Source organism: Macaca fascicularis, chromosome 1 (assembly GCF_037993035.2).
Source record: "Macaca fascicularis isolate 582-1 chromosome 1, T2T-MFA8v1.1".
Lineage (NCBI taxonomy): Eukaryota > Metazoa > Chordata > Mammalia > Primates > Cercopithecidae > Macaca > Macaca fascicularis.
The window spans coordinates 62,209,450-62,435,703 of NC_088375.1; the positions used below are offsets into that span (position 1 = coordinate 62,209,450).

General features: G+C 45.9%; 3 protein-coding genes, 2 long non-coding RNA genes, 2 other non-coding genes and 3 pseudogenes across 28 annotated transcripts; 5 read left to right on the forward strand and 5 right to left on the reverse strand.

Annotated features, from left to right (window-relative positions):
* Positions 1 to 7,251: 7,251 nt before the first annotated feature.
* Positions 7,252 to 8,740, forward strand: LOC123574440 (small nuclear ribonucleoprotein F pseudogene; annotated as a pseudogene).
* Positions 8,246 to 8,740, forward strand: LOC102129106 (small ribosomal subunit protein eS12-like; annotated as a pseudogene).
* Positions 8,741 to 18,669: 9,929 nt separating this feature from the next.
* Positions 18,670 to 27,147, reverse strand: PPP1R15B (protein phosphatase 1 regulatory subunit 15B). Of its 2 annotated transcripts, XR_010585072.2 has the most exons (3): positions 25,389 to 27,147; positions 24,802 to 24,897; positions 18,670 to 21,669 (listed from the first exon to the last, which is right to left on the reverse strand). XR_010585072.2 is itself a non-coding variant. In XM_005540556.5 (2 exons), the coding sequence occupies exons 1-2, from the start codon at positions 26,710 to 26,712 to the stop codon at positions 21,448 to 21,450; spliced, it is 2,133 nt and encodes a 710-aa protein (XP_005540613.2). In that variant the 5' UTR covers positions 26,713 to 27,147; the 3' UTR covers positions 18,670 to 21,447. The 2 variants fall into 2 exon arrangements, 1 of the variants encoding a protein (XP_005540613.2); XM_005540556.5 differs by having other exon boundaries at positions 24,802 to 27,147.
* Positions 26,677 to 57,744, forward strand: LOC107129425 (uncharacterized). 2 transcript variants are annotated; one of them, XR_010585084.2, is made up of 4 exons: positions 26,677 to 27,082; positions 50,947 to 51,071; positions 55,924 to 56,656; positions 57,409 to 57,744. It is a non-coding gene; the product is annotated as an uncharacterized lncRNA (long non-coding RNA). The 2 variants fall into 2 exon arrangements; XR_012431947.1 differs by lacking the exon at positions 57,409 to 57,744 and having other exon boundaries at positions 55,924 to 57,270.
* Positions 38,191 to 110,024, reverse strand: PIK3C2B (phosphatidylinositol-4-phosphate 3-kinase catalytic subunit type 2 beta). 7 transcript variants are annotated; one of them, XR_012431873.1, is made up of 33 exons: positions 109,575 to 110,024; positions 85,091 to 86,110; positions 81,403 to 81,503; positions 80,633 to 80,787; positions 80,193 to 80,313; positions 76,735 to 76,846; positions 76,509 to 76,588; positions 76,065 to 76,128; positions 73,910 to 74,056; positions 73,211 to 73,244; positions 72,050 to 72,245; positions 70,863 to 70,985; positions 66,389 to 66,556; positions 65,723 to 65,834; positions 63,992 to 64,134; positions 62,540 to 62,728; positions 60,598 to 60,691; positions 60,342 to 60,436; positions 59,690 to 59,870; positions 58,796 to 58,903; positions 57,742 to 57,834; positions 56,471 to 56,600; positions 55,183 to 55,319; positions 50,053 to 50,222; positions 49,407 to 49,563; positions 48,933 to 49,042; positions 47,812 to 47,946; positions 47,272 to 47,396; positions 45,515 to 45,632; positions 43,730 to 43,811; positions 43,239 to 43,345; positions 41,178 to 41,306; positions 38,191 to 40,605 (listed from the first exon to the last, which is right to left on the reverse strand). XR_012431873.1 is itself a non-coding variant. In XM_005540554.5 (33 exons), the coding sequence occupies exons 2-33, from the start codon at positions 86,021 to 86,023 to the stop codon at positions 40,417 to 40,419; spliced, it is 4,905 nt and encodes a 1,634-aa protein (XP_005540611.3). In that variant the 5' UTR covers positions 86,024 to 86,110; positions 109,575 to 110,024; the 3' UTR covers positions 38,191 to 40,416. The 7 variants fall into 7 exon arrangements, 5 of the variants coding, with proteins under 5 accessions (XP_005540611.3, XP_065396416.1, XP_073889983.1 ...); XM_005540554.5 differs by having other exon boundaries at positions 47,812 to 48,013; XM_065540344.2 differs by lacking the exon at positions 109,575 to 110,024 and adding an exon at positions 109,156 to 109,185 and having other exon boundaries at positions 47,812 to 48,013.
* A 7,269-nt stretch (positions 110,025 to 117,293) lies between these two features.
* Positions 117,294 to 133,153, reverse strand: LOC135969698 (uncharacterized). The gene is made up of 2 exons (XR_010585088.2): positions 132,918 to 133,153; positions 117,294 to 118,056 (listed from the first exon to the last, which is right to left on the reverse strand). It is a non-coding gene; the product is annotated as an uncharacterized lncRNA (long non-coding RNA).
* On the forward strand, positions 121,651 to 121,723 carry TRNAK-UUU (transfer RNA lysine (anticodon UUU)). The gene has a single exon. It is a non-coding gene; the product is annotated as a tRNA-Lys (tRNA).
* Positions 122,146 to 122,218, reverse strand: TRNAK-UUU (transfer RNA lysine (anticodon UUU)). Its single transcript has one exon. It is a non-coding gene; the product is annotated as a tRNA-Lys (tRNA).
* MDM4 (MDM4 regulator of p53) lies at positions 122,289 to 175,744 on the forward strand. 14 transcript variants are annotated; one of them, XR_010585076.2, is made up of 12 exons: positions 132,960 to 133,069; positions 145,487 to 145,599; positions 146,357 to 146,431; positions 151,308 to 151,441; positions 152,835 to 152,890; positions 158,053 to 158,120; positions 158,833 to 158,932; positions 163,427 to 163,587; positions 165,174 to 165,323; positions 167,440 to 167,520; positions 170,086 to 170,878; positions 173,111 to 174,967. XR_010585076.2 is itself a non-coding variant. In XM_045395650.3 (11 exons), exons 2-11 carry the CDS (start codon positions 145,522 to 145,524, stop codon positions 170,653 to 170,655), a joined length of 1,473 nt encoding a protein of 490 aa, XP_045251585.2. In that variant the 5' UTR covers positions 122,289 to 122,422; positions 145,487 to 145,521; the 3' UTR covers positions 170,656 to 170,695. The 14 variants fall into 14 exon arrangements, 7 of the variants coding, with proteins under 7 accessions (XP_045251585.2, XP_045251577.2, XP_073890021.1 ...); XR_012431923.1 differs by having other exon boundaries at positions 158,082 to 158,120; XM_045395650.3 differs by lacking the exons at positions 132,960 to 133,069; positions 173,111 to 174,967 and adding an exon at positions 122,289 to 122,422 and having other exon boundaries at positions 170,086 to 170,695.
* Positions 149,471 to 150,319, reverse strand: LOC102129487 (peflin pseudogene; annotated as a pseudogene).
* Positions 175,745 to 226,254: the final 50,510 nt, after the last annotated feature.

The window sequence follows — 226,254 nt, forward strand, 5'->3', positions numbered from 1 at the left end:
AAAACCTAAAAGTAATGTGACCAACTATCCTGGTTTGTCTGGGACTTGTCCTGGTTTTAGCCCTGAAAATTCCATGTCCCGGGAAAGCCCTCAGTCTCAGGCAATCCGGCTTGGCTTGTCATTCTACTTAGGAGCCACTGTAGATTTCTTTCCTCACGTTCCACATCCAGTCAATTTGACCTCCTTCCAGATATACCCCAAATCTTCCCCCTTTCCACTTCCACTGGTCCAAGCCTCCATCATGTCCTACGTAGACCATCCAAACAGCCTCTTCATCTGGCCTCCCTTCCTCCTTACTTGGCCTGCTATTTTTTTTATTTTTTTACACAATAGCCAGAGGATCAATAGCAAAGAGAAAATATGATTGTAGCACCCCACACTCTCACCATCTAAAGCCCTCCAGTTACACAGAGAATAAATCCAAATTTTTTCCTGAAGTCTCCCCATGATCTGGCCCATTGGCCCAGCCACCATTGTCTCATAGTTCTCTCCCTCGTATTTATTACTGCTTACTGAAGCCATCTTTCATCCCAGCCTCCCCTGTGATTACCTCGTGACCCACTCCTCCCTACCACTCAGGCCTGAGGTCAAGGTTACCTCCTCAGTGATACCTTCCCCAACTATTATATCCAAAGATACCCTGCAAGTTTCTCCCTATCACATCACTCTCTTCTGTTGTCTTTACAGCACATATCACTATCTGAAGTCTTCTTGTGATCTTATTTTTGTTTTCTGACTCCACCACTTGAGGTGTAAGCTCCTTGAGAGCAGAGACCTTGCCAGTCTTATTCAAATCTGTGTTCCCAGCACTTGGCCCAGACCCTGGCACACAGTAAGTGCTCAATAAATATTTGGTGAGTAAATGGATATTCAGCACATAGCACAGGACCTCTCACAGTACTCATAAATGATGCTGAATGAACAAATTCGTGAGAAAACCAAGCTGCATGCTAGGCACTGGGCCTACCTTTATAACCTAAGATACGGTTCTTTTGGACTTTATGGTCTATTGGGAAACAAATGCATAAATCAACCTTTCAAACAAAATATGCATAACAGTTTGAATATGATGAGGAATAAGAAGTGGCATATTCATTTATTTTCTTAAATAAAATGTTGCTGGCTATGGAGGCTCACACCTGTAATCCCAGCATTTTGGGAGGCCAAGGGGCTAGATCACTAGAAGCCAGGAGTTTGAGACCAGCCTGGGCAAAAAAGTAGAACCTTATTTTTACAAAAGAATTTTTAAAATTAGCTGGGCACGGTGGTGCACAACTGTAGTCCCAGCTACTTGGAAGGTTGAGGCTGGAAGATCACTTGAGCCCAGGATTTGGAGGCTACAGTGAGCTATGATCATGCCACTGCACTCCAACTGGGGTGAGAGAGTAAGACCTTGTCTCTAAAAAAAAATTTAATTAAATTACAACTAAAGAAAATGTGATCTGCTCTGGGTCCTCATTCCACTGGGGTGGCAGCAAATTCAATCTCAGTCATTATTGGGCCTCTCCCCACAACCTCTACAGTCATAAGGAGGTCCCAGGAGTCCAAAAGATCCAGGAAGGGCTCTTTAGTCTTCAGCTCCATATGCACCTGGCTCTAGCCTCCATCATTCCTTGAAGGATTGATTGCTGCTGCTTCTTTTGTTTTTTGTTTTTTTTTTTTGTGAGACAGAGTCTGACTGTTGCCCAGGCTGGAGTGCAGTAGCGCAATCTCGGCTCACTGCAACCACTGTCTCCCGGGTTCAAGCAATTCTCTTACCTCGGCCTCCTGAGTAGCTGGGATTACAGGCACACACCACCACACCCAGCTAATTTGTGTGTTTTTAGTAGAGACGGGGTTTCACCATCTTGGTCAGGCTGGTCTTGAACTCCTGACCTCGTGATTCGCATGCCTCGGCCTCCCAAAGTGCTGGGATTACAGGCATGAGTCACCGCACCCGGCCAGGATTGGCTGCTTTTTGGCCAAGCTAGGACTTGGGGAAAAATGATAGATAACAACGGTTGAGGGGTTTTGTGGGAGCAAACTTTTGATCCAATCTACTCATAGGACTTCCCAAAAACTTTCACCTCTGAAATTGCTTTGAACCTGCCTCTGGTCTGTGAATCTCACCTCTCTTTACCTAAGCCCTTCTCTTCTTTCCCTCCTCCCTTAGGACTGTCCTACAAAATTTCCCTTAGGTGATCTACCTCACTGCTTCCCACAAATGAGAAAGGGGAATAAGGTGTTACAAATGGCCAGTTATTCATGTGAAACAGAACTCTTACATCTCCCTCCACCAACCTGCTCCCCTTTCAGAATTTCCTATCTCAATGAAAACATCACCTTCCTCCTTGTCACCAAGCCTAGTAAAGCTGACTCCTTTGTGATTTCTTCTTCTCCTTGGTCTAATAAGCCCCTGAATCCTACCAACTATTACACCTCCACAGCTCCCCCTTTCTACTCTAACCATCCCTTTGGTTGAGCTCATTACCTCAGGGGCTATATTTGAACAAGAGCATTCTACTTGATCTCCCTATTATACTTGCTCCTCAGTTCAATCCATCCACCAAATGATCCAAGAGCTATTCCAAAAGAACCCATCTGACCATGTCACTCCCACAATAGTTTGTCACTTTATGTAGAATAAAACAGACCAACTTTGTTAGCATGGCATTCAAAGTACTCTATCATTTAGACCCTACACAACAAACTTTATCCCCCACTATCCTTCTCTATCCCCCAGGACCTCCACCCAACTTTACCAGCCTATTAGCCACTTCCCCAGCATGTTTCCCATATCCATATCCTTACATTTCTACCTTTTCTCCAAAGCTATTTTTCCTACTTGAAATATCCTTTGCCTTGCTAGCCTTTAACTGCCCCATTCCCCCAACACCCACCCAGTCAAGAGTACTCATTTGTTAAAGTCCAACTCTATCTAATCCAAAAAGAAGGAATTAACATTTACCTAGAAAAAGAGTGAAGCATTGTAGTTAGAGGCATGGGATCTGGAGCCAGACTAGGCTTCACTCCTAGTTCTCTGCCATTCCCTAGTTATGTAACTTGGGCAGGTTACTATGCTTCAGGTCCCTCATCTGTAAATCGGGATTTATATCATAATATATACTATGTGAGTATTTGTTTTTTTTTTTTTTTTTTTTTTTTTTTGAGACGGAGTCTCGCTCTGTCGCCCAGGCTGGAGTGCAGTGGCCGGATCTCAGCTCACTGCAAGCTCCGCCTCCCAGGTTCGGGCCATTCTCCTGTCTCAGCCTCCTGTAGCTGGGACTACAGGCGCCCGCCACCTCGCCCGGCTAGTTTTTTGTATTTTTTAGTAGAGACGGGGTTTCACCGTGTTAGCCAGGATGGTCTCGATCTCCTGACCTAGTGATCCGCCCGTCTCGGCCTCCCAAAGTGCTGGGATTACAGGCTTGAGCCACCGCACCCGGCCGAGTATTTGATATTATGAGACAAATATGGTGTAAGAATTTGTCATATATTACCTACTTTAATCCTCCCAACTACTCTAAGAGATATTATTATTATTCAGATTTTACAGATGGCCTCTTAAGACTCAAATAATTTACTTATGGGCACACAACTGGTGGAAATGGAAAGTTGGAATTCAACCTCAAATCTCTCTGGACGAATGCCCAGGTTCTCTTTACAGCACTGGAAAGAGCACTAGGAAAGAAGCAGAGAGGTCTAATCTCTCCAACTTACTCTTAGAAGGAGTCAGTAAAAGAGAATGTGTGTGCTGGTAAGGAGCATAGAGAAACACAGGAGCATGAGGAAGTAATATTAGGCTCAGAGTCAAAGGCTCTTGATAGGCCAATGTGTAACCCCACAAGGGAAGAAAAAAAAATGACAGGAAACATGGGCATAAGCCCAAGAGCAATATCAGACTTTGTTACTGAGAAAAGGTAACAAAACAGTTAACTTGAGAAGACAGGTGTTTCATCTAACATTTTAACTTTAAGGAGCCTAGCACAAAATCAGGGACTTGAAGAGTTTAAAGAAGTTACTTGGCCAGGTGCACTGGCTCACACCTGTAATCCTAGCACTTTGGGAGGGACGCTAAGGCAGGAGGACTGCTTGAGCCCAGGAGCTCAAGGTTGTAGTAAGCCATGATGGTGCTAATGCACTCCAGCCTGGGTGACAGAGGGAGACCCTGTCTCAAAAAAAAGTCACGCCATTATCTCATCCAGTTCTTAAAATACTGAAAGAAAAACCATCAACCTAGAATTCTAAAGCTAATAAAAATATTTTTCGAAAGTGAAGGAAGAAGTAAAGACTTTTTCAGACAAAATCTGAGAGAAATCATCAGCAGCAAGGTTACATGACAAGAAATGTTCAAGAAGCTCTTCAGGCAGAAGGAAAATAATACCTAATAGAAAATTTGATCTACACAAAGCAGCAGAAATCGTAAACAAGTGGTAAATAAAGATGTTTTCTAATTCTCAATCTCTTTAAAAGATGATGAACTCTTTAAAGCAAAAATAATAGCAACATATTATAGGCTTATAACTTTTGTGTAAGAAAAAAGGCACCACAACAGTAGCATAAGGGACAGGAGGGAGGAAATGGAAGCATACTGTTGTTAGGTGCTCACACACACACACACAGACACACACAAGTGAGGTAATATACATGAAGTGGTATAATATTATTTAAAGGTATACTGTGACTATGATGAGTTAAAGTCATATATTTAAACAACAGTTGCTAAAATCAAATAAACAGGTGTAGCTAATAAGCCAATATGAAGATAAAACAGAGTCACAAAAAAAGGGTAAGAAAAGAAAAATACAGAAAACAAAAACAAGATAGATTTAATCTTAACTCTATCAATAATTACATTAAATGTAAATGGTCTAAATATTCCCAATTAGAAGGCAGACATTGTCAGATTGCTTTTTTTTTTTTTTTTTTTTTTTTTTTGAGACGGAGTTTTGCTCTGTTGCCCAGGCTAGAGTGCAGTGGCATGATCTCGGCTCACTGCAAGCTCCACCTCCTGGGTTCATGCCATTCTCTTGCCTCAGCCTCCCGAGTAGCTGGGACTATGGTTGCCCGCCGGCTAATTTTTTGTATTTTTTTAGTAGAGACCAGGTTTCACCATGTTAGCCAGGATGATCTCGATCTCCTGACCTCATGATCTGCCTGCCTCAGCCTCCCAAAGTGCTAGGATTACAGGCGTGAGCCACCATGCCCGGCCTCAGATTGCATTTTTTAAAAAAAGATCCAACTGAATGCTATCTACAAAAAAACTTACTTTAAATATAAAGACACCAACAGGTTAAATGTTAAATGATGGACAGACTTCCATTTCGTGGTGTTATGAAGAGATCTGCAAATTCTCCTCTTCAAAAGCAAATATAAAACCGGAAAAAACTGATAAAAATAAACATTTCAGGCATCTGAAAATGAACCAAAGGCATACCAAAAACTGAGAAGCATTTATTATTTAAAAATTGCTACAGCTTTAGGTATTAAGTATTAAAAGAAACTTGGTTTCTCGACCTCAGTCTCTACATTGTAAGCTGATTAAGTCTTTGTTTCAGAGCCTGTCCAGGCATTGCAGAATGTTAAGCAGTATCTCTGGCTTCTAGCTACTAGGTGCCAGCAGCATTTCCCCAGTTACAACAACCAAAAATGTCTCCAGACTTTTCAAAATGTCCCCATGGGGGCAAAATCAGGAAGATAAACAATAATAAATCTAAATGCACCTAGCAAAGAGCCCTAAAACACAGAAAGTAAAAACTGACAGTAGAGAATGCAAAATAAACAATTCAGTTGAACAATTATAGTTGGTGTTTTGATACTCCTCTCTTGGAATATCAATTTATAAAACAATTAGAAAATCAGTAAGTATATAGAGGCCTTGAACAACATTATCAATCAACTTGACCTAAACAACATATAGAGAACATATCAGTAGCAAAGGCAGAATACACATTTTTTTGGTCAAACATATATGGAACCCTCTACAAGACAGACATAAAACAAATCTCAATACATTTAAAAGGATTTGAATAAAAGAAAGTAATTTTATCTAGGCACCATAAAATCAGGTTAGAAGTCAACAAGATATTTGGGATATTTCAAATGTTTAAATTTTAAAATTAAGTGACACACTTTTAATTTTTCTTTTTTTGGAGACAGGGTCTCACTCTGTCACCTAGGCTGGAGTACAGTGGCACAATCACAGCTCCCTACACCCTCAACCTCCCAGGCTCAAGAAATCCTTCTACCTCAGTCTCCTGAATAGCCAGGACCACAAATGTGTGCCCCCATGTCCAGGTTTTTGTTGTTGTTGTTGTTGTTTTGTTTGTTTGTTTTTCTGTAGAGACATGGTCTCCCTGTTTTGCCCAGGCTGGTCTCAAGCTCCTGGGCTCAATAATGCTCCTGCCTCGACCTCCCAAAGTGCTGTGATTACAGGTGTGAGCAACTGTGCCTGGCCTAAATGACACACTTCCAATAGCCACAGATCGAAGAAATCACACAGGAAATTAGAAAATAGCTTGAACTGAATGAAAACAAAAAAACAACATGTAAACACACGTGAGAAGCAGCTAATGGTGCCTATAGGGAACTTTTTAGCATTAGATATTTATATTAGAAGAAAAGAAAGGTCTTGAATCAGTGGTCTTAGTGCCACGTTAAGAATTAGAAAAAGAACAAATTGAACCCCAAAAAAGTAGAAGAAAGAAAATGCACTAAAGATCAGAAATCAATGAATAAAACAAAGCAAAATAAAAAACAATTGGAAAACAATCAATGAAATCAAAAGCTGGTTCTTTGAAAAGATAAAATTAATAAACCTCTAGCCAGACTGATAAGCAAAAAAAGAGAGAGAGAGACAGAGAAGACGACATAAACTGCCAAGATCAGGAATGAAAAAGAAGATATCACTGATCCTAAACACAAGGTAAGGATGCTTCCTCTGACCACTTCTATTTCACTTTGTACTTGGTATACTAGCCGGTACAATAAAGCAAGATAAACATAAATAAAAGGCATACAGATGAGAAAGAAGGAAGCAAAACTATTTTTATTCTAAGACGTGATCATCTGTGTAAAATATTCTAAGGTCACAAGATAGTTAATATAGAAAAATAAATTGTATTTCTATATTACTAGCAAAGAAGTGGAAATTGAAATGAGAAAAGTACAATTTACAATAGTATCTCAAAAAGGAAATATTTAGGGATAATGTAACAAAATATGTACAAGATCAATATATTGAATACTACAGAACACTTGAGAGAAATTTTAAAAGACTCAAATAAATGGAGAGATATAGTGTGTTTATGGGTCAAAGGACTCAATATTGTTAAGATGTCAACTCTTCCTAAATCAATCCATAGAGTCAGTGTAATCCCATTCAATGCCCCACCAGCACCCCCCACCTGCCCCCCGTTTTTTTGGTAAGAATTAATAAGCTAGTCCTGAAATTCAAATAGAAATGCAAAGGGTGACACTCCTATTTGGCAGCCATTTCTCTTGAAGCTCAATGGTTCGGGACCTGCAATACCTGCTGAGTTAGGAGGGACAGGAGAGTAGCAGCTAGGTCGGTGGCAAAGAGGCCACAACATTCCCTTTAGTTACGATGAGTTTACCCCGCAATCTCAAATCTTTCCTCAGTGGATTAACAGGAGAGCCAGTGATGGTGAAGCTTAAGTGGGAATGGAGTATAAGGGCTACCTGGTATCTGCAGATGGCTATATGAACAGGCAGCTTGCAGATACAGAATTCATAAATGATGCATTGCCTGGACTTCTAGGTGAAGTTTTAATAAGGTGTAATAATGGCCTTTATATCAGAGGTGTGGAAGAAGAGGAAATGGGGAAATGAGTGAATAGCATCTTTTGAAGGGGATTTTTTAAATATGTATTTCTAGACAATAAAGATTTGTTTTTTTAAAAAAAAAATGCAAAGGGTCTGGAGTAAAAAAAAACATTTTGAAAAAGAACAAAGTAATTTCAAGACTCACTATAAAGTTACAGTAATCAAGGCAGTGTGGTATTTATGTAAGCACAGAGATACAGATCAATGAAACAATACAGGGTCCAGAAATAGATCCATCTACACAGTCAATTGAAATTGGATAAATATGCCAAAATTACTCAATGGAGAAAGGATAGTCTTTTCAACAATTGAATATCCATGTGCAAAAATATGAAGCTTAACCTTTGCCCTCATAACACATACAAAGGTTAACTCAGAGTGAATGACAGACTTAAATGTCAGAGCTAAAACTACAAAACTTGCTCTTTCCCTGCCGCCGCGGAGTCGCGCGGAGGCGGAGGCTTGGGTGCGTTCGACATTCCGCTTCACCCGTAACCCACCGCCATGGCCGAGGAAGGCATTGCTGCTAGAGGTGTAATGGACGTTAATACTGCTTTACAAGAAGTGCTGAAGACCGCCCTCATCCACGATGGCCTAGCACATGGAATTCGCGAAGCTGCCAAAGCCTTAGACAAGCGCCAAGCCCATCTTTGTGTGCTTGCATCCAACTGTGATGAGCCTATGTATGTCAAGTTGGTGGAGGCCCTTTGTGCTGAACACAGATCAACCTAATTAAGGTTGATGACAACAGAAACTAGAAGAATGGGTAGGCCTCTGTAAAAATTGACAGAGAGGGGAAACCCCGTAAAGTGGTTGGTTGCAGTTGTGTAGTAGTTAAGGAATATGGAAAGGAGTCTCAGGCCAAGGATGTTGTCAAAGAGTACTTCAAATGCAAGAAATGAATAAATAAATCTTTGGCTCACAAAAAAAAAAAAAAAAAAAAAAAAAAACTACAAAACTTCTAGAAGTAAACATAAACAAAAATATTCATGACCTTGTTAGGGAAAAACTTCTAAAACCTTTGGAAAAGCATAAACCATAGAAGAAAAAATTGATAAACTGAACTTCTGCAAAATTAAAAAATTCCGCTCTCCAAATTACATAATTAAAAAAATGAAAAGGCAAGCCACAGACTGGGAGGAAATATTTGCAAAACATATATAAAGGACTTACATCTAGAATATGTTTTTATTTATTTTTTTTTGAGACGAAGTCTCGCTCTGTTGCTCTGTTGGCGCAATCTCGCTCACTGCAACCTCCGCCTCCCGGGTTCATGCCATTCTCCTGCCTCAGCCTCCCAAAGAGCTGGGACTACAGGCGCCTGCCATCATGCCTAGCTAATTTTTTTGTATTTTTAATAGAGACGGGGTTTCACCCTTTTAGCCAGGATGGTCTCAATCTCCTGACCTCGTGATCCACCCGCCTTGGCCTCCCAAAGTGCTGGGATTACAGGCGTAAGCCACCGTGCCTGGCCTAGAATATGTTTTTAAAGACACACACACATACACAAATCCATACAAATACTAACAATTTGGCTCAAAAAAAAAGGACAAAAGATTTGAAGAGACACTTGACTGAAGAAGGTATTTATCAATGCAAATAAACATATGGAAAGATGCTCCATATCATTAAACATCAAGGAAATGCAAATTTACACCAAAATAAGATGCCACTAGAATAGCTAAACTTAAAAAGACTTACAATATCAAGTGTTGGCAAGGATGTGGAGCAACTGGAGTTCATACGCTGCTGCCAAGTAGTATAGCCACTTTGGAAAACTGTTTGGGAGTTTCTTATATAATTAGATATATACTTACCATATGATCCAGCAATCTCACTCCTGGATTTATCAAAAAGCAATAAAAACATATGTCCACTGAAACACTTGTACTCAATGGTTCATAGAAGCTTTATTCATAATAGGTACAAATTTATATGTGTTTATATATGAATATGTTTATTATCTAGTAAATGAACAAATAGTGGTATAATTATACAACAAAATACTTCTCAGCCATGAAAAGGAATGGACTACTGATATACTCAACAGAAGGAATGGACTACTGAGACACTCAACAGCACAGATGAATCTCAAAAGCATTACACTAAAGAAGCCCAACCCAGAAGGGTCCATGCTGTATATATGATATCATTTTTGTGAAATTCTAGAAGAGCTAAAATAGTGTTGAAAACAGATCAAAGGCCAGATGTGGTGGCTCACACCTATAATCCCAGCACACTGGGAGGCCAAAACAGGCAGATCTCTTGAGCCTAGAAGTTCAAGACTAGCCTGGGCAACATGCCAAAACCTTGTCGCTACTAAAAATACAACAACAACAAAAAAAGCAAAAACAAAACAAAAAACAAAAAACCAGGTGGGTGTGGTCGCACATATCTGTAGTCCCAGCTACTCAGGAGGCTGAGTTGGGAGGATCACCTGAGCCCAGGGAGATAAGGCTGCAGTGAGCCGTGATGACACCACTGCACTCCCGCCTGGGTGACAGTGAGACCCTGTCTCTCAAACAAAAAAAGAAAGAAAGAAAAGAAAAGCAGATCAATGGCTGCCAAAAGCTGGCGGTTGGGAAGGGGACTGAATACAAAAGAACATGAGGGAACTTTCTGGGTGATGGAAATGATCCATATTTTGATTCTGGTGGTGTTTGTATGACTCCACGTGTTTATTAAAACTCATTGAATTCATACTTAAAATGAGTGAAACTTATTGTATGTAAATTGTACTTCAATAAGTTAATAAAAAACAAGAAGTGGGTTGGGGAGACCTTGCTCAAAGGATACAAAATTTCAGTTAGGAGGAATAAGTTCAAGAGATCCACTGTACAACATGGTGACCATAGTCAATAACAATGTATTATATTCTTGCAAATTTGCCAGGTGAGGTGGCTCACACCTCTAATCCCAACACTTTGGGAGGCTGAGGCAGGAGGAACACTTGAGCCTAGGACTTCAAGACCAGCCTGGGCAATATAGGGAGATCTCACCTCTACAGATAACTTAAAAATTAGCCTGTTGTGGTGTTGCGAGCCTGTAGTCCCAGCTACTCTGGAAACTGAGGCAAGAGGATTGCCTGAGCCCAGGAGGTTAAGGCTGAAAAGCCATGATCATGCCACTGCACTCCAGCCTGGCAACCGAGCAAGATTCTGTCTCAAAAAAAAAAAAAAAAAAAAAAAGCCCGGGTGTGATGGCTCACGCCTGCAATGCCAGCACTTTGGGAGGCTGAGATGGGCAGATCACCTGAGCTCAGGAGTACGAGACCACCCTGGGCAACCTGATGTAACCCATCTCTACTAAAATACAAAAAATTAGCCAGGTGCGGTGGCACACGCCTGTAGTCCCAGCTACTTGGGAGGCAGAGACACGAGAATCGCTTGAGCCCAGGAGGCAGCGATTACAGTAAGCTGAGATTGCGCTACTGCGCTCCAGCTTGTCTCGAATAAATAAATAAATAGAAAAAGAAAATTGCTAAGAGTAGATTTTAAGGGTTCTCACCACAAAAAAATGCTAAGTATGTAAGGTAATACATATGTTAATTAGCTTGACTTACCATTCCACAATGTACACATATTTCAAAACATCATGTTGTAGACAGTAAATATATACAATTTTTGTCAATTTAAAAAACAGAAAAGTTTAAAAAACAATGTCCTCAGCCATCTTACAAAACTGGATATGAATGATATCCTGCATAATGAAGTGCCTTTCATAGCAATGACAATGTTTCAGTGAACCTCAGGCTACCACTGGAAAGATTAGTCAAGGAGACCTTACATTAACTGATTTAAAACCTTAGGTTTCAAGTCATCACTAATAATGATAGCTTTTCAAAAAAAAAAAAAAACTCAAATACTACAAATAAAAAATAATGTAAACATTGAAGATAGACTTTTTCACACATAAAATTGTTCTTTGAAATGAATTCATAAATTACTTGTTATGTCGGGAGGGAGCCTGTGTGTTGGAAAAGAGAGGCTATAGAAATTGTCACTTGAGTTAAAGAAAAGTATATTGTGTGTCTAAAATACTGTGGTCACTGCGCAGACCCTTCCACCACAGAGGAAGAAAGAAAAGGGCAAATCACAATTAAAAGTCAATGTGACATGAACAGTGATAAAAAAGCATACAGGGGCCAAGTGAGGTGGCTCATGCCTGTAATTGCGACACTTTGAAAGGCCCAGGCAGTAGGATCTCTTGAAGCCAGGAGTTTGAGACCAGCCTGGGCAATATAATGAGACCCTATCTCTACACACAAAAATAATAAAATGAGCCAGGCATTGTGGTGTATGCCCATGGTCCTAGCTACTTGGGAGGCTGAGGTGGGAGGACTGTTTAAGCCCAAGAGTTTGAGGCTGCAGTGAGCTATGACCGTGCCACTGCCTGTACTCCAGCCTAGGCAAAACAGCAAGACCCTGTCTCTAAGAAAAAATAGTTTCTGAAAAAGCTGTAGAGGGTATTGTAATACTGAAAACAAGATGAAGAGTTCTGCAGATAATAGAGATGGAGTCATCATCAGGGAAGCCTTTAGAGGGGAGATGAAACCTGATCAAGGGAGGCAAATATTCCCGAAGAACCCAGAGGGGTCTGTGCTGAGTGGGAGGGATAAGAAGGGACATTGGCTTAGCATAACTTGTCATTCCGTTTGAAATAACCTGGGAAATTAATTTCAAGAACATACACCTGCTTCCATCTTTGGACTTCTCAGCAAGACCCTTCTTCTGTAATTCAATATTCCTCTAAAAAAGTACCTTCCCAGATGGGTGCGGTGGCTCACGCCTGTAATCCCAGCACTTTGGGAGGCCAAAGCAGGTGGGTCACTTGACATCAGGAGTTTGAGACCAACCTGGCCAACATGGTGAAATCCCGCCTCTACTAAAAAATACAAAAATTAGCCAGGCATGGTGGTGGGCACCTGTAATCCCAGCTACTTGGAAGGCTGAGGCTGGAGGATCACTTGAACCCAGGAGGCGGAGGTTGCAGTGAGCCGAGACCACACCACTGCACTCCAGCCTGAGCAACAACAGCAAAATTCCATCTAAAAATTAATAATAAGAAGTAACTTCCCTCAGGCAGTACTGGGTTACACCCCAGGCCAATTGAGCTATGACTTTCAGCAGCAAATTGTCCTGGGGAAGGGAATGCATTCAGAGGTGGATGTCTAGAAAATGTGGCAAAACATTTTAGACGTTTCTAGACATGTGGTAAAAATAAAAACAAAAAACCTCCCATGTAAATTCTTAGAGATGCAAAAAAGAAACCCCTGCCCTCCCTACTCAGTCAAATCAAGCAAAAACAAGAAAAGAAAAAGCACCACAACCATAAGGTTGAAAGTTGCCTCAGTCACTGCAGGCATGGGGAAGTTATATACAGACACTATATGCCTTCCATTCTGTACACTTGGAAGTAGCTTAAGGACAGCCCCTCACCTAGGTTTGTTGATTTCAGCTCATATGGAGCTAATATCAACCTCAACTCAAACTCTTGGGCTTAAACAGTCCTCCCACCTCAGCCTCCCAAGTAGCTAATATCAACCTACCAAACAGGAGTGTGTTATCTACCTGGCCTTGGCTATTAGCTCAAAGAAGGAAACCGGCAACACTAGCATTAACCCCCAACCCAAAAGTTATTGGCTTTTTTGCCTTCTTTCAGGACAGTCACATGTACCACTCTGTCATCAAACACAGTGATCCGCCATTCCAGAAGCAATATGGTATCCTCCTCCCATTGAGAATGCCTGCCCTGATGCACAGGAATGCAACAGAAAACTGAATGCTGAGCAACTAAAGAGAGGGACAAAGTGGAAAAACTCTAACACACAAAACGCAGCAAATACCAGACACCAGCCTCTTCGATCTCACCTCCAATCTCCTAAATCACCACACTCTTTTTTTTTTCTTTTCTTTTTCTTTTCTTTTGAGACGGAGTCTCGCTCTGTAGCCCAGTCTGGAGTGCAGTGGCGCATTTCGGCTCACTGCAAACTCTGCCTCCTGGGTCCCTGTTCAAGCAATTTTCCTGCCTCAGCCTTCCAAGTAGCTGGGATTACAGGCATGCGCCACCATGCCCAACTAATTTTTGTATTTTTAATAGACACGGGGTTTCACCATATTGGCCAGACTGGTCCTGAATTCCTGACCTCGTGATCTGCCCGCCTCAGCCTCCCAAAATGCTGGGATTATAGGCATGAGCAACCGCGCCCGGCACAATGCTCATTTTACTCTCCCTTTGCGCAGATTAAAAAAAAAAAAAAAAAAAAAAAAAAAAAAAAAAAATCAGTTCCTGGCCAGGCGCGGTGGCTCACGTCTGTAATCCCAGCACTTTAGGAGGCCGAGGTGGGTGGATCATGAGGTCAGGAGATCGAGACCATCCTGGCTAACAAAGTGAAACCCCGTCTCTATTAAAAATACAAAAATTAGCCGGGCGTGGTGGCGGGCGCCTGTAGTCCCAGCTACTCGGGAGGCTGAGGCAGGAGAATGGCGTCAACCCGGGAGGCGGAGCTTGCAGTGAGCCGAGATCGCGCCACTGCACTCCAGCCTGGGCAGCAGAGCGAGACTCCGTCTCAAAAAAAAAAAAAAAAATCAGTTCCTTTGTTTGTGTTCAAATACAAACCTTGGTTCTCCCATAAGAAACAACCCCTACTTCTGGGTAATTACCACAAAAAGGTGGAGTCACACTGGGCCAGGTAGGCCTGGAATGGGCAGCGCAGGGCAGTTTTCCAGCTTGTTTACACACTGAGGGACCGACCTCCAGGGGAGCAATAGCAACCAGATCCCTAGTAACAGGCGTCCATCAGGCACTATCAGACGGAAGATAACGCCATCTGGTGGACACAACAGAGCATCACTAGAAACCCAAAGCCAATCTTCTGTTAAAGAGCTAAAACCCCTGGTGTGGTGGCAAGAATACTCTGGTAGTCCAATGCAGCCTATTAATTCTGGGAAAGAAGGGTCTCAGCTGATTTGCTCGCATATTAAATTCATAAATTAACAATGTATCTTATATTAATAATGACACTAGAATTAATGGATGTGGTATCCCTAGCCAAATTGAAATTTGTAATTACTTTCTACAAATTTAGTTAAAAGCTTACTGTAGCTTTTCTCTGAGGACATTTAAATTCCGTGATTCTACATCATCTGATGATTGTGGCACACTTGTTTCTGGTCAGACAAGGCTGTGTGGATGAAACTTCAATAAAGCTGATAAGAGAGGTGACTTTGGGAAAGCTATTAACTTGGCCAGGCCCAGTGGCTCACACATGTAATCCCAGCACTTTGGGAGGCCAAGGCAGGAGGACTGCTTGAGGCCAGGAGTTGCTATATGGGCAACATAGCCAGACCCCATCTCTATTTATATATATTAAAAAAAAAAAAAAAAAAAAAAAAAGAGGCCAAGCTTTGTGGCTCATGCCTGTAATCCCAGCATTTTGGGAGGCCAAGGCAGGCAGCTCATGAGCCCAGGAGTTCGAGACCAGCCTGGGCAACACAGTGAGAGACCCTGTCTCTACAAAAAATAGGTGAGCCAAGTGGTGCACACCTATGGTCTCAGCTACTCAAGAGGTTAAGGTGGGAGGATTGCCTGAGCCTGGGAAGTTGAGACTGCAGAGAGCTGTGATCATGCCACTGTACTTCAGAGCCTAGGTGACAGTGAGACACTGTCTCAAAAAAAAAAAAAGAAAAGAAAAAGAAAGAAAAGAAGGCTTAACCCAAAGTAGCATTATTCAGCTTTACTATCACCTCTTTCTTTGACCCTGAACATCCTTGGAATGTTTCTGAAAGTTAATCCTTTTTTTCCCCCCCAACATTTTTGAGACAGGGTCTCACTTTGTCACCCAGGCTGCAGTGCAGTGATTCAATCGATTCAATCACAGCTCCCAACTCAGCCTCCTGCATAGCTGGGACTACAGGCATGCACCACTATGCCCAGCTAATTTCTTTTTTTTTGTAGAGACGGTTTTGCCATGTTGCCCACACTGGTCTTGAACTCCTGGGCTCAAGAGATCCTCCTACCTTGGCCTCCCAAAGTGCTGGGATTACAGGTGTGAGCCACCACCCCTGGCCAATCCAATCTTAAGTGTAAATATTTACCCAACATTTTAGTGGGAAAATGTGCAATGAGCTTTGTAGAAAAGTCAAGAACTGCGTGAGGTCCTTTCTTCTTGCATCTCTGGCAATTGTGCTCTTCTTTTGCTATTAAGTTCTTCATCCTTCTTCTTGGTAAGGATCTATAAGAACAGCAGTGAAAATTAAATATTCAGCAAATAAAGGCAGGAGGAAACGGAAAGGATATTACTGAGATAAAGGGGGAAGTGTAAAACATTAAAAGAACAAAACCTGAAAAATTGTTCCAAAGCTGCTTCCCTTGTAGTACAGCTTTCCAGGCCTTGTGGCTCTCAGACTCATTCAATCTCTAGGGTATCCTCCCTGTGGATCAAGCAACCTACTTTCCACAAACCTAGTTTTCCCTGTCTCTCCCTGATGAGATGAAGGAGTCTGCCAGTGGTGGAACACTGATGTAACTCAAATTGCTTACATGGTAATACATAACCCCTACTCTCAACCGCCTTCTCCATTCCATGTGTAGAATGAGTTAGTTCTCTTTAAATTCCCTGATGTCAAATCTGCCACTGAAACATATTGGTTAAAAGCATCATAGGTCCTACTTGATGAATCCTCAAAGTCAGCAGGGTTAGAAGAGATTTGTGTATCCTCTTTATGATACCGATTATTATAGATCTCAGTATCACGCTGCCTTTGTATTTTAAAGTTATAACTGACCAACACAGACTTGTCTCGCTGGAGCACACCCAGGAAGAAGACTGGTGTTTTGTGTTGATCACAAAACATTCAACTAAGTTCATAAGGAAAGATTCCAAATAGCTAACATGTGTATCATTAAATAACTCTCAAAACCTCTTTTTACAGATAAAAGGAAATTAAGTCTCTCAGCTCAGAAAGGTACCCTGGGAAGCATTATCTTTTAATGTACCAAAAATGTCTTTGTATATCTCTGTATTAGATGCTTTTATAAACAACATGCATTATTATGAGAAAAAAATGAAAATTTCCCATTTTTATTTTAAAAAGGTACAGAGAAGAGTCCAAATGAAGTCTCCAAATGAGAATATGCCAGAGAACATCAAATTCCCAAATCTGAGTAACTATCTAAATTTCTGAGATCGTAGCCGGGCCAACATGGCAAAACCCCATCTGTACAAAAAACAGAAAAATTAGCTGAGTGTGGTGGTGTGAACCTGGAGACCCAGCTACTCAGAAGGCTGAGGTGGGAGAATCGCTTGAGCCGGGAGGTTGAGGCTGTTGAGGCTGTAGTGAGCCAAGATCGCACCAATGCACTGCAGCCTGGAGGACAGAGCAAGACCCTGTCTCAAAAAAACAAGAAATTCTGAGGTCAGCAATTAAATATTTGCTTTTAACTTTCTACTAAAGTACGAAAGAAAAATAACACCATTTCTACAAAATATCAGGATAAGCATAGCAATAAATCTGGCTTAACGTAAATGTAGCCATTTATTACTGGGGAGTGGCAGACATGCTTCAATTAACCCCAAGATAGAAATAAAATTATATCCCGGGGATGTCAACTCAGTTTGTACTAAATATTGTTTAACTGCAACTAAATGTTAGTTTCCTTCCAGTTCAGAAATGTATCTTAATAACTTTTCTTCATTATCCTTTCATCTTGAAAGTACCTGAATTAAGAGTGCTATTATTCTTTAATCCATTAATAGGGTTGCCATAAACCAAATAGGGCTTAATCCATTAATAGGGTTGCCATAACCCAAATGCTTTCTTTTCAGAGTAAAATTTTTTTCTGATGTTATTTTTTTCTCTTTTGAGGCAGTCTCAATGATCCATGTATCCAGTATTAAAGCATGATTCCATCTGACTTTATTTTTTGAGATGAGTCTGTCACCCAGGCTGGAGTACAATGGTGTAATCACAGCTCACTGCAGGCCTTAACTTCTGTGCTCAAGCAACCCTCCTGCCCCAGCCTCCCAAGTAACTAGGTCTATAGGCTGGGACCACAGGTGTGCTGACACCATGGGCCAGTTTGTTTTTGTTTTGTAGAGCGTCTCACTGTATTGCTCAGGCTGGTCTTGAACTCCAGGCCTCAAGCAATCCTCCCACCTCAGTCTCCCAAAGTGCTGGAATTACAGGCATGAGCCACCATACCTGGCCCACTTTTGTAAATGAGAGAGCATCATGATTTTACAATACCATGATTATCATGATTAATAACACACAAAACAGCCGGGCACGGTGGCTCACACCTGTAATCCTAGCACTTTGGTAGGCCGAGGCGGGCAGGTCACGAGGTCAGGAGATCGAGACTAACCTGGCCAACATGGTGATATCCCATCTCTACTAAAAATACAAAATTTAGCCAGGCATGGTGGCAGGTGCCTGTAATCCCAGCTACTCGGGAGGCTGAGGCAGGAGAATGGCTTGAAACCACAAGGCGGAGGTTGCAGTGATCTGAGATCGTGCCACTTCAATGGAGCCTAGGTAACAGAGCAAGGCTCTCTCAAAAAAAATAAATAAATAATGCACAAAACGGAGATCTCCCTGCCACATAAGCACTAGGATAAGCCAAGTATCTGAATGTTATTGCTTCTGTGAATATCCAGTTTAATTTTCTTTGCAGCAGAACTGAAAAGCTAGGGCCAATTTCAGAATCAAATCTTCAGTTTCTTAGAAGGGCCTCTCATAATACTTCAAGAACCAAATTCTTCTACTACTATAATGTTGTTTGCAATTATACTAATCCTGCTTAGTAATTCCAAAACCACTGTAAAATACTATGATACATATAATATAAAGTTGAACCAAAATATAATTTAACGTTTAATAATTGCAAATATATTTATTACAATTTACAGATTAGTTATGTTATATACACAAATATAATTTTAACTATAAAATCCCAACACACTAGTTACATTTAAATCATTGATCTGTAGAAGCCGATTTAGAGTCTTCTAGTCCCCTAACTTTACCTTCCTTAAATTATACAAAAATAAAATCTGATAGTTTTCAAGTCAAACATGAAGAGGTGTTACATTTTATTACTCAGAAATGGAACTTTTACCTGTCTGTACAAAGCCTTTTACATGCTACATTGACACTTAAAGCACCATTAATAAGACTTCAAATGTGTAAAATGTTTAATTAAAACCTCTAAAGATTTTCTCTTTAAGATTATGGGGGTTTAGGGCCGGGCGCGGTGGCTCAAGCCTGTAATCCCAGCACTTTGGGAGGCCGAGACGGGCGGATCACGAGGTCAGGAGATCGAGACCATCCTGGCTAACACGGTGAAACCCCATCTCTACTAAAAAAGATACAAAAATATAGCCGGGCGAGGTGGCGGGCGCCTGTAGTCCCAGCTACTCGGGAGGCTGAGGCAGGAGAATGGCGTGAACCCGGGAGGCAGAGCTTGCAGTGAGCTGAGATCCGGCCACTGCACTCCAGCCTGGGCGACAGAGCAAGACTCCATCTCAAAAAAAAAAGAAAAAAGAAAAAAAAAAAAAGATTATGGGGGTTTAACTTTGTTCTAACTAGAATTGGGATGAAACAAGAAGTTTGCTTTTTTCTCCTTCAGTCCAACTTTAAAATAGTCCTTTCTGTCCTTCTTATCAACTTCTGATCACTTCTTCCAAGGAGGTTAGTATATGGAAGAACTCTTAATCAAGCTTTCACATATTTGGTAGTGAGGTTAGAATCCCATGGGGAACAATTTTCCAAAATCCAATGAAAGATGTCTCATTATTTTCAAATACACAGAGGTGCTAGGTTTCAGAAACAGAAAACACACCGTTAAGTCTCGGAAATAAAATGTTTTAGCCTGGTTTTAAAAGAATGCCTATTATGTTGTCAAAAGGCTTTTTTCAAGGTAAACGATGCCTGCTTTCCAACCGACATCGCTATTGCTTGAAACTACCGTTTTCATGTTATTAGACCATCCTGTAAATGTGCTCCCTATGATTACCTAAAGTGGAGATGCACAAAACACACAGAATAAGGGCTCTGCAAAAACTTGACCAGTTTTTATAGTGTTGCATTCTCAATGTGTTTAATTATGAATATATAAACAGTGGAGGCAGTTCGCAGAACCAGACAGAAATAAAATAATGACCAGGTAGATTGTAAACTGAGGTAGTAACCCTGTAAGCACTTCTGATGAAAAATTCATCCCCACACTTAAATAAGTTCAAAACTAAGAGGTCACCTATTCTACTTATGTCTTCCATTACCTGTGACAGGAAGCACACGGAATGAAAGCAGACCACTGAAGAGTTAACTACCCCTCAGCCTAACTTATGTGTACCTTGTAAAGCTAAACAAATAAACCAAACACAAGCAGTCAATGCGAAGACTTAATTCAAAGCAAGCTTTGGGCTAAAGATATTAAGACTTTGTAGTCATTAATCTATACCTCTATCCTTTCCTGAAAGTAAAGGCCTTGCCATTACTTCTCTCCTTATTAAACAGTAGGACACAATAAACCTGGATACTGACTGAAGTTTATATTTTACATTTCAAACGTGAAAATTCAGAACTGCCCATTTGCAATTTTACAGTGGGATCCTGACAGGTTTTAAAAGTGACAGTGCTGAGGCATGATATTCGTTAACACTGGCTTTCTATTGAGAACATATACACCAAAACCAAATTGCTCTGAGATGTCTCCCATTTTCTTTCTAGGAAATTGCTAGGCTTTTAAGTTTAAAAAATAAATGATTATGATGTAATTATTACTTTCCAGAGTGTTCTGCAACAACTTCAACCTGTTAAAGAGATACAAAGAACTATATTAAACTGGGAACTACAATAACATATACAGAACCCTCTCCAAACAACAGTTTCCAAAGAAATTAAATACATTAGACATTAAAATTTGGTAGAAAGATGCAGCTTTCCCAAAGTAGTAAAGTACTGCACATGTGGATTTTGTGGCAATCCTTGGAAATATCCTAGGTATAACAATGTAGAAACAAAAGGTTAACACACATTTTCAACCCAAGTCATTTTTACAAGAAAAAAAAAGTGACACAAAATAATGTACTTTAAGTCGGTAGCATACACAAGGTTATTTTTCAGCCTAAGGTAGATAGGCCAAATCATGAAATAAAAAAACAGAAAAACATAAAAGCCCATTAACTTCTGAATTTTGGGAAAGAAGCAAGAGTCCAAAGTTTTCAGATAGGCACACATAATTTAGATTAGAAATGAAAATGGGCTTTAAGCCCTATAAATATTGTTTTCCAAGAAAGTAAGTTTTGAAAGTGCAAAATGACAACTCAAAAAGGTCCCCTTTTCACCTCATGCATGCAAAGGTCATTTAAAAGCACATCCAACTAAATCAAAAAAGGGAAGATTCGAAATTACACTAGTTCATCCTTCATCATCAGGGCTGGCTTCAAACCTGAATGTTTCTGAGTGGGATATGTTGGGAAAAAAAAAAAAATTAAACTAGATCCAAGTTACATTTCCTCTTAAAAAAAAAAGTCAAAGGACAGCTGCCAAGATTTGTTTTTAAAAGACACCTCTCAGGTAAGAGGTAGTGTATGCTATGACTACAGGCTGCCAACTCATCTTAACATTGCTTGAAAACATTAAGTCCTTTGAAGCATGTTCCCTGGAGTCTATTAAACATTCTTTCTCTGTGCTCAAATGTCAAGCAATATCCAATAGCATCTTCTGTTTCTTGAATTCGTTTCTGGAACCTGCATCCATCCCTTGCAAATTCTTCCCATGGTCCTTTGCGATCCTCATCACCACTTATATAATACTCAGTAACTTCTTCAAGGAAGGTTACCTACAAAAACAAAGACTAATTTTAATAACTCTCTAGGATCTTACAATTAGCGTTGAGGTCAATAACCCTTTATGCTACCAATTTTTTCATAATATAGAATATCTTACTATTCCCAACTAAAAATAACATCTTGTTCTTAGGAATATTTGGTTCCAGCTATATCTGAAGTTAAAGAAAAAAAAAAAAGTTCTGTCACACCTGTAATCCCAGCACTTTGGGAGGCGGAGGCAGGCAGATTACCTGAGGTCAGGAGTTCAAGACCAGCCTGGCCAACATGGCGAAACCCTGTCTCTACTAAAAATACAAAAAAATTAGCCAGGCGTGGTGGCGCACGCCTGTAATCCCAGTTACTCAGGAGGCTGAGGCAGGAGAACAGCTTGAACCTGGGAAGTGGAGGTTGCAGTGAGCCGAGATCGCACCACTGTACTTCAGCCTGGGCAACAAGAGCGAAACTCTGTCTCAAAAAAAAAAAAGGTCTGATTAGATGGCATTTGGATAAAATAGTAACAAATGTCACCTAAATATTTCATGTAGAGACATATATCTTTCATTTATATATATATATCCTTCATTTATCTATATCTGCATAATACACACATACAGTCGTCTGCCCCCACGCATCCCCCACCAGCCCTTGGCTTTTGGTGTTAATAAAAAGAATCCAGATGAGGAATTGAATTTTTCATGCTGTTATTAACCCCTGCTATTTTTTAATCCTTAGGGAAATACAGTTCTGTGATATTCTTCCCTCAAAATGATAAGCAAAATATTTCTGAAAATAACCGCCATATCCCCGGAAGTCACTGTTTTTATCATTGCATAAAGGCTTTAACAATATTTTTGCTTACTTCTATTCTTTTTCCTTTTAGAAAATGTTTTCACTTTCCAACTTTTAAATCAACATGTAGTACTATTTTTGTATCATTACTTTGGCAATAACAATACAGAAGAGAAAAAGTTACTTAGTAAACAAAGTACAGCAAAATTAGTATTTTTAACGCTGTGTTACTCTAAGAAACTTTGTAGTTAAGATTTCAAAAACCTTTGTATTCAATATGCTATCCTATATATGAAATTGTGATTCTAATATACATAATGACATGTAATGAGTGACAATCCCTACTCATTACTACTTAATCACTACTTAATTTCTATGAAGCTTCTTTCTAAGCTATCAAACTCCAAAAGCAAATACTCGCTTTAAAGTATGTTTAATAGTTACATCAGCTAACCCTACTGTGGCCTACTACTTTCGTTCCCTTTACATCAGGCCAAGGGATGCCCCTGAGGACAATTAGCAGGTATGTAACACCTTACCAGTTATTGCATTCTAGTCTTGAATACTACTCATTCATTGTGTCATTAAGATAAATGATAAAAACATACAGTGTTTATCATATACCAGCTCTTTTCAAAGAGCTTCACATTTTTATCTCATTTAATCCTCACATTAACCCTATGAGGTACGGATCATTATACAGATAAGAAAACAGAGGTAGAAGGGTTTTTTAGACTCACTACCCATCATCCTATATACTCCATATATTTCATACATCATACTCCATATATACCAACGACAGAGAGTCAAAGGCTGTCAAATAATTCTATCATATTCAGACATAATCATTTACAAATTCTGCTTCTAGTTCACAGTATCATCTACTCCACTCATTTCATTTTACTCAATGAGCAAGCTAAAATTAGACATGAGACTGGCCTGAGGTCTCTCAATAAGAGCTAGCATTTAAAGGCAAGGCAATAAATTCTGAATTTTATTTACTTGTCTCATTTAAATCTTGCAATAACTTGTACAATAGATATTATTATTTTTCCCATCAAGTAAGAGTGAATTGAGGCCATGAGAGTCAAGTAACTTGCCAGGTCTGGCTGCCTTCCAAATCTCTCCGCCTTAACCACTGAGGAGTAGAGAACACGGGGCTCCAGCTGCCAAGTGCTCATTCCATTGCCCCACTTTGTTTCTTACCTATTCATTCTAAATAGGTCATTTTGTCAGGGGCCCCTTAAAAGGACAGAGAGATGGCATTTACACAGTGTGAACTAAAATTTAATTTTTAACATGACTTATTCTGCCCTAAAGGTAAGACGTAAGATTATCACCATTTGGAGATACTTTCTACCCAGGAATAATTTCAAAGTATTAAGCTGGCCATTTGGAGCCAAGAGATTATGGCACTGTCCATCTGAAACTCCCCAGTGCGGCAGAAGCTGAGGTCAGTAATAACTCACCCAATATCTTCTCTTTCCAAGTAACGGCATAGAAAACTAAAAAAACTTTCCCTCTACAATAGACACCTTTCGGTTTGCGGAGAGTTCAATTAATAACTTTAGTTAAAGCAACTATAAAGAAAAACAAACCAACTCAAAACGCTCCCAAAATAAGGTTAACCTGAAATTAGCCTGGGAATAGGAAGCAACTAGTCAAGATAAACCAAGTAAGTGGCCATCACTGTTTTTATTAATATTAACTGTAGCTGACCACTGATAACTAGCACTGCATTCCTAAGAAAAGGCAATACCATTTCCTGTATTGGCTTTGACTTTCAATTAAAATCATGTAACGTCAAAACCACTGAAATTACTATTTTCTTTCATGGCAAATTGGACCAAATAAATCTTACTTACTACTTGATATCATCATCCCTTTGGGTTGTAATGGACAGGAATGAAGACACTCTTGTTATGTGCAAACAAAATATTAAGTATTTGCAAACAACATACATTTAAAATCAGTTTAAAACTCTATGGCTGTAACAGGACCTTTTCAATCTCTAGAAAAATTAAATCGTGTATACACAAAGTTTAATAGTCCGTTAAAAAGTGTGAAAAGTTGAAGCTTGTAAAGAAACAGTCCAGAACTACCAACCCAAAGAAAAATGGCACTTTCCTGCTAACATCTACACGCTGGTATGTTCGTTGTGGACAGCAAAAATGTGCATGGGGGTGGGGAGTCAGGGAGAGGAGAAGGGTCATTTACATATTTCTCAATGCAAGTATACGAATTTAGAGGTCTTCCTCAAAAACACATGCACTCCTAAGCCTCCAAAGTCATGCTGCTATATTTAACCATATCAAAACAGTCAGAACATATCAGGCATGTTAAAAGAAACAAACCTTTCTTCTTTTGACATGTGTCTGTCTTCCTCCAGATAGAACGTCACGCAGTACCGAGTCTGGACATTCACTTTCTTGGCTCCCCAACAGCTGCACCTTACAAGAAAGTAAGGTGTGACACTCAGAAATGGCCACAATGGACTCAGATGGGGTCTTTGAGTCACGACAGCCTTTCCCATTTTCCCCTGATGTTTGAAAAGGAGCCTTAAAATTTAAAGGGTTGTAAGGGTCATCAGAATTACAGAAAGAGTTCCACAGTTTGAGACTCTCTGCTTCATCTGCACTAGATTCCCAGTCATCTTCCTCCCCAGAACTATGCTCAGGGGTCTCAGGAAGGCTTCCAGACTGGGAGGAATTCTCTAGATCAGACTCGCCAGACAAATCCTTCTCTGAATCAGAAGGCTCTTCAGGAACAATTCTGGCAGCAGTCTGAATTGTGGCTGTAAAGTTCTGGGGATTATAAGGATCTACACTGTAGAAAGAGTTCCAAAGGTGAAGCCCTTCAGGGTCTTGCTCAAGGTCTGAGTCTGACAGTGAGCTATCACTATCAAAACCATCATCCTCAGCTTCCTCATCCCAATCCTCACCTTCTGGATCAGAACTTGTTTCCAGGTCACTGGATGCACCTCCCAAAATATAATCTATCAGTTTGTTACTACAAGCTGGTCTGGCAGAAATGGGAAGGTCATCTTTTAGGTATGAGTAATCTACTACACTTATTCGGCCCTCTCCAGGCTCCTTTTCCATAGGTATCTCACAAGATGGACAGCTCTCAGAAGGGCTCTGTTCTTCCAAAGCAAGTGGAACTTCTGCAGTTAATAATTCTATTTTTTCTTCAGTGGATTCCTGGGTGGTTCCAGGAATGTCTTCAGCAGCAGGAACAAACTGTGTTGGGTTATCTCTGCAGTGTTTCGGATCCATCCGGAGAAGGTTGTGTTCCTCCTCCAGGCTGTGGTAGCCATTATCCTGGTCAGGGGTGGGTAACTCTTGCCCCTTGCTAGCCTGCTGAAGGAATTCCAGTCGTTTCATGCGAAGATGGTGAATTTCTGGTAGGCCTTCTGTAGAAAGAGGTGGACATCCCTGCCACGAGGCCGGGGTGAGTTCTGCACTCAGCGGCTGGGGATGACAAGGGTCCTCTCTCAGGCCTCCGCTCTCTGCGGTTAGTGTCTGCAAGCCGACTAGCTCGCCATTTCCATCACTGTTCTGATAGCTGACTTCTAGCCTAGGAAAGCAGTCCAGGTAGGAGGGGCTCAGCAAATAGGATACCACATTAAAAGTGTCTATGCGTTGAATGTTTAGAGGCCCAGAGAGCGAAGAGCCAAGTTCCCGGTCAGAGTACAGACGGGATTGAAGGCTACAGGGCAACAGCTCCACTCCCCCTAGCTGCTGCTCTAAGAGAAAAGCGTGTGCTGCAGGGTCCAAAGCACTTCCCTTGGCCTTAAGCTCCAATTCTAAGTCTGGGGGCGAACACTGCCAGTGGATTCCCTCCTCTAGCCAATTAAGGGGACTGGTGGCCGAGGAGTCTGAGGAGTCGAGCTTCAGCGAACTCAAAGATTTCTGCGCTGTGGAGGCGGCTGGTTTCTCCCGTCCCTTCAGGGATCTGTAGACTCCAGCAAAATTTAGCCATCTGGTCGGAAACATTCCACCGAAAAGTTGGCTCCAAATTAGCACCTTCTGAAGCAATCCGGGGAGCGGCGCAAGGAGCTGGGAGAGCAGCTTCGTCCAGTAGCTGACCCGAGTCTCGGGCTGGGCGGAGGAAAGCAGTGTGGGGTCCCCGAAGTTTTCCGGCGCAAGAGGCGTCGGGAACTTAGAAGAGCCTGCTTGCGATCGCCGAGGGAAAAAGGGTGGCCAGAACCGGAAGCCCGCCCGAGGGCCAGGCCGTTTCCGCGATCCGCCTGTCTCAGGCTCCATCTCCTTTTCCTTGGCAGTTTCTCGGGTAGGGCCGCGGCGCTCAGCGGCTGGAGGTCGGACGGGATTCGGAGGAAACCTACAGAGTCTCGGCCTTGCCCAGCGGTGGCGTCGGTGCTCCAAGCCGATCTCCGAGCCAGCAGAAAAGCCACAGAGGGCAGCGGATGCGGCAGCGGGCGGCAGAACACAGGGAGAAACACCCCGCGCAATACGCGGCAGCTGATGCGACTTCCATCCTGGAGGGAAAGGACGTTCCCTAGTCGGCTCGACGCTTCAATACCATCGATAGGAGCCTGCCCACGGCCTCGGCGGTGGTTTTCTGAGTGACAGAAGGTTGAAGAACCCCTGAGCAACGCGACACCGGAAGGGCTAGGTAGGTTGACTGGTGCGGTGGAAGCGAAGCCCAAAATGGCCGCAGGGCCCGCGCGCCGGCAGGACACCCCCCCCCAGCCGCCGGAAGAGACGCAGGACTGCTGGGCGTCTACGCCACTAGCGCCGCGCCGCCCAACGTCTCTCGCAAAGCCCCGGGGGGGTGGGGCTTTCCGCCCACTTCCGTGTGGCCGCCGATTGGTCGCGCCTGATTTCCCTGTCGGCTTCCTTACTCGAGGTAGAGCCGCACGGTAGCGGGAGGTTGCATCAGCCGGCGGGATGCACGCATGCGCAGTTGTTTCTGTGTGGTCTCTTAGGCGACCGCCCCAACAGCCCTCTAGGCTAAAGGGCTTGGGTAGGAAAGGGGTTTTCAAGATAACCCGAGAATTTCCCGGAGGCGTTTTGATGGCCTAATACACACTAACGTGTGTACAGTCATCGCCTCGTATTAAATGGGGATTAGTTCCAGGACGCCGTAGACACCAGAATCCGCAGATTCTGGTCAAGTCCCTTATGTAAAATGGTGTAGTGTTTGCATATAACCTACGTACACCTTCCCAGATACTTTAAATCATCCCCTAGATTAAGTAAATTACCTAATACAATGAAAGTGCTATGGAACTAGTTGTTATGTTGTATTTATTTGTATTATGTTTTATTGTCTTTATTTTTCCCGAATATTTTCAATCCATGGAAGGTTGAATGCCCCGTGGGCCAATTATAGGGTTATCGTAGTCTTAAATTTTTATTATTTATTTGTTTGAGACAGGGTCTGGCTGTGTCGCCCAGGCTGGAATGCAGTGGTGCGATCTCGGCTCACTGCAGCCTCAACCTCCTGTGCTCCAGTGAGCCTCCCACCTCAGCCTCCTGAGGAGCTGGGATTACAAGCTCGCACCACCACGCCCAATTTTTTTTTTTTTTTTTTTTTTTTTTTTTTTTTTTGAGACGGAGTCCCACTCTGTCGCCAGGCTGGAGTGCAGTGGCGCTATCTCCCCGGGTTCAAGCAATTCTCCTGCCTCAGCCTCCCGAGTAGCTTGTACTACAGGTGCGTGCCACCACGCCCAGTAATTTTTTTGTATTTTTGGCAGAGACAGGGTTTCACGATGTTGGCTAGGATGGTCTCGATCTCCTGACCTTATGATCTGCCCACCTCAGCCCCCCAAAGTGCTGAGATTACAGGCGTGAGCCACTGCGCTCAGCCAATTTTTGCATATTTTTGTGGAGACAGGGTTTCGTTGTGTTGCCCACGTTGGTTTCAAACTCGGCTCAAGTTATCTGTCCGCCTGGGCCTCCTAAAATGCTGGGGTTACAGGCGTGAGCCACCGCGCCCAGCCTGACAGGTATTTCAGGGTTCTCCTATTGTTGAGTACTATGTAGACCATCAACCTGAGATCTTATGTAAAAGGTGGGCAGTGCTGCGTAAATACATGTCTGGTATGGGGCAAACTAAACTCATAGAGAAGCAGCTCAGTTCCCAGAACTATTTACTCTCTTTTATGCTTCCAAGCAGGCAACATACTCAAATCATATTTATGAATACTTCCTTAGCAATCAGAACCACCGAATACAACACCCAAAAAGGAAACATGGACCACTATCCTTTGAAAAAAAAAAAATTGTCTGGTAATTTTAATTGCTGTATTTGATTCTCTCTTGTGAGTTTGGTCTTAGTTCATTTCTTTATTTCTGCCAAAACTTTGTAATAGATACTCCTGAAGTCAGGTATCAATTACAGAGGGAGGGTGACAGTTATGAGCACTAGAGACAGCAGAAAAATCTTTAAGGAGCCAGAAGGAGACCAGCAGCTCTTCCTGCCTTACTGGGCCTGTTCAAGAACAATCACTTCTTTTTCTTTCTTTTTTTTTTTTTTTTTTTATTTCGGTTTGTTTGAGACCAAGTCTCGCTCTGTTGCCCAGGCTATAGTGCAGTGGCGTAATCTCCGCTCACTGCAATCTCTGCCTTCCTGGGATCAAACTATTCTCCTGTCTCGGCCTCCCTAGTAGCTAGGACTATAGGCGCCTGCCACCACGCCTGGCTAACTTTTATATTTTCAGTAGAGACGGGGTTTCACCGTGTTAAGCAGAATGGTCTCGATCTCCTGACCTCGTGATCCGCCTGCCTCAGCCTCCCAAAGTGCTAGGATTACAGGTGTGAGCCACCATGCCCGTCACAACCACTTCTTTCTAGGAAGCCAAGAGGACCTCAGTTTCTGTTGTTTACCCTGTATTATTATCCATACCTCTGGAAAATCTCAATCCTAAGAACTTCAGAAAATGTATTAATAATAGAGGTCAGTTTCATAATAGAGATCCAAGTAGGTAAATTTGTTACCGGAAGCCTGTTTCTTGTAAAGTGAGGCTAGTAATTCCTCTTTCAATGCGTTGGTAAGAAAACTAGGTTTCCTCAATGCCTAGCCTAGACAGAGTAGGAGCACAAAGATTAGCTAATATTCTTGTATGGTTCTGCTTCACAGTCTTCAGTTGTTTCCTCATTGCCTGCAGAATAAAGGCTCTATTCAGCCTGTCCTCCCACTGTACTCTTCCAGCCTCCTCTAGTCACTTGTCTTCATGCATGTTATATTCTAGGAACACTGGACTTACCTATACTCCTTGTTTCTGGCCTTTACTCATGCTGTTTCTCAGCCAAGAAAAGCTTCACCTTTCCTGTTATATACCTACTCATCCTTCAAGATCCAATTCAAATGTCAGCTTCTCCTTGAAGCCTTCGTTGACCTTTCCAGCCAGAATTAATGGATCCCTCACAGCATTTATATTATTCTGCTCTATTAGAGCACTTAACACATTGCGTTACATATACCTATAAATGTTCTCTCTTGCTGGTCCCTGAACTCCTTGAGGGCTGTATCCAACTATCTAGCAAAGTGGTTCCCAAAGTATGGTGTGGGCACCCCTGGGGATCCTGCTTTGAAACCCTTTCAGAGAGTCCTTAAGGCCAAAAATATTTTCATAATAATTCTAAGCTTTTTTAACTCTCATTTTCTCATGCATGTACAGTGAAGTTTTCTAGAAGATACATGGTGTGTGATCTGGCAACAGAATGAATGCAAAAACAGATAGATATGAGATTCTAGCCATTTTATATTAAGCCAGATACTAAAGACATTTGGAAGAAATGTAAGACAATGCCACTTTTCTTGCTAAGCTTTTTATGTTTTGAAAAACAATTGAACATTACCAGCCTGGACAACATGGCGAAACCCTGTCTCTACAAAACATATAAAAATTAGCCAGGCATGATGGTGCACACCTATGGTCCCAGCTACTCAGGAGGCTGAGGTGGGAGGATCGCTCGAGTCTGGGAGGCAGAGGTTGCAGTGAGCCAAGATTGTACCACTGCACTGCAGCCTGGGCAACAGAGTGAGATCCTGCCTCAAAAAAAAAAAACAAAAAAAAAAAACATGTAATTGGTTTATTATTTTTAAATGAATTTTAAAATTTTATTGTATTTTTTGTTAAAGACAGGGTTTCATATGTTGCCCAGACTGGAGTGCGATGGGTATTCACAGGGGCAATCACAGTATGCTATGGCCTTGAACTCCTGGGGTCAAGCAGTTCTCCTGCTTCAGCCTCCCAAGTAGCTGGAACTACAGGTGCACACCACCATACCCAGCCTAAATGAGCATTTTTCAGTTCCTCAGTTTTGAATTCATAAATAGGAAATATTGATAGATATAAACCACATAAAGGCATAAAGTTATTTGGGGTCCTTAGTAGGTTTTTTTTGAGACAGGATCTTGCTGTATTGCCCAGGCTGGAGTGTGGTGCCATCACGGCTCACTGCACCCTTGATCTCCCAGGCTCAAGCAGTCCTCCCACCTCAGCCTCCCAAGTTGTTGGCATGGCAGGTGTGTACCACCACTTCTGTTTTTTTTTTTTTCATTTTATTTTATTATTATATTTTTGAGATGGAGTCTTACTCTGTTGCCCATGCTGGAGTGCAGTGGTGCAATCTCAGCTCACTGCAAACTCCACCTCCTAGGTTCAAGCGATTCTCCTGCCTCAGCCTCCCAAGTAGCTGGGATTACAGGCACCCACCACCACGCCTGGCTAATTTTTATATTTTTTAGTAGAGATGGTTTCACCAGGTTGGCCAAGTTAGGATTTCTTTTCTTTTTAGTAGAGATGAGGTTTCGCTATGTTGCCCAGGCTGGTCTCAAACTCCTGAGCTCAAGCAATTTGCCTGCCTTGGCCTCCCAAAGTGCAGGGATTACAGGCATGAGCCAGCACACCTGGCTGGGACCCTCAATAATTTTTAAGAGTATAAACTTTTTTCTTAGACCAAAAAGTTTAAGAACCACTGAGGTAGTATGTTGACTGGTACATAATAGGCACCCAATAAATGTTTGTTGAATGAACGGAAGAGTAATAATACTTTAAAATAATGTAATCTTCCTTAAGACCAAACCTCTTGCATTCCACTGTCAACTTTGTCACCAACTGACATCACATACCCCTGAAAACAATTTCTTAAAACTTTCTTGAATGGAACTCCCCTTCCCCATGTAGTCATTGGATATATAATTTTTATTCTTCTTTATGTTAGAAGTTGATCTAGAGAGGGAAAATGCAATCATAAAGTATTTGGGCTAGACATGGTGGCTCACACCTGTAATCCTAGCACTTGGGAGGTGGGCCAACTGCTTGAGCCCAAGAGTTCAAGACCAGCCTGAGCAACATATGGCAAAACCCTGTCTCTACAAAAAATTCGCCAGGTGTTGTGTTGTGCACCTGTGTTCCCAGCCACTCGGGAGGTTGAGGTGGGAGGATCACTTGAGCCCAGGAGGTTGAGGCTGCATGAGCTGAGAACATGCCACCACACTCCAGTCTGGGTGACAGAGACCCTGTCTTGAAAGAAAAAGGGATGGAAGAAAGAAAAGAAGAAAGAGGGAGGGAGGGAGGGAAGGAAGGAAAGAAAGAGAAAGAGAAAGAGAAAAAAGGAAAGGAAAGGAAAGGAAGAATGGAAGGAAGGGAGGGAGGGGAAGGAAGGAAGGGAAGGAGGGAGGAGGGATGGAGGGAAAGAAAGAGAGAGAGAGAGAAAGGAAGAAAGAAAGAAAAAGAAGGAAGGGAAGGAAGGGAAGGAAGGAAGGAAGGGAGGGAAGGGGAAGAAGGAAAGGAAAAAGGAAGGAAGGAGGAAGGAAAGAGGAAGGAAGGGAGGGAGGGAGAAGGAAGGAAGGGAAGAAAGAAAGGAAAGGAAGAACTATAGGAGGGGAGGGAAGGAGGGAAGGGAGGGGGAGAGGAGGGGAGGGAAGGGAGGAGGGAGGAGAGGAGGGGAGGGGAGGGGAAGGGAGGGGGAAGAGAGTGCACGGGGGAGGGGAGAAGGCAAGAAGGGAGGGAAAGGAAGGAACCTGAGCAACAGCCTACAAGTTTATGGAAAAAAAGTTTAAAAAATTAAAATATTTGAGAGCTGCCTCTGAGAATATGTGACTTTGCCTTGTTCGTCTCAGCTGGAAAAGTGTGACTCAGCCTTCCCAAGCCTGCGAGAGGGCAGAGGGAGGCCAGATCTGTACACAGAGATAACATGTTGCCAAGGCCGTGTGCAGGCTGGTGAAGACAAAAAGTCCTTCTGTTGGCAAGCTGACTGGCACTTTGGCCGGAAAAAATTAAAACCTCAGTTAATTCTGTTTATTTTAAAAGACTTTGCCAGGCTGAGGTAAAGGGTATATGGCTCTTGATTTTTTCAGAGTCACCACCAGCTCCAAAATCTGATATCCCAGTATCTCCCACTCTGGCTGCCGCCTCCTACCAATCCACACTGCCCTGATATCCCTATTCAGCTGCCAGTCAACCCCTCAGAGACCACAAACCATTGCTCTTACCACTTTTTGTGATCCATCACACTCTTCATTTCCCTCTTTACTCAGCGTGAATTTCCATGATCCAGTATTAAAACTACCCCCTTGTCCTTCTACTCCCTGGCAAAAGTCCAAGCCTAGTTAAATCCAACTACTCACTCATTCTCCACCTGCACCCTTGCAGCTAATCATTGCTTAAGAAGATCGCTCAGGCATGCTGAGTGACTCACTTCATACTTGTGATCACAAATCTCCTCGACGCCAGACACTCCCACCACAGTTCCCTAGAAGCTTTGCTTCTCCTACACTCTGAGACTGTCTCACAATACTTCTTTCTTCAAATTTCCAGCATTTGCCATAAACACACATTCTCAGTTTATGATCACACTCATACTTCAAGAAAAAAACAGATACAACTGGACATAAATCACCTCATCTTTCCCTGACCAAATCCACTGGCATTTGGACCCACATAATCTGCCTTCAATCCCTCTACAATCCAAGAAGCCTCCTGGATGCATCCCTCCATTTTTACTCAAGGAATAATTCTGACCTCTCTTATCACTTCTCCCTAGTAACATACATGTTTCTCTCACTACTAGATCATTCACATTAACATAACTTAATATCACCTATATTAAAAATAAAAAGACCACCCAGCATGGTGGCTTATGCCTGTAATCCCTACACTTTGCGGGGCCAAGGCGGGGGGCTTGAGCCAAAGAGTTCAAGACCAGACTGGACAACATAGCAAGACCTTGTCTCTACAATTTAAAAAATTCACTGGGCTTGGTGGCTCATGCCTGTAGTCCCAGCTACTCGGGAGGTTGAGGCGGGAGGACTGCTCACCACCACCCTGCAGCCTGGGTGACAAAGCGAGACTCTGTCTCAAAAAAAGTAAATAAAAAAATAATAATAAATAAAATTTAAAAACCCTTCCCTAGATATACACCCCTCCAAGCTTCTGCACCACCAGAGTGAAACCTCTCGAGAGTTGTTGGTGCTTATGGTCTCCACTTTCTCTTCACCTATACTCTCCCCAGCCTACACCAATGTGACTTTCACCCCCACCACTCATTCAGGCAGCTCTTATCAACGTCACTAAGAACATTTTGCTATATTCACTCCTCTTGACTGTTAGGGGTTGAAGTGTGTCCCCCAAATGATAAAATCCTAACCCCCTTAGTACCTGTGAATGTGATCTTATTTGGAAATAGGTTCTTTGCAGATGATCAAGTTAAGATGAGGTCATTATGGTGGGCTCTAATCCAAGATGACAGCGTCCTTATAAAAAGAGGAGATTTGGACACAGACACGTGCATGCACACGGAGAGAATGCCACAGCAATATGAAGGCAGACATTGGGTTGATGCATATATAAGCCAAGGAATTCCAGATTGCCAGCAAACCTCCAAAAGCCAGGAGAGAAACATGGAACAGACTCTCTCACAGCCCTCACAAGGAATCAACCTTGCTGACACCTTGATTTTGGACTTCCAACCTCCAGAAATACATTGCTGTTTAAGCCTCTCAGTTTGTGATACTTTGTTACCGGAGCCCCAGGAAACTGATCATACTTCTTTAGGTTGCCAGGACACCATGACCTGCTCCTCCTCCTCTGAATGTTGGCCTCAATCCACCCAAATGCCTCTCTAACCTGGGTGATCTCATCTCATTCCATGGAATTAAACACCACCTCAGTGCTGATGACTTCCATATCTAAACTTCCAGACTGACTTCCCTTGGGCTTCAGATTCCATTCTGTTACTTCTCCACTTAGATTTCTATCACATATCTCAAACTTAACACAATCAGAAGTCTTGATTCAGCTCTACTGAACCTACCTCCCCACTCCCAGTAATTCCTCCAGAGGACTCTGCCTACATTCTGAGGTTCCACACTGAGGAATCATCCTCAACTCCGCTTTCCCTCAATTCTATACGCAGTCCGTCAGCAAGTCCTGTCAGCTCTACCTTCAAAATATATCCAGAATTTGACCACTTTCCATCATCCCCAAGCTACCATCATTTCCCTCCTGGACTACAATAGCCTCCTCTTCTGCTTCTATTTTTGCTTCAAACAGCAGCCAGAAGAATGATCTCTTAACATAAATTAGACATTACCGTTTTTTTTTGTTTGTTTTTTGAGATGGAGTCTCTCTCTGTTGCCCAGGCTAGAATGCAGTGGTGCTATCTCAGCTTACTGCAACCTCCACTTCCTGGGTTCAAGCGATTCGCCTGCCTCAGCTTCCTGAGTAGCTGGGATTACAGGCGTTCACCACCACACCTGGCTAATTTTTGTATTTTTAGTAGAGATGGGGTTTCACCAGGTTGGCCAGGCTGGTCTCGAACTCCTGACCTCAGATGATCCGCCTGCCTTGGCCTCCCAAAGTGCTGTGATTATAGCCATGAGCCACCGTGCCTGGCCCCTGCAGTTCCCTTTCTCAAAACCCCATCACCCTAAGAATAAAGCCTGAAGCTCTGATTGATTTTAACACGCAGATATCTTCTCTGAAGCCCACTCTGCCCGCCCCGCCCCTTCGCATACCACCTTATCCATATCACACTGCACTGTATTTATTTCCATGCATGCTTCCCTTGAAAGACTGAGTTCCTTGAAGACAGGATCCACACCTTTGTTGTCTGAGTAGCCACAGTACCTGACACCCCGCCTTACCCAGTGTAAGCCATTAGTGTTGTTAGTTGAATTGATCAGACACTTTAGACAAGTCCCAGCCACCAGAAAATTCTCTCCCAATTTAAAATGCTGCCTCATTTTTTCACCTTTCAAATCCAGTCTAATCTTTGCTCCTCAAATCTCAGCAAGCTGGGCTGCTTCATTTTTGCCACCTCTCTTTGAACTCAGAAATCTGGGCCCCCTGGACTGCTTTTGTTTCTTTTCTCCTTGGGCAACCCCTCTCTCTCATTCCCCACCTCTCTCATTCCCACTCCCTCAGGAGGGTTCAGATTTCTACCCCATTTGGCCAAGAAATTTCCTTCACTAAGACTCTTGGCAGACTCAAGTACTAACCTTTAAAAAGTCCAAAGGGACTTGCCCAGAACTGCAGTGATACCTCAAGATCATTTAGAAATAAAGCAGGTAACACTTCCTACTGTTTACTACTGGAAAATCCCCTGGAAGCCCCCACACAATTCCCCAGTATGAAACATGACCCCCCACTGGAGAGTTTTGGAGACTTCTGGGTACAATGCTTGAACAAGGGTCACTTCACTTCCATCCTGCACTTGGGGGGTTCACTTCTGGGCTATGGTTATGCTGTAGTGGCTTGATAGTTGCGAGGCATCTCAAGTTTCAGTTTTTTCTCCTATAAAATGGAGTTGGTTAAATATTACTAGATAGTAAACTTCTTTTTTTTTTCAGACAGAGTTTCACTCTTTTTGCCCAGGCTGGAGTGCAATGGCACGATCTCGGCTCACTGCAACCTCTGCCTCCCGGGTTCAAGCGATTCTCCTGCCTCAGCCTTCCAAGTAGCTGGGATTATAGGCGCCTGCCACCACACCCGGCTAATTTTTTGTATTTTTAGTAGAGATGGGGTTTCACTGTGTTAGCCAGGACGGTCTCAATCTCCTGACCTCGTGATCTGCCCACCTCGGCCTCCCAAAGTGCTGGGATTACAGGCATGAGCTATCGCATCCAGCCCTGGTAGGAAACCTCTTAAATGCAGAGAACTGTCTTAATTTACCTTGGTAAGCCCTAGTCTGGTACCTAGTACAGGGCCAGGATGCATTCAACACAAATGTATTTTATGAATGGAGGCATGCCACTAGGTAGCACTGGTAAGAACTGTGAATGTTTGTTGACAGAATTCATGAATGAGCCATACTTACTGTCCAGGGCAGTCGTAATGGAAAATGATATCATGTATAAAAAGCACCTGAAATATCAATTAGACCTATTTAAGGGATTGTATTAAACACTGCCTAGGAGGTGTTGCACAAGGTTTGGAGTGCAACAAACCTGGGTTCAAACTCCATGACTTACTGGCTGTGTGCCCTCAGGCAAGTTACTTCATCCCTCTGAGCTTCAGTTTCTTCATCTGTAAAATGGGTAATGGTACGCACCTGATCAAGTTGTTGTGAGGATAGATTTAGCTGACATGTGAAAATGGTCAGTGCAGTGCACTGGTACATATAAAAGTTACCATTTGGTGGTATAAAAAACCACTACTATTATTTTCATCTCATCCAGCAGATGTTTCAATGTAAACATCTGAACATCAACCAATTTTTTTTTTTTGAGGTGGAGTTTCACTCTTGCTGCCCAGGCTGGAGTGCAATGGCACAATCTCAGCTCACTGCAACCTCCAGCTCCCAGGTTCAAGTGATTCTCCTGCCTCAGCCTCCTGAGTAGCTGAGATTACAGGCATGTGCCACCATGCCTGGCTAATTTTTGTATTTTTAGTAGAGACAGGGTTTCACTATGTTGGTCAAGCTGGTCTTGAACTCCTGACCTCAGGTGATCCACCCACCTCGGCCTCCCAAAGTGTTGGGATTACAGGCATGAGCCACTGTGCCCGGCCAAACATCAACCAGTCTTTAAAATGATAGTTTCAGCTGGGTGCAGTGGCTCACACCTGTAATCCCAACACTTTGGGAGGACAAGGTGAGAGGATTGCTTGGACTCAGGAGTTCAAGACCAGCCTGCACAACGTAGCAAAACCTTGTCTCTTCTAAAAATTACTTTTAAAAATTATGGGAGGCTGGCTGGGTGCAGTGGCTCACGCCTGTAATCCCAGCACTTTGGGAGGCCAAGACGGGCGGATCACGAGGTCAGGAGATTGAGACCATCCTGGCTAACAGGGTGAAACCCCGTCTCTACTAAAAATACAAAAAATTAGCCGGGTGTGGTGGTGGGCGCCTGTAGTCCCAGCTACTCGGGAGGCTGAGGCAGGAGAATCACTTGAACTCGGGAGGCGGAGCTTGCAGTGAGCCAAGATTGCACCACTGCACTCCGGCCTGGGCGACAGAGCAAGATTCAGTCTCAAAAAAAAAAAAAAAAAAAAAATTATGGGAGGCTGAGGCAAGTGGATCACTTGAGCCCAGGAGTTCAAGACCAGCCTGGGAAACATGGCAAAACCCTGTCTCTACAAAGAATAAAAAAAGTTAGCCAGGCATGGTGATGTGCACCTGTGGTCCCAGCTACTGGGAAGGCTGAGGTGGGAGGATGGATGGAGTCCAGGAGGTGGAGCTTGCAGTGAGCCTAGATCTCACCACTGCACTCCAAGCCTGGGCGACTGAGAGAGACCCTGTGTCAAAAAAATAAATAAAATTATCATTTCATTTTTTTCTCAAATGTCATTTATTAGAAAATACAATTCCCAAGAAAGGAGATACAAGGGACTCTGGGAAGTGGGAAGTAAACAGTACACAGATCTCTTTAAATCAGGAGCATACAGGGTCATAATAAAATGAGCTACAGGCACAGAGCCAGTAACACATTTATGGTCCGTTCATCTGGAAAAGTTTCACCACCCACTCCCCACTCCCCTTCCCCCCACCGGAAGCAGCCAGCTTTATCCTTGACATTTTAATTTTAGAGAAAATTTAAACTTCCGTGCTGCCCTGTGGCTTCGGTCAATGGAGCTTCTTTCTCCAGTTATGGAATGAGTCAGCAAAACGGGGAGTTTCTGATCCTTGGAATTAGGGAGGGACAGTTTACAGAATGTCCTCATTTCACTCTTTTCCCAATCATGGGAAATATCCAGCCACTTCTGGTTTTAAAAGTTAATATCAAATTCCAAGTCCCTCCCTCTTTTTGGCAAGGAAGACAACCCTTTGAAGTGAAACACAAAAGAGCAAATGTAAAATCCATCTGGGGCCAGGCGTGGTGGCTCACACCTGTAATCCCAGCACTTTGGGAGGCCGAGGCAGGCAGATCACGAGGTCAAGAGATCGAGACCAGCCTGGCCAACACGGTGAAACCCCATCTCTACTAAAAATACAAAAAATTAGCTGGGCGTGGTGGTGCATGCCTGTATTCCAAGGTACTTAGGAGGCTGGGGTAGGAGAATCGCTTGAACCTGGGAGGCAGAGGTTGCAGTGAGCCAAGATCATGCCACTGCACTCCAGCCTGGTGACAGAGCGAGACTCTGTCTCCAAAAAAAATTTAAAAAAAAAAAAAACACCATCTGGTAGGGAATAAAGAATATGAAGAGATAAGAGACTCAGTCTCAGTCTCTCCTTTTGGGCTCCTGAGCTTAGCTCCAGGGGAATAATCACCACTCCAATCCAGCCTCCTACTGACCAAAGAAAAATCATGGGGCAAAAAATAACAGTTTTGATGGAATCCCCCACCCCATGCCCCTTTCCTTCAGATAGGGCATCCCTTTGGCTCCAGACTAAATAGGTTTATGGCCCCACAGAATGAGGAAAAGTCTCATAAAAAGGGTGACAGAAATGGAGTTTGGGAAGGAAGCAGCACAGCAGAAAGAAGTGGGGAGTGATGGATGGTGAATGCTTTCCAGAGGCTACCTAGCAAGCAGTCACAGTGGCATCTGCAGCCCAGGGACCTCTTCCTAGGGCCAAGATGCTCTTGGGTGAAACTACATCTAAGGACTAAGTCAGCATTTTGTCCCACCAGAGAGAAATGAAGGGAGAGACCTATGGGGAAGCACCCCCAGCCTATTCATAGAGACCAGCTGACCCCCAGAAGGGCCGGGAGAATGAAGGGGCAAGGAGTAGAAAATGGTATTCAGGGCAAGTCCTAATAAAGTAGGGAAGACAAAAGGAAAAGTCCCCCAAAAAGAGCATGGGTCCCTGAATACGGGTCCTTGGCAGAACCCCAATACGGAAGGCCCTTCCTTACACATGTAGGTATCACAGCGCTCTCCTTTGGAGGCAAAATCAGAAAGGCCCAGTGGCGCAAGCCTCAGTCCAGCACAGGCAGCCCTCCCCAGCCTGCCCCAACCTGTCCTTAGAGAGGGCTCTGGCCGAGGACCCACTGGGCCCCTCCCCTAATAGTTCCTATAGCTAGAAAACAAAACAACAACAACAACAAAAAAAAAACCTAGGGGAAAGTCCAATAAGAACCTTAATCATACAAAAAGTCCAAATAGTCTTCCTCTCTTGCCTTCTGGGGCATAGGTATGTCCCTTCTCGCAAGGCTTCCTGTCCCAGTTAGGACAACATCACTATTTCATTTTTTAAAAATAAAAATAAAGATATCTGCCCACCCACCCCCAAAATGCTACTTCATACAGCCCACCCCACACACTCCCCAAACCAAGCATTGCTCCCTTGACACAAGGTAAACTTAAAACTTTGCTGCAACCTCACAGCCTCCAAAGGGCTGCTCATCACAACCAACCCAGTTCAGTCTCCAGAGGAAGAGACAGCAGAGCATGTCTTACTCTTCCTGCCTCCTACTACAGAGGCCAGAATCACCTGGACCGAGCAGGGGGCCCGCACAGGGCCCTGGCCCTTCACAAGGAAGAGTCTCGCAGGGGAGAGTCCTCTCCTCCAGCTCCCACCACCAGCCTGGGATCCTGGGTACTGGCTCTGCTGGGCTCACAAGGTGCCATGGCTTCGAGATCCCAATGCAAACCAGCCGGTCTTCTCCTGAGCCAGGTCCAGCTCTCGCAGGCGGATGTTCACCTCACCGAGGAGGACGTTCTCCCAGAATCCCTGCTCACTCAGCACACTCAGCTGGAGCTCCCGCTGCTGCAGGTCTCCCTTGGGGATCCCATCATATACCAACTGCAAACAGAGATGGGGGAGGGAAGTGGTGAGAGAAGGAACAAGAAGAATCCAGAGGGAACCTGAGAGAGAGAGATGGTAAAGTCTGTTGGGGGTTGATCCAGCTGAGGCTAGCACTGACCCTGCAGACTCCCAGGTCATACAGAAGGTACACAAGGTACACAGACTCCAAGGGAAGCATTAATGAACTCTGTTCTTTGCTCAGAGTTCAAGCCGGTGAGGGCTTTGTATTGGGGCCACTGCTCATTTTCAGCACAGGACCAGCAGGCTTCTCCTTCCCACAGGATAGGGCCAGACCCCAGCCATGAAATCCCAGCCCAAAAGGGCTGGCAAACTTTTTATGTAAGGGGACAGACAGTAAATATTTTTAGGCTTGATAAGCCACATGGTCTATGTTACAACTACTCAATCCTGCCATTGCAACATGAAAGCAGCCACAGGCAAAACCTAAATCAGAAAGTACAGCTGTGTCCTTCATACGACGTCTTAATACGGTCTTCAATATGACTTTAGCTAGGAGAACAGGCGCAGGTTGCCAACCCCTGCCCTACCCCACCATTTTCCCCACCCACCATCTCATTGTAGGTAGGATTGCAGGTTTTCCGGGCCACTTTGGTTTTCCTCTTAGTGGTTTTCTGAGGGTCAGGAAGGAGGTAAATTTTCACATAGGGGTCAGGGTCATTTCCATCCTGGAGCAGTTGCTACAACAGAATGAGAACCAAAAAATGTTAAGATTTTTAACATCTGTCTCTTCATCACCATTCCTGTGATCACACTCTGATCCAGACTCTCATCTGCCATCTGGCGTCTTGCAATGCACAACTAGTTTATTTGTCTGCTTTCAAGCTCACTCCATTCTGATAAAAATATCTACCGTGATAACATTGTGTCCTATTAAAACATCAATTGATTTGTCTATGATATCAAGTCTATACTTTTTATCCAAATCCTCGGGACATCCCATAATGTGCTCTGTTTTGAGTGAAACATCATGTTCCCAGGTATCTTCCTGCCATATCTACTGTCCTTGTCTATTTTGTCATTTGGTCCACTTAACCCCTAAGAGGTAGAGATATGAGTCAGAGAGATTGAGTTGCTTGCTCAAGGGCAGCCAACTAGTGATACACCCAGCCTGATCCTTTTAAAACCTAAGTCAGATCATGTCACGCCTCTGCTCAAAACCCATCTCATTCAGGGAAAAGGCCAGGGTTCTTACTATCGGGGTAAGGTGCTGGTCCATCATACCCTCTCCAACCTCATCATCCACTCCTCTCGACTTTGCTCCATCGGCTTCAGCCACTGGCCCCTTGCTGTTTCTGACGGGCCCCTTGCTGTTTCTGACGCACCCCTGGCAGGCTCCCAGCTTTGGGCTGTCGGATCTAACTGCTCCCTTTGCCTGGGACAGTCTGCCCTCAGATGCATAAACATGGCTCCCTCCCTCACCTTCTCCAGCTTGCTAAGACACCTCCTCAGCAATGAGGCCTTCCCTGACCACTGCAAATTCCACTCCCTTCATTCCATCCTAGCATTCCTTCTCTGCTTTATTTCTTGCCATAGCTCTTACTACCATTTTCTATGCCATATATTTTACTTATCTGCCTGTCTGCCCTTTCCAACTAGAATGGAAGCCCCCTGAGGGCAAGGATTTTGTTTTGTTTTTCCCCACACCCAGAGCTAATGTATCAGTATACAGCAGGCACTCAAACATTTATTGAATGAATGAAGAATACATGGATGAATGTTCATGCTCCTCCTGCCATATCCCACTGCCCCAACCTACACAAAATGCCTAACATAGGATACAGCACAATGCAAGTATTCAAGTTCCCTTCCTGGCTGGGTATGGTGGCTCACACCTGTAATCCCTGCACTTTGGGAAGCTGAGGTGGGTGGATCACCTGAAGTCAGGCATTTGAGACCAGTCTAGCTAACATGATGAAACCTGATCTCTAATTTAAAAAAATACAAAAATTAGCCAGGTGTAGTGGCATGTCCCTGTAGTCCCAGTTACTCAGGCTGAGGCAGGAAAATCGCTCAAACCCAGGAGGTTGCAGTAAGCCAAGATCGCGCCACTGCACTCCAGCCTGGGTGACAGAGCAAAACTCCATCTCAAAAAAAAAAAAAAAGTTCCCTTCCTCTTCTAGTCACAATATTCTTAGAACTCATACCAAAAATTTAGTCATTATATACTGCCTTGATCATGTTCAAAGGATGTCACGTGGCTGCTGAATCATTATAGCCAGGTAGTGAGCCCCTTGGGCCTCTCCCTTATGATAATTACGATAATAATCATTATTCTAATAAAACCAGGCATGGTGTTAAGTATTCCACAAGCATTATCTCATTTAATCCCCATAATGACTCTATGAGGTAGGTGCTAACATTTTCCTCATTCTAATGAGGCTCAGAATGATTAGGTTACTTGTCAAAGACCACAGCTACAAAAAAGCTGTATCATGTATTGCCTGGTCAAACCATAGGCTTGCTATGGTTATAGGTCCATGGTGGATGCTCAATAGACTGTGGTGGTTACCCGTATGACATGGGGCAGAGAAGGTCTGCCCAGACAAAAAAGTAGCTCAAGAAAGATTAAAAAAGAAAAAAAAAAAAATCAGGGCTGTGCAGGCACTTACCAAGCCCCGAATATGCATCACCATAATGAAGAGTTTATTGTTTTTGTAGGAGATGGACAGCTTCACCTCCCCTCCCACCTTTCCGACGGGCCGGGCCCACGTGCCATCTGTAGGGACAAACGAAACCAAGAAGGGTCAAGAGGCCAGGCAGGGGTTTCTGTTTTCTTTCTGAGCCCCCTTGCCCCAGCCTCTCCACGTCAGGTTCCTGATACTCATGAGGCATCTACATAAGTGTAGTCTGAATGTGATTAGAGTTAACTGGGTTGGGATGGGTCTGAGGATACAATCAACTGAATATCCACCCTGTGGGGAACCCAGGTAAGGAGCTATGGATCCCCCAGCCTGAGTGGGAAACTGGATTCCCTGGAGAGTAAGAAAAGGAACAGGAGGCAAGTTAAGGAGAGCGAACTGAGAAGAGGTTGGGGCAGAAACAGTTACCCTTGGGGTAGTTCAGAGGAGTTGGCAGGAAGGTCTCAGAGAAGATACTGTACCTGAGGACTTAGGAGCTGAGCTGGTGCCCATAGCCTTCTCATCCCGAGGCAGTGGGTGGAAGAAGGTGTACACCAAATCACACTGGAACAGAATCAGAAACAGGGCCATTCTTCAATAAGACAATGGCCCAATACAAAAAGGAAGGGGACTGTTCCAGATGTAAAAAGACTTAGGAAATATAACAACCAACAACATGCAGTTCTTATGTGGATTATAGCTCTAACAAGCCAACAGTAAAAGGAATTTGGGGGATGATAGGGAAATTCTGAATATGGACTATGTACTGGATAATATAATAATACTGTAGTTATGTTAAAAATGAGGCTTTATTGTTTAGAGATGCATACTATTTCGGGGGTACAGTATTACGATGTCTGTAATTTACTTTTTTGTTTGTTTGTTTGTTTGAGATGGAGTCTTGCTCTGACGCCCAGGCTGCAGTGCAGTGGCGCAATCTTAGCTCACTGCAACCTCAGCCTCCTAAGTAGATGAGATTACAGGCGTGCGCCACCACGCCCAGCTAATGTTTGTATTTTTAGTAGAGACATGTCGGCTGGTCTCAAATTCCTAACCGCAGGTGATCCACCTGCCTCAGCCTCCCAAAGTGCTAAGATTACAGGCATGAGCCACTGCACCCAGCCTGTAATTTATTTTAAAATATTTCCTAAAAAATAGATGAAGCAAATATAGCAAAATGTTAACTGTTTAGGTGATAGATATAAAGGTGCTAATTATATTGTTTCTCTACTTTTCTGCATGTTTTAAAGTTTTAATACTAAAAAGTTTAAAAAGAAAAAACAGGCTGAGTGCAGTGGTTCATGCCTGTAATTCCAGCATTTTGGGAGGCTGAGGCCAGAAGATTGCTTGAGCTCAGAGTCTGCAACCAGCCTGGTAACACAGTGAAACCCTATCTTTACAAAAAAATACAAAAACTAGCGGGGTGTGGTGGCCCATGCCTATAGTCCCAGCTACTCAGGAGGCTAAGGTGGGAGGATCACTTGAGCCTGGGAGGTCAAGGCTGCAGTGAGCTGTGATTGTGCCACCGCACTCCAGACTGAATGACAGGGCAAGATCCTGTCTCAAAAAACAAACAAACAAACTGTGTGAAAATACTCACTTGAACATTAATACTGAGGGGAAAAAAAGACATACTCTAAATATCTTCCAAAAATAAAATGGTTAAGAATATGGTACTGCAAGTTGGTGTTTGGGGGAGCAGATATTGAAAGTTATAGCATATGCATACTATAAACGCTAAGGAAAAAAAAGCTCAGAATCTAGAGTTATACTTAAGCTATGACCACTATAAAACTGTAAATATCATGCTTGCATATGGACAAATAGGAAGGAAACATGGACAATAGGGTCAGATGATTTGTTAAAGTATTTAATAATAGGATTCCTCATGACTTTGTTAGGGCCATTATAATACTACTAATTTTAAAACAAAATCTAGATTGATAATACATACTCAACCTGCTCAAAAAATTTTTTCCTCAAGGAGGAGCCTTCCTTTCTGAGGCTCTGCTCATTCTCATCACTTTCAGACCATGTGCCTGGATGCATTCACATTTCTGTTTAATTGCATTTCTGTGCATAACCCTGTGAGGCTGGACCCACCCGCCTCCTGTCTTCTGCAGACTAGAGCACTGGTCATTCAGCCCACAGACCCCGAAGTCCCGAGTCCTGTTCCTGACTCCTAGTGGCTCTGGATGCTTCCACCCCTGCCTCCCCAACCACCCCCACCAGCCTGGACAGCCAGGAGGAGAGGCAAGCCCACCCACCTCGGCCACCTCAGGGGCTGCGTGGATCAAGTGCCAGATGTAACCATTTAGCTCCTCCCTCCGCCGCTCGGCCACCGCCTCTCCCCGGGAGCGGCCGATCACGAAGCGACTAGGGAAGCTGGTGTGGCAGCGTAGGCAGCAGGGATGCAGGAGGTGAAGATGAGGAAAGAAAATGGACACAATGGGCTTTTTTCACACATTTCATTTGCATTTCCAGTCCCCTGGCACCCATTTCCCAGAAGCCTTCATTTCTAGGGACCCTCACAATTCCTCCTGTGCTGCACATCTGTGCCCAGGTCTGACACCTGCTCAGCATCTTACACCTACATTTCCAAGGGCCCCAGACAAGAAAACCAAGCAGCTGGCCAGAGTCCTGTGGCTCCCCAGAAATGCCTTGGGAGCCCTCAGTTTCTCCCATCAAAGTAAAAATCCTTTTTTTTTTTTTTTTTTTTTGAGATGGAGTCTTGCTCTGTTGCCCAGGCTGGAGTACAGTGGTGCAATCTCGGCTGACTGCAACCTCCACCACCCGGGTTCAAGCGATTCTCCTGCCTCAGCCTCCCCAGTAGCTGGGATTACAGGCACGCACGATTGCGCCCAGCTAATTTTTGTATTTTTAGTAGAGGGGGGTTTCACCATGTTGGCCAGGCTGGTCTCAAACTCCTTAGCTCATGATCTGCCCGCCTCTGCCTGCCAAAGTGCTGGGATTATGGGTGTGAGCCACCGCACCCAGCCAAAAAATTCATTTAAAAAGTTGTATGTATGTCTTGAGACTGAGTCTCGCTTTGTCGCCCAGGCTGGAGTGCAGTCACGTAATCTCAGCTCACTGCAACCTGTGCCTCCTGGGTTCAAGCAATTCTCCTGCCTCAGCCTCCTGAGTAGCTGGGATTATAAAAGCATGCCACCACGCTAATTTTTGTATTTTTAGTAGAGATGGGGTTTCACCATGTTGGCCAGGCTGCTCTCGAACTCCTGACCTCAGGCAATCTGCCCACCTCGGCCTCCCAAAGTGCTGGGATTACAGGCATGAGCCACTGCACCCAGCCTGAAAAGTAGTTTTTTAAAAAATTGCAGTAAAATACATATAACATAAAATTTGCCATCTTAACCATTTTTAAGTGTACAGTTCTGTGGAATTAACCATATTCACATTGTTGTGCAACCATCGCCACTATCCAATTTCATAGCTCTTTTCATCTTGCAAAACTGAAGCTCTGTATCCATTAAACAACCACACCTCCCTCCCCTCAGACCTGGGCAACTAGCTTTCTACTTTCTGTCTCTAGGAATCTGACTACTCCAGGTAACTCCGATAAGTGGAATCACGCCGTTTTCGTCTTTTTGTGACTGGCTTATTTCACTTAGCAGAATGTCCTCAAGGTCCATCCACGTTGTTACCCATGTCGAAATTTCCCTCCATTTTAAACGCTGAATAATATCCCACTGTATGTACATATGACATTTTGCTTATCCATTTGAAAAATGGTGTAACTCTTTAAAAAATTAGAAATTTTGAAACATCAAATTCACCATGCCTTCCCTTCTGGTCAGGGGGCCCGGAGTGAGAGCTCTTGCGTGCAAGGAGAGCTTGGCCAGCAGGGGGAGCACTTGTCATCAAACTCCATACCAGGCCAAGCAAAGCAGGCAGATCTTTAGTCCAAAAGGGTATTTTCTGCCCCTGCAGTCCTGCCCAACTCCCATCCCGTATCCTTTCCCCCTCCCCCGCATCCCTCTGTGCAGATGGTAAAGGGGGCAGCTACCTGGGCAAGTGGGAAGAAGGGAAGAGCAGCCGCAGCTTATTGTGTAATTCCTGGAACTCCTCAAAGGTCCGCTGGATATAGGTGGCCTCATGAGTGTTCTCTCGCATCACCTTTACCACATATATCTGCAAAGGTCCAGATCTTAGGGTGTACCTGCCGAGCACTCTGCACCCAGTGAAGGGGGTAGGAAAGGTCTGGAAGTGTATGTATGTGCTGAGGGGAGGGGCACGTTCCAGAAGGAAGAGGGCAAGAGTCTCTCCAGTGGAGACAGATGATAGCACATACACAGGAATCTAAAAGCAGACTTCCCACATATGTCGCCAGGATCCTTGACTCAGAGGGAATAACCATTCAATTCAGTTCCCCAATTCTAGGCAGGTCACGTGAGCAAAGGAGAGGGAAGTGGTCCAGGACTGCTCCCAGCACAGGACGCTTGGTCAACTCCTGTGCCCACTGTGCAAATGTGAAAAAAGTCAGGACCCCAATAAACTAGGGTCAGCAGAGAGCAAGAAAGGGGGTCAGATTGGAGAAAACACTTACATAGCCTTTGTTGGGGTGGAAGATTTTCTCATGGCGGCAGAGGAAAACATCACTGATTCGGCCAGAGCTCTTGAGAGTGTGTGTTCGGGAGGCAAAGGAGAGGGTCAGCCGGTCATCTGAGCCCGTGAACTTCATCTGAGCCAGATTATGGATGAAAAAATTGAGCTTTGTGGCTACACTGCCCAGGCTGGACTCAATCAACCTGGCAGGAGGATGAGAAAAGAGGATATAACTATGAACCCAAATTCCTGCTGCCTCGACAGGGGTGTTCCAAGGAATATTCCTGACTACTGAGACTAACAATCAGCTCAGCTCAGACAAACCATTTTTCTGTGTCATATCCCCATAAAGCAAATGATTGGCACACAATTATCTCATGCAATTTGCTCATGTGAACCCTAGGGTCTTATCTCCTCCCCTGGCTGCCCACCTGAGCCAAAGACCATCAAACCAAGGTAGAAAGGAACTAGGAACCCTGTGTAAATGTCTAAATATCATGGTCAAAAAATTTCAAGGTTCAGTACAATAGAACCTCACCAAGCACTGTTGAATCTAGAGATTTCAATTCAGAGGGAGAGGTCCTGTGTTAGGAGACCTAACAGAGAAAGTTTAATTCTCTGAGTTCCAAAAAGAGTGGAGAACATTATCTGCGTGGACAACATTTTGTAGGCATTCATAGATAAACGCATCCTTGCTCTCACACACAGCGTGCCTAAAAACATTGTCAAATATAAGGAAACTGAATCATGGAACTCTACATTTTGGCAAGGGGGAAGGGTCTGACCCAGAAAGTTAAAAATTATTACAAAAGCCACATTATACATTGCCCCACAGATAAAATATTTGACTGGGACCTGGTGAGAATGTAGATAAGAGTGATGGCAAATACTCTTGTGTGCAAAGGGTAGCATCAAAACACAGATGGGAAACCAAGGCTGAGAGAAGCAAAATGATTTACCTAAATCACGGGCAAAGTTGGGACAATATATCCACGTGGTCAGTTCTAGGCTCTAGCATCTGAGCTAAGCCTTTTACCTTTCCCCAGTCCTCCTCCTGCCAATCCAGTGGGCTGGGAATTACTCAGGGTGGGCAGTGCTGATTCACTTAGGGAATCATGTTACCTAGTGAAGTAGGTAGTGGCATTGGCCTCTGTGTCCTGAGGCCTCAGGGCATCGTACACATACTTGAGGTCCTCCAGGTCTGAGAGCTCAGGGATCCCACAGGACAACATCTAGAAGGAGCAGAAAGAAGAAGAGAGGGTGCCTGTAACAACAGAGAGTTCTTGCTGCTTCACCACCCTTAGGCAAGGTTTTCTACAGCTAGGCTCCCTAACCCTTCTAGAGGGTGGTAGACAGATGCTGTGGGCAGTGGCTGGAGGGCCACAGGAACTGAGGGGCTGGAGCAGGGAGTCAGACACCTACACAGACATCATTGTCCTCAGGTAGTCTGGGTCCCTGCCTTTATCTAGAGCAGGCAGGTATTCAGTTGGGGCTCAGAGAGGTAAATCTCTAGAAATCCTCTGCAGCAAGACAGGGAAGTCTGAAAGATGGTGCCAGGTAATAAGAAGGTGTTCGGAAAGGGATGGAGCTCCTCACCAGGCCCAGAAGGTTGAGGAAGAGGTGGGTGTGCTTGCGAATGAGGTTGTAGGCTTGGCAGCAAAGGTCAACAAAATCATGGAAGCGGCTGGAAGGCTTGTCACCCCCGTTGATGACATACGCCATGTCCGAGGTGAAGACAAAGGGGGCACGGTCCCTGAGCCAAGGGGAACATACAGGTAGAAGGTCAACATGGAGGAGGAAGCCCACCATATGGGCTGCATCAGGGGTCAGTTTCCCTCATCCCTGATCACATGGACACACTGGATAGATGGGGCTCTAACTTTTTCTTTGTTCCTTTCCTACCTTAATCTTAAAAGATCTCTATATCCTTCATTGGTTCCTTATCTGTGAGCTGGCAATGTTTTTTTCTGGAGATCTGATTGCGTTCCTTTTTGCTACAGTTTGGGTTCATTTCCCTTTGTTCAGTCCTTGGTAGGGAAGAACAGCTGGTCCCCACATTCTTCTGCAAGGCCCTGCAAGGACTTGACCTCTTTATCAGTCTTCTCTCCTCCAATGCTGCTCAGCCCTGGGACCATGAACTGAGGCCCAGCTGCTTCCGTCATGGGCTTGTGTCCCAGCTCTGAACCACTGTTGCTTACCTCCTTGCCCTCCACTCACACCCTGGCTTCAGGAGATCACTTACCGCTTGATGTTGCCAAACATCTGGGCATGGCCCAGGAAGCGGCCAAAATCAATGTGGAACATGTGACCAGTGGTCTTCAGCATGATGTTGTCGTTATGTCGGTCACAGATGCCCAAGACGTACGTGGCCACGCAGCAGCCAGCGCAGGAGTAGATAAAGTTCTCCACAGCCTGGGAGGGGTCAAGGCAGATGGGAGGAGAGCACATAAAGCTGGCTTGGAAGGACTCCAGGGGCCACAGCCAGACAGAACTCAACCAGCCCTGGCCTCTCTCTCTTTTGTGAACTCCAACAGTGTCTCACATCTGTCTGTTCATCCTTCATCATGTACTAACTTACACACTTACACAGAAACATCTCCCATGTGTTATGGAGAAGATGGAGGTTTATATATATGTCTTCACCACTTCATCTGAATACCATCTTCTCTTTTCTTTCTCCTAGGGAGATTGGTTGGGAAGACAGTGGACTGATCCAAGAACCCCGACTTGATCAGCCCATACTGAGGGGACCTTAAGAGATGGGAAGACTGACATTTACAACTTCCCCAACTGGCCATGATGATCTTAAGTACAGCCACTGAGGCAGCCAATTTAAGAATCTTTTCCTGACCCTGCTCAGAATTCTATCATCCTTCTTTCTGCCCCAAATAAAATTCCCATTTCCAGAGTTCTTGGTAACAGCTAAATGCTAATCTAATTAAAGTCACTGCACTCCAAAGAAGAGCTGAGGCAGCTTAACACATCTAGAGAGTGTTTTACACTTGAAAATCAGACATCTCTAGTTGGTAAAATATGTTAGAAATATTTCTGAATTTAAAGCAGGAGAGGAGTGGTGGGGGGTTGACTCCATCTTATTTTGTCTGGTCAACATCCATCCCTTTATCTGTCTTTCCAGGAAGAAAAAATACATGGAATGAGGAAGCAGACCACTCCTGCCTTCGAAATCCTCTTCGTGAGGTTTGTAGAATTCCTACGAACTCAGGAAAGACATCAGCAGAGGGCAATGATCGTCATAGCCAGGTAGGAATGCGTGAAATTAGGAACGAGGGAAAGCTTACTAGATATGGAATGCCCGCCCTCCTTGCCTCCTTCCATAAATCTCCACCCATCATCCTTCAATGACCTCGAGTCTCATATCTTTCCAGACCTTCCCAGCTCACACTGACTCCTCCTTCTCTGAACCCCTACAGATGCACTGTCACCTCCATTCGTACAGTGTTTACTTGGTCCTTTCAGTCCCATGGGGTTTAGAGATCTGTTCTCCTAACAGCTTCTTGCCTATTTCACACGGCCTATTGCAAAACTAGCTCCACACAGAAGGCACCCACCCCAGCTACTTGTCGAATTACAACCTGATGATGGAACCACTGGAAACTTTCTAAGAATGGCAAGGTTGGCTGGGCGCGGTGGCTCAAGCCTGTAATCCCAGCACTTTGGGAGGCCGAGACGGGCGGATCACGAGGTCAGGAGATCGAGACCATCCTGGCTAACACGGTGAAACACCGTCTCTACTAAAAAAATACAAAAAGCTAGCCGGGCAAGGTGGCGGGCGCCTGTAGTCCCAGCTACTCAGGAGGCTGAGGCAGGAGAATGGCGGGAACCCGGGAGGCGGAGCTTGCAGTGAGCTGAGATCCGGCCACTGCACTCCAGCCTGGGTGACAAAGCGAGACTCCGTCTCAAAAAAAAAAAAAAAAAAAAAAAAAGAATGGCAAAGTTGTAAAGAAATCACAGCATTCACCTTCTGGAAGAAAAAGACTATTTCTAAGAAAGTAAAATAAATGGGGCCGGGCGCGGTGGCTCAAGCCTGTAATCCCAGCACTTTGGGAGGCCGAGACGGGTGGATCACGACGTCAGGAGTTCGAGACCATCCTGGCTAACACGGTGAAACCCCGTCTCTACTAAAAAATACAAAAAACTAGCCGGGCGAGGTGGTGGGCGCCTGTAGTCCCAGCTACTCGGGAGGCTGAGGCAGGAGAATGGCGTAAAAACCCGGGAGGCGGAGCTTGCAATGAGCTGAGATCCGGCCACTGCACTCCAGCCTGGGCGACACAGCAAGACTCCGTCTCAAAAAAAAAAAAAAAATTAGCTCTTAGGCCGGGCGCAGTGGCTCAAGCCTGTAATCCCAGCACTTTGGGAGGCCGAGACGGGCGGATCACTAGGTCAGGAGATCGAGACCATCCTGGCTAACACGGTGAAACCCCGTCTCTACTAAAAAAATACAAAAAACTAGCCGGGCGAGGTGGCGGGCGCCTGTAGTCCCAGCTACTCAGGAGGCTGAGACAGGAGAATGGCCCGAACCCGGGAGGCGGAGCTTGCAGTGAGCTGAGATCCGGCCACTGCACTCCAGCCTGGGCGACAGAGCGAGACTCCGTCTCAAAAAAAAAAAAAAATAAAAATAATTTAAAAAAAAAAAAATGGATAAAAGCACTTAAAAAGGAGCATAATGCATAACTCCCAGTCTTGACCTGGATCTCTATCAAATCCTCTCCCTGTCACAGATGCTCTACCTTAAATGAATCCTATTTTGGCTGAGAAAATAGTTGTGTGCCTGTGGGTAAATGACTAAACTCTTTTCACCTCCCTAAGTTATGCAGGGTGTTAGCCGCTTACTGGCAAGAAGTCTCACGCTATAAAGGGGCATTCTGCCTCCTCATTTAAGGGTTTCATGTGTAGGGTGTGGGATACTCTCTTGCTGAGTAGGTGGCCAAGAGAAAAATACCTCTAGTTTATTTCTTCTGGAAGTCATCAGATGAAACTACCAGCATTGCTGGGGGTGGTGGCTCATGCCTGTAATTCCAGCACTTTGGGAGGCTGAGGTGGGTGAATCTCTTGAACCGAGGGGTTCAAGACCAGCCTGGGTAACATGGCAAAACCCCATCTCCATAAAAAACAGAAAAATTAACCACGCACGGTGGCACACGCCTGTAGTCCCAGCTACTCAGGAGGCTGAGTCAGGAGGATCGCATGAACCCAGGAGGTAGAGGTTGCAGTGATTATGCCACTGTATTCCAGCCTGGGTGAGAGAGTGAGACCCTGCCTCAAAAAGAAAGAAACTACCAGCATTATTCTTGCAGAAAGGTTAGAAGAGCAGAGAAGCTGTCTTTGAAAGACTGAGATTAAACATGAACATGCAGAGTTAGTTTCTGTGTGTGTGTATTCTCATACATTCTTCTGTGCATTTATTTTTATATTATATTTTTGTACATTTGTACATTTATTATTTAGTATTATTTCCATACATTTACACATATATGACTATTACATTGGCAGGGAGTAATCATAACTCCAGCACCTAGTACAGTGCCTCTGCATATGGGTGTTTAATATCTGAAAAATGCATGTTAGTATAAAGAGTAAGTATATGTGGGCGTTGGTAGCAGAAAGGAAAAAAATCATTACTCCTCTCCAAAGGTAGAGGGTCTTGAAATGTATAGCATAGAGCGGCAGAGTTTTGAGGAATGAGGAGGGAAGACTTTCCGGGTAAAGGAAATAGTATTGCCTACAGTACTGCGGAAATGAAAGTAGTAACCCTCGCCTGTGATCCAGCTAGTAACCTAGTTGGAGCATAGGTTAGCATAAGGTGGTAGGTTGCAGTGGATGGGATTACAGGAGTCAGCAGGGCTGGATTGTAAAAGGCTCTGTGTGCAATGCTATGGATGTTGGACTTATCTGTTAGGACACAGGGAGGCTTTGAAGAACTTATCTGCATTTAAAAAAAAAAAAAACCTCTGAAATCAAGCAGAGGCTGGCTCTAGATGGAGGAGAGGCATTCCAGTGGTTCAGGGGACCGACAGCAAAGAGCTGAACAAAATCAATGGTAACAAAATAGAAAGAAGAGGACAGGTTTGAGAGATCGATGGGAAGAAGAATAAACAGAGCTTGGTACAGAAGTGAGATAGAGGGAAGCATCAGGAAGACCATGGCTTTGCCTGGGTAAACGCACAGAGAGAGTCGCACAATTGACTAACAGCAAACACAAAAAGCAGGTTTCAAGAGGCAAAGGAGAGACAGCGGGCTGTTTTGCCTACACTGAGTTTGAGACGTGGGTGAAACATAAGTGGAAAAGTCCAGCAAGAAGGTGGCTATAGAGCCACCTGGAGGAAGGGAAGAGGGCTAGAGGAATGGCTTCAGCGGTAATCAACATTTAGGTGGTAGTTGAAGTCATAAGACAATGAGCTGGCACAAGAAGAGTGCGAAGAGGGCCCAGCTGACCAGGAATTAAGCCCTGGAGAACACAAACACTGAAAGCCATTTAAGATCATCTAATTACACATTCACTGAACAATGTTCTGATTATACCTTGGCTGCCCATGCTGGTTTTCCCTCCAGGATAAAGTACATTGATCAATATAAATTAGTATTTGGGTCCCTTGAAGTTAAAATTATATGAATTAGCATTCTGGCATATAGCCAGTCTCTTGTGAGTTTGGTTATTGTGATTTGTTCCTTCCCAGTGTCCCTACTTCCCTCAACCTAATTAACCGAGAGACTAGAGTTGTGAGGCTGGGAACAGCCCATGGACCATAGCAGGCTACCAAGGCCCTACCACCCAGGAAAGCTCCACTTCTAATCTAATCTTCGTTCATCACGAACCAGCCAGCCCTCTTTTCACTCATCTGTCTCATATCTAACCTCAATCCTAGCTTTGAGTTACAGCCTTGCCACACATGAGCTCCATAACTAGGAGTGAGTGAGTGAGTCTTAATTCACAGCTATGAAAAGAAGGGGCTGGAATAAAGGGATCTCTAAAGTCTCTTCCAACCAACTCTTATTCTAGAAAGTACCACTGAACCCTCTAAGAACACAAGGGAAGTTGAACAAGATCCACAACTGGGAGGGATACAGGTAGGTTCTCAAAAGCTGGCGCCTCCTCCAAGGCTTAATCTGCCAGGGGAACTCAATGAAAGTTTCTCAGTCCAGTATCAGGGGATTTTCTCAGCCAGCTTACAAGAGGCATTTGAGTGAGTCACCCCTAGCTATTTGGAGGCACCAGTCAACGAAGAAAGGGTAGGTCCTTCTGCCAACAAAGCTGAGCTGTCTTCTCTGAGCAAGTGCGGGTCTTGTGGTTAAAGAGTTGTGTGCTGGCATCAGGCACACGCACCCCAGATGCACTCCCCACCCCCAACCCTACCTTCTCATACTCGTCCTCCCCAGGGTTGTGTTTCTGCAGCCAGTCTGCCAGGGGCCGGTCCTTGAACGAGCCGGTCACCCCATGCTCCACCTGGATCTTACGCAGGGTCTCGGCATTAGGGATCATCTCCACCATCCCTGTGAGGGGAGAAATGGGGGTCACGTTCCAGACCAGAATGAAGGGGACTGCAGGGAGAGGACTACAAGGACGGTGCTCATGCTCCTCTATAAATTAAGGTGTAAGGCATTTGGACTAAGTCTGATGATAACAGGAAAAGAATAACCATAGAAAGGAAGGTCATTCCCACATTTCCTATTCCATACTGTGACTTTTTGGTCTCTCCAGTTCATAGCTGCTGCTCCCTTTGTTTTTAGCTTTTACTACAGGAATTTAAAAATACATGTAACAATCACCCAGCTTCAAAAATTGTCAACATTTTGCTAATCTTGTTTGCTAATCACACAACCCTATTTCTCCACTCCCTGCCACCTTGGAGTATTTTAAAGCAAATCCCAGATACTTTATTTCACTCATAAATATTTCAAATGTAATTAACAAAGACACCATGCCATTGTCACATCCAAAAAATTAACAATCACTCTTTAATCTAACTCAATCTATATTCAAATTTCCCCCATTGTCTCTCTCTCTCTCTCTCTCTCTCTCTCTCTCTCTCTCTCTCTATATATATATATATATATATATATATATATATCTCCACATTTTTTTTTTTTCACACAGGGTCTCACTCTGTCACCCAGTCTGAAGTACAGTGGCACCATCATGGCTTACTACAGCTTCGAACTCCTGGACTCAAGCGATCCATCTGCCTCAGCCTCCCGAAGAGTTGGGACTGCAGGCACATGCCATTGGACCCGGCTAATTTTTTATCATTTTTATTAGAGATGAGGTTTCGCTCTGTGTCTAGGTTGGTCTCAAACATTCCTGAGCTCAAGCAATTCTCCCATCTCAGCTTCCCAAAGTGCTGGGATTACAGGCATGAGCTACCATGCCTGCCCCAAAAACTATTTCCTTACAATTGGTTTGTTTTAATCAGGATCCAAAGTCTACATGTACAACATGCTTGGCTGTTACAGCGCCAAGTCTGTTTCACTTTATAACAGTCTCTCTCCCATGCCTCCCTTTTAAGGCTATCCCACAGCTTCTCATGAAATAATCTTGCCCTTTTCACTTTCCTGGAGGAGGACACAGTTTGTGTTGGCAATGGGCGGAAGGACAATAAGCAAAGGGGTCCCGTCCACCACCCTCACTCCCACTCCCAACTGACCTCTGCCCCGGCCAGTGGAGAAGCAGCGGAAGATGACCATGCGCATGTCCAGCCCCTCCTGGACCCAGATCTTGCTCATGATGCGAATCATCTGCAGCGTCAGCATGTCCTGGCGAAGGTCGTCCCCACACTGGATGGAGGGAGAAAGTGACCAGATCCCGTCTCCACTGCCTCCCCAGCTCTCAGGTCTCCCAAGTGCTGAACCTTGACCCTAAACTAACAGTGACAGGGAGTTCCCCGTCCTCATATCCCTGACCTGCTCACTCAGCTCAGACCAGGTCAAAGATGGCCCAGGAACCTTCCCAGTTTGCCCATGTGTTGTTCCAGCTTGTCCCTCAATCCCATGGCCCCATCTGAATTAAATTCACGGTCCACTTCTGCATGTAGCCCCTCTGACCATCAGGCTTTTTTTTTTTTTTTTTTTGAGATAATGTTGTCTCACTCTGTCACCCAGCCTGGAGTGCAGTGGCACAATCTTGGCTCACTGCAACCTCTGTCTCCCGGATTCAAATGATTCTCCCACCTCAGCCTCCCAAGTAGCTGGAATTACAGGTGCCTGCCACCACGCCCAGCTAATTTTGTTTTGTATTTGTAGTAGAGATGGGGTCTCACCATCTTGGCCAGGCTGGTCTCAAACTCCTCACCTCAAGTGATCTGCATGCCTCAGCCTCCCCAAGTGCTGGGATTATAGGCATGAGGTGCCACGCCCAGGCCATCAGGCCTTTTTTTAAACTTGAATGTTTACACTTTGGATTTGGAACTTGCACACAGCAAATATATAAGTTACTAAGTCACGTGCATGTATTTTGTCTCCCCCGTTAGATTATATGCTCTGAGACTATCATTTACTTCTCAGAATTGTGGATACATCAGAGTTAGAAGGGACCTCAGGGTTCATCTAGTTGGACCTGCACCTGATATATTAATTTCCTCTTCAGCAGCCCTGCCATGTGACATTCAGCCTCTGCCTGAATACCCGAGGGACAAGTGGATCACCATCTTACCCAACCCATTGTTGAGGGAGCTCTGCCTCCTAGAAAGCACTCGGGATATTGAGCTGTGAGTTGCCTCCCTATACCTAACACTCTGTTCTTAGCCCTCTGAGGCCATGCAGAATTCGTCTAAATCCTTTTTCACCTGATCGTCTTTCCTACATTAAGACAGCATGGAACAGTGGGAAGAGAACCACCCAGGAGCTACTTAATGCCACTCTAGGCTGCCTCCTTCTCTCTCCCACCCTGGTCCACCAGGCTTGAGTAAAGTATTCTCACCTTGAAGATGACACGGATGTTCTCACCCAGGGGATCCACATTTTGGAAGGAGAGTTTGAGGGGGACAGCATTGGAGTTGAAGTAGGAACAGTCCTGCCATGGTGAAAAGGATAGTGACGAGGGTCAGAGTAGCCTGTGCCAGGAAAGGATAACGACCTCTCCACTTCAGATCAAGATGCCGCCTCCCTCCTGCTGCCGGTCCACCCAAGACCTGCTCACTGTTTCTTCCGGATTTCTCAGGAACCCAACTTCCTTCCTTCTCTCGTTATAGTCATCATCCCAATTCAGTTTGTTATGACCTCAGTTCCAGCACTTGACCTCTCAGCCTGTTAGTTCATTCTGCACACAGCTTACTAGTTGTGTGACCTCTGGTAAATCACATGTCCCACCTATACCTCAGTTTACTCCTCTGTAAAAGGGGACTCCCAATAGTACCCATGTCCTAAGAGTTGTGAGGATGAAATGCCATAACCAACGTTAAGCACTCAGAACAGGGCCGGGCACAGAGAGTGCTCAATAAATGACAGATGACAGCTATCACCACCACTACCCCTGACTTCATCCCCAACATCATCAGAGAAAGACATCTGCCCAGCTGCCCAGCCTCCAACCCAATTCCTCCACCCTGCGAGCTGTCAGGCTTCTAAAAGTCCATACACATGAGGAATGGGAAGCGGCACAAAGAGGCCTTTCTTCCTAATCTCTCTCTTATTTTACAGCTTAGATGGAGATGCTCACCTGCGCCCATACCCCAGTCTGTGCCCTCACTCTGTCTTTAAACAGAGTTCACAGCCCTTCTGCATCTTGTTTCTCCTTTCTATTTCTGCCATGTGTGGGTAGAGGAGAGACAGGATAACATAATCCTCACCATGTTACATGGGGGTGAGCTGAGACCCCTGAGGAAAAGGTGCTGGGCCAAGACCACATGGTAAGTCAGCAACATACTGAAGCCGAGACAACTCAGCTCTCCTCGCCCTTGCATGCCTGGTTAGTGAGGACCTCACCTCCACTGAGCCCTCCCACTCTGAGAGCCCCAAACCTACCAGTCACTCACCCTGGGCACGATTCCCTTAACCAGCAGACTGGGGCTGAGTGGCAGGCGGCACGAGCCATTGAGGATAAAGAACTGCTTCACTTCCTCCAGGCCCGTGCGGAGTATTCCCTGGGAAGAAGGGGAGGAGTACAGCAGAAGTGAAATGAAGGGTCCATACTGAGAACCAGACCTCTCCCAGGGGTGGATTGTCAGTAGTAGTTGGTATGAAAACCAGCCCCCTGAGAAGTGTGGACACCCTCCAGAAGATCCTTAAGGAGGAGGACCCCCTACACCCCAGCCTGGGACAGTGCGCTAACAGCAACACTAGATAGCTCTAGAGGGCAGCAGATGGCAGAACAGCATGAAGCAGGCCACAGTGCACAGAGAGGGCAGGCTGTCTCTCAAGGGGGAAGAGCTGCTCAGGCTTTTGCCAAGAAAAGCTCACAATCTGGACGTTGATACACAATCTCTCAATTTTTAAATGTCATTAACCAGGAACACCGCTCACTGGTTATAATGCCTTCATACAAACAGATAAAGGTGTCCTCTCTGGGTGGCATCCGGCCTGAGCCATGGGTCACAGCATGGTGAACAAAATATGGCTGGATTTCAGCCCTCACTTGCCCCTTCTGGCTGAGTGCTCTTGTGCAGTGAACAACTTACACAACTGTGCTTAGCCTTTAAAACAAACAGCTAAATAAATTTCAATATTTTACAGGACAAACAAAACACATCCACGGGCTGTATCTAGCTTGTGGACTGCCTGTTTACAGCCTACAGGTTCCAGAGTCATCTGCTCCCAGCTCCAAAATCAAAAATCATCACATGGAATCTTGTTGTTCAGGATTCCTAAGAAGACACTGGCTGCCAAAGCCCTAGATGAGAAATGGGTAGAGGCAGCCTCACCCCACTAACCTGCCTTGCAGATGGGGCTGCCTCCCGGACCTGCTGGGCCAGTTTGGCCAGGGCATTGACAAGCCAGCACTGGCGGTTAAACTCCTCTCTCAGCCCCTTGCCACAGCAGCACAGTAAGGCTGCCAGCAGATACTGGTAGCGGATGCTGAACTGAGAGTCCTTGAGGCCATCCTTCAGCAACCTGCAAGGCAGAGGGAGGCGGGAGTCAGAGCACTCCAGGGGTTAAAGGCAAGGGTGCAGGGGGAGACAGAGTCAAGTCCAGCTCCAACTCACTGCAAAACCCCCCTGAACTTGGGAGGGAAAATACACTCGGTATGTACAGCTTATATGGAGATGTTCACCTGTGCCCATACCCCAGTCTGTGCCCTCACTCTGTCTTTAAGTAGAGTTCACAGCCCCTCTGCATCTTGTTTCCCCTTCCTATTTCTGCCATGTGTGGATAGAGGAGAGACAGGATAACATAATCCTCACTATGTTACATGGGGGTGAGCTGAGACCCCTGAGGAAAAGATGCTGGACCAAGGCCACAGGGTAAGTCAGCAACATACTGGAGCTTGGACAACTCAGCTCCTTGCCCTTGCATGCCTAAAAGTGAAATACTCCTATGTGAAAGACACGTGTCTACCTCCTACTTTTCTACATGCAGTTTTACCAGAAGAAGTAGTGAGTCACTCTCAAGTCAGACACAGCTCGTTTCAGAAGGAAGCGCACCAACGGGCTGTCCAGGTAGCATTCATACTTCAGGGCCTGTTTCGGAGAAAGGGAGAAAGAAAATATGAAGCTTCATAAACTGCCTGTAACCTACACCTATTATCATTGCACTGGGATCTCTGGTTTCTAAGGGGCAGACTCACTTGGGATATTGGGGATGAGACCGGCAAAACTGGAGGGAGAACCAATCCACCCACCTGTACCAGCTGGGGCAGGTAGTCCAGCAGCTCGGCATCCGAGAGTGAGCCAATCCACTGCACGGCCATACGACGCACCTCCTGGTCCGGGAAGCTGCAAAACAGAGCCCAGTGCCCTGACAACCTAGCTGCAGGTTGAGGAACAGCTGTGAGCCAAGCACCCTCACACCTGGGCTTCAGAGGCGTGGAGAAAGAAAATGCAATGGCCCTAGTTCTGCCAAAGTCACTAGAAGAATCCTTAGCACCTTCCCTGGATAGCGACCCTTGGGAATGAGCCTTCTTCATGATCAGAGTCTACTTTGAGCCATGGGGGAGCAATTGGGCAGCCACTCTCACTCCTTGGATGATTTAAAGAAAACGGAATGGCCGGGCGCGGTGGCTCAAGCCTGTAATCCCAGCACTTTGGGAGGCCGAGGCGGGTGGATCACGAGGTCCGGAGATCAAGACCATCCTGGCTAACATGGTGAAACCCCGTCTCTACTAAAAATACAAAAAACTAGCCGGGCGTGGTGGCGGGGGCCTGTAGTCCCAGCTACTCGGAGGCTGAGGCAGGAGAATGGCGTGAACCTGGGAGGCGGAGCTTGCAGTGAGCCAAGATCGCGCCACTGCACTCCAGCCTGGGTGACACAGCGCGAGACTCCGTCTCAAAAAAAAAAAAAAAAAAAAGAAAACGGAACAAAGTCCTCAACCCTACTCCCAAAGAGTTCTCCCTTGACTCCCACTGTGTCAGAAATTCCCACCACTGGAGGGCCCTGATGTGGGTAAAAGCATTATTTTGTCTTGGTAACATCCTTTAATGCAAAATGTACCAGGCACATAACAGAAAATCACAGAATTTTATATAAGCCAATAAACATTGGCAGAATTAGTTTAGCAGAGATTAACAAAACCATTGGCTCAAAAACTCCTTAAGGCAGGTCACGTGAATAGGTACATTTTGATTACTGAGAGTGGTGAGAAATAAGCAGGAAATCCTGGGTACCACCTAGAAAAGGCAGCCCTAACGGATCTGAGACTGGAAGCCTTGGGTCCCCAGAGAACCCTTCAAGAGCAAGAGGGGAGAGACGATGGTTAAAATAAAACTAAGTAATAAGGATTTCAGTTACACAGGTGTATGCATTTGTCAAAACTCAGCCAGTGTACAGGTAAACTTTGGGTATTTGCTTATGTGTAAATGTTGCCTCAAAAGAAAAACAACACAGAACAAACATTGAGCTCTAGGTAATGATGTGCATGCCAAAGCAGGGAGTTTAATGGTGTCTGTAATTTACTTCAAAATGTATAAAAAGGCTGGGCATGGTAGCTCACACCTATAATCTCAGCATTTTGGAAGGCCAAGGAGGGAGCATTACTTGAACCCAAGAGTTTGAAACCAGCCCAGGCAACATAGTAAGACTTTATCTCTACAAAAAAATTTTAAAAATTAGTCAGGTGTGGTGGTGTGCACTTGTTGTTCCAGCTACTTGGGAGGCTGAGGCAGGAGGAGTGCTTGAGCCCAGGAGGTCAAGGCTGCAGTGAGCCATATTCATGCCACTGCACTCCAGCCTGGGTGACAGAGCAAGACCCTGTCTCAAAAAAAAAAAAAAAAAAAAAAAAAAAAGCATAAAAAATAAGATGGATAGATGGATGGATACAGGGATGGATAAATGAAATGTATGCAATCCAGCCCATGGAGCAAATGCTAACGACAGAATCTAGGTGGTGGGCACACGGGCATTCACTGTATAATTTTCAATTTTGTTGTATGTTTGAAAAATGACCATAATATAACATTGGGGGGGAAGATGAGAAAGGAAAAGCAAAAAGGAGAAATGGAAAATCCCTGAATATCCACACCCACTTTACCATTTTCCCCAGGGCTGGCTCAGATCAGTGATGGGCAGTGCCATGCTCTGGCTTCTACAAGGACACATGGTCAGAAAAGGCGGATGTTACAACTCACGTGGCATGCAGGAGCCCCAGGGCATCCTGGTGGTTCATGTGGGTCCACTGCTTCAGGAGAGCATAGATGTCAGGCAGGCAAGCCCACTCCCAGCTGGGGGCGCTGGCGAGCACCAGGGGGAGCGAGCTCACCTCCGAGTGGCAGTAATATCGCTTCTCCCACAGGCGCTTCTTGTCAGCATCAGTGAGCCTGGTGGGCATGGGGAAAGGAGAAGGTGGTGGGAGGGTAGGGGGCAGTGGGAGAGAAGAGCGTCAGCCAAGGGGCGCAGTACTTACCCTCAAGGGAGTGCTGCACACACTGCAATTCAGTGGTTCCCAAGCTTTGCTGCATATGATAGCCACTTGAGGGGCTTGGTGAACCCCCTTGCCATGCCTGGGTCACACCTGATACCAGTTATGTCCGAATGGCTGGGGAAGCCAGGCATCGGTATATGCCAAAGATCACCAGGTGATTCCAATATGAAGCAAAGTTCGGGAACCAGGGCCCAAATCCTATCTTTGATCCCAACTCACCGACATCTTGGTTGGAGGCAGAATGCATGGGCCAAGGGCACCCGAATCTGCTACCCCTCCTGCGGATGCCCTGAGGGTACCACTCTCAAGTAGAACCACCAGAGGGCAGTGGTCCCCCAACACCAGGGTCTGGGCTGCTGAGGGGCCTCCTGGGGCCTCCAGGGACCAGCTGTCGGCTTTCAAGGACCTGCAGCTAATTGGGCCTTGCCTGAGATCAGGTGTCTAATGGGAGAAGGGAGCTGAGGGGCTAATGAAGTGCAGTGGGCAGAATGGGGGAAGGGAGGTCTGCGGTCACTCAGCTACTCCAGCTACTCAGGGTGGACATAAGGGACAGAGATGAGCCCCGTCTCTCTCATGTCCCCACACACACAACACACGCACAGGGCTGTGCAGGAGCCAGAGAAGTAAACAGAGAGCAGGCAGGGGAACCGGGTCCCTCCAGCTCCTCCAGTTCTGTTCTCACCCCTCCTTCTCCAATCCTGTGAAAGCAGCAGCCCCAAGGATGAGATCAGCCTGGACTCGCTTACCCTTAAGAGCTGCCAGCTTGCCTTGACACCTGATCCTTTTTGGAAAGTGACAGGGCCAGAAAAATTCAAAGGCTGTTGGTGTGGAAGGGGCAGGAGGTGAGGGCAGGAGGTGGGGGCAGGGTGGTGGGGCCAGCTGCCCCAGTGGACAGAAGGTAGTAGGCAGCACATCTGGGACGTGGGGCAGAGCTCTGGTCCTCCTGGGTAGCTGAGTATGGACCAAGTCCCTGGGGTGGGGACTTGGGTACTCTCAGATCTAATTTCCTGACCTTGACCTCTCTACTTTTCCTAGTGTCAGCTGATGGAGAAAAGCCTGGGGGCTGCCTCCCCTTCCCACCTCCACTCCCAAAGCAGGACAGAGACAATGCTGGGAGGTCAGATGAAACATGGCAGATTCAGTGGGGGCCCGGGCTCACCAGTAGAGGGACTCCTTCTGCATGATGTCTTTAAGCTTGCGCTGGTCTTCTTCCCGGAGGCTGCCAAACTCATAGCGGGGGCTGAACTTGTCTCCAGGGGGGCTGGTGAACTTGATGTCAAAGGCCGAGGTGGGGAAGTCAATCTGGGGGATGGGATCAAGGACGTGAGGAGAGAGAACAGGCAGCGTGTGGACTCCCAGCTTCTTTCTCTCACCCCAGCATTCCAGCCTTGTCCCTCCCTCACTTTCCCTCAGGTTCTTTGTAAAATAACCCAGTTAGACTCGGTGATCTCTGAAGTCCTTTCCAGCTATAACTCTCAGAAAAAATGAAAGGGAAACAAAAAGAGAAAAAGAATGGACACGTGAGGAAGAGGTTCGGTGGAGATGCACGTTGGTGAGGGGTGTGGGGACAAGCCCCAGCCAGAACTCTGAACAGAAGTGTCACCCAGCTGAACCATGGGGTACATCCAGGCTGAGTCCAGGGAGCCTTCCATGGGGTGCCAGAGGGCACTGCTGCCAGAGGGGAGGCGGAACCACAACTGGGAGAAGGCCCTGGGACACTTGGTCCCTACTCTATGCCACCAGATGTTCATCCTACTAAAGTATCAGAGCTGAGTGAGCCAAGTCTCCAAAAGAGCTCTACTTTCTTTCATTCAACAAATATCTTTTTTTTTTTTTTGAGACAGAGTCTTGCTCTGTCACCCAGGCTCGAATGTGCAGGGGTGTGATCTCAGCTCACTGCAACCTTTGCCTCCCAGGTTCAAGCGATTCTCATGCCTCAGCTTCCTGAGTACCTGGCATTACAGGCACGCACCACCACGCCCAGCTAATTTTTGTATTTCTAGTAGAGACAGGGTATCACCATGTTGGCCAGTCTGGTCTCGAACTCCTGACCTCAGGTGAGCCCCCTGCCTCGGCCTCCCAAAGTGCTGGCATTACAGGTATGAGCCACCGCACCCAGCCTCGTTCAACAAATATCTATTGAATCCTAACATGTGCCAGGCATTTTCTAGGCTCTGGGCATAGAGTAGTAAATAAGACAGACAAAAATTAGCTGGGCGTGGTGGTATGCAACTGTAGTCCCATCTACTTGGGAGGCTGAGGTGGGGGGATGGTTTGTGTGTGGAAGGCAGAGGTTGCAGTGAGCCAAGATTATGCCTTTACATTCCAGCCTGGGTGACAGAGATCCTGTCTCAAAAAAAAAAAAACCTGCCTCAGGGAGCTTTCATTCTATGTCAACATTCACACAAGGTATCTCATAACCACAAGAAAGGGAAGCTGGGAACTAGGAACTAGACCTTGGGCGTGACCAGCTCCTCCTCTTCTCCCTGGAGAATAGGTCCATCCTGCCAAAGCACTGAGTCACCGGAAGGGGGAAAGGTGTCCCCTCAGGCTCCAAGAGGGCACAGGTCAGGTTTGATCAGACTTAGAAGTATTAGGATTCAATACAAGGGACTCAGAAGCTGAGCCCTGAATGCAGAGGGTCTCAGACCCCATCTTCAGGCTCCACGAAATCAATTTAACCTCCAGGAGATGGGAGATGGATACCCCAGAGCTCACCTCACACTCCACATCTAACCATATTCACTCAGTTGCTTCAGTCACATCATCCTCCCATGCTTGAAGTTCTAGCACTGTCTCCTGTTGTCCCAGCCCAAATCTCAAGGGGAAAAATGTAGAGTTGACTGGAATGGTCTTGCTGGTGAGTGGGAGGGAAAGGCTAAAGCCTCACCTGCAGGATGACACTGTCTGGCTGGTGGAAATTAGGTGCACTCCAACGGGCACTGGGATTTTCCTGTGTTGCTGGCCATAAACCCAGAAGCTTCCGGCCACAGGTCAGGACCCTAAGAAGGAAGGAGAGTGGGAAGAGCTGCTAAAATGGCTAAGCAGAGAGTATTTCTCCTGCTCCCCCAATCCAAAAATCTGCCTTTTCTGTTTGAAGCCACCATCCAACTCCCCTCTCTCAGTCTCCCCGTAGACCATAGCCTCTTCCTTCTCCCAAGTCCTATAAAAGCTCACACCCTCCAAGAGACTTGTGAGCTAACCACACCCTGGTCTGGATGACTTGGTGGCAGGGATGCCTTGGTGAGGTGGGGAGGCTGGGCTAGATGACCTCTAAGGTTCTTCCAATGACAAGACCAGATGATCTATTACCCAAGCATTGCTTTTCCATGTATCCTCAACATGGTCCTGTGCCACCAGAACCACTCAGAGGCTCTTGATTACATCAATACTCCTGGTCACCAGTTCTGTGCTTGGGGATCCTCTGGATTTCACCAGTGAGCCCCACATGGCCAACTCTCCCAAGGCACACTGGCCAGTGCAGCAGCCAGGCCCCTTTCTCTGTCCCCCTCCTCCCCTCCCAAGGCCAAGAAGCTGTACCCTGGGGCTCACATACTGCCTGAAGTTGAAGAGTGGGGTAGTGACCCAGCCCAGGGCTTCAGGCACCCGCCGCTGCTTGTTGGCCTCTGAGGAGCTCCCCGGTGGGGGGATGGGCAGAGCATAGAGAGTGGCACACAGCAGGGTCTCCCGAGGCAGCCGGTTCACCTGCACTGGGAAGCAGATCCTATGGAGGACAGGAAATCAAATTAGGAGGGGCCACTCCTGTGGCTTCAAGCAACAGGTGGTCCAGGAAGTCAGGCTGAGGCTGAGGATACAGCCTGCCTCTCAGGGTTCAGACACACTCCCTGAGGAAGCCCTCCTCCTACAGAACCAGGAGAGGCCCCAAACTAGGCGAAAACCCCACTGGATGTTCCCAGAAGCACAATGTGTCCTTGGAGCTTTGCAGTAGAGTGAGGCAAACATCCCCTGATGTTGAGGCTACCCATGGTGCCCGGACAGAACTTGCTTAGCAGAGCCACCTCGGAGTTCAGGTGATGACACATCCCATGTTGTCAGCCTTGCTCCTTTCCTTGTTTTAGAATTTCTTCAGAGGGTCCACAAAGCTACTCCTTTTGTCCTCCTTTTCCATTTGACAGCCCCCATCCCTCCCCCACTTCTCGCTGCTGAGAGCCACCAAGAAGAAGCACCATGTTCTCTGCCCTCGGTTCACCCTCCCCCACAGCCCTGTCACTTGTCCTCATACAAGTCCCCTTCACCTAGCCCCAGGGACACACGATGGGTTTTTCTCACCCCCACCCCCAAACAGATTCAAAGCCAAAGGGACAAAGAGGAGGGGCTTCTCCAAGTCCCCCAGGTGAGAAAGCCAATGGCAGGACCAAGAGAACTGAGACACATAGGCCCACCACTGCTCAAGCCCGTAAGTTCTCTCCAGGTCCTCAGTCTGAACCACACCTAGCCGCTCCCTCTATGCTCAGGATAAGGAACTGCTAGGTGGGGTGAAGTACACAGGGGAGGGGAGCTGTGGAAAAGCAGGGAGGACCCATGTTACCTTTCCGGGAAGCTGTCCCTGGGCCAAAGTCCATACTGTCACACCCTCCTGGCCAGCCCAGGGCCCAGCAACTTCTACGCCAGAGGGCACAGAGGCAGGGCAGCCACCCCCAAGGTTAGCAGTTTCATGATAAAGCAGCCTGCCTCGCCGCTGTCCTCCAGGGGAATCTCCACCTAAGTGAGGCACTCCCTCCAGCCCACCACAGACTGGCAGAGCCCTGCTCTATCCCAGCTGCCTCTACCCTGGGGGCCCACAGCTATAATTAGGGCCCCTCCAGCGGCCAGCAGACATGCCAGGCCAGGGCTTGGCTGGAGGTGACAAAGCACGGCTGCTGAGCCTATTTTGAGAGTTAGCTGATCCCTGGACTGCTACAGTGGGGCAGAGAATCACCTGACCCCATAGCAAAGGGGAGAGGGAGCTGGTCCTGAGCCCTCTCTTTTCGCCTAAAGAAGAAGCTTCCAGCTTCATGTCTTAAGGAAAAGGAGAGTGAGAAGATTTTATGAGTGAAACCAGAGCCAGCCAAGGCCCTCTTTCCCTTCAATCCTTGGGTATATCTGGTATTCCAAAACCTCTCCCACAGACCTTCACCTAGGGCTGGTCAGGATAACCATTATGTTGGCTGCGGCCCTTACCTTCCTCCCTTAGAAACCCTCTCCTTCCTGCAGCCCATTCAACAACATCATATCACACAGGCTGCCTCCTCCAGGAAGGATTCCTGGAATGTGCTGGTTGGCTCCAGTCCTGGTTCTGCCACTCACAATCCTGGGCAAGTTAACTCCCATCTCCGTGCCTCAGTTTCTCATCAGGGAGAAGGGGAACATAGCTTCACTTGCATGATGTGTGTGCACACTGTGTACTTTTTGCTATGTGACGCTGTGGTTACTGCACTGGCACTGAGTTATACAGAGAGTATTTTCATGCGCACATATCCCCATGTATCAGCCAGTTTGTCAGTCACCTGGAACGGAGAAACCAAAACCAAGAGGGCTCCCCAGCTAAGAAGCCTGTGCCAAGTACTTTATTTACAGTGTCCTAACTGCTCCTCAAACAATCCTGTAGGGTAGGCCCTGTTATCACCACCATTCTAGTTTGAAAGACCTGCCTGAGGCTGCAACTACAGTAGGAAGGAGAGAATGACTGGCCCAAAGCCTGTCCTCTGAACGCTGGCACGCCCTCCCCCAAATGTCTTGGTCTTGACCATGAAGGGCCAAGAAGTCTCATTCAGGGCATCTGGATGGACAGTGCAAGATAATGCCCTTCACAAGGCTCTAGGCAGGGGACTGGCCCATTAAAATTCAAAGTAGGGATCTCAGGGGACAAAATGAAACTCATGGCGCAGGCTAGGCTGCCTCTATACCTCTGATACTGTATGAGAAAAGGATTTAAGGCCAATTTTTTAAAGTCCTCCTGGGCCAGAAGACTACAGCACCCCCCTTTTTTTTTTTTTTTTTTTTTTTTGAGACAGGGTCTTGCTCTGTTGCCCAGGCTGGATGCTCACTGCAGCCTTCACCTCCCAGGCTCAAGTGATTCTCCCACCTCAGCCTCCTAAGTAGCTGGGACCACGGGTGTATGCCACCACACTCGGCTAATTGTTTGTATTTTTTGTAGAAATTGGATCTCCCTTGTTGCCCAGGCTGGCACCCCTTCTCTTGACAGCAGCAGTAATTGTGACCAAAAAATCCCAAAGGAATGGTGGAACTCAAGGGCCAGTTAATGCAGCTATCCTCTGCCTGCAAGGAGTTTCTCCTGTCCTGGCAGTTGTTTGCTTAAGGACCTTTTATGCACGCCCCCCCCCCTTTTTTTTTTTTTAAGATAGGGTCTCACTCTGTTGCCCAGCCTAGAGTGAATGTAGTGGTGTGATCATGGCTCACTGCGGCCTCGACCTCCCAGGCCCAAGTGACTCTCCCACCTCGGCCTCCTAAGTAGCTAGGACTACAGATGCATGCCACCACACTTGGCTCCTTTAAAATAATTTTTTAGTAGAGATAAGGCCTCTTTGTGTTGCCCAGGCTGGTCTCAAATTCCTGGGCTCAAGCGATCGTCCTGCCTTGGCCTCTCAAAGTACAGTGACTACAGGTGTGAGCCATGATGCCCAGCCATATACACCTTTATTGCTCTAAGAATTACCTAAGTGTGAAGGGCATGAGAAAGGGTCCATTTTCCCAGTTGTCCATCAGTAAAATGACCCACCCCTTCCAGCATCTCCAGATTTTTCATCTACCTATTTTACATCCTCGGCCTCCCCAGGACCCTCCTCAGTCTCTTTAATCTGTGCTCCAAATACTTAGGTTGCCGAGCTGCTCTGCAAATGAGGACTCGTGTGGGGAAGCAAAGCTGGGGGCAGCAAGCAGGGGATTTTCTGACTGACTGGAAGGAAGGTAGAGCACAGCACAGACGACGCACAGGGCAGGAAAACCCCTGCGGTGCCCCCATTCAAGCAAAGCACCCTCTCCTCCGTTTCCTTCCTGCTTTGCTTGGCTGACGCCTACCTTCCCGACACCAAATTATTGTTTACACGTGGTGATTAATACTACTGTGTGCTTTTGGTTTCATATTTATATTTATAACCCACCTATCTCATCTCAATGCCATAACTGCTTCTGAGTGAAACAAATGTCCCCATTTCTCAGTTTGAGAAAATGAGGCACAGAAAGAATAGAAAGTAGTACTCAAGACAGAGTTAGAAATAGAGGCTCACTCCTGGGAATCCAAGCTCAATACTCCTTCTCTAGACAACCCTCCCTTCTCTCTATATAAAGGGAAGAGCACAGTCTCCTCTCCAGAGTCTACAGGAACTGAGGGAAGTGGGAGAGGATGAGAAGCCCTCCAACTAGTTAAACTCTTTAAGGGAGACAAGATCAAAAAATGAAGTATTATTAAAATTAACAACTAACATTTATAAGTTTTTTATGGTTTACAAAGAGCCTTTATAGATACTTCTCATTGGATCCTCATGACAACTTGAGAGGTGGTAATTATACTTGGCCCCATTTCAGAGTCAGGGAAGTGGAGGCCGGGCACAGCGGCTCACGCCTGTAATCCCAGCACTCTGGGAGGCTGAGGCGGGCGGATCACAAGATCAGGAGATCAAGACCATCCTGGCTAACACGGTGAAACCCCATCTCTGCTAAAAGTACAAAAAATTAGCAGGGCGTGGTGGCGGGCGCCTGTAGTCCCAGCTACTTGGGAGGCTGAGGCAGGAGAATGGCGTGAACCTGGGAGGCAGAGCTTGCAGTGAGCTGAGATCGCGCCACTGCAGTCCAGCCTGGGCGACAGAGCAAGACTCCATCTCAAAAAAAAAAAAAAAAAAAAAAGTCAGGGCAGTGGAGACTCAAGAGGTTGAATGACTTGTCCAATTAGGGTTAACAAGGAAGCCTGGTTTTATCGTTAGTCCTGGAGTAGTTATCTGGCCCCAGGGATATTTCAGAGGCTGAGTAGGTCTGCAGTGACCTGGGCACTGGAGCCTGGGGGAAGGGCTTACTGCTGGTCCCAGATGATGAGGTGGAAGAGGTACTTGGAGAAGTGAGCTCTTCGGGTCTGCAGGGGGCTGCACAGCTCCTTGCCGCCATGGCTGAGGGAACAGGAGAGGTAGAAATCTTCATAGCTACAAAAGAAAGGGAGCAGGTCAGGACACCCAGCTCCCAAAACCAATCACCCAAACCTATGCATCCCTCTAAGGCCAAAATCCATTTCCCCTGGTAAAATTCCCAGTCTCTGAGGGCTATAACACGGGATCTCTGGATAGGACAGCCAAACTGGATGTAAGGAAATGTGCTCAGGCCAAAGCAACTTAATCTGAGTTCCTCTGCTCGGTTTTAGGCTCCATGCTGAGCCTTGTGGTTTTTCTTTCTTTAATGGGAACCGGCCACCCAGCCTCCTTATAGAAAGCTCCAGCCCATCGAGTGTCTGTGTGTGCGTGCATGTGTGTGTGTGCACGTGCATGCGCAAGTGAGAAGGGTGGGGGAGGAAGACGACATATGCTGACGTGAATGCCAACACACGGGGGTCCCTGTGGCTCATGACAGGTGCCTGACAGAAGAGGTCAGAGAAGGCCCCGGTTTCCCAGGCTGCCTCCTTTGTTCTCTGCCAATCGCCCAGAGGAATACATTAAGTGAGGAACAAAGAGAGAAGGGGAAGGGGGTTGGGGAAAGGGGACCAGCAGGGGCGGGGTAGGGCCCAGTGCCTATTCCCTCAGGCCTTGGATGCTGGGGACCCAACAGAGGAGCTGAGGATTTTACCAAAAGAACATCCTCCTCCACCCACCCCTGCAGGCCTAGAGAACCCCAGACAAAGGGTCAATCCCACCTCCCTGCCCCCTCCCACTGGCCAGGGAGCGTGCACTCTATCTGGGAATCCGCCATCTGTTGCCACGTCTCCTTCCACTGGTCCTGGCTCTGGAGGGGGCAGGGATGCAGAGGCAGCCAGCACCAAGAGGGAATAACAGCATCTTCTTCATCTCCTAAGGGACCTCCTCTCTCCTCTGGGATATCCCCAGCCCAGGTCTTCCTCAGACACTTGGCTCACCCCTGCAGCCCCATTGCACCACAATGTCACACAATACCACACATCCTAAGACTTAGGACAGTGGTATTACATGCAGATAGGAAAAAGCCCTGGTGGAGGTCAAACTCAGCTTGCTCCCTAGTGGCTGCTCAGCCCTGGGCTCACCTGGTAGCCCAGATGATGGGGATGCGGTGGGTGGCATAGACAGTGAAGGCCAGGGCCCTGGAGAAATGGCAGGCCTCCTGGACCAGGTCATGCTTGCGGCTCCCGGGCACTGCCGTCTGGAAGTCTGCATTGAATGTGTTGCAGTACAGCTCCACCAGGTCCAAGATGGCAGCGGTCAGGGCTTCCACGACCTTCTCTGGGAAGGGAAGGGGTCAGAAAGGAAAGTCATGAGGCCTCCTCAAGCCCTACCTTATTGCCAGGGCACTGGCTAGAATAGGATGGCCTAAGACAAAGTGGTCCCCAAATGCTAGTCAGTCTCTAATAGCTGTGACAAAGTTCACCCATCTGCAGTGAAATGAGAAAAAAGCAGAAGCATGTCATGAGCTTTTCATAAAACCACAGTTATACAATGTTAAACATAATCCTTATTTTTACTTATTGCTATTTAGCATTAAAATGTCCTTTCTTTTAGGAAACAATGTTAATAATTATAGTCAGTTGCTTCAAAAAAGCAAAAGTCAAAAAAGTTTGGCCAAGTAAAAGGCTGCCAATTCTCTCTTGGTCCCCCAGATACTTTGGGGGACATTTTACTGGTCTATGAAATCCAAAAGACTGGGAATCACCATAAGAATCCCAGGGATGCCAAAACAAAAAACAAAAACAAAACAAAGGAATCCCAGGGATATAGGTCGGTCTTAGGGCAAAGTTCAGCTTCAAGGGCACGACAGGGGAATCCTAGAAAAATTGTAGGGAAAATTCTTTCTCATCCTCTTGCAAGGCCCATTCTAAATTGGAAAGGTAGGAAGTGTGAGCCGATGGGAGAATAATCACAATCTACCAAAGTAGGAGGCTTCCCATCTGGATCACAGGGCTAGCGCTGCCCCGCCACCCCACTCCCACACTTCTACACCCTCATCACCATCTCCCAGGGACACCAGGAGGAATGACTAGGAAAAATAATGAGAAAACACTTTGTGGAAAGAAATGTGCTCTCCAGCTGTGTCCACACCTCATATAGGAACACACACACACACACACACACAGACACACCAGCCAAACTCCGACACATAAATCAAGGGGGCCAGGCAGAAAAAGGAATCTGGGCAGAGACTGCAGTTTTCGGCAGCCCGACTGGATGAAGATGGAGAGCAGTTCCCTTACCTCGGTTTTCCCTCACAGCCAAGACGCTGGGATCCTGTTTTGGGGGGGGGAAAAAGAAGAGGGAGGGGAGCTTCAGGGCCATGGCCTTTTTCGTCACAGCTGGAAGAAGGGCTTTTCACAGCTGCACTCATCTGGACCAGAATGGGCTGAAATGTGAGGAGCTGAGAATCCCCAGAGAGGATAGAGTAATGGTTTGTACCAGATCTGTGTGATGGACAGAGTGAGCTGACGGAGGATAGCAATCATCGTGTCCACCCTTCTGAGAGATCCCAACCCTCAGGCTACTCGGCTGCAGATCACAGCGTCTGTGGTGCTGGCCCTGTCTGCAGAGCACACAGCCCGTGCTGGAGTCCCGGAGCCCCTGGCTCTAGAGAGATTTTCCTCCTGGTTTGTTTTTGCGCCCTGATGGATATGCGGACTGTCAGGCAATGCCTTGGTGACTGTGAATAAAGCCTTTACTGGCCTGGGCTCTCAGCAAGCAGTCCCAGGTAGCTCTCCCTCAAGCTCAGGAAGAGGGGACACACTTGGCATCCATTTTTGAAGAGCTCTTGTGGTTGAATTCCTTAAACATAAAAGGTGGAGGTGGAGAGAAGCCCCTTTTTAGTGAGTGAACACCTACACACCCTAGCAACAGACAACTCAGTTACCTGGCAGTATCCCTCTCCTCCTTCCCCCTCCTAGCACCGTAGGCCCCTTTACCTTCTGAATTTTAGGCTGCATGCGGGAGGGGCAGGGGGGCAGCTGGTTGAGAGCATTGGTGATCTCAGGGGTTTCCACGGCGGCCAGGGCGTTGCAGATGGCCTTGACGGACTGGACCACCCTGTCAGCCTTCAGTGGGAAGTCCCCCTGTGGGAGGTGACACAGTGAGGCTGGCAGGCTCCGCTCTTGTGCTCTTGGTCTCCAAACCCCCCCCACCCCAGTCTTTAAAGGAAAGGGTTGGGAAGAGTAGAGAGATTCATGATCCTCAGAGGTAAATGTGCAATACATTTTGTTTTCAAATATTCAGCATCAGCAAATAATCTCTCCTACTGAATTCAATGGGCCATGCCCACATGCCCCAATTCTTTCAGCCGTTCCCCTTGAAGCTCCTCCTATTTCTAGCCTCTCTCTGTAGTCTACTTATACTATACACATATATACAGGGTCTCTCCCAGAGACCTGTAGAATTTCCAGACAGATCTCATCTCACTTCTACTGATATGCCACAGCCATACCCTCCCCTCTGCACTTCAGCTTCTGGAATTTTCTCATTTGGAATTCCCTCACCTGTCCAGCTCTGATTACCTATATAAATTTAAATCACAGAGCAGCTAAAATTCTACCTGCTTCATAAAGCCCTCCCTGGCCAATCCCCTTCCTCTAGCATCCTCCAGGAGCCCTTAATTAATTTATTACCATCCTGTTCTGTCTACTAATAGCTTTGTGTTACTATTCAATTCTTCTAACAAGAACACAAGCTCCCCAAAGGCTATGACAATTTTTTTTTTTTTTTTTGAGACGGAGTCTTGCTCTGTCACCCAGGCTAGAGTGCAATGGAACGATCTCGGCTCACTGCAACCTCTGCCTCCCTGGTTCAAGCGATTTTCTTGCTTCAGCCTCCCAAGTAGCTGGGATTATAGGCGCCTGCCATCATGCCCAGCTAATTTTTGTATTTTTAGTAGAGACAGGGCTTCACCATGTTGGCTAGGCTAGTCTCGAACTCCTGACCTCAGGTGATCCGCCCACCTCAGCCTCCCAAAGTGCTGGGATTACAGGCGTGAGCCACTGCACCTGGCCAAGGCTACGACAATTCTTACACTTCTCTACCCATCGTAGCCACTAGCAAAGGGCCAGACCAGCACAGCACAGGTGTTCAGAGCTTCCCCACCATCACTGGAAATGTTCAAGCACAGACTCCTAGAGAAGGGATTCTGGCAGTGACTAGACATGATGCTGAACCCCTCAAAAAGGACGCGTTTATGACTATTAACTGGATCACTGAGACAGGGATTGGTTTTTTGTTTTGTTTTTTGAGATAGGGTCTCACTCTGTCACCCAGGCTGGAGTGCAATGGTGTGATCAGAGCTCACTACAGCCCCAAACTCCTGGGCTCAAGCGATCCTCCCACCTCAGCCTCCAGAGCAGCTGGGGCTACAGGTGTGTGCCACCATGCCTGGCTAACTTTTGTATTTTTTGTAGAGATGGAGTCTTGCTGTGTTGCCCAGGCTGGCCTTGAACTTTGGGGTTCAAGCAATTCTACCACCTCAGTTTCCCAAAGGGTTACGTTTACAGGCGTGAGCCATCACACTCAGCAAGGGATTGTTTTTGAAGATCACTGTCAGATTTTCTTTGGCATTGTGACATTTAAGACAAATGTTGATTCTCATGGTTTTGAGGCTTGAGACTCTGCGTGAGTCCAAGCGGGTAGGGCTCTGGCCCTCCCTACATGTGAAACCTTCTACCTCCTGATGGTTTCCTACCTGTGATAACAGCAAAACAGAACCTCTCAAACCAGAGATTTCTGACATTGCTCATAGGATGCATGCTCCAATGCACATCAAGTGCAGCAGCTGGGGGGTGACAGCTCTCGGTTCCTTAGCTCTGGAGACATCCTACTCCAGAGAATGGGACTAGTGTGCAGTTTCCGACCTGCTTCTTCTATAGAGGAGCAGAATCCCTGGCTATGCGCTTGCCGTTGCCCAACATCTAGGAGTCTTAGTTTGCCCATGAGCGAGGGGTTAAAAAGAAGTGCTCTGCCAACAGATTTTCAGGCTCCACCCAGATCCCTCATAGTGCTGGGTGATCCCAGGAGGACTGGGGAAGGGGAGAGGAGGAGCTTTCACGCAGCCAGGCCAGCCCCTGGATTCGTACTCACATCAGCCAGCAGGAAGGCATCCACCTCATTGTGGTAAGTGTCGAACAGAAGACTCAGGGCCTGCCTGGGAGTTGGGGGCAGGGAAAAACCATAGGAGAGGTCATGAAAGACCCAGTGCCCTGGGAAACCCATTTTCTCCCTCCCTCTCCTCAGCTCGCACTCTGATTTAAAGGAGTTCCTACTCTTTCTATATGTCTTGTGAAGACTGAAGGAGGGAGAGTCTTTCTATTCTGCCACTTCTAGCCTGGAGAGAATGATGGCAAAGTTGCAGAGGGAAGAGATGAAACATGCCTAGAGTTGGGATCTTCCCTGATAAGACGTGTGGGCCCCAACCCAACACGTGCAAGAATCCGTTAGCCCTGGCAGAAAGGCAAGCAGGCACATCTGATGGGATCCCTGCACAGTTCCTGTTTGGAGCACATCCAAGATGGCGCCCACACTCACCTGCTGATGGTCTGCTTGACGGGCCTCTCTTGGAGATGGACGAGGTAGTTCAAGGTGGAAGGGCTCTGGTCATCATTCACCTGTGTAAGAAGTGACTTATTTAGAGAGGCGCAGTGCCCTTATCTCAGCCCAGCACTCCTACCCCACTCCCACCTGATGTGTTCCATATTGTATTCCCATTCCACCTCCCCAGCCCTGGGCAACCCTCCACCACCCTCACACGAACCGTCCGAGCCAGCTCACTGCGCACAACCTTCTGCTCCATCAGCTGTAGCCGAATGTCAATGTCAAACTTGCGGCAGTATTGGATGTACTCATGACTGCCCAAGGCATGCTTGCTGGTAGGGTAGAGGGACAAGACCATTAGCATCCTGGGGACTCACTGGGAAAGGAGATGCATACCTTAGCCTTGGGGAGAGAGATACAGAAAGAAGGTTTAGGTAAGGGGGTAGTACCTGTGTTGTACCCTACTTTGGCTCCTAGAAAATGTCATGGGGTGGAGCTTAGGAGAAGGAACAGAGGTCTGTCTAAATAAAAGCCACCTCATATACTTAATCCTTGGTCAGTACAAATATTGACTCTCTTAGGTATTTATGACCCGTGTGGTAATCACTGGTTCACTCCAGGGCTGGGAACTGTTGGAGAGAGCGGGGAAACAGAGGGACATCACAGGGAGCAGTTGTTGAAGCCCTGTCCTCTGGGCCTCCACACAGGGAACAACCAGGAAGAGACACGTTGGAGTCTGCCGGTGCTCAGGCTCCAGTGTGGGAGCTCAGCGAGTCACCCCTCTTCTAATGCTACCAACTAGGGTGCTGAGGCCAAAATAACTTGGGGAAAACCCACCAAGCCTCCAGATCAGTGTCCCCACCCAAGTTCTTTTTCTACCTTCCCTCTGTTGGCCCTGCCTGCTTGTGAATAACCTTACAAATTTCTATGACTTCTTGAAAAATCCCAAATGCATGCCGATCCCACCTGCTCAAGCGCCCATGTGTCAGACTCCCTCTTTCAGAGAGAAGGCCTAGGAGCCCCTCAGTGATCCAACCTCTTCCTCTCTCCCAAATCACACCTTCATCAGTAAGGAAACCCAGGAGGAGGGGCAGAGGAAGAACTACCTCCAGGCCAGCACTGCAGGCCTGGGCCTGGCCTCAGCAGCTGGGTAACAGAAGCCGGAAAAGGACTTCCTTCCTCAGCAGAGCTGGGAATCTAGGCCAGAAATGGAGAGGAGAGGACAGGAGCATAAGGGGGGCGTTATGTGCAGAAGCTGGTGGAGGTGCAGGGCCCAGGGTTGTCTAGGTCCAGCAAGGACTTGAGTGAGGGGTTCTCCACATCCTGAGAGGCCCAAGCCTCTGATCTAGGCCCTTATCAGATCTGAAACTGAAGTGCAGCCAAAACCTGGAGATGGTGAGGCTGGGCTGTGGGGCTGGGCTTGGTGGGAGAGCCTGGGAGGAAGGAAGAGTGTGGTGGGGCTGGGGGAGGTGGCAGGAAACCCAACCCTCCCACGGGACTGCCTCAAGGTTCTTATCTGAGAGCAGCCTGCATCCTGAACCCACTCACCCCCTCAGTATCAGCCCCTCCTGCCAGGCAGGGTAGAAAATCTGAGGTCTTCCTTGGGAACTAGCAGATTTCTGGAACCCCCAGAGGGTCCTTTCTACCCCCACCCCAGGTAGTCGTCATGTGCTGAGGGCCTGGGGGCTGGGCCAAGAAACAGCACTGTGCTTTTCTGTTGGGTGGGAGCTGGGCTCCTGGGCCAGGAGTCATGGACACAGGTCTCCTGGGGACTTGCTTGATCTCTGTGGAAGGCCTTCCTCTCTATGCATTCAAGTCAGAGTATGCGGAGTGTGATCTGAGGACCACTGACCCTGTCCCACCTCACTAAGAATATTTCACCTGGGTCTTGGTAGGGAGGTAGAACTTGACAGCTCCCACTACCTCCGGACCCAGGGGCTGCAGGATTTGGGGTGCTGCAAGGGAAATGGCAGGATCTGTGCAGCCCAGAGCCCTAGGACTTTTCTCTGTAGGCTGCTCCTTCCCTGGTGGTATTTACTGTTTGCTCACAGGTCATTCTCACATTTCACCCTCACGGCAGCTTACAGAGGGCCCTGAGCATCAAGCTTCACAACTAGTGAGTGGCAAGTCAGAATTCAAACCTGTGTAATGGTGTCAGCAGGAGCTCCAACTTACCCACTATGTCCCCTTGTTCCCTTCTAACAGTGGCAGGCCACCTGATACTCTCTCTGCCAGGCCACCCTGATCTAGGACCCCTCCTGTTCCTCTGGGGAAAGTGTATACATTGAATGAGTTTAAAGTTGGGGCACATTTGAAGGGTACCCTGGAGTTGTACCATACAGAACCCTGCCTCTTTCCTTTCCCTTAGCTTCCAGATGAGGAGGCAGAGGCCAGAAAGGACCCCACGATATCCCTAAATTTGAAGAAATAAGCCCAGATAGCTGGGCACAGTGGCTCATGCCTGTAATCCCAGCACTTTAGGAGGCCTAGGGAGGCAGATCACCTGAGGTCAGGAGTTCGAGACCAGACTAGTCAACATGGTGAAACCCCATCTCTATTAAAAAATACAAAAATTAGCTGGGCTTGGTGGCACTTATGCCTGTAATCTCAGCTACTCAGGAGGCTGAGGCATGAGAATAGCTTGAGCCTGGGAGGTGGAGGCTGCAGTGAGCTGAGTGACATGGCGCCACTGCACTCCAGCCTGGGTGACAGAGCGAGACTCTGTCTCAAAAAAAGAAAGAAGCCCAGAAATGAATCTTCCATCCTGACTGCCAAATCTTATGCTCTAGCCATAGATCAACCATCCTTGCATCTAGACCTGGATGTAAGAGAGAGAAAAAGCAAGCAGTGGCACTTATACGGCACTCCTAAGAAGTGAGACACAGGTCTCTCCTTTCTCCATTCCCAAGACGTGCTTCCTCCAAGTGGACAGAGATTGGGGGAGGAGCGGCCCTGAAGCCTGAGAGAGGAAAGCAGATCTTATCTGTCTGCTGTCACACAGCTGCACCATCTGAGAAGTGGCAACCTTGCCCCTGCCTCCCTTCCACTGCAGCCCTCCAAAGCCCAGGGTAGTGGAAAGGGGGTTGCCTCAGCTGGTCCATATCAGACTTTCCAGGGAGGCTGCTTTCCACAGAGGGCACTGGATAGAGAGGAGCTGGAGGCATGCCTTTGGGAGGAGGATAACTAGCTGCACGGGCCAGCTGGGGAAAAGGCTTGTTGGCAGGAGAATGGGGAGAGACAGTAATTGTAATTTCTTCCCTAGGCTCCACAAGGGCACTTCTGCCCAGTCCTCCTTTTGCCCCAGCCGTAAAAACACCACACATCATATAGAGCAGGAGATACAGCCCTACCCATATAGTCTCCCCAAGCCCACTCCTCCCCACAAATACACACATCCCTCCATAAGCAGAATCTGCAAGCAGATATGACCTAGTCTTTGCCTAATCCCAGCTCCAAGCTCTTTCCACAGCAGACTTGGCTCAGGATGTCAGCCAACCCCGCTGGAAGACAGAGCTCCTGGGGAAAGTGCGACGTGGCCGAGAGTATGCCCAGAAAGCAGGAGTCTTGACTGTGGGATTGGGGCGGAGCTGCCAGGCCGGTCCCAGCACCAATCCCAGGAAGCCCCCTCACAGTCTTATTACCAGGAAGGCAGGGGCTACCTCCCACCCATTCACTCACTTCTGCAGGAACTCCTCCAGCCCACAAGGCTTTAGCACAAAGTCACCCACGTCCACATTCCTCAGGTCATCATGGGTGTAGCACAGAGTCTGGTAGATAAGCAAGTCTACAGTGGAGGAACCTGTGAAGGGTAAGGCAGGGGAAATGATGATGATGGATGTCAGGGCAGATGGGTCTCAGTTTTCCCACCCTGATCCCCCTTCCCAGCTAAGTATTCTCCAGCACCATCACCAACCACACAAAGCAGGCAAGTAGTTCAGAGTTGGGGAAAGTGACTGCACTAGAAAGCTGGGCCCAAAGCCAGCACCCCCGCCCCCAAAGGAGCATCCTCACTGCCCTTCATCTGGGCCACAAGATGAGGTGGGAACGGAGTCCAAAACACAGTCATCCCCATCCCACTTCAAGGGATGCTCACACCCTCTCCCCCATCACTAACTTACAGTTGCAGGTGAAAGTGAGTGCCTCTTGAAGCCTGTCACACAGCACAGTCACCTTCAGGTTGACTTCATCCCCTAGGTGCTCTGGGCTAGGGGTGACAGCACTCCAGACATAGCCGGTGAGGGAGTAGTCTTGGATGTCAGAGCCAGATCGAAGGCTGTACGGGAAGAAAAAGTACCCTCACTGTGCCTTTAGAAGAGAGTAGTCGAGAAGAGGTCTGCTGGAACCCTCGTGCTCGGAGGCTCAAGAGCCCCTCTGTCCCCACTCAGCCCAGCCCTCCAAATTTGCAGGCCAGGATGGGGGCAGTGGGGTAGCAGCTCTGAGAAACCCCCATCTTGACACTTCTAATTGCAACATGTTTCCCACCGTTGAACAGTACAAATAGTTCTAAAATGACAAAGCTTTCCATGCTAAGTTTAATGGAAAATGTTTTATGAATCCATTTCCTTTCTCTTTTAGTTCCAGATAACACTCTTATCGCCAGCTGGGGTGCATTTATTTGCTCCTAAGGGCAACTGAGGGTCAGACCCTAGAGTGATCAGGATACTTTGACCAGTCAATGGAGGTTTCACGAATTTTGTTAAAAATGTGAAACTTATAAGATTTAAAAAACCCTGCAGATACTTGTTGTAGGAAGCATTTCATAGCTATGAATTGATATTTATTTAATTATGGTGCTTCTTCCCTCCTAAAGGAAGTTCTGAAATGGATGGCCCTCCTCCCCATCCCCCATAGCCCTCCCAAATCCCCTGCCCCATTCTTTAGCTCTTACATATCCAGCATGTGGCAAAATGCAGCAACCTCCTCATCTCTCTCTTCTGAGACCTCAAACAACTCATGGCCATTGGCAACGGTGTGGGGCCGGGAGCCCACCTTTAAGAGAAGAGGAGACAACTCAGTGCCTTTTCTCTCATGGTGTCCCCTCCCTATGAGGTACACCCAGACCTAAACTCAAACTCTAGATGAAAAGATTTTCTAGTCACTCAACATTCAATGAAAGGGGTACAAGAACATATGGGACATCCGGGAATACATGTATCAGCTGTCCTAGGAGACCAGGAGCCAAGTTGAAGAAGGAGGTGAAGCTCTGGCTGAGTACTGAAGCCTGGGTGACAAGGACGAGAGTGTGGCCAAAGCTGCTTTAGGAGGGGACAGTCTGATAAGCGTGAGGCAATCCAGTGCTGTTGGGCCGCTCCTGCAACAAGGGCTTTCTGGGGGATTCTCCCAGAGGCGTGATGGGGAAGAAGAGCAGTCAGCTGTTTTTCCCAGCCCCTCCACTGAGGCTAGAGCACGTGGGCTGCCCAAATGGTACCCAGGGAAGCTTGGCCCTGGTCAAAAGCCTCAATATCCACGAGTCCCAGGGACCCAAAGCAGAGAGAGACCCAGAACCCTTAGATAGAGGAGATGACTCAGACACATGTGCCTTCTGGGTAAATGCCATTTGAGGAAGAAAGCGTCAAAGCAGTGGTCTGGGCAGGGGAGGACCTGGTAGAAGCTTGGCTCCTCTGGCTTCCGAGTCAGCCGGCTCTGAACAACTGAAATGTCAGGGATCCTGCCTTGGCCCCACTTCCTCTCTCAAAATATGTGTGTGGTGGTGGGATTCTCAGACAAGGTCCCAAACGGTCTCCCATCCCAGAGCTGCTTTTAGTCACCCAGGAGGCTTCCTCAAGAAGCCCCTAGCAAGGCCTGTAGGCCAGCCCTAGGGAGAAGGAAGTGAGGGGGAGGGAGAGCTGGTGCATGACGGGTTTCTGCCTGAGAAGTCTGCTCAGGGCAGCCTGGGAGGCCATACCGGGGAACGAGGCTTCAGATCAGATGGAGATTCGGCCGGCATGTGGTTCCAACAGCTGTTTCTGGGGGGAGTCTAGCTCTGGCCTGTGCACATCGCAACACCTCACATCTTTCATCCAACCCACCGGCTACTCTCAAGTCTTCCCTGCCTCTTGGGGCAGATGACAGCAACTGAGCTCCTCGTTTGAATATCCAGACTGTTTCCTCTGGTTGACCCTCTCTTGTTAGCCTTGCTCCCCTGGGTGTGCATGGGCGGCGGGGGGCGGGGGTGCACAGGGGGGAGGGCAGCAGTGGGAACAGTTGGCATGTGAGGCCCTGGCTCTGCCAAGTGCGTGCCTGTGTCCCAGTCAAAACAATAGTACCACTGTCAGCAATTAACCCACAAGAGAGAGAAGGAGAGAGAGAGGAAGAAAAAAAGAGAGAGAGACAGTGGGGGGAGGGAAGAGAAGGCAAGACAGGGAGAGAGGGAGAGAACAGAGTGGTCACTGAAGGCCACTGTCATGCCCTTTCTGTACCACTCACTGGCACCATAAGAAAACAAAAGCCACTTACGTTTGCCCGGCTGGCAGGCCCTGGTGGCATCGCCCGATGCTGGCTGGGGGAGTCTGCCGGGCAGAGGCTGGCAGCGGGGGTATCAGGCTGGCATTTGGAGCCAGCCATTTCCAGAGCTGGCTCCGCTGGCCTGGGATAAGTAGGTTCCCTCCGGCTGGAAGCCCGACGAAAGCGGGGCGGTGGTATAGGCCGAGGGCCCAAGGGGTCCCCCCTCCCAGCAGGCTGAGCCCCTGCAACAAGCCGAGCCGGGGAGGACCAAGGCCGCATTTCCCCACTCAGAACTGGCAAGAGCTTTTTGCTTTGTGCCCGCTTCTTCAAGGAGATTCTGGGCTAAGCTCTGTCTCAGAACTCTGATGACATGCAGGGGATGGGGAAGGGGAAGGGTGAGGGAGTGGGGGAGGCAGGAGAGAGAAGGAGTGACAGAGGTGACCACCTACCAGGGTGCCCTGACTCAGTGAGCAGGCCCAGCCCGGTGTGAGGAACTCAGAGCTAGGAACAGGAATCTCCCAGTCCCTATAAATAGCGGGAACAGCCCCACCTCTCAGAGCAAGGCCTTTAAAAATCCTTGAGCTCTAGGGATGGGATGTGGCTTATCCCAGGAGCTGATTCTGCTTTTGGGGGCCTCTCTTAGCAGAAGCAGAGGAAGGAAGAACTGTGTAGCTCTTCAGAGTTGGGAAGGTTCCCAAAGGCTAGACACAAGGTGGGAAAACCCCAGTGCCCCTTAAACAATGGCTAAGGAGGAAACCGGGAACGGAATGAAGCAGAATGCTAAGCTGTCACAGAAGGCATCAGCAGCCAGGGGCATTGGCTCACACCTGTAATCCCAGCACTTTGGGAGGCCAAAGTGGACAGATCACCTGAGGTCAGGAGTTCGACACCAGCCTGGCCAATGTGGTGAAACCCCATCTCTACTAAAAATACAAAAATTAGCTAGGCGTGGTGGCAGGTGCCTGTAATCCCAGCTACTTGGGAGGCTGAGGCAGGAGAATCTTTTGAACCCGGGAAGCGGAGACTGCAGTGAGCCGAGATCATGCCACTGCACTCCAGCCTGGGCGACAGAGCGAGACTCCATCTCAAAAAAAAGGTATCAGCCATGGGGGTGTCACTTGTCTCTTGACTCCTTGCAGCCAGGGTTTCCAGCGACCAAGGATGAAACACAAAGAGGCCTTCTGGTCCCACCCAGGAGATGCTGCTGAAGCTCCCCTAAACCAGAAAAAAGATCAGAGCTGCCCTGGTACCTGCCTGGGGGCTTTGACCTAGATAGTTCGCTATTTTACACTATGTACTGATAAAAATAAAATTATTTGTCATACTGCATATTTTTTCTAAATATTTTCATTGTGAGAACAGAATGGGTAGAGATGAATAACGCAAGGGTTGCACAACAATGTGAATGTCATCAGTGCCACTGACTGCACACTTACACATGGTTACGGTGGCGAATTTTACGTTATATATATTTTATCACAATAAAGAAAAGAGCAGAGAGAGAGAGAGAGAGGAGAGAGAGAGAGAAAGGGAGAAGGAGAGGAGAGAGAGGGCTTAGGAATGAGAGAGGCCAGGCTGAATGCTGGCCCTGCTATTGCTTGCTGTGTGGCTTTGGACTATCAGGAAGGGTTGTTGTGGAGATCTGGACCAGGGTCTGGCATTCAGTGGGCACTAAACAAGTGGTTACTATTGTGAATGATCTTCATCGCCACGCAGCGTTTTTGGCAGAGCAGGGTCTCAGAGCAAGCGGAAGCAACTTGCTCCGGTCCAGAGGGCCATTCAGCCAGTCAATAATGAATCCCCTAACTCCCAATTCAGTCCTTACATCAGGAAGCAGGCACACGCTAGGAACCAGGATTTCCAAATGCCTGCCCCAGAAGGACCATTTTGGCCAAGATACATGAAACCTGGCCCTGAGAAGGAGCCCTCCCTCTACTGGTATCCACCCCAAATCAAGCCTCCCTTGGACCTCCCCTACCAGAGCCAGGGTCCCAGTGGCAGAAAAAGAGGGTAGGAGAGGCCTAAAGGGGTAAGGACTTGGCAGAATTGGATGTAGAACAGCAGAGAGACTAGTCCCTGTTTCTGAAGGACATGGAGAAAGGAAGGCAGAAGAAACACAAGAAGGTGCTCACCGGGGCTGCAGAAATCCGGCGGTTCTTGCCAGGCGTCGTATTCTTTCGGTTGCCGTAGCGGGAGGCGTAGGTGCGGGGGGGCACCTGAGGGGGCATAGTCTTGCTCCTGGCCACGGGTTTTCCAGAGGTGTCTTTGCTGAAGTCCAGGGGCCCTCGGCCCTCCTTCCAGCCCCTGGTGGCATCCCGCAGCATCTCCGCATCATAGGTCGATTTCAAGTTGAGCCTAGTAATTGCATCATTGATACCATCATAGTCCACAGACCCCAGTAGGCGCCCCTGACCCCCACCTCCCGGCACCTCTTCCTCTTCTAGGATCCGATGCTCTAGCAGTTTGCCCGGCAACTGTTCGACCAATGAGAAAGTGTTGATGTCATTGGGCTGGGAGATCTTGGAGGATGAGGGGGACCCCTTTCTGGGAGGCAGGGGAGGGGTATCCCAGATAGAAGCTCGGGGAGGCAGAGGAGGTGGGGATAGTTTCTTGCAAGAGCCCTCTATGTCCCCTGGTCCCGGGGATGAAGAAACTCCCCCATCTGAACCATCAAAAATGTAAAGGTAGTCTCCAGACAGGGAGCCTTTGGGCCAGGGATCTGGGCCAGGCTGGGGCCCTTGGGAGGTAGAGTGGTTGGGCAGCCCTTCCTGTGGGGAGAGTGAGTTGTAGTTGAGGGCAGGATCAGAGCCAGAGAGACCGCGTAACAGCTTGAGGTCGGTCCGCCTTCCTGCCGGCTTGCTGTAGAAGTCTACCCCAGGCTCATCCCAGCTGATGAGAGAGGGGTCTGCGTTCTGCTTGGCTCTGTTCTCCTCCTTGTCATGCCGGAGCCGGGACAGGGCATCATACTCCATCTGCAGGGCTTCCGCCATCGCCAGCTCTTTGCGGCTGATGCCCACCGACTCCAGGGACTTCCAGTGTTCCCCATTGCCCTGAGTCGAAGACATGGCGAGGATGGGGGACGCAGGTGACAAAGAAGTCTCTACTTCCTGCCAACGTCAGTTCTGGAGGGTTGTGACATGCTGTCTGGGCATCTGCAGGGGTAAAAATATCAATCAGTCACAAAGAGAGATTTACTAATAATCCAATTTAGGTGACATAATCTGGGCCAGTGCCTGTTTCTTTGGTGTGTACAACTAATGGAAAGCATAGAAAGACAGAGGAAAAAAGGGATACCAAGACAACTTTACCTATTTATTATATCCAACTACCCATCCATTCATCTCTACATGCCTCATCTCTGCGCCCTAATCCCTATACTCACCTCTGTCATTTGTGCCCCAAAAAGAGAAAGGCATCTCTTTTTTTTTTTTTTTTTTTTGAGACGGAGTCTCACTCTGTCACCCAGGCTGGAGTGCAATGGTGCGACCTCGGCTCACTGCAACCTCCGCCTCCCAGGTTCAAGTGATTCTCCTGCCTCAGCCTCCCCAGTAGCTAGGATTACAGGCACCCACCACCGTGTCTAGCTAATTTTTGTATTTTTAGTACAGACGGGTGTTTGTCATGTTGGCCAGGCTTGTTTCGAACTCCTGACCTCAGGTGATCCACTCGCCTCGGCCTCCCAAAGTGCTGGGATTACAGGCGTGAGCCACCACACCCAGCCAAGAGGCACCTTCTATTACCCAAGAAGAAGAGATGGAAGCAAACCTTCTCCAGTCAATTTGAAGAGGACAGCTTTCACACACTACTGGTGGGGACTGTAAAATGGTACAACCACTCTGGGAAACAGACAGCTTCTTAAAAAGGTAAACACACACCTAACATAGGATTCAACTATCACTCCTACTTATCCAAGAAAAATAAAAGCATATGTCCATACAAAGACTTGCTCATGAATATCCACAGCAGCTTTATTTGTAATATCCCAAAATGTCCATCAACAGTGAATGGGTATTTTAAAATGTGATGTCTATACAATTGAATACTACTTGGCAATAAAAAGGAATGAATTATTGACAAAGGCAATAACATGCATAATCTTAAAATAGCTTTGCTGAGTAAAAGATGCCAGAAAAAACAGTATGAGTATGTAAGATCCATTTATATAAAATTCTGGAAAATGCAAACTGATCTATAATGACAGGAGATCAGCGGTATCTGGGGGACAGAGTGGAAAAAGGGGTGGATTACAAAGGGACACAAGAGAACCTTTGGAGGTGTTTATTATCTTGATTGTGGTCATGGCATCATTGGTATACTCACATGTCAAAACTTATTAAACTATACACTTTCAATATGCATATTTTATTATATGTCAATTACACCTCAATAAAACTATAAATGAAAAGTACAAGAGAACCCTGTTAAACGGACCTTGTAATTACTCAGCTTGCACTAGGATCCTCCCCAAATACAGCAATATATAAAAGAAAACAAAGCTTGCCAACAGGTGAGACCCGGCTACCTGATCTCATACAGGTGTGCCAAAATATTGATTCCCTGCCTGCCCCCCGCCCCCCCGCAGCCCTCAGAAGGCCACACAGGATCTCCAGGCCAGTGCTTCCACTTACTTCAGTGCTGGTATCCTTTTCTCTAGAAGCCATGATGTGAACAGAGTTGAGAAGCACTCAACAAATGGTGGTAATGACAAGGTCAGTCTGGCCCAGTGGTTCTCAACCCCAGCTGCAACATTAGCAACACTGGGGGAACTTTTAAAAAGTACTGAAGGCCGGCCGGGTGCGGTGGCTCACGCCTATAATCCCAGCACTTTGGGAGGCTGAGGCAGACGGATCACCTGAGGTCAGGAGTTCGAGACCAGCCTGGCTAACATGCAAATACAAAAAATTAGCCAGGCGTGGTGGCATCCATCTGTAATCCCAGCTACTCAGGAGGCTGAGGCAGGAGAATCACTTGAACCCAGGAGGCAGAGGTTGCAGTGAGCTGAGATTGCATCATTGCATTCCAGCTTGGGCAACAAGAGCAAAACTTTGTCTAAAAAAAAAAAAAGTACTCGGGCCGGGCGCGGTGGCTCAAGCCTGTAATCCCAGCACTTTGGGAGGCCGAGACGGGCGGATCACAAGGTCAGGAGATCGAGACCATCCTGGCTAACATGGTGAAACCCCATCTCTACTAAAAAAATACAAAAAACTAGCCGGGCGAGGTGGTGGACGCCTGTAGTCCCAGCTACTCGGGAGGCTGAGGCAGGAGAATGGCGTGAACCCGGGAGGTGGAGCTTGCAGTGAGCTGAGATCCGGCCACTGCACTCCAGCTTGGGTGACAGAGTGAGACTCCGTCTCAAAAAAAAAAAAAAAGTACTCAAGCCCGAACACTCTCAAGAGATTCTGATTTAATTAATCTGCAGTAGGGTAATGGTATTTTTAAAAAACTCCCCAGGAGATTCTAATGTGTAGCCCAACCTGAGAACTGTGAATCTATGAATGTGTGTTTGTGATTAGGTTGGGGGAGACCAGTGTGAAGTACTCACTTCTGACTCTTAGCATCAGCAGCCAAAAGGTTGACAGTTCCATAAAAATTATCAAAAAATGTTCATTCTCTTGTACTGCTTCACCCAACAGGTAACAAACATGAAATTACTCCTCATGATTAGAATGTTGAAAACATCAATAGGAAAAAGACTCAGATAGATTCTTGGGTGGCAAATTGCTTAGATTCAAAATAAGTTAGGACAAAGTTATCCCTTTCCCTGGGGTGCCCTCCCAGGACCCTGGTACATCTGTCAGGTATAGGCACAGGACCCTGGTCTGAAGGGTTCTGGCTCAGTGAATCTGACAACTATTGCACTTAGGAATTAGTTCACCAAGGAGAGACCGGCCCAAGCCCAGCCTCAGGGTATCTAAAGCAGTTCACTGTTAACTTAATTTCTCTGCCTTTCCACAGCTCCTTACAGATCACTTTTTATCCACAGTGGGTATAAGGGAGTCTTGCTATTTGAAATTCAAAGGAGTAGCATAAGCAGATGGAGATATCCAGAACCTAGCTGCCTGGAGCTGGGAGACTGGTCCCAGGAAAAGGAGGGCCTAGTGCCTTACAGATAGAAGACACCAGATAAATGCTCAAAGTTGGATTGGGCTTAGGCATGTTAATCCAGAGAATGATTGTGTATTTTCAGTGCTGAGCTAGGACAAGCAGAGTATTAAGATTTGCCTTAGCAGGCACTATTGTGAGGAGGAAAATTCAGGCCATTGGAAATAATCTTTTTCAACTTCCAGCCTCTCTTCCAACGCTCACTTATGCACACTTGCACTCAGCTTCACTTTCTTCCTTTTGGCCCAGGGGAAGCAGATTCCTGCCTCCTGCTGAGGCACAACCCTCTTCTGCTCTTGCCCCATCCATTTCATCTCTAGGATAATGCTCCATGGATTTCCCCTCCCTCTCCTGTATCTTCAATCTCTTCTCCTTAACGTGGTTTTTCTCTTCAGCACATAAACATGCCTCATCTAATCTTAACAAGAAAGGAAAAATCCCACACCCTAAAACACCTCACCCTTAACCTTTTTTTTTTTTTTTTTAAGATGGAGTTTTGCTCTTGTTGCCCAGGCTGGAGTACAACGGCATGATCTGGGCTCACTGCAACCTCTGCCTCTCAAGTTCAAGTGATTCTCCTACCTCAGCCTCCTGAGTAGCTGGGATTACAGGCATGCGCCACCACGTCCAGCTAATTTTGTATTTTTAGTAGAGACAGGGTTTCTCCATGTTGGTCAGGCTAGTCGCGAACTCCCAACCTCAGGTGATCCACCTGCCTCAGCCTCCCAAAGTGCTGGGATTACAGGAGTGAGCCACTGCACCCGGCTCCCCTTAACTTTTTTGTCCTCTCTGTTCATCCTTCCGTTCTCAGCCAAGCTTCCAGAGAGTGGACTGCACCTGACATTTCCAAATTCTCCCTTCCCATTTACTCTTTAACTCACTGTAATCTGGTGTCTGCCCCCTACATCCCACTAAAACTGCTCCTGCAACAATGCCTGGGCTGCCCAGTTCGGTAGCCATTTCCACCTGCCTGGACACTGCTGCTGTATTTGGCTCTACAAACCATTCCCTTCTTCCTTAAACCCCCTCCCCCTGGCTTTCACGAAGATATTTTTTTCTTGTTCTCCATCTCCTCCTTCTTTGTCTTCCTCTTCCTTTGTCTACCCCTGAAATGTTGGTGTTGGCTCAGGATTCTATTCTCAGCTTACTGTTAACTCTACCCCCTCTGCTCGGGCAATCTCATCTATTCTTGTTTCCTATCCATACTACTCACATGTTAATGAATCCAAATATGTATCTCTCCTTCAAGTTTATATGCCCACTCATATCTCAAAATCCAAATGTCCAAAACTCAACTGTCATCTTCTTTCCTCCCCACAATCTGCTCCTTGCTCCTGGTTCCCCATTGTGGTGAATGGCACCACCCAGTCCCCGAAGCCGAAATCCTGCAGTCATCCTAGAGTCCCCCTTCCTTTCACTCCTCTCTCCAATTGCCAAGGCATGCCACCTTTTCCTCCTTAATACTTCCCAAAGCTAATCTTTCCTTCTATCCTAACTGTGGTTGCCCTAATTCAGGCCCTTATCTTCTCTCATTTGGGCTAGTACAATGGCCTCCTAATAGTCCTTCCCCCTACTAACCTTGGCCTCTTCAAGGCTTTTTCACAGAACATCCTGAGGGCTCTTCCTAAAATGTAAATCTCATCACCTCGCTTCCTGCTTAAGATCTTTCAAAGGCTCTCTGGTTTCTCATAAGACTCTCTCCTGCTCTGCTCTCCCTCTCATCTCCAACCATTCATGACCATGTCTGTGATACCTCCGTGATTTGGTTCAAGTTGTTCCAAATTGCTAGTTGCTATTGGCTCCCAATAGCAACCAGTGTATATTTCAAACACAGGCTTAAGACATTTTGTTCAAAATTACATGCTTATGGATCTATCACCCCTACTATGTTCCTCAAGTTCCAAATTCCCATCATTTCCACCGAGCTTGAACTGGAACATCAGGGCAGAACCTTCTGGGAGGTGGGGAATTTTCAGACATGGAGATGGGTGGTCAGGATTTAACAGGTGTGCTCCTTAGTATCCTTCAAACACAGGACTGGGTTTTGGAACTAACCAGGTTGGATTGGCATCTGTAAGACAGGTGCAAGGATGACAAGAAAACCACACACAGGGCCTTCCAGCTCTGAGATTCCTTGATTCCAACGTACCAGTTCCTTAGGTCAAATCTCTGAGAGGACTCCAAAGTTACAGGAAAGAGAAGGAAAGGGTGATCCCAGGGTGATTCAAGCAGGCGCTGTTCCTGAAGCTCTTCCCAGACTGGAATTCAGACGGAGGAAAGGCGAGCTACCCGTCTCTAACCACCATCCTCCTGGCTCTGGGACAGGCCGCCACTAGACTGTCTCAGCCACACAGGGAAGGAAGCCCAGCTCTCTGACAGATCTCACGCCTGGGGCCACACTGGCAATGCTCCTCCCAAAGGCTCAGCACTCAGCTCACTATGATGCTGAGAGGTGGCAGTGAGGAAACAGGACAAACAGCATCCCTCACAGGACCAGGAGGGCCACCCCCAAGGTGAAGTGAAGGTTCAGAGAGCAGCAGCCAGACACAAGGGAACTCCAGAGACGGAAAGGCAGGAGCAACCAGTCCCAACGACCTTGAAACACAGCGAGCTGGCTTCCTCTAAAAATTCAAGCCCTAGATTTCATTTTCCAGGACTAGAGGACACGCAGAAAGTATTTTAGGAATCAGGGTTTCATGTTTCCTGCCTCCCCCCTTCCCCAATTCGGTTCTCTCTCTGTCAGGTTCTACATTAGAAATTGCTCTAGGGCCAGGCGTGGTGGCTCATGTCTGTAATCCCAACACTTTGGGAAGCTGAGGTGGGAGGATTGCTTGAGCCCAGGGTTCAAGACCATCCTTTGGGGGGAAAAAATTAGCTGGGTGCGGTGGCATGCACCTGTAGTCCCAGCTACTTGGAAGGGTGAAGTGGATGGATTGCTTGAGCCTGGGAGTTTGAGGCTACAGTGAGCCATGATCATGCCATCGCACTCCAGTCTGAGTGACAGAGACCCTGTCTCAAATAAAATAAATAAAATAAAATAAAAATAAAGAGTGCTCTATTCCCTTAGTCTTCAAGGGCTACTAGGGATTCTGTATAAAAACAAATCGCCACATCGGTCCCTTGAAAGAGGAAGGGTAGATCAGGGCCTGCATCTCTGCTACTCTGCAGCCCATCCAGGGATAGATGGCTGGGGCCAGTGCCACAATGTCACAGAACTCCAGGGGGCACCCCACACATTGTATTCTGTGTGAATGACAACCCCTGACCACAAAAAATAAAACCATGTGAATGGTGCCTCCTGGAGTTATACACCTTGGTGGTTCAGGCTGCGTTCTCTCCTAATGTCCACCTCCTAGAAAACAGATGGAAATCGTCCAGAAGGTCTGTTACAGCCAGTTTTCTTTTACCACCTGCCTGCAATAACTGTTAACATTTCCCCACATTTGCTCTCTTTCTTGTTCTACTTTACCATTTGAAAGTAAGATGCCCTTTGCAAAGTGTGTGTAAGAAACACTTTGCCTCTAAAAACTTCAGTCTGAATCTCTGAGAGCAAGGGCATTCTCCTATGTAAACACAATGCCATGAGCACACCCACAAAACTTAACGTTGACAACAATAATATCATCTAATGCACACTGCACATTTGAGTGACTGCAATTGTCTGTCATCTGGGAAGCTTTAAAAATATACACATTCCCGGCCTCTCCTCTGGAGGTTCTGACTCAGTAGGGTGAGTGCCTGGATGCTGGATGCTTCAAAAGCCCCTAAAGTGATTCGAATGTGCAGCCACATTTGACCCCACAGAAGAGGGTTTCAGAACTCTCAGGAAGACAAGAGGACCTGGGTAGAGGCACCCCAAAAAGCACCAGTCAGCTGATGAAACAAGAGGATATGCCTATGGCCAAGCAGGTCGGTGCCAGGGTCTGAGTTGCACCAGGCACCAAACTCAGTCTCACAGCTGCCCACAGATGGCTGAGGGCTGGCCAGGGAGGAAATGGGGTCAGGACAGAGTGACACAATGGTTCAGAGTCAAAGGGTGGAAAGAAAGGAGAGGGCACTCCCTCCAGTGGAGCTGGCTCTGTTTAGTCCCTGTGCCAGAGTGGGAGGAGCCCAGGGGCCACCACTGGAGCCAGTGGGTGGTGAGGGTTCCTGCTGTCTTGCTGGAAGGCACCCTAACAGAATGGTTCTGCTTGGGACTGGGAGAATCTAGAGGGGTCTGGGTCATCACTTCCCCATACCCTGAGCCATAGATTGGATCCCAATGGGTGTTGAGTACCAGCTACATACCAGGCACATACATATCTAAAGACTAGAAGTATTCAGATGACTATGGCACAATTCCAGGGAGCTTACAATCTAGCAAAGGTGGCAGACACATACATAAAGAATCCAATCCCCTCTTGGGGTGTAAAGCAGGAAGTAAGAAGGTACTGCATTTCTTGGACCATCTTCAGTGGGCAGGGAAAATAGAAAGCTCTCAAGCAAGGTGGTGAAGAATATGCAGGGTTTCAAGCCCCCAGTCTTGGGCATCCTGATTTTCAGTAGATTTTACTAAGGGAAGAGAGTCAGCTCTAGGACTTCCCCAGGAAGGGACCCTCAGCACCTCCCCTAAGGGCAGGTAGGGTCAGGGAATCAGAAGCCATAAGGACTTAAACCCTTTGGTGTCCAGGTTTTTCTCTTCAGAGAGGACCTCCACTTCTGTCCATCCTCCAGCACCCACACTCACCCATACCCCCAATCCCACTGGCTTTGCAGCCGGGGACGCTGCCCTGCATCTCACTCCACACACGTGCCACTGGCTCCACCTGCCCCTCCCACAGCCCGGCTCTAACAGGGAACATCAACACACTCTGCCAGGAATCCGACTCCTCCAGCAGGGAGATGTATTAAGGTCAAGCAGGCCAGCTCCCAGCCTCCAACAGATGTACATCTGATCCCTGTTTCTTTATGGAAAACCCACAGGTTGTCTACAGCTCTATAAGCTTCTTTGATGGCAGGTCTATTATGGAATCACATGCACCAATAAGGTATTTCTCTGCTCTAGAGTGCGTGCCCTCTGAGTACCTCTCATTTAGTTTCAAATGTGAGAAGACAGAAAATAACAGTTTGTGTTTTCTTCCCACTTATACATCCCCTCTCTAGTGACCTCTATAGCTAAACTAAAGCAGCCCCACACAGTCTGGCATTTCCTACCAGGACTTACTCTCCATCCTTCTACTCCCTGGGCATACCATACCCTGGACTCTCCATTAATTTGAAGCCAAAGTGCACAAAAGAGTTTAGTGAAAGTCCTTCTGGGTCCTAGACAAGCAGAGGGACAGGAGCTTGGAGCCTGTGGGTCACAGCTACATAAAATCAGGTCTGCATGCACTGCTGACTCCAATTCAGAGACCCCGATTCTAGCTCAGAAACCATTTGGCCTCATGCACACACATAGAATCCTTGGAGATCATAGCTCCTGCCACATACCCTGTAGACTGTGGGCTCTGCGTATGAGGAGAGACCAGGATGGAAGAGGTGAGGCAGCTTGTGGCTCCTCTAAAAACTTTCCTTCCTCTAGAGCTGGCAATTTTGATTGCAGGGCCAGGGACCAGAAGCTGGCAATCAACTGAATGGAACATTTGGCAAAGACGGAAGAAAAGCCTTGGCAGTATGTGTATTTCTAACCCAGGAATCATCCCAGGAGCCAGAGCAGCCACATCTCTGTCTGGTTCCTACTTCCTGCTTCCTCCTCCCCTCTTCCCTCACCCAAGAACCAATCCTTCCCATCCAGTTCACCCCAGGTTCCCTCTAAGGGCATAGTAGTTATGAGGGACTCCTCCAGCTTTCTTGGCCTTCCGGAGAAAGGTAGGGGGACAGGAAAGGTCCTAGGATGACCTCCCCTGACCAACCTTGGCTTCCAGCTGAGGAGACCACTGAGGGAACTTCTTTACACACAACTTTCACAGCAGCCCATCCCGTATCAGAAAAACAGCCACAGAATTTCCAAAAAGCAACACCTAGGAAACCCTAAATGCTCTGAAAATACTGTAGATGCTGCGAAGTAGAAAAGAAGCTCCTCTGAAAGAGGACACAGAAAATGGGTGGAGTTGGAGACAAAGACACAGTAGCTCTCTTTAGGCCTGGCCTTCCCTATCTACCACCTTTCTCAGCTTTGCCTCAACACAGCATTTGCTTCCTATAAACTGAGGTCTCCTGCAAGGCCCAGATTGTCACCACTGTCACCTCCAACCTCAGTTCAGCTTCCTTAGCTCATGCCCTTGGGAATCCAGTTCTGCAGGATTCGTTCCTGTGTGGGTGGGGAAAAGTCCCTGGAGGATGCCAGCCTGTTCAGCAGAGTCCATAGAGCAAGTCCCAGCTGTTCCCATCCAGCCAGGGCACCAAAGTGAGGAAACAACATACCAACAAGGCTCTGCTCTGCCGGAGGGCTCATCAGAGAGAGGACAGGAGAGGCCATGACAGAGGAGCTGCCTCCCCAAGTCCTCTGCACTGGGCTCGGTGGGACCGGGCTAACCCAATTGGGTCTGCAAGGAGCAAGGAGGCAGTGCGGAGGCGTGCTTCAAATGAGGACCCAGTCCCACTGCAAGGGGATGAGGATGTATGTTGGGGTAACTGCAGAGGCACCGGACTGACCAGAGGGCACTGAATAATGTCAGTGAGACCATCCTCCAGAAGGAAGACATCCTTCCTGGGGGCTGACACTTTCTTTTTGAGCGAGTGTCTCTAATTCATTCAATTATAATAATTGTTAGGGTGCTTTCTGGTCGCACCTTTCTCAGACGTCCAAAATGCTCTCTCACATCTTGATGACAGGGTCCTCCTTTCTGTCCCCGATGAGAGGGAGGACCACTAAGGCTAAGTGGCTTTGTACTGTGTCTCCCACTGGAGCTGCTCCAGAGTCACGAAAAGATTGTAGACCCGATGAAGGGAGGCTAGCATGGTGGGAATACTCAGAAACACTCTTGGCCCCAGCCTTGTGCTCTCCCCTGCAAGTATACACTCAGCACAGATATGCCAGAGCCCCAGTACCCAGAAGGATCACACACATAAGAGTAGAGGAGGCAGGGCCAGCAGCTCCCAGGTGGTGGTGCTGTCTGTAGGGAGGACGGGGGTGACTGCCTGTAAGCCTGGGTGCAGGAGCCAATGGGCAGGGCCAGGCTGTGTGGGTGGGGGGCTGCCGGCAGCTGACAGCCACCTGCTCAGCTCTGAGGAGGGCCAAAGGAAGTCAAGCAGAAAAAGGCAGAGCCAGCCATCCATGGGAACCAGCTAAGGCGCCGACCAGCCCCCACGCCACGCTTCTTTCCTCCCTTGGGATAGGAAGGCTCTTCACCACGTGCCCACAGCCCGGCCCACTATCCCTGTGCCATCATGGTGTTCCTCAACCAGCAAGCTAGACTCAGAGTCTAATGATAAAGCAGGATATCTTCAGGTAATGCTAACTCTTCAAATATCAAGGCAATCCCTAATAGATTACAGTCACTCTCAGGGACCTGAAGCCATAGAGATCACACAAACCGTGTGTAACCCCCAACCCCTCCTCACACTTTTCCCCCTGCACCCCACACACATATCTACGTCTCCCCACTACATACACTGCACACCTCCCATGCTTATCCCATACCCCTCACACCCTCCCCATACATACCCCCTACTCTCCCCCCACACACAACCTCCTGCTCACTCACTCCCTCACCAGCTCTCCCAGGAGAAGAAAAGAGAGGAAGCTGGCCTAGACCCATAAGATCACACTCTTTTTTCTTTTTTTTGGAGACGGAGTCTCGCTCTGTCGCCCAGGCTGGAGTGCAGTGGCGTGATTTTTTGTATTTTTAGTAGACACGGGGTTTCACCATGTTAGACTGGATGGTCTCGATCTCCTGACCTCGTGATCCACCCGCCTGGGCCTCCCAAAGTGCTGGGATTACAGGCGTGAGCCACCGCGCCGAGGTCACATTCTTAGTGTCACTGGCAAAGAAGTCTGAGAAAAAAGGTTAAACCCAGAAGAAAAAGGAAAACAGGCCCTCTCAGCACCAGGGGGCAGCTCCGGCCCTTCCCCAAGCAGGCTCTTCCTTCTCTGCATTCCAGCAGGCTGGGGGCACCCAGGCAAAGAGAATGCCATGGAAGGAGCCCCAGGCAGAAGAGCTTCACAAGAGCCCTCTCCCAAATGCCCCCAGGCCTGCTGGCAGGCTCCCCAAGGGTGGCTGGTCATTCCCTAAATCAGGAAGGTGTAAAGAAGCCCTGGGGTCCCCACAGACCAGGGTAGGAAAGGAAAGGGACACCGGCTTTCAAGCAGTTCCAGTCTTTCAATCCAGAGAAAAGCAGAAAAATGAAACACCCCTAAACATCTGATACTCATTTACACAGGGGTGTGAGAGGCCAAGGTGTTAGTCCTTCCCAGGGACATTTGCATTAAAAAGCAGAGTCTGAGGAGGAGAGCGCCCAACCCGACAGGCCCTGGAAATGGTAAGACTTCTATTTTCCCAGGGAGGAATGAGCCATGAAAAGACGGGGTGCTCTCTAGTGTTTGGCCCCATGGGTCCATGGCCTCCCCCTGGTCTCAGCTCCTGAGTCTAGGAACCTCTTGCCCCTCTAGAGTACAGTCCCCACAATGCTGCCCCTTTAAGGCAATGACCCCTCCAACCCTTGGCCTTGGCTATTCTTAGCCCAGGTTGATCCAGGTGGCCATGGTCCTCTGCCTATAGCCATGCAGTTCCCAAGCTGGGAGCCTCCATTCTTCCTGGTAGCAGGCCAGAAGGATATCCTGCTCCAGGGTCAGTCAGGGACACTGAACCCAGTGGGGAGACCAAGGATTCTACTTTAGCCAGGTCAAAGGGGAAACCCTACTCAGGGTACAAGGCCTTAAAAGAGAACTGAAGGCTGGGCGTGGTGGCTCATGCCTGTAATCCCAGCACTTTGGGAGGCCGAGGCGGGCAGATTGAGGTCAGGAGTTCGAGACCAGCCTGGGCAACATGGTGAAACCCCATTTCCACCAAAAATACAAAAATTAGCTGGTTGTGGTGGCAGGTGCCTGTAACCCCAGCTACTTGGGAGGCTGAGGCAGGAGAGTTGCTTGAACCCGGGAAGCAGAGGCTGCAGTGAGCCGAAATTGTGCCACTGCACTGCACTCCTTCTTAAAAAAAAAAAAAAACTGAGAAACAAGATACTCTCCAAGATAGCCTGTGGTGTCCCAGAATCCTCAAACCACAGGAAGGATACCTAGATGGGGGGAATGGGAAGAAGGCGGTGGTCCTGATGGTGCCAGACCACAGGGGATCCCAGCAGGACTGCCCATGTCAGCCTGGTCACCCTAGACATGTTGCAGCACTTTCCCCTTAGCCCTGGTCACCTGCACATACAGCCTGGTATGGACTCCCCATCCCCTATTTCCCATTTGTACCTAACTCTTAGGGCCTCAAAGCCATGGTTACCATGGGGGTGGTAACCATTGGGGGTGCCTTTCTCTTCCTCCTGCTTTCTCTCTCTTCTGCTTCCATCCGAATTCAAGATCCTCAGAAAGGCCAGGCACAGTGGCTCACACCTGCAATCCCAGAATTTTGGGAGGCTGAAGCAGGATGATCGCTTGAGCCCAGAAGTTTGAGGCCAGCCTGGGAAACACAGTGAGACTCCACCTTTACAAAAAACACAAAAATTAGCTGGGTGTAGTGGCATGTCCCAGTAGTCCCAGCTACTTGGGAGGCTGAAATAGGAGGATCAACTGAGCCATGATTGAGACACTGCACTCCAGCCTGGGTGACAGAGGGAGACCCTGTCTCAAAAAAAAAAAAAAAAAAAAAAAGATCTTCAGAAGCCCTCCCTGGTCAAGCCTTCCAGTATCTCCCTACTTTTATTCTCAGTGTCTCCTTAATACCCTAATACTCCGTGTTTCACACTGATAAAAATGGTGGCCCTGTCGCCTGGGGAACAAGAGCAACACTTTTGCCTTAGACATTAACTGACTATTTTTGCATCTCTGTGCATGGAGTGGTTATGGGTCATGGAGATTTTGAAAAAATAAAGTGACTTTAGCGAGGCAGAGAAGTACAGAGCAAAGAATCGTATCAATTAGTTTTGATATTGTTTTGTACATGCCCTGATGCCTTTCTCCGATCTCTTATCCCCCAGTTTGCACAGGAAGGTCCCAAGGGAGACAGATCTCCCTAAGACAGAACCTAAGTCTACACTAAGCAAAGGGGACGCTCAGCAGAAGGGTGAATGACCCGGCACAGTATAGCACACTCACATTCCACCAGCCCCTTGCCCATGTGACCCTCGCCCAGGGTCTCCCAGGGTAGCAACAGTCAGAAGTCATTGCCAGCAGATATTCACTGACTGCTTAGGCTGGATGAGCGGCCAGGGTGTGACTGTGCAAGCATCCTGTGCCAACAATCTGCAGGAACTGTGTCAAAACACCTTTCCCGTGTAGGTGCCATTTCAAGGTCTGTGAAACTAGTACTGTCGCAACAGGAGTGAGGGAATTATACTTTGTGCTGGTGAAAGGGAAAGAGAAGGGAGGCAGAGAAGTGGGGAGACAGGAGGGAAGACTACCTGCATATGAGCATCACAGAAATAGAAGGAAGGAAACATACCTTTTTTCCCCCCTCTGGTATTTTGTACCAGGTACTGTCTTATTTAGTCCTCACAACAATCCTCAAATGTGGATGTTATTATCCTTCTTTTATGGAAGAGGAAAGTAGAAAACAGGAAAGGGATGTAATAATTGGCCCAAAGGTCACACAACTTGTAAATGATAGAATCAAGAGTTAAACTGAAATGTGTGTGACCCCAAACTTCATAGTCTTTTTCCCATCCTGTTGTGGAAACCCAGGCACATCACATTTGATTAAGTGTTTAAGCTGATGTTGGTGATTATTCTGGAACACCTCTATGCTCTCCACACCCCCATCCCAGGACATTTCACTCTCCCAGGCCACTCAAAAAAATAAACATAAAAATAAATAAACAAGCAAAGCGAACAAACACACCCCACGGTTTGGTAGAGGAGAGAACCAATGAGCAACGGGGATTGTGTGAAGTCATACAGCTCGTCAGTGATAGAGGTGAGATCAGAAGTGGGAGTTCAGGTCCTTAGACTTCCTCTCAAGTGCTCTTCCCAGGCTGAGCCATAACCAGTCTCTTTTTTTTTTTTTAATTTTAAGAGACAAGGTCTCACTCTGCCATCCAGGTTGGAGTGAAGTGGTGTGATCACGGATCACTGCAGCCTTGACCTCCCAGTCTCAAGCAATCCTCCCACTCCAGTTTCACAAGTGGCTGGAATTACAGAGGTAAAGCCATTGTACCCAACTATCTCTCCCACTCTTAAAATCCTTCAGGAGAGGAAATCCCCCAGCCTTCCTGATCTAATCTCTCTTAAATTGGTCCATTCCTTTCCAAGCCTCTGATGACTTTCATTAAGTGAAATAACCTAGCCGGGCGCGGTGGCTCAACCCTGTAATCCCAGCACTTTGGGAGGCCGAGACAGGCGGATCACAAGGTCAGGAGATCGAGACCATCCTGGCTAACACGGTGAAACCCCGTCTCTACTAAAAAATACAAAAAACTAGCCGGGCGCGGTGGCGGGCGCCTATAGTCCCAGCTACTCGGGAGGCTGAGGCAGGAGAATGGCGTGAACCCGGGAGGCGGAGCTTGCAGTGAGCTGAGATCCGGCCACTGCACTCCAGCCTGGGCGGCAGAGCGAGACTCCGTCTCAAAAAAAAAAAAAAAGTGAAATAACCTATAAAAAGCATATATTGGGCACCAAAAATTTTGTTATTCCTTTCTTTTACCTCAATGATTATTCTCTTACCTGAAAAATTATTTTATTGGGCACTAAAAAAAATTATGATTCCTTTTTCTCACCTGAATGATTGAGACAGACCACTAACTAGTCTGTTTCCTTGCTGACCCCCCTAAAGTTTCTGCCCTCCACTGCCAGGATAATCTTCCTACAGGGCAGCTCTGATCAGATCATGTCATTCTTCTTTCCTTTTTTTTTTTTTTTTTTTTTTTTTGAGACAGGGTCTTGCTCTGTCACCCAGACTGGAGTGCAGTGGCAGGATCTTGGCTCACTGCAACTTCCACCTCCCAGGCCCAAGCGATCCTCCCATCCTAGCCTCCTGAGAAGCTGAGACTACAGACGTGGTTGCCACCACAACTGGCTAACTTTTTGTCTTTTTGGTAGAGATGGGGTTTCACCATGTTGCCTAGGCTGATTTCGAACTCAAGTGATCTGCCCACCCTGGCCTCCCAAAGTGCTGGGATTACAGGCGTGAGCCTCCGCACCCTTTTATTCATGGGGGATGTGTGATGGCTTTAATATAAGAACAGTACCTGCACATCCCCCATGAATGAAAGTGACTTTGCTCTTTTCAACATTGTTATCATTTTTAATGTGCTCTACTGCATTTATGTGCATTCTGCTTTGGATTATCCCTACTAATGATTAGAATAAAAATAATAGCTTTTATTTGTATAGGTATTTATAGTTACAAAGCACTTTTATAGACATTAGCCCACTAATCTTAAGAATAAGGCCAGGCATGGTGGCTCATGCCTGTAATCCCAGCACTTTGGGAGGCCGAGGTGGGCAGATCACCAGAGGTCGGGAGTTCGAGATCAGCCTGGCTAACATGGTGAAATCCCGTCTCTATTAAATATACAAAGTTAGCTGGGTGTGGTGGTGCACACCGGTAATCCCAGCTACTCGGGAAGCTGAGGTAGGGGAATCGCTTGAACCTGGGAGGCAGAGGTTGCAGTGAGCTGGGATGGTGCCACTGCACTCCAGCCTGGGTGACAGAGTGAGACTCAGTCTCAAAAAAAATAAAAAGAATAAAGACAGCTGGGTGCGGTGGCTCACGCCTGTAGTCCCAGCACTTTGGGAGGCTGAGGCAGATAGATCATCTGAGGTAGGGAGTTCAAGAATAGCCTGGCCAACATGGTGAAACCCTGTCTCTACAAAAATACAAAAAGTAGCCAGGCATGATGGCAGGTGCCTGTAATCCCAGCTACTTGGGAGGTGGAGGCGGGAGAATGGCTTCATCCTGGGGGACGGAGGTTGCAGTGACCCAAGATTGCACCATTGCACTCCAGCCTGGATGACTGAGGGAGACTCCATCCCAAAAAAGAAAAGAAAAAGATTACCTCTTATTTATTTATTAACACAGTTACCAACACATCTTTTAAGTAACATCCTTCATTTTTTGTTTGGTTTTTTGTTTGTTTTTGAGATGGAGTCTCGCTCTGTCACCCAGGCTGGAGTGCAGTGGTGCAATCTCCACTCACTGCAACCTCCACCTCCTGGATTCAAGCAATTATCCTGCCTCAGCCTCCATAGTAGCTGGGGTTACAGGCACACGCCACCAGGCCCCGTTAATTTTTGTATTTTCAGTAGAGACGCGGTTTCATTATGTTAGCCAGGCTGGGCTTGAACTCCTGACCTCAGGTGATTCGCCCTTCTCAGCTTCCCAAAGTGCTGGTACAGGCGTGAGCCACTGCACCCAGCCTTCTTTGTTTTTTAAAGAGACAAGGTCTCACTCTGTTGCCCGGGCTGGTTGTGCAGTGGCTCAATCATAGCTCACTGTAACCTCAAACTCCTCAGGTCAAGTGATCCTCCCACGTCAGCCTCTGAAGTAGCTAGGACTACAGGTGCACACCACCATGCCTGGCTGATTTTTCAACTTTTGTACAGATAAATCTCGTTTCATTGCTCAAGCTGAACATTCTTACTTTTATCATTTCAACATGTACCTACAAACACCTCATTACGTACAAAACATTCTTTTCCACTAAGCCTTTAAACCGCATGGATTACCTCGTATTTATCTTTGTCTCCCCCAGGATGCTTAGCACAATGTTTTACACGAAGTACATGCTCAGTACAGAACCGTTAATACTGTGTTCTCAGTGTGGTCTGACCAACCCAGAGGAGACGAGTTAACAGCTCCTCGTCATAGGATCAGAGGTTCGGAGGCTGTTTGAGGAATGCAAAATTGTGATGTATTTTTCCAGGTAGACACCCCATAGTATTTATCAGATTCTTAGAGTCTAGAGATCTCCAAAACAATAAACACCACAGTTCTAGTTTCTATAATCTCTAGGAAATGCTGCCTAAGACTGTATATATATAACTCTTGGGGCACCTTATCACAATCGATTCATATTGAGCTTATAGGATGACCCCATTCCATGAAGAAACTCATCCATTTACCTGCATTTTGGGTAGGAGCAGGGGTACGATGTGGTTCCTTCAAGGTCAGGGACCACACTCAATTCAAGGTTGTATTCCTAGAATTTAGCACAAAACTGCTCTTGAGGAATAATAATTACAAGAACCATGAGCTGCTGAGTCACCATTTATATGCATCAGGCACTGCTCTAAGTAGTTCATTAATTGACTCATTTCATTTTACAACAAATTTTGTCTGGTATTATTTCCCCCATCTTACATATGAAAAAAGTGATGCACAGATAAATTAAGTAACTTTTCCAAGATCACACAGTTTGTAAGTGGTGGAGCCAGGCTTTGAACCCAAGTAACCTGGCTCCACAGCCATACTCTTAACCATGTGCTGAACTTGCACTGCCCTTCATTTGATGAATGAATGAATCAATGTAAGAATGAATGAGCAGAGGCACTGAAGATGTTTTTGTTGAATGAACAATTAACCAATCATTAACTAACCCACCTTTTGTCTCTACCCTGTATAATCTATAGGATTATCAGAACAGTCCTTCTCAAACTTTCCTTGCGTTCAACTAGAGAATCTCTCTAAGTAATTCCCTATCTATCAGTATAGAATTCCTGTCAGTAACATTAAAAAGTTTGGTTTAATTCTCAGTGAACTACTCTTAGTGAACTAAGAACTATGAGTGAACTAAGTTTTCTCAGAACACCAAGCACTAGGCAAGGGTTTTCCCTGTCCTCTTCACTGCTGTGCATGTACAGCAGTGTCAGTGCACAGTCAATGTACAACAGTGGAATGAATGCCCAAAAGATAAAATGCAAACTCCTTCAATGGCTCTGGCCAGATTAAACTGCTTTCAGTTCACCTCGTTCACCACACTCCATTCCCCATCCTGCCCCAATTCCTACTTACTGTTCAGATCTCTGCAAACACTTTCCTCCAAGAAGTCTGACCATCAAAAAGGCCCCACAATATGAGTTCACAAGGCAACCCATGTTTCCCCCACTCAATGACTTCAAAGTACCTAAAGTCACTAGTAAACAATCAAGATGTTTGTCAAATTAATGAATAAATGAATGAGTTCCTTTTTAACATGATTTGATAGATTTAAACCCTTGTGATCCTATCCTCTTCCAGAAACGACTTTAAGAACCACTTGTATTATTACTGGCTCATGGGGAAGCTCCATCTCATTCAGGACTTGAGCCTCATAAATATTTTTCTTTTCTCACAGGCCCCTTCAGTGTAGCACAGAAGGAACGCAGGTTCTAGAGGTTTCCTGACCTAGACTCAAACTTTGGCTCCTCTCAAATTAATTGTGCAACCTTTTTTTATTATTATTATTTTTAGAGACAGGGTCTCACTCTGTCACCCAGGCTAGAGTGAAACCTGGATGCAATCAGAGTGGTGCAATTATAGCTCACTGCAGCCTCAAACTCCTGGGCTCAAAAGATCCTCCCACTTCAGCCTCCTGAGTAGCTGAGACCACACACCCTGATTTTTTTTATTTTTATTTTTAGTAGGGACAAGGTCTCGCTATGTTGCCCAGGCTGGTCTCGAACTCCCGGGCTCAAGTGATTCTCCCATGTCAGTCTCCCAAGTGCTGAGATTACAGCATAAGCCACTATTCCTGGCCCCTATCTTTTAATTTTTAAAAAATCTGCCTCCTTAAAGTCTAGAGTGAAAATCTAATATCTCTGGCTATAATGTTCTTCTCCCAGGATCCCAAAACAACCCATTTGCAAACCACCTCCCTTTTCCTGGTCAGAATTGAATCTACTCTACTGGTGCTTGCAGTCACATCAATTTCTTTCACTCTCTGGGAGACACACAGCAAGGCGAGTCAGGAATGGGACAAACGCTCTGCTTTCAGAAAAGGAGGGCTGTTAGGGAGATGTCAACAGTTGAAGGGCTCCATCATTATTACTATCTGGGCTTTGGTTACACAGGCCTTACTTCTGCTTCGGGACTACAGTGAACCTCTCTCTTCTTCCTTCTCTATACCCTGAGGGTCTCTGCCCCCCAAAGCACAAATGTCTTCTGATGCTTTAGTCTCCTTAAACAGGGTGATGATTTGGGGTGAGTGAATTCCATTCCAATGTCCCAATGTCTTGGGGAAGTAAATTTCCCAAAAACAAAGCCACTAATTGGGTCGGCACGAAACTCCAAAGTGCGGCAGGACAGGTCCTTTCATGGGTCATGTTGTGATCTGCGGGGTAGGCATTCACTTCCAGCATTGCTACTGACTGTATGACCTTGAGAAAGTCACTTTTTCTCAGGGAAGTGATGACCCAGGTCCTTTCCAATTTTGATACTCTATGTGATCATACAAAATGCAAGAACAAGCTGGGAGAAGTGGCTCATGCCCGTAATCCCAACACTTTGGGAGGCTGAGGTGGGAGGATCACTTGAGACCAGAAGTTCAAGACCAATCTAGGCAACATAGAAATCCTGTCTCACGGGCGGATCACGAGGTCAGGAGATCAAGACCATCCTAGCTAACCCGGTGAAACCCCGTCTCTACTAAAAAAAAAAAAAATACAAAAAAAACTAGCCGGGCGAGGTGGCGGGCGCCTGTAGTCCCAGCTACTCGGGAGGCTGAGGCAGGAGAATGGTGTAAACCCGGGAGGCAGAGCTTGCAGTGAGCCGCGATCTGGCCACTGCACTCCAGCCTGGGCGACAGAGCAAGACTCCGTCTCAAAAAAAAAAAAAAGAAATCCTGTCTCAACAGAAAAAGGAAAAAAAAAAAAAAGCAAGAATAGTCCCTCAAGTTTCATTTTATAAAACAGATGCAAAATAAAGCAGATATGAAAACACCAAAACAAGAAATCTGCCTTAATTTCCCCAGGATCCTCCAAGTCCCTAAACCTTCTATTAGTGCTGCTCCGAAGGCAGCAATATGACTTGATCAGATTATCCCACATCTCCTCCTTCCTTGGAAGGTAGAGATAGAAATAAAAATGCATAGAAAAGCAGATGAGGCCCAGACAAATTTATTATGCCTACATGCCCATGAGATGTCCCAGGCTGGTGACGTCTCATGGGCATTCAAGGAATCCATTAAGAATGAATTCTGAGGCTGGACATGGCAACTCACACCTGTAATCCCGGCCCTTTGGGAGGCTGAGGCAGGCGGAACACATGAGAGGTCAGGAGTTCGAGACCAGCCTGGCCAACATGGTGAAACCCTGTCTCTACTAAAAATACAAAAAATTAGCCAGGCATGGTGACACACGCCTGTAATCCCAGCTACTCAGGAGGCTGAGCCATGAGAATCCCTTGAACCTGGGAGATGGAGGTTGCAGTGAGCCGAGATGGCACCACTGTACTCCAGTCTAGGTGACAGAGCGAAACTGTCTAAAAAAAAAAAAAAAAAACACGAATTCTGAGGCTGGACACAGTGGCTTATGCCTATAATCCTAATACTTTGGGAGGCCAAGGCAGGAGGTTCCTTTGAGACCAGCCTGGGCAACATACTGAGACTCCATCTCTACAAAAAAATTTAAAAATTAGCCACATACAGTGGTGCATGCCTGTAGTCCCAGCTACTCAGGGTGGGAGCTGAGGTTGAAGGATCATTTCAGCCCACTGCACTCCAGCCTAGGCAACAGGGAGAGACCCTGTCTCAAAAACAAACAAAAAGAATGAACTCCACAATTTTACTGTTCCTTTCTGTTCTCCCAAGACCCAATATTTCTCTGAGTAGCACTGAGGCTATGAGCACAGGGTATGGAGTGAGACTGCTTGCTTCAAATTCCACCTCTATCATGTACTAGCTGGCTGACATCAGTGAGTGTTAGAGATTACATTACTTGCCAGCTCAGCGTTCTCCTGTCTATAGGCAGTAGCCAGTCTTTGGAAGGTGTTTATCCCTCCTCAATTCCTACAAATATCATGAGGCAGCCTCTCCTTCTCTCCCAGTTCCCATCCTGCCAACACTATTTAAAGAAAAATACCCAAGGAATATAGCAGTTACCTTGGTATTGTCACATTACTCTTTCCTGAGCAGGAAAGAAAAGGTCCCAAAACATTCCTTGCTCCATGTGGCCCTCAGATCCCACCCTATCCCCATCCCTGACAGTTCTCCCTCCCTTACGAGGAAGGCTAAACCCAGTATGAATAATCATTTGTAAAGTATTCTGTAGTTTTCGGGGTACTTTTGCACACATGATTTTGTTTAGTTCTTGGTAAGCAGTATTTGATTATCAATTCTGTGAGCCAAGGCTACTCCCCCACCTCCATTTTACAAATAAACAAGCTAAATCTTAGGTCCACAAATTGTCTGTGCTCACACAGCTAAAAAGAAAGTCACACCAAGACTTTCTTTTCTCTACTACTTTTTCTCTACTACTTCACATTATGATGTCCAAGTTCACATCCTGAGAACATGAGGAGCCTGAACCTTACGGCTAGTTACAAGCCACTAAAAGGAACACAGACCTCCTCATTTTTCTACCCACTGGCCCAGGCAGGGCTATCCAGGCTGAAGGACCACAGACATGATACAGATGCAAAGCACCAGGCAACAGGAGTGGGGACAGCACCAAGAGGGGACCAAAGGCCCACGAGGGTATAGAGTATCTGCCAGAGCATACTAGGTCATGACAAAGACCAAAGGCATTCCAGACCACCAAGGAAGTTCAAAGGAGCTCCCCCAGAAACAGCCCAAGTCCCCAGATAAACTGACCCTTCCTCACCCAGCACACCCCTTGGCCCTTTCTCACTCATGCTTCCAGTGGAGAAGGAAATGGACAAGCAGCCAGGCCTGAGAGATTGATCAGATTCAGCTATACACACTTAGCAGGAAGCTCAAAGCCATGGAAATCAAACCTCAGGCTCTCCCAAAGGCCAAAGGAGAGGTAGCCACAGCCCGGGTCTAGGGCTCCAGCACAGAGCCACCATCTCTTCAGACGCTGGTTGCCAAGCAGAGGTATAAAATGTGCCTCGACTTAATTTTTCTGTGGACACAACCTCAAGATGGGACCGCCAGACTCTGGAGGAGCTGGGATTCCAAAGGCTCACTGCCTCTCTGCTCTGGGATCGGCAGCTGGAGTTGGGGAGAGGGAAGTATTTTGGGGTCGGCGTTGCCACCCGCTGGGCCATTTCTCTTCCTAATATCTTCCCAAGGCCTAATGCAGCAACAGAGTAAGTTTTCATTCAGCACTGATTCAGGATTGGAATTTAGTGCAAATTGCTTACATCTGCCTGGCCATATCCCAAATAGGTAGTTTAGAGCACGGAGGAGGGGCAGCATTGGCCCACTTCTCGGAGCCCGGGTAGCTGCCTGCTAAAGAATCTGGTGCCATGCTGGGACCAGCCAGCCCAGGGTACAAAACTCTCCAACAGAGTTGAGAAAAAACAGCCCAAGAGGGCTGCCAGAGACAATACAGCGATTCCATCCCACGCATGATTGGAAGGACTGGGGCAGGGAAGCTACGAAGACCCCAGAAGCGGGTGGAGATGAAGAGAAAGCAGGCCTGAAGGAGCAAGAGCAATGGCAGATCTCTCACACACACACACACACACACACACCCTCTTCAACATCAGCCAACTAGGGTGTGTGCACTAACCTCATACATTTGGTAACCTCTTCCCACAACCCAGGAGCCTGCCAAGCCCCTGGGATCCCCACCCTACTCCACCCCACACCAGCTTGGCAGCCTTGCTTGCGCTTCCTGCTGCGATTGCTCCTCCAACATCAAAGTCACCGCTGTCGGGAGCTGAAAATGAGAGACAAGTATAGGCCAGGAGAGCAGCGCCTTCTCCCAGCACCGGCGAACTCAGGCCTGAGGGTCCCTCTCCCTCTTTCAAGCTTTCAGTCTCCTTCTGCTGCAGTATCCTTATAAGGGAGAATCCAATTCTACCCTCCGCCCGGCTAAGAAATGTACACATTCCCCAGGCAAATGCCGACTTCTCACCCAGTCCACAGAAGGCACTAACCCCATCACAGGACAGGTTTTGCTTTTTTTCTCATCTTAAATAAACAAACCCCAAAGCCATTGGCTGGTTCAGATCGCCCTGCAGCTGGGAGCCAGGAAGTGTGTTTAGCTAGAAGGGGGTGGGGACGCGGGTGCCTGGAGCCCCAGAGGCCCTGAAGCTGCTGGAGTGGAGTGGGGTGGGGTGGGGTGAGGGGCAACCTGCTCTGCGCGGCGGGCAGGAGCTCAGGCTCCCACGGCGTACGCCGCTCAGCCCGCCGCCAGGAACCCTCGGCTGCTTCCATTGTTGCACCTCCGCTGTTGCCATGTTGGAGGGAGAGCCCCCTGACCTCGGCTGCCTCCACTCTGGGGGCACTTTGCAGACCCCGGGGCCGATGCTACGCGCAGGGTGCGTGTCCTACCTGCGCTAGCTGCTGGCTCTGCTGCAACACCCGACGTGTCTTGTGCCCGGCGACGTGGGCTGCTCGCTCCGCGCCTCACGGGCTCGCTCTGCGGCTCCAGGCGCCTCTTGCACCAGCGCGAGAGGAGCTGGCCGGCCGCACGCCGCCTGCTCCCGGGCCGCTGCCCTCTCCAGGCTCCGCACAGACCCTAGGCTCGAAGGGGCAGAGGGAGAGGTAGCAAAGAGGGCAAGGACCAGCTTGGGGGGGTGGGGAGGGGTGCTCTCCACCGAGAGCGTGCGCGAGCTCGCAGAGTCAGGCCACCCCGGGTGAGACAATAGCGGGAGCAGCGGGCGAGAGAGGGGAAGCCATCTCCCGGACACCAGAAGCACTGCACGGCGAAGCGAGGCTCGGCCAGACCCTGCCTGGACAGGCAGCCACCCGGCCGCCGGCTCCAGCCGCAGCGCCGAATCCGCCGCGAGCCGGAGGGCGGGGCGGCTGCTGGAACCCGGGCCGTCCTTCGCCTCTCCCCTCCCCTTCCCCCTCCTCTTCTCCTCTCCTCTCCTCTCCTCCTCTCCCCTCCGACTCCCTCCCCATTTGCCATTGCGTGGGGGAAGAGAAACGCGCTGGCGTCAAGTTGTGCTCTGCAACCCAAGAGCCAGGATTTCCACTCCCCACTTGGGTGAGGGTTTTTGCGGATGGTCGTTACTTTCCCCTGCTGGAACCTTGGCTTTGGGTCAGAGGAAAGCGCAACCATTCTGCTAGAAATGACGGTGCTGAGGTCTAGTTATCCGCTTCAGGAATTTCTACCATAATTACGGTAGCGATGTTCGGGGGATCCCCTACCTTGAGGGTTAGGTGGGGGTAGAGAGAGGCTGTCTCCGGGCTTTACACGCTCAGTGTCATTCGTCTTTCTGTCTCCTTCCTTCCTCCCTTTCTGGAAGGGGAGTCTCGTTTGTTTTTGTATTCGCCCAGGTGGATCTTCCGAGCTGCGATCCAGAAAACAGCAGTCAGCCTAAGTGGGGAGGGAAGATAGAAGATCCTTCAACCCAACTAGGGTAGTGGGGGGGGGGGGGGAAACCCTTTCATACAATATGTTATATTTAAATTTTCTACTCTAAATACCTTTCTTCCAGCAGTGGTCTCTGGAAGAATTTTCCTAAAGGCTCCACCCAAAAGAAACCATGAGTTGGCCAGATCCTCCTTTGCATTTCGTTTGCATAGTACCAACGATCACTGATCTCAAAGTATATTTTCCTAAAAACGTGAATCGTGTTTTCCTCCACTGCCCTCATTTCTTCTTTCTTTCTCGACAGACTATGAAGATTAACACCTGATTCTCACTCAGCCTCTCAAGTAAAACCATGATTAAATAAATTTGTTATACTTTTCTCTTGTTAACTTGTCTTTTGTTACAGAAGTGTTGGCTATGACTCTTATGATGGGGAGGAAAGGGATCACCCCCCTTTCTGCTCCTACAGTGCCTTCTGTACCCAATGCTTGTGACTGGGTAGTCCACTTCACCCTCTGAATATCAAGAGTAGCGTCCTCACCTATCACGCAGGGCTGTCGTAATGATCAAAGGAGAGAATCTAGGTGAAACATCTTGATAATTAACTGAAGGCAGCTTGGTCTACACATATGTCATAATGTATATGATGCTACTCCTGATCTCAGGAGCCACAGGGGTTAAAAAATGTGTCCATGCACGTATTCACCACTTGTTCACCATACAAATATTTATGACAGCTTACTCTGTGTCTATCATCAGGTCAAGCTCAGGAGCCTGAGAGAACGCAGTGTTACAGGGGTCACTGGTCGTTCTATGCTGCTGGGGTGAAAAGTCTGAAGGAAAGAACTAACAGGAAGTAGGCCTGGGTAGCTGAGTGGATGATCAGATCACAGGCTTTATCATGCATTTTGGTAAGGAAAAAATTGAGTAAAGAGAAACCAGGGCATGCCAAAAAGTTTAGCTGCTGTAGGTGACAGAGAACCTGCTATGCACAAATGGAGCTGGCAAGTAGCGTGACCAGAAAAAAACTTCCTGGCATATTATAGAGAAGGATTTGGAGGATGCACTGCATGTCTCCCCTGTGCCCCTCCAGATCTTCCTGGCCCTCTGGCTTCCTAGACGGGGTTGGCCAATGGGAGCCATGGCTGAAGACTGAATAAGGAGGGAGGTCAGGGGAAACCGGATATTTATTCTTCAGGATTCCTCTCTTTGGGGTCACAGTGCACTGGCTGCCACCCTCAACCAAAGATCACAGCTTCTACGGGTGGTTCTCCCCTCCCTCTCTCTTTTTTTTTTTTTTCTTGAGAGGGAGTCTCTGTCACCCAGGCTGGAGTGCAGTGGCTCACTGCAACCTCTGCCTCCTGAGTTCAAGCGATTCTCCTGCCTCAGCCTCTTGAGTAGCTGGGACTACAGGCGCATGCCACCACACTCAGCTAAATTTTTTATTTTTTAGTAGAGACAGCGTTTCACTGTGTTAGCCAGGATGGTCTCAATCTCCTGACCTGGTGATCCACCCTCCTCAGCCTCTCAAAGTGCTGGGATTACAGGCGTGAGTCACTGTGCCACTCTCTTGATTCAGGAAATCACTCCCCTCCTTTGATTTTTCGGGCCTGGGGGTGGAAACATGGATTTGCTACTGGCCCTAGTAGATTGTACATTATTTCTTGTGGTTTTTAAAATTGTCTCCTTATTTTTTAACTTCTCCTGAAATTACCCCTCAAGTGCAGTGTGCCATTTGCTTTCTGCCAGGACCTAATAACGCAGCTTAGGAGTGCGGCCTGGGAGCTCAACGGAGAAACCATGGCTACCTTCCAGGTGGGAAATCAGGGAATCTCAAAACAGTGCCAGAGTTGTGGCAGTGGGGATGAAAAAACTAGGCGGATACAAGAGATACTTATTAAGAGAAATCAATAAAATTTGATAAATATGTAAAATGTAGGAAATTAGGGAAGAGGAGGACTCTGGAATTATTCCCCATTTGAAGCTTTAGAAATTGTTGGCAGGTGGTACCATTCCCTAAGTTAGTGACAATTAGTAAGACAGGGCCCAGGTGTTGGCAGAGGGATCTTGCACTTAATTTTGAACATGTTGGGTTTGAGGTATCTGTGGAATGTCTAGATGGGGATGTCTAGTAGACAGCAAACTGATGAAACTAAACTCAAATTGGGGTGTAGATAAGTGATAGCAGCTTTGGATTCTGTAGGTTATAGGTGGTCAGTGAAGTTATAAGCCTGTACGAGGTCGTCCAGATGGGCATAAGGAGGAAAGAAGAAACAATCAGAGAGGTAAGAGAAAAACTGGAGGCCACAGAGTGTCAGAAACTAAGGTGGGAGAATCTCAGAAGAGAATGACTGGATAACAAGTGCAGCAGGAACCTCCAGGAGGGTAGGGCTGGAAAATGCCCTTTGGATGGACAAGAAAGTCACTGGTGCTCATGGAGTAAGAGTGGTCATAGTTAAACCAGCCTCCAGTGGGTTCTAGGCCTAATTCATTCCCTGATTCAAAGCTGGTACTCAATAAATTCTTGGTCAGTAAGTGAATGAATGAACCTGGATCTAGAATAAAAGAGACATGCTTTTTCTAGAAGCTTGGCAACTTAAGACAAGGAGAAATATAAGGCAGTGGGTACAAGGGAATGCAGGATCAAAGGGGAGATTTTTGTTTTTTCTTTTTAGGATAAGAAAGGCTTAAGCGTGTTCATATGCTGAAGAGTAAGACCAAGGAGAGCGAGATCATGAATAGGAGGGACTTGGGACCCAGGCATATGAGGTGGAGCTGCCTCTGATATCTTTGAGAGGAAGGCTGTACAAAAGCAGAGGCATTTGTAGACTGGTAAAGAGACTAGAACTTGAGACTAGATGTTGAGAGGACTGGTTGCTGTCTGGTAGTCTCTAAGCAATCTCCTGAGAGAAAGGGGCTCAAGATGAGGTTAAAGGCTTAAAGAAAGTGGTTAAGGTTGCCAGGCACGGTGGCTCACGCCTATAATCCCAGCACTTTGGGAGGCCAAGGTGGGCGGATCACCTAAGGTTGGGAGTTCCAGACCAGCCTGACCAACATGGAGAAACCCAGTCTCTACTAAAAATACTAAAAGTAGCTGGGTGTGGTGGCGCATGCCCGTAATACCATCTACTCGGGAGGCTAAGGCAGGAGAATCACTTGAACCTGGGAGGCAGAGGTTGCAGTGAGCTGAGATTGTGCCATTGCACTCCAGGCTGGGCAACAAGAGTAAAACTCCATTTCAAAAAAAAAAAAGTGGTTAAGGTTAAAATAGAAAGGAATAAGGAATGAGAGTGGTAGTTTCAGAGAGATGAGAGAGAGAATTGTCAGCAGAGTTGAAGATACAGCTGGCATTGGATACTCTAATATGTTGTGGCTATGAATAAAAATATCCGAATGTTTTCATCATTTTCTTCTGCAGCACTTGGAAGCCCAGGTGTAGAACATGAGGCCAGGTTTCCAAGATAGGTACAGTGGAGGCATAAAGGGAAAAGAGGGCACCTGACAAAAGACGAAGTCCTCAAGAAGGGAAGTGAAGCTCAGCAAAGGCTGTGAATCTTGAAGAAGGGGGAGGAAAGGGACTGGGCTACCTCTAGTCTTATTTCCCTTCCAATCTTTTCTCAAGCAACCCAGCCAGGGTGATGTTTCCAAAGCAAACATCTGCTTCTCCTGCTTAAAATCAACTAACATGTAGGACATGGGATTTTTTGACTTTGGTTTTTAAACATCTGTATTCTCAGAGCCTAGAACAATGCCTGGCACTTGTGCTCACAAAATTTTGGGCAGATGAATTAATGGATGATTTTCTCTAACTCTTAAAGTCCAATCTACTAAGGAAACTCTGAATTCTCTCACAGTCAGACCTTGCTTTTCACTCTAGCCTCAGAGAACAAGGACTTTGTCTTGTGCATCCCTGCATCTCCCAAACTGCACCTACCACACAGTATTCAATAAATATGTATTGGATGGCCTCCCACATTCCAATGTAAACTTCATACTTGGGCCTTACAAAACTCCCTACAGTTCCGAAAACACAATATTCTCACCTAAAGGCCCTTCCACACGGTTTCCTGGAAAGAGCCTCCTACCTCCAATCCACCTCTACCCGCTTCCCTTTATGCGGCTGTCTCTCTACATGGTAGGCAGAAAAATGGTCTCCCAAAGGAGGAAATGTCTACTTCCTAATCCCTGGAACCTATGGCTGCATTATTTTACGTGGCAAAAGGATTTTATGGATGTGATTAAGTTAAGGCCCTTGGGAGTGGAAGATTAGCCTGGATTACCCAGGTGGGCCCAATCTAATCACGTCAGTCCTTAAAAGCTGGGAACCTTTCCTAGCTGAAGTCAGAGAGAGACGTGATGATGCAAGAATGGTCAGAAAAATGCAACACTGCTGGCTTGAAAGTTGAAGCATGGAGGTCCTGAGCCAGAGGGTGTGAATGGCCTCTAGAAACTGGAAAGGTCAAAAACAGATTCTGCCCTAGAGCCTCCAGGAAGGAACATGACCCTTCAGATACCTTGATTTTAGCCCAGTGAACCCCATGTTGGGCTTTTGATCTACAGAACTGTAGGATAATAAATTTATGTTCCTTTAATCCACTAAATTTGTGGTCATTTGTTACAGCAGCAGTAACAAACTAATACATCCTACAACAAATTCTCTGCAAAACTTCCCTAGAGTGCCTCCTAAGAGTGTCTAGACATACCCAATAGCTACTTGGATTGTTACACTGATCATGGGTGTTATAATTGCTTGTCCACTTTTTTCTGAATTGTGGAGGGGACAGAAGAGGAGTACAACAGACTGTAAGCTCCTTAAAGACAAGGAATCTCCATTATTTTCACCTTTGAATTTCTAGGCCTAATTCATTGCATGATTCAAAGCTGGTGCTCAATAAATTCTTGGTCAATAAATGAATGGATGAAAACCTGGATCTAGTTTATGGGAAGACAGAGTGACTGAGCCAGAAAATGAAAAGCTTGAGAGTCTAAGATTTCAGTGGTGACTGGGTGTGATGGCTCATCCTGTAATCCTGGCGCTAGGGGAGGCCTAAGCTGGTGGATTGCTTGAGCTCAGTGGTTTGAGACCAGCCTGGGCAATATGGCAAAACCTCATCTCTACAAAAAACACAAAAAATTAGCTGGGCATGGTGGTGTGTACCTCTAGTCCCAGCTACCCTGGAGGCTGAGGTGGGAGGATCACCTGAGTCCAGGAGGTTGAGGCTGCAGTGAGCCATGATGGTGCAACTGCATGCCAGCCTGGGCAACAGAGTGAGGTCCTATCTTAAAAAAAAAAAAAAGAAAGGCCGGGTGCGGTGGCTCAAGCCTGTAATCCCAGCACTTTGGGAGGCCGAGATGGGCAGATCATGAGGTCAGGAGATCGAGACCATCCTGGCTAACATGTTGAAACCCCGTCTCTACTTAAAAAATATATATATACAAAAAACTAGCCGGGCAATGTGGCGGGCGCCTGTAGTCCCAGCTACTCGGGAGGCTGAGGCAGGAGAATGGCGTAAGCCCGGGAGGCGGAGCTTGCAGTGAGCTGAGATCTGGCCACTGCACTCCAGCCTGGGCGACAGAGCCAGACTCGTCTCAAAAAAAAAAAAAAAAGATTTCAGTGGTAATAAGTAGATTACTGGTCAGGGAGCAAATGGCTGAAATCAATGGAAGGAGATGATGATAGAATCTGTTTATCTGTGCTATATTCTCTCATAGCTCTGCTCTAGGCTAGGACTAATCTGTAATACAACTCCAAGCTAATAGTTTGAAAGGCAGTATTTAAAACAATTTTATTTGAAAATCCTTCAGTAGGCTTTCTTCAAAAATATTCAAATATCTTTGAAGATGTTAGAGATGGGGTTGGGGTGCTCTGTAAGTATTTTATGGATAGATTGACTTCTTCAATCCTTTGACTCTTACTGGCTTTGAAATCAGTCCTACTTCTTTCCTATACCTTTTCAATGATCCATGACATTTGTGGGCTGCATTGTTCAGGGAGTATTTGTTCCAGTATATGAACTCTTGATGTGGTGTGAGATTCTTGGGCTCAGCCAGGCATGGTGGTTCATGCCTATAATTCCAACACTTTGTGAGGCTGAGGCAGGAGGATCCCTTGAGTTAAGGGAGTTCAAAGGTAGCCTGGGCAATATACCAAGACCCCATCTCTACGAAAACATTTTTTTAAAAGAATTCACCAGGCATGGTGGTGCACGCCTATAGTCCCAGCTACTCTGGAGGCAGAGGTGAGAGAATCACTTTAGCCAGGAGATTGAGGCCACAGTAAGCTATGATTGCAACACTGTCTCAAAACAAAAAAACAAAAACAACCTGTACTATGCATCTTCTTAGTACCTTGTGATGGTCTCAGCTCCAAAGACTCTATGCGCTATACTGTGATGATAGAAGACTGGGCCCCAGAGTGGGTAGCTACGACTTGGTGTTGGTTTGGGGAAGTCTGGGAAGGAAGGGTCCACAACTTTCCCCTCTGTGCCTAGCTCACTGCTGTGGAAGCAGTGGGTAATCAGATTGATGGTGACATTTTTTAAACGCAGTGAGTCTGATGAGGAGGGTAAAAAACATCCCTTTAAAAATTATTATAGTAGGGATCAATGAAATGAAAAGGCAACATACAGAATGGGAGAAAATATTTGCAAACCATGTATCTGACCAGGGGTTAATACATAAAATATATAAGGAACTCATACAACTCAATAGCAAAACAAAACAAAAACAAATAACCAGAATTTTTTTTAATGCACAAAGGACCTGAATCAACATTTTCCCAAAGAAGACATACAAATGACCCACAGGTATATGAAAAGGTGCTCGACATCATTAATCATCACGGAAGTGTAAGTCAAAACCTCAATAATGAATATCACTTCACACCTGTAGTGTGGTTATTCTCAAAAAGTTAAAAGATTACAAGTGATGTCGAGGGTGTGGAGAAAAGGGATCCTTGTACACTGTTCGTGGGAATGTAAACTGGTACAGCCATATGGAAAACAGTATGGAGATTCCTTTAAAATATTAAAAATAGAACTACTGTACAAACCAGCAATCCCACTTCTGGGAATATATCCAAAGGAAATGAAATCAGTATGTTAAAGAGAGGCCTGCACCTCCATGTTCATTGCAGCATTATTCACAATAGACAAGATGTGGAATCAGCAGAAGTATCTGTCAACAGGTGACTGGATAAAGAAAATGGGGGCCGGGTGCCGTGGCTCATGCCTGTAATCGCAGCACTTTGGGAGGCCGAGGTGAGCAGATCACCTGAGGTCAGGAGTTCAGACCAGCCTGGCCAAAATGATGAAACCCTGTCTCCATTAAAAATACAAAAATTGGCTGGGTGTGGTGGCAGGTGCCTGCAGTCCCAGCTGCTTGGACGGATGAGGCAGGAAAATCACTTGAAACCAGGAGGTGGAGGTTGAGGTTGCAGTGAAGTGAGACCATGCCACTGCATTCCAGCCTGGGCAACAAGAGTGAAAACTCCGTCTAAAAAAAAAAAAAAGAAGAAGAAGAAATAAAGAAAATGTGATACATAAGGAAATCCTGCCATTTGCGACGACGTGGACAAATCTGGAGGACTTTATGCTAAGTGAAACAAGCTAGAAACAGAAGACAAATACTATATTATTTCACTTATATGTGGAATCCAAAAAAGTTAAACTCATAGAAACAGCAGAATGGTTACCAGGGGCTGGGAGGTGAGGGAAACAAATAGATCTTGATCAAAGAGCACAAACTTTCAGTTGTAAGATGAATAAATTTTGGGGATCTAACATACAGTACAGTGACTATAGTTATTAATGATGTATGGTGTACTTGAAATTTGCTAAGAGTATAATCTCAAGTGTTCTCAGCACATACACACACGCACACGCTTTAAAAATAGTGGGAGAAATTTAATTTAAGAACTAGGAGAATCACCAAATATATAGAATCTGTGAGTTTAGCCTGCCCTCTAGTGGGAAAATGAAGTTCAACAGTCTGCATAAAGAAGCTTCAAGAAGCACTCAAGGAAGATTTTATGCTAAAGGACAAGATGGCACTTGTGTTTCTGATGCAACATAAATGAAGCAAACAGATTCATTTTATGCTATCTCAGATGGACTTTGCAATGTTAACAAGCCAATCTTTCAATAGCTCGCCATTGCCTGTAGGATAAAATCGTTTGCCTTAGCCTAACGGAAGTGTAGTCTCCAATGTGACCTCACCCCTCTCTATCTCCCTCTGCTCCAACCAGACTAAATTATTCCCCATTCTCTAAATACATCTTGTGGTCCCCACATGCCTTCCAGATTTCCTGTTTTCCTCCCTACTGTGCCTAGCTCACTGCTGTGGAAGCAGTGGGTAATCAGTAAGCAAATTTTTGATTGATTAATCCCATTCAGTTTATTTAATTTTAAAACAGCAGGTTTTGTTATCCCGGAGGAAAGGGAATGTGATGTAACAAAGCCTTGGGGAGGAAAAAACTTGAAGACCCCTTTATCTGTTCTTGCCCTTTGAAGGAGGCCTGGATAGACACCATTTCCTTTCCTTTAAAATTTAAGTGGTATAATTTATTTCCACATTGCATTCATAGAAACAGTGCTGGCAGTTTTTCCTTATCTAACACAGTGGGTGCTGAAAAACAATGTCTAAATAAATAAATGTCTGTGTTTTGCTCATTATAATTTCTTTATTACACCACTGACAGCTACTTGTTTAGACTTAATTATGATCATGCAGTTTCCCTGCTGAAAACTCAAGGGCCCAGGCACCCTCATTTTATAAACCCTGCTTTCCTGTCCATCTTCATCTGCCGCCACTCCACTTTATGTTGAAATTGTTTGTTTGTGTGTCTTCTTTCCTAGACTCTTAGCAGGACCCATGTCCTACTCATCTCAGACTCTAGGGCTAGCGCAGAGCCTAACCTGTAATAGACGATCAGTAAATGTTTGTTGAATTAAATCACTCCATTCTGGCACATTTTGAGTCTGTTCCTTCTAATCTTATTCACAATGGAAAAAAGTAACAGAATGGTAAAACTTTAGATTTACAGGTTATCTCAGAGGCCATCTAATCAATTTCCCTTATTTTATAAATGTGGAAACCCAGGCCTGCTCAGGATCACACAGTTTGTTGGTCTTTGTTCTATAAGAATCAGACAATAGTAGGAAAGAAAAATTCTTCCAACTGAGACTGAGCTATTTTGTTGTTCATTGTGTTCAGAAGCCACTAGTACCCAGAAACTAAAATAAATTCCCTTATCAGTATTTGAAATTTCATAATCTTGTGTTCCACAACCCATGTGTCAGGGTAGATGAAATTGATTTTAGGTGGCTGGGTGCGGTGGCTCATGCCTGTAATCTCAGCACTTTGGGAGGCCAAGGCAGGAAGATCACCTGAGGTAAGGAGTTCGAAACCAGCCTGGCTAACATGGTGAAACCCCGTTTATACTAAAAATACAAAAAATTAGCCAGGTGTGGTGGCTCGTGCCTATAATCCCAGCTACTCTGGAGGCTGAGGCAGGAGAATCGCTCGAACCCAAGAAGTGGAGGTTGCAGTGAGCCAAGGTCGCGCCATTGTATTCCAGCTTGGGCCACAAGAGCGAGACTCCAGCTCAAAGAAAAAAAAAAGAAGAAAGAAATTGATTTTAGGAGAAACTAGGCTGATCTGGAGACTTGTATTCTTAATACTCTATGTTGCTCCCACTGGTGCACACTGCTTTGGGAGGATTCGTCTTGTGAGTCTGTCTTGAAAACAGCAACTTGAGGCGGGTGCGATGGTTCACACCTGTAATCCCAGCACTTTGGTAGGCAGAGGCAGGCGGATCACCTGAGGTCAGGAGTTCGAGACCAGCCTGGCCAATATGGTGAAACCCCCATCTCTACTAAAAAAAATTCAAAAATATTAGCAGGGCGTCGTGGCACGCACCTGTATAATCCCAGCTACTCGGGAGTCTGAGGCAGGAGAACTGCTTGAACTTGGGAGGCAGAGGTTGCAATAAGCTGAGATCCTGCCACTCCACTCCAGCCTGGGCGACAGAGTGAGACTCTGACTCGAAAAAAAAAGAAAAGAAAAGAAAAGAAAACTGCAACTTGCCTGAAACGGGAAGAAAGGCAAAAATTCAATCTAAATTTAAATTAAAGGTCTAAACTCCTTTTCCCACAATCTTAATTCAGACCTTTCCACAATCACGTCTATTTTCTTATAGTATTAGCTCCTCTGTGCATGAATCAAAAGTGTCTTTCCTTCTTTTGTGCTAAGGAATGCTCATCTAACAACTACATCATCTGATGAATGGAAATGTATTTTTCATTAATGGGAGAGATGCTGTAATCTAGTTTGGTAGAATAATTAAAATTAAGAGACCTTATCAGGGAAGTGATAAATAGAAGGCAGAAGTATAATAAAAAGAGGTTGCTCCCTGGCACAGCTGCAAAGATTGAAAGAAAAAAAAAGAAGAAAGAAAGGAAGGACGGAAAGAGGGAAGGAAAGAGAGGTTGTAACCCCATGTCTAAATTTTGAATATTCATCTTGGTTGCCCATTTTTCTGTCATTTACTACCATTAATTTCCTTTTAGAGAGTTTAGTAAATACTGGTAACTTATCAAACATGAAACAGCTTGAAGAACACATGTTTTAAGTGAATGGAACAAAAAGAAAAGGATAGGAAAATATGTTTTGCTTTATCTCGCTAAAACAAAAAACAAAAAAACACCTTTAATTCTAATTAAAACCTAAATTTAGCTGCTTAAAAGGAAGCAGGCCGGCGCGGTGGCTCACTCCTATAATCCCAGCACTTTGGGAGGCCAAGGTGGGCGGATCACGAGGTCAAGAAATCGAGACCATCGTGGTCAACATGATGAAACTCTGTCTTTTCCAAAAATACAAAAATTAGCTGGGCGTGGGCGCGCGCGCCTGTAGTCTCAGCTACTCGGGAGGCTGAGGCAGGAGAATCACTTGAACCCGGGAGGCGGAGGTTGCGGTGAGCCAACATCGCGCTACTGCACTCCAGCCTGGTGACAGAATGACATCATCTCAAAATAAAAGAAAAAAAAAAACCCCTATATGAAGTAAACAGAAAGGACTCGCTACCGAAGCGCCCGGATAGCTCAGTCGGTAGAGCATCAGACTTTTAATCTGAGGGTCCAGGGTTCAAGTCCCTGTTCGGGCGTTTGTAGTTTTCGTTACTTTGTATCATCTCACCAAGTCCGAAATGCGGACGTTGTAAATCCTTACATTTCAAAGCGAATTCAATTCGTTTTTCATCGGTTTCAGAATATGCTGGATAAACATATTTTCAGAGAGGAAAAAAATGACTGAAAAATCGTTTAATTTCTTGGCGAGTTTCGAGGTCTGGCACGGTGCTTCCCCAGAAAAATACTTGTTTTTTGATGGCTCGTAATTGAGAAAGGAAGAAAAAAAACTTAAAAAGCAAGCACCTTGTGCTCTCACCACTAAAGATGATATGTGAGGTAATGCATACCCTCATCAGTTTGATTTACTCATTCAACAATATACACATATTTCAGAAGATGGTGTTGTACCCCAATAATATATACAATTTGTTTGTCCATTAAGGAAAAGAAAACACTACGCCCGAACAGGGACTTGAACCCTGGACCCTCAGATTAAAAGTCTGATGCTCTACCGACTGAGCTATCCGGGCTCCCGTATCATACTTTTTGTTCTGCTATTTCTTACATAAGAATGAGGACCCTTGAGCGATTGCATCATCTGCATTTTGTGAGGCTGCTTTTAACGCCAAGAAAGTTCGTGATGCGTGCGTAAAAGGAAAAACAGAAAGCCCAAATTCTGCGCCTTTCACCAGCATCACCAGCTAATTCAGAATTGCGAGATATTTATGCGCCTAGTAAGTACGATTAGGTAGGCTTTTTTGATTTGTAATTAAATACGTTCAGGATTAAAAGAATGGCGAGGTGTCGCTTTTGAAGTGCTGTAATAACCTTAGATCTATTTTACCATTGATAATAGGATGGGCATCAGTGCTAAAACCTATCCAACAATAGAAAAAAATGAATCTGTCTAAGAGACTATGAATATGGTGTTCTGAAGCTATCGGGTTGCACTATGCGGTATAAAGTGAGAGAAAGGAAGGATGGTGAGGTTATCCAGTAGGTCCCTTGAAAGCATCCAAGTTTTTTTTTGTTATTTTTTTTTTTTTTGAGACGGAGTCTCCCTTTGCCGCCCAGGCTTGCGTGTAATGACACGATCTCTCGGCTCAGTGCAACCTCCGCCTCCCGGGTGCAAGCAGTTCTCCTGCCTCAGCCTCCCGAGTAGCTGGGATTACGGGCGCCTGCCACCATGCCCAGCTAATTTTTGTATTTTTTGTAGAGGCGGGGTTTCATCGTGTTGGCAAATCTGGTCTCGAATTCCTGACCTCCGGTGATTCGCCTGGCGCATCCAAGTAATTTTAAGGGGCGCAAACTCTGGAGAAGTTCATCAGCAGCGACCTTGGGGGCAGAAGTCCTACTAAGCTAGAGAGACAGGAAAACTGAGCATGGCATTGAAGAGAGATTGTTTTGATCTTGGCATTGGAGGTTCTTCCCTTCCGTAGCCATCAGTAATTTGAGCACTGCCCTTTGCTATGGAGCTGGTGTTGAGAATTACCACGGTAGAGTTTTTTTTTTTTTTTTTTTTTTTTTGAGACGGAGTCTCGCTCTGTCGCCCAGCCCAGGCTGGAGTGCAGTGGCGCGATCTCGGCTCACTGCAAGCTCCGCCTCCCGGGTTCACGCTATTCTCCTGCCTCAGCCTCCCGAGTAGCTGGGACTACAGGCGCCCACAACCGCGCCCGGCTAATTTTTTGTATTTTTAGTAGAGACGGGGTTTCACCGTGGTCTCGATCTCCTGACCTTGTGATCCGCCCGCCTCGGCCTCCCAAAGTGCTGGGATTACAGGCGTGAGCCACCGCGCCCGGCACCACGGTAGAGTTTTGAGAGTGGGACACTAAAGGTCTTTGTTAGCTGATGTTACTTTACCTTAATTCCATCCTTAATCTCTTTCGGGGTGATTGCTCTGGTCCAGCAATTCCACTTTTAGGAATGTGTCCTGAAGAAATAATCAGGGGTGACCGGGCGCGGTGGCTCACGCCTGTAATCCCAGCACTTTGGGAGGCTGAGGCGGGTGGATCACGAGGTCAGGAGATCGAGACCATCCTGGCTAATACGGTGACCCCCCCCCACCCCCGTCTCTATTAAAAATACAAAAAATTAGCCGGGCGTGGTGGCGGGCGCCTGTGGTCCCAGCTACTCGGGAGGCTCAGGCAGGAGAATGGCGTGAACCCAGGAGGCGGAGCTTGCAGTGAGCCGAGATGGCGCCACTGCACTCCAGCCTGGGTGAGAGCCAGACTACGTCTCAAAAAAAAAAAAAAAAAGTGTTTTGCTTGTTTTGTATTTTCAAGAAAAGGGTGCATATATGTGCACTGAAAAACAAAGGATAAGACAACAAACAAAAACAAAGGATAAATGCTTATACAAAGCCTGGGTTCTGAAGTTAGGTGCCCTGTTTGAATCCTGACTACCATTGTGTAACCTTGAGCAAGCTACTTCTCTGTGTATCAGGACAATAGGAAGACTGTGAGATTTAAATAATACAGTAAATAGATATTGTTTGCAATAGTGTCTGACATGTAATAAGCATTCGTGGAGGCACATAAAGATTTAATGGCAAAGATGTAACAAGAACAAACCCTATGGATCCTGCTCTTTCAACCTTCTCTGATACCATTCACCTTTCAACAAAGGATTAACATATTTGATGGAAGTGGAACAAGATGTATAAAGCTGATTTTTAAGGCTGGGCATGGTATTCCAGCACTTTGGGAGGCCGAGATGGGAGGACTGCTTGAGGCCAGGAGTTCCAGAGCAGCCTAGACAACTAGGGAGACCTGCCCCCTCCCGCCGCCACCCTCCCCCACATAATCAATCAATAAACTGGGCGTGGTGGCGCCTGGCTGTGATTCCTGCTACTGGGGAGGCTGAGGTGGGAGGATTGCTTGAGCCCAGGAGTTCAAGATCAGCTTAGGCAACATGGTGAAACTCCCTCTCTATAAAAAAAAAAATTAAAAATTAAAAATTAAAAATTAGCCAGGCGTGGTGGCGTGAGCCTATAGTTCCAGCTGCTTAGGAGGCTGAGGTGGAAGAATCACTTGGGCCCAGGAGGTGGAGACTGAAGTGAGCCAGGATGGAGCCACTGTGCTCCAGTCAGGGCACTGTATGTTGGATCTGCATGTTACAACATGCAGAAAAATAAATTCTGAATATATTAATGGCCTAAGTGTGAAAAGCAAATCTTTCTAGCTGGCCCTTTGGACCCTTAAAAAAGGAAAAGCAGGCCGTGCTTGGTGACTCACGCCTGTAATTCCAGCACTTTGGGAGGCCGAGGCAGGCAGATCATGAGGTCAGGAGATCGAGACCATCCTGGCTTACATGGTGAAACCCCATCTCTACTAAAAAAATACAAAAAAAATTAGCCGGGCGTGGTGGGGGGCGCCTGTAGTCCCAGCTACTCGGGAAGCTGAGGCAAGAGAATGGTGTGAACCCAGGAGGCAGAGGTTACAGTGAGCTGAGATTGTACCACTGCACTCCAGCCTGGGCGACAGAAAGAGACTCCCTCTCAAAAAAAAAAAAAAAGAAAAGCAAATCTTTGGAACTTTTAGAAGAAAATATATGAGAGTATCTTTACGACCCAGAGACGGGGAAGCATCTCTTCTAGAATAAATTTTTAAAAAGCACAAAACATAAAAAAAATTAACAAATTTTATTTCATTAAAAATTGTTAATCAAAGACAATGTTTAAAAAGTGAAAAGCTACATATGTGAAGTCATTATTTATAACACATATAACCAGGAAGGATTAATATCCAGATTATATGGAAAACTCCCACAAATCAATAAGTAAAAGACAAGCCGGCCGTCATAGCTCATGCCTATTATCCCAGCACTTTGGGAGGCCGAGGTGGGTGGATCACTTGAGGTCAGGAGATCGAGACCATCCTGGCTAACACGGTGAAAACCCGTCTCTACTAAAAATACAAATAATTAGCTGGGCATGGTGGTCGGTTCCTGTAGTCCCAGCTAGTTGGGAGTCTGAGGCAGGAGAGTTGCTTGAACCTGGGAGGCAGAGGTTGCAGTGAGCCAAGATTGCACCACTGCACTCCACACTCCAGCCTGGGTGACAGAACAGGACTCTGTCTCCAAAACAAACAAACAAACAAACAACAAAAAAGTAAAAGACAATCCAATAGAAAAATGGGCAAAAGGTCTGATTAGGCAATTCATACATAGGAACCTTAAGTCAGCCAGGCACAGTGACTCACGCCTGTAATCCCAGCACTTTTGGGAGGCCGAGGTGGGCAGATCACGAGGTCTGGAGATCAAGACCATCCTGGCTAACATGGTGAAACCCTGTCTCTACTAAAAATACAAAAAATTAGCCCAGTGTCGTGGTGGGTGCTTGTGGTCCCAGCTGCTCGGGAGGCTGAGGCAGGAGGATGGTGTGAACCCAGGAGGCGGAGTTTGCAGTGAGCTGAGATCGCACCACTGCACTCCAGCCTGAGTGACAGAGCCAGGCTCCGTCTCAAAAAAAAAAAAAAGGAACCTTAAGTCGATAAATATGAAAAAGTGCTAAACCTTATTAATAATCATGGACCTATAAAACAAACCACTATGAGAAACCATTTTACATCTATCAGATTATTTTTTATAATTTGAAAATGCCAAGTACTGGTAAACATATGCATCAAGATAATTCTCTTTTTTTTTGAGATGGTATCTCACTTTGTTGCCAGGCTGGAGTGCAGTGGTGCGATCTTGGCTCACTGCAACCTCCACCTCCTGGGTTCAAGTGATTCTCCTGCCTCAGCCTCCCAAGTAGCTGGGACTACAGACACTCCCATCATGCCCAGCTAATTTTTGTATTTTTAGTAGAGACGGGGTTTCACCATGTTGGCCAAGCTGGTCTCAAACTCCTGACCTCGTGATCCGCCCACCTTGGCCTCCCAAAGTGCTGGGATTACGGTCGTGAACCACCGCGCCCGGCCAAGGTAATTCCTATACACATCTGTTAGGAGTGTGTATTTTTCTACAATGACTTTGGAGAGCACTTTGGCATGGTCTAATAGGGTGGACAACATATATAGTCTGTAACTCAATAATTTCCTCTAGAGTATACATGGAGATAAGCACGAGAACGATAACAACATTGTTTGTAACGGCAAACAATTAACTGATGCCTAAGTATTTATTAAAAGAGATGAATAAAAATTGTGGTGCATCCATTACTATTATGGGCTGAATGTGTCCCTCTCAAACTTCATGTTGAACACCACCCCCAGCACTACAGAATGGGAATGTATTTGGAGAGAGCACCTTTAAAGAGGTGATTAAGGTAAAATGAGGTCACATGGGTGAGCCCAATATGTTAGGGTCCTCATAAGAAGAGGAGATTAGGATACAAACAACATACATGCAATGGGCAACCACACGAGGACACAGTGAAAAGACAGGCTGCACTCCAGTCTGGCAACAGACGGAACCCCGTCTCAAAAAACAAACAAACAAAAAAGCAAAACAAAACAACCACACACACAAAATTAGCATGCTAATTTAGGGCATGCTGGTGGATGCCACCTGTAGGATTACAAGATCACACCTGTAATCCTAACACTTTGGGAGGCCAAGTGGGGAGGATCACTTAAGGCCAGGAGTTCGAGACCAGACTGGGCAACATAGTGAGACCCTGTGTCTATTTTTTTTTTTTTTTTTATTAGAAGATGAACAATTACTCACAAATCAGTGTCAACCATGTTGGGAAAAACTCTATTCTTCACCATGGCCTAGTCAACATATTTATCAAGCCAAGGAAAGAGGGCATCAGGAGAAACCTAACTTGCTAACAACTTGATCTTCAACTTCTAGCTTCCAGAACTATGAGAAAATAAATTTCTGTTTAAGCCACTCAGTGGTATTTTGTTATGGCAACTCTAGAAAACTAATACTATACAACAATTCATTATGCATTTATACAATTCAATATATTACTATACAACAACGTTACAACATTAAAAATGAAGTCAGGCATGGTGGCTCACGCCTGTAATCCCAGCACTTTGGGAGGCCGAGGTGGGTGGATCACCTGAGGTCAGGGGTTCAAGACCAGCCTGGCCAAAATGGTGAAACTCCGTCTCAACTAAAAATACAAAAAAAATTAGCTGGGCGTGGTGGCAGGCGCCTGTAATCCCAGCTACCACGGAAGGCTGAGGCAGGAGAATCACTTGAACCTGGGAGGCAGAGGTTGCAGTGAGCCGAGATGGTGCCACTGCCCTCCAGCCTGGGTGACAAGAGTGAAACTCTGTCTTAAAAACAAAAAACAAACAAAAAAAACGAATTAACCAGGGCCAGGTACGGTGGTTCACACCTGTCATGCCAGCACTTTGGGAGGCCGAGGCAGGCGGATCATGAGGTCAAGAGTTCGAGACCAGCCTGGCCAACATGGTGAAACCCTGTCTCTACTAAGAATACAAAATTTAGCCAGGCGTGGTGGCACGTGCCTGTAATCCCATCTACTCCGGAGGCTGAGGCGGGAGAATCGCTTGAACCCTGGAGGTGGAGACTGCAGTGAGCCAAGATCGCATCACTGCACTCCAGCCTGGGCGACAAAGCAAGACTCCATCTCCGAACAACAACAACAAAACTAAATTTTTTTTTTTTTTTTTTTTTTTTTTGAGACGGAGTCTTGCTCTGCCGCCCAGGCTGGGGTGCAGTGGCCGGATCTCAGCTCACTGCAAGCTCCGCCTCCCAGGTTTACGCCATTCTCCTGCCTCAGCCTCCCGAATAGCTGGGACTACAGGCGCCCGCCACCTCACTCGGCTACTTTTTTGTATTTTTTAGTAGAGACGGGGTTTTGCCGTGTTAGCCAGGATGGTCTCGATCTCCTGACCTCGTGATCCGCCCGTCTCGGCCTCCCAAAGTGCTGGGATTACAGGCTTGAGCCACCGCGCCCGGCCAACAAAACTAAATTAACCATAACTACACGGTTTAACAGCACTGAACTTCACAATGCTGAGCAAAAATATAAGTTGCAGTAGACCACATATAGTTTGATGCCATTTAGAAAAATTTTAAAAGCATAAACACATTTTTAAGGAATATATACACATATAAACTCTAAAAGTCTATAGAAATGCATGGCAGGGGTAAATATCAAACTCAAGACAGTGGTTCCCAGAGGATGAAGAAAGGAGATACCATAGAGGTGACTACAGGGAACTTCTTTGTATGTGTATTGTTCTTAGGAAAAGGAATGGGAAAAGGGAGATCATATTCTTTTTTTTTTTTTTTTTTTTTTTGAGATGGAGTCTCACTCTGTTGCCCAGGGTAGAGTGCAATGGCGGGATTTCGGCTCACTGCAACCTCTGCCTCCTGGGTTCAAGTGATTCTCCTGCCCCAGCCTCCTGAGTAGCTGGGATTACAGGCATGCACCACCACACCCGGCTAATTGTTTTGCATTTTTAGTAGAGATGGGGTTTTGCCATGTTGGGCAGGCTGGTCTTGAACTCCCGACCCCAGGTGATCCGTCCGCCTCGACCTCCCAAAGTGCTGGGATTAAAGGCATGAGCCACTGCGCCCAGCTGGGAGATCATATTCTTTATACCCTTTGATATGTCTAAAGTCATTCATTGTATTTTTTTTCAGAAAGGCTATAGACAAATAATACTAACTTTTAATTTTTTAAAAACTAGAAGGGCCATAAGAAATGGCTGAATTCAGCCATTTTATTTTACAGATTAGGGAACTGAAGACCTGAAAAACTGTAACTTTTTCTGGTTTCTAAAAATAGCTAGACTAGAACCCAGATTTCCTGTCCTTTTAATCAAATCAACGGTTTTGAGCATAGTTCTTAAAGAAGGAAGTGGTGATCACTGAGTCAGTTAAGTTTTTAAGCCAATTTCCAATTTCTTTTCTTTTTTTCTTTTCTTTCTTTTTTTTTTTTTTGAGATGGAGTCTTCTTCTCTCACCCACGCTGGAGTATAGTGGCGCACGTGTAATCCCAGCGACTTGGGAGGCTGAGGCAGGAGAATTGCTTGAACCCGGGAGGCAGAGATTGCAGTGAGCCGAGATCGTGCCATTGCACTCTAGCCTGGCAACAGAAGGGAACTCCGTCTCAAGAAAACAAAACAAAGCAAAACAAAACACACACACACATAATTAACTGGGCGTGCTGGCGAGTGCCACCTGTAGGATTATAAGATTACACCTGTAATCCTAACACTTTGGGAGGCCAAGGTCGGAGGAGGATCACTTGAGGCCAGGAGTTCAAGACCAGACTGGGCAACATAGTAAGACCCTGTGTCTATTTTTTTTTTTTTTTTAAATTAGAAGGTGAACAATTACTCACAAATCAGTGTTATCTATGATGGGAAAAACTCTATTCTTCACCATGGCCTAGTCAACATATTTATCAAGGTTTTTTATTTTTTTTATTGTTGATTGATTGAGACAGAGTCTGGCTCCGTCATCCAGGCTAGAGTGCAGTGGAGCAATCTCGGCTCACTGCAATCTCCTACTCCCAATTCAAGCGATTCTCCTCCCTCAGCCTCCCGAGTAGCTGAGATTATAAGCGCCTACCATTGCACTCGGCTAATCTTTTTTGTATTTTTAGTAGAGACAGTGTTTTATCATGTTGGCCAGGCTGGTCTCGAACTCCTGACCTCACATGATCCACCTGCCTCGGTCTCACAAAGTGCTGGGATTATAGGCATGAGCCACTGCGCCGGGCCCTCAAGGTTTTAAATGAAGACAAATTAAAGACGTTGGTCAATATTTTGCCCAAATTGAAAGGGCTCATCTCTCTTAACCTAGGGGAGGTTAACTGCAGCTCACCAATCATTGCACTTATCACATTCTTTTTAGCTGGACTCCTCCACTAGACAGATTTCAGATCTTGTTTTGGAATCCTCTAGATTGGTGCTTGGCACACAGTAGGATGCTCAGCTAATTACTTTTTTTTTTTTATACAGATGGGGTTCTCACTTTCTTGCCCAGGCTGGTCTTGAACTCCTGGGCTTAAACGATCCTCCCACCTTGGCCTCCCAAAGGGTTGGGATTACAGGTGTGAGCCACTGCGCCTGGCCTCAACAAATACTCGTTGATCTTACACAAACTGAACTGCATGAACAGATCATATTCCAAGACTCCAGGAGACATTGGGAAAGGATCCAAACTAACCAGATGCTATTTAAAAGTTACAAAAAAAATTCCTGTTGAAAGTTTTAAAAAATACTCATTGCACAAAAGGACAGGGGAAATAGTTGACAGTGGTTCACCTAAAAAAGCACCCCCCACCTTTTTTTTTTCTTTTTTGTTTTGAGTGAGGTGGTTGCAGATTTCTATGAAAAAGAAGTTAATTCTTCAGCTCCTTAATGGAACTCTGGATCTCCCAGCTATGCAGGAGGTTATGCTAGAAGTAGAGCAAAGTGGAATGTACAAATTTAAGGAAGGTTATTGCCCTATGTTCTTTTGCATGGGTCTGTATCTAGCATTGGGAGCCACGGTTTGTTGTCGTTTATTGGGAGAGATAAGAATGGTATATACACGAATAACTAAAACAAAACAAAAAAAAAGTACGTGGTAAATGCTAAAAGAGAGGTGCAAAGAACACTGAGATGGAACTTTCTTGGGTTACACAACCAGTTTTAATGTTTCCTAATATAGAAGAACTTTCCACAAACCTCTCAGGCAGGCTGTCTTCAAATGACATTACTTCCCCCAAATACCTAATTTCATTTATTTCAGAATGACCCTAAATGTTAGAGGATTTTCTGAGCTTAAAATACTGCCTTGTTGGCCGGGCGCGGTGGCTCACGCCTGTAATCCCAGCACTTTGGGAGGCCGAGACGGGCGGATCACGAGGTCAGGAGATCAAGACCATCCTGGCTAACACGGTGAAACCCCGTCTCTACTAAAAAAATACAAAAAACTAGCCGGGCGAGGTGGCGGGCGCCTATAGTCCCAGCTACTCGGGAGGCTGAGGCAGGAGAATGGCGTGAACCCGGGAGGCGGAGCTTGCAGTGAGCTGAGATCCAGCCACCGCACTCCAGCCTGGGTGACAGAGCGAGACTCCGTCTCAAAAAAAAAAAAAAAAAAAAAAAAAAAAATACTGCCTTGTAATTTCTATTGGTTTTAGTTCTGCACTTTGGAGAAGAGAATAAGGCTCCGTTATTTCCAATATTATACTATTCAGTTATTTGAAGACAGCTTCCAATTTCCATGCTCAACCCTTTCCCTCTTTTTTTTTTTTTTTTTTTTTTTTTTGAGATGGAGTTTCGTTCTTGTCGCCCAGGCTAGAATGCAATGGCGCGATCTCGGCTCACTGCAACCTTCGCCTCCTGGGTTCAAGCGATTCTCCTGCCTCAGCCTCCTAAGTAGTTGGGATTACAGGCGACCGCCACCACGCCCGGCTAACTTTCTGTATTTTTAGTAGAGACGGGGGTTTCGCCATGTTGGGCAGGATAGTCTCGAACTGCTGACTTCAGGTGATCCGCCCGCCTCGGCCTCCCAAAGTGCTGGGATTACAGGGGTGAGCCACTGCGCCCGGCCTCCCTTGTTTATATGCATGTTAAAAATTCCCTTGAGCCTTCAACTATTTCTCTTTCTTTTCTCTCTTTCTCTCTTTTTTTTTTTTGAAGGAGTTTCACTCTTGTTCCCCAGGCTGGAATGGCAATATCTCGGCTCACTGCAACCTCCGCCTCCCAGGTTCAAACGATTACTCCTGTCTCAGCCTTCTGAGTAGCTGGGATTACAGGCATACGCCACCACACCCCACTAGTTTTGTACTTTTAGTAGAGACAGGGTTTCACCATATTGGTCAGGCTGGTCTCGAACTCCTGACCTCAGATGATCCGCCTGCCTTAGGCCTCCCAAATTGCTGGGATTACAGGCGTGAGCCACAGCGGCCGGCGCCTTCCATTATTTGCCACGGCTTCAAGCTTCCGGGCCACCCTAGTGGCGCCATCGCTCCATTTCCCCTCCCTGCCACCCTTGGGGAGCAAGGGTGAGTACTGGGGAATGGCAGAAGAAGCGTAGTTTTTCCAAAGAGCTGAAGGCAGCCTGGGATTATGACCTTAGCTCTTCCCCTTCTCTGTTTTCTGATCTCCTAATACACGCCTGAAAGTATCACAAGACCCTGCCAAGTCCCTCACATATTATCTTTTGAAATCCGACGACTTTCAATCTTCCGGGCCCCCACGACTCTCTCCCCGGTCTAGGATCTACTCTATGGTAGTGAGATCAGCCTTTCTAGCTCTGTAGTCCTCCCATTGCTCCATCTATGGTTTCCGGAGGCCTTACCGGAAGCCCTCCTGTGAGGCCGTGCGGGAGGCCGGAAGTTGCGGCTTCATTACTCGCCATTTCAAAATGCTGCCGAGGTCCTCGGATCTGTGACTGCTACCCCTCCCCCCACCCGGGCTCGGCGGGGGAGCGACTCATGGAGCTGCCGTAAGGTGTGGCTCTTGGCCTTCGTCGGCGGGGTGCTGGGAGCGGGAGCTGGAGAGTGAGGAGCAGGCGGCCGTACTGCCAATTGTGCCGGTAGCGGGCGGGAGGAGCTTGAGAGGTGGGTCGGGCGGCGTGGGGAAGGCCGCGCCAGGCGGAAGAAGGGCTTGGGGGGAGGGGAAGAGTTGTGGGATGAGGGCTAGCGGAAGATAAAAGTGGAGATGGGGTGACGTGATGTAACTTTGGCCAACAGGTGACAAACCTAAAGTCGACATGGTTGGGTTGAGTTTAAGTGGACACAACATTTGAGGACTATTGAGGCAATTTGGAGAAAAGAGGTGGGAGAGGGGGAGGCGGTAAGAATGACATTGACGCGTTTTAAGTTTTTTTTTTTTTTGAGACGGAGTCTCGCTCTGTCACCCAGGCTGGAGTGCAGTGTCCGGATCTCAACTCACTGCAAGCTCCGCCTCCCTGGGTTCACGCCATTCTCCTGCCTCAGCCTCCCGAGTAGCTGGGACTACAGGCGCCCGCCACCTCGCCCGGCTAGTTTTTTGTATTTTTTTAGTAGAGACGGGGTTTCACCGTGTTAGCCAGGATGGTCTCGATCTCCTGACCTCGTGATCCGCCCGTCTCGGCCTCCCAAAGTGCTGGGATTACAGGCTTGAGCCACCGCGCCCGGCCGACGCGTTTTAAGTTAGTTTTTAAGGCTGCGGACAGTCTACCTTAGCGGCACTTGAGTGCTTGTTTGAAAATGCTCGTTTTGGCTGGGCGCGGTGGCTTACGCTTGTAAACCCAGTACTTTGGGAGGCCAAGGTGGGTGGATCTACCTGAGGTCTTGAGTTCGAGACCAACCTGGCCAACCTGGTGAAACCCCGTCTCTACTAAAAACACAAAAATATTAGATGTGTGTGGTAGCGCACGCCTGTAATCCCAGCTACTCGGGAGGCTGAGGCAGGAGAATCACTTGAACCCGTGGGCGGGGGTTGCAGTGAGTCGAAATAGCGCCACTGAACTCCACCTTGGGCTACAGAGGGAGACTCCGTCTCAAAGGGAAAAAAAAAGGAAAATGTTCGTTTCGGGGCCACACCGAAACCTCCAGACAGTATCGAGATGGGGCTCAGAGAAATATATTTTAATGAGCACACCTCCCAGTGATTTTTTGTATACCTTAAAGCTTGAAAACCAGTTTTTGTTTGTTTGTTTGTTTGTTTGTTTTATAAGTGGAGTTTAGCTCTTTTTGCCCAGGCTGGAGTGCAGTGGCGCGATCTTGGCTCACTGCAACTTCTGCCTCCCGGGTTCAAGTGATTCTTCTGCCTCAGCCTCCGGGGACGCTGGGATTACAGGCGCGCACTACTACGCCCGGCTAATTCTGTTTTATTAGAGACCGGGTTTCACCAGGTTGGTCAGGCTCCAGACCTCAGGTGATCCGCCCACCTCGGCCTCCGAAAGTGCTGGGATTACAGGCAGGAGCCACCGTGCTCGGCCGAAAACCACGGTTTTAAAGCGACACCCGGAGAAAAATGCTCTGTGGTGTTGGCACGTGGAACTAGTATCTGTCAAAGATACTTGGAACCTTTTGGTGTTAAGTATTACTGTATCTCAGTTTAGATTCAGTCTCTCCTCATACTTTTTTTTTTTTTTTAATAGGATTTCGGCCAGGCCCAGTGGCTCACACCTTTAATCCTAGCACTTTGGGAGGCCAAGGGGGCAGGATTGCTTGAGTCTAGGAGTTCGAGACCAGCCTAGGCAACAAACTGAGCCCCTTCTCTGCAAAAAAAAAAAATCAAAAAATCAGTGGGGAGTCATAGAGCGAGCTTCTAGTCCCAGCTACCCGAGAGACTGAGGTGGGAGGATCTCTTGAGCCCAGGAGGTGAAAGCTGCAGCAAGCGGGGATGGAGCCACTGCACTTTAGCTTAGGCGACAGCGTGAGAGCCTGTCTGAAAAAAAAAAAAGAGATGAAGTCTCATTGTGTGATCAGGCGGGAGTGCAGTGGCTATTCACAGGTTTGGACATCGCACACTACAGCCTGAAACTCCTGGACTCTAGGGATCCTCCTGCCTCAGCCTTCCGGAATAATTGGGACTACAGGCACTACCTGCCAGCCGCAGTTGGTTTTTTAAGGTTCTGTAACAATCTCCCCACTTTAATCTTCCCTGCCTTCCCAGGTCCTGTAGAACTCCTACATTCTGGATTTGACTGATTAACTGCTTGCTCTCCATTTTGCCTAGTAACTTGCAGTTAGTAGGTAGATCTCAATTTGAATTATTTATCTTTTGGTCAGGAATACTTAATAGGTGGTATGCTGGTTTCTTGTTGCTTCAAAATCAGATAGTATATGGTGTGTGAATGACCCTCTTTTAGTGATAAGGTTGGGGATGGTGGAATGGTCAGCCTACTCCACATGTTTTCTTTCCACCCCAACTTTTCACTCAAATGGTTTTAGCATCCTCTGCCCCTGCCACTGGAGTGAAATGGTATGATCTTGGCTCACTGCAACCTCCGTCTCCTGGGTTCAAGCGATTCTTCTGCCTCAGCCACGCAAGTAGCTGGATTACAGGCGTGTGCCACCACGCCCAGTTAATTTTTGTATTTTCAGTAGAGATGGGTTTTCACTATGTTGGCCAGGGTGGTCTTGAACTCTTGGCCTCAATCTGCCCGCCTTGGCCTCCTAAAGTGCTGGGATTACAGGTGTGAGCCACTGCTCCCGGCCTGGAATATCTTGATGACTGTTGAAGAGGTGACATTTAACCTGAGACTTGAAGGTTTAAGAGGAATCAGTTTTGGCCAGGTGTGGTGGCTCAAGCCTATAATCCCAGCACTTTGGGAGGCCGAGGCGGGCAGATCACGAGGTCAGGAGATCGAGACCAACCTGGCTAACACGGTGAAACCCCATCTCTACTAAAAAAAATACAAAAAATTAGCCAGGCGTGGTGGCGGGCGCCTGTAGTCCCAGATACTTGGGAGGCTGAGGCAGGAGAATGGCGGGAACCCGGGAGGTGGAGCTTGCAGTGAGCCGAGATCACGCCACTGTGCTCCAGCCTGGGCCACAGAGGGAGGCTCCGTCTCAAAAAAAAAAAAAAAAGATGAATCAGTTTTGTACAGAACTCAGTGCTCCAAATGAAGGAGCAATTTGTGCAAAGGCCGTTTGAGAAATTAAAAGATCAGTGTGGCTGAGGCTCAAGCTATGACCAAACAGTACAAGGTAAGACTGGAAATGTGCTGAGGGGCTAGACCACGTGTTTATCTTTACAGCAGTAGCAAGCATTTGAGCAGGGCCTGACACTATAGTATTTTTTTTCTTTTTAAAATGCTTTTGGCAGGCTGGGCCAAGGTGAGCGGATCGCCTGAAGTCGGGAGCTCGAGACCAGCCTGACCAACATAGAGAAACCCCATCTCTACTAAAAATATAAAGTTAGCTGGGCATGATGGCACATGCCTGTAATCCCAGCTACTCGGGAGACTGAGGCAGGAGAATCGTTTGAACCCAAGAGGCGGAGGTTGCGGTGGGCCAGGATTGTGCGCCATTGCACTCCAACCTGGGCAACGAGCGAAACTCCGTCTCAAAAAAAAAAAAAAAAAAATATATATATATATATATGTATATATATAAAAGAAAAAAATATGGTGGTTGAAATAAAGAACATTGGCCTGGCATGGTGGCTCATGCCTGTAATCCCAGCACTTTGGGAGGCTGAGAAGGATTGCTTTAGCTCAGAATTTGAGACCAGTTTGGGGAACATTAAAAAAAAAAAAAACTAGTCGGGTTAGGTGGTACTTGCCCGTAGTCTCAGCTAGTCCAGAGGCTAAAGTGGGAGACTTGCTTGAGCTGGGGAAGTTGAGGTTGCAGTAAGCCATGATCATGGCACTGCAGTCCAACCTGGGTGACAGAGTGAGACCCTGTCTCAAAACATCTGTATCCATTCTGTTATTTATTCCATCTCTAATGTTATGGAATCACAGATGGAATAAATAACAGAATGGATACAACTGAGGAATGAGTTAGAATTCTAGAAGGAGAAAATCTCCTAGAACAAAGAAAGAGAAAATATAAATGAAAAACTAAGAGATAAGAAGAGTAGGTATAGAGGCACTGACATCTGAATAATATAAGTCTTTGAGAAATAAAAATAAAGAGGAAGTGTTTTAAGAAATAATGGAGTAACTCCTTTATAATAAAAAAAAATGATGAAATACCTCAGATTCAAAGATCTCTTACAGTGCTAAGGATGAGAGATAAGGAAACTCAGTCTTAGACACATTATAGTCAAATTTAAGAATATCAAAGCAGGCCGGGCGCGGTGGCTCAAGCCTGTAATCCCAGCACTTTGGGAGGCCGAGGCGGGTGGATCACGAGGTCAGGAGATCGAGACTATCCTGGCTAACACGGTGAAACCCCATCTCTACTAAAAATACAAAAAACTAGCCGGGCGTGGTGGCGGGCGCCTGTAGTCTCAGCTACTCGGGAGGCTGAGGCGGGAGAATGGCATGAACCCGGGAGACGGAGCTTGCAGTGAGCCGAGATCACGCCACTGCACTCCAGCCTGGGAGACACAGCGAGACTCCGTCTCAAAAAAAAAAAAAAAAAAAAAAAAAAGAATATCAAAGCAAAATACAATTTGTAGGGGCCTCAGAAAAGATCATATACAAAGGAGCAAAACTGAATTGACTTCAGGGTTTTCAATAACATCACTGAATGCAAGAAGACAAGTGTTTTCACAATATTAAAGGGCAAACTAGAATTTTATAGTCAACCACGTAAATTTAAATAGGAGGGAATGATAAAAAATATTCTTAGGTATATGAGGTCTTGGAACTTTGTACACAAAAGACCTGCATTGAAAACAGTGCTGGATGAGGTAGTGAGATACTCAAACCTGAGAACTGTTACAATAAATATATGAAGTAAAGATTATCTGATTCCTTGGTCTTGTTTATTGTCTTAAAGTCTAAGGCAGAAAAAAAAAAAAGGACAAAAAATATATCTACCTCAGAATTTAAAGTCCGTATTATATTATGCTAAAATTCTTTTTTTCTTTTGAGACGGAGTCTCACTCTGTCGCCCAGGCTGGTGTGCAGTGATGTGATCTTGGCTCACTGCACCCTCCAGGTTCAAGCAATTCTCCTGCCTCAGTCTCCCAAGTGGCTGGGATTACAGGCGCACACCATCATGACCAGCTAATTTTTTGTTTTTTTTTTTTTTTAGTAGAGACAGGGTTTCACCATGCTGACCAGGCTGGTCTTGAACTCCTGAACTTGTGATCCGCCCACCTTGGCCTCCCAAAGTGCTGGGAATACAGGCATGAGCCACCATGCCCAGCCTTTTCTTTCTTTCTTTTTTTTTTTCTTTTTTTGACAGGGTCTTGTCTGTCACCTAGGCTGTAGTGCAGTGACGTGATCACGACTCACTGCGGCCTCAGCTCCCCAGGCTCAAGTGATCCTCCCATCTCAGCCTCCTGAGTAGCTGGGACCACAGGTGTGCTCCACCATGCGGGGCTAATTTTTATATTTTTCTGTAGAGGTGAAGTTTGGCCATGTTGTCCAGGCTGGTCTTGAACTGCTGGACTCAAGTGATCCACCTGCCTCGGCTTCCCAAAGTGCTGGAATTACAAGCATGAGTCACCACACCCAGTCTACAATTCTTATTAGCAGGGAGACATACAGGTTTTTAAAAAGGTAGTGACATATCAAAAAGAAACATAGAATAAAATAAAATGTTAAATTATAAGATGATGGAAACATCCATATATATCAGTTACACTAAGTGAACTAAACTTACCAGTTAAAGGTAAAAATTGACAAATCAGATTAAAAACCCCAAAGTCTAGCTACCTCTTACAGGCCATACCTCTCAATACTGTCACAGTGGGAATATTCAAACCACAAAAGGGAGTAAAAGATTGCTTAAGCCATGTACAAGAACGTTAATATAAGACTGAGCATCCTAAATTTGAAAATCTGAAGTCCTCCAAAATCTGAAACTTCGTTTGAACTCTGACATGATGTTCAAAGGAAATGCTCATTGGAGCGTTTTGGATTTTGGGTTTTGGACTTTTGGATTAGAGATACTCAGCCAGTAAGTATAATGCAAATACTTCAGAATCTGAAAAAATCCAGAACTGGAAACACTTCTGGTCCCAAACATTTCCAGTAGGGATATTCAGCCCGTAGCACTGTTCATAACAGTAAAAGCCTAAAAACAACTCAAATGTATATCACATGCAAGGATATTGTACAAAAGTCAAAATAAATGAAAAATGAACGAAAATGTGTTACAAGGATGAATCTTGAAAACATAGTGAAATAAGCCAGACATAAAAAGGACAAATATTGTATAATTTTACCTGTATCAGGTACCTAGAATAGGCAAATTCATAGAGACAAAGTAGAATGGTGGTTACCAGGTGCTAGAGAGGGAGCTAATGGGGGAACTATTTAATGAGTACAGAGTTTCAGTTTGGGATATGAGGGAGTTCTGGAGACAGGTAGTCGTGATGGTTGTGCAACATTAGGAATATACTTAGTGTCACTTAATTGAACACTTATAAATGGATAGAATGATTTGGGTACAGTGGCTCATGCCTGTATTCCCAGGGCTTTGGGAGGCCGAGGCGGGAGATTGTTTGAGGCCAGTAGTTTGAGAGCAGCCTGAGCGATACAGTGAGACCCTGTCTAGACACACAAAACAAAACAAAAAAAAGTAACTGAAGTGAGCTGGTGCCCACCTATAGTCCTAGCCACTTGGGAGGCTGAGGCAGGAGTTGAGGAGTTGAGCCTAGGAGTTCGAGGTTACAGTGAGCCTGGGTAACAGAGTGAGACCCTATCATTAAAAAAAAAAAAAAAAAAAAAAGGTTAAAATGGTAAATTTTAGTATGTGTAGTTTACCACAATAACAAAAATCTATAAAAAATGAATTTTGACATGACAGTAGGAATTAATCTGTGTTAGTGGAACAAAATTTCCCAAATTACATACAACATCCCTGCTTTTTTTTTTTTTTTAAATAGAGTAAACTAAAAATACTTTTTTTTTTTTTTTTTTTTGAGACGGAGTCTCGCTGTGTCACCTAGGCTGGAGTGCAGTGGCCCGATCTCGGCTCACTGCAAGCTCCGCCTCCCGGGTTTACGCCATTCTCCTGCCTCAGCCTCCGAGTAGCTGGGACTACAGGCGCCCGCCACCACGCCCGGCTAGTTTTTTTTTTGTATTTTTAGTAGAGACGGGGTTTCACCATGTTAGCCAGGATGGTCTCGATCTCCTGACTTCGTGATCCACCCGCCTCGGCCTCCCAAAGTACTGGGATTACAGGCTTGAGCCACCGCGCCCGGCCTCCAAAAATACTTTTTAGAAATCCATTTTGATGCAGTAAAATGTATAAAAAGGAAAGCAAGGGAAATGAAAACAATAGGATTCAGGATGATTATTGCAGGAAGGCAGAAAAATGGGATGGGGGATATTATGGTTAAATGTAGGTTGTCGTCAGAGTCGTAGTTTGTGGATGATTATTGCGTTATTCAAAATAATCCAGGCCAGGGTTGGTGGCTCATGCCTGTAATCCCAACACTTTCGTTGAGAGAATCACTTGAGACTAGCCTGGGCAATATAGCAAAACTCTGTCTCTACAAAAAAATTAAAAAAAAATTAGCCAGGTATGGTGGCGCATGCCTGTAGTCCCAGATAATCAGGAGACTGAGGTGGGAGGATTGCTTGAGCCCAGGAGGTCGAGGTGGCAGTGAGCTATGTTTGTGCCACTGCACTCCAGCCTGGGTGACAGAACAATACCCTATCTCAAAAAAATTATGAAAATAAAAAGGTAAAAATAAGTAAAATGGGCCATGTGTGGATGAATAATCAGAGTATGTCTTGAATAAAAGAATTATGATTAATTCTGTATACTTGAGATCTAATGTGGAAAAATGCTGCTAAATGGGGATGTTAGTGCTTGTCTGAGTTTGAAATCTTGACTCCAACAACTTACTCATTGGGTGATCTCGGACAAATAACTTCTGTTTCTCTTTCCTGATCTGTAAAATAAGGATAATATCTACATAATAGGGCTATTTTGGCATTAAATGGGTTTATATGTGTGCCTGGTACATAGTAGCCTTGATGAGTCTTTACCATTTGTTTCAATTATCTAATGCTGTGGAATAAACCACCCCAAAACTTAGTGAGTCGAAACAGTCATTTTATTTATTTTTCATTCAGTGGGGTGATGGGCTGAGTTGGATAGTTCTGGTGGTCTTGTGGTTTGTCATGCAACTGTAAGTCAGGTGACAGCTGAGGCTGGAACGTGTGTGGTGCTTTGTTGTGTTTTTTTTTTTTTAAGGACACCTCAAGACCGTTGAGTAAGTGCTTTGTTGTAGTCAGGTGGCAACTGGGGCTGGAAGATGTGTGGTGCTTTGGAGGTATGGCTAAAAGTCTGGGCTCAGCTGGGCAACTGCATCTCCCTCTCCTTTTAGCCTTTTTGTGTAGTCTCTAGTAGAGTAGCCAGATTTCAAGCACCTCCAAAATTACAAAGCCATAAGCCTGCCAGGCCTGGAATTGTCACATTATCACCTGCTGCATTCTGTTTATTAAGTCATAGGGCCAGTTAGGGAACGTGGTTCATTGGGAGCCATTTTTGGAAACCATCTGCACATTATAATTAATGTTTATCTGCCATGTTGCTCTACCATGTATGTAGTTGTCAGATTTAGACACTGGGAACATATGAATTAACAGTTACAAATTTCTGTTCACTTGTAGTTTATGTTTTACATAATAAATAATTAAAATATATGGTGTTTTGGTTGGTAAAAAGGTTGGTAGGGAAAAATAAAGCAGGGAAGCAGATAGGGAATACAAGCGGTTGGGAGTTGTAGTTTAAAAAATGGGTGTTCATATGATGCCTTGTTGACAGACTGTCACTTGAGCAGAGACAAAAAGAAGGATAAGAACTAGAGGGCAGGCTGGGAGTGGTGGCCCATGCCTGGAATCCCAGGGTTTACAGCACTTTGGGAGGCTGAAGCAGGAGGATCACTTGAGCCCAGGAATTTGAGACCAGCCTGGGCAACATAGCAAGACCCCGTCTCTAAAAAAAATAAATTAGCTAGGCATGGTGGCATGCACCTGTAGTCCCAACTACTTGGGAGGCTGAAGTGGGAGTATTGCTTGAGCCCAGGAGGTTGAAAGGCTGCAGTGAGCTGTGATTGTGCCACTGCATTCCTGCCTGGGTGACACAGTGAGACCCTATCTCACACACAAAAAAAATGAATGAGGAAGTAGGTGATGAGATCAACAGCCACCCATTAAAAGCCAGCTTTCAAATTTTTTTTTTTTTTTTGAGACAGAATCTTGCTCTGTCACCAGGCTGGTAGTGCAGTGGCGCGATCTCGGCTTACTGCAACCTCTGCCTCCCAAGTTCAAGCGATTCTCCTGTCTCAACCTCCTGAGTAGCTGGGACTACAAGCATGTGCCACCACACCTGGCTAATTTTTGTATTTTTAGTAGAGACGGGGTTTCACCATTTTGGCCAGAATGGTCTTGATCTCTTGACCTCATGATCCGCCTGCCTCAGCTGGGGAGTACAATCCCAGAGTGCTGGGATTACAGATGTGAGCCACCATGCCTGGCCCACTTCTAAATTTTAAATTGTGCTTGTTTCCTATTTAACTTCTTATTTTATAGCAGAGTAAGGTAATGGGAGAGGGAGGAATTTATACTTTGTTACAGCTATAAACCTTTTCAGAAGCATGAGGGATCTTGTTATCTTCAGCCAGTGTATTTATTGATTGTCCTTTTTTTTTTTTTGAGATGGAGTTTCACTCTTGTCACCCAGGCTGAAGTGCAATGGCGCGATCTCAGCTCATGGCAACCTCCACCTCCCAGGTTCAAGCGATTATCCTGCCTCAGCAACCTCCCAAGTAGCTGGGATTACAGGCATGTGCCACCATGCCCGGCTAATTTTTGTAGCTTTAGTAGAGATGGGCTACATCTCCATGTTGGCCAGGCTGGTCTTGAACTCCTGACCTCAGGTGATCCACCTTCCTCAGTCTCCCAAAGTGCTGGGATTACAGGCATGAGCCAGCGTGCCTGACTGATAGTCTTAAAAAAATTTTTTTTGGCTGGGCGTGGCCAAAAATTTTTTTTTTTTTTCCCCGAGATATGGTCTCGCCCTGTCGCCCAGGCTGGAGTGCAGTGACGCAGTCTTGGCTCACTGCAACCTCCACCTTGCGGGTTCAAGCGATTCTCATGCCTCAGCCTCCTTAGTAGTTGGGATTGCAGGCAAGTGCCATGCCCAACTAGTTGTTGTATTTTTAGTAGAGACAGGGTTTCGCCCTGTTGCCCAGTCTGGCCTCTGTTATAAATAAATTTTCGATGCTGCAAATGAAATATCACTCAAACATAAATTTAATTTTCTCAGCAAGGCAATTTTACCTCTATAGAAGGGTGCATCTCATGGGTGAAGCAGTGGTGAGAGCACACCTGAACAAGGGAGGGGAAGGGGTTCTTATCCCTGACACAGGTAGCCTCTACTGCTGTGTCGTTCCCCTGTTGGCTAGGGTTGGACTGCACAGTCTAAGCTAATACTGATGGCCTATTTTAAAGAGAGCAGGGGTACGAGCTGGAGTGGCTGGGTCAGTAGTTTGGCGGGAAGGATGATTACAGAACAGGTGACTCAGGATGACTCAGGTCAAGGGTGGTGACCAGGAGTGACTCAGGACGAAGCAGGTGATAGAAGCTGGGAGGGGGTTGTTTACTGAAACTAGGGGCAAGGAGACAAAGAGAACGAGGAAGTTAAACTTTTAAAGTTTTAAATGAAGAACAAAGAACAGGGGAGCTGAACATAGTGATACATTGGTTTTTTGGAGAGGATCTCAGAACTCATTGTACTTAACAATTTACAGGCTAAAACCTTTGAAAAGGAATTTATTATATGCTACATCTCGAATTCCTGACCTCAGGTGATCTGCCCATCTTAGCCTCCCAAAGTGTTAGGAATACAGGTGTGAGCCACTGCACCTGGCCTATTGATTGTCTTTCTAGGCTCCATTTACCCCTTCCCTGATGTGGCTTGTTAATCATCAATTTTAATAATTGTTGCCTTTTGTTAGAAAAAGGTGTAAATGAAGGAAAACAAGTTTATTTAGAAATCTATTTTCTGGCTGGGCATGGTGGCTCACGCCTGTTCCTAGCACTTTGGGAGGCCGAGGTGGGCAGATCACGAGGTCAGGAGTTCGAGACCAGCCTGATCAACAGGGTGAAACCCTGTCTCTACTAAAAATACAGTAATGAGGCCGGTTGCGGTGGCTCACGCCTGTAATCCCAGCACTTTGGGAGGCTGAGGCGGGCAGATCACAAGGTCAGGAGATTGAGACCATCCTGGTGAACACGGTGAAACCCCGTCTCTACTAAAAATACAAAAAAATTAGCCAGACGTGGTGGTGGGCGCCTGTAGTCCCCGCTTCTCAGGAGGCTGAGGCAGGAGAACGGCGTGAACCCGGGAGGCGACAGAGCTTGCAGTGAGCGGAGATCGTGCCACTGCTTTCCAGCCTGAGAGAGCGAGACTACGTCTCAAAAAAAAAAAAATACAGTAATGAGCTGGGCGTGGTGGCGTGTGCCTGTAATCCCAGCTACTCAGGAGGCTGAGGCAGGAGAATCGCTTGAACCCAAGAAGCAGAGGTTGCAGTGAGCCGAGATTGCACCATTGCGCTTCAGCCTGGGGGACAGTGAGACTCTGTCTCTAAATAAATAAATAAAATAAAAAATCTATCTTCCTTCTCTGTAGCTTTTGTTTTTTTAAGGATAAAAGGTAGGTGAAAGATTTTCATTGAACTTTACTCTGTATTTCAGTTCATGCTACATCTTTTCTTTGATGATGTATGTCCATCTTGGTTTAACCTGTTTTGTAGGTTTGTAATTGCTATGTTTTTTTCTGGGGTTGGTACTTTTAAAAGCTGTTTTAACTGGTACTTAAAGTGTTGACTCTTAGTTTTCTGTGATCCTTTGTCAAGACATGTTCCAACATGTTGTAGAGGTTTTCCTAGAAGTCCTGTTGGAATCTTAAAACCTGTGACTTACCTTGGTAAATCCCCAGTCCTGCATCTAGAGAGTGCTCTACCTGATAACCATTGGGGAGATAAATGATTTGACTTTCAAATAAAACAGTTTACTCATTAACATCAGTTGGAGGTTGGAGCATGCCTGTAACTGTTTCTGTTTCAGGCTTCACCTGAGAGAAGCTTGGACAATTCTTACTCTTAATTAAATCTGAACTAGAAAGTGGTCAGAAGATAGGCAGAACCTCAGTGAGGGTATACAGCATTTGTGTAGGGTGCTCCATTATATGTGTCATATGTGGCTTTTATTTCTCCTGGTTGCCTTGTGTGAATGCTAAATAGGGAATTTTCTACATTAGAATAGATTTTATAAATTTTTTTTTTTCTATTTAGTTTTACCAACAGACTGCAGTTTCTTCCCTGCCAAAATGACATCATTTTCCACCTCTGCCCAGTGTTCAACATCTGACAGTGCTTGCAGGATCTCTCCTGGACAAATCAATCAGGTAAATCATTTTGGGTATTCCTAGTTTTGTTTTTTTTTTTTTTTTTTTTTAAGTTTAACTGTCTCATGACTGTAATCCCAGCACTTTGAGAAGTCGAGGCAGAAAGCTCACTTGAAGCCAGGTGTTTGAGACCAGCCTTGGCAACATAATGAGACCTGTGTCTCTACAAAACATTTCTAAAAAAAAAAATTAGCTAGGTGCAGTGGGGTGTGCCTTTAGTTCTAGCTACTTGGGAGGCTGAGACGGGATGATCACTTGAGCCCAGGAGTTTGAAGCTGCAGTGAATTATGATCACAACCACTGCACCCAGGCTGGGCAAGAGAGTGAGACCTTGTCTCTTTTTTTAAAAAAGTAGGGGAGGTGGGGGTTGTGCTGGGTGAGGTGGCTCATGCCTATAATCCCAGCACTTTGGGAGGCGGAGGTAGGCAGGTCTCTTGAGCCCAGGGGTTTGAGACCAGCCAGGGAAACATGGTGAAACCACCTCTCTACCAAAAAAAACAAAAATTACCCGGGTGTGGTGGCGTGTACCTGTAGTCCCAGCTACTCTGGAGGCTGAAGTGGGAGGATCAGTTGAGTCTGGGAGGTTGAGGCTGCAGTGACCTGTGATCATACGACTGTACTCCAGCCAAGGCAACAGAGCAAGACCTTGCCTCAAAAAACAAAAGCGGGGGGAGCTATTTAAAGAGGTTCTCTTGTTCCATAGTTTCAGAAACCTACTTGAAATGTAAATAGCACATTTATTTTATGTTTATATCAGGTACGACCAAAACTGCCACTTTTGAAGATTTTGCATGCAGCAGGTGCGCAAGGTGAAATGTTCACTGTTAAAGAGGTAAGCCATCAAATAAAATTATCTTTTTTTTTTTTTTTTTTTTTTGAGATGGGAGTCTCGCTCTGTGCCCAGGCTGGAGTGCAGTGGTGCGATCTCGGCTCACTGCAAGCTCCGCCTCCTGGGTTCACGCCGTTCTCCTTCCTCAGCCTCCTGAGTACTGGGATTACAGGCGCCCGCCACCACGCCTGGCTAATTTTTTGTATTTTTAGTCGAGACTGGGTTTCACCATGTTAGCCAGGATGGTCTCGATCTCCTGACCTCGTGATCTACCCGCCTCAGCCTCCCAAAGTGCTGGGATTACAAGCATGAGCCACCTCACCCAGCCAGATTCTCCATTTTAAGAACATTTGAGAAATAGCAGCCAGTGAATATGTAGTTTTGAAATCAGGCCTAAGAAAGGAAGTTCTTCTCCTGAGGTATCAGAGGGGCAACTTTTACTCTGTTTTAAAGACTGTTTTTTTTTTTTTTTTTTTTTTTTTTTTGAGACAGAGTCTCGCTCTGTCGCCCAGGCTGGAGTGCAGTGGCGCGATCTCGGCTCACTGCAAGCTCCGCCTCCTGGGTTTACGCCATTCTCCTGCCTCAGCCTCCTGAGTAGCTGGGACTACAGGCGCCCGCCACCGCGCCCGGCTAATTTTTTTGTATTTTTAGTAGAGACGGGGTTTCACCGTGGTCTCGATCTCCTGACCTTGTGATCCGCCCGCCTCGGCCTCCCAAAGTGCTGGGATTACAGGCGTGAGCCACCGCGCCCGGCCAAGACTGTTAAGTTGAACATCATATTTCCTTTCTTTTGAAGTGTGTTATAAGATAAACATAAGATGAACCATTAATTCATTGATCGTAGAATTAAAATGTAGAGCAAGTAAAGATTAAAAAGACACCGGGCCTGGCACCATGGCTTACGCCTGTAATCCCAGTATTTTGGGAGGCTGAGGTGGATGGATTGTGTGAACCCAGGATTTTGAGACCAGCCTGGGCAACATGATGAAACCCCGTCTCTAAAAAAAAAAAATTGGGTGGGCTTGGTGGTCTGCTTGTTTAGTCCCAGCAGCTACTTGGGAGACTGAGGAGGGAGGATCGCTTGAACCCGGAAGGTGAAGGTTGCAATGAGATGCACTCCAGCTTGGTTGATAGAATGAGAGACTCTGTCTCAAAAAAAAAAAAAAAAAGACACTGTCTGATTTACAGGCTATATTTTGAGGCAGGAATTAAATGAAGTCGTTTTCATTATAAATGTATCAGATGTGGTGGCTCACACCTGTAATCCCAGCACTTTGCAAGGCCAAGGTGGGCGGATCACCTGAGGTTAGGAGTTCGAGACCAGCTGACCAACATGGAGAAACCCTGTCTCTACTAAAAATACAAAAGTAGCCGGGCATGGTTGTAATCCCAGCTACTCGGGAGGCTGAAGCAGGAGAATTGCTCGAACCTGGGAGGCGGAGGTTGTGGTGTGCCGAGATTGCGCCATTCAATTCCATCCTGGACAACAGGAGCGAAACGCTGTCTCAAAAAAAAAAAAAAGTGTCAGACACTCTTCTGAGCACTGTGAGTTATTTATTTATTTATTTATTTTGAGACGGAGTCTCGCGCTGTGTCACCCAGGCTGGAGTGCAGTGGCGCGATCTCGGCTCACTGCAAGCTCCGCCTCCCGGGTTCACGCCATTCTCCTGCCTCAGCCTCCGAGTAGCTGGGACTACAGGCGCCCGCCACCACGCCCGGCTAGTTTTTTGTATTTTTAGTAGAGACGGGGTTTCACCATGTTAGCCAGGATGGTCTCGATCTCCTGACCTCGTGATCCACCCGCCTCGGCCTCCCAAAGTGCTGGGATTACAGGCTTGAGCCACCGCGCCCGGCCTCACTGTGAGTTATTTTAAACACTTACGCGTTTAGATAACTTATTTAGCTTCTGAAGTTTTTTAAAAAACAAATTGTATTCTTTAAGTGGAAAAGACTCAGTATTAAGATGTTAATCTATTGGAACTGCTTTCATTTGGTGGGGTAGATATCTAACCCTTCCTAAAGAGAAGAAACAAAATTATCAAGGTTTTTTTTTTTTTTTAAACTTAAAACCTTCACACCTATCCACACTGCCAGACTCCAAAACCATACACTTCTCAAGGCAACAAATCTGGAGGCATATCTGATTTTTTAGAATACCTATATTACTTTTACGATTTTAAATTAAGCTTATCGTTTTGGAGTATATCTCTGAAAATTTTGACACATAAAACCTTTTTTTCCCCAAACTTATTAAAGTCTGGATTTTTTTTTTTTTTTTTTTTAGTTTTATGCTTTTATTGAAGCTTACAATTTCACTGAACTTTTGGCCCAAAATGAAAAAAATGCAAATTAAAAAAAGTTTTGGCAGGGAGAAGTGACCACTGTCCCCTGGAGATCGAAGCCGAGCAGAGCATGGCAGGCAAGTGAGGGGTCCCAGCTGTGGAGGCAGCAACCTGGCCGCCTGGCCAGAGAGGCTTAGGGAGCAGATTTGTCTGAGCAGGGCCAGCCCCAGGCAGCTAGAAGTTAACACCCAAGGATTTATGGGTGTGGTGGAATCCAAGCCACTGGTCCCATGGGCAGATCTCTCTCATGCTTGGTCAGATTCCACTTTGGAGAAAATGGGTTCATGTGACAGGATGGCCTGGTGAGGGAACACAGGTGCTAATGGTAACAGGCCGATGAACACTCACCACTGGCATCAAGGTGGAGCTCAGCTGACTGGACACTAACTCCATTACAAGGACCAGAATCTCCTGCTCCTGGTGCCAGGCTGTGCCTCTCAACTGCTCATGGCCATCAGGACATTCAGCTTTCATCCTCTCCTCCATCAGGCCCCTACCTGTGTGACCTCAGCCCTGGTCCTCACTCTTTGGTGGCTATGATAAAGGACTCTCAATCCTCTTTTGGAACAGTGTTGCATCAAGCAAGGGAGATGTTCTTCTAAGAGGGACAGGGAAAGGAGAGAGAGGTCCATGTACTTCTCTCACTCTAGGAAGCCAGGAAAGGTCCCTGGTGTACTCCATTCTCCACAGATGGGTTGAGTCATAGCGTCCGAGAAGCTGTCATGGTGACAACGTCCTCGAAGCTGAGCCAAATGTTGCCTCGTACAGCTGTGTCCTCCCGGAAGGCCTCTGTCAGCACCTGCAGCTGGGTGCACACCTGGATGAAGCGATAAAGCTGCCTGACAGGATTGGCAGAGCGTGGGCAGTAGCCGGAGACCAGTAGCTGGGTGAACTGCGAGCTCAGGTTGTAGCACATATGGGACAGAGCTTGCTGCAGCTCTGTGTAGCTAATGAAGCCTGAGTGGTCCCTGTCATAACTGCTGGAAGAGCTGCTTCCACTGCTGGATGAATTTCCATGGGGCTGAGAAGCCGTAGACATTGATGTGACCTGATTAGGTCTTGTCAAGCATGTTTATCATCATGAGGCAGATCTCATCATTGAACAAGGATCAGTTGCAGTTGATCAGAGCCTGCTTCACCTCCTTCATGGAGATAAAGCCACTGTGATCAGAGTCCATCGACTGGAACCAGGAGTAGGCCTCATCCATATTGGGAGGGGAGCCACCCTGTCCATAAGGCCTGGGCTGCTGGGCACTGTAGGAATTTGGAGGTGGCTGACCATAGGGGCCCCTGGAGCTGCACCGTCATATGGTCCTCCTGGAGTTCCAGAGGGGAACATCCCAAGATTGAAGTGTGCATAGGGCCCTCTACCAGCTGGTGGTCCTTAAGGCCCTCCAGGGGCAGGACCCCCATAACCACCATCAGGGGGTAGCACGCTGCCATACTGCTGTCCACTATTGAGGGGTTCAGGGTAGTAGCTACCCGGAGGGGTTCCTGGCACTTGTCCTGCATCTCCAGGGCAGCCCTGCTCATACAGATAGCTGGCCATGGCGATTCTAACATCACACGCAGGCAAGGGGTAAAGTCTGGATTTTTATATCATTATAGTGGTTATGATGAATTATGCCATCTCCTTCATTTAGCATGGCAGAGTTTGCCTGAGTTTACACAATGAGCTTTGTGTTATGAACCTTGACTCTATCTATTTCATAAAGGGAATTTCCTGATTTTTATTAATTATTTTTTTTGAGCCAGGGTCTTACTATATCACCCAGGCTGGAGTGCAGTGGTGGTATCTCAGCTCACTGCAACCTCCGCTTCCCAGGTTCAAGTGATCCTACTGCCTCAGCCTTCCTAGTAGCTGGGACTACAGGCGTGCCTCACTACACCTGGCTAAGTTTTGTGTTTTTTGTGTTTTTTGTTTTGCCATGTTGCCCAGGCTGGTATCAAACTCCTGGGTTCAAGCAATTTGCCCGCCTTGGCCTCCCAAAGTGCTGGGATTACAGGTATGAACCACTTCATCCAGCTGACTAAATTTTTATTTGATAAACACTTGGATTTTATGTTTTGTTCACTTACAGTGCTGATGACTCTTATTAAACATTGTGCTTCATTTGCCAAAAAAATTATTACGTGAACACACATCAAAAGCCTAAAGTCGTTGTTTATGTGCCCTGGACTGGGAAAATATTTTTATACTCCAGGCAAATTACTTCTAGTAATAGACTTCTTTATTCGGACATCTGAGAAAATTTTTAAGAGGATACTAGGTAAATTCACTGTTTTTTCTCATTGTCAGATCAGTTCATTTCTGTGCTTAAAAGTCTTAGTCTGTTAATTGTCAGAAAGACAGTGAGTAGGTGGACCTAGTAGTTGGGAGTGGCTTTCCTGTTGTAGGACCCCTTACACAAACATTGACAGTCTTGTAAATATGTTATTTCTTTCTCTAGCAAACTAACTTACCTTACCTCCTCTAATGAATTTGTGTTTTTGGCAGCAGCTGGACAGATCACAACATGGTATTTTATTCCATGCAGGTCATGCACTATTTAGGTCAGTACATAATGGTGAAGCAGCTTTATGATCAGCAGGAGCAGCATATGGTATATTGTGGTGGAGATCTTTTGGGAGAACTTCTGGGACGTCAGAGCTTCTCCGTGAAAGACCCAAGGTAAACAGAGTGAGGGTTTGCGTATCTTTTTGGGTGCTTTTACCTAGCCACTTAATTTCTATGGGTTATTAATATTTATTGCTTTATTCAACAAATATATAAGGGCCTATGTATGTTAGGTAGCCTATGAGGCACTGAGAATACGGTAATGAGCAACACACAGTCTGATTTCTTGGAGTATACAGAGTAGTGAGTCAGTAGATGCTCTTGCCCATCTTAGTCAAATAATCACACTAATTCATAGTAAACCTACACTATGGTAAGTGCTACAGAAAAGAGATACATGAAGCAGGTAGTGGGTGGGATTTAGAGTGTTAGAGGTCAAGAAAGTGTTCTTTTGAGCAAGTGAAATTTGAGCCAAAAGCTGAACGATAATTAGGAAGTTGATCAGAGGGGGTTAGTTGAAAGAGAGTTTGAGGTTGATTGAACACCATGTGTAAAGGCCTGGGTAGGAGGAAGCTTGATGTTACTAGGTTAGAATTTTGTGAAATAATTGTTGGAGAGAGAGGAGTGAGCAGATGAGAGAGATGTAGAACTGCTGGGCAGTTGGGGGTTGATGATGAGCCTAGTCAGAATCACAATAGGGCTAACCTGACCTGTTACTTTTCTCCAGCTGCATGGGGTGTAAGTTATTAGCTTATACAGTCAAAAGCTAATTAGTAATTTAGAAGCTCTCTTTCTCTGTATTTTTGATGACTGTTGCTTCTGAGCTCATTCTGTCTTACACTAAGACTTCCCTTAGCTGGGTGCGGTGGCTCACACCTGTAATTCCAGCACTTTGGGAGGCCAAGGTGGGTGGATCACCTGAGGTCAGGAGTTTGAGACCAGCCTGGCCAACATAGTGAAACCCTGTCTCTTACTAAAAATACAAAAAATTAGCTGGGCTTGGTGGTGGGCTCCTGTAATCCTAGCAAGTAGGGAGGCTGAGGCAGGAGAATCACTTGAATCTGGGAGGCAGAGATTGCAGTGAGCCGAGATCGTGCCATTGCACTCCAGCCTGGGCAATAGGAGCAAAACTCCATCTCCAAAAAAAAAAACAACAACAAAAAACTCCCCTCCACCCCCACTCTGCAATTAAAATGTGAAACTTAACTCCTGGAAGGAAGGAATAGTTTCCAAAAGAGATTTCCCCACTTGGATTACTGTTAGCTAATGAAATAAAATGTAAATTAATCAGTTTTTTAATGGGGGCAGAGTAACACGGAGGCCTGGGCATTAACATCTTAATATTTAAATAATTAAACACTGTTCTGGGAAAAAGATTCTGCCTCTATGCCTTACAGAGAGAGTTGAGAGATAACATCAGAAATACGTTTAATATTTAACAGCAAACCACTGATATCTTCATAGTGACATTTGGGGTTGTTAATTTTTTATCTTCTCTCTTTAACAGTCCTCTCTATGATATGCTAAGAAAGAATCTTGTCACTTTAGCCACTGCTACTACAGGTATGTCACATCATATTTCTTCAGTCTGTATCACAGCTTTGATACAGGGGGCAAATGATGGGAAAGCAAAGAAGATGAAGGTGGAAATAGAATGCTATCTTTGGCATGACTGGGAGAAATACATACTACCTGTCACACAGAATGTTATGTTATTAACTTTTCACTGAAAAATCAGAGTAGAAGGATTCCCACTTTCTAGACGTATTGTTAACATTTTGTCATATTGCTTCATCTAGAAACACTTTTAAAAATCTCTAGCAGATAAGGACTTTTTTTTTCAAACATTGAATATCATTATTACACAAAACACATTTAACATGTAATTCCATAATCCTATTTCGTAGCTAGTTTATGTATCATTTCCCCCAGTTATCTCAAAAATACCTTGTATTTTTGTCTTACCTGAATTAAGATCCAAAGTCCACACATTGCCTTTGGTTGATATGTCTCATAAGTGTCTTTAATCTATAAAACTTTCCTTTTGTTTTCATGTCATTTACTTGTTGAAGAAATGGGTCATTTGTTCTGTAGAATTTCCCACGTTCTAGAGTTGGCAGATTGTATCCTTGTGATTTTGTTTAATGTGTTTCTTTACCCCCCTCTATTTTTGGTAAACTAGTAATGCTTGAATAAATTCAAGTTTAAATTTTTTGCCAAGAAAGCTTTATAGGTGGTGCTTTATACTTCTGTTTAATCACATCAGAGTCATGTAAGGTCTGCCTGTCTCTCTTTTAGTCAGTCATGTTAACAATCTGTGGGCTCAGGTGTTATCAGTCTGATCCATCTGTTATACAGGTCACTCAAGAACCTTTCACCTAATGGCTTTAGCCATCTCTTATCTGAATGCCAATTTGTCTAACTCTTTGCTTGATTCTAGACCTTCTAAATACTGCTCTTAGAGTTTAATCTATTAGGTATGTATAGGAAACTGGCTGTACTGGAGTCTGGAGTCTCCAAAATGGTGGTCTGTAAGAGATAGGTAAATAAACTGGACAGACTATAGCCATTTCCAAATAATGAAACTTTTTTCCTTTCCGCTACTACATAAAGCCCTTTTGTGAGCTTCATATTAGATTTTAGGTAACATTGCCCTTTGAAGAAAGCCCAAGTTAGTAATCTTTTTAGATTGACCATCTTTTTTTCTTCTGAAACGGGTCTCTGGTTGCCCAAGCTGGAGTGCAGTGGCAATATCTCAGCTCACTGCAGCCTGGACCTCTCAGGCTCACGTGGTTCTCCCACCTCAGCCTCCCGAGCAGCTGGGATTATAGGCACGTGCCACCACGCCTGGCTAATTTTTTGTAGTTTTAGTAGAGACAGGGTTTTGCTGTGTTGCTCAGGCTGATCTCGAGCTCCTGGACTCAAGCAATCCACCCACTTTGGCCTCCCAGAATCCTGGGATTATAGGTGTGAACCACTGCACTTGTCCAAGATTGACTGTCTTTTGATAGTTTATTGAAATAAGTAGGTTGAGAAGAATCCATGCCTTTTTATCTTTTTCTTTCTTTCTTTTCTTTCATCTTTTTTTTTTTTTTTTTTAATGCAGGGAGACTTGCTGTGTCGCTCAGGCTGGAATGCAGTGGTGCAATCATAGTTCACTGCAGCCTCTACCTCCTGGGCTTAAGTCATCTTCCTGTCTCAGCCTCCCAAATAGCTAGGACTATAGGTGCATGGCACTGCACTGCACCTGGCTAATTTTTTTTTTTTTTTTTTGTAGAAATGGGGTCTTGCTATGTTGCCCAGACTGGTCTTGAACTCCTGGCCTCAAGTGATTCTTCCACTTCGGCCTCCCAAGGTGGTGGGATTACAGGCATGAGCCACCACGCCCAGACCTAAATCAATTCCTAATAAAGATTTATTCTTTAAAGGCAGAGAAAGAGACGTTGCTGTCATACTGAAATATGATTTTGAAGTTACTGAATTTTGAAGCCTGTTAGTCTCATTGAGTCATTTGCCCACTTTATATAGCTGTAAATTTGAGAGTGAAGATCTTGCAAATGATATGGCAGCTTTATTGAAATTCAGTCACTTGTGAAATAGCATGGCTTTCCTGGGATAGTCACTAAAGGTTTGAAATACATGGAGGATTTTATAATTGCTGATCTACTTTTTCAGTAAAATTTGTTTTCGGATTCATCTGTTCTCTGAATATAATTCTCCCTTTTTTCCTCTCGTTTCCTTTCTTGTACTTTCTCTGCAGAGTTTAACATGCCATATAAAGAATATTTTGTTGTTGGTTTTGTTTTGTTTGAGACAGGATCTCTCTGTTGCTCAGACTAGAGTGCAGTGGCAAGATCTCGGCTCACTGCAGCCTGTGCCTCTGTGGCGCAAGCAATCCTCCCACCTCAGCCTCCCCAGTAGCTGGGACTACAGGAGTATGCCACCACACATGGCTAGTTTTTTTGTATATTTTTTTGTAAGTACAGGTTTTCCCCTTGTTGCCTAGGCTGGTCTTGAACTCCAGGACTCAAGCGATACCCCTTCTTCGGCCTCCCAAAGTGTTGGGATGACAGGCATGAGCCACCATGCCTGGCCCATTTTTATTCTTTAACTTATCGTTTTGAAAATATTTCAGATTTAATAAAGTTGCGAAAGTATTGCATAGAGTTTCCCTATACCCTTTATCCAGAGTCCCCAGATGGTAACATCTTACGTGATAATAGTGTGATGATCAAAACCAGAAAATTGCCCCAAGTAATTCTGATTGGTTATCTGTTCTTACTTGCAGTTGCTATGGTGCTTGTGGATGGCCATCTCTGTTGATTTTTATGATTTCGGTTGCTTGTGTTTTATTTGAAAGGACAAATGAGAGAAATGCTTTTCATGTAATCTATTTTATACCTTTGCAGATGGGTTAGACTTTTCATTTTAATCAAGAAGATGACATTGTTTAAAATGGTAGTCCTTTTTTTTTTTTTTTGAGACGGAGTCTTGCTCTGTCTCCCAGGCTGGAGTGCAGTGGCATGATCTCGGCTCACTGCAGCCTCTGCCTCCCAGGTTCACGCCGTTCACCTGCCTCAGCCTCCTGAGTAGCTGGGACTACAGGCGCCCGCCACCAGGCCTGGCTAATTTTTTGTATTTTTAGTAGAGACTGGGTTTCACCGTGTTAGCCAGGATGGTCTCGATCTCCTAACCTTGGACCTCGTGATCCGCCAGCCTCAGCCTCCCAAAGTACTGGAATTACAGGCGTGAACCACTGCGCCTAGCCTGAAATGGTAGTTCTTTCTAAATCATTTCTCTAAATTTTCCCATGTATACAAATGAAATAAATATGATGAACTTTGTGTGTGTTTATTAATTTTTGAGACTGAGTCTTGCTTTGTGGACCAGGCTGGAGTGCAGTGGTGTGATCTCAGCTCACTGCAGCCTCTGCCTCCTGGGTTCAAGTGATTCTCCTGCCTCAGCCTCCTGAGTAGCTGGGATTACAGGTGCACACCACCACGCCGGGCTAATTTTTGTGATTTTAGTAGAGATGAGGTTTCACCAGGCTGGTGGGTTACCCAGAGTGGTCTCAAACTCCTGCGCTCAAGCAATCCACACACCTCGACCTCCCAAAGTTCTGGGATTACAGGTGTGAGCCACCACACCCGGCTGGTTTTAAAACTTCTTTTTTATATTGTGGTTTCCCCAGATAATTTATTTTTGCTTATAACTGTTTTAACCTTAGTAAGGCTTTATAAATATAAATGACAGTAATAGGATTGCTTTATTAAATAATTGCTCCTGGCCGCATGCGGTGGCTCACGCCTGTAATCCCAGCACTTTGGGAGGCTGAGGTGGGTGGATCACAAAGTCAGGAGTTTGAGACCAGCCTGGCCAAGATGGTGAAACCCTGTCTCTACTAAAAATATAAAAATGAGCACCTATAAGCCTAGCTACTTGGGAGGCACAGGCAGGAGAATCGCTTGAACCAGGGAGGTGGAGATTGTAGTAAGCTGAGATTGTGCCACTGCTCTCCAGCCAGGGTGACAGAGCAAGACTCGGTCTCAAACAAACAAAAAAATTGCTCCATCTGCATTATATGTTAATCGAACTTTGCTTTGAAGATCACTGTGGTCAGAAAATGCCATTTCTCAAACTTTTCATTGTCTCCATTTGTCTACAAAAATGTTTCTGGAAATAATGTTTTTTATAATTAGAATTTTGAAAATGTTTGCTTTTTCAGTAGAACTGCATTGACAGATAAGTTGTAGGATCTGTATCCTTCCTCTAGAAGCCTTTATTGGATGGTGATGATATTTTCCATATTTTATCTCTGAATCTGGTAGTGGTTGGTGAACCTGACCCACAGTAGACTTATTTTGGGTGTATCTCATTTACATAGCCTCAAATAATGAATAGTCCAGATTATTAAATTGTTTGCAGCTTGATCTTTTCCTGTAGCCAAGTTTTTGTCTTTTGTTCTACTTGAAAAATTTCTTCGTAAGTCCTTGGAATACATCTCTCTTTTAGATTAATGTAATATCTAAGAATTTCTCTCTACTGGGTTGTTTTCCTTGCTTCTTTTTATTGGCCTTGAAAAAAACTTTATTTGCTGCTGCTTCTTAGGAAATGTTTATAGTAACTGGGAAAAATAAGATGATGAAAAAAATTAATTTATATACACGTGATGGTGATGGGAATTTCAACCATAAAATTATCCTTGACACTTAGAATGTCGCTTTAGATGAAGATCCTTTTGTTTTATGAAGCAAACGGGGAAAAATCCAGATTTTAAGATCTCATAACCCTGTATGACTTAACACTTGAAAATCAAAATTAAATTTAAAAAGCCACACACTTTTTTGCTGTTGTTTATGAGTTAGGTGAATTCGGTAATATAGGAAGAGATGACAAAAATAGTCTCCATTGTGTCCTGCTTGGAGCCAATTTTCATATAAAAATTTAAAAGCTTGATATGGAAGAACATTTTTAGCTATTTTTCACTTTTTTTTTTTTCCCAATTATATTTTGGTAATATATTTTGGATATGGCCTATCTTGGTCTTTGTCATTTTTATCAATTTTGATTTTTCCCTTGCAAATGAGAGCTTTTTCCAGCCAACATGGAGAAGTACATTTCTAGGGACTAAACCTGGCTCCCGGGTTGTTTGCTGAGGTCCTTTTTGTGTGGAAAGAATGGTTATTACCAGGGAAGGTTTTCCTTTTGTTTTACTTGCTATCCAGATGCTGCTCAGACTCTCGCTCTCGCACAGGATCACAGTATGGATATTCCAAGTCAAGACCAACTGAAGGTAAAATCACCACACGGTGACTTCTTTTGTTGTACAGAGTGGCCCCTTCTCTGTACCTATGGATCTTGGACTCCCAAGACCTTTCCCTGAATGTGGTAAGAATTTAATAAGAAAGGTTCTTGGGAGTTCACAGACCAGGGACAGAGTGAACCTTCTCTGTTCTGCCCATAACAGAGTTCCAGTCTCTGAACCTTTCTTTGGGATGTAGCACTTCTGATCTTCAGTTCTTCCAGTTGCATTTTTCTTTGGGTTTGTGTGTACCTGTGTGTGTGTGTTTGAGGAAATTGCTTTATTAGATTTTAATAGGCTTGTTGCAGTTAAGTTCATGTCAGGCCATTTCCTAAAGCTTCCCCAAACCTGGGGAAACTTTATATAGTCATCTTGGTACATGTGAGGGTTTCATATGTTTTCTGAATTATGCCTAATTTTGTAGTAGACTTGAGGCTTTATACAGATAGCCTGTTTTTAACAGTAGATTTTGGCCTTTGTGTAGAGGTTTTTTATCGCCCCAGGTTTGGGATTCTTCTAGCTTTGCTCACAGTGGGTTGAGGAGAGGTGTTGCCTTTATATGATGACTGTTGTGAACTTGAGTTCTCTTTCTTGTGTGTAACCCATTGTGTTGCACACTAACTGGTGAGCCAGAATGGAACTGCTACATCCCCTGGTCTCAGTTATTTCTACTGCACTGATGGACACCTTTCCCTTCTTTCAGCAAAGTACAGAGGAAAGTTCCACTTCCAGGAAAAGAACTACAGAAGACGATATCCCCACACTGCCTACCTCAGAGCATAAATGCAGAAATTCTAGAGAAGGTATGTTTTGGATTAAGGCTATATGGACTTTTGTTCTCTTCCTCTTCACCCAACCTTTTTTTTTTTTTAATCTCTCCGTATGTGAAGTAGGAGAGGCATATGTCATCATTTCTCATCCTTTACTGAAAACCGTTTTATCAGCCTAGTTACTACCATTGTTAGCTTTGAAGATGGTAGTGCTCTTTTAGCAACCCATGAGTACTAGGATGGTGCGAGACCCTTCCATGAGCTAGCGTGTTACTAGAAAATAGCCATACATTTATTGATTTGCCACCAGGTGAATTTTCTATATACATGAATTCAGCTGCCTTAGACTTTTCAATCTTAGTATTCTTGTATGTATATGATTTGGTTGGAATTTTTATTTTGATTTGTCTACCTGAGGCAAAGGCTAATTTTCATACTTTTTTTTGAGTCAGAGTCTCACTGGGTCGTGCAGGTTGGAGTGCAGCAGTGCCATCTCAGCTCACTACAACCTCCACCTCCCTGGTTCAAGTGATTCTTGTGCCTCAGCCTCCTGAGTAGCTGAGATTACGAGTGTGTGCCACCACTCCCAGCTATTTATTTATTTATTTATTTATTTATTTATTTATTTATTTATTTTGAGACGGAGTCTCGCTCTTGTTGCACAGGCTGAGTGCAATGGCGTGATTTCAGCTCACCGCAGCCTCCGTCCCCCAGGTTCAAGTGAATTCTCCTGCCTTAGCCTCTGGAGTAGCTGGGATTACAGGCGTGTGCCACCACGCCTGGCTAATTTTGTATTTTTAGTAGAGACGGGGTTTCCCCATGTTGGTCAGACTGGTCTCCAACTCCCAACCTCAGGTGATCTGCCCGCCTCGGCCTCCCAAAGTGCTGGGATTACAGGCGCACACTACCATGCCTGGCTAATTTTGGGGTTTTGCGATGTTGGCCAAGCTGGTCTCAAACTCCTGGCCTCAAATGATCTATCTGCCTCAGCCTCCTAAAGTGCTGGGATTAAAGGCGCGAGCCACTGCACCTGGCCCAACTTTTACACATTTTGAAGTTTGCAAAGATGACATAATATACTTAATCACAAAGCCAAGAATGAGATCTAAGAAGCCTGGTATAAGTTGAGCATTCTAAATTTGAAATGTTGAGCATTCTCAGTTTGAAAGATGGCAATGCTCTTTTAGCAACCCATGAGTACTAGGATGGTGCAAGACCCTTTCAAAGGATCTTAGAATAAGATGAGCATCCAAAATCTGAAAACTTTTTTTTTTTTTTTTGTGAGACAGAGTCTTGCTCTTGTCACCAGGCTGGAATGCAGTGGCGCAATCTCAGTTCACTGCAGCCTCCACCTCCCGTGTTTAAGTGATTCTCCTGCCTCAGCCTCCTAAGTAGCTGGGATTACATGCGTGCACCACTATGCCCAGCTAATTTTTGTGTTCTTAGTAGAGACAGGGTTTTACCATGTTGGCCAGGATGGGTTGGTCTCATGACCTCGTGATCCACCCGCCTTGGCCTCCCAAAGTGCTGGGATTACAGGCATGAGCCACCACACCCAGCCTCTGAAAACTTTTTCACATGACACGACAAGTAGAAAATTTAACACCTGACCTCATGTGACAGGTTGCAGTGAAAACTTTGTTTCATGCACAGAATTATTTAAAATATTATATAAAACTACCTTCAGGCTATGTGTACAAGGTGTGCATGAAAACTTGGGTCCCGTTGGCCGGGCGCGGTGGCTCACACCTGTAATACCAGCACTTTGGGAGGCTGAGGCGGGTGGATCACAAGGTCAGGAGATCGAGACCATCCTGGCTAACATGGTGAAACCCCGTCTCTACTAAAAAAAATACAAAAAATTAGCTGGACTTTGTGGCGGGCGCCTGTAGTCCCAGCTACTCAGGAGTCTGAGGCAGGAGAATGGTGGGAACTCGAGAGGCGGAGCTTGCAGTGAACTGAGATCGCGCCACTGCACTCCAGTCTGGGCGACAGAGCGAGACTCTGTCTCAAAACAAAAAAAAAAAAAAGAAAAGAAAAAGAAAAGAAAACTTAGCTGCCATCCCCAGGATATCTCATTATATATATGCAGATATTCCAAATCCAGAAAAAATTGTTTTGCCCTTGGATGGTGGTCACCAGATCTTTGCCATTCCATTAGATATGCTGTGATCAGGCTAATGAGTTAATCCATATTTTCCCCAAAATTCTACTTTAAAAAACACTTTCTAGGCTGGGCGCAGTGGCTCATGCCTGTAATTCTAGCACTTTGGGATGCTGAGGCGGGCAGATCACCTGAGGGCAGGAGTTCGAGACCAGCCTGGCCACCATGGTGAAACCCTGTCTCTATTAAAAATATAAAAATTAGCCAGACATGGTGGCAGGCGCCTGTAATCCCAGCTACTTGGGAGGCTGAGGCAGGAGAATTGCTTGAACTTGGGAGGCAGAGGTTGCAGAGCTGAGATCACACCATTGCGCTCCAGCCTGGGGGACAAGAGCAAGACTTCGTCTCAAAAAACAAACAAACATTTTCTAAAATTAGTTTTTTGTTTTTGTTTTTCTTTTGGCGAAGATGTGTAAAATCATAAATTCCCCAGAGTCATTTTATGGCATGATGGCTTCTAGTCTAGGCATGTGGAACAATGGCAGGTTAAGCCTCTGGTTATATCCGAGAAACTTTGGCTGCTGAAGTTATTTTAAAAGCTTAAATTTAATTTGAATAAGTTTATCGTGCTAGATTGTTTTCTTTACATTTCATTTGAGCATAAACTGAATTTTGGTCTGCCTACTTTGTAACTATTCCAGTCTATATGATATTAAATGTGTAATTTTATTCCTTAATGCAAATCCTTGCTTATTTTATACTCAAAAGGCAATTTTAAGATTTATAAGAACATGGCTGGGCACTGTTAGAAAATCAAGGCTGGGCATGGTAGCTCGTGCCTGTAATCCCAGCACTTTGGGAGGCCGAGGCAGGAGGATTACTTGAGCTCAGGAGTTTGAGACCAGCTTGGGTAACATAACGAGATCTCGTCTCTACAAAAAATTAGCCCAGTGAAAAATTAGCTGGGCACGATGGTGTGCACCAGTGGTCCCAGCCACTCAGGAGGCTGAGATGGAAGGATCACTTGAGCCCAAGAGGTGGAGATTGCAGTGAACGGAGGTTGCAGTGAATCAATATCATGTCGCAGCACTCCAGCCTGGGCAACAAAGTGGCACCCTGTCTCAAAAAAAAGTTGGGGGCAAGGGCAGGTATAAGAATAGCCAATTGAAGGGGGGATATGTAGTTTGTGATGAAAATTTGAGAATAAATAATAGTATTTTTCAGGAAGACCTATCAGTAGAAGGGACAGAATTTTTATTTGTGGAAAGAATGACCTGTTTTCATTTCCTTCATAAGTTGTAGAGCTCGAGTAGGGAAGAATAACTTTAATATGGACCATTTCAAGAATTTGGTTTCTGATATTTTCAATAATGAATAAGTAGAAACATAATTGAAGTTTCCCTGGCCACAGATAAGCCTTTTAGTCAGCAATATTGACATAATTTATAAGTAAATAGGGTAACCTTATGTTCTGGCAAGGACCCACGTATTGCAGAAATTCTTTCACCATATGTACTTCAGCACACATTAATGCCCATGGTTGCTTTGGGCAGGCCTGATGTATTGGGAAGACGTAGAAGAGAATGAGAAAGTAAGAAAGGAGCAGCAGAGCACAACAAAAGACTGGAGTCTGGGAAAGAAAAGAATATCATGTGATAACAACAGACTTATGTTATTAGCAGCCCTCAGTGTCATTCAGATGTACAACGTGAGATCTTTTACTTGAAATAATGTGGGGTCTTAGTATTTGTGGTACGTCTAGATACTTAGCTCTAAGAGCCCATTGATCCAGCAAGGGTGTATGTACGTGTTTGGACAACCTAGAGTTTAGTATTTTATAGTGGTTGTTACCCACTAAAACATACGAATTATTGAGAAATGACCCAGAATATGTGGTATCAGTGAGATGGCCTGGACAACCTTGTGATCGCCTATTATGGTTTGTATTGCCTTGCTTTGATCTTAAGGGTTAAACCACTATGTTACCATCATTTGCATTGCTATTAATCAAACTATTATCAGGCACTATGTACTAGAGCAAGTAATTCTGTAGTTTATACATGGTAGGAGTGTTTAAAATGCCAGTAAATGACCATTTAGGAATTCTTTTAGAACAAGGTCATTGTTCAGATGCTTTTAGAGTCTTTTTTTTTTTCCTGTCTTCTCATAGAAGACAATGCTTTTAGAGTTTAGACTTGATAAACGATGATCTACTTGTAGTGTCATTACTTGCTAATGAAGCCTAAACAAGGGAGAAGATTTGAGCTCTACCACTAAGACAGATACTTGATTTCTGGTTCTTTCTTTCTTAGAACAGGAATTTCTTTTTACCTGTTTGATAAAGAAGTTTTAAGTATTTTAAAGGTAGTCTTGGTTATTATGTATTGTGCATAGTTATCATCCTTTTCATTTGACTTCTACAGATGGAGACTTAATTGAAAATTTAACCCAAGATGAGACATCTAGGCTGGACCTTGGATTTGAGGAGTGGGATGTAGCTGGCCTGCCTTGGTGGTTTTTAGGAAACTTGAGAAGCAACTATACACCTAGAAGTAATGGCTCAACTGATTTACAAACAAATCAGGTAAATTTCACATTTGAAGGGGAGTGTTTTTTTTTTTTCTTTTGAAAGGGTAACATTCTTGGTTACTCTTGACCACACATTATATTCTCTAAGAATTCTTATTTACTCCTATAGCGTTAAATACCATCTGTATGCATGTGATACCCAAATCTGTATCTCTAGTCCTTACCTCTTCCCTAAATGCCCAACTTCAGTTTCCAGATGCCTGTTTAACTAACAGCTCTACTTAGAGGATTTGACATTGAACAATTTCAAAATGGAGCTTTTGGCTGTGTGTAGTGGCTCATGCCTGTAATCTCTGGGAGTCTCAGCCTATAACACTGGGAGGCCGAGACAGGAGGATTGCTTGAGCCCAGAAGTTTGAGACCAGCCTGGGCAACATAGATGCCATCTTTACAAAAAATAAAAAATTAGCCAGGCGTGGTGGCATGTGCCTGTTTTACTATAGTAATAACTGATTCATCCCCCTCCTTCCTCACTTCCTGTCATTCTTCTTGTTCACTACATGTGTTTTGGATATACCAGGCTCCTTTCTGACCCTGTAGCCCAAAATTCCTTCCTTCCTCAGGCACCTTAAGTTTGTTCGTTACTCTTTCTGGAACTCTCTTCCTCCATATTATTTCTTTGCCTTCTCATGAGTTAGGACTCAATTCAAATGTAATTTCTTCAAAGAGGTCATTCCTGGCCCCTAAGGCTATTATGTTACACAGTTCCAGTAGGTTCCATTCACTTTTTGTTTTGGAGCTGTGTAGTTATAGGTGGTGGCCCTGCAAAACCATCCCCTAGTTAAAATAGCCTCCTCTCTAGCCACTCTTCTCTTTTATCCTATTTTATTCTCCATAGCACTTCTCACTTTGTAAAAATATTGCTATATTTTATATGTGTGTTGTGTGTTTACCACTGAAGTGTAAGGCCAGAGCTTTTGTATTGTTCACCACTTTTTCCATTACCTAGTACCTAGAACAGTATGTGGCACATAATAGGTATTCAGTGAGTATTTGTTTAATAAATGAATGAATATATAACAGTGGCAAAATAATAAATTGTCTCTTATGAATGTTGTAGAAAAGCATGTCATGAAATACTCATAGATGAATGCAGAAAGAAAGTTCTATATGGAGTTCAGAAAGTGTCAGGACAAAAGGTTTGGGTGACCATCAGTATTTCTCATATTTCTTTAATAAGCATCCTTGACATTTTGAGGGAAAGAGTATTTCAGAACTAATGGAATGTTTTCTAGCTTCTTAGAGTGTCACCTGTAGAAGGGAATTTAGGGAACAGATTCTATTTACTTGAGCAACTACAAGTCCTTACCTTTTAAACTTTTCAGAACTGTTTCTCAGGTGTTATACCTGATTGAGTGTTAAAAGAGGAAAGTCCATGCCTGGCATTATATCCATCCATTAGTTTATCCATAGTAGGTGTCAAGTAGATATGTGTTGAATGAATACATGTCCACTGAATAAAGGCAAGATGTTCTTTGGCGATGTAGTGTGACAACATTGAGTTTTGGGTTCATTTGTGTTGTTTCAACATGTCTGATAAACCTCTGAATACAGAAACTCATGTTTGTTTTTTTCTGTTAGGATGTGGGTACTGCCATTGTTTCAGATACGACAGATGACTTGTGGTTTTTGAATGAGTCAGTATCAGAGCAGTTAGGTGTTGGAATAAAAGTTGAAGCTGGTGATACTGAACAAACAAGTGAAGAAGTAGGGAAAGTAAGCGACAAAAAGGTATGTTGTGGAAAAATTCCATGTTGATTCTGTTTGTGTGCTCATAGTATAATCTGTTCAGATCTCTTTGTATCTCTTTGTACAACAGATTGCTTACATAATCCCCTTTTTAACTTTAATTAATTTTTCAGTGCAATTTTAAGATTCACATTAAGTGTTAAGTTAACCAGGGCTGCCTTAAAAGCCCCTACTTAGTCAAAAGCAGTAAGCTATTCTTTTTTTCCCCTGCTTATAGCAACTAGCTATCTTTTTTCTCCCTTTGCTAACAAGGTAAGGTGCTAATCAAGCTTGTCCAACCCACAGCCTGTGAACCACATGCGGCCCAGAACAGCTTTCAATCAACACAAATTCATAAACTTTTTAAAAACATTCTGAGTTTTCTTGTGATTTTTTTTTTCCTTTTAGCCCATCAGTTGTCATTAGTGTTAGTGTATTTTATGTGTGACCCAAGACAATTCTTCCAGTGCGACCCAGGGAAGCCAAAAGATTGGACATCTCTGTTCTAAATGAACAGCAGTCTGTAGGAGAAAACTTATTTCTTGGAAATCTTGATAGCTTCCATAGCCATTTTATACCTAAATGGAAAGATAAGATTATTTCTTTGTAGCTATTTTAGAGTTAAAATAGTAGAAAAGAGGGGAGATTGAACTCTGAGTACATATGGTATGTACTCATGAAGTACTCATACATATAGTGTGTACTCATGTACAGATGAAGAGTCATATAGGCAACTTGCTCAAGACTCAGAAGAAATTGGGGAGGAGATCCAGTGGCCAGGATGTAGAAGAGTGCTGGTAAACATCCATTGAATAAATACAGCAAAGAAAACCAAACCTAAATTGGGTCATCTTTTTTATTTATTTAAGGGATTTTCATAGGAATTTTGAGTTCCTGAAGGATACCCTAGTATATTCGTTGTAGTCAAATGGTGCTTGGGTTCTCTTAGACTAGTTATATGGGTAGCATTAGAAGGAATGCAGGTGGCTTGAATTAAGACAAAAGTGACATTTGGAAACTTTATTTATTTTTGAGATGGGATCTCACTGTTTTGCCCAACCTGGTCTTAAACTTCTTAGCTCAAGTGGTTCTTCCACTTCAGCCTCCCAAGTAGTTGGGGTCACAGGCATGTGCAACCATACCTGGCCTGGGAAACTTTTATAGAGACAGATGGGACTTAAAATACTTGACCATTTTTGAGAAGGTTGCTGTACAGAGGTTCATAATGGTTTCATAATTGGTTTTATTCCTTTTATTGGACCACAAAACTAGGGCTTTAAATTTTTAAATTCTAAATTTTAAAATTAAGAACACTCCTCACTTTTGAAATGGACTTTTTTTGTTTGTTTCTGTTTATATGGGCATGTTTTTATAGGACACCAGAGTATCACATAACTGGTTTTACTTTTGAATGTGAAAAGTAAAATTTTAAAATATTTTGTTTCATTTTTCCTGTCTGCTTGGATAAAAATTTTCATGTTTAACAATTTGGAGCTTTTCTACTCTGAAGTTATTTATTTATTTATTTATTTTTAAATTGTTTTAGAGACAAGCTCTTACTCTGTCACCCAGGCTGGAGTGCAGTGGTGAGATCATAGCTTACTGCAAGCTGGAACTCTTGGGTTCAAGCAGTTCTCTTGTCTCAGCCCCGAAGTAGCTGGGACTACAGGTGTGCACCACCACACCTGGCTAATTTTTTAAATTTTTTGTAGAGACAGGGTCTTGCTTTCTTGCCTAGGCCAGTTTCAAACTCCTGGGCTCAAGAGATCCTCCTGCCTTGGTCTCCCAAAGTGCTGAAATTATAGGAACCTGGCTGTAAAATAGCCACCATGCCCAGCTATTTTCTCTAAAGTCATAAATACGGGCATCTTCTCTCTTCTGAATGCAAAATTTATTTGGTAACCCTTCTGGGTGCTTTTCTCTCGTTTGTGCTACTACTGAAATGCCAACTAGATGTACAGAATAATGTGTTTGGTCTTGCATTTAAGCTGTCTCCTTAAGTGCTAGAGATAGGAGCAGAATGTGAGTTTTAAATTGAAGCAGTTGTCTTTTTTGCTTTTAGGTAATTAGCTTCATCTGAAACAAGTAAACATTACTAATGAGATTTTTGCCTTCACAGGTGATTGAAATGGGAAAAAATGATGACCTTGAAGACTCTAAGTCCTTAAGTGATGATACTGATGTAGAAGTTACCTCTGAGGTATGAATCTCTAGCTAAAGCTATTATGCACCAGTCCCATCTTCAGATGATGTAATCCCAGCAGTTCATTTGTGTTGAAGAGTGCTGCTTTTCCCCCCATTTCTGTCTCCCTTGCATAGTTGCTAAGTAGTGATGATTTCTTTATGTCTTTTAAGAGGTTTTTATTAGAACTTAAGAAGAGAAAGGGATAATTTGATCTTAACCTCTCCCTACCTTGAAAAGGATGAGATAAATGCCTCTGTGTGCCTTTCTCCCTGCCATCAAATCTCTTTGGAGACACAAAGTTATTCAAAATAGTCCTGCCCTGCTTTCCCTGACTCAACACCTCTCTGCAATCCAAAGACAGACCCATAGGCTATCTAAAATTGTTTGTTGAGTATAAAAATAATATTGTCATTGTTTTCTTAAAAAGAAGCAGATGGAAAACAGCTTCATTTCCACACAGATTAGTATTAATGGAGGACTATTAAAGAAGATTTGATATTCCGCTCTTAGGTTAATAGGGATGGATTTGTCATTAGTTGACAACTGAAGTCTAGACCCAAATGTATACCTTGCTTTTTTCTTGCTATTTCCCCATGTTTCTTTTAGCCTTGCCACAGGTAACACACTATGGGAAAAAGGTTGGTGGAGGAAGGGTAAGAAGGGGATTTTACATTTTACTGCTTGAAAAGAGAAACATTTTTAGGTTGTTGCTGGTGTTGATCCTTCCCCTAATCCCACCACACCACTGTTGACCATTATGGTAGTTCATTGCCCATTATCTGTGTGTAGCTTAGTAATAAAGTGAAATATATTGGTCCAGTAAGTGTTCTTGACCATAATACAAATAACAGAGATAAAAGTTTCCATCTGTTTTTTTGAGATGGAGTTTCACTCTTGTTGCCAAGGTTGGAGTGCAATGGCACAATCTCGGCTCACTGCAACCTCCGCCTTCCAGGTGCAAGTGATTCTCCTGCCTCAGCCTCCCGAGTAGCTGAGATTACAGGCATGTGCTACCACGCCCGGCTAATTTTGTATTTTTAGTAGAGATGAGGATCTCCATGTTGGTCAGGCTGGTCTCGAACTTCTGACCTCAGGTGATCCGCCTGCCTTGGCCTCCCAAAGTGCTGGGGTTACAGGCATGAGCCACCACTCCTGGCCATGTTTCCATCTTAATCAGACTTCTGTGACTACTTGGGCACAGAAAACCTATTAAGCAAATGGACTGTATTTCATCAAATCAAAGATGCCATTGAATTTAATAAGCCCTATTTTATGTCCTACTAAGAAAAAGTGGTGTAATTTAAACTATGGCACACCATCAGTCACGAATTCCAAATCTTTACGAAGTTCCTTGGATTATCTGTATAGCATTTTAAATGAGATTGGAAGATCTTAGACTGGCAAGAGTGTTTTGAGGCCGTCTGGAGTCAGTTTAACACATGGTTGTGCCCTGGCCTCTCAGTCTGGACAATTGAGTTATGACTTCTAGACTTAAAGTGCTTGGCCTTTGACCTGAAAGTAATCAAGTTCAGCTTATGTGAAATCATTGATCCTGTCAAAGCCAGGCAGTTAACCACATTAAATATTCTTACTTGTTCTTACATTAAATATTCTTACTTGTTTTGTAGCTATTTTTGAATTAAGCAAAGCATTTAAAATTGATTGAGATCTAGTATCTCCTAATTTGAATATGGAAAAGTAGGGAAAAATTACTTGACATTCAAGGACAAGAACATTTATTTTTCAGAGGGCATGATTTAGGCATGCAATTATACCTATCATCCTGGGTACAATGAGAGTGCATGAGTAAATTTAGTAGTTTTCAAATCTCATCTGTTTTAGCTGTCTTTTTTGCCAAATTTTATAATACTTGCTATTAGTGTAGAAAACAATGACAGTCTTCGTTCTTCAGCCTCTTGCCCGATAAAGGAGTAAGTTGTGCAAAAAAAAGTAACTCCAAAGAAGCCCATAAGGTACAGCAGACAATGTAAATTTCACTGAGATGAGGTAGAAAGCCAGAATAATTTAACTTTCTTAAAGATAGCTATATCAGGCCGGGCGCGGTGGCTCAAGCCTGTAATCCCAGCACTTTGGGAGGCCGAGTCGGGCAGATCACGAGGTCAGGAGATCGAGACCATCCTGGCTAACCCGGTGAAACCCCGTCTCTACTAAAAAATACAAAAAACACTAGCCGGGCGAGGTGGCGGGCGCCTGTAGTCCCAGCTACTCGGGAGGCTGAGGCAGGAGAATGGCGTAAACCCAGGAGGCGGAGCTTGCAGTGAGCTGAGATCCGGCCACTGCACTCCAGCCTGGGCGACAGAGCAAGACTCCGTCTCAAAAAAAAAAAAAAAAAAAAAAAGCTATATCAGATTTTGGCTCGAATATAGCAGTTGTGGCACTATTGGTGTAAAACTTCCAAAGACTTTCCTTCATGTGGCTATAGAATTTGTTCAAATCCTAGGCTAGATCACTGGTGTGAAATAGCTTAGTGAGAGGATGTGAATGAATTTGGCCTCCTTTCCTTTTTCTCAGCATCATATTAACCCCCTGAGTATTAATTGGCTTCGCTTGTCTTTGTAGGACGAGTGGCAGTGTACTGAATGCAAGAAATTTAACTCTCCAAGCAAGAGGTACTGTTTTCGTTGTTGGGCCTTGAGGAAGGATTGGTATTCAGATTGTTCAAAGTTAACCCATTCTCTCTCCACATCTGATATCACTGCCATACCTGAAAAGGAAAATGAAGGAAATGATGTCCCTGATTGTCGAAGAACCATTTCGGCTCCTGTCGTTAGGCCTAAAGATGTGTATATAAAGAAAGAAAACTCCAAACTTTTTGATCCTTGCAACTCGGTGGAATTCTTGGATTTGGCTCACAGTTCTGAAAGCCAAGAGACCATCTCAAGCACGGGAGAACAGTTAGATAACCTTTCTGAACAGAGAACAGATACAGAAAACATGGAGGATTGCCAGAACCTCTTGAAGCCATGTAGCTTATGTGAGAAAAGACCACGAGACGGGAACATTATTCATGGGAGGACGGGCCATCTTGTCACTTGTTTTCACTGTGCCAGAAGACTAAAGAAGGCTGGGGCTTCATGCCCTATTTGCAAGAAAGAGATTCAGCTGGTTATTAAGGTTTTTATAGCATAATGGTAGTAGAACATAAAAATGCGTGTCTTCAATTCACTTACACATTGTTTGAAAATCAGTCCTTTATTTAATTTTATTTCCTACCTGTCAGAATGTTCTTAGGCATCAAAATCCGAGGTAGCTGTAGGAAAAATACTGGAGCTAACAATGAAGAACAGAAGTAATCTGATTAGTCAAATTATGAAGTGCCGTGGATTACTTTATGCAGCAGTCAGGTACATAGGTAGGTGAACCCAAAAGAAAAACTCTTGAAAAACAAGAGATTTCTTCCATGCACATTTACAGTGTTGAGGTATAATTAACATGATAAGGTGTTTCCTTGTAACGAGTTGTAGAAATCTGAGTAACCACCCAAAAAAAGCAATAGAATGTTTCTGTCACCCCAAAATACTCCCTTCTGCCCCTTTTCAGACCTTCAGCTATTTCAAGGCTCTCACCCTAGATTCGGTTTTTTTTGCACTTTTTTTTTCGAGGATATAGGGGAGGTGTGGGGTGACAGGGTCTGTCTTGTTCTGTCTCCCAGGCTGAAGTGCAGTGCAGTGGTATGATCATGGCTCACTGCAGCCTTGGTCTCCTGGGAATAAGTGGTCTTCCCACTTCAGCCTCCTGAATAGCTGAGACTGTAGACTAGCATAACCACACTGGCTAATTTTTTGTGGAGATGAAGTCCCACTGTGTTGCCCAGGCTGGTCTCGAACTCCTGGGCTCAAACAATCCTTCCGCCTCAGCCTTCCAAAGTGCTGAGATTATAGTCATGAGCCACCTAGTCTGGCCCTTTTGCAAGACTTTAATCCGACATCTAAATTTTTGAAATTTAAGTACTTACAAAGGATATACTATCCAACATATTGCATATTATATATGTGCTTTAAGGTTTTTTTTTTTTTTTTTTTTTTTGAGAGACAGGGTCTCACTTTGTCATCCAAGCTGGAGTACAGTGGTGCAAACATGGCTCACCTCCTGGGCTCAAGTGATCTCCAGCTTCAGCTTCCCTCACAGGCATTTACTGTCTCACCCAGTTAAATAAAAAAATTTGTAGACAGCGTCTCATTATGTTGCCCAGGCTGGTCTCGAACTCTTGGGTTTAAGTGATTCCCCTGCCTCAGCCTCCCAAAGTATTGGGCTTATAGCCATAAGCCACTATGCTTGGCTTAAAGATATTTTTATGAAAGCCCTGGGGCAGATTTAGCTGATTATAGAAAAAGTCCTGTCATATAAACTGGCAAAGCCTGTTCTCAGTTTAATTAGCCAAATCAGACTTAACTTCAGTCAGAACATGTCTTGGTTTTCATTCAGATAAATGCACAAACATACTTCTCCAGCGCAGCCTTCAGAAGGATCAGTTCCTTTTTTTTTTTTTTTTTTCCTTTCTAGACAGGATCTTGCTCTGTCGCCTAGGCTGGAGTGCACTCGCACAATCACAGTTCACTGCAGCCTCGACCTCCCAGATCCAAGCAGTCCTCCCACCGAAGCCTCCCAAGTAGCTGGGACTATAGGTGCGTGGCACCATGCCCAGCTGATTTTTGTATTTTTTGTACAGATAGCATTTTGCCATGCTGCCCAGGCTGGTCCCAAACTCCTAGCCTCAAGCAACTCTCCTGCCTCAGCCTCTCAAAGTGCTAGGATTATAGTCCTGAGCTGCTGCCCCCTACCCTCTTTGCCTCTTAGGAGTCATTTAGATTTTTTTTTTATCCTTTTGTTTAGTGCCTCTGGAGCTGCTTGCACCATCTTTAAGTTGGTTTCCATAGAGTTATGAATGTATCCTTACCCCGTGGGAAAATGTTGGTGTATTCTCAAGGGTATGCATGTGTCATTTTGGAGACCAAGGCCCTAGAACTGTCAAACTTAAGGATCGTAAAAATCACGAGGGTTGCTTGTTAAAAATGCCCAAACCCCCCGAGACTGATCCCTGAGATCTGGACCAGGAATTTGCATTTTAACAAGTGTTTCTGGAATCTCTATGCAAGTTTTATACAGAACATGCTTTTGGAATTCTTGCCTTAGACAAGAGTGTCCAATCTTTTGGCTTCCCTGGTCCACATTGGAAGAAGAATTGTCTTGGACCACACATAAAATACACTAACACTAGCAATAGCTGATGAGCTTAAAAAAAAAAAATTGTGGGCCTGGTATAGTGGCTCATGTCTGTAATCCTGGCACTTTGGGAGGCTGAGGCGGGTGAATCACCTGAGGTCGGGAGTTCAAGACCAGCCTGACCAACACAGAGAAACCCCATCTCTACTAAAAATACAGAAAATTAGCCGGGCATGGTGGCACATGCCTGTAGTCCCAGCTACTCAGGAGGCTGAGGCAGGAGAATTGCTTGAACCTGGGAGGTGGAGGTTGCGGTGAGCTGAGGTTGCGCCATTGCACCCCAGCCTGGGCAACAATAGCAAAACTCTGTCTCAGAAAAAAAAAATCTCATAATGTTGTTGTTTTTGTTTGTTTGTTTTAGAGACGGCGTCTCACTCTGTTGCCCAGGCTAGAGTGCAATGGCACGATCTCTGCTCACCGCAACCTCTGCCTCCTGGGTTCAAGTGATTCTGCTGCCTCAGCCTCCCAAGTAGCTGGGACTACAGGCACATACCACCATGCCCAGCTAATTTTTGTATTTTTAGCAGAGATGGGATTTCACTATGTTGGCCAGGCTGGTCTCAAACTCCTGACCTCATGACCCACACCCCTCGGCCTCCCGAAGTGCTGGGATTTTAGGCGTGAGCCACCGCACCCAGCCAAGTTATAATTTTTAATAAAACTTAAGAAGAATTAAGCATTTTACTTATGTTTATAGATATTTGATCTTAATTTGGCACATCATTGTCCACGAAAGAATCCTCTTATGCTACTCAGCTTTACTCCTGTTCCTGCTTGCTCACCAGGGTTTTTCACTGCTTCTGTTAGCACTAAGTACTTAGGCGATCCTAAGCTATGTTCTTGAGCCGAATTTCATCTTCACTTGTAGGAAACTTTATTTCTTTTCTTTTTTTTTTTAAATTTGAGATGGAGTTTTGCTCTTGTCGCCCAGGCTGGAGTGCAGTAGAGTGCTTGGCTCACTGCAACCTCCGCCTCCCAGTTTCAGATGATTCTCCTGCCTCAGCCTCCCAAGTAGCTGGGATTACAGGTGTGCACCACCATGTCTGGCTAATTTCGTATTTTTAGTAGAGATGGTTCCACCATGTTGGTCAGGCTGGTCTCGAACTCCTGACCTCAGGTCATCCACCCACCTTGGCCTCGCAAAGTGCTGGGATTACAGGCGTGAGCCACAGTGCCCAGCTTAAACTGTTTTCGTGATCTGTTTTTGATTTTGTTCTTTTTTCCTTGCCACTGCGGTACAGATTTTTTTTACTCACTGCCACTAAACTAAAGCAAGGCATAGTTTATATGTGAAGTGTTCAGAGTTTACTGCTATAAGGAAACTTCCTAATACTGACATTCACCTTTTAGCTGTAGTTATTGGGACCATGTGCTCTGGTTTTCTGGAGACTGCCAGTTTGCTCCCTTCTGCATCCCACCTGGGTTGTTTCTGTCTGTCCCCTTTCACTTTCAAATGTCTTCATTTGGATGTTAAATTATATGGTCACCTAGTTATAGGTAAGCCATGCTCGAGTTGAAATCTTGATAGTGAGGAAAGATCTGTGTCATTGGAGCTCATTGTTTCTGCTGCAATGTGCCATAGACTATGCATAATGAAATCATACCACATTACCATCAGAATTCTTGTTTTAGTTGTCATTTAAATTAATATTTATGATTGTTATCTTGGGCAAAAAGTTTAGAGCAGAGATGACAAATCATTAGAACAACGATGAATTTCAGTATTATGGCTAAAAAGTTCCTCTGTCTCAATATTAACTCACTCTCCTTGCAGTGTACTTAACAGTAATTGGTATGCTTTTTTATTTAATGCTTAAATCAGACTTTATAAAAATCTTAAACCAGGCCTTTAATATGGTATGCCATTTCGCCAGTCTACCAATGGAATAGTATGGGCTTCTAATCCTAGGCTTGTACAATGGATTGAAGTTGAGCCATGCCAGCCTCTGCACTGCCACTAATTTGTGTAATACAAGATTGAGTCACTGCCAAGCATTTGAAATATGCGGTTGTGTTTTAATTATAATTTATGTATAGTTAGATGTATGTAATGCATTGTGTGATATTATTTGGTTTGTAAGAATTTATTTTTAAGGGTCACGGCCATTTGTAATATTTTTTGTGTGTGTAAATTCAATGCAATGTTGGCTCCCTTGAAAAGTAACTGATATATTGGTGCATGTTCTTCTGTTCCATAATACAAAGCTATGTAATGTTACCTCTTGACTCACTTTTGAAAGGAAGACAATTGTTACTGAGATATTTGAATTTTTTCCCCTCAGAATTATGTGAATTTCTGATATATGGCTTTAGATACTGTGAATCTGTTTTCCATTTAGTCAGTTATCTGCTTAAATTGTTCAGAATTACATCCTAAGGAGCAGTTTGTTCTGATGGTTCTCCCACTCATGAGTGTGCATGTGTGCAAGCACGTTTTGATCCTGATGCTACCTTTGCTAAAAATGGCTATAGATTAGGAACTAGCTATGTTTTTAGAATCTGCACTTCAAAGATAAAGGAACCAGTAAGCTCTCTCATGTACCGAACCTGAAATGTATAGTGTTTACAAATGTCTGGAATTTTGCACTGCCATAGGGAATGTTAAGGTTACTTGGCTGGAATTTATCAGACTGTGAGTAAACAAGTTGAAGTTTAACAGATGAGGGGGAATATTGAGGCCCCTAAGGCTAAACAAAATAATCAGTGTCTGAGATAGTGGTTGATGTGGCTCCCCAGGCCTAATTTGGGAACAGTTTTTCCTGATTGCTTTGAGAAGTACTTTGTGTTGACAGAAATTTTCATTTTGCTTGCCATTGCTATATTCTCCCTTTATAGGAGCCACCGGGCTTCTTTGCTTTTGTGGGAAATGTCCCATTAGCATTTCAGATCTTTTGATATGCACTAATGCTGTTATTGGTAATGCTGTTATTGGTGAATATAGCATAGTTAAATAAACTGTTACAGTAAATCTACACTTGGATTTACTGCACCTCTACCAGTAGCCTTTTGAATGACTGAAAGTGTTACAGAAAAAGAGGCATGTCTGCAGAAAGAGGTAGCTAATATTTTTTGGTATTTTATCTGAAATCCAACATGCTGCTTCCCTACAGGTTGTTTTCCTTCTTACGATCCTCATTGAATCCCCTCTGGGAGCACAGGACAGTTAGTAGAACTCTCCATTTCTTTTCTTTTCTTTTTTTTTTTTTTTAAAGATGGTGTCTCTCTCTGTCGCCCAGGCTGGAGCGCAGTGGCGCGATCTCGGCTCACTGCAACCTCTGCCTCCCGGGTTCATGCCATTCTCCTGCCTCAGCCTCCCTAGTAGCTGGGACTACAGGTGCCTGCCACCACGCCCAGCTAAGTTTTGTATTTTTAGTGGAAACAGGGTTTCACCAGATTAGCCAGGATGGTCTTGATCTCCTGACTTTGTGATCTGCCCGCCTCAGCCTCCCAAAGTGCTGGGATTACAGGCGTGAGCCACCACGCCTGGCCGGAACTCTCCATTTCTTAAGGTGAAGAGGGTCAAGGATACCTAAAAAGGGTCAAATAATGCTAGAAGAGCAATTCTTCTTTCAGAGCAGTTGCTGTAATTTGGCAAATGCTTTATCGAAGATTGATATTAGGTTAGGGGCGGTGACTCAATGCCTGTAATCCCAGCACTTTAGGAGGCCAAGGTGGGTGGATTGCCTGAGCTCAAGAGTTCGAGACCAGTCTGACCAGTATGGTGAAACCCTGTCTCTACTAAAAATACAAAAATTAGCCGGTTGTGGTGGTGTGTACATGTAGTCCCAGCTACTCAGGAGGTTGAGACAGGAGAATCACTTGAATCTGAGAATCACTTGAATCACAATCTCTGGCTTGCAGTGAGCCAAGACCGCACCACTGCGCTCCTGCCTGGGCGACAGAGCGAGACTCAGTCTCAAAAAAAAAGAAAAAAGAAAATTGACATTTATCATTATAACAGCTCTCTGAAGGCATTTTTTTTAACAGTCAAGTACTGATATCAACAGACAAATATTTCTGATCAGATCGTCCCTGTCAACAGAGTAGCAAATGTGGTTTCATAAAGTGGGAAGAAAACAGCATGTTAAAATAACTTTTTGGGAGACTGATTTGAGTAATAATAAAACTCTGGTCTCCCTTAGAAAAAACCCTTTCTTCCACCTTTACTGTGTCATTTATATCCCCTTAGTTCAAAGTTGTTATCTTATTTCTGGATATTGCTTTTATACCAAAGACCCTTATCAGTCCTTGTAACTACAGTATCTTTAGATAAGATTCCTCTTCCCAGGGAAAGAGGGAATGTTTCTGTTGCAGAGTTAGGCAGTAGATGGGAAGCTGTGATGGCAGAGCTACTATCTAATAAAGTGACAACTCGTAGTTGAGGCTTCCTTTTTGTGTGTGATGGGGGATGGGGAAGTTAGCTCCCCTGTTGTCTCAGCACTAAGAAATTGAGGTCAGGCCAGGCGCAGTGGCTCACTTCTGTTATCCCAGCACTTGGGCGGCCAAAATGGGCAGATTGCTTGAGCTCAGGAGCTCAAGACCAGCCTGGGCAACATGGCGAAACCCTGTTTCTACCAAAAATACAAAAAATAACTGGGCACGGTGGGTGCACGCTTGTTGTCCCAGCTACTCAGGAAGCTGAGGTGGGAGGATTGCTTGAGCCTTGGAGGTGGAGGTTGCAGTGAGCTGAGATGGCACCACTGCAATCCAAGGTGGGTGACAGAGACCCTGTCTCAAAGAAATTGAGGCCAGACTTCCTTCTAACATGATTATTTTTTTCTCTGTAGTTTGCCTCATTTTTTCACTTCCTTTTCAATGAGAATCGAAGTGTTTCTTTTGGGGTTTTTTCTTCCCCCTTTAAAAATCAACAGGAAATATTTCAAAGGATGGATGAAATGCTTGGCTTCCTCAGCACTTGGCAAGGTAGACCTCATAGCAACCTCTGAATATGACTTTCTTTAGTCTCTAGCTGTGCACTATTAAGTGCCTCTTGGGGTGGAGGTAGAGTAAGTATTGAGTGCCAGTCTTGACCTCCATATGCCTCAGTTTTTCGTATCTATAAAAAGCAGTACACGTACCTACCCTTCTACCTCATAGTTTGTTGCGGGGATTCAATATGGGAGAGCAACTTTGAAGCCTGTTAATATCCTTGAAGAGATCTAAGAACTATTATGCTCTTGGTGTACCAAGCTCTGGGTATATATTCAGAATACCTCATGTTCTGGAAGCTGAGCACAAGCTCTCCTTTATTGCCTGCCTGGCAGAGCCTGTTTGCTTACTGCAAGCCCTTTTACCCATGCTTCTAGTTTAGGTATTCTTTCTTTGATATGAGGCTCTTGACTAGAAAAGAGTTCTTTCTCTAGGTGTTCTGAGAGAAGTTTGTAAATTTGGATAGTACATTCTATCCTGATAAAACCATCTTGCTGTGGTCTTGATGTACAAAACTTTTTTCTTTTCTTTTCTTTTTTTTTTTGAGACAGTCTCAGTCTGTCGCCCAGGCTGGAATGCAGTGGCGTGATCTTGGCTCACTGTAAGCCTCTTGGGTTCAAGCGATTCTCCTGCCTCAGCCTCTCAAGTAGCTGGGACTACAGGCGTGCACCATCACACCTGGCTAATTTTTGTATATTTAGTAGAGAAAGGGTTTCACCATGTTGGCGAGGCTGGTCTTGAACTCCTGACCTCAGGCGATCTGCCTGTCTTGGCCTCCCAAAGTACTGAGATTACAGGCGTGAGCCACCGTGCCTGGCCCAAAATGTCTCTTTCTACGTGCACTTGAGTAGGTGGCATAAAGTGCACTGCCCATATATAGAAAACATGCAGTTTTCCAAATGTTCCCGATCAGAGAGTCACAATCGAGAGCAGCAAATGTGGTTTCATAAAGTGGGAAGAAAGTGGCAATTTAAAATAACTTTTTGGGAGACTGAATTGAGTAATAATAAAACTTCAGTCTCTCACACACACACAAAAAATAACCTTTCGAATGTGGCCAGCTCACTAAATGAGGAAAGAGGAAGGCATTTTCTGCATTCTTGCCTAGTTTTCTTTATAAGCGCCATGAAATTAACAGCTGTCTTTTTGGTGTTTGCACTATGTAATGCTTTTAATACTTTTTAATTGTGCTTTTTTGTGTATTAAATGTTTTTCCTTTTGCCATTGTGTGTTGTCATTATTTGTGAAATAGGTAATTTTGTGTATATACAGTTAAATCTCATTGCTATTCTATCTTTTGGTCTGATAGACCAAAGATATAACAGAAAATTACTTCTGTTACTTCTTTGGGGGAAGTTAATGGACTTAAAATCAGCAGCATTGGATATTTTCCCCCACTTACCTTTTAGAGCAGTTGCCATGTTTATTTTCAGGGTCCCAATCCTAAAGAAATCCATCAAATTTTATCGAGTATTTTCTAACATTGAGCTTGTGGTTTTAAATTGTGGCTAGTATGAGAGGTACTGAGGGTTTGTCACATCATATGCATTGATCAGTTGGTATGCCTAGCATCTGCTAGGGTCTCTACTGGTGGTTCTTAAACTTTTGGGGATTATAGTCCTCCTTGAAAAGCTAATGAATCTCATGAAACCTCTTCTTAAAAAGTAGCACAATATTAAACATCAATTTCAGGGCTTCATTGAAGCCACTGATCCATGACCCTCAGGTTCTGTTCTTTGGAGGGATACCAAAGAAGAGTGAATGGGCTACAAAGCCTGGTAGCACATCGGCTTTTCAAAAGGTCATTCACTTGCAGCTAAAGCCATTAAGGTGAGTGAAACATCTGGCTAGTTGTCCTGAGCTTCGGTGGGGGCTGGATTACCATATAGTTGGTGCAGATTGGTGTGAACTGTATAGTTCTTGGGGCACTCTTCATAGGCTGCCATATAAATGATATCCTTTGGAGATATGTAATATATATCTGAGGAGGCCTTGGGGATGGGGTGGGGTGACTTTTTTTTTGAGACAGGGTCTTGTTTTGTCACCCAGGCTGAAGTGCAGTGGCGAGAGGTTCACAGCAGCCTTGATCTCCTGGCTGAAGCGATCCAGCCATCTCAGCCCCCCGAGTAGCTGAGACCACAGGCATGCACCACCATGTCTGGCTGGATTTTTTGTGTTTGAAGAGATGGGGTTTTGCCATGTTGCCCAGGCTGGTCTCGAACTCCTGGGCCCAAGTAATCACCCACCTCAGCCTCCCAAAGTGCTGGGTTTACAGGCGCGAGCCACCATATCGGGCCCCCAGTATTTTTAAAATGAAAACAAGGAGCATTAGAAACAATAATGAGGCCAGTTTCTTTGTCTACTTAAGCCTTTTCACATTTTGTACATGACCTCTATAAGGTACTCTAATGCAATTTCAACTGCATAACATGTTTCCTGGGGTTTTCCATCCTGCTCACCTTGAGTTCCTGGTGCTGTAGATGTATCATCTTTGTTGAATGTATTTTTGATACTAGAGGAAGAAGGCAAGCGGAAACTGGTAACTGAGCTTACAGAGTATTGCAGTTTTTTTTGAAGACAAGGTCTCGCTTTGTACCCCAGGCTGGAGTGCAGTGATGCAATCGACTCATCACAGCCTCAGCCTTTTAGGCTCAAGTGATAAGAGTCCTCCTCAGCCTCCTGAGTAGTTGGGACCACAGGCTCATGCCACTTCACCTGGCTAATTTAAAATATTTGTGTGTGTGTGTGAGGAGGTGTGGTCTTACTATGTTGCTCATGTTCGTCTAGAACTCCTGAGCTCAAGCGATCCTCCCACCTCAGCCTCCCAAAATGTTGTTTTTGCCTGGCACAAACTATTGTTAGTAGGTAAATTTCACATCAGTGCTTGTTTTGAGGGTTTGGGGTTTTTTGTTTGTTTGTTTTTGCTGGAGTTACACAAGTCCATCATATAAAGGTATGAAAAGAGTTATTGCTATTAGGAAAAATTCAAATCATTACAGGTTTGGGCTTACAGGGTTAACCTTGTGATGTCTGTCCCCAACTCTGAATTCATTTGATTAGTCCTCTTTAAAATAAAGGATTAAGTTCATTCAATATGTTAAAAACTTCAGCTGAATTAAATTTAAAGGAGTTTAGTAGAGCAATGAATGATTCGCGAATTGGGCAGCCCCCAGAATCAGCAGATTCAGAGAGACTCCAGGGATGTCTCATGGTCAGAACAAATTTATAGACAAAATAGGGAAGTGATGCAGAGAAATAGGCAGTGAGGTACAGAAACAGCTGGATTGGTTACAGGTTGGCGTTTGCCTTATTTGAACACAGTCTGAACACTCAGCAGTGTATGAGTGGTTGAAGTATGACTGATGGGATTGGCCAAGACAGCTATCGTTACAGGCACATACTCTTAGGTTTTCAGTCTTATCTGCCTATTAAGCTAGGTTACAGTTCATCCACAGGGACTCAAATATAGAAGTATGGAGTCGTTCTCAGGCCATATTTGGTTTGCTTTAACAAATAAATACTTATAAATAAATACAAATAAATGTTAATATGAGCCAGAGACTGGTTGATACTGAGAATACAACAGGAAGGAAGCTGCTCTAAAGTTGCCTATGGCCCAACAGTGGAGTTAGATACTTAAGACGGTTTCCACATGAGCCAAGGAAGCAGTAGCTGAAAGAACTAAAGGAGAGAGAATGGCTTTTGGGGGGAACTCTTAAGTGTTCGATGTGCCTGGAGCAAACAATGTGCTTGAAAAAGTGATGACAGATGGGGCTGGAGTGGGAAGGGGGCCAGGTGATGAAAGTGTGATATGCCAACCTAGTAGGTTTGAATGTTATCCTGAAGGTAGTGGAGCACTACAAAGATCTTAAGCAGGAGAGTGACATAATCTCATCGGCATTTTTGAAAGATCCTTCTGGCTGCACTGGTGAGAGTAGACTGGAGTGCTGTTTAGAGCCGGGATAACACTGAGGCCATGACAGCAATCTGGGCTGAATTGATACTCCTGCAGTCATGGCAGTGGGCCGGGCAATAATAGTAATAGATGCATTATTATAATAGAACACTTAGTAGGTGCTGACTTGACATCTGTTATTCCATGAAGTATTTAAGGCTCAGAGATGCTAAATAGCTCGTCAAAGGCAATTCAGAATTGCAGATAGTCAGTGGTTAAACCCAGTATGTTTGAGACAAAAGCCCAAAAGAAGTGCAAGGATTTGAGAGAAATCAAGGTAAAAGAAGAGACAGACTTCATGACAATGTGTGCACTTTAAACAATGCATGTTTAAAGTGACCAGTGTTTTTAGGAAAAAAAGATGAATAAATGTGGTTTGAGGGAAGCGGGGAGTCAAGGATGCTGGGTAACTGGTGGATGGTGGTGCCATTCATTGAGATGAAGACTATAGGGCCGGGCGTGGTGGCTCACATCTATAATCCCAGCACTTTGGGAAGCTGAGGTGGGCAGATCACCTGAGGTCAGGAGTTCGAGACCAGTCTGGCCAACATGGTGAAACCCCGTCTCTACTAAAAATACAAAAATAAGCCGGGTGTGGTGGAGTGAGCCTGTAGTTCCAGCTACTCAGGAGACAGGCAGGAGAATTGCTTGAACTTGGGGAGGCAGAAGTTGCAGTGAGCCGAGATCGTGCCACTGCACTCCAGCCTGGGTGACAGAGCAAGACTCCATCTCAAAAAAAAAAAAAAAAAAAAAAAAAAGGTAGAAGAGTAGGTTTTTGATGATGGTGATGAGATAGGAAAAAATGACGAGTTTAGTTAGTTGTGTTGAGTTTGTGCATATGAGAACATCCAAATGGATGTCAGGAGACACCTGAGCTGTACATATTAAGTACTTATCATGTATCTTGTATTGTCTAGGCACTGGGGGATACCGTGATGAAGATGAACATGGTTCCTGTTCTCCTGTCTAGGGAAACTGGTTAAGCACGTAAATATTAGCATAGTGAATGTTTTGTTGCGAGACTACATGCTGCTATGAGAAATACAGAAGGGGGACCTAATGTAGCCAAGAGCTTCTGAACAACCTCCTGGAAGAGATGAGCTGAGATTAAAGGAAGGCTAGGAGTTAGGAGAGGAAGGAAACGTGTCGCTGAAAGCATGGACAGAGAGAGATGAGTGAATTGAATTGCCTGGACATCCAGGGAGCGGGAAGACACGCTGACCGCAGAGAACCCGCGCCTGCGCTTTCAGGGTCGGGTCCCGGTCCGCCCCACCCTGGCTGAAGCCGGGCTCCTGGTGGGGCTGCAGTGAGGCGGTAGAGGTGGGATGTTGCTGCCTGGCGGTGCTACAGCGGCAGTCCCCCACGAGGAGGTCCCAGGCCATGGCTGGGTACACAGGCGGGCGGAAGAGGGGGAGCAGAGTCTGGGGGCGGTTGGGAAGCGCGGCGACAAAAGGAAGCGAGCGTCAAAAAGCCTACAGCGCCCGGTATTCCCAGGCGGCCTCCCATCCAAGTACTAACCAGGCTGGACCCTGCTTAGCTGGCGATATCAGGCATGTTTAGGGTGGTATGGCTGTAGACACTGAGAGTCGTGTCTGGCTGCCTCTTTAAGAGCCCAGCCCAGCCACGCCTGCCTCACTCCAGGCGTCACCGCCACCCCTGGGTCGCGGGGCTCGGATTGGGGACCCCTGAGCCGCTCGCCCGCGGCCAGACTGCTCTACCCCTTTAAGTCGGAGCACCGCCGGCGCTGCACCTTCCGCTGGCCTCCAGGCCTTCCGCCATACAGCAGAGATGGTCGTTGGCGTAATAGTTTGAAGAGAGTGGAGCAGGTCCGGAACAGGTATTCTGGAGAATAGGGGAGAGAACAGAGTAGGAAAATTTCCACAAGACTATTGCCTGAGACTGTCCAATTTGTAGACCAGGGTTTTTCAGCCTTAGGACTGTTGACATTTTGGATTGAAGAATTATGCGATGGGGGCTGTCCTGTGTGTTGTAAGACGTTTAGCAGCATCCTTGTCTCTGCTCACTAAATGCCAGTAGCACTCCCCTAATTATGACAATAAAAAATGTCCCCAGACATTGGCAAATATCACTTAGTGGGAGAATGGCCTCTGGTTGAGAACCACTGAGGCCAATGAGTACTACAGGAGAAAACGTCACACAACCTGCCGATTGGTGTCACACACTTATGGCCCTGACCTGGCCTCTCAATTCTATCTGGTTCTTGTTTTCCTCATAGGTGAAGTAATGGTTCTAATCTAGAAAACAGAATGAGATGAAGACAGGCTAACTTCTCGAAGCTCTCAATGACTCACAGGATAATAAATGTCAAGGTAGAACCTACTAAGTATTCAGTAAATGTTATCTATTGTCATTTCCAGGAGGGGGCTGATTGAAACTGAAGAATAGTACAGTAGGAGGAGAGGACCAGGAGCTGAAAAGACAGGTCGCTATGTTGAGAGAGAGAGAGAGAGGGAGAAAGATCTAACAGGACTTCAAAGGTTGTGGTAGATGTATTACCATCAAAACCCATGCAGCTTTTCTCTACCCGGCCTTGGAAAAGATTGCACTTCCTACACCACTGGCAGCAGACTGGCCAATGGGATGCAAGTGGAAATGAGCTATGCTATTCTGAGCAGAGGCTTAGGGACCATTGTGTGGGTCAGTCAGTGCTCTTTTTCCTCCACATGAGGCCAGTGTGTCCCAAAATGGGGACTGCTCCTTTGGCCTGTCTCCAAGACTGAAGAGAACAGGGAGCATAGCTGCACCTATGCTGCGATGGACAGAGAAACAAGCCTTTGTTAATGCAAGCTACTGAGATTTGGGGGTTTGTTACCACAGTGTAATTTGGCGTAAGCTGACTGGCATACGGTAGAGCATCCCAGATGAGGGCAAGGCCCCGGGGCCTAGCAGAGTGAGTGGCTGGAGTATGTGAAGGTGAAATTCTTGGATGGGAAGTGGTTAAGGTCCCACGAGGCCTTGGATGGGTATTGGATGGGTCATTCACATGATGTTATCACCCAGGAAACTGGTCGGAGGTAGGAACGCAAAGTCTGTAATGAACAAGGGAAAGTGGGAGCAAGGTCAGCAGATGACAGCAGTAAAGGAGGAGTAAAGGGAAGTATAGATCTAAATATATATATGTATACACATATATATGTGTGTGTGTGTGTGTGTATATATATATATGCAGAGATTTGGAAGTGTGGAAGAATAGGGGTCTGAGTGCAGTATTGGGGAGGCCCCATACCCTATCCTGAAAGCACATGAGGTATGGGAAAGTGACCGCCAAGATCCTTTGGAGGGAAAGCCAGCTATCTTTTAAGGCAAAGAAGAGGAGGAAAGAAGAGTTTGCAGATGTAGGCAGGAAGTTGTTTACTATGAAACTATGAAACAGAAAGATAGGTCGGGTGCGGTGGCTCACGCCTGTAATCCCAGTACTTTGGGAGGCTGGAGGTCGGCGGATTGCCTGAGGTCGGAAGTTTGAGACCAGCCTGGCCAACATGGTGAAACCCTGTCTCTACAAAAAATACAAAAATTAGCTGGGCGTGGTGGTGGGCATCTGTAATCTTAGCCACTCAGGAGGCTGAGACTGGAGAATCACTTGAACCCAGGAGGCTGAGGTTGCAGTGAGCAGAAATTGAGACACTGCACTCCAGCCTGGGCGACAAGAGCAAAACTCTGTCTCAAAAAGAAAAAAAAAGAAAAGAAACAGAATGATGGCGTAGTAGTTCATAACTTTTTTTGGAGTCGAGAGTTGACTGCTCTGAGAACTTGTCTCCAGAAAAAGGGCATGTACTTATGCAAAATGTTACATGCAAATTCAAAAAACATTTAGACTTTCTAGAACCATCTGTGGACCCTAGATTAAGAACCCTGATCTAGAACAGTGACTGTCAAACTTGAGCAAACAGTTTGACAGGTCTGACGGTGTTTGACAGGTTGTAGGGCCTCACCCAGAGGTTCTAGTAGAGTAGGTCTGCGTGAGGTCCAATCATTTGCATTTCTATCAAGTTCCCAGGTGATGCTGATGTTTCTGGCCTAGAAACCACATTCTGAGAACCACTGCTGAAGTCTAAGGCTAAGGGGGAAAGGTTTGGGGAGAGGAAGAGGAACAGTGGGAAATGGTTAGGGGCAAGATTATGAAAGCATCATGGGCACGAGAATGGATTTTGGTTTTGTTTTACTAGACTCAGAATTTAGGCAGATACTCCAATATTTCTGACACATACATACACAGAAAACCTTGCAGGACTGGAGAAAAGGGAGAGGTGAGTGAGCACTTATTTTAAGTTTAGGGCAAGGAGTGCAAAAAATATATTTTATGGCCTTAAAGATCATTTTCTTGAACACCCTTACTTTACAATGACAGAAGTGATATCAAGTATTATATGGCCAATTCACACCTTTGGTCTGGTAACCAGCTTTTGCCCCCTCTCATTCTAGGGCTTGTTCCCCTTCATCATTAACCTCTAAGAGAATCACTAGTGGGAAATAAGCTATGCTTTTGATTCAAGGTAAAGAGACTCAAACTTTCCAGTGCCCTAAACTGGGAAATCTTAAACTCCAGCAAAGTACAATGCTCAAAACTGGGTAAAGCTGCTACCTTCATAGGGGATACATTTTGGAGAAAATTGCATCTACTTTCTTCTTTGTCTTTTCTTTTTGTGTGAGTGTGAGTGTGCATGACAGTTTGTCTATGTTTGAAAAACTGACCATCAGCATTCCTGGAATTGTTGGCACTGAATGAGGATTGCCAGTTAGCTGCCCGCTGGGTGACCTTAGGTAGTTCACCTCATGTCTCTAAGCCTCAGTTTCCTAATCTGTGAAACAGTCTGATGGACCAGTGAGAAAGCACCTGTGAGGTGCTTATCACCTGGTACTGCCTCCTCTTGTTGGTACCTCAGAGCTGGGAGATTGCAGTGTCTGAACACAAATGACCAATTACATTTCGGGTCTATACCTCACAGACGTAACCTTTATCCCCCACCAGAGGGCACCAGTAACCTATAAAAATCTAGGGAGACGGGTGGGCCTTCTGCCCTTAACATCGTTGAATCTGCTTGAGGATAACTCCCTTAAGTCTATTGAAATATTCTTACCCCTGGTGTTTTGAAAAATCATTTGAAAAATACCTCTCACACCCAGAAGGAAAATATGGAGTAGAAGGGTAGAGTAAATGGTGCTGTAACTCTCCATCAGCCACCAAGAGAGTTCTATTTCCATTTTGTATTTTGTCCATTTTTACCATTCAGTCTCTATCTTGAGACTATCCGTAACCTAGTTACAAATTATTCTCTCAGTAATAACCTATTGCAGTTCCCTTCTTCCTGGTTTATTCAAATGAACTGAACTGCTATTTTTTTTTTCCCCTTTGATGTACAGCCTCCTGCCTTCTACCCCTATTGTGCCAGCCTTCCTTCCAGCAGGCAGTAGGGAGAGGGATCTATTTCTGAGCCTCTGTAGAGCCTCAGAAACTGTTTCCCTGAATCCCTTTGTGGTGAGAGCCTAGTGGTTAACAGGTACCCATCACAAAAGGCTGTATTCTGGAAGAAAACTCTTTCCCCATCTAAGGAAGGGGAAAGACTAGGAGAAGTTGAGGCTACCCACCACTACCTCCCTGAAAACATTACAGACTTCAGGGACACAATGATAACCAATGTGTATCTGTGTCCTGTATACACATATGGTTTGTTCTTTGTCTTTGTTCTTTAATTTGCTGGGGAAGGAAATACAGCCTCAGGTCAGCTTTCACCATTGTACCTGGGAATGCTGACCCAGACAACAAAAGCCAGCAAGAATATTGACTAGAAAAAGGGTATTGGCCAGGCGCAGTGGCTCACGCCTGTAATTCCAGCACTTTGGGAGGCTGAGGCAGGCGGATCACCTGAGGTCAGGAGTTTGAGATCAGACTGGCCAACATGGATTTGTACTAAAAATACAAAAAACTAGCCAGGCGTGGTGGTGTGTGCCTGTAGTCCCAGCTACTCGAGAGGCTGAGGCAGGAGAATCGCTTGAAACCAGGAGACAGAGGTTGTAGTGAGCTGAGATCACGGCGCTGCACTCCAGCTTGGGTGACAGAGTGAGACCCTGCCTCAAAAAAAAAAAAAAAAGGGTATGCTGTTTGTCTCATTAGGAACACAGAACCATGGAATACTGGGGATGACCAGGACTCCGGAAATCTAATACAACCCTTCATTGTTCAGAGAGGAGAAACATGACCAGGGTCATGTGGTTTGTGAATGGCAGAGTAGCTCTTCCAACTCGAACTAGAATTCAGGTCTGTGGGCAGACACACCAGTTCCTGTCTCACCATTCCATTTCTGAATCAGCCATCATTGCTAGCATTTATTGTATCCTTAGTATGTGTCAAGTATCTATTCTTTAAATCTCACACAATCCTCACAACTCTATGAAAGAAATGAATTGGTATAAGAATGAAATATGTTATTCTCATTTTACATAGGCATACAGAAAAATGATGTAGGACAAAATTAGCTAGCATTCAATTTAAATCAGTATTTTCCCATGAGGATTAGCAGCATTTTGAATGGAATAAGATTTTAGTTTGTCTTTTTAATGGGACTACTCCTAGCATAGCATGATATTTAGCATTTTTGGACCCCAAGCACTAATTGCCCCAGCCATTATGATAATACAGAAAATTCCCAAAAGTCCCTAAAGGTAGACTATTCTGTTGCTGGTTGAGCAACACCGATTTTTTTTTTTTTTAAAGACAGGGTCTCACTCTGTCACCAGGCTGGAGTGCAGTGGCATGATCTCGGCTCACTGCAGCCTCGACCTCCCAGATTCAAGCAATCCTCCCACCTCAGCCTCCCGAGTAGCTGGGATGATAGCTATGCACCACCATGCCCAGATGATTTTTGTATTTTTTGTAGAGACATGGTTTCCCTATGTTGCCCAGGTTGGTCTCGAACTCCTGGGCTCAAGCCATCCACCTATCTCAGCCTCCCAGAGTGCTGGGATTACAGGCGTGAGCCACCATGCCCAGCTAAGCACTACTGACTTAAATGCATGGGCACAAGCAGAGGAGTAGTTAACAAAGTTGCTTTGCTAGTTTGGTTATTTTTATATCAATAAAGGCCACGAGATGGAAATAGGAGCAGGACAAAGGAAGGAAATCCGTTGGGGTAAGCATGGCTCTGGAAGGGAAGAGGTTAAGTTATAAAGGAAGGGAATGAACCATAGGCCAAGGAGGATCCTGGTACATGGTCACTGGTAAAACTTGGAGCATGAACAAGGTCTGGTCTCACAAACTTATAAGCTATAGAGACCAGTGGGATCTCAGAGGAGAGCTGCTGGGATGGGGACAGTAGGGAGTGCAGGGGATGATGGTAAACTGGAAATCCATGCCCATAACAAGGGGACAACCAACACCCAACTCCAGCCAGGTCTTTTCGATGGTAGTGTGAGTCATTGTTGCCAGCCTTTCCAATATACCAAGAAAATCCACAAAGCTAGATTTTTCTAGGAAATCTCTCTGTTGTAAATATTGGATCAAAAGAAGAGTTTTAAAACACTAGGTAGACCCAGAGAAAAATGCTTGCGGGTGAATTTGGGTAGTCTGACTCATGGGATCTCTGAGGGACCATTCTCATCTAAGGTGCCGTGGTACATAACCACTCTGCTGGTTGATGAAAAAGAGACAGGTTTCAGCTCACACAAGAGGAGATTTACCGCCAGTCTATGCTGGCAAACACCGGGCAGGCTGGGCAGAGAAGTAGTGAGCATTCCCTGGGGCATCGGGCTCTGCAGAGGCCAGGAGCTGTCACAGGAGCTAAAGCAGGGATTTCTGTGCCATCTCTGGTCCCTTCTGGATCTGAGATTCTGGAATTCTGGGGCTGTGATTCCTTGAAGGCAGAGACGGGAACAGGAAAACCCTAGACCCCAATCAATGCCTGTAGTGCTAACAGGCAATTGTTCCTGAGCTTGGTCCTATCATTCCCTCTGCTGTGTAGGCATGGAGAAAAGAAGTCTCTTGAGTCCCTCTCCCTAGAGGTCTTTGCCTTGGTTCATAATACTGACAGTTTACAAAATCAAGCTGCTTTTATTCTGTCTCAGCCAGTGAGTCCCTGACACAAACTGCAGAGCTAAACAAGCGATTTTCCAGCCCAGCTGTTCAGGCACACTCTGAGTTTAAATGCATTCTTCTTAAAAACCCACCAGGAACTGTATCATCCCCGTGCTTGTTTCCTCTCCTGTTAACCCAGCAGAAAGCAGGTACTACATACAGGGTAGCAGTGCTTAACATGCTGGTACTCGCAGATCCTCCACTGGACGCAACCCTCCTTCCCCTCTGGAGTGATGACGGATGCCCCACTTGTTTAGAATGAAACCCCAAACTCCACTGTGTGTGTGCTCCCTGTTCTTTCCAGGTGGGGCCTGCCTGGGCTTCTCGCTGTCTGGTGGAGCAGCACTGTGCCTTTAAAAGCAGGGCCTTCGATCATTTCTGACTTTTAGCAGCAGATAGTCAAATGTGGGGGAGGTGACAGGGCTTTGCCAACCAAACCCCTGATGTGGACGAGTTGAAAACCCAGGCTGCAAAGGTTAATATTGTCACATGCTAGGAAATCTCTGCTTCAATTCACCAGATACTAGTTAGTCATTGGCTTGTGAAATCTGTAATCCCTCTCATTTCTGGCTTTGCTTACAACCCTGCACCCTGGGTGCTGGAGCAGGCTCTTTCGAAGGGAGATGGTGCCAAGCCCTGTTCCTGTCTTTCTTGGTGGGCATGCCAGCTTAGGCCAGGTTTATTGAGCTTCAGGATTGGATCTTCTTCATTATAGGCAGGGAGGACGGTGTAGGTAAAGCCTACTGACAAGTGCCTTAGACCCCTTGCACTGCCATAAAAAAATATCTTAGATTGGATAACTCATAAACATCTTTTTTTTTTTTTTTTTTGTGACAGGGTTTCACTCTGTCGCCCATGCTGGAGTACAGTAGCACAATCTCCACTCACTGCAACCTCCGCTTCCCGGGCTCAAGCAATTCTCGTGCCTCAGCCTTCCAAGTAACTGGGATTACAGGCGCACACCATCACACCCAGCTAATTTTTGTATTTTTAGTAGAGACAGGGTTTCACCATATTGACCAGGCTGGTCTCAAACTCCTGACCTCAAGTGATCCACCCGCCTTGGCCTCCCAAAGTGCTGGGATTAGAGGCATGAACTACTGTGCCTGGCCATAAACATTTTTTTTTTTTTGAGACAGAGTCTCACTATGTCACCTAGGCTAGAGGGCAATGGCATGATCTTGGCTCACTGCAATCTCTGCCTCCTAGGTTCAAGTGATTCTCCTGCCTCAGCCTCTCGAGTAGCTGGGATTATAGGCGTACACCACCACACCTGGCTAATTTTTGTATTTTTTGTAGAGATGGGGTTTTACCGGGTTGGCCAGCCTGGTCTTGAACTCCTGACCTCAGGTGATCCACCCTCCTCGGCCTCCCAAAGTGCTGGGATTACAGGCGTGAGTCACTGCGCCCGGCCTCATAAATATCTTTATAAGATGTTTATTGCTCACAATTCTAGAGGCTGAGAAGTCCAAGATCAAGGTGCTGGCAGATTCGGTGTCTGGTGAGAGCCCCTTCTTTATGGGTGGTGTTCTCTATGTGTCCTCACATGGCAGAAGGGCAAACAGCCTTCCTCCAGCCTCTTTTATAAAGGCACTAGTCCCATTCATGCGGGCTCTGCCTTCATGATTTCATCATCTCCCAGAGTCCCCACCTCTTAATACTATCACCTTGGGAATTAAGTTTCAACGTATGAATTTTGGGGAGACACCAATATTCAGACCATAGCACAAGCCTTGCAGCACCATAGACAGAATGCATGTGGAGGCTAGCACCAGAGAAGGTCATTTTCAGGGTTCACTCCATCTGGACCACCCTCTGGCATCCCCAGGGTCAGTCTGTAAGTCATAATTTTCTTATGTCTTTTCTATTCGGCCTCGGTGTCTGGATGCCCAGCCTAACCAAGTCAGCTTCCCATGTTTGGCTGAGACAAAGAGAACCCTGCTGGGCTAGGCGACCCAGGTAGTGTTGCTCAGGTGTTGTCCCTTTTTTCTTTTCTTTTCTTTTTTTTTTTTTTTGAGATGGAGTCTCACTTTGTTGTCCAGACTGGAGTGCAGTGGCATGATCTCGGCTCACTGCAACCTCTGCCTCTCGGGTTCAAGTGATTCTTGTGCCTCAACCTCCCGAGTAGCTGGGATTACAGGTGTGCACCACCACACCCAGCTAATTTTTGTGTTTTTAGTAGAGACAGGGTTTTGCCATGTTGGCCAGGATGGTCTCAAACTCCTGACCTCAGGTGATCCACCCACCTTGGCCTCCCAAAGTGCTGGAGTTATCAGATATTGTTCTTTAACCAACTTATCTGTAATACAACACTGCAGAATTGTGAATGCAGGAGTGTTTCCAGACTTTGGACTATCACAGATGAATAAAATAACCAAATACAACTATAAAAACCATATAGATGTATATATTTAATGGGGGCTTACATAGGATTGCCAGCCTTTACTTCATCAAACAAGTACATTTAAAAAAGAACAACAATTATTACTACTGTCATATATTATCACCATCCTTTTAAAAAGGAAAGGACTTTTATTTATTTATTTATTTTGAGAAGGTGTCTTGCTCTGTCCCCCAGGCTGGAGTGCAGTGGCGCGATCTCGGCTCACTGCAACCTCCGCCTCCTGGGTTCAAGCGATTCTCTGCCTCAGCCTCTCAAGTAGCTTGGATTATAGACACATGTCACCATGCCCGGGTTATTTTTGTATTTTTAGTAGAGACAGGGTTTCGCCGTGTTGGCCAGGCTGGTCTCGAACTCCTGACCTCAAGTGATCCACCTGCCTCGTCCCCTCTAAGTGCTGGGATTACAGACGTGAGCCACCACACCCGGCTGGAAAAGACATTTTAATGCTACAAATGTAGGAAGAATATAATCTCCAATAATGGACAGTCTTTTGAAGGAAATCATTTAGCTTTGTCGAAAAACTGACCTCATTCTTATTTTTCTAATTTCATCCCCCATGTGACACTCTTGTTACACATGCCTCAGCCCTCAGATGGGACTGGCACTTGGGTGCCTCTGGACTAGCTTTCCACTTTTCATTTCTACTTTCTGTGCCTATCTCCATGCTTTCTGCTTTGTGATGAAATGAGGATAGTCGCAATGTTAGAAAAGGTTGTGTGAGACTCTGAAATGGCAAGAGAAGATTGTTATTGGGCTTCTTGTCTGTTTGCCTGTGGGTTACCTCTGCCTTTCTTTCATCGTCTTTGAGCTATTTTATGACTCTGAAAATTGTAGAAACTGATAATAATGCAAATGATTTTGTCCATAGAAATGCAAATTATATCAACTGGAAATGCAACTGATTATTGCTCTGTGAATATTGACCAGTTTTGTATCTATTAAGCAAATGTCAGCATTCCTGATGGCTTCTGTATGCATCTGCTCTTTGGATTCTTTTTTGAGCAGTCGTAACATCTTACTGGTTCCCTTACTAATCGATGAGTTGAATCTGAATTTCATGTTTGTAAGAGGTTGCATTTATACAAGAGCCTTGATTTTACCTTTAAACAGTTCTTTAACAATAACTCCCTCTGAAGGTTGTTGTGAGGTAGAATGAGATCGTGGATAAGAGAGTGCCTGGCTCAGGGCCTGAATTTGCCTCTCATAGTTGGGACAATCCTTGCTTTCTCCTGGTTTCTGGGCTCTAGGGCACCTTGCATTCTCACAAAAATAAATAAAATCTTTTTAATTACACTTTTCACATTGCAGCATTAGTAACTTTCATGAGAATTTTCACCTTTCAAAAGGAGACCCTAGGGAGACTATAATGCTTACCCAGAGGAATTCCTGCAATGGTGGAAATCCAGAGGGGTGTAGTACACAGGTGCCACAGATATTGGAGGCCACGGGCCTTTAAAATAACCTGCCTAGGTGCTATTCAGCTGCAGAGGGCAGTTCAGTTCCCTGACCTTCACCCCTTCCCCGATGTTGGAAGTGCTGACCTTACCATGCTAAGGAGAATGGTTACAACTTTGTACCAGGATTTAAAAATATACACTTTATTAAATCCTCTCCTCAGCTAGGTGAGCATGTTTATCCCTGTTGTTGAGAAACTAGGACAGGTTAAATGACTCACCCAAGGTTATACAGCTAGGAAGTTGTTGTGTCAGGATTTAAATCCAATGCCAGGGGCTGGGCCCAGTGGCTCACGCCTGTAATCCTAGCACATTGGGAGGCCGAGGCAGGTGGATCACTTGAGGTCAGGAGTTTGAGACCAGCCTGGCCAACATGGCCAAACCCCGTCTCAATGAAAAAAATACAAAAATTAGCCAGGCGTGGTGGGGGGTGCCTCTAATCCCAGCTACTGGAGGCTGAGGCAGGAGAATCGCTTGAACCTGGTGAGGGCAGGGGAAGGGGTGGTGGAGGTAAGCCAAGATTGGGCCACTTCACTCCAGTCTGGGCGAAAGCGCGAAACTCCGTCCCAATAAATAAATAAATAAGTAAATAAATAAATAAATAATAAAATAAAATAAAATAAATCCAATACCTGAATCCAAATCTCATGCTCTATCTGTGATTTGAGCCATGGAGCAGCCATTCTAATCAAGACTCTTTTTTTCTACTCCAAACTCATCACCACTGCCGAAATCCACTGCCAAGGGTTACACCTGGGCAAGGACATTGCTTCAGTTGAAACTGAAATGACCTGGGAGACAAAACCCACTTTTGTGAAAATATGTCAGAAAGAAATTGATCTGAACCTGGGAACAGGTTTTGATACAAGGACTGGGGTACAGCCCAGGGAGGACCAGCAGAGGTAAGAAGACAGCTCCATCCAGCAGGAGCCTTTGTGCCCAGGGGACAGCGGGCAGGGGGTGGGTTGCCAGGAGAGGGAAGAAGCTGGGGAGGATCAAGGGAAGAAGTTAGTGGAAGAGCACGGAGAGTTCATGCCCGCTCTCCTGCTTGGGCCCTGATCACTGAGGAAGATTCAGGGCAGAGAAAGAGGAGTTTACAGGTCTCAGGAACTGAGGTAGGCTACAACCAGTAAATGACTTCCTAAAGGTCAACTAGCCAAAGCCACGCCCTCCTCTGTGGCCTGGGCCAGGTGGGGCAGGCCAGGTGGATACTGGGGTGGGCCAGAGGGCAGATAATGGACAATGAACCAGGCCAGGGCAGCGTCTCTGCTGGGCAGGGAAAACAGGAATCCCAGGCACATGCAAGCCAGGTAAGTGAGTGTCTTGAAGATGGATGGGAGTTCCCAGACAGGAGTGACCTTTCCTTTCACCTCATCCAGCTAGACAGATGCAGCGGTTCCAAGGCCCCTTGTCATCTGCTGATTGCTTTGTGATTAATGCACGAGTCACTTATTCCTACCTCCTGTCCCTGCTCCATTCTCCCCCAGGTCCCGGGCAGACTCTTCTGCCCTTAGGTAATTTACTTAGAGATGATTGTCCCTAGAATCTCTCCATGTGCTTTGTGTACAGATAGTGACCAGGTTCTGCAGGTGATTTCCCTGTGGAATTCCATCCAAGGACAGACAGGTGAGTCACAGCACTACGGAGAGACTTAAATATCTGCAATGAGCAAAGCAAGGCTCAGCCAGGGGCAGACTCAGTCCTGCAGGAATTGCCCTACTTCCTGCATGGTTTTGGGCTCAGCTGGAGGATAATGAGTTTGCACATGCTGGTTATTCACCAGAGCTGCCTGTGGGGTCTCAACAGAGTTCCACCTGGAAGGGACAGCCTGACCCTGGTTTACTTGGGAACCAGAGAAAAGCAGCTGGAAGGCTACTCTCAAGTCACCAACACCAAGCCAGGTAGACCCTGTCCCCTACAAATACAAGAAGCCAATGTTCTCCAATGGACATTATCACTTCGTTTTCACACATATTTTATTCACTTTGACCTGGGGCTCAAAACACAGACTGCATATAAAATGGGTTTGATGCTGATTTGGCTACATGGACTTCATAATTTATCAGAGCAGGAAAGACAGAATCATAAGCTGTTAACATTCATTCATTCAACAAATATTTACTGAACACCAGACAGGAGAGAGGGATTGCCTGTGTTAATTCATTGGGAAGAGCACATGATATTAATAATACTTAATGCTGTTCAGTTTTTCGTGCTGCAGCAGAAATTATTTAATTACCCTTTACCTCCACCCTGGCCTCCCTATCTTCCACTACAGAGCAGTTGAAAATGTTTTTGTTCGGCCGGGCGCAGTGGCTCATGCCTGTAATCCCAGCACTTTGGGAGGCTGAGGCGGGTGGATCACAAGGTAGGGAGATCGAGACCATCCTGGCTAACACAGTGAAACCCCATCTCTACTAAAAATATAAAAAATTAGCCGGGCATGGTGGCGGGCGCCTGTAGTCCCAGTTACATGGGAGGCTGAGGCAGGGGAATGGCGTGAACCCAGGAGGTGGAGCTTGCAATGAGCCGAGATCGCGCCACTGCACTCCAGCCTGGGCAACAGAGCAAGAATTTGTCTCAATTAAAAAAAAAAAGAAAAGAAAGAAAATGTTTTTGTTCAATATAGGGAAGCTTTTGTAAGGTAAAGGACAGGCAGGAGAGAAAGAATGCTCTATTTGCAAAACAAGGCCAGGGTGTGAGCTCTTGAAAGATAGAGCAAAGTTATGATAGTCGGAGGAACGTGAATTCCTCCAACAGACCAAACGGGAGCTTCAGAAAAAAATGAATCTGGTGGCAGAATGTATCTGGCTTCAGACTTTGAAGGATGAAACTAGCTGTTGTGAGGATAGGAAGCCCACACTCAGAGCTCAGCCTGCCCTCTACAGAGCAGGCAGGCGTTCCTTTCCCTGGGGACTACACAGAAGACAAGGGCTTCTGAAGGTGTCCCACATGCAGACTCCCTCTTCCCCACTTCACCCTCCTGCTTCCACACTCATCCCTCCGCCGGTGAGTGATGGCCAAATCCTCTCCACTTGCAGATGTGGCCTTGGGGGGACAGCACAAGGGGATGCACCCATGGGGCAGCAGCAGGTGGGGCCCATCTGGACTCACCACTGCTGTGGAAAGGGGCCCCGGCCAGCTGGTCCTGCGGGCTGGAGTTAGAGCAGTCGTAATGGGCTGTGTTACACAGTGTGCTCTTCTAATCAGATATGTGTGGACATTAACTAATTAACGGCAGCACTGTGAGTTAAGTACTATGATGAGTGAATTTGACAGATGAAGTACAGAGAAGTTAAATGACTTGCTTGGGATCTCACAGCTAGCAAGGGGTGGAACAGGGATTTGAATCTGGGCAGTTTGCCTCCAAAGCCCTCATAATTAACAACGATCCATTCTGCCCTCCTATCTGACCAATTCTCTTATGTTAGACTCTTTTGAATGCAAGTGACAGAAACCCAAGCTCCAGGCAAAGAAGCAGCATTTGCAAGGCTTGGAGACCCAAAAGAAGGAAAGCAGTCAGGGAGGGTTCTAAGTTACTGGAAAGAGAGACAGAGGGAAGTCACAGGAGGACCTTCAATTGGATCAGGCACACAGAGGGCGGGGCTCACCGCCATGGCCCGAGTTGAGGACGCCAGTTGTCACTGGGGCTGGGTGTGAGGAGAGACACCAGGGGACCAAGCATGGCCTGGAACCTGCTGCCTTCCTTGGCCTGTGCTCTCACACCCTCCTACTCCCAACTCTCCTCTCTTTCCTCATTTATTATTATTATTTTTATTTTTTTTGGTGGTTTTTCCAAATCTTTTTCCTGCTGCCAACTTGCCTGAAGAATGAGGGCTCCACAGAAGTAGCTTTGATCTGTTTCAGTGGCTCCCAGAGGGGCTGTCTCTGGTGCAGATTAAGTGTGTAGTTTGACACCGTCCCATTAGTCCTGTTCTTTTAATTAAAGATTCAGTAGGAGGATGGTGCTGTGGCTGGCATTGGGAGCCGGCAGGGGGCCACCGAGTACATTGAAGCCTTCTTTCTTTAGTAGGATTGCGTGCCTTGATTCATCTTTTTCCCCCTTTGCCACTCCCCACTTCCACCTCTACCCGTTTTGACGTTTGAATTCTCCCTTAATCCATATAGGATGCTGGCCGTCTCAGGGAGGAGGGCCAGGCCAGCTGGCAACTTGGCCGAGCTCCTGTTGGACTGAGTGGTTTCCTCCTCGGGCTGCTGTGTGTGAACTTGAGTGAGTCATTCAACCTTCCTGGGTTTCTGTGTCCTAATGCATCAGGCAGGGTGACTTGTGACTGCTCCTCCTGACCTCCTGTACAGGGAGAGGCTACAGAACAAATGGAACCAAGAGGAGACCCAGAAGGCAGAGGCCTGAGCAGCATGTCCCTGAGATGCCCAGGTCAGGGCATGCCTTACCCCTTCCCACCAGCAAAAGGTCCAGCTGCAAGGAGGTTCCAGCTGTTCCCTTGGAATCTGTTAGGCTTCCGTGGTTGGGCAATGGGTGCAGGGAGGAGAGAAGAGACTGGAGATGATGCAGTGGCAGAGCAGAGGGTGGTGGGGTGAAGGCTGTGGGCCCACAAACTTGCTCATGTATACAATGCAGCTTCTCCTTCCCTCCCCTCCAGCCAGCTGTAGTGCTGATAACTGGGGTGGACAGTTGGTTTGGGAGCAGGAGGCAGGGAGGAGATGGGCAGAGCAGGAAGCAGGAGGATGGGCCAGATAACCCTGGGACCTTTGTTCTATGACAGGCAAGTCAGCAGGATGTCAGGCCTGGCTTGGTCTTACACCCCTCCACTGAATGCCCCGGAGTCCCTGAGCGCTGGGGCAGGAGCAGCCTTAGAGACTGTAAGGACAGTGTAACCGCCCAATGGGTTCACCTTGCCTGCTGCCTAGATAGGGGAATTACAATGGAGAAAGAGTAATTCATGCAGAGCCAGCTGTGCAGGAGACGGAGTTTTATTATTACTAGTATTATTATTATTAGTCTCCCCACGCACTCGAGCATTCGGGGATCAGAGTTTTTAAAGATAATTCAGTGGGTAGGGACTTGGGAAGTGGGGAGTGCCGACTGGTCAGGTTGGAGATGGAATCATAGGGGTTCGGAGTGAGGTTTTCTTGCTGTTTTCTGATCCTGGGTGGGATGGCCAAACTGGTGGAGCCGGATTACTGGTCTGGGTGATGTCAGCTGATCCATCGAGTGCAAGGTCTGCAAAATATCTCAAGCACTCATCTTAGGTTTTACAATAGTGATGTTATTCCCAGGAACAATTTGGGGAGGTTCAGACTCTTGGAGCCAGAGGTGACATGACCCCTAAACTGTATTTTCTAATCTTGTAGCTAATTTGTTAATCCTATAAAGGCAGACTGGTCCCTAGGCAAGAAGGGGCCCCCCTGGACGCCCAGCCTATTAGATGGTAACTACGCAGAGAGGAAAGGGTCAACTTAGTCTGGGTTCTGCCCCTCGTGCACTGTGTGCCCTTGGCCCAAACACTTTCCTTTTCCAGGCCTGGTTTCCTCATCTGGGGTAACTATACCTGTCTGCTTATGCCTCATGGGGTCAGAGGCTAAAATGGGGTCATTCTCTCTTTTCCAGGCATTTATAATTTAATTAAAACTAGTTCTTCACTCTGCTCAATAAGAGAGATTCTTAAATGTGTCTATAAAATTTAGAAGGTCTGAGTTTTACTAACCTGTACGTTTTTCTGGGAACCCAGGAGGGTTCCCGGACTAGAGGGTGCGGCAGGGCCCTGTGAGATGTCTGACTAACACACCCATGAGGCCTAGAGTGCACCCACCCCTGACTGCAAAGCACTGCAGCTTTATGAGTCCTAGAGGGAAAAATGGTTTACGTTTATTGAAGGCTTTTAAAAGAATGTTCCAGGTTCTTCATATCTGTTGTTTCATTGAAGTATGACCATCTGACCAATGGCTATTGTTGTCCTCATTTTATTTATGTTATGTTTTTGTTTTTTGGCGGCAGGATCTCACTCTTGTCACCCAGGCGAGAATGCAGTGGCACCGTTACAGCTCACTGCAACCTCGACTTCCTGGGCTCCTCAATTCTCCCACCTCAGTCTCCCAAGTAGCTGGGACCACAGGTGTGTGCCACCAAACCTGGCTAAATGTTTGATTTTATGTATCTTACTATGTTGCCCAGGCTGGTCTTGAACTCCGGGCCCCAAGCGATCCTCCCGCTTCAGCCTCCCAAGGTGCTGGGATTACAGGCATAAGCCACCATACCTGGCCTGGCCTCATTTTATACACAAGGAATTTGAGGCTTGGATAAAGTGTAATATGTCTTCACACGACCGGCAAGTGGCAGAGCCAAGACTCAAACCAGGGTTTGGTGGACTCCAAATCCCTCAGCCTCTGCTGCCTTGAGGACTTGGCCAGATGGAGTTGTAGCAGGCGTGACCCTGTAGGGGCCTCAGAGCAACGACTCCCCAGGTTTGCCAGATGGTGGCCTCAGAGAGGCCCAGGGGGCTGCTGGCCCCTCAGGAGCAGCTGGGGGCAGGACACGAGCTCTCTTGAGTCATCCCAAAGCTGAAGGAAGAGATGAAGTGAAGGGCACAGGGTTGTGGGGAGGCTGGTCAAGGCAGAGCTCAAGTCAGCTCCTCCTTTAGGAGCCTCCTGACACCCCTGGGGAGCTGTGCCTGGCTGCACTTCTGCAACAGGCAGCCTGGCCTCTTTTAGGGCACGTATGTATGTTACTACATTTATGTTATTGTCATCTGTAGGTCGTAAAATTCCGCTAGGGATTCTCCCTCATTCCCTCGAAAAGTCCTTGAGAGCAGAGACCCTATTATATGTTGCCCTAGGTACCTGGTAGAGGCCTTTCAAAGATTAGTAGGTGATCAATGAATATTGTTGAGTGAGCTATTAATAATGATTCTTCCTAAGACCGTAAAAGGTGACTTCATATACATGATCTTATTTCCTCCTTCATTCAAATCCACGTACATTTGCTGAGCTTACAATAATATGCCTGGACTCTGCTAGATTCTGGGCATGCAATGACAAATTAGACACCCTGTCTATGCCCAGGAAACTTATGTCAGGGTGGGGAGAGTGCAGGAAAAAGACTGAAAAAGACAAAACAAAACCAAAACTGAAAGCACAGAAACTTGCAGTGTGTGCAGCCAGTGGTCAACAGGTGCTGGTGAAACCCAGAGGAGGAGGCTCCAGCCCAGTCTGGAGGGTCAGAGGAGGCTCCCAGGGGAGAGGAAGCACGGTTGGGCTTTGTGTGCCAGGAAGGAGGGATCAGCCAGGTGAAGGGGAGGGAATGGGGGCGCTGGAGGCAGGGGAGCCTGTGGAAGACAGGACGTATTCAATAGCTCAGGCCAGCAGCTGCCTGGTGTGCAGAGGGGAGTTCTGAGAAATGAAACAGGAAGAGGGAAGAATGGAAACCACACCTTTTATTGGAACATAGAGTGCTGTGTAATTTCTCAAAACACTTTCACATCAATTATCTCCAATTAACCTAAAAACAGCAGCAGCAGCAGCAGCAGCAGCAGCAGCAGCAGCAGCAGCAGCAACGACGATGCCGAGCACTGACTGAGAGCCTGGCTTCCTCAGAGGGAGTTTACTGTGCGCTGCCTCCTTGGACCCTCACCACTGCCCTGCGAAGCACACGCTTTCCTCGCCTCCTCTGTCTGGAGGAGGGAACTGAGGCACCGAGAAAACCGGGCAGGGGAGGCCAGAGAAGGAGAGGGTGGCACCGTCATTCTCACTTTCCAGCGGAGGACACAGGGGTAAGTGGCAGGCATCCGCTCCTGTGACTTACAGAATTCCCGGGACTCACACTCAGGCCTCTGGACTCCTAGCCTGGTGTTTTCCCTTGGGAGTTTCTGAACCAAAAAAAATGTCTGAAACAAAGCACACAACCAGATCGTGAGTGGAAATCAGCTTCAGCTTCCCTGGTGTTTCTCCACGGTGATCCCCTGTGTCTGTCACTGAAGAAGCCAGGATGTCACCACCCATGGTAATGACCTGGGCTTTGAGTGGAGCATTTAACCTCTTCAGCCAGCTGTTGGAAGTGCAGAAATCAGTCCCTCCCAGTCACAAACTACCCCAGTTGCTCCACCATCTGCATCCAGTTTCATTACTTAATTCACTTTGCAAAGTTAATGTAGTGATCCAAGCTCCTAAGTCTCCAGTTTGACTTCTGCGGCTTCCCTTTCCCTCCACATCCAGCCTATGGCAGGCTTCTGGGTCAGCAAAGCAGCAAGAGCCTTTCTGTTGATTTCTTCTAGGAGGAGGCCATCTCAATAACCCTCTACAACCCATGAGGTCTCCTGATTTCCATGTGTTCTTGGAGTCCCCTGAGCTTTGGTTCGCAGCACAAGCTCATTCCCCTCTCGCTGTGTGGAACCTTCTCTAATAGACTCACCTCTGGGGAGAGGATGTGCTCCTTTCTGGCCGCAGCTGCAGCCATTCCAATCTACATCAAAGCTCTCTTCCATCTCCATTTCTTAAATGGTTTTGCTTTTTCTCTCTTTCTTCCGTCTCATGGGCAGTTCAGAGTACATCTGTGACAGTTCCACCCTTCTGCCCCAGCCCTGGCCCCAACACCTTCCCTAACACTGCAAAGAGCTTCACCCTTGGCCTCCTGCTGGATATGTGGTCAGTGGCCTACATTCCTCCCATTCATGCCCCTTTCTTTTTTCTCTCTCTCTCTTTTATTTTTTTTTTTTTGGAGACAGGGTCTTGCCCAGGCTGAAGCCCAAGTGGCATGATCAAGGCTCGCTGAAGCCTCGACCTCCCAGGTTGAAGCCATCCACCCACCTCAGCCTCCAGAGTAACTGGGACCACAGATGTGCACCACGATGCCTGGCTAATTTTGTCTTTTTAAAAAATTTTTTGTAGAGCTGACAGGGTCTCACTATGTTGCCCAGGCTGGTCTCGAACTCCTGGACTCAGGCAATCCTCTCACCTTGGCCTCCCAAAGTGCTGGGATTACAGTTGTGAGCCACCATACCTGGCCTGCATACCCTTTTCTATCTGGCTCTCTCAACTTTAAAATCTTTCTTGGTGGCTCCAGTGTGCCATGTCTCATGGTCCTGAAATGACCCCTGTCACTGAGGCAGGGAGCAGAGGAGACAGGGAATTTGTGCTGATGGTAAATGGATCTGGTTTGAATCCTGGCCACTGCCCACTAGCCATGTGACCAAGACTTAGCCATATTTTTTCCGGGTGTTATGCAGAGATAATGAGATCAAAATTGTAACGCATCTAGTACTGACATAACAGGCGCTCAACAAATTGTAGCTATTTAAGTGTTAATAACAAATCCTTTTCAGATTGTTTCTATAACAGTGAATTTGCAAACAGTTGGAACCTCTGAAGTGCCTCCTCTCCTGGACTGGAAACCCCTTGAGGGCAGGGGCCTTGTCTGCCTATTCACAATGTCCGTCTAGCACACGGTAGGCTCTTAATATATATATTTATTTTTGATGAATGAATAATCTAGACTATCCTTAATTCTGATATCATAATTCCTTTCTAGTATTAAATTCCGAATTATAATACATGTTAATTGCAGAAGAATTGGAAAATATTTTTTAAAAATAGGAAAACAAAAAAATAGCTGTGATCCTAGTCCCCGGAGATAGCCACAGTTAATATTTGGATATATTTCCCTGCAGCCTTTTTTTCTGTGCTTATGCATATTTCAAAAGGTTTATATTCTGGCTTTTCAGTTAACATAAGGAGCATTTCCCTGTGTTACTAAATAATCTTCATAAACATAATTTTAAGTGCTACATATATTATTCTGTGCTATGAATGTATCATAATTTATGTAACCAATACCCAGTGGTTGATATTTAAGTCATTTCCATTTTTCACCATTATAAATAAAGCTGCACTGAACATCCTTTTGCACAAATCTCTGTGTATATCTGTGAATTAAGATTTACTACCAAGAATAAATTCTACAAGTAAATTACTGATTTAACAGTGAACATGTTAAGACCCCAGGTAAATGTCTTGTTAAATGATTTTTCATAGAGGTTGCACTCATTGTCTGTGCACATGATTTAACAGTGAACATGTTAAGACCCCAGGTAAATGTCTTGTTAAATGACTCTTCATAGAGGTTGCACTCATTGTCTATCCTCCTGCTATCAAGGTAGGAGAATTCTCACCTCCAGAATATTGTTTAAAATGAAAGACTCTTTGCCAAATGGAGAAGTGAGACACAAAGTCTATTTTTTCATGATGATCGCTTATGTCTTTGACGAGCATGGTGCATTGAGGGGTCCTCAACTTGACATTTTGGACTAGATGGTTCCTGGTGTGAGGGGCTGCCCTGTGTGTTGTAGGACGTTTAGCAGCATCCCTGACCACCTACTAGATGTTAGTAGCACCCCATTTCCCCCAGTTATGATAACCAAAAATATATCCAGACATCGCCAAATGTCCTCTGGGGAACACCCCTGCTTGAGAACGATGTAGTTACACTGTATTAACTCTATTGGTTACAAGTAACAGAAACCAACTGTAAGCAAAAATAGGGACTTTGTGAGAAAAGTCTTAGGGTATCATGGAACCCAAAGGCATGGATGCAAGTGGGCCTCCCTCCTCTTTTCAGGGCTGCCTCATTCTTTTCTCTTGCTGTAGACTGGCGTTCTCTCTATTCTTGACTACAAGGAGGAAAATGGCCACCACTAACATTTCTGAAGTTTATATCCCTTGTGTATGAAAAAGCCAGGCTACACTGGAGTCTCTTGGTTCCAAATGCTCAGGGAAGGACTCCAAGAGGCGCAGCTTAGGTGGGCTATGTACAGCCGGTCCGATCAGTGTGGCTGTCGGGGGACAGGAGGGACATGTGGCTCCTGGAGATCTTGTTGTATCTATGTGGATGTGCCTGTATTTCTAGAAAAAGGCTGCTGGGCAGCTGATCCCTCAGGAGTCCCCTAGATGCCCACACAACAGCACATTGGACACTTTGCCTACAAGGGCAGGGACTGTCTATCTCAATGGTGTCTGCTTCATAGTTCAGCCTAGACGTCCAGGCTTGGCTTGACGGTGACAACTGCTCTGCCACCCAGGCTTTGGTTTAGGGGTCTTTTGGGGGTGGAGGGGCCAGTTCCTCTGTGACTGGCTGACGCAGCTTACTTGAACAGGTCCAGCCTAGAGAGTCAACTTTAGAGACTGGCATTTGCAAGTCTGCAACAGTGTTTGACAGGGCACATAGATGACTGCTGGTCCTCCTTCATAAACTCGGCCTTGGAGTGTGCAGCCACTGAGGTACAGGAGTCCTGTGCTGTCCCTGCACTAATCAGAGTGCTCAAAATCCAGCCTCTGCCTTCAAGAAGGGAGCAGGTCAGTGTGCAGTCAGCATGACCCTGAGACCTAGCCCTGAGGACAGAGACTGTCCCCTGTGGGCACCTTGAGCTGTTGGTAAATGGGCAGAAAAGCAGGACTGTTACCCAAACTCGTATTAGAGGAAGAGCATTCTCTTTCTCTCTCTCTCTCTCTCTTTTTTTTTTTTTTTTTTTTTTTGAGACAGTCTTGCTCTGTCGTCAAGCTGGAGTGCAGTGGCACGGTCTCGGCTCACTGAAACCTCCGCCTCCTAGGTTCAAGTGATTCTCCTGCTTCAGCCTCCCTAGTAGCTGGGACTACAGGCATGCGCCATCACGCCTGGCTAATTTTTGTATTTTTAGTAGAGATGGGGTTTCACCATGTTGGCCAGGATGGTCTCCATTTCTTAACCTCGTGATCCACCCGCCTTGGCCTCCCGAAGTGCTGGGGTTACAGGTGTGAGCCACCATGCCCAGCCTAGTATCTTCTTCTGAAAGTCTTTCCAGCACACAGGCGCTATTCCTGCCCTCACCGCTCTGTGCGGTCTTGGACGGTCATTTCTCTCAGAGCTTCAGTTTCTTCACAGAAATGAAATGATACCTGCCTTGGCTTCTTCATAGCATCTAAAAAGACATTTGATAGAAAAGTGCTTTCGAAAACAGATTGTGGGCCGAGTGCAGTGGCTCATGCCTATAATCCCAACACTTTGGGAGGCCAAGGTGGGTGGATTACTTGAGTCCAGGAGTTTGAGACCAGTCTGGGCAATATGGCAAAACCTTGTGTCTACAAAAAGTACAAAAATCAGCCAAGGATGGTGGCACATGCTGGCAGTCCCAGCTACTTGGGAGTCTGGAGTGGGAGGATCACTTCAACCCAGGAGGCAGAGGTTGCAGTGAGCTGAGATTACACCACTGCACTCCAGGCTGGGTGACAGAGACAGACCCTGTCTCAAAACAAACAAATAACAACAACAACCAAAAAAAGCAGATTGCAAAAGCAGTGCACATCTTCTTGTAATAAAGACGCTTATGATCATTATTTCACTTCTGGGGAAATTCTAAATCCTTGGGGCCACTTACTGCACAACAGAGGCAGAGCCTGGGGCAATGCTGCTTCTGAGCCATCCCTCTCAGACCTGGAGCTGGCTCCAGATTTCTGCTGCCTGAGAGTATTTCAGGGAGGTTTGTCCTAGAAACTGAGAAACCTAAACATGAGTTGGGTTTTTATTCCCTGCGTGATCGTGGCCATGTTAATTAACCTCTCTGGGCTTCTATCTCAGCATCTGTGAAGTGGGCATAATAGTGACATCTATTTATAGGTCATTTATGCCTGTCAAGCGCTTGTGCCTGGCACAGGGTAGGTGCTCACTCAGTGGCTGCTCTGCTTGTTTAGATCACAATGTGGCAGGCCCTGGGCCAGGTGCCAGGCACTGACAGATGAATAGAACGTAACCAGCCCTTAGGACACTTATGATTTACCAGAGGAGGTGGCACAAAAAGCATATTTAAAAGCAATGTGGCAAATTAAATGGTAGTAATCCTACCAAGTGATAGTGCTCCTGGGATTGGGTTCCTCTCAGATGCTCCCCAGGGGCTACTGGAGTGATGTCAGGTAAGGCAGGACACCAGGTAACACCCATTCTCCCAGGCTCTCTGCAGAGCAGACAGGTTTTGGACCTGCCTGCTTCAAGGAGCTGAAGAAATGCCTTCCTCCTCACCTCTCAGGCTCACAGGGAACATTTTTCAAAGTGAAAAACTCTTTTTTTTTTAAAGTAGTTGTTCAATGTTTTCAACCCTAGGGTAATGGTTAGGGAGAGAGGACATCTTGTGGGTGGCCCACAACACAGTCAGTAACCTTATGCCACAAAGATTGCATATATAGAAAGGTACTCATGTTGTGCACCGAGGAGGCACTGACCCTGTGCGTTCCCAGCACCTCAGAACCGCTAGCTCTGTGCAAACCTGCCAGCCACCTGGGGCCCAGGAAAGCGGGGTGGGGGCCTTGATTCAGAAAAGGCAGAGACACTGCATTCCTAGGGAGGGGTGGTGTCCACAGTCTGAGAGGGGCAGTGGAGCCCTCATGGGAAATGCAAAGCAGATGCAAGACCAAGCCCGGAGCCTGGCGGCAGTGGGGAGGGGTGGGGCAGGTGTGGCGCATTAGTTGGGGAGGGGTTTGCTAGGAGGAGGTGACTTCAGAAGGCATCTGCGGACTGTGGTCTGGGACTCTGCTGGATGTGGCATGGCTTTGCCTCCCTCAACTCTGGTGTGTTAAAGAGGTAAAGGTCACACGTGCACATGGATGAGGACAGGGAAGAGACACAGGAAACCAAAACAGATTGGTTAGGGCTGTCGAAGAGTGGTTTGTTTATTTTGAGGCCTCTCCCCATTTCTCTTTTCCTTATCAGGATATGTATGTCACCCACATCCTCTCCATCTGCACCCGCAGCCACAGCCACAGCCACAGCCACAGCCACAGCCAGCGCTATGTCCCGTTGCCCCTCACATTCATACCTGCAACGTACACTCATACATGTGTTCGGATATTGGCGAAGAAGCTCCCTTTCCCACCTGGGTAAATGCTAGCTTCCAGAAATTTGAAAAAAATGGGTGTCATTCCTGCTGGGTTGGTTCCCAGCAGGCCTTTGTCTTTCCTTCCCCCTCCTCCAGGCCCTTCTTCTTTCGTTTCTCTCCTCTACCTCTTTCTCTTTCTATTCTTCTCCTCCTCCTCCCTCCCAGCTGGTTCCCTATTTCCCTTACCCCCTCAAACATCTCCCCTCTCTGCATCCCCACTCCTAATCTGCCAAACCCACCCCCACCTAAACATGTGGGCTGTGGAGTCTCTGACCAAGGTTTCCTTTCCCAACAGAGGGAGCCCAGGCTGGCTGCGATTTCATGGGGACAGGTAAGAAGGTGCAAACTTGGGAGTTCAGAGGGAAGGTGGAGGGGGTGGCTGGGATGCATGAGCTAGGGGTGGCAGTTTTTCCAAATTATACATTCAGGCCATACGTGGAACACTTGCAGAGACCTGACTGGCTGTTTTTCTATCTCTTCCTGGTGTGCTGGGCAGTCTCTCTGTGCTCATGGTTTAACTAGTCTTTCTTTATTTTTATTTTATTTTATTATTATTTTTTGAGACGGAGTCTCGCTCTGTTGCCCAGGCTGGAGTGCAGCGGTGTGATCTCGGCTCGCTGCAACCTCTGCCTCAGCCTCCCAAGTAGCTGGGATTATAGGCGCCCGCCAACACGCCCAGCTAATTTTTGTATTTTTAGTAGAGACTGGGTTTTACCAGGTTGGCCAGGCTGGTCTCGAACTCCTGACCTCAGATGATCCACCCGCCTCGGCTTCCCAAAGTGATGGGATTACGGGCATGAGCCACTGCACCCGGCCACTCTTTCCTTTTTTTCTATTTCTTTTATTGGCTCTCTCTCTCTCTCTTTTTTTTTTTTTTTTTTTTAAAGATAGGGTCTTGCTCACTACGTTGCCCAGGCTGGTCTTGAACTTCTGGACTCAAGCCATCCTCCTGCCTCAACTAACCGAGTAACTGGGATTACAGGTGAATGCCACAGCACCTGGCTGCTCATTTCCTTTTAGCGCTGAATAATATTCCATTGTCTGGATGTACCACAGTTTATTTATCCTTCCACCTACTGAAGGACACCTTGGTTGCTTCCAAGTTTTGGCAGCTAGGAACAAAGCTGCTATAAACATCTGTGTGTGGGTTTTTTTGTGGACATAAGTTTTCCTCTCATTTGGGTAAATACCAAGGAGTGCAACTGCTAGATTATATGGTGAAAGTATGTTTAGTTTTGTAAGAATCCATGAAACTGTCTTCCCAAGTGGCTGTACCATTTTGCATCCCCACCAGAAATGAATGAGAGTTCCTGTTGCTCCACATCCTTACTAGCATTTGGTATTGTCAGTGTTCCAGATTTGGGGCATTCTAATGTATATAGTGGTATCACTTTGTTTTAATTTGCATTTCCCCAATGACATGTGACGTGGAACATCTTTTCTTATACTTATCTATCATTTGTACATCTTCTTTGGTGAGATGTCTGTTAAGGTGTTTGGCTCAGTTTTTTCTTTTTCTGTTTTTGTTTTTTTGTTTTTTTTTTTTTTTGAGACAGAGTCTTGCTCTCACCAAGGCTGGAGTGCAGTCGAGCAATCTTGGCTCACTGCAACCTCTGCCTCCTGGGTTCAAGCGATTCTCCTGCCTCAGCCTTCCGAGTAGCTGGGATTACAGGCACATGCCACCATGCCTGGCCAACTTTTGTATCTTTATTAGAGACGGGGATTCGCCATGTTAGCCAGGCTGGTTTTGAACCCCTGACTTCAGGTGATCCTCCCACCTCGGCCTCCCAAAGTGCTGGGATTACAGGGGTGAGCCACCATACCTGGCCTCGGCTGAGTTTTTAATCAGGTGTTTGTTTTCTTATGGTTGAGTTTTAAGAATTCTTTATATATTTTGGATCAGATATGTCTTTGGCAAATATTTCTCCTAGTCTGTGGCTTGTCCCCTCCTTCTCTTGGCAGCGTCTTTTGCAAAGCAGTTTTTCATTTGAATGAAGTGCATCTTATCAGTCATCTCTGTCATGGATTGTACCTTTGGTTTTGTGTCTACTTTTATGTGGACTGTACCAGCCGCGGCCTCCTGACTCCCAACTCCCGACTCCTCTGCATTGCTTCATCTCCTGCCCTCCCTGCTCTGCACTTTGAGGATCTCTGCAGACTCCGCTCACATTGGCCTTTCAGTTCCAGACGGCCGGGCCCCTCCCCACCCCAGACTGCACCTGCTGTGCCCTTCTTCCCCAGTCAACTCCCACCATCCTTTGAAACTCAACTCAGTATCACTACCTCGGGAGAGCCTTCCCTGATGTCTCAGTCCAGCTCAGGCCCCGATTATATCTCCCCCAGCCACTGTACTTCCATTTCCTTCCATGTTTCACAGTCATAAGATGCAGTTTCCCTGCAGCTTCAAGGGTTAAGTTCCATGAGAGCAGGTGGGATTTCTCTATTGGTCACTGTCTTATCTTCAGAATCTAGCACTGTACTTTGCATATAGAAATAATTATTATTTTAATAGCAAAAATATCTATTTCACCACGTGCCAGAAACCCTTCTAAACAGGTCATATATTTCACTCCTCTGCTCTTCTCAATACCTCTATGAGTATTTGGTTATTGCCAGTTTATAGACAAGATATCTGAGGCCCAGTTTGCTTGAGATCACACAGCTTGTAAGTGGAAAAGCTGGGGTCAAACCCAGACAATCTGGCTCCAGTATAATGTTCTTTATACTAGGTTGCTTTTCAAATGCAGTATTTCTTCGTTGACTAAATGACAGTGTGAGAGAGAAAGAGACAGAGACGATTAGGATATGGTAGGAGAGGCCGGGCGCGGTGGCTCAAGCCTGTAATCCCAGCACTTTGGGAGGCCGAGGCGGGCGGATCACAAGGTCAGGAGATCGAGACCACAGTGAAACCCCGTCTCTACTAAAAATACAAAAAATTAGCCGGGCGCGGTGGCGGGCGCCTGTAGTCCCAGCTACTCAGGAGGCTGAGGCAGGAGAATGGCGGGAACCCGGGAGGCGGAGCTTGCAGTGAGCCGAGATCGCGCCACTGCACTCCAGCCTGGGCAACAGCGTGAGACTCCGTCTCAAAAAAAAAAAAAAAAAAAAAAAAAAAAAAAAAAAAAAAAGGATATGGTAGGAGAATACAGTTGGTTAAAGACCAGAGTGAATGAGATTGCCATTTGCCTCTGAAGGGCCCCCGATGGTGGTTGGTTGACTGACTGATGTAGTCTGGAACAGGGACATGTAACCTGCCCCAGCCTCTCTTTCCTTTTGGGGATGAACAGCCTGGGTCCTTCTCAAGGGACATGTTGGAAGGATGCCACAGGGTGCCACAGTACCGAGCTGCCTGGGGTAGAGACAGCCTGGGCTGCAGGTAATTACCACTGAGATGTGCAGGACACCAATTAAAAAGCTTCAGTCCATTGTCTCTAGCAGTTCTGACTCAGTTCCAGCCCTTTTTAGAGAAAGATACTGGATTGTCCGGGGGCCCCCAAGGTCCTTGCCACCATTCCTGCATCTGATCCAGGCCCTGGCCACATCTGGGGCCTTGTTACAGACTTTTGGGGGCATTTCCTCAGCCTTCCCCAGTCACCGGGTGTCAGGAAATGTTGCTATCCAATTGTAATGTCTAAAAGGAATTTTCTCCGACAGTGAGAATGTAATTGAGGGGCTAGGGGGAATGTTTTTCTCCTCCCCAGGGACACCTGGAGAGCATAACCTCCATCTACAGGGCTGCAAGGCTGGTTTTCCGAGCTTGTTCATTCAGCAAGTCAGGGCATTTCAGTTGTCCCTGCTTTTTTTTTTTTTTTTTGGAGACAGGGTCTCACTCTGTAGCCCAGCTGGAGTACAGTGGTTCTCACTGCAGCCTCCATCTCCTAGTATCAAGTAATCCTCCCACCTCAGCCCCCCAGGTAGCTGGGACTACAGGCACATGCCACCACACCCAGCCTCAGTTGTCCCTGCTCTTTAAAAGAGAAGAGAGGCAATGTTCATGCCGGAAGCAGGGGCTTGGTGGGCCTCCAGAATGAGAACACAGGCTTTGGAAGGTACGAGAGGCGTGGAGAAGGTGCTGACTCCCAGAGAAGCTGATGTGAAGCCAGAAGACCCCAGAAAAGATGGTGTTCACCTCAGCCTGCCAAGCTCCTAGAAAGCCTTGACCAAGATGGTGGCCCAGGACCCTGAAGAAGAAGTCAGGCCTCCCTGAACCAGTCTAGATTCCTGGTTCCTGGAGTTATAAGGAAGGTGTGGCCAGGCAAATATAGGACAGGCAGACATGCAGGGGAGGAATCTTGAGCTCGGATAAGAACCAGCTTTCCTTACCCAGGAATCTGGAGTGAGATTCCTGAGTCCCGTTGCAGGAGGCCAGCAGATGGCTGGCACGCACAAATACACAAGTGCTCGCACCTTGAGAAGAGTTAAGGGAACAGGCTCCAGGAAGGTCAGATGCCTTCGGACCCAGAATGTTGGCAGCCTGACCCCTGAGCTTCTGTGGTTAACACCTACCCCTTAGAGGGGTGGGGCAAACAAAAGGAACTAGGGTTTTGGGTGGTCTGGCAGTGCCAACCAATCTAACCATTTCTTCAGTGGGGACAGGACTGAACTGGAACTTGGCGATAGGTCAGTTCATTGCTTTTGGATATTTCTGAGGAATTGTCCTTAACTTCTTAGAAAAGTACCCCTCACACCCTTTTTTCTGAGCTAGAGTCTCGCTCTGTCGCCCAGGCTGGAGTGCAGTGGCGCAATCTCGACTCACCACAACCTTTGTCTACTGGGTTCAAGCAATCCTCCCACCTCAGCCTCCCGAGCAGCTGGGATTACAGGCATGCAGTACCAATCCTGGATAATTTTCTTTTGTATTTTTAGTAGAGATGGGGTTTCACCATATTGGTCAGGCTGGTCTCGAACTCCTGACCTCAAGTGATCCACCCACCTTGGCCTCCCAAGGTGCTGGGATTATAGGCCTGAGACACTGTGACCAGCTTGAAAAGTCTCTTTTTAAAATCTTGTTGTATTAGGGCATTCTTGCTATAAAGAAATGCCTGAGACTGGGTAAATTATAAAGAAAGGTTTAATTGGCTCATGTTTCTGCAGGCTATACAGGAAGCATGGCAGCATCTGCTTCTGGGAGGCCTCAGAAAGCTTCCAATAAAGGCAGAAGGCAAAGGAGGAGCAGGCACAATGCATGGCAAGAGCAGGATCAAGTAAGGGCGGGGAAGGTGCCACACTTTTATTTCATTAATTTATTTTATTTTATTTTTTTGAGACAGTGTCTTGCTCTGGAGTACAGTGGCATGATCTCGGCTCACTGCAACCTCCACCTCCCGGGTTCAAGCAATTATCCTGCCTCAGCCTACCAAGTAGTTGGGATTACAAGTGCACACCACCATAGCCAGCTAATTTTTGTAATTTTAGTAGAGACGGGGTTTCACCATGTTGGCCAGGCTGGTCTCCAACTCCTGACCTCAAGTGATTCACCTACCTCAGCCTCCCCAAATGCTGGGATTACAGGCTGAGCCACTGCACCTGGCCTACACACACTTTTAAATGACTAGATCTCGTGATAACTCACTCACTATCTCAAGGACTCACCAAGCCATGAGGATGATGAAAGGACCCCCATGACTCAAACACTTCCCACCAGGCCCTATCTCAGCATTGAGGATTATAATTCATCATGAGATTTGGGTGGGGACAAACATCCAAACTATATTACTTGTCTTATTATGTTAAGAGAAAGAAGCCATTCATACATTAAATCCATTTGTATGAAATTCAAGAACTGGCAACACAAATCTGGCGATAGAAATTAAAACAGTGGTGGTCTCTAGTGGAAATTTTCTAGGGTGATGTAAGTATTTCCTACCTTGATTTAGATGTTGGTTACATGGGTGTATACATTTGTCTAAATGTGTTGAATGGTACACTTAAAATCTGTGCATTTTGCTGAACATAAATTATAATTATATCTCAAGCAAATAAACAAAATAACCTTTTCTCTCTGTCCTTGGGAAGAAGAGATTTTCCCACTCTTCTTCATTGTAGAGAGGTAGATGGCTGGGCCCCCAGGAAGCAGTTGAATGCAGTAGAAAACACAGGCTCTGATTCTGATTCTATTTTGCCGTTTGTGGCCTTGGACAAGCTGATCTCCAATTTTCTAATCTTTAAAATGGGCTGGGAGAGTGTGGTGATGATGAAATGAGCTAATACAGTAAAGTGCCTGTCATATAGCTGGTGCCCAAGCAGCTCCTCCTGCAGGAAGCCTTCCCTGACTTCTCCAGACCTTGTCAGGTACCTTCGTTTCCACACACCAGCCTTGATGCATGTGTCATTCAAAGCTATGTGTCAACAACAGTGCAGATCTTTGACAGTCACAGACTTTTGTGGGTATTTACTGAATAGTCAAACTGCAAATATGGAATCTGCAAATGCCAAGAGCCTACTATATTGGAATATTTTTATCTTTCTGGTCCCTACTCCCTCCTAGGCTTTCAGATCTTGAGGGTACAGCCTGGGTATTTCTCCGCTTTGCTTCTCCCCAGCTATCAAAAGTGCTCAATAAATATTTGACCACCGAGTAAGTAACTTTTAAGTAAATTAGCATATGCATGAGTAATTGAATAAGTGCATGAAAGAATGCATACACTAGTGAATGTATGAATAATAGAATGAGACAATTAGTACAAAAGTGGGGGAAATAGATGAACAGTGAATCAAGAAATGAATAGAGAATTAAAGGAGTGAAGGTGAAGGAATGAATGAAGCAAAGCTGGTTACCTTTCTTCCAAAAGGCTATGTGCTGGTGGCAATCAAAATGGGCCCATTCCAGAGCCCTGGGAAGAGTCAGAGCTGGTCCACCTGACAGATAGCCACGAGTGACAGCCCAGATACTGGGGACCTCCAAATGTACTCATTCTGGAGACTTCTTCTTTCCTTCCAGACACTATCTGCCACCCTTCCATGGAGCTAGTGGCGCCAAGGGACTGTGAGGCAGGGCATGACTCCAGGGGGCAGGGAGCTAAGTGCATGGCTGTCCTCTCTCTTCCCAAACCCTTGTCACAGGCCGTGAGGACCCGCTGCCTCCCCCGACGCCATGTTCCTGAGCAGATGTTTCTCCTGTCTTGTCAGCAACAGAGCGGCTGTCAGGAGTCTGCATTATTTATCTTCTCGGTAACGTTTACTGGGATTTAGTGTTTAATAACTGTCACTCCAATATATCTTTTCTTAATCCCTTCAGATCTGCTGCTGTAGCAACTTTAAATATTTATCAACACTGTTCGTGTGTTCGTTGGTTGGGTTGCAATTTTCTTGTAATTAAAGATTTACAAGACACTGCTCCAGACTTAGGAAGGATTGGTAGAGAGCAAAGCGGGAGGGGAGGAGAGCTCTGGTCTTGGAATCTGTTGCTTGGAATCCAAAGCTAGAGTTCACTCTCCTGGGAGAGGCGGAAGCTCATTCACTGGTTCCCATAAGCCCTCTCCTTTCCCTCTCTTTCACACAGCCCCGTGTTCAAAGTGGACTTCATGGTAAGATATAGACCAGGGTGTGGTTCTTCCTTCAGTTGGAGCCCCTGTTATGTGCCAGGCAGGGGCTAGGTGCTGAGGGACAGCAGGGAGCAGACAGAAAAGGTCCCTGCTGACATGACGCTTCCATTCCAGTGGCAGAGACAGATAATACACAAGGAAACAAAGACATGTTTTAAAATCAGTTTAGATTTTGAAAAGTGCAGATGTTGACTGAGGATGGGACCCTAGTATCAGAGTTCTTTATTGCAAGCAATAGAAATTAGTTCTGGGAAACTTAAGCAAAAAGAAATTTCTGGAAGGATTAGGGGAGTTCACAGGATCAAAAGAAAGAAGAAAAGAGAAAAAGTATAAAAGAAGACAGAGGAACCAGGGTTATTTTGGGCATCTTTATGGCAGGGACTCAAAGACAGTCTCTTCAGGGGGTGGCCACTGGGACAAATATCTCCCAACAGTGTTCTGGGTTTGTGACACTTTGTTTAGAATTTGCAATCCAGGGACAAAGGGCTCTCACTCTTTGACCAAGGAAGAGCAGGATGTAGACCAGGGAATTGTGATTGACAGTTTCATCAAGACCGTATTCACTGGGGGAGGAGGAGTTATCCAAAGCAAGATCTGGCGATGCCACAGGAAAGGGCTCCAGGTGATGGACCTGGGCATGCTGGAACGTCAGTGTGCACTGTACGACAGGCCATTCTAAGCTATAACCAGGACAATGAGAGGAGCTGGGCCCATGAAGAGCTGGGGGAAGAGAGAGCAGCAGATGCAGAAGCCCCGTGGTGAGAAGAGCTCAGTGGGTTTTCAACGGCCAAGGTGCTGGGTTCTGCTTTCCCCCGCAGATTGAGCTTGAAAAATCAGCCCATCTCCAGTTTTCAGGGTCTCCCTGGGCCATGTCTGGGGACCAGAATTTTGTTTATTCCAAATGGAATAGGGTAGAAGGCCCAGCTCTAGAGGGCTTCTCCCAGCTGCTGTGACAGGGAAGCCAGTGAGGGTGGAATTCTAGTTAAGTTGTGTTTCTGGGGGCCTGCAGTGGACCAGGTGTTAGGTTCTGTAGACCAAGAATGGATGAGATAGGTCTACAGTTCTTAGAGCTCGTATCTTGTGGGAGAGGTAGCAATAGATTGTAGCAGGGCAGTGATAGAAGCTGGAGAGTTGATTTGAAACTTTCTTTCGCAAAACAAGTGTTTAATGCTACAAATTTCTCCATGAGTACTACTTTTGTGGCATCCCAGGGTTTTGCTGTTGTTATTGTTTTTGGTTTTTTAGGGACAGGGTCTCGAATCTCTACCACTCAGGCTGGAGTGCGGTGGTACAATCATGGCTCACTGCAGCCTCCAACTCCTTGGCTCAAGCCATCCTACTGCCTCAGCCTCCCAAGTAGCTAGGACTACAGGTACGTGCCAAGTGCCTGGCTAATGTTTTTTATTTTTATTTTTTGTAGAGATGGGGTCTTGCTCTGTTGTTCAGGTGCTAGTTTCAAACTCCTGGCCCCAAGTGATCCTCCTGTCTTGGCCTCCCAAAGCGCTGGGATTATAGGTGTGAGCCACTGTGCCCAGGTCAATCCCACAGATTTGGGTATGTTGTGTTTTTATTTTCACTCAGTTCAAATTTTTTCCTAATTTCCCTTATCCTTGGCCTGTGGATTGCTTAGAAATTGTTATTTAGTTCCCAGATATTTAGGGATTTTCTAGTTACCTTTCTGTTATTGATTTCTAATTTATTTCCACTGTGGTCAGGGAATATATTTAGTGTGACATAAATCCTTTTAAATTTATTGAGTTTTATTTTATGGCCCAGAAGATGATCTCTCGATACAAGTTTCATGTAGACTTGAAAAGAACGTGTCCTTTGTTGTTGGATGGAGTGTCCTTGAAATGTTCATTAGGTAAGTTGGTTGATAGTGTTCAAATCTTCTATATCCTTGCTAATTTTCTGACTACTTGTTCTATCAACTATTGAAAGAGGATATTAAAATCTCTGACTATAATTATGAGTTGGATTTGTCCATTTCTCCTTGCAGTTCTATCAGTTTTTGCTTCATGTATTTTGGAGCTCTGTTAAAAGGTACATAAATGCTTAGAATAGGTATACAATAAGGAACTATTCAACCTAAGTATTAATTGAGAAAGTTGAGAAACCGGGGTCTAGGGCTAATTATTACCCACTACGGAAGCAAGACTCTTGTATGTACTTTATCTAATGCCCCATGAATCATGGGGCTTTCCAGTCTGGCCTGTAGGAACAGGCGCCATTCCCAGCTTGTGTGAGTGTTGAGCACTGTTCCCTTTCATTCTTTTTTTTTTTTTTTTTTTTGAGACAGGGTCTGGCTGTGTTGCCCAGGTGCGAGTGCAGTGGTGCAATCATCACTGTAGCTTTGACCTCCTGGGCTTCAGCCTCCTCCCACCTCAGCCTCCCAAGTGGCTAGGACTACAAGCATGTGCCCCTGTGCCCAGCAAAACTTTCATCCTTTTTTTTTTCTTCTTTCTTTTTTTTTGAGATGGAGTCTTACTCTGTCACCTAGGCTGGAGTGCACTGGTGAGATCTCGGCTCACTGCAACCTCTGCCTCCTGAGCTCAAGCGATTCTCCTACCTCAGCCTCCCAAGTAGTTGGGACTACAGGTGTAGTTCAGCTTATTTTTGTAATTTTAGTAGAGATAGGGTTTCACCATGTTGGCTAGGCTGGTCTCAAACTCCTGGCCTCAGTTGATCTGCCCTCCTTGCTCTCCCAAAGTGCTGGAATTACAGGTGTAAGCCACCACACCTGGCAAACTTTCATCCTTCCAGATGATTCTTTCCCCAGCTTCACATAGATTCCTGACCTACATGTGCTGATTGGTACTCAGCTGAATACGTAAGGTGGGGGGGGGGTCTCTTTAGATCTCCAGCATTCTCTCACTGTGCAGTGCTTTCCCTCCAGTTTTCTTTCCTGTGAATTCTAGCTGCCTTGTAGCTAGAATCTCAGCATTGTCTCCTCCACTCAGGGAATCCATCAGGCCCCACTTGGGCCCCTCCTGCCTACCTGGAAGGGGGCCTGGAAACTCCCTTAAGACAGTAAGCTGGGGCAATCACAGGAGTGACCTTGTTTCTTTCCCATCTCTCAGGGATTATTGCCTTTCATTATCTGGTGCACTGTGTCTTATAAATGGTTGTTTCATAGATTTTGTCGGTTTTTGGTTGTTTTAGGTGGGAGGGTAAATCCTGTCTCTCTTACTCCATTTTGGTGGAAGGCCAGTCTCTTTGGATTTGGTAGACCAATTTTCAGATGCTGTATGGAACCTGGGGCAAACCCAATAGGAGAATCCCAGTGGAGATCCTGAGGCTTTGTTTGTTTCTTTTTTCTTTTTCTTTCTTTTATTTTTTTTGAGACGGAGTCTTGCTCTGTCACCCAGGCTGGAGTGCAGTGGCACAGTTGCAACCTCTGACTCCCGGGTTCAAGAAATTCTCCTGCCTCAGCCTCCTGAGTAGCTGGGACTACAGGTGCATGCCACGATGCCTGGCTAATTTTTTATAATATTTTTAGTAGAGACAGGGTTTCACCATATTGGCCAGGCTGGTCTCGAACTCCTGACCTTGTGATTCACCCGCCTCGGCCTCCCAAAGTGCCGGGATTACAGGCATGAGCCATCATCCAGATTCACCCTTCCTCCTTTTTCTTTCTTTCTTTCTTTCTTTCTTTCTTTCTTTCTTTCTTTCTTTCTTTCTTTTTCTTTCTCTTTCTTTCATTCTTTCTTTCTTTCTTTCTTCTTTCTTTTCTCCTTTCCTTTCCTTTCCCTTCCCTTCCCTTCTTTCCTTCTTTCTTTCTTCCTTCTTTCCTTCTTCTTCTTTCTTTCTTTCCTTCCTTCCTTCCTTCTTTCTTTCTTTCTTTCTTTTTTTTTTCTTTCTTTCTCTCTCTCTCTCTCTCTCTTCTCTCTCCTTTCCTCTTTTTTTTAATTGCCTATTCTGCCCATGTAGAAGTCCTGAGGCTTTGTCAGCAAGGACATACTCTCTTTCTCAGGTCATTATTCTCTTTTAAATAAATAGTTTAGGCTTTTTATTGACCCTAATAAACTAAACCCCTGACCATTGGACACCATATGAGCATGCAACCCAAGCTACCGATCGTGATGAACCATGCCATGAATTCAGGCATGTCCAATCACACTCCGTAATCAAGTGCGAGTGATATGAGTGGGACTTGGCCAAGCAGGTACCAATGGCTGGTGTAAATGGGATGAGCCACTCCCTTAAGCTCCAGTATGCCTACTTTTGCTGCTCTGCTGCCTCTCCCTCAATCTGCACCTATGGCGGCACACAGAGTTGACTGAGGAGGAAAACACCCACGACTACTTTGCAAAACTCTTCATGATACGTTGGTCCTCACTCAAAGTAAACTGCTCTAGCCTTCTAGCTCCATTCAGAAGAGCCTCTAAGTAGAGACCAGAAATCCTTCTAGTGGGCCATGCTTTGAGCAGTACTGTTTGTCGACTACTTTACTTGGAAGGAGAGATCACCTGAGGTAAGGCTCTTACTAAGGTACGTGCTTTGCTAATGGTTTGGCCAGATGATAAAAAATGTGGAAGGGGTAAGATTCAAGGATTGGTGACAAGGAAGTTTAGAAAAAAAGAGATGTGGATGGGCCTCCCAGAATGGCCAAAGAATATGAGAATATTTTTGTTTCACATGGACATCTATGAACCTCCTATTGGTAGTACGGTAGACAGGTAGACAAGGTGGTCGACTTTGAGGATGCTGATTAGTCTCTTCCTGCAGTGACCCAGGGTTTGCTCAGTGGGCTTATGGACAGAGTGGCCCTGATGGCTCAGTGGAGGGCTTGGTATAGGCTTAGCCACATGGACTCACCAAGACTAACCTGGTTACAGCCATTGTTGAATGCCCAACATTCTACAGCAGAAACCAACCCTGAGCTCCTGACTTGGTGCCATAACGTGGGGGGACCAGCCTGCTGCTTCAGGCCAGGTTGGTTGTTTCAGATCCCACCCATGGAACAGTTATGCTTTGTCCTTCTGAAACATACACTCCCTGTGGAATGATGATCTCTGCCAACCAGTCACTTTTGTAATGATGGGGCCAGTCTGCAGACCATTTTTTGTTGCCTTTTTTTTTCTGCCCAAGGAATAGATATCTGGTACACCAGGCTGTGGCAGATAGACCTTGCTGCAATGGGCACATCATCAAAAGGGTCCAGAGACAGCCTGTGAAGTGGTACGTGATCCAGAGCCAGCTACAGGAAGAAATGAATAGTCAAGTCTTGATACATTCATGCTTTGCGCGGGGCTCAGTGTTTGTCATGCTGATGAGGGCATGGCAGCGTGGCAGTGTGTGTGCGTGCATGTGTGCATGCCAACATCTCAACTTTCTGATCAGCTGGGGAAGGTTCTTTTTTTTTTGGAGACGGAGTTTTGCTCTTGTTGCTCAGGCTGGTGTGTAATGGCACGACCTCTGCTCACTGCAACCTCTGCCTCCCAGGTTCAAGTGATTCTCCTGCCTCAGCCTCCCGAGTAGCTGGGATTACAGGCACCTACCACCACGCCCCAGCTACTTTTTTTGTATTTTTAGTAGAGACAGGGTTTCACCATGTTGGCCAAGCTGGTCTTGAACTCCTGACCTCAGGTGATCCACCTGCAGCATGAGCCACTGCACCCTTGCCTGGGGATGGCTTTAAGGCAAGGAATGAGTGAGGTAGTGAGGCAGTCTCTGACCCTTTGTCTATTCAGGATCTAGTATACTTTCTGTCACAGGGTAGTTTCATTTGTTGGATGAGGAAAAGAAAAAAAAGGAAAGAATGAATGTATATATCCTTTGAGTCAGACGGGATTGCAGAGATTATCTAGTTCCTCCCCAACCACCGTGGGAGTCTCTTTGTTGGTATCCCTGACTGGTAGCCATCTAGCTTCTGCTTTTTATTTGTAGTAATAGTTAGTATGAGGCACTCCAGTTTATATGCTTTAATCTCATATAAACCTCCAAACCCGAGGAGGTATTATTACGCTTATGTGCCAACGAAGAAACTGAGTTTCCAGTAACTTCTTCAAAGTCACACAATTAGTAAATGACAGAGCCAGGAATTGAAGCCAGGTGTATCTGACTCTATAGCTTAAGCTCTTAAGCACTGTGCTGTACTGCTTTAATAAATACTGCGACAGAGCTCTCACCACCTCACAAGACACCCTGTGTTATCGTTAGCCAGCTTTGGCTCTTAGAAAAATTTCTTCCCTTGAGTCGAAACAGAGCTCCCTGTAACTCATACGCACTGTTCTAAATGTCTCCTTTCAAACTTCTGAGAACGATGCCCCTCCCCATTCCATGTGATCATCCTACACTGTCTAAGGATGGCTCTCACGGGCCATCACGGATGGAAAAATCTCGTCTAGACCTGTATGCTGGGGACCCTTGCTGAAGGAGCTCGAGTTTACCAATGTCCTTAGTATATGGCTCTCAGGCTGTGCAAGGTGCAGGCGGACCAGTACAGAGCATTTTAGGACCATTACCTCCTGTCTAGACACTGCGCTGTTATTAATACCATTTCACCTCGCATTAGCTTTTTTGGCAAGAGGAGTTATTCCACTGCTTGGCTGAATGACTGGAGCTTAGCTCAGAGCAGGAAATAATATGAGAGGGCAAGAACCGCAGGCTCCCCTGGGTCTGGCCGGAGTCATGTGTGACTGTGGTCTCCGAGTCTAAGTGCTGGGGCAGTGAGGGAGGTAAGGGGGATAGTGCACGAGCCGGGGGCTGCTCCTGGCTCGCGGGGTGATGCTTGACAATGGTTTTCTTCTAGAGGGGAGCTGCAGTCTGGGGGGCGTGTACACATGTGTGTGTGCATGTACTGGCATGTCTGTGCATGTGTGTGTGTGTGTGTGTGTGATGGAGCAGGGTCAGTTCCTAGAACAGCTGTGGAACACCTGTCTATCTGGGCCTCTCTGTTCTCACTTTGGGTGTGACAGATTTCATTTCACTGGGAAAACCATTTTGCAGACTGAACTGAACTCTGCTCATGAGATGGCTCCCGGATCTTCCCCCAGTCTTCTGAGCCCTAGTGCAAAGAGATAGATAAGGAGGCTGCACCTACCTGGACGCCCAGCAGGTCCAAAAGGCCGGCTCTGGCAGCTTGCAGCACGCCTGCGAGGACTTGCCTGAGCCCCAGGCCTCCGCGCTGCCTGGCCTTGTCCCCCCAAGCCTGTGCGTGTGCGCTGGGGGTTACTGCTCTCCTCCCATGGAAATGGCCTCGGATTTCCTCTAATTAAGATTTAACATGGCTCCTGACAGATAGGAAGAATGAGGGCGAGAGGTCTTGGATACTGTATCTGACTTTCCTAAGTCCCAAAATAGGGAAGGGAAGGGGAGCCAAAGTGTATTCGGGGAGATGAGGGGACAGGGGGCGCAGAGGAAGTATGGGTGGGGCTTTGCTCTTCCTCACCCGCCACCTTGCTCTGTCAAGTCCCTCTCTTCTGAGGGACCCAGAGTGGCCATTGCGAGAGGGAGTCTGAAGAGCTGCAGTCCTCAGAGACCTTCAGAGACTCCCGCTGGGCCTCCCCGCCTGGAGGAGGGAAGGGAAGTTCTGTGTTCTTTCTTATCACAGGCATTTGCGCTCCCGAAGCATCATAGCTCTGCAGCCTGGTGTTTTGCCTGTAACTGGAGAAATGCTTGCTGCTTTGTCAACAGCAAAGCAATTTTATGTGTGATAGTAGAAAGAGGCTGAGATTCCAGTCTTAGCTGTGTGACTGTGGGTGGATCACCTAACCTCTCTGAGCCTCGTGTTTCCCACCTGCCAACTGCAGAGACAAATACTGCTCTGCTCACCTCATGGGATTGTGGCGTGGATGGAGAAAGCCTCTGTGAATGGCCTTCCAAATGTGGGGGCTGTAGGGACGAGGATGACTACAGCGGTGGTGATGAGAGTCTTAGCACTGACATGCCAGTTTGCCAGCGGATGGCGGGCTGGGAGTTTACCTTTTGTCGCCACGGCTTGCATCCAGAGTTGTCAGTTTTAACGACTATTGTGGGAGACAGGGTCCCTTAGAAAAGGACACGACGATGAGGCTGGTGCCAGGTCAGGAGTAATTAAGAGCATGCATATGTGCATACCTGCATTTTTTTTTAGGGTGGGGAGTGGGCTGGGAGTACCTTTGACGCTAAACAAATCTGGCCAGACTCCGGCCCTGGCCAGGCCACCTGGCCACCTCTAGTCTAGGCCCTTTGGCGTCAGAGAACCTTGACATACATGATTCCTATGAAATTTGTAACCATCTGGCGCCCTTCTTCTCGATGGCACAGAAAGGACTTGCTATGCTCTGCCATGGTGGGACTGTAGGGCCTGGGAGTCAAGAGAAGGATGGACTTGAATTTCCCAGCCTGGCTCTAGCCTGAAAGGACACTGGGTGGCAAGGTTTTCTCTCTAAACTGAAAGGTCTGTTTTATGTTCTGGGATCTCTGATCCAACGATCCCAGTCCATCCCCGGGTCATGGGTAATGCCTGAGGTTGGCCACCAGGGCAAGGAGGGATCCAGCAGATATCTGGGACTGTGGAAAGCATCTTGGGCTTCCATTCCAACATTGTCCCTGGCTAGCTGGGTAACGAGGGTCCACATTTCACCCACTTGCCACGGGAGAGGTTGGTGCTAGAGGGGAGAAAGGGCTTGGGCTCGGGAATACGAGACTCTGGTTTGAATCCTGGACCTGGCATTGGGTAAGTCACATAAACTTTCCGGACCTGTGTTTCTTTGTCTAAATGTGAGGTTAAACCCCTTGACCGCAGCACAGAAGATGTTTTGGGCAGTGAAAGTACTCTGTAGGTTACTATAATTAATGGTGGATACATGTCATTATACATTTATCCAAACCCACAGAATGTATAACATCAAGAGCAGCCCTAATGTGAACTGTAGACTCCGAGTGACAACCATGTGCCCATGTAGGTCATCGACTGTAACAAATGGATCACTCTGGTGGGGCACGGGGGAGGCAGTGAGCACGAGGGCAGGGCTGTGTGGGAACTCTCTGTACCATCTGTTCCATTTCGCCCTGAGCCTAAAACTGCTCTAAAAAATAAAGTCCGTTATAAAACAAACAAACAAACAAACACAAAGCAAAATAAAACAAGACCATGAATTATTCATGAATCATGAATTCGGAATTATACTTACTCTTCTGGTTAAAAACTTAACTTTGTGTACTGCTTTAGATGACACGAACAGCTCCCTACCTCCTGGGATTGTTGGGAGGATTGAAGATAATGTGTAATAAACAATGCACTAACAGAGGCAATAATAATAATAACCCATAATAGTAGCTCTAGTTGTACAGAGGCCCCTGCCCACCCCTCCCATCCTCTCTGGGACGGCATGGGAGTGAAAGGGCTAATAGATGTGGAAGTTCTTTGGGCGTCTGCACGCTGTCTTTAGTTAAAATGACATGACAATAGTACTTACATAAAATTTTCTAATCCTTTGTGTCCCTAGAACGTGAAGCTCTGGTGCCCTGGGGTGAGCACGAGCACTTCTGGATGGAGCCTTTCCTCCCCTCCTCTCCCCTGAATCATTGCTCTTCCCTTCTGTATGTTCCCAGTTCAGGGACTTGCTGTTTATCAGCCACAGGAAAAGATGCAGGATGCTATAGGGGAGATTTTTGTCTTGCTAAGTCTCCATGCTCCACAGGGAATGGCCAATTAGAGTCCAGCCCAGACCCATACATCACTGTCACACCTGGCTCCTTGGGCCTCGGGGCCAGGCCGGCTCCCAGGGAGGCATCCATAGATCACAGCCATCTCCTAGCAAGAGGAAGAGGAGGTATGGGTGGGGTGGTGGGAGGTGGTGAGGGCTGGAGGGGCAGAATATGATCTTTGGTCAGAAGCTGGAAAGTCAGGGAGGGGCTTGAAGAAACCATGAATTCTTCATTACTAAGTGCCGTGCGGCAGGGGAAGGCCAGATAAATTTAAATATGCCCAATGACCCCGAGCTTTGGAGTAGCTTTCCAAAGAAACTCAAGGGTTTGTGTTTCATTTGTGTGGTCTCCGCCCCTTTTTTTGCCTACCCTCATTATCCATAATTTTCGGGAGGCACCAAAAGCCAAGAAAGAAATCAAAAGGTCTGGCTAATTTTTAACTTGACATGGTGGCAGGTTAGAGCCCTCTGTGGTCGTGTGAGTGGGAGAGGAGGTGGGAGTCTGATGCCCATCCACCACACCCAGCTCTTACCATCCTCATGGTTCAGTCCTTCATGTATTCACTCATTCACACACTCTTCAAAAAGCTTTTAATAGACACCTACACTGAACCAGGCCGTGTTGTGGGTGCTAGGGGAAAAAGTGGACAAGACTGTGCTCTCCTCATGGAACCGAGTATTCTAAGGACACAGCCAAGTCAGCAGACTACATCCCCAATATAATAAGTCCTGTGGCTGTACTGAGAGGGGATCCTGACTCAGAATTGGAGGACATCATGGAAGGCTTCCTGGAGGAAGTGCCGTCTAGGCTGAAACCTAAAGGATGAGTAGAACTAACCAGATGAAAAGGAGAGGAAAGAGGGTGGTGTGGAGAATACTCCAAGCTAAGAGAACACTGTGTATGAAGGCCCACAGGAGACAGCGAGTGTGGTTTGTTCTAGCAACTGAAACACATTTAATGTGGCTGGATCTCAGAGTGACAGAGAGAGCCAGCATGAAATACTGAGGCCAGGTCATGCAGGGCTGTAATTGTGCAAGGCATTTGGACTTTAGTCTGAGGACAGTAAGGAGCCTCAGAAATGTTTAAAGCCAGGACATGGTAGCACCAGATTTGGATTTTAGAATGAGACTATTGGCTGCTAACTCTCCACCACAAAGCAGAGAGGCTGGGTTGGAGGATGTCACGGTGGATGGGGGAGAGGTGGCAGCAGCATTGCACCTCCACACCTGTTCCTGCACTTCCACACCTGTTCCCCCAACTCCAGCCTCTCCTTTCATCTCTTTGCCCTTGCTGTGGACCATGCAGCCAACTCAGGAGGAGGTGGTGACCCACTGCTTCCTCATCCCAAATCTGTCTCACTGCTGTGGGAGCTGCTGTCTGAGACCGCTGCTCTTAGATATTTATTTTACTCGTTGCCTTGGAAGCCCTGGTTTTCTTTGTTCCTCTCAGGGTTGCTGGAGGTCATGACTCCTCAGGGACTGGATAATGGCCATGAGATTTCTCCAGAAATGAAAATAGGGGGTTCTGAAGAGAAGGCAGAAAAGGGCTGAGATTGTGGGCCAAACCCGACTGAGGTCTTGGGCTCTCTTTTCAAGGCCAGAGGTGCCGAGGCAGCCCCTAGTTCTC

Excerpts from the sequence above, each read along its gene's own strand:
- PPP1R15B (XM_005540556.5), bottom strand. The coding sequence starts at position 26,712 with ATGGAGCCTGAGACAGGCGGATCGCGGAAACGGCCTGGCCCTCGGGCG. Across the intron at positions 21,670-24,801 it reads CACATGTCAAAAGAAGAAAG|GTAACCTTCCTTGAAGAAGT; the intron begins GTTTGTTTCTTT and ends TTGTTTTTGTAG.
- PIK3C2B (XM_005540554.5), bottom strand. The coding sequence starts at position 86,023 with ATGTCTTCGACTCAGGGCAATGGGGAACACTGGAAGTCCCTGGAGTCG. Across the intron at positions 72,246-73,210 it reads GGCTGTGAGGGAAAACCGAG|AGAAGGTCGTGGAAGCCCTG; the intron begins GTAAGGGAACTG and ends TTCCCTTCCCAG. Across the intron at positions 50,223-55,182 it reads GGGAGGACGAGTATGAGAAG|GCTGTGGAGAACTTTATCTA; the intron begins GTAGGGTTGGGG and ends GACCCCTCCCAG.
- MDM4 (XM_045395650.3), top strand. The coding sequence starts at position 145,522 with ATGACATCATTTTCCACCTCTGCCCAGTGTTCAACATCTGACAGTGCT. Across the intron at positions 145,600-146,356 it reads CTCCTGGACAAATCAATCAG|GTACGACCAAAACTGCCACT; the intron begins GTAAATCATTTT and ends TGTTTATATCAG. Across the intron at positions 146,432-151,307 it reads AAATGTTCACTGTTAAAGAG|GTCATGCACTATTTAGGTCA; the intron begins GTAAGCCATCAA and ends TATTCCATGCAG.